This window comes from Aedes aegypti, chromosome 3 (assembly GCF_002204515.2).
Source record: "Aedes aegypti strain LVP_AGWG chromosome 3, AaegL5.0 Primary Assembly, whole genome shotgun sequence".
Lineage (NCBI taxonomy): Eukaryota > Metazoa > Arthropoda > Insecta > Diptera > Culicidae > Aedes > Aedes aegypti.
In genome coordinates, this window is record NC_035109.1 from 396,235,025 (window position 1) to 396,497,326 (window position 262,302).

Genomic DNA, 262,302 nt, shown 5'->3' on the forward strand with positions numbered 1-262,302 from the left:
TGCAAACGACAATCTGTTTACACACCCTATTCGAATGTAGCGAAACACTTACCAAATACATCCCCCAGCGTGACCTAGCCTAGCTACACTACTGAGAGTACGAGTTACATTAGTTAAATTGGCATTAAATTAAACTGACACTCATCACATTAGTAGCGAAACGATGCGTGCTAGCGCGTCGCGAATGTTCCATGCGCGTCTAAAACATGTGTCCGGCTAGAGTGCGAACTTTCTAGAACGCGTACGATAAATACGCGACCATCTCACACGTACGATCAGTCTTATTTTAACCATCGTGCGCGTATAATCGAGTGAGTAAAAGTTGAAAGTTAACCAAGTGAAAAGTGAAGTTTATTTAGTAAAAGTGTAGTGTGTAATAAAGTAGTGGTGTTATCGTTTCATTCCAAAAAAACTACCCACGATATACAGTCTACCCAACCAGACCGGAGTTGGCCACAGGTTAACGCGCTAACAACTATAACACTTGAAAACAAATGAATACCACACAGTGAAGCTTCAACACATGAGCAACAATTTTGCTGAACAAACTTGTGTCAAAATTTTTACCGGTTTTTAGTTGTAACAGTTTTGAAATTGATTGTCTTCAACGAACTCTTGGGTGCCAGAGTTCGAATCTAGAGTGGGACAAAAGTTCACTAAATTTTGATACTCTTATGATAGAAGTACTATAAACGAACCATAAAATTATGTTTGCAAAAAAATACACTAAATTTTCATAAAAAAAAATCGCAAAACAAGGTTAATTTTAATACATATTTCCAAAAACAGCAGTTTTTTGCAAAACGCAAGGTAAAAATTGAATTTTGGCTTATTGGTTCTAACGATTAGGCAAATTTCACTAAAATAAAAAGGTTTATGTGATTTTTTGGCAATTCGCAATAATTTCTGCGAGATAATATATGGTTCGAACTTTTATCCCGCTGTTTCGTACTTTTGCCCCACTATGGACCAAAAATGGTTTCCAAACATTTATGCAAAAACTGATACACCTCAAAGTATCCTTATAATAAGCCTAGGTAAGTTTCTATTTTTAACTTGATCCACGCAATGAAAGTTCGTCCAAAAATCACAATTTTTTCGTCTAAAAACAACAATTAGTCATAACATTTCCATATCTCAATCGATTTCTATAATAATTGGAGAAAAAGTCCCTCACCTGAATATCATTCAAACCACCGCACTGTGTTTTATTTTCTAGTTTTCATGCGCTTTTTGAATAGCGCCCTAACCGTTGATTTTAGCGATATAGTTTGTTCGGAGAATTTTCTTGGTATATTAAAGCGCAACTTTTGACGAAAAAAGTAGCAGTGAGATAGAAAAACTATTTTTTTCAAAACATTTAGATAGACATATGATGTCTTCGGCAAAGTTGTAGAATTGGCAATTTGAAACAACTTTGTTGAAGACACAATTTTTCTATCTCTTATACTTTTTGAGATATAAGCCGTTGTATGTGAATGACCCCTAAAAATCATATTTTTAATCATAACTTTTTTCCAAGATTTTTAACATTTTTCGTGTTTTCTACAAAATTGTTTGTCATAGAAAAACCCGTGTTTTTGCTGAACATATTATCACCCTATCTTTTGAAGTAACAAAGTTATTCATGAATAACTCTTTTTTCAAGGGGTAGTTTAGGCCTCTATAACTGGCTTCGGCGCAAAATGGCGCAGACAACTCTTACAAATCATGAAAGTACCATATCTCCCCTTTTGGCACTTGATAAAAACTTTTGTCTATAAGCGTCTTTGCATGGGTTTTTACTATCAAATAAATAAGCCTTATTAAAACGAATTCGACTAATAATTCTTTTTCTTTAAGAGATAGAGAGGTGCAATGTTCAGCAAAAACACGCATTTTAAGATGTTTAACAACTTTGTAGAATACATGACAAATGTTAAAAATCTTGTAAAAGAGTTACGAATTTTTTAACTTGAAGTACACAAATTTGTATGAAAAAAATCGTTTAAAATCATTTTCGTTTATAACTTTTTACTTAAATTTTTAACATTTTCCATGTCTTCTACAAAGTTGTTAAACATCTTAAAACGCGTGTTTTTGCTGAACATTGTTCCTCTCTATCTCTTAAAGTAAAATAATTATTAGTCGAATTCGTTTTAATAAGGCTTATTTGTTTGATAGTAAAAACCCATGCAAAGACGCTTATAGACAAAAGTTTTTATCAACTACCGAAAGGGAAGATACGGTACTTTCATGATTTTTAAGAGTTGTCTGCGCCATTTTGCGCCGAAGCCAGTTATAGAGGCCTAAACTACCCCTTGAAAAAAGAGTTATTCATGAATAACTTTGTTACTTCAAAAGATAGGGTGATGCTATGTTCAGCAAAAACACGGGTTTGTCCATTATGCCCCGAATTCCCCTACTTTTCTGGACGAAATTAATGATGGTAAAGATAACATAGACTTACTTACAACTTTTAATAAGGCTGCTCAAAAAGTTGATTAGATTTTTACAAAATCTAAAGTAGAATTTTCCATTTAGTCATTCGATCTATTCAAATCTACTGGCAGGGATGGCATGTTCCCTGTCTTTCTACAAAAAAGCTATGAAGTACTGAATTAATCTCTTTCAAATTTATTCAAAACAAGTCTTGAATTTGGTTGTGTTCAAAAATCATGGCATCAACTGCGTGTTGTGTTTATTCCGAAGGCTAACAAAAGAAAAACCGTCTCCAAAATTATTCAGACCAATTGGTATATCATCAATAATTCTGAAAATTATAAATAAGCCTATTAACACTACAATAAAACAACTTTCTCGAAAAAAAAACACTTTAAGAATTCATCAGTTTGCTTATCATTCCGCAAAATCTACTACTACACAAAATTGTATAAAAAATAGAAAAACAAAAATAATTGAAGCAAAGGAAGTTCTGCTTGCAACTTTTCTAAATAAAGAAGGAGCTTTTGATAATGTGACACATGGCGTCCATGGCGAGGGCAAATAACAAATACCAGCCGCACTAGGTAGCGTATCTATATCCGTGAAGCAGTAAAGGGGTATCCGTACTGTCATCACTTCTTTGGTCGCTTATAGTGAACTACTGACAAATCTAGAATCAGAAGGAATCTAAACAAAAGCATTTGTTGATGATAATGTTTTGAAAGGCCGAATCAAATATGATTCTGTCATCACGATTACACGATTCAATAGTGTATCACCGAAGGATTGGACATACATCCTCAAAAAACGCACATGAGTTCGCTTACCAATTTGATTTCTGGACTTCATTTGGAACTTTACCGGTATTTCCTACAGAAAAACGGTCTGAGAAACAGTTAAACAGAAACTCACGATCCAACTGGACACGAAACACGATATTCGGCCGATTTCCCCTACCCAAACCAAACGAAAAATGCAGCAAACCTATGCGCTTTGCTGTTCAGTTGAGCACTTTCTCTCTTTATCTTTCGTTTGCCTGTAATGCAAGTGGGCGAGGAAAATTTATCTGTCTATGCTGAGAGTGCTGAGACCCCGGAGCTCAGTAAGCTACGTAATAAACGGAGCGCCCCAAACTTTGCTTGCATGTGTGGCGTGACGTGCAAAGCAAGGCACGTGTCAAACGTTTTAATAAAGCTGAGATACGAACAAAAGAAAAATAAGGGAAAATATCTGTTCGTTCTTTTCATGTGATCCGTTATGACTGCTGATTGAATGAACTGGCTCTCGCGAAAAAAGAGCCACGGGTCACATGTTCAATTAAGTGATTGGATTCTTTTAAACGGCTCCGATCCATATTGCTCATCTCTAGCAAAGACCCGCGCAAGAAGAAAATAATTATGATTGAACACTTGGAACATGGACCAGCAAGTCAGTTGGTTTCGCAGATTACGACAGGTTAATCTATGTCGAACTACGTTTCCGTAACTTCGATATCGTAGCGCTGCAGGAACTTTGTTGGACGGGTTAGAAAGTGTGGAAAAGCAGGCATCGAGCGGCTACCTTCTACCAAAGCTGTGGCTCCTTAATGATGATGATGATGATGATGATGATGATTATTTAGCCACCATCAGCGCAAGGATTACCTATGGCTGCAGAATCATACCGGGATGGAATGATCTACCTGATGGTTTGTTGTAGCAGGGCTAGTTAATATCTCTGAAGACCTTTGGAAGACAACACTAAGGCTGTTTCCTCATGACAAAAGGCTGGCGACCCCACGCACTTTCATCCAGTCAACAGTTCAATTAACTCCCTTTGGCTACCCCTCCCCAATACCCAATGCATAGTAATATATCATATAAAGTGTAATTAAAGTATCTTACCTCTTTGCACCCATGTTCGTTGGCTTCGTATTTAGATTCATCATCCGTGGGATGACCCAATATATTTGAGTATACGAATAAAATATAAATATGCAACTTACCTAAGTATCTTCAACAGACAAGAATTCATGATATTGTTCATTGAGAAAAATTCTCTATATATTTATGTATATAAAGCAATCCATCTTCGATACTTACAGGAATTACATTCAAGTTTTCCACTTTTTTTTTCTATACACAGTTTTTGTCACCACACCATACCCCTCACCATATCCCTCACCATATCCCTCACTTCTTCCTTTCACTCAAAAATGCGTTAAAGTTGTTACCACTCTTCTTCATTCTTTATTCACCACTTTATTCCTTCTTGCATTGTACCCTCCGCATCAGCAAAATTCACATATTCACAACTACCCCTTTGCAGCAGCACGGCACGCAGTAATCATTCAAGTTTCCATTCACTGTTTATTTCAATACCAGTCACATACCTCAAATTCCCATGTCTTACTGTTTCAACACAACCACATCAGCATATTATATTAATTTTCTCTAACGTGTCAAATACTCTCACCATATCCTTCTCAAATTATTTTTCCGCTCTGTGCACGCTTTCATTCTCCCGCATAATTGTTTCATACGTTTTCTTAGCTCTCCCGTCCTAGGCGGCAAACAGTAATATTGCATCCAACACACAACTACCCACACCAAAAACTTGGTTTATCGTCTACACACCCCGACAAAAACACACATCGCGCTTCATCCAACACCAATACTAACAATCACAACAAGCAAACCGGCACCACCACTGCCGTCCAAGCAGTCGATTGATCGCCCTTTTTTTCCTCTCTATGTTCTCAATTTACACTCTATGTGTTAGACTGCTCCAAGGTTCTCACTACCTCGTTCTCACTCAAACCAAGCAACACAATTCTCTCTATTTTCTCTTCCCTACCACTTCAGCATCAACTGCCACTTTTGTATTTTTTTTTTCTTTTCCTCCTCTTGAGCCGGATCTTCCCAACAGAACTTTCGGACGCAAAATTTTCACTTTTCCAAGGTCTCCAGCTTCAAACAATCGAAAATAATTTGGATCAATCGTCTATACACTCCAGGAGACTGATAAAACCACTCAAAACCGGCAATCGACAAAACGCAAAACGACTCGATCTACCAAAGCTGTGGCTCCTTAATGAACTAGAAACTGGGTTCATAGTGTTGGGCAAGATGAGGCAATGCGTTATCGGGTGGCAGCCGATCAACGCAATGATGTGCAATATGAGTATAAAAGGCCGTTTCTTCAACTACATCAACATCATCAACATACATTGTCCACATGATGGGAGACCCGACGACGAGAAGGAGACGTATTACGCAGTAGCTGAAGCAGATATATGAAAGATGATCGCCGCGTTACGTGAAAATCGTCGTTGGTGACATGAACGCACAGGTAGGACGAGAGTAGATGTACAGAACGGAACAGCCTGCAGGCCGTATCGAACGACAACGGCCAACGATGCGTCTACTTTGCAGCCTCTCGTGGTATGGTACCGTCAAACGGGGTAACTTGCAACACTTTTCAACAACGAAGCTATGTAGAAAAAAAAATTAAGGATTCAGATGAAACAAATACCATGTGGTATCCTAATCGCCACGTAAAGAATACCACGCGGTATTAAATTTATCAGCATTTGGTTTTCTGGGATAAGGAGAGACGAAAAATATACATTTTTCAAGCTACCCCTGATGTGGGGTAACATGCAACACATAGTGCTACCAAAAGTTCACTATTAAAAAGTTAACCTATATCGTGTTATTATGAATATATAATAATTTTCTGCAGTAAAAGCATGACAATAATCAAAAACAGGATAATCTACTCTTAGTAAACTAATTATTATTGTTTGGATTAGGCGTAATAAACCAATTCGATTGAAAACTCTATTGGATGTTTACACGGGGAAATTCTAGCACATCATAAGTCTCTAAAGTTGGAAAACTAACTTTTCTACAAATATAATGGAATTTTAAGTTATACTTCACATAACTTAAATGTTTATACATATTTCAATCAACGCAACATATCACACATTGATATGTATGCCTTGAAATTGTCTCTGTTGGTGTTTTGACATAATAATCACCATATTTCATGCAAAAAGTTCCTAATGGCAGATCCACTAGTTAAAATTAACTATTAATACAGAGTAATACAGATTTTCAAAATTATTCACTCATGAAGAGAATAAAAATAATTATAATTATAATGAACCGTATTGTAAATTTTAAAATATTTTGTACCGAACGTGTATTGAATTGATTGAGGTACACACATTTTAATGTTATTGAACAAATATATGTTAAACTTTGCTATTTCATGTTTTTTTTTTTGATGACGTGCGGCAAAAAATATCGAACAATTGAGATTAAAATTGCTGTTGCAAGTTACCCCACAAGGGTAGTCAAAAACCGTTTTTGAATTTTTAAAGTGTTTAAGTATCAAATTATCAAAACTTTTATATTGTCAATTTGTACACTACTAAGTACTGTAACTGATAGCAAATGCCTCGAATGACGTATTTCTACCGTTTGTGTGGCACGAGGAACGATTTTCAGCATTATTTTCATACAATCCAACGTGTAATATGATTTTCACCTCCAGCAAACCAACCATAAATAAAACAATACCCAAACACTCGCCAAAATCTTGTGTTCTATACCTAAGGTCAATAAACGGCGAAATAAATTACAATAATTTAACTTAATGCTAAACCAAACGTTAATTTGGTTACATGTCGAAGTGTTGCAAATTTCACCCCTGTTGCAAGTTACCCCGTTTGACGGTAGTCCAAAGCATCTTCTTCTCCCGCAAAGATAACCATAAGGCCACCTGGAGATCACCCGATCATCAAACTGAAAACCACATCGACCACGTTCTAATCGACGGAAAATTTTTCTCCGACATCACCAATGGTCGCACATACCGCAGAGCGGTTGAATTCGGCGCTCAAAACTTTCGATGGTGACCAACTCGCGTCGAAGTCGCACGCTGCGGCTTAACATCGAGCGGCTACGGGACTAATAAGTAGCCCAAGAATACGACAAGCAGTTTGAAGTGGTCCTACCTACGGAAGAGCAGCTTGCCGCCGCCACTCTTGAAGTGACTGGAGGCACATAAGATCCGCCATAGGTAGCACCGCAACAGCAGCTCTAGGTTCAGCGGCCCCGAATCAGAAAAACGACTGGTATGACGACGAATGCGAGCAGTTCAAGAGTGAGAACAATGCAGCATGGGCGAAAATGCTCCAACACCGCACGAGAGCGAACAAAGCGCGTTATAAACATGCACGGAACATACAAAACTCGGTTTCAAGAGAAAGAAGCGCCAGCAATAAGAACGAGATCGCTAAGCTAAACCGTTCGCGCTAAGGCTTTGTGCCACAAGCCGACATGTGCATAGATTGTGCCGGAAACCTCACGAACGAACGTGAGGTAGACGAAAGTGGTGGCAGCACTACGACCAGCACCTTAATGATGATGCGGCCCAGTAGCGAAGGTGGCATGGAAATAACGTCTGCTGTTCACGGATACGATAACGGATTCTATGTAATTAGAAGATTGATTTACAGCCTATTCAAATGCATACTGGTTAGCTGGGTAATGTTTTCAAGTAACAAAAGCCTATTTTTTGTAATAAATCTTCACTGTATATACGCCGTGAATACCTTCTTGCTGCACTGAAGCCGTGGAACGGAACCACACGGCACGGTTGGCCACACTGATCGGGAAGCTTACAACCGGCAATCCACGCGGCTAAATGTGTCGATTCAGCAGAAGAAATAAATCGAAATAAATAGTCCCGGGGGATTTGTGTCACTCTTTTACACGGCCGATCGGCACCAAAAACGGATAGCTCTGGCTGGATCCCCTCGACTTTCTTCCATTACACGGCGGATATTTGTTATAGTTACTAAAGGATTACACCGGCTACCATTGGAAGAGCTTTCGGTGGGGTTATTTGTCTGTTTGGCGGATTGTTCTCCTGGAAACCCGTTTGGCAATCACCGAATGGGACAGAAGTTATAGGAAATAATCGAAAGCAAATACCGAGGTTTCATGGTGGGAATGAATTTGACATTTCATTTAACCAATTTCCAAGCACTCAGGATTTGTATACGTCAGTTGCAATCGTGGGAATATCGAATTGGTAGATTCCGTTACTGCAAGGCATGAGAGAAGTAATTAATTTGGATTTCCTTGTACCAAGAAAGTCAATTTTGATGAGTCACGCCACCAACGTTTCTACTGATGATGCCCGTGGGAAGTGAAGCTGACGTTTCTGCGGAATTGAGATGCTGTTTATGGTACAATAATTTAGTAATTTATTGTATATCTGCGTCTTTACTGGTGCTGGATTCGACGCAAGGGAAATGTTGGTTATCGCGAAAATGGTTCCATCGAGCACTATTTGGATCCATATTGATAGTCAAATTCAAAGAGCGACAGGACTTTGGAGCTATCTTTTTATTACGTAAGTCAATGATAACGACTACTCGAAGTAAATTTCATCTGCTGAAAAAAAAACGTTCAAAAAAAATTTGATCAAAAAGGGATCAATAAGCATACGCACTGCACAGTAGTAAAATACGCACTGATCGTAGCACTTTGCATCTACTTCAGTAAAAGGTCAACTTCAATCCTTGATTGACGTGCCAAAAATCAAACCTTCTCGGTTCAAATTGACAAAATTGTTCATTCATGCAGGCTTCCTGCAGATACGAATGTGCCATCCACGTGAAACAAACAAATACCAACCTTCAAACTCGATAACCATCAACTCCAATCAAAATCTCGTATGCCATCAGAACATCCACCGTTGATCGGAAAGAAACCATAAGACGAGTGTGCCTTTTTTCACATCTTCCAATTCGAGGGAACCAACGTGACAAGTTGATAGACGTTGCTCTGCTTTTTTTTATTGGCTTAGGCTTCAGGTGGTGGAATTCCTCAAAATAACAAATATTTCCAGGTGTAAACATGGTATCTGGAACTTGATTTCAGTTCGATCTGGGAGAAAGGACGTAAAAGTGTAAGAATGTCGCTTCCATGGATTGCTCGGCGAAAAAGTTCGAACGGATTCCTTAACCTGAGCAGGAATCAGTTGTTACAGGATGTTGACTTTTGTATCGGCAAAAGGAAAATTCGATTGTGGTGATTTATGTATGACGGTTGTTTTGCTCAGCAGTTGTACGACGTTTATCTTTAGGAATCTGTTGTGCGAGATAATAAAGTTACTACATGAATGTATCTTCTTTATCCTTGTGATGTCGTTCGCGGCTATTAGGCAAATTTTTGTTGAAAGGTTTTCTTCAGAAACTCTTCGAAGCTTCTCCAGTAGCTCTTCGAAGCTTGTCCAGAAGCTCTTGAAAATATTTCCAGAAGCTTTCAGAAGTTTCTCCAGAAGCTCTTAGCAATTTCTTCAGAAGCTCTCCGAAGCTTCTCCAGAAATCCTCCGAAGCTTCTCCAGAAATCCTCCGAAGCTTCTCCATAAATTCTTCGAAGCTTCTCCAGAAGCTCTCCAAAGCTCCTCCAGAAGCTCTCCGAAGCTTCTCCAGAAGCTCTTCGAAGCTTCTCCAGAAGCTCTTTGAAGCTTCTCCAGAAGCTCTTCTAAGTTCCTCGAGAAGCTCTTCAAAGCTTCTTCAAAATCTCTTCGAAGTTTCTCCAGAAGCTTTCAGAAGTTTCTCCAGAAACTCTTAGCAACTCCTCCAGAAGCTCTCCGAAGCTTCTCCAGAAGCCCTTCGAAGCTTCTCCAGAAGCTCTTCTTCACTTTTCCAGAAGCTCTACGGTCTTGGGTATTTTCGTTTTTGGTTTATATCATGGTTTCTAAAAAAACGTTAAAACTAGATTTAAGTATTTTGTATCGTTTTATTCTTCCCAAGGATTCAAAAATACAAAATACTTAAACATGTTTGTTGAATTTTATCTCATATTTTGATCAGATAACATTCAATTTCTGAGTATGCCATAGCAATTCAGACGAAACTGTAACTGGCGTCGGTTAAAGCTAAAACAAAGTAGTAATTCAAATTTACTTAAAATAAGTTTACCATATTTGCTCTCAACGGAAAGAGTACATTTTTCCAACTCCGTAAAAGAGTACTAAAGAGTACACTTCAGTCTATACTGAAAATTAAAAACGCACTTTTTACTTGTGTCACTGTCTTAATTTTGTTGTATTGAGTATTGACTTATTTTGTTTTTTTTCTAATTCTCAAAATCGTCAGCCAATTTTCCCACATTTTAATCACAGTTAAATTTTGCAAAGAGCTTATACTGAATTGAACATTGACTCTGAGAGAATAGATAAAATACAATATTTTATAATAACGAGGATAACACAAAAAGTCGTTCGACATTTTGGAACAATGGTGGCTGTCACACAAGATTTTTTTCACCAGAAAAATGTCTTTGATTTAAGACTCGTTAAACGTTTTGAGAAAGCTTGACTATTAAATCAGTTCACTTTTGTATTTTCGAAACAATACTATATTTTACTGTTGAACTCTTTCATTCCCACGTCTGTTCAATGCTTGCATTTCCAAAACACCGTTTTAATAAAAAGTGCTCGAAAAAAATTGGCTAAATTATTCAAAATCAGTAAGTTGATTATTTATTAGTTACGTCACTTATTACTGTATTAAATAAAATAAATTATCGTATAAGTACTTTCAATTAATTATTAAGTTAATCGTACAAATTCGGACCACTTGTGTTAACATGGTAAAGATGTTAACCTCCCAAGTAACATGATTAACTGAATACCAGTTTACTCAAGTTAATGAAGACTTAATTTAGTACTTCTTCTTCTTCTTTCTGGCATTACATCCCCACTGGGACAGAGCCTGCTTCTCAGCTTCCTAATCCATGCTGGAAATTTAAAATTTATATCAACCTCTTTACTACCGATGCAATTAAGTCTAAAAAACGATCCGGCCCGCACGCCGGACTGATTTTTACCTTTGCTTGCATCGGTAGCCAAAAGTTTGATATAAATTTTAATTTTTTAGCATAAATTAGATAGATATACTACAAAGCTTTCATTTGAGACTAATATTGTTCATATTGGTGTATTCTTGCGAACGCACCAACCATTTATGTCGTAAAAGAGCCAAAAAGGTTGGGCAGGCCTGGTTTATAGTGACATTCAACGCTAACTTCTAAATCCCTTCTAATCCAAATAATGTTTGCCTTGGAATAGTAGTTTCAAAATTAGAACAATAATCGTATATAGGGGAAGATGTGGTAAAATGAACACCTTAAGGAAATCATCTTGTTTCTGATAGAAAAACGATACATTTGTATAGTTCTATTGCACAACATCAAAAATAGGGATGTTATCTATTGTGACGACATGAATTCAAACTGAAATATCCATTTTTTACATATTTTTATCGCTTGCAGGAAATGATGCAAATGTTCATTTTACCTGCACTATGTGGGTAAAATGGACAGCGGTTGATGGTAAAACGAACACCATGCAAAAAACGTGAGCAAAACAAATGTTTCTGAAAATTTACATTGTCCCACCAAAAATACATCCATTAATGATTAACCCATTCAAAAAGAATTCTTAAGGTATCAGATTCACCATCGTATCATAACGATATTTATCTCACTGAAAAACCTCAAGTCTTCCGAGCTAAAAGTTACGGCAGTTCTAATTTTCAAACGTGGTTTTCTAAAATCTTAGTTTTCGTTGATATTTTCACTTCAATTGACCTAAGTATCAACTCGAACACTCAGATTTATGCTCTAAATCGTCCGTGCGTGATAAAAATTCATCAAAATTTGTTTTTTTCTCGGTAAAAGGCACGGTGTTCATTTTACCACCACTTCCCCTAGATCAAACTATATTGACATTCATCTTGTATCCCTTCGTAGAAAAATAAATATTGGCCAGCGATGAAAAAAATACAAAGTTGCTCCTACGAAATCACGTGCTAGTGTCTTTTCCCATCTCATCGAATTTAGTTATCCCTCATCAAACTAGCACTAAAACGAAACGACACGATCATCTCTAAACGGATGTCTTTTTCCGCACAAAGTGAAAATATAGATAAACCCTAACCTAGCGGAAGATAAAAAAAAAACTTTATAATCGAAGTGTCAAACATCAATTTTACTCTCAAAGAAGAAAAAGCCGAGAAACATCCGTCTTGGGGGCCGTCCATTAATTACGTAAGGGTTTATGGGGGGAGGGGGGGTTTGAAATTTCTTACGCGCCATACAATTTATTTTTTATTTTTATACAAAAAATCTTATCATGGGGGGGAGGGGGGGTTGTAAAATCCCAAAAATTGCCTTACGTAATTAATGGACCGCCCCTTGACTGTATATAATGCTATTTTTATGTTCAAACATGCCATCGACCGCCCATGTCACTGCTAGCATACCTCCTTTTTTCACGTCTGAAGCGATTTCGCCGGAAAACATGCAGTGGTAAGTGGGGCAACATTATTGATGGCAATTGGAGTGTGTGTGTTCGGTCCTCCCCGTGGGTGTGTGATTTATGACTTTGAATTCGATTAAGGCAGTTTTCAGGAAAGTGAAATCGAGTGGCTGAAGGTCACGAGGATGGTTTTTTGCAGCAAATGGGAAACTTAATTGAAAAAATCTAATATAGTACTATGAATTTATGTGATTTGTGCTAACGTAAGAACACCACGACATTCACGAAAACGCGACGTGAGACAATGACATAATACTTATAGTTCTTACTATCGTCAAAAAAGCTTAAAATTTACCTCTCTGTCGACCGATTTCGGGCGCGATGTAGCCCATCTACGGGACAATGTCCGACTGATTGCGATTCGTACGATGTTCGTACACGTCCGAAGAGAAAAACTGCTAGTGAAGTGACACTATTGATTAGCTTTGCATTTTCCCAATCACGAAATAGTGTCTGTTTGATCTGGTGGACACGTCACTTCACTAGCAGTTTTTCTCTTCAGACGTGTACGAACATCGTACGAATCGTAATCAGTCGGACATTGTCCCGTAGATGGGCTACATCGCGCCCAAAACCGGTCGACAGAAAGGTAAATTTTAAGCTTTTTTGACGATAGTAGGAACTATAAGTGTTATGTCTTGTCTCACGTCGCGTTTTCGTGAATGTCTAATTTAGTACTCTACCATTCAATTCCACTAGAGTTTGTATTCTTTGACAGATACGCGTATTTCGACCTCAACTGTGAGGCCGTCTTCAGTGTCGTGTACTAGGCTCGACACTGAAGACGGCCTTACAGTTGAGGTCGAAATACGCGTATCTGTCAAAGGATACAAACTCTAGTGGAATTAAATGGTATAGTACTAAATTCGGGTTTTTCATCTACTTGTAGGAATTCTACAAAACAGCTCGAAGATTCATTATCAAACTTAATTGATTTTGCGTACGTTGCTCCCCAAGGGGTTGAACATTTTTAAGAGTGGCTAAAAAGCTAAAATTTGTTGAGATCCCATTTGAATTGCACAAGCTGAACATCTTTTCGGATTATAGCGCACGAAAACACATCTCGACTTGAATTATGCAGAGCATAATTCACTTCTCATCTGCCGCAATGCTCAACGTAAACTGCTTTATTCAATAGCTTTGTTTGATACAATTCATTTTTAATAGAGATTTCCTACAATTTTGATTAATTAAATTTAAAACCCAACATGAATTAATGGTATAAATTTAGTTCATTACTCTCAAAAAGATTACATGCATATAGATTTGAAAGCGTTAACGGGCATGGGAGACCGTTTTATCATAGGAATCAATGCAATGAATATGTACATGTGGGATATCGTACCTCTTAACACCAAAACCTAATAAAAATTAGGTTTTGGTGTTAAGAGGTACGATATCCCACATGTACATATTCATTGCATTAGGTTTTGGTGTTAAGAGGTACGATATCCCACATGTACATATTCATTGCATTGATTCCTATGATAAAACGGTCTCCCATGCCCGTTAACGCTTTCAAATCTATATGCATGTAATCTTTTTGAGAGTAATGAACTAAATTTATACCATTAATTCATGTTGGGTTTTAAATTTAATTAATCAAAATTGTAGGAAATCTCTATTAAAAATGAATTGTATCAAACAAAGCTATTGAATAAAGCAGTTTACGTTGAGCATTGCGGCAGATGAGAAGTGAATTCTGCTCTGCATAATTCAAGTCGAGATGTGTTTTCGTGCGCTATAATCCGAAAAGATGTTCAGCTTGTGCAATTCAAATGGGATCTCAACATTCATATTAAATTATATTTATACACGCCTAATTTTTCCGACAGGATTCGAAGCGAACACCATCTTCACAGTTGTTCAGCATTCTTGTAACATTCCTTTCCCAGTGTAGCCTTCCAGCTATAGCCACCTTCAGGATACTGGGTTCGCCGTAAAATTGAGTGAGCTCGTGGTTCATTCTTCGCCGGCACACACCGTTCTCTCGCACGCCGTCGTCCTTAGCACTCGGCGTTCAAAGAGCACTTCCACAGTTATAGACAAGCTTGCATCAGATTTCTCTAGAGCGAAAAACTGCTAAGCAGAGAGGCAACGAAAAATGAGCGATGAAGATGCAGCACAAAACACAACAGTGTAAAATTCCATCAAGAAAGAGTACCGTCACAACTTTCCGAATACTGCCTTGTTCGGGAGGCACACTCAAGAGTTCTTTTGAAATGTGAGTAAAGGTGAGCATTGCAACAAGAGAGAGTGAGAGAGCACCTTAAAAATCCTCACATTTTTTTCACTCTCTCACTCCAATCGGTGTTAAACATTTTGAGTTCAGTTTTTACTCCTCAGAAAAACGGCAAAATCGCCTCATTTTTGCATCGCAGATGAGTTTCTATAAAGCCTGGTTATGGACTAAGAGCTTTTATTGCCAAAGTTGACATTTTGGCATACGTATTTCATGTGGCAGGTATTGTGCTTTGCAAGATAAATCCACGTAAGCATAAGCATAAGCATAAGCATAGATGACCGTACAATTCGTAGTTGCTACTCCGTGATTGACCAGAACAATCGAAGTTGCACAGGGAATTAATGAATGGGGCTTGGGATTAGCTTACCATTCTTCAATGTGCACAAATCGAGAGCTCAAATTTAAAAGTCAATAACGGCGCCGGCCACGTCCTTACGGTCATCGGGGAAGGGAAGGAATGTTAGTGTGACTACCGTTGTTACTAGAGACCGAGATCACCTCTGCATCTCCACGGTTGTCATGGAGAGGATATTGGGTTAGTGGGATAAGGTAAAGATCTGGGAGTCACCAATGTTTGGTGATGCGAGCCATGATATAATCACGCCTAACCGGATTCGCGAAATAATTCGATAATCGCATTAAACGCCGAACAAGTGTTCGTCACTCGCCCACGCAAGAGCAAGCGACGCGATCAATAGATCAAACACTACTAGCGATCCGCGGCGCTTTTTCATTTCTCTGAGCGAACGACGCGCGACAAGTTTGATCCTGCCCTCATCGCCCGCCCCCGCAGGAGCAAGCGTCAAGGTCGAAGGATCAAACACTACTTACGAACCGATCACTTTTTCACCGCTTCACTACCGACGCGCGACATGCTTGATCCTGCCCTCATCACCCGCCCCAGCAGGAGCAAGTGTCAAGGTCGAAGGATCAAACACTACTCTATTCAAAAGATGTTTTTATTAATGACGAAAACCGAAAATTACATGTACACATTCCAAACTATATGAAACAGGAACAATGCCAACACTTGCAGTGACGAACCATACATAGCTTGCCCGAAAATTACATACGAGTACTACTGTGCATTTTGTCTCGATATGGTACAAGTTTCAAAAAACACGTCAACACTCACAATGTCGAACAATTCAAAAGATAATTTTTAATAACGTATAAAAGAGACAAATATATGTATATTGAAATTGTAAAAGAAAAAAACATAATGCCGACACTTCCAGTGACGAACCATACAAAGTTTGTTTTAAAATTACTTAAAAGTTACGCTTTCAAGAAAATATGTGTTATCACAAGAATGAAACGAACTCACCAGTTGGTAATCCATCCTCGACTGAACACAAAACTGATACTGACAGCAAAACTTCTTGGCGTCCCGAAAACAAACCGTCTTGCTTGTGCCTTCCAAATACCTACCCAGCAAGACGCTCCAAAACAGAAAAAAAAATCTTAGGAGCCGAAAACACGCGCGAAACCGTGAGCCAAATCTATCGGACGCCGCAAAACCGAACTGTCCTGCTTGGGCTTCACGAAGCACTACCCAGCAGGACGCTTGGAAACAGGAAAAAAAAATCTCCGGCGACGAAAACATGCGCGAAACCGTGAGCCAAATTTATCGGACGACGCAAAACTGAATTGTCCTGCTTGGGCTTTACGAAGCACTACCCAGCAAGACGCTTGAAAACAGGAAAAAAAAAATCTCCGGCGACGAAAACATGCGCGAAACCGTGAGCCAAATTTATCGGACGACGCAAAACCGAACTGTCCTGCTTGGGCTTCACGAAGCACTACCCAGCAAGACGCTTGAAAACAGGAAAAAAAAAAAAAAAATCTCCGGCGACGAAAACATGCGCGAAACCGTGAGCCAAATTTATCGGACGACGCAAAACCGAACTGTCCTGCTTGGGCTTCACGAAGCACTACCCAGCAAGACGCTTGAAAACAGGAAAAAAAATCTCCGGCGACGAAAACATGCGCGAAACCGTGAGCCAAATCTATCGGACGACGCAAAACCGAACTGTCCTGCTTGGGCTTCACGAAGCACTACCCAGCAAGACGCTTGAAAACAGGAAAAAAAATCTCCGGCGACGAAAACATGCGCGAAACCGTGAGCCAAATTTATCGGACGACGCAAAACTGAACTGTCCTGCTTGGGCTTCACGAAGCACTCCTTTGCAAGATAAATCCACGTAATGCGATTATCTGAAAATGTCGATTTACCGTCGCAGTGATAATGAAAATCACCAAATGTTTCAGATTTAGTAAATTTGAAACATTTGCGTCCTTGATGAATGAAAAAATCCAAGCCTACTTGAGTAGAGTGCTGAAGTCGGTCCAGCGATTCCGGTTGGAAGTTGGCTTCTTGTTTATTGGCGCTCCGACGACTCAAACCGGTGCTACATTACGTACTACTCAGAGTTGTCGCGGCGGTGAATCTATCGCGTCTCCAGTTGAAAGCCGGAATCATCGACACGCGAAAACAGATTTTTCTCTAAATCTATTTGTTGAACCTAACGTCGGGCATAGTGCGCTGGACAGCGGACGTGGTATATTACGCAGCGCACCTTGCCCGACGTAGCTCCGACGCATGGATTCGAAGAAAATCCATTTTTCGCGTGTTGAAAATTCCGGTTTTCAACTGTGAGAATAATATCCTACTCCGACAAAGATATTCAGGCAGATGCCGAGGTTCCTGCTATTTCGGTAAAGGGAGGCTTTTGGTTCACGATCATTTGCTAGACCCTAACGGTGAACTCAGCCTACTCCGATTCGACGTTGGTCTGTCAAGTGCCAGGGTCGATTCTGCAATTCCGGTTGGAGGATGACATTCTAGCCTACTCCGATCGTAGCCCGAAGCTCTCTGGTCTTTACACCAGCTCTTTTGCAGCGACGACATAACCTGCGTTATTCCTCTGTTCACCGCATTCCAAGTGCTTTCATGCTGACACATGTTCTGCACAATGTTGTCCGGATTAGGGACACTTGTGGTTTCTGCCATCATCTAGCTAAGTATATTCTCGAATCGAGGGCAGTCGAATTTAATATTCTCCGGTGTCTCCTGGATATTTGGACAGGCCGCACAATGTGGAAACTAAGTGTGTCCAAATCTGTGCAGATATTTCCGGATGCATCCATGGCCTGACAGAAACTGGGTCAGGAAAAAGTTGACTTTTCCATGTTTTCTGGTCATCCACACCACCGACACGTTAGGAATGAGCCTGTGGGTCCACCTTCCTTTCTCAAAGTTATTCCACTCCTGCTGCCACATGGCCATTGTATCCAATATGATGGTATTCCTCATAATTCCTTGTGTCCCTTTGCCGGTAGCATGCTAAGGCCTCAGCCAGAGTGATACAGGTGGGTATCATTCCCGCGTTAACTCACACTCCCTCCGACGATATTGAGCAGTAGATATTCTCCACCTGTATAATCACAAGCCGAAGCGTACCTGCCAGCTTCTCTCGATTGCGTTAGGTTCTCAATGCTACATCCCAAGTCGGGAATCCGTATCTGAATATTGACGATGATATGGTCGCTAGAAGACGCCTCGTACTGCTTCTAGGTTCTCCAATACTAGGCATGATCCTAGCTACAGTGTTAGCTGCTTTCATTCCTTTTGCGGAAGTATAGCCTACGTGGCCTGTCGTCGACCATTATTCCAAGGTGCTTTAGAGAGCGCTTTAATGAGATTGCGTGTCCTCCGACGTTGATCTTGAGCTGTTGAACCGCCCTGCAGTTGCTGACCCAACTGCCAACTGCAGCTTGACTCCAGTAATCCACGATGCTCTGCTATTTCGCCGTCAGCATCTGCACCTCCTTCGCTGTCTCGCCAGTTATCACAAGAATGACGTCAGCTGCGAACCCGGCGATCTCGACTTCATTCAGCACTCAATCGTACATCATATTCCACATTGCTGGAGCAAGTATGGATCCCGGTGGAACTCCCACCATTACTTTGGTTCACATCCATCCCTGGTTTGTGTTCTGAAAGTAGCTCTGCAGAACTTTACACAGACATTCGGGGACCCGTATTCTGTGTAGGGCTGCGACGATAGCCTCCCAACTAGCACAGTTGAACGCGTTCTTAAAATCTATCGTTACCACTGCGCAATATCGATTGCCTCTCCTCTTCTGCTAGAACGCTTTCTCCGCGCACGCGATCCACCCGAATAATCAAATTCTTTTTACGGAATCTGAATTGCTTTTTCGACAATCCGCCTGCCGAGGATGACCTTCTCTAGAAGTTTACCAAGAGTATCCAACAAGCATATTGTCTAATTTTCAATTTCGAAATTTCAATTTTCTTTTTCTAAATTTCAAATTACTAGAGCTGACAACTACTGCATTGATATTTGAAATATTATTGGAATAACAACAATAATCATTCATTTATTTAGTTAACATCTAGACAGATATCACTGAATCAACAATTTCACGCCACAATACTCGGTTCGTGACCGCATCTCTCCATCCTCGGTTCTGCTCCACGCTCGCCAAATCGACACGCACTTGATCCGCCCACCTAGCTCGCTGCGCTCCACGCCTTCTTGTGCCAACCGGATCCGAAGCGAACACCATCTTTGCAGGGTTGCTGTCCGGCATTCTTGCAACATGCCCTGCCCATCGTATCCTTCCAGCTTTGGCCACCTTCTGGATACTGGGTTCGCCGTAGAGTTGGGTGAGCACGTGGTTCATCCTTCGCCGCCACACACTGTTTCCCTGCACACCGCCAAAGATCGTCCTAAGCACCCGACGTTCGAAGACTCCAAGTGCTTGCAGGTCCTTCTCGAGCATCGTCCACGTTTCATGCCCGTAGAGGACTACAGGCCTAATGAGCGTTTTGTACATGGTACATTTGGTGCGGGCGCGAATCTTTTTTGAACGCAGCTTCTTCTGGAGGCCATAGTAGGTCCGACATCCACTGATGATGCGCCTCCGTATTTCACGGCTAAACAATATCATATAATGAAGATTTTAAAATAACATCCTTAAAAAGCACTTAATTTTGACTCATAACGAAGAAAAAATCTTCTTCTCCACAGAACCAGCAGTGCAGGATATTAAATTATTCTTAAGCGAGGATTGAACCTCCTTTTAAAATTTCAAAGCAGAAAATGATACGCTGCTTCAACCATGTTCGAACCACAAGAAGGAAAGCACTTCTATCGATAAAAAGGAATACTAATTTGATTGTTTGCTTTTAAATTACGTGAACGAATCAATATCGTCTTCTTCTTTATGGCGTTACGTCCAAACTGGGACAGATCCTCGACTAGCGAACCCACGACCCTCAGCTTGGATTTGAACCAATGTAAACCAATGTAACCAATTAAAACTGTACAACATCCGAATAAAATGTATGGTCTTTGGACTATAGGAACAATACGAACTTCAATTAGTTGAATGATTGTATCGTTTGAGATGATTAAGAGGACTTCACATGTTTTCCAATGGTGCAATGCATTCCTCACCTCAGACGCTGAAGGCTCTACGGTAAGGAAACGGTTGAAAAAAACATGTTATATGAAGGTTCAAATACGCCGGTCATATTGATAAAGGGTGTTGTTGACATCGATAATAATGATTAATTTGTATGAATCGAAAATCGATTTGCTCTGTAATCGGTGCATAATCAGACCTCAGTATATTGAACACTTCAGCCTCACCGCAGAAAACTGCGTGCAGTTATTTTGCAAGCATAACCTTGTACCGTGTATAGCGGGAAATAATTACATTTCCCAGTGTAACAATATTTCATTTCCGCATCCTGCCAAATAAGAACCGGCGCTGTTGGTTTATTATTCACATCGTGGCCTGGCAGTGCATATTCCACTCGGAACATTACACTACATTGTGAAACTGTATCGCCGTAAACGGAACCAGATGTAGTATACAAGCACATGTATGTAAGTGTTTTGTGGGATGCAGTATCTTCATTTCCTTAATATAGCGCTCTTTCATTGCCTTTGGGCGGTTGATACACCGTGAAAAGTTATAGCGTATATTGCTTATTGGAGAGACTAACGGGAATATCAAAGATAGAATCAATTGATTTGATAGTGAAGTTTTTTCAAATGTACTATACATATTTGGGTTTTCGCTACCTAACTGCTCAGAAATATAATCACAGGCGAATGAAAGTCTTTGACAAAGACAATCCTGATGACAAAGTTCAGCGTCATTTGCAATACACAACACAAATGGTGAAGCACAGCAGTTGCTTGGCAATATTTCAAGGATTTTTTTATCAGTGTATGCTAATTTGAGCAACTCATCGTTTCCGCAACAACTATGCTATGAGTCTTCTACTTGACACTGACACGTTACTTTGAGCAATTGAAATAATTGCATCTATATTAAGCATTCAAAACAAGATATGTAACTAGGCTGATACAAATATTAAATTTCCTATATGTCAGAGACCACTTGGAAGGTTCGAGGGGGGGGGGGGATAAAAATAGATAAGAAGCAAAAAAATAAAAATGAGAAAAAAGTTTTTTATTTTCGAATTTTTATTTTTAACAATAATTGATAAACTTTTTTTAAACGTCCTCTGGATCATTATTTTACTTCTTTATACTTCGAAAATTGAAAAAAATGACTGATGTCAAAGAAATGATGAATCTCTTTTTTTCTCCCCTTCAAAATTTTCGGATTTTTGAAAGGGGGATGCCATAAAAGAAAATTAATATTTGTGTCAGCCTTACTTGAATTTAAATTGTCAGGGTTGAAAATTGCCACTGCACAAGACGTTACATTCAACTCTTTTGATCATATAGGCACCATACATCCATATTGGTTACAATGTTTACAAATGATATTTGTTTACCGTCATAATAAATTACCATAGACGAATTTCACGTCAGCTTCCCGACAATTTTGTTGTAGTATTATTATTATTATTTTGTTTTCAATATAACAATAAGGTTGATACAAATATTAATTTTCTTTTATGGGGGGGGGGGGGGGGTTGGGGGTGACTGAAATTTGAAATGAATTGTGAAATTTCGAAATTATGATGGGGAGAAAAAAAAAGAGTCATCATTTTTTTGACATCAGTTAGGTTTTTTCAATTTTTAAAGTAAAAATCAAGTAAAATAATGATCCAGAAAATGATTGAAAAAAGTTGAACAACTACCTATCGTTAAAAATCAAAATTCGAAAAAAAAATATTTTTCATGTTTATTTTTCTGTTCCCTATTTATTTTTATCCTCCCCCTCCTTTGTACCTTCCAAGTGGTCTCAGACATAAAAAAATATATTTGTATCAGCCTAACGTAATGCAGTACTACAATGAAGCTACACTAAAACCCCAATGTACGAAGTATTTTCTAACATAGTTCCAATCTACAGAACATTGTTTTACGAAGTGCTTAAAATAAGTTTGGACAATTTAATGGGAAATTATGTATTGGAATGATGAGTGACGCGGAAATGATTTTATAGGTTAGTTCAAACGTGTTCAATCTTTAATTTATTGTAGCATATTATTAGTAATACCTGCCATGAACTTCAGAATACTCTGGAATATAATCTCCAGATCTACAATCGTGATCTATAAACCTTTGAAATTTTTACATATGCAAAGAACTTTGGAGCAATGTGTTACGTTGTTTGGTTGTTGTATTGTAGTGTTGCTTTCAAGTGATGTTCTTAGTCATCCAATGACTTCTTGGAATATAGGTCTTAGAATCTACACACGTAATAAGGTGCATAGTGGATGATTAATTATTCGTTATTTGTAATAAGTAATACAATGGAATATGTTTCATTAAATATAAATAGTGTTCATCGTATAGTTTGGGAACGAAAAGCAAATGGAACCGGAAGTCCGCGCAAATTGGAAAACTCTTGAAGATGACACATCTCTGTGACGGAACCAATGCTTCACTAGTGTTGCATCCAACGCTTAACATTAGCTGCTGTGTAATTTCCACCTATGACGTGATAGAAAAGGACGAACCAGAGATTGTGGAGAACCTAAGCAGCCAAGGAGTGATCAAAGCCCGTCGGATATTGGAAAGCAACAAAGATAGAACTGCAGCTATTATCTTGACGTTCAAGAAATGCGTATATCACAAGATCACGAAGTAAGAGAAGAGACAAAAAAATGGGAGAACTTGAAAATAGTCTGACTCATGTCAAGGAAACCAAACTAAACGATATCTTTACCAAGAACGCTGAGAAAGATACGCAAATAAAAGAGTTGCTCGAAAACTTGAATTTCAAGTCTACAAGTCTTGAAACAACGAGACGAAAGGATCGCCAAGTTAGAGGAGGGGAACAAAATCATGAAAAAGTACATCGATGATATAAAAAAAAAGAGCTAGAACTAATTCGCAGATCAGTGAACTAAGTTATTCAAAGAGCAATAAGGCCGGAACAAATCTTAAAATCTTCTTTTGTCACCTTCCACCAAAATGTATGAGGGGGGGGGGGGGTGGGCAAAAAATAATAAAATGGAAATTCAGGAAAAGTCATCATTTTTAAATTCATATCAAAATGTTTTAATAATAAACACGACATTTTTTTATTCTTTACATCGATCTCATAACATTTTTCATAAAACGGCTTTCAAATTGTACTCTAGCTATTAACAATTTTAAGAAGACTGCGAAAATGTTGCACTTATATGCAATTTGAAATCATGTTTAGATTATTTCAATTTGGTCCAACATGTATGTAATATTCCCGGTCTTTTCGTTACGGAAATTTCCTTGACTTCCTGGGCGTTAAAGGTCATCGTACCTGCCACATGATATACGAATGCGAAAATGGCAACTTTGGCACTGAAAGCTCTCAGTTAATAACTGTGGAAGCGCTTCATAAGAACACAAAGCTGAGAAGCAAGCTCTGTAGCAAAAAACACGAAAAATAATGAAAATCAACACTGAAAATAAGATAATTTATTTATTTTCCCCTTCTGAATTTTTGAAAATTTTGAAGGGGGGGAGACAAAAGTAAAATTTCAAATTTGTTCCCTAACAAAAAGCACAAAACGAAACGAACAACTCCCTCGAATGAAAATGGCAATAAGCGCGCCTCCAGATCAAATATGACCCACCACCGAAAAAAAACAACCAAACACAGTGAGAAGTCCCATCTTGACTAGAAACACCATCAATAAATCCAGAAATGACGCGGTAGACCCATCCGATACATGAGATTCAATGCATTGTGACTCTTCCAACTCCACCGATTATGGTCCAAGTAGAACCCAATAATTTAGCGTTACGATCAGCCATCGAATTCACCGCAAACAATCAGCAGCTGTGCCTACTATGAAGTATACGGATGAAGTGTACGGATTTTGAGCCTGTACGGATTTCGGTCCACCACCCGGGAAGAAACGACAAATTTGGTGAAACGATGAAGTTAAGCAAGCTGTGAAAAACCGAAGACAAGCCCTGCGAAAACTGCTTAACTGCCCATAACTGCATATTTGTAATTCGACAAAAGTAGGCATTGAGTAAATGGAATACCAAGTGTGCAATTTATGGAAGTATGAGAGGAAACTAAAATTTCTTAAAATTACCAGGAACTCAAAAGTGCCTATTTTAGGCTGATATTTTGTACAACTCATATCGCATACTAGGTGAATAGTCAGAAAATAATTCTGATAGAAATTTCATTGCTATTACATTACGAGGCTAATTTATAATCTCAATGTAACTGTTATGCGGTTATAATTACCGGTGTGACAAAACAACTTGGTATTTCTTTCGAATTTTCTAGAACAATCTCACAGATTTCAGTAAGTTGATCGAAAGTATTTATCATTCGATGACTCTCCCCGGTATTAACTCCAATTTGTCAAAAATGTCGAATGTGACTGTTATGCAGTTATGGACAGTTAAGTTGAAAGATGACAGTCCTGGTAAAGAACCAGCAAAACAACAGTTCAACGAGGCTAACCGTGAAGCGAGAAAAATGATCAAGGAGGCCAAAACGAATTCCTGGACAAGTTTTCAGGGAATATTCACAACTAAATCTAGTACTTCACAGCTATGGCAAAGCATTAGGCCTCTGCACTGTTTTGATTTTGTATGGGATTTTGACATTTACTGGCCTTGTTGTTTACAAGTTTCGTGAAAAGCAAAAGGGAAAGGTACATTTTTGTGCAGAGCCCCATAGGCTTACCAATAATTTGAGAATGATAATCAACGGAGAACATACTAGCAACCCTACTGCTATAGCGGACTTTCTTGTAGAATTTTTCGATTCTTCGTCGGCTAATGAAGGGTACTCCGAAGAGTTCTTGCGGAAAAAACTTAAGAGAAGGTATCCCACTTAATCCTATTTCAAATATTGTGTCTCCTATGGACCAAAAGTTTTCCATTCAAGAACTTTTTCAAGCTCTTGAAAGCGCAAATGGAACTTTAACGGGTGCGGACAAAATAGGTTTTCCATGATAAAACATCTACCTTTTCACTGTAAACTAACCCTCCTCGAAGCCTTCAACCATATCTGGATGACTTGCGATATCCCATTGACATGGAAGGAGAGCATATTTATTCCAATTCCAAAACCAGGAGGATCTGCAAATGGTCCTCATGGTTTTTGCCCCATTTCACTGACTAGTGACGTGGCCAAGACAATGGAAAGGAAGGTAAACCGCCGCTTGATGGATTTCTTTGAGAACAACGAAAGACTCCATTCGCGTCAGTTCGCGTTCCGCAAAGGAAAAGGCACTACTTGCTATTTCGCCGAACTAGATGAATTCATCACGGTTTCGGCGAAGGAAGGACACTGCGAAGTGACACAGGAACATCTTAGAAACTATCATCATGAACATGAACAAATTTCTCAACAATTGTCTTCAGCACCAATCAGCCAGGGATAGTTTTGCTGGCGCCCTATCAAAATCTAAACACCTGGAAAATGGAGTGTCTGAGGGTCTGTATTATCAATTTCCCTGTTTTTATTGGCTATGAACTCGTTGTTTTCTGTTGCTCCAAAGAATGTGCGAGTCTTTCTAAACGCAGATGATATAATACTAGTGGCTGCAAGAAAACGTGTCAGTTACCTGAGAAAACGACTCCAAAAAGCTGCAAACTGAAGCGTCGCCATAGATGGCATCTTGAGGGCGCCAAAATCCTTTAAAACCATAATGAGCTAGATAAACCGAAGGTAACAAGAATCCATGGAGTGCTATTTGACCGGAAATTCACCCTCAATGCATATACGATGCACGTAAAAGAAGAATGCAGAAGTCGACTAAACCTACTCAAAGCTATATCGGAAGGTGCGGATCCGAAAACATTGCTGTATATTGTAAAACCCTTCTATAGACTGGACCGTAAAATAAAAAATCAGAGCTGGACAGACACCTCATCTGGCACAGGATATTTTCCGCCGACTAGTTTCGGAAAATTATGAAAACTTTGACCATTGGTACACAGATGGCTTACTTCCAGAAGGAAAACTTGGATATGGAGTAATCGGACCTGGCATTAGAATTAAACAGTCTTCCTGAACAATATTCAGTGTTCACGGCTGAAGCTGCAGCTTTGGCCCATACAGCGCATCGTGCTAAAACCAGGTCTGTAATATTCAGTGACTCAGCCAGCTCTCTTCAAGCGTTGGAATCAGGGAAATCAAGATATTCGTACATACAAAAAATCGAAAAAGTGGTGAAAGATAAGGACTTGAGGTTTTGCTGTATACCGGGACATTCTAAGATTCCAGGAAATGAAGAAGCGGACAATGCAGCAAACTGGGGCAGACACAAACCAGTTGGAGAAGGAGATGTGCCAGCACAAGACATAAAGGTATGGGTTACACGAGAAATCTGGCGTGCACATTAATCAGCCTCGAAAGAACCAAGTGCCTCGAAATAATTTGAAGAAAGTGAAACCAAACGTTGTAAGATGGATTGTCCGATCAAACCGCAAGCAGCAAATAGTCTTGACAAGACTTCGTATTAGCCACGCCTGGTTTACGAAGCGACACTGCCCCTACTCGCAATACAGTCCCATTAGGAAAACCATCATGTCGAAAAAACGCGTCTAAACATAATTGTACAATTTTTCGTTTCACCACTGTTGGTAGTAGTTAATCTTGATAGTTTTACTCAACACATTTCGAATGAAGTACACACAAATCTTCTATCATTAAAATAAAGTTGAAGCGGTAGTTTTCTATGTCCAAATCGAAGATATTTGCAAATGGGACTCGTTATCCAAGAATTTCTCTCGTCTAACACAAATATACCCGCATATCAGTCCCATTACTTGAGACTTGCTTACTTCGTTATCGTGCACATTGACACATTTATTTTCATGTTTACGATGGTTTCCGAGCCCATTTCCTACTGCAATTGTTAGTATTTGTATATTTTAAGTACAGTAATGTTCCTCATTGTTATAAAATAATATGGTGATGACAGTGAAAGTGATTGCTTGGCAAAATTAAAAGTTCAATGCAACCACTTGCAACATGACATTTGAATGTCGGTGTTGGATTTCAAACAAACCAAGTAAAGCAAGGTTTGGTCTGCAAGTTTCCACTAATCTGCACAATCCTGCTGTGTGTCCGGAACCTTCTCATTTCTCGGCATTACATGGCGCAAACACTCAGTTTTACCATTAAAACCTTGTCAACGATACCAGTGGCGATGTGTGCAGTTCTACGCTGACCCAAAAAAGCGTTCCCCTCCCCTATATCAATGGAAGATGAGACTACCGGAGATTTATCTGAAAGACAGTAGCAGAACAGCCAAAGGAATGACTCTGGGAAGCGGTTATGCTTATTTAGGAGGCTACAAAAGATTTTTTTCGCTACAGAAAGCATTTTGGGAAAACTTTCATGTAAAGTATCTAGTTTCTCTTGAATATAAATTATGAAAACCATTGTAATTTGTATTATTTCTTCTTCTTACGAATTGAATACCATTGAAGCAAATTACAGAAATTATAATATAAATGAGTTTGCTTTCATTTCATCATAATCAATTGATGAGACTGTTATGCGAGTACTTTCAATATGGGACGCACATGATTTGGTATTGTTTTCGCATTTTGTCCATACAAATATACAGTTTTGAGAAAGATTTTGAAAAGTACCCTATAAATAAAAACTATTCGTGAAGCTAACTCAAAAGTAATAAAAATTCGAATGGGACTGTTATGCGAGTATGGGTAGTACATCTTCGAGAAAAATCCTCGTGAAAAATGCACTCTTTGTGACTGCAACCTGCCCGTTCATCATGTATTGGCATCATGCCAGTCGTACAACGCCGCGCGTCGAGAACTAGGAATTAGCAACGAGCTACGAAGAATTCTTCAGAATGAAAAAACGACCGAAACCAAATTCATTAACTTCACGAAAAAGATAGGAATTTTCAAGTGCATTCAATATGTAACAATTAAAAAATGTTTGTTTTTCAAAAGAAGTATTCAATTGAGACGAATGCCCTTCTGGGTTCTCTCTGAACAAAAATAAAGAGTACATATTGAAGAATTTTGAATTTGGTACATGCTCTAAACTGATTAAAGTATTTAACTGTGAATCTTGATGAATACAATGGAAGTTATTAGTCATCCAAGAACTTTTGAAAAGACAGTCCATACGATCTACATAATTCAGTAGACTCTTGTTATTAAGCTGAATAAATGATTGAGTTCAAATGGCGCTCTCAACAAACATTTTTGCTTGATAGAAATTGAACAAATGACTCTCAAACGTAATTCAGCTGAACAAAATACTATTCAGCTACTCATGTTTCTTGGGCTCTTTTTCATCCAATAATTTCTTAGCATATTAATCATAGTATCTACACAAAATTTATACCTAGGGGTAAGAGTTATATGCCATAGTTTGAATCAATCAATATATATCTGCTTATCACATGTAGATCTCAAGACCTGTACTTCACGGAGTCATTGTAGGATCAAGAACATTGGTGTGAATCAAAACAATATTCCGGTCATCAATTTAAATGAATAAGGATCTGTGTCATAATCGAAACTTATCAACGGGCCACTGGTTACGCTGGTAGATCCTAAGCCTTATATTCAATTAAGTTCTTGGAGGATCATGAACATTCGTACAAATCAGTTCCAGTTTAGTTCTATGGAGAGTTTAGATAGTTTATTAAATAACAACAATATACAACTGTTTGGGCTTGACGAAACGAACGGTTCTATAAAATACAACAACTTCAAGGGTTCTAAATAGTGTGATATAATATGCCCATTAGACTGATGCAAATTTTGAAGTTTTTGCTCCCCTATGCTTAAACGATGTCAATTATGATAAAAATGATCCTCCCAAAATTTGAAGTGATTCGGAAAAAAATTGACTGTGCACACGCCAGTTGAAGTTTATATGGAGATTACTATAGAAAACGCCAATCTTTTGGGTTCAGCCCTCTATCTCTTCGTCATAACATTTTATGAAGAAGTGAACACACTCATCTCATGTGAAAACTTCCCAACTACAACTTTGCCGAAGATCACATTTTGATGGGACGTAAGGATAATTTGTTATTATTGATAACAAAGTCTATATTATGCTGAGATGATCATTCAACTACTTTCAGAGCAACACTGCTTTTTTGCTGTAGAACATAGTAGCCTGGATTACTTTGATCTATTCTTCCCGCCAGGAGTACCACTGTTGCCTGCCGAACAGCTGGTGAAGCATACTACATGCAAACCAAGTTTATGATGATGAATAACAATTTATCCTGACGTCCAATCAAAAAGTGGTCTTCGGCAAAGTTGTAGCTGGGAAGTTTTCACATGAGATGAGTGTGTTCACTTCTTCATAAAATGTTATGACGAAGAGATAGAGGGCTGAACCCAAAAGATTGGCGTTTTCCATAGTAATCTCCAAATAAACTTCAACTGGCGTGTGCACAGTCAATTTTTTTCCGAATCACTTCAAACTTTGGAAGGATGCTATTTACCATAATAAAAATCGTTTAAGCATAGGGGAGCTAAAATTTCAAAATTTGCATCACTCTAATGCCCATATCTTGCACAATCAATAATTTGCTTGGCATCCTGAAAAAGCATGATTATTCAAATAATAATACTAAATTCATACAAATAGACTCCAAAAGGCAAAATCTAGTTTTACGGACTAAACTCTTTCGTTTTCGATCTAATTTAATTCACCAACCAATTCAATTTACAAATTCCCTATTTTGTTCGTAAATTTAGGTTATACTAGTATACTAAATTTCATCACCTATATTGTTCATTTTACGTATTTTTTTCGACTTACTCCATTTTTGATTAGTATAAAGAATTAATCTGGTAACCATACTTCTTATTAATTCTCATAATTATGTTCACATTTCGCAAACAGATAATCATGTAGATTGTAAAAACAGTTTTCCTTCTCTCACAGGTGAGAAACATGACACAACTTGTAGCGCAACAGAGAGCTCTCCAATTCATACCAAGAATGGATGAATTCGACAGACCTTTTGCTTAACTGAACAGTGGTTACACCTTCACGCCCAAACTGTATTCAACAACCGTGTAGAATTCTCAGTACAGTACTGCGACAGCTTTTAAGTTAAAAGAACCAGAACACATTTTTTTAAACATTCCATTTTCAACCGGTCGGTGAAGTGTAATCTCAAATCACGACATCGCACCTGATGACACGTTCCACCGATAATGTTGGTAGCTGATTGTAAAGAAACGTACCCTTGGGTTCAAAGACGCACAGGGGTACAGTTTTTCAAAAAGCTGGCGAGAACCCTATTTTCATTTTACATTTACAGAGTGCATCAAAAACTCACATACTTGCGTGTCTCAAAGAGCAAATCATATGATTCTAATAAATTTGGGATTGCTGAATCTGATGCCGCTCTCAGATATGTCCCAGCACGTGTCAATTTAGAACTATATGTTTCCAAAGTTGTATACACTACTGATTTTATTAATGTACACGAAATTTCATAAACTATTCAATAAATGCTATGCCCAAAATAGGGTCTTCAACCCTTAATCTTCCAAATCCCTTCTCGTGGCTCTTAATACTGGGAATGCCACGATTTTTCATAAGTCTGAACCACCATGAGACGGACAGCTGGATGGATCCCCGGTCCCATCCGATGTGATTAGTTGAGCTCGTAGACGTGTCCCTTGCCAGGTGCTTGCTCTAAAGGTGGTAACAAAATTGAACAATTTTCGTGTTCGGCGAAATGGCAGGAATTGCGCATCTATATTTCCAGCTGACACTTCACAGCCCATTCAGTTGTTGAGCATTTGAGCGAGTGAAGTGGATCCTCCAGAATATCTTTCTAATTTCCGTCTCTTGTTTGGTATCTGGCTGGCGTACAGAAGAAGTAGGGCAAACAAAGGGAACTTCGGTCAGTGGACTGTAAAAACGTGACAGGCTTTTCGTACTGACAGCTAAACAGGGGGGGGGGGAGAATTGACTCACACAATGGAACTGATGGGAAGAGTGTCTTCATAAGTTGAAAATGTTCTCAACGATCATTTATGGTAAATGACGTTAGGTTTGCTTTTAAACATTATGATTGAAAACATAAGTGAAAATGGCTTCCAACGTTAAAATCTTTTGATATGATGATCTGAAAAATAAATTATCAATGTACGAAAACCTATCGAATTGATGTTGTAGATCTCAATTCATAATTTGTTCTACTATCGAGAACGCAGGCCTATATAAAAACATGATTTTGATCATTTCTTTCTTTTCAATATGTTCACTATTTTTCATGCTGGCATTTTCTTAATTTAGACATCACTTGTACTATATCGTGTGGCACGCAGTCGAGAATATTTCCTAAACGAAAATATCCTACACCAGTTGGATACGAACCCACAATCCTCAGCTTGGTCGTGCTGAATAGCTGTGCGTTTATCGCTGCCGTTATAGTAATATGCTTGAGATATTCACTGAACAAGCATAATTTATTGAAATATTTGAAATTAATTTCTTGTACTTATAAGGCTCCACAAGGCAAAACATCGTTTTACGAACTAAACTTCATCATTTTAGGAACTGCTTCATGACCGAGCCAATTTAATTTACAAACCCCCAAGCTGGTTCGTAAATTTTAGTTACAGTGTATCAATTCATTAGTTAATACCTGCATATGAATTGAAAGTATTAAAAATTAACCACTGGATAAGTAGAAAAAATCAACACTATTTTCCACCTCTACAACACTAAACAGATGCTGTGATAAGTGAAGTTTTTCTACCAAATAACATAAAAAAATAACCAAAAAAAGAGCATGAAAGATTAAACACCAAATTGTAAGCATTATTAACTCAAATGAAATGCAAGCGCTTCCATTGACATTGAAATGATGCGAGAATCAATGAGAGCCATTTCTTTTTCCTATAAAGAAGATTAGCTTGAATTGAAAAAGCGAAAAGCGGTTAGCCATGATCCGTACTCTAGTCCCAAAACCATTTGAAAAGCTGAAAAGACACGGATTTTCATAAAAATGTCTGAGCTTTCCAACATCAGAAAAAGCTTCTTATTTACATATATCCACTTGCTTATGCCTTTTTATCTTTTACCTTTTTGTGGTAAGCGAAGGTAATCCGAAAATTCAGTCAAGCATAAATGCACGCCAGTCTGTTATACGAAGAAAGAAAGTTCGATAACGTTTTCTCGGAACAGAGTGTATTCGAATGAATGTTAGCATCCTTTCATGCACGTTTGACTGTTGAAACACGCGTAGCATTTGGGAAATAACTCGTTGATGTAAATTGATGATCATTTTGGGTTCTGAAATGTTGTTATTAACTTTCAACTTGAAACATCAAGAATTCTAAAAATGACTTTTTTCACATGCTTATTGACTCTTAGAATTTGAAACGATTCTTTTAGTTTATTCACATACTTTTAAGACAAATCAAATTATTTCAGTAATGCTTGTGCTGAGTTGCCACCCAAGAATTGATCTGAAGCTTTACTCAGCACTTTGAAATTGGGATAACTGGCGCAGGGCCAATGAAGTCATGCGATACTCCATTACTAGCTAGCTCACCAGCCAATTCAATTCCATCGATGCAAGAATGGCCAGATACTCATACAAGGTTTACAGAGCTGGCAGAATAAGGTTCCTCAATTTGAGTTCGACATGCGATACCAAGCTTCGACCTTGAGTTAGCTGAAGCAAGAGCTTTTATAGCAGCCTGACTATCTGAACAGAAGGATATGAATTAGGCCCAATACGTGCTGTTGTGTATTTTATATTCTTGGGTTTGAGGCCTCAATTTTTACCAAAGATCTGCCGGCATTAACCGAAGGCAATGCAAGCTTTTTTTCACTCTGAAATCAATGTGAGGTGTCCTGGAGAGTTTGGAATCTAGAATGACTCCAACAGACTTAACATTATCGGTCACAATAATCTCATATTCAAAAAGAAGTAAAGGTCGACTTTTATCATGGTTGCATCTTTCCTTTTAAAGAAAAATAGATGTTTTATTCGGGTTAACCAGAAGGCCATATTGACAACACCAACCCTCGATTACCTGAAGTGCACTTAGCATCAGGTCAAATAGGATGCTTTTACGCATAACAACTGTCAAAGCTAGAAAGTCGTTGGCAACTCCATAAGTTAGAAATCCGCTATTATTGAGTTGCATAAATAGCGTAATTTCAATGAGATTCCACGAAGTGGTTTTAAGACTCCCCCTTGAGGGCATCCGCAAACACTCTGGTCTCTCTTCAGATACGTTGTAGCTGGAAGGATGAGAAGATTTTGTTCACTTTTCCATAAAATATTTGAATCTATCATAACGAAGTACATGGTTGCACGAAGAGATAGAGGTAGGCCTAGAGGTGTTGGTACTGAGGTAGTGTTTGATGGAGATGTGTTGGAAGTTGTTGAAGGGTTTGTTTATCTTGGAACACTTGTGACATGTGACGTTTTCTGCGAAGTGAAAAGACAAATTGCGGCTGCAAATAGGGCCTTTTACGGTTTACATAATGCAGCCCACAGACGCTCAGACGATTTGACCAACATTGACTGCGCCCTCCATTTAAGTTAAACTGATTTATGTTGCTGCAACCGTTTAACCGACTGCCAAAGCTCCTTGCAGCAACACAAAGTTTCTTCGCATGCTTTGAATAATCTCGGAAAGTCTGGTGAATAAGTGATTGTTAATTTTCCGAATTCTGTGGCGGGAATATTTCAACAATTTTTGGGCAATAATCGTAGTGAGGAAGAGCAGCACTTTCAGCATGTATGTACCGGAATAAATTGATATTGATGTGGAATTCCAGATATAATTCATACGAAGTATTCTGGCAAAACACATACATCATGGGGGGTTTCTGTCGTCGATTATTTCGAACAGTCATCTATATGTGAATGGCTATGGATATGGCTATAACAATTTCTTTAAAGATTTCTTCAGGAATTATTCTAGAAATTACAATGATTCGATCAGCCCAGATAGCCGTAGCGGTAAACGCGCAGCTATTCAGCATGACCAAGCTGAGGGTCGTGGGTTCAAATCCCGCTGGTCGAGGATGTCATCGTAAAGGAAATATTCTCGATTCCCAGGGCATAGAGTATCTTCGTACCTGCCACACGATATACACATGCAAAAATGGTCAATCGGCAAAGAAAGCTCTCAGTTAATAACTGTGGAAGTGCTCAAAAGAACACTAATCTGAAAAGAGCAGGCTCTGTCCCTGTTGAGACGTAACGCCAGTGGCTGCTTGGGCACGTCAGGAGTTAATCATCAATATTAACCTCCTTTTCCCGAGCAGCCTAGATAGCCGCGTAGTGTCGGTAGCGGTTGTTTCAACTGGCTAAGAATTAACACTACGGATTGCCTGTTCCGGTGGTAAAAGTCCACCTCACAGGTGACCCCTAATTTATGGTGTGATGCGTACCGTGCCTAAGAATGAATGGTTAGGGGGGTCTAAATAAAACCTAACCGCAAACGGAGCCTGTGGGGTACCAGGGCGCCCTCCACAGTATTGAGTCCTTCCTGTGCTACCCGGAGCAATGGTGCAGGTGACCTTGTGTTTCTCCGAGATAATCGGCTGCCCTTCTTCAGTCTCTATCTTGAGGCTTAATAAGGGTGGGATTATGAATATGTTGACATTTAATTTAAATTATCACCTATATGGATTCGCATTATGCGTTTTACACAGTGTATTCTGTGCTCTTTCGCCTTTGGCGACTTTAAATAGATACCGATCTGGTTTTTTCGTTGCTGGTCTTTTTCGTGCTGAGATTGCAAAAAGCTTAATCCTGCCTAGTTTGGGTAGTGGCTACGGTTAGGTTAGCTCAGATCAATCTTCAGCATAAAAGAACAGCAACGATCAATCTTTGCAGACTCATGCAAAATGGTGCAGCCCAAGTGGCGCTAGTTCAAGAACCCTACTTTCGTAGAGGGAACTTCTATCTAGGTAACCTTGTGGACCCAGTTTTTGCTACTTTTAGCAAGCTTGAAATGGCAAACTCGCGCTCCATGCCCCGCGCATGCGTGCTCGTTAATAAAGCAATCGTTGCTACACTCATTTCTGAGTTAACTACCAGAGATGTATGTGCTGTCACAATCGATGTTTCTGTTGGTGACCTCAACAGGAAATACGTCTATTGTTCGGTATATTTACCACATGATGAACCATCCCCAACGGATGACTTCAAACGAGTTGTCGTACACTGCGTAACAAAAGGCCTTCCGCTGATTGTGGGCAGTGATGCCAATGCTCATCACATCATCTGGGGCAGCTCGGATATCAATTTGAGAGGCTCCAGTCTGATGGAATACTTAAGTAGTACAGACCTTGGATTACTTAACATAGGCAATCGCCCAACCTTCATGGTTTCTAATAGAGAAGAAGTGTTAGACATAACGCTCTGCTCGAATAGAATCAGTCACGAGTTGACGAATTGGCATGTATCAGATGAGGAATCATTATCTGATCATCGCTACATCTTCTTTGAACATTCAAATGTAACTGCGCAGACTTTGCGTTTTAGGAATCCCCGGTCAACAAACTGGGAACTCTACATTGAATTGGTTGCGACCAAATTTCATGGATATTCTCCGTCCATTGAAAATCCAAGTGATCTGGATGATGCCGTTGATACTACAACATCCTACATTATGGAAGCTTTTGAAGAAGCATGTCCTCTGCGGTCTGTAAAGACTACAAGAGGGACCCCATGGTGGAATTCCGATCTGACTAGACTCAGGAAACAATGTAGAAGGAGTTGGAACAGACGCCGTTCAGCTGGATCAGAGTCGTTCAAGTCAGCTCGCAAGGCTTACAAGAAGGCTCTTCGTTCTGCTGAACGATCCGGCTGGAAAAACCTTTGTACAAATGTTTCCAGTTTGAGTGAAGTCAGTCGGTTGAACAAAATTCTTGCAAAATCTAAGGATTTCCAAGTGAACGAAATTCGCTTACCTAATGGTGACTTTACTTCTTCCGATGAAGAAGTTTTAGAATGTTTATTCAATACACACTTCCCCGGATGTGTGGACATAGCATCTACGGATGAATCAAATGTCTTTTCATGTAGTTACGAGTCTCTGGCCTCGGCTCGCAGTATCGTAACTACTGAATCGATTCAATGGGCACTTAATAGTTTTGCTCCTTTCAAATCTCCAGGAGCGGATGGGATTTATCCTGTTCTGCTCCAAAAGGGATTTGAGTTTATCAAACATGTTTTGAAAAAGCTACTTGTAAGCAGTTTTGCTACCGGGTACATTCCCAAATCCTGGCGTGATATTACTGTAAAGTTTATCCCAAAAGGAGGACGTGCGTCGTATGAGGAAGCGAAGAGTTTTAGACCAATCAGTCTGACCTCTTTTCTTCTGAAATGTCTGGAACGGATTATCGATCATCACATCCGTGATGTTTATTTGGCAAACATGCCTCTTCATGTGAATCAACATGCTTACCAATCTGGAAAGTCCACTGTGACTCTTTTACACAAAGTTGTATACGATATCGAGAAAGCATTCGCTCAGAAGCAATCGTGCTTGGGTGTTTTCTTGGATATTGAGGGTGCCTTTGATAACGTGTCTTTCGATGCCATATTGGAAGCCGCACGAAACCATGGGCTACCTACAATGATTACCAATTGGATTCATCAAATGCTCAAAAACCGACATCTCTTCTCGACATTGCGTCAATCAGCGATTCGAAAATTGAGTGTTTGCGGATGCCCCCAAGGGGGAGTCTTGTCACCACTTTTGTGGAATCTCGTAGCAGATACGCTATTGAGGCAACTCAATAATTGCGGTTTTCCAACTTATGGATTTGCCGACGACTATCTAGCTCTGATAGTTGGTATGTGCATAAGCACCCTATTCGACCTGATGCAAAGTGCTCTTCAGGTAGTCGAGAGTTGGTGTCGCCAATATGGCCTTTCGGTTAACCCGAATAAAACATCTATTGTTCTTTTTACGGAAAGACGAAACCGCGATGGAATTCGACCTTTACGTCTTTTTGGCACTGAGATTAATGTGACTGATCAAGTAAAGTATGTCGGAGTCATTCTAGATTCCAAACTTTCATGGACACCTCACATTGATTTCAGAGTCAAAAAAGCTTGCATGGCCTTCGGTCAATGCCGGCGAACCTTTGGTAAAACTTGGGGCCTCAAACCCAAATATATCAAATGGATTTACACAACAGTTGTTCGACCAATATTGGCATATGGATGTCTTGTGTGGTGGCAAAAGGGCGAAGTGAGAACAATCCAATCAAAATTGGGCCATCTCCAAAGGATGTGCTTGATGGCGATGTCTGGTGCGTTCTCTACAACTCCCACAGCAGCGCTCGAGGCCCTTTTCGACGTTGCGCCACTACACATATATCTTAAACAAGAAGCACTTTCTTGCTCTTACCGTTTATGGGTACTGGATCTACTGGAGAAAAATCCAGTGAATCGTAGATCTACACACACTTCGTTGTTTCCACTTTTGGTGAATTGGGACAAAATTGTCCTTGCTCCAAGTGATCTCACAATTGCTTGTAACTTTCCTTACAGGACATTTACCACACAATTCCCTTCACGGGAAGAGTGGACGTCTGGCTATTTGGAAAGAAGTATATCAAACAATATAGTATGTTACACTGATGGCTCCCTTCTTGAAGGTAGAGCTGGTGCAGGAGTATATTCTCGTGAGCTAAGGCTGAATCAGTTTTACTCACTTGGTAGAAACTGCACCGTTTTTCAGGCGGAAATATTTGCTCTTATGTGTGGAGTGCAATCAGCACTTCAACAGCGCGTAATGGGTAAAGTCATATACTTCTGTTCAGATAGTCAGGCTGCTATAAAAGCTCTCGCTTCGGCCAACTCAAGGTCGAAGCTTGTTATCGCATGTCGAACTCAAATTGAGGAACTGAATTCAGTCAACTCTGTAAACCTTGTATGGGTACCTGGCCATTCTTCCATCGCTGGAAATGAATTGGCTGATGAGCTAGCTCGCGATGGAGCATCGCATGACTTCATTGGCCCTGAGCCGGCTATTCCAATTTCGAAGTGCTGGGTGAAGCTTCAGATAAACTCTTGGGCGGCAACTCAGCACAAGCAATATTGGAATAGTTTGGAGTCGTGTCGTCAAACAAAATTGTATATTACTGAGCCATCTCCAAAGGTGGCGAAGTATTTAACAAATCTGTCAAAGCAGAATTGCAGTCTCTTGGTCAGAGCGTTGACAGGCCACTGCCGACTCAACTATCACATGGCAAATATTCAGCGTGCTGACTCATTTGTGTGTGATAGTTGTGACTCCGATTATGGAACTTCGTATCACCTGATATGTAACTGTCCAGTTTTTGCGCAAATGCGATTCCAATTACTTGGTAAACACTTATTAAGTGAAACTGAATACAGAAGCCTGAATCTTCAGGACATCCTGTTATTCTTAACCCGCTGTGGTAATGAGCTATAGGCTCTCTTTACGCTCACGCGTTTTGCAGTGCCCTTTTTAGGGCGCTGTTCGAACCCATTGTGGTATGGAGCTACATGCTCTCATTTCGCTTATGCGATCTTCCCTCTTCAAGGGACCCACTCCTATTTCCTCCCATCTTTCCCTTCCCTTTCCTCTCCCATCGGGTAGATGATGAAATAGGCTCAAATATGGCGATGGCACAAATCTCCCAACTGGTGGGGAACGTGCCTTTGGAGCCGGCCTTCTGATAGCCGTAGCGGTAAACGCGCAGCTATTCAGCATGACCAAGCTGAGGGTCGTGGGTTCAAATCCCGCTGGTCGAGGATGTCATCGTAAAGGAAATATTCTCGATTCCCAGGGCATAGAGTATCTTCGTACCTGCCACACGATATACACATGCAAAAATGGTCAATCGGCAAAGAAAGCTCTCAGTTAATAACTGTGGAAGTGCTCAAAAGAACACTAATCTGAAAAGAGCAGGCTCTGTCCCTGTTGAGACGTAACGCCAGAAAGAAGAAGAAGAAGGATTCGATCAAGCATTATCCAAGAATTTTCAAAGGTTTTGATAATGGAATTACTAAAGGAATTGTCAGAGGAATCCCTGAAGGCATTCGCTTTTTGAATCACAGGAGGAACTCGTCATAGAGTCACTGGAGGATAAACTGGTAAATTCCCCATCTGTGGAGAAATTGCTTATAACCTTTGAAGGAGTTCCAAGAATAATTTAGGGAGGCATCCTTTGATTAATTCGGAGAGGAGAAGAATTCCTGGCGAGATCCCTTGAAGAATCCCCTAGAAAAACCCCTGGAAAAAAATTCTGGTAGAAACCCTTTTTAAATTCCGGAAGGAGTCCGTACACAGTTCGAACGAAACGTGTAAATTTCTGAGACATATAATGCACATAATTGGAGCGTGGAATATCATGGATTTTTACATGATATGTCATGTAAACTTCAATTATATGTCATGTAATCTAGCAGGATCCTGAGTGATTACATGACATATAACACATTTTTACATTATTTCAAGTATAAATTTACATGACGTCATGTTTACATCGCATAAATGAAGTATACATGACGTGTAATCTTCATTTTTTTAACTGTGTAGTTATTAACCCATGATGGAACCCAGGATAACCCTAGAGGAATTCCTGAAGGCACATTTGGAAGAATTCCTGATGAAATCCCTGACAGAACTTTTTATGGAATCCCAGAAGGTGTTCATGATGGAGTTCCAGGAGGATTTTATAATGAAACCTTAGAAGTGTTTCAAAAAAAATCCATGGAAGAACTTCTAATGAAATCTATTGAAAGATCCTGATGAAATCCCTAGAGGAAACTTCTGATGGAATCCTTGAAAGAACTTCTGATGTAATCCCTGAATAGGAATTCCAGTTGAAATCTCTGAAAAAGCTGTTTTTGAAAATCTCGGAGCAACTCCTGGTAAAATCCCTAGAAGGACTTCTAATGGAATCCCTACAGGAACTCTTGTAGTAATTCCTAGAAGAACTTCTGATGTAATCCCTGTAGGAACTCCAAATGGAATTTCTGAAGGAACTCCTGACGGGATCCTTATTGGAACCCCTGACGAAATTCCTGAAGGGATTCCTGATGATATGCCTGGCGGAACTCCTTAAAAAATCTCAAGAAGAAATTCTGGTGGAGGTCCTTGAGGAATCCCTGATATAATCTCTAGAGAAATTCCAGCTGCAATCTCCGAATGAAGTCCTGGTGGAATCCCCAGAGAGACATCTGAAAGAACCCCTGTAAGAATTCCATCTGGAATCTCTGAAGAAACTCCTGATGAAACTCCTAAAGAAACATTTGATAGAATCCCTGGAGGAATTCTAGTTGGAATATCTAAAGGAACATCTATAGAAATCCCTGAGGGAACTTACCTAATATTCCTGAAAGAACTTCTGATGTAATCCCCAGAAGAACTCCTGATGTAAAATTTTTTCAAAGTATTGATAATGGAATTACTGAAGGAATTGTCAGAGGAATCCCTGAAGGAATTCCCTTTTTAAATCCCAGGAAGAACTCCTCATAGAGTCACTGGAGGATATACTGGTAAATTCCTGATTTTTTATTAAATTTGTGGAGAAATTGCTAATAACCTTTGAAGGAGTTCCAAGATTATTTCCTCGAAGAATTTAGGGAGGCATCCTTTGATAAATTCTGAGAGGACTCCTTTAAATAATTCCTGGCGAAATCCCTTGAAGAATCCCCTAAAAACACCCCTGGATGAAAATTCTGGAATCCCTTTATAAATTTCGGAAGGAGTCCGTAGTTATTAACCCAGGATAACCCAAGTGGAATTCCTGAAGGCACCTTTGGAAGAATTCCGGATGAAATCTAGAAGAACTTATGATGTAATCTTTAGAGAAACTCCTGATGGAATCTCTTTAGAAACTCCTGTTGAAATTTTCTGAAGAAATTAATGATAAGATTCCTGGAGGAATTCCTGATGTTATCCCTAAAAAAATCCTGATGCATTTCATTGAGGAACTCCTGATATAATATCTGGGGAAATTCCAGCTGGAATCTCTGAAGAAACTCCTGATGGAATCTCTAGAGAAATTTCTGATGGAATCCCTATAGGAACTCCTGATGAAGTCCCTGGAAGAATTTCCGATAAGATTCCTGATGGAACTCTTGATAGAATCCTTGGAGTAACTCCTTATGATATCCCTAGAAATAATCCTGATGGAATTCTTCGAGAAACTCCTGATGTAATTTTCGAAAGAACTACTGATAGAATCTCTGGAGGGATTTAAGGTGAAATGATCTCTCTTGATGGAATCCCTGGAGAAACTCCTGATGAAATACACAGGAGAACTCTAATGCAAACCCTTAAGGTACTCTTAACAAAATCCCTATAGGAACTCCTGATGAAATCCCTGGAGGAATTCTTGATAAGATTCCTCATATAACTCCTGATCGTATTCTTAGAGCAACTTCTTATAAAATCCCTAGAAATAATCCTGATGGAATTCCTCGAAGAACTCCTGATGTAATCTCCGGAGGAACTCCTGATAGAATCTCTGGAAGGATTCTAGGTGAAATCTTTGAAAGAACTCTTGATGGAATCCCTGAAGAATGAAATTTCCAGGAGAACTCTAATGGAAGCCCTAAAAGTACTCTTGATAGAATCCTTGGTGAAATTCCTAAAGATATTATTGAAGGACCTCCAGATGGAATCATTACAGGAACTCCTGATTAAATCCCTGGATGAATTCCTGATAATATGGCCGATGGAACTCCAGATAGAATCCCTAGAGGAATTCCTTAAGATTTGCCTAGAAGAAATCCTGATAGAATTCCTCGATAAACTCCTCACATAAGCTCTGGAGGAACTCCTGATATAATCTTTGGAGAAACTCCTGATGGAATCTCTGAAGCAACTTTTGATGGAATCCCTGGAGGAACTCTTGATGATATCCTTAGACGAACTTTGATGGAATCCCTAAGGGTGCTCCTGATAGAAACCCTAAAGTAACTCTTGATGAAGTGCTTGGAGGAATTCCTAAAGATATTCTTGAAGAAACTTCCAATGGAATCATTGGAGGAAATTCCCAAAGATATTCTTGAAGGAACTCCTTATGGAAAGATTGCACACTGGTCCAGGAGCAGAGTTTAGCCAGACAAAACTTCTAGCGCTCTAGTAGTGCATTTTTTTCGGGTTGGTAAAAAAGGAGACTAATCTTGAATTTATTAATTTGATGATAATAGTAAGTTGAAAAATTCACCGCATAGGTGGCGCTGCGATGCAAACTTTTTTATTTCACGTCCTAGAGCTTTCGCGTCTTCGACAAAGTTTTCGAACATTGAAAAATAAGACAAGTTGTCGAAGACACCGAAGTTTTAGGACTTCAAATAACAAAGTTATGGACAAATATGTGTAAATCCCTTAAATTTTACGGTTTTAGGCGGCGTCCATTTATTACGTAACGCTAAAATTGAAAATTTTTGACCCCCTCCCCCCCTCCGTAACGCTTTTTGTATGAAAAATTTCAAATTTTTGTATGGGCCGTAACGCTTGAGCCTACTCCCCCCCTCCCCCTAGAGCGTTACGTAATTTGTGGATGCCACCTTATACTTTTAACGTCAAAATCGTAATATGCTTCATTTGAAACACCATGCGTTGCTTAAATTTTTATAACATGCATGTACTGCTTGCATAAAAATCTTGTTTTTTTAAATATTTTAATTTTTCAACAAATTATTGTAAAAATATAATAATGTTTAACATAACTTTACTCAAAAAGTAGCAAGTTTTTGCAAAAACTTATCAATGTTCCAAAGTACGGCATATTTCATCTACCAAATGTCAAAGCTAGCCGGAGCACAGTGGCCCAAAGCTGGCCAAAAGTCAAAAAAATGAAGTTAGCAAATTCCTTCTTGAATATTTTTCTTGATTTCTTAAGTATTGAATAACAATTCCCCAAAGTTTCAGATCAATTGGTATATATTTCAATTTTTCACAGCATGTGACCTGGAGAGATGTCAGCTGAAATTGACCCTTTTGAATTCTTCAAATTCCGTGAAGGTTGTTCTATAGAAATTGCAGTTTCTGTACTAAATCATGGCCAAACCTTTCTCAACCGGTCTCATTCGAAAGAATATACCTTAAGCTTTGTTTTGAAGATATTTCAAACCATATTCGACATGTTTACCATTTGAGAATGTCAAGAAGTGTATAACATAGAGCTCCTCCAAAAATAAGGCATTTTTTCGAAGGTAGTGCAAGATATCTGGGAAACGCTCTAAAATGATCATTTACCCCTCAATGTGTGGTAAATATTCCATAGTATTCGATGTACTATGTACTATCGCATTTTTCACCTTTATAAGCTCCCGAATAGATTCAAAAACCACCAAGAGCTTGCCCATGATATTTAACTTCAAATTGGCATCAAAATAATGACGTTTAATTTGATTATGATCTGGATACCGATTTCGATGATTGAACTACAGAAATGTGCTATTTAAACAAATTCTGTAAAATGTACCGGAAATATCGATTTTCTGTTTCAGCGACTATTTCTATCAAATTACCTCTCAAAATCATGTTTTGTCAAATAATTAGCATTTTTGAACGTTTTGAGTGAGAATTGTACTTTTGGCCAGAATTTGTATGGGATGCGGCCACTGTGCGGAGGTATATTTTGATATATTTGAAATATCTGAATTCAAAGTAACCACTTTTTTCATACATAAATAGTCTAATAGTCTTAACTGTTCGATTCATATGAAAAAGATGGTTATTTTAAATTTAGTTAACTCAAATATATCAAAATATACATCCAGCAAACTTGGACATTGAGTAGATGAAATATGGCGTATTTCAGATCCAGTTAATAAGTTTTTGCAAAAACTTGCAACTTTTTGAGTAAAGTTATGCTGAAAAATGATGTTTCAAATAAAATTGTTCAAAATTAAAATCTTTCAACAAAAACAAGATTTTTTTTCGTACAGTACATGCATGTTTTCTAATATAAGTGACGCATGGTTTCTGAAATGAAACGTTTTACGATTTTGACGTATACATTTTTTACCATAACTTTATTATTTGAAGTCCTAGAACTTTGGTGTCTTCGACATTTTGACATCTAGGACTTTGCCGAATACGCGAAAGCTCTAGGACGAGAAATAAAATAGTTTGCATCGCAGCGCCACCTATGCGGCGATATTTTCAACTAACATTTATAATTAAATTGAAAAACAAACAAATCCAAGATAAGTCTCCTTTGACACAAACCCGAAAAAACTGCACTTCAAAAGCGCTAGAGGTTTTGTCTGGCTAAATTCTGCTCCTGGCCCAGTATGCATTGGAGGAACTCTTGATGAATTCCCTAGAAGATCTTCTTATGAAATTTTTATAGAAGCTCCTGATATTCCTGAAGGAATTCCCGAAAAGATTCCTGATGGAATACATAGAAGAAATCCTGATGAAATTCCTCGAGGAACTCCTGATATAATCTCCAGAGGAACTCCTGAAAAAATCTCTTAAGAAATTCCAATTGAGATCTCAGAAGGATCTCATGATAAAATCCCCAAAAAGACTCTGATGGAAGCCTGAAATGGAACTCCTGATTGAAATAATGGAGGAATACCTGATAGAATCCTTGGAGAAATTCTTAAATATATTCTTGATGGAACTCCAGATGGAATCATTAAAGGAACTCCTGATAGAATCCCTGAAGGAATTCCAGATAGAATCGCTGATGGCACTTCTGGTGGAATCACTGGAGAAACTTCTCATAGAATTGTTAGAGAAACCCCTGTTGGAATGCTTAGAAAAGCTCCAGGTAAAAGTGAAGATGAATCGAAGCCAAAGTTCAAATTTTCAAGAGCACGGATCTGGAGAGCCAAACATCCTTTTGAGCTGAAAACCTAATCGATTGGTCACCACCAGCTAGTGACCAATCGATTAAGTTTTCAGCTTAAACGGATGTTTGGTCTCCAGATCCGTGCTCTTGAAAATTTGAACTTTGGCTTCGATTCATCTTCACCTTAAATCCCTGTAGGAACTGCTGATGGAATCTTTTGAAGAACTTTCGATAAATTCCATAAAGGCTTCTAATAGAAACCCTGAAGAAACTTATGATGTAATCCTTCGTGAAACTCATGATTGAATCTTTAGAAGTGCTACTGATGGAATTCCTAGAGGAAGTTTTGGAGAAGTTCCTGGTGGAAACTCTAAAGGATCTCCTGATGTAATCCTTACAATAACTTCTGATGAAAACTCTCCTGATGGAATCCCTGGAAGAACTTTAAAAGGAATCCCATTACCTGGATGGTTTGTTTGCTAAATAAATATGTTAAAGTTTGTGAGAAAATGCTAGTAGAATATAGAGAAACAACTCAAGATATATAGAAACAACAAGAGAGCACTCATTTCGACTTGCCACCCAATTGCATCGGCAGTTCATGGGACGCCGAAGCTTCGATTTGGCATGCTAACGACGATGTTCGTGCAATATCTACACAGACGGTATGATCAGTTCGTCAAACTTTTGGCTCCACCCACCCCGTTGAGAAAAATCAAACTTGTTTGGTTTAGGCCGACCGATTTACCAACCATGAAATCGGTTTTATTTATTTATTTATTTTAACAAAAATTTTGGAAGAGGGAAAAACCCCTTTGAGTGATTTCCTTTCGAAATCTTTCTCAAAGAGGCACAAAACCTCTTCATCTTTTCATATAACGTTACAAATCAAAAAAAAATCTTATAACTAAAGGCTCATACGGCAAAGATATACCATAACAAAGCCACAAACTGCAACATGAATCCAAGCTATCTGAAGTATGAAGTGATTTCCAAACCAGGATGAGGGAGGGGGTCTTCCAAAACAGAATCCATCTTCACATCTGCAAATAAAAATAGAAAAAAAAACACACACACAAAGCACGAGTATCAAACAATATATGAGATTTCATTCAAAAAACTAAATAAGAGTTTAAGTATATGATAACATCTTGTACCTAGTATATCTCGAATAGATACAGGAATTGGATGGCCATAATTGATTATACTATTAAATAATTTATGCCTTGGTAAAATGAACCTGGAACATTGAAGAACTATATGATCAATATCTTCATAAGATTCACCACATTCACATAGATTTGAATCCACAATATTAATACGATATAAATGATTGTTACAAATATAATGATTTGAAATTAATCGCGAAAATGAACAAATAAAGTTTCTGGTTCCTGGTATATTTCTAAACCAAGGAAAATGACTTACTTTTGGACAAATTGAATGACACCATCTTCCTTTATCACTGGAGTTCCAACAAGTTTGCCAACTATCAAGGGAATGTATTTTCAGTTTAGGATAATGCTCAGAAGGAAAAATATCACGATAATAAGTTATACCCCGAAAAACACCAAGTTTAGCCAATGAATCAGCCTGCTCATTACCGTATATTCTACAATGAGCAGGGATCCACACAAATTTAATAATAAATCCTTGACTGTGCAAATTAAATAATATTTTTTTCATCATAAATAAAACATGATGAGTTTTGAAATTGAAAGAGATGGTACTCAAAGCACGAAGACAACTTAGGCTATCAGAACATACACTATAAAGATTTTGTGGACAATCCTTTATCAAATTACAAGCAAAGTATAAAGCAATTAATTCTGCAATGAATATGGAGCAAGGAGATTTAAGTTTGAAAAAATGAGCCAAAAATTCATTGTATACTCCAAAACCCGCGATACCTTGAGCTAAGGATCCATCCGTGAAATAAAATTGTGCAGAAGTAATTCTACCAAATTTACGCATAAACAAAATATTGGCAAAAGAAGAATAAAGATGGTTTGGAATTTGTTTCAGTTCATGGAACAGAGAAAAGTCAATCAAAGGTTGAAAAGTATGAATATTAATTTCAAAATCATAAAAACTATTATATGAAATTGGTACTACATTTTCAGATGAGCAATGAATATAAGATTCCAATATTTTGCTCGTTGGGTTAATTTCGAATACAGACTTCAAAATATTGATAATTGGATGATTATTTGATAAACAATTCATCAAAAATTTACAATTGAGTTCTTGAAAACGAATTTTAAGTGGTACGACACCAGCCAGTACTTCTGTTGATTGAGTATGAGTTGAATTCATAAGTTTCAAACAAATTCTCAAACAACGAGATTGTATTTTTTCAAGTTTGATAAAGTGTGTTTGTGCAGCACTTCCAAAAGTGAAACAACCATATTCCATGACTGAACGAATAGTAGTTTTGTAAAGTGTAATTAAATCAGATGGATTAGCACCCCACCAAGTACCTGTAATAGTACGGAGAAAATTGATTCGTTTTGAACATGTTTTTTGAATTTGTTTAATATGAAAGTTCCAATTTAATTTAGGGTCAAACCATATGCCAAGGTATTTAAATTCATCAACTTGTTCAATTTCAATTCCATTAAGATATAAATTAATGGAAATGTTCGAATGTTTTCTCGAAAAGATCATATATTTTGTTTTTTTAAACAGGAAATGAAAATCCATTCTCATGTGCCCATGAATCAATGTTATTTAAGGCACATTGCATAAAATGACTAATGACTTCTCTATTTTTGCCACTGATAGAAATAACATTATCATCTGCAAATTGAAGCAAATAACAACCATTAGGAATTATTGATGCCATGTCGCTGGTAAATAAATTGTATAAAAATGGACTTAAACATGATCCTTGTGGAAGTCCGAAATAACTATGTCTTAATAATTTTGATTCTCCATTATGAAAAAAGTTCATTATTTTGAAAGAAAATAAATTAATTATGAAATTAGAAAACATACTGGGAATTTTGAAATTATTCATCTTTTCAAATAATAAATCAATTAGAACAGAATCATAGGCTCCAGAAACATCAAGAAAAGTAGAAACTAAGTCTTGTTTTCTATTGAATGAAAGCTGAATTTGTGAAGCTAAAAGTGAAACACAATCGCGAGTACCTCGACCTCTCCTAAATCCAAATTGAGAAGATGAAAAAATGTTATTGTTTTCAGCCCACAATTCAAGACGATTTAAAATCATTCTTTCCAAAAGTTTACGCAAACAAGATAATAAACTAATTGGTCTTCTACTATCAGCCGATGACGGATCTCTACCAGGTTTAAGGATACTTATAACTTTAATAAATCGCCATTCAGTAGGAATTATATTTTGATATATGAAAGCATTATATATTGAAAGTAAATGGGTTTTTCCATCATCAGGTAAATTTTTCAATACAATAAATTTTATGTTATCAATGCCTGGAGCAGTATTTTTTGTAATTGATAATGCTAAATTGAATTCGGCTAATGAAAACGGACAACAAAGATCAGGAAAATAATTTAATGGACTATTTTTAAATTTAATGGAACGTGGGACAAAATCAGGACAAATTTTTGAAGCAAACTCATGTATCCATTTTTCCGAATATTCTAAAACAGTAGAAATGCTGGGATCATAATTTCTTAAATTTCTGGCAACATCCCACAATGTAGATAAAGAAGTTTCTCTATCTAAATTTTGAATAAAATTTTTCCAATAATTTCTCTTTTTGGATTTAGTTAGTCTTATAAATTGTGCTTCAGTTTTACGATATGCAAAATAATGATTTCTGGAGCCTGATTTACGAAATAATTTAAAAGCATCAGATTTAGTTTTTAAAGCAATGGAACATTCATTATCCCACCAGAAAGAAGGGCGGTTTTTTTTAATAGATCGTGAAACATTTTTTTTATTTTGAGATTTGAATAAACAATCAATTAATAATTTTGAAAAATTATTGTAATTGTCAATTGGAGATACCGAATCAATAAAATTAATTAATGAAAGGGATACAAGATCGGAAAATTTTGTCCAATTTACATTTTCACATAGATTAGGAACATTAGAATCATGGACTGATTTATCACGAATAGGATTTTGAATTTCTATTAAAATTGGCAAATGATCACTACCATTAGGATCGTCAATAGTTTTCCATGAAGATTTCATAGACAAGCTATTAGAGCATAGCGATAAGTCAATACACGAATGATGATTTGGTGGTACAACAATCCTAGTAAAAGATCCATCATTTAGGATATGTAAGTTTAAATCATCAATCAAATCCTCAAAAAAAAAAAAAAAAAAAATCCATAATCAACGAACCTCTACCATGAGTTTTCTCACTACCCCATGCAAAATTGTGTGCATTGAAATCGCCTAATATATAAAATGGAGGAGGTACTTCATTTAATATACTCTTAATTTGGGATAAAGAAAAAGATACATTTGGAGGAATATAAAAGCAAATAATTGAAAACTCACTCTTTTCTTTTTTAATAGAAATAGCAACATATTCAACTTGTGAATGTATTGATAAATCTAAATATTTAAACTCTATATCATCACGAATTCCAATAAGAACTCCTCCATATGAAGAATCTCTATCTTTTCGAATTATATTAAATTTTGAAACACGAAAAAATTTGGATGGCTCTAACCAAGTTTCGTTTAAACAAAACAAATCTATATTATAACCGCTTATCAAAGCTTTCAATCTATCAATTTTTGGAATAATGCTTCGACAATTCCATTGTAGAACGTTCAAATTATTAATATTTATTGAAGCCATTAGAAAGAAAAAAATGAAAATAAAAGAGGGCCAAAAGAATTCAATTTATTTAAAAAAGTAGCCAATATAGGTAAAAATAATTTAATTATTTTTTTCCAAAAATCACTCAATCCCAAAAATTCTACTATTTCTTCTAAAATGTTCAAAACTGAACTACCAGTATCTTCTTTTACTTTTTCCTCTGGAAAATTATTTGAATTTTGATTTTTACTGTTAGAAGTAGGATCAGTCTCTACTTTACGAAATCCAGGAATATTTTTAGAAGAAACAGTATCATTTAAGGGTGGAAAGCTCATATCAAAAGAAGTAGATGGTTGATTATGATTGTTAGAAGTTTTAATGTTAATTCTTTTTCTTTTACTAGGAGGTTTGTACACATAATTACCAAAATTTTCTTGGTCTACTTTACCATCATCATCTGACAAAATTTCAAAAGTATTTGTAGAAGCAATGTTATCAGTGGATCTCATTACTTCAGCATAAGACAAAGAATTTTTATTTTTAATTTTTTGATTAAATTTTGATTGATTTTCAATGTAAACAGCACATTCCTTCAAAGAATTGTGTGTCTGTTTACAATAAATACAAACATTCGATACATTTTTACAAGTGGATGAAGAATGAAATTCACCACACTTGAAACATTTTTGTTTATTTGAACAAAAATTTGAAGTGTGACCAAAGAGAAGGCATCGGTTACAATGCATGAGCTTTGGGTAATAAAGTCTCACGCGAAAAATTACATTATCAACATTTACGTAGTCTGGAAGTACAGATCCAGAAAACGTAATCTTGATACAGTTCAAGTGAACATATTTGGAATCATTTCCATCTATAAATAATTTTGATAAACGAACACAATCCAAAATCTCGACAGGAGAAATGGATTTGTTCCTAAAAAACCCTGAACCATGATTCCTAATGTCATCACAGTCTAATGATTCATCTATATAAATAAAAATGGAATGGTGTTTGTATGTCACGAAATGGCTTACGAACGGGTCAGCGGATTTGGAAAATTCTTTCTTCATTTTGTTCGTCAAGGGTCCCGACGTGTTTGTGTGTATAAAAGTTGCAGGATATTCACCGGGAAAGTCGGAATAACGAGAGTAAACGGAACTGTCATTTTGTATGGGACGATTCGTAGTGGTTTTCAACAGCCTACTTGATGGCAAGACGAAGTTTGCCGGGACCACTAGTCATATATAATTCCATTTATTTCGCATGACTCACAAGGAGCATACACACGATAGGAATTAAAAAATAATTTGGATTCCAAGAGAGCGTTAGCTTCATCTCGTGATCCAAAAACTATTCTCAATTTGTCCAAAGAAATTTTTTTGATTTCCTTCACAGATTTATATTTTTTATAAATCTCAGAGGAAATCAGTAAAACATTAATGGGTTTCTCCTTTTTTCGAAAAAATACGACAAAAGGCCCAGAAAAACTAGAAGGGTATACTTTTACACGGAAAGGTTTGGTCGAAGAAGAGGATTCAGAACAAATATTATTTTCTTTGGGTTCTCCCTCATCCCCGTCAGTTTCCATAATGGAAACTTATAACCAAAAAAAATAACTAGGACTACCAAGTAAACAAGAACAATAAAAGAAATAAATAATTAAGATAAAACTATACTCAAGGTTTAGCGGAACGTCCAAAAACAACAAAAGCGACGAAAACTTGAATCCAAATGCTTGAATTGAAACTCTTGAACGGCAACCAATCAACTTTGGCGACACCAACAACAGCAACGTTAACGGCTGGAATCACCAACACCTACGAGGAACCTTGCTATTTGAAGCTTTCCAACGATACGACCGATATGCACTAATGCCACCTTCTATCCAAGTGATCTGCACACAAAATCCAAACGCCTCAAATTGCAAAGCTTCGGAGTTGAAAATCAGCTGAAAGTAGAAAAAAAATGACAAGCGCAGAAAAAAGACCTGTAGCCCGGTCAAGGCCTACTTACCGAAGATGAAATCGGTTTTACAAACTGTCAAATTAGTTCGTCAAGCAGCATTACACACGGTCAAACATAGCACCAACATGAGTAATGTTGGTCAAACCGTCTGAGCGTCTATGGGCTGCATAACCAGCTTAGGTCCCGCAGCTTGCAAATGGAAACAAAATTCGCCCTGCATAAAACATTGATTCTTCTGGTGGCTCTCTACGGGCACAAAACGCGGACGTTGAAAGAGACAGACTGTAAAACTCTCGGTGTTTTCGAGCCTTTAATGCTGCGTGCATTACTCTGTGGGAAACTAGAAAACGGTGTGTGGCGCAGACGCATGAATCAGTTGTATCAAGTTGTATCAAGTTGTATCAAGTGTATAAAAATGCGAATATTATTAAGCATGTGAAATACGGCAGGCTTCAGTGGGCTGGTCACTTTGTGCGAATGACGATAGAAAGAATTATGAAAATTATATTTAGCAGGAAACCAGGTAGAGGTCAGCAACTTCGTGGAAGACCACGAAAACGCTGGCTGCACGCAGTGGAAAAGGACCTGGCGACTTTGAACGTTCGGGGCAACTGGAGAAGTATCGCCCAAGACCGACGGAGCTCTATAATACGCTCGGAACTGGCGTGACGCTACGCTATGTTATAGGTATTCTATGATGAATTCAGTCAAAAAGGCTTTCTAATAATTGTCAAGTTTGACCAACCATTCGATTGAACACTCAAAGCTTTCGATTTTCTTTGAAGCAGAAATCGTAAGCTGTTAAAAATAAGATAACATCAGGAAATGTATTCTTATCAATTTGAAATTCAACCGCCTAACAGAAGTCGTTTCATTTTTTTGCCTCTTGTTGTTGCAAGTTTACATCCTTACTCCTGTAGTGGACCACAGACTAGCGTCCGGCAGGTCCAACTTTCGAGCAGTTCTCACAACCACTCACCACTGCGCAGGCTCATCGATTATTCTTCGTAACAGTTTGAAACATTGGTCTGAGTTCCCATCGAGTGACGGAAAGCGATAAAACTCCTGCCGTATGGCACTTCTCGACTCAGTGAGCTACTGAACTCCGAACTGTGTGACGGAGTTTCCTTCCTTCCAAAATAGAGTTAGAAACTTGTCTGAAGCACGTTTTGGAATTGGACAGTTATAACCATAACACTAATCACACCCTCCCATGTGAGTTTGAGAACCAATTAGCGAAATGTACAAAAATACAAACAATTCTGGCTGTGAAACCAAGGCACCTACAAGTTTTCCAGTGAAGAGAAACATCTTCGAAAAAACAGCCGGATACAGTGTTTGACCAATGAATTCGAAACCCTCAGGTCGTGAAGCGGTTGGCCGTGGTGTGGTAGATTAACTCGGGGCTAGCGTGAAAGAAGAACAAAACAAGTGATACCAGGTATTTCCTGCGGTATTTCTGTGTGTAAGGTACGAGGAAAGTGGGCTCTGCGTCTGTGACACGGAACGTGATGGGAAAAGTTTTTGCCCAACTTCGACGGCAAAGAAAATAATTTTCCGATCGTTATTTGGTGAAGGCGTCGACCGAGGAAAGCCAACGTATGCGAAACGGTGTAGAAAATGATTGATCGTTCCGAGAAGAGATTTGAGTGGCGAAAAACTTCTCAATGTTATGCATTATAATGTGATTAGTGTGGTGCGCTGTGGATAAATGTTGGGAAAACTGGAAGCCGAATTGTGTTAGAGAAATTCTTTTAAAGCTGAACGATGTGCAAAGCAATTTGGTTTGGGGATGTAAATCCGTTTGTGGAAATCCATAGCTCCTGATCATCGAAGAACATACAAAAATGTGTAAGTAGTTTTCATATTTCAAGTGTCATTCTCTAGTCGAGATGTATATCTTACATAAACCACCCAACCGAAGACTATACAACTTAACAAACATGGCTTAAAAGCATTACGTTTTTTTAAAGCCAACAACCAATTTCCGTGAATCACTTTAACCTCACCGCAAACATCACGAGATAACGACAAACATCAGCGTGAAACAAACGGTGGGCGTTGGAATCGGGAGAAAACGAGTTTTGTCTTCTGCAAACACGACTTCTCCGGTGGCAGATGATTTCCACTTCGGGAAAAGATCATCAAGATGTTACGCCGCCGGAAAGGAAAACGACTACAAAGCAAGAGCTAAATAACCCCGGGGTGCTCTGCTGACGAGACGACTTACCCTAATGGTGAATGCTTACGGAAAGGAAAGAGTTTAGATTAATTCATCTAGTGATGCCGTTTAGAAATACGTACTTGCAATAGGGAGTGAAATGAAGAGCTTTTTGGTTCCAACATTTCGGCTTTGATTTAACATTGAAGCTTATTTCCGATGACTGATTTCTCTTAGACGTGGAACTCTTCGCGTTACTACAGAAGTTCACATTCCTTAGCATGTTTCATGCTGTACTATATAAGATAAGATAAGATCTTGCTTCAAACGCAAATATTCAAAGGAGTTTGGGGAAATAATTAATGAAAAATAATATCGAGGTTGAAAAATCGATCATTTCAATTAAGCCTCTAATGAAGCACCAGAATTGATTTATACAATGAGGTTGACCAAGTTTGTTATTCATACCAATTTATTCCGTTTAAGCATCAGCAGCAATAGAAAAATATTCTAGATTAGAAGGACCTAGAATTTCTAAAATTGAACTTTCGAAACAAATCTCGACTTTTGTGACTAATATCAACAAACATTTCTTATTCTTCAAAATCACTTGATATGTATATTTGAATTAACATATTGTTAGTGATAATAAAGAAAACAAATCGTGTTTTCTAGTTGTTGTTACTAAATGTGACATTTTCAATAGGAGATTTGAAAACAACTTTGCCATTTTTATGTTTACATGTTGCTTATGACCAGTTTAAATTTTATTACGTTTTGAGCGGGTGTCTGCCAGTCAACTTTTCAAATGTTCGGTCGACAATGACCATATCACACACAAAGCAAGCAAAATGACTGGATCTGTGGGAAATCGTTCCTCCATCGTAATACCCGGCACTTTGCATGGCATCTTCTAGGGCGATATTGAACAACATACCCAAAAAAACCTTGATCTTTTCGTAGTCCCCAGCGGAATCCAAACCAACAGGACTGGTTGCGCGGGATTTACATAAAATTCTGCACATTATCTTTCATTTATTTTATCAATGTTATAACTTCCCGAGAAAGCTGTCCTCGACAATGATTTTTCATAGCCCTTTGCGGTCTAGCATCGTACGTCGCCTTAAAATCGATGATTTTTTTTGTTTAGCTAACACACGATGCAAGATGATCTGGGATAACACTTTGTAGACTGTTTTTAGATAAATCACTCACAGATCTCACACACCAACTTAGCTCTTATAAAAAGATCCTGCATACGAACTTACAAATCGTCAAAATGTTTTGAACATATTTTTTCGTCGACCGGTGCGATATAACCCATTGACTACAGTCAGTATATTAACAGTATGGCGAATAGAAAATCCCAAGAACTGGCAACGTGAAAATCTCAATAAAAACACTAACAACTCAGCAAAAAAATACAAGCCATCTACCCAGTTAACACAAACTCGTAAACGATAGCGCATAAGAGTACAATCGTGGAGGCGATATACGTACATGCTCCATTAGGCTATATGCAAAATGTACGTATATCGCCTCCACATTTGTACTCTTGTATCATATCATATACGATCGTGTGTTTACTGGGTAGTGCCCTTCTTGTTTGTTCAATTGAGGCTCAAGAATCCATCATTCAATCATCAGCAATCATCAAAAATTGGAAACCAGTTTTTTCGTTCAAATGTCAATCAACCTTTATGAAAATCTATCATCGTATTTCAGATAGCAAGTGCAATACAATGATAGATTTTCTTGAGCATTGCTGCAATTTTGAGCAAAAAAACTGGTTTTGAAAATTTTTATTCTCTTAAAATATACATTCTTTACTCGATCAATCAATGAATTTCAATGATTCCGCAGTTTATTTTTCAACTGCATTTGTTTTATAATACCAATACAGTTTGTTGATTTTTCCTATAGGGCTCTGCACTATTTTGATTTTGTTTGGGATTTTGACGTTTACTGGCCTTGTTGTTTACAAATTTTATGTAGGGAGAAAAGAGAGAGAGAGAGTTTTATGCAGTGACCCATAATGCGATTTTATTTTTTGTGATTGCTTAGTTTTTGTTGATTTTGATATAGCTGCGGTCACAATACTACCCACCGATTCAAGCATTCTAACACTGACATGTTCGATTGGGAGACTGTGAATAAAGTGAATGTGCCCGAACCCACGGAAACCTTCGTACAAACCTCTGAGCTCCCTGAAGACTTCTTAACTGACTTTCTGAAAGAGCTCAGCGCAAAACTCTATTTGTTTCTTGTTTTTTTTTTTCAAAGACTGAAAATCGGATCCAGTCATTTGAGAAGATGATACAGGGTGTGGATATGGCTCCTGCGCAAACACAACATTTAACCACTTGACCTGAGTCCTCCTCGGAAACATCTTAAGGTATTACTTTGAGGAGAGTCCAATGGTCCTATGTTGGTCTCCTGTAATGTAGTTCTCTGATTTAAAAAATGTGTCTGTTATTATCACTCGGAAGAAGAAAATAGCCCATTTATCGCAGTCCATCAGCCTTCAGTCTTCTCGTTTTCTACCTGCTAAACCGCTATTGAATTAACCGTTTCTGCTCTAGGTCATTTGGTCTGTTCCTACTACAATTTTGCAACATAAATAACTAACTGTTAGGCCTTTTTCGCTCAACTTAATGACATTTCCAGTCTATTAGTATTCGGTCTACCGATATTTGCCTCAAAAGCAATGATTGAAAAAAAATCGTCTCTAGCGACAAACAACACGGTATTCGAACGGTCTAAGAGGGCCGTCGCTCTTGCAGCAGCATGATTTGAAAACCTCACCACTCGCGCATTGTACCGACATAAGGAGCATCCGATGCAATGTTTGTCGTGGGACAAATAGTTTATCGGGTGTTGTAACAAGTAGCGATCAACTTGAATCATGGCGCATTCACGCTATTAATTTTCGTTAAAACCATGCCCGAATGATTTTAGACTCTCAAACAATAAATCCGAAGGGAAATCAACAGATGAAAATGGAACAATCCTCAGAATGATAAAACAATGACTCGCGAACACTTAATCGCTAGCACACATGCAGAACGATGCATTAATTGCGGAGCGTAGTTTGTTGTGATATCTTAACGACAAAAGGTTAATCGTTGTTGCTATGATCTCACGATAAGTAACAACCGCGATGCATCAATTATTTTGTCATGATCACTAGATTTCCATCCTTACTCAAAAGCAAGCGATCATCTTCGTAACGAACCATGTAGAGATCCCACCTCTTTGCAAAATACTTGTTCATTGTTAAAGTTTGTTTTTGTTCTACTACAGTTTCAATGTTAGTTAGGACGGTTACGTCACTAAATTTGAAAAGGAATGTTATATACGATTGGTTTCAATTGCGACTAGGGTTCGGGATCAATAATTTATTTTCCACAATCTGTTAGACCAGGATTTTTTGTCCCGGGATGTCCCGGGATGGACACTCTAGTGCAGATGAAAGAGCATTGGAAGAGATATGTTGGAAAATAAACTTAACTCAATTTTGACGAAAATGCAGATCGGACTGACTTGTGATTCACGGCAGTAATATGATGTCAAACAGTAGTGAGTTTCCATGTGTTTACATACCTTACCCTTACTAAAAGATAGCAGATAGCATGAACTACGCAAACCATTAAAGATTATATAATAGAACATTTGAATCGCCAATCTCAGCACCACAACATAAAACAATACTATTCCTCCAACTCAGACGTACAAAACGCGAACTAGCAGATTGAAATACAAAGCTCGGCAGTCGCGCCCGGAACATCCGTTGAAAGCTTTCTAAATTTCCCTTCTGGGCTCAGTTTCGCATTTTCACCCACAGCCAAACTGGCTCGCTGACTGATTGTGTGCCCCAGCCAGCCAGCCAGCGAAGCGAAATATTCTTATTAAACGGGAAATGCGTCAGCCGAGACCGTGAACACGATTCACATTTTATCTACACTTATTTAGACCCTTCCAAACGACAACAACACCAAGACTGCGCGTTTCGCATCATCAAGGAGGACCCCATTTACCGAACCCAAATTGTGGGCCGGTTGAGAGAGAATCAATAAGCATACCAACACCAGTTTCGAGATGAACACGTGCGCTTTGGCACTGCCAAAAGAAGCGAAACCGAGCGGCGAACAGTGGGACAATATGAAAAAAGTGGGGCATTCCTGACAAATGGAAAATTTCCAAAATTGTACCAATTTCGAATAAGGACAAGAAACATGTCGAAACCTCTAGCTATCGTCCAATCAGCTTGCTTTGCTCCATCAGTAAACTTTTTTGAAAGAACCATTTTGAACAAAATGAACAGTTCGAATTCCGATATGGGAATTCGACCATTCTCAAACTGTCATCTGTGGTAAAATACATAATGCGTGTAATTGCCAAATACAGTTGTAAGAATCATTTGTTGTTGATTGCCCAGGGGACCCTAATAAAGTAGGATTTTTAATTCTAAAACCTGTTTCAACAGAATGGTTGTCAGTTTTACCGCATCGTGTCATTTTCAACTTATAATATTTAAGCTACCTTAAGGTGAAGATGAATCGAAGCCAAAACTTAAATTTTCAAGAGCACAAATCTAGAAAACCAGACATCCGTTTAAGCTGAAAACTTAATCAATTGGTCACATGGTGGTGGTGACCAATCGATTAAGTTTTCAGCTCAAACAGGTGTTCGGTTCTCTAGATTTGTGCTCTTGAAAATTCGAGTTTTGGCTTCGATTCATCTTCACCTTAATTAGTTGTTATACAAACAACAACGAAATGGTGTTTGTACGTCACGAAATGGCTTGAGAACGAGCTTACCTTTACTTTTGCTGGCTCTACGTCCTTCAAGACATGACCTGCGCCACAATGTTACGCCAACTAACTCGGTCCATGGCTGCTAACCTCCAATTCCTCGATCGCCCCACACTTCCAAGATCCTGCTCCACTTGGTCAAACCACCTACCCCTTCGTCTTGTACCGGCCGAATTTGAGTTGAACACCATTTTTGCGGGATTGTTGTCCGGCATTCTCACAACGTGTCCCGCCCATCGTACCCTTCCAGCTTTGGCGACTTTCGTGATACTGGGTTCACCGTAGAGTTGCGCAAGCTCATGGTTCATTCTTCTCCTCCATACGCCGTTCTCACATACTCCGCCGAAGATCGTCCTAAGCACACGTCGTTCAAAAACTCCTAGCGCTTGCAGGTCCTCTTCGAGCATTGTCCACGTCTCATGCCCGTAGAGGACTACCGGTCTTATCAGCGTCTTGTACATGGTACCGTAATTTCGGGTGAAATTGATCATTATTCACTGTTTTCTTGGTATGATTTCTAAACTGTTATCAATATCATACAACTAAATGCAGGAAAACAAGTACGACGATGAACCTCATTGGCTCATGTACCGAAATTTTCTAACAAATGTGATGTTAGTGCCAAAAATCTGGTCTAAAATTAAAAATCGGGGAATCCCATTTCGGGGTGAAATTGATCACTTGTCAATGTTATTATTGTTAGTCTCGAAATCAACTTAACATACTTAATTTGGGCCTCCTGAATCCAAATCTGCTTGCCAAATTCTTAACAAGACAATATTTATGGAAATAATCAATAATTAAATTTCAAGAATACCTCGAAAAACGCCTAAATGTAGGCAATTTCCAAAGGATTTCCCTACTTTGTTGCAGAAAATTGAATTTTTCAACAAAACGAGCATATTGGTAAGAGTTTTGATAGTAAAATCTGTTTTTGAGATATATTGTTAGCATCCTCACAAACTTTCAGGTTTACACCATGTCCAAATCCTTGATTAGAGCTAGAAGTTTATAGATGATGATCAATTTCACACTAAACTTGATTCTAGAATTTTAAATTATTTTCATAGAAATAAACATTCTGTGGCACAAAAAACTTCACTATACACAATTAGACATTATTTATGACAAACATCGTTCATTTCCTATAAGTTGCAATGAGCTTGGTGCACTATTAGTAAGAAATAAAATCGCGTGACACGGTGATCAATTTCACCCTACTGATCAATTACACCCGAATTTACGGTACACTTAGTACGGAAGTGAAGTTTACCAGACCGCAAGGTCTTGTGGAGTCCATAGTAAGCACGACTTTCGGCGGTGATACGTCTTCGAATTTCTCTGCTGCAGTTGTTATCCGACGTTATCAATGATCCGAGGTAGACGAATTCGTCCACCACCTCGAACTCATCCCCGTCGATCGTCACGCGTCTGCCTATGCGAGCTCTATCACGCTCGGTTCCTCCAGCCAGCAGATATTTCGTCTTCGACGTATTTACCTTCAATCCAACCCGATCTGCTTCACGTTTCAGCCTGGTATACTGTTCAGCAACCACCTGGAACGTTCTTCCGACAATGTCCACGTTGTCAGCGAAACGAATGAACTGGCTGGATTTATTGAAGATCGTGCCCCGCATGTTGAAGCCCGCCCGTTTCGTAACACCTTCTAGCGCAATATTGAACAGGAGGCAGGAAAGACCATCGCCTTGTCGAAGTCCTTTGCGTGTTTCAAACGGGTCCGATAAAGCACCCGATATCTTCACACAGCTCTGTACACTATCCATCGTAGCTTTGATCAGTCTAGTCAGTTTCCCGGGAAAACCGTTCTCGTCCATAATCTTCCATAGCTCTTCGCGGTCGATGGTATCATAGGCCGCTTTGAAATCGATGAATAGGTGGTGCGTAGGGACTTGATATTCGCGACACTTCTGGAGGATCTGCCGCAACATAAAGATTTGGTCTGTCGTCGATCGCCCGTCCACAAATCCGGCTTGATAACTTCAAACAAATCTGCTTGCCAGTGGCGATAGACGGCGGAAGATGATCTGGGAAAGCACTTTATAGGCTGCATTAAGAATGGTGATGTCTCGATAGTTCTCACATTCTAACTTGTCACCCTTTTTGTATATTGGGTATATTATTCCCTCCTTCCACTCCTCCGGTAGCTGTTCTGTATCCCAGATCCTGGCTATCAATCGGTGCAGACAAGTGGCCAACCTGTCCGGGCCCATTTTAATAAGTTCTGCTCCAATACCATCCTTTCCAGCTGTTTTGTTGTTTTTGAGCTGTTTGATAGCATCCTTAACTTCACCTATTGTGGAAGTTGGCACGTCTCCCTCATCCGCCTTACTGATGAAGCCATTCTTCCTGCTGTCATGATCTTCCTCCTCTGCGCCGTTTAGGTGTTCATCGTAGTGCTGCTTCCACCTTTCAATCACCTCACGTTCGTCCGTCAAGATACCTCCATCCTTATCCCGGCACATTTCGGCTCGCGGCACAAAGCCTTTGCGGGATGCATTTAGTTTCTTGTAGAACTTACGTGTTTCTTGAGAACGATACAACTGCTCCATCTCTTCGCACTCCAACTTTTTCAGGCGGCGCTTTTTATCCCGGAATAGATGGGTTTGCTGTCTTCGCTTCTGTTTGTATCGTTCCACGTTTTGACGAGTGCCTTGCTGCAGCATCATCGCCCGCGCTGCATTCTTCTCGTCCAAAACCGTCTGACATTCCTCGTCGAACCAACCGTTCCGTCGATTTGCTTCCACGAACCCAATGGCACCTTCCGCTGCGTTGTTAATGGCTGCTTTGAGACTACTCCAGCAGTCCTCAAGAGGGGCTTCGGTGAGCTCTCCCTCTTCCGGCAACGCTGCCTCAAGGCTTTGCGCGTATTCAGTTGCGACTTCGGGTTGCTTGAGTCGCTCCAGATTGTACCGGGGCGGGCATCGGTACCGAATGTTGTTCAAAACGGAGAGTCGTTGGCGCACTTTAACCGTCACAAGGTAGTGGTCCGAATCGATGCTTGCGCTGCGATAGGTTCTGACGTCGATAATGTCCGAGAAGTGCCTTCCATCAATCAAAACGTGGTCGATTTGCGATTCAATCTGTTGGGGTGATCTTCAGGTGTACCGATACGGAAGGCTGTGCTGGAAGTAGGTACTACGTATGGCCATGTTTTTGGAGGCGGCGAAATCAATCAGTCTAAGGCCGTTTTCGTTCGTAAGCTGGTGAGCGCTGAACTTCCCTATAATCGGTCTAAATTCCTTCTCCTGGCCAACCTGAGCGTTGAGATCTCCGATAACGATTTTGACATCATGGCTTGGGCAGCCGTCGTATTCACGTTCCAGCTGCGCGTAGAAAGCGTCCTTATCGCCATCGTCACTTGCTAGGTGAGGGCTGTGCACGTTGATTATGCTGATATTGAAGAAACGGCCTTTGATCCTCAACTTGCACATTCTGTTGTCGATTGGCCACCACCTAATCACGCGCCTCTGCATTTCGCCCATCACGATAAAAGCTGTGCCCAGCTTATGTCTATTGCCGCAGCTCTGGTAGATGGTATAACCATCCCTATACGTATGTACCGTCGACCCTTTCCAGCAAACCTCCTGCAGCGCTACGATGTCGAACTTGCGGACCCTCAATAATTCGGAAAGAATGCGGGTACTTCCCAAGAAATTGAGAGACTTACAGTTCCATGATCCGAGTTTCCAATCGTTAGTTCGTTTTCGATGCCTGGGTCTATGCCGATTGTTCCGGTCCGAATTTACATTGTATGCTTCCTGTACTGATGATTTTTACGGCTGGCTTGTAAGGCCTGCACCAACCCCTTGTCTCGCCGGAGGATCATCGTGCACAGCACTGCTTAGAGTCCCACGCTGGCACTAGGACGATGATCAGCCGCTCCTAACATGGAGAACAGACGCTGTTTTGAGCCGCCCCTAACATGGAGAACAGACGCTCTGATAAGCTACACCCTCAGAAGAGAGGAGCCCCCCTTCCCTGTCAGCATACGACCAAGGTTCCACCAGGGTTGGTTACCCGATCTTCCCTACGGTTACTCGTATCCCAGGCGGCACCACGGGGAGGTAGGAATAGAAGTTACTGGACCACAAATGGGGTCTATTTTATACCTGCAGGTACGCGAAGTACCAATGGTACGCATTGTCCAGTCATTTACCACCCATCGAGCTATCGGATTTCAAAATTTTTCTCCCATATTTATTTTCCTAAAGTGTTCCGACGTGTTTGTGTCATTTTGTACCGGACATTTCATGGCATTTTTCAACAGCTTACTTGATAGCAAGACAAAGTTTGCCGGGAACACTAGTTTTATAATAAACAGATTTTGAATTTTGTCTCACTGTGCGGCGTAGGCGTTGGGCGACGAGAAACATTTCGCTCGGCTGAACAACGTGAAAATGGCAGCGTTCGCACCGTTTGATAAATTGGCCACCCAGAAGACAACGATACTTCAAATGGTAGTCATGAGGGACCAAGTACCAAACAGCCCGTGAAACACTGAGACAACAAAGCGGAAACGAGTAAACGGTCCTCCAAAAATATGCTATTGGGGTGGTTCTACATAATGTTTTTGCTCCACAGCGCACATTTGATTGTAGGTTGAGCTTCTCCCAAAATTTGAGTTCATTTGGATGAATACTGAGACTGCACCAACCCTTCATAGTTTGTACGAGAATTTATCAGGAAAAAGCTAGTAATTTGAATAAATTATGCCAATTATGCTTTCCCAATTGACAGTTAGTACAACACTGGAACTTTTGGACGCAAATGCCAGCTTCATCTTTACCGACGACTGTTTTTAGATGTCTCAGTGATTGGTTACTGAGTAAACCAATATTTTGAATCACCCTAATACGCTATACAACGAACTAGCCTTGACCCCACAGGATACTTGTGGGGATTTAACGAGCAATGGGAAAATATTTCTTGTGTGTGATCGAAGCTACAAACTCCCCGGTCATAATCAGCCGCTTTTAGTGCAGAGCGGCAGATTTCTGCCAGTATTACAAGGGAAAACGTATATTTATCATACCTAATTGGAATTCATAAGGCGGTTATTTCGGTATGGCACGGCATAACACGATTGGATTAGACCTTGGAGGAAAGTGTTTGGACTAAACAAACTGCCCCAGGCCAAGAAATGGAAGGAACGTGCTCGCGAAAGCATAAGGGCTTTGTCAAATTGATTTTCAGCCTGAATGAATGTGGTTTCGAGTTAAGTGCTTATATAGGGTATGAATGGGGTCTCTACCCTCTGGCGCATCAAACGAATATCAAACAAATCAGACGGAATATTTAAGAATTATAAGTTGCTCTCCGTGCCCATAATAAAACCAATCTAGCAGTACTGTAGAACTACTAATTTGGAAATATGAAGGATAAATATCAGTCACAAAAACACAATAATTCTAAATTTTCAGTTTTACTAAGTTGACAATCGACGAAGGTAAAAATAACTATTCTATATTCAAGAGTTGTGTCAGTTGTGATTATTAGCCAACTGGTTCTGGATATATTTCGATGTTCTGCCTGGTTTCTCCAAAAACTCAGTAGTGCAGTCCACTAATATCATATGGAAATTGATTTCTCATAAAATCAAGAAGATAACAGTTATGCTTCGTTCGGGGGAAAGTATAGCCAGGGATAGAACTAAATTGATTGGGTCATAAAAAACTTTAATTATAATTTGATCAAATCTCTACTACCGTACTACGCATATTTGTCCCGTGGTTTTACATAGAACATGGGACAAGTAGGCGTAGAAGAGCTGTCTATCCACCGTGTTCTGGGTTCTCAATAGTATTTAATGGTTCTTTATAAAACTTGTCGTAATGGTGACGAGCATCGCAGCTTAATGCATCGCTGTTGAAATAGTGAGCTGTAGACTTATCAATTATTACTACTACAAATACTACAGTTATATGCATGGAATATAGTGAGTCAAAATTTCGACATTATTGGAATGCCAAGTAGCATAATTTGTCATGAGTTAGTCCAAAGTACACCTTTCGTACATCGCCACTGTTTTGGTTCCTGTACATTAGAACTCAATTTCATACAAATTTATAACTAACAAAGCGCACACACTTAATTTAGAATGCCGAATCTCGACTAATTTTAACCGAGATCCGCACATCCGGCAAACAAATTTCCTGGGATCTCAGCAAATAAAAGCCGAGTATCAGTAAATCGTGCTTCGTGGCTTCGTACAATTTGTCTCGGTTAAAATCGGGAAACCGAGATTCGCACAGCCGAGCTCGTGAAAAAAATCTAAGTGTGCAGAAACTATGCAGTTTCATTCATCTGAAATGTCAAATATCGTCATTGAGTCTATATGTTTTCATGCGGGTGTTTACGTAAACTATTTTGGTAAACACTTCCAACCACTTACATTTTCAAAAAAATATTGATTACCGTTTCGTTTGAATTTTTCCCACACATGTTATTCATTTTTAAATTAAATCCTTTGAATCCGTCTTTTGAAATTTGGAGACCGAGATGTCGGAGACTTTAGTGCTAAGAATGTTTTACAATTGACATGAAAAAACATCATTTATGACAATCAAAACGGAAATGGGCGAAATGTGTGTTTCGTTTGTAAAATCCAATCATCAAGTTTCCAAAATCAGCCATATAACTAAAATTTACATCGAATCAGTTTCGGTTGTGCAAAATGCTTTAGTTTAGCGATATGTACATTACTCAACCAGGATTATGACATGAATATCATTTCTGCTTTGACCGGATTGTAATGTTTTTGAAAAACATCGCAAAACCAATTCAATTTCTTCAACACGTTTAGCACACACAGGACATAAAAAAATGAGTCGCGCAACGAATTCAATTGCTGCCACAGAGCGCTCTCGAGCAAAACGCAAGCAAATCGAATAAAAGTAAAACAAAACTCTACTAATATCTGAAAAAAAAACACTTTTATCACTTTGCAAAATATATTCCCTAAAAACATTTGCACGTGGCATTTGCCCAATCTCACAAGCCGAAACGAAAAGAACAATGCGGGACGAGCCTAATTAATACAAATACAATTAAAATACAAGATATTCTATTCTAAGTCTATTTCTATTGAAGCAATGCTTATTGAGAACCTTAAGGGCATATAAGCTGGTGCATTATGACGAGTTTGAGACGTTTCCCAAAAGAATCACACGCGGCACGTACCTGGTCCAGAGCCATTTCGTCCCAGATCTTGGAAATGAGCTTCTTAAATTGGTCTATAGTGCTCACTTGATGTTCGCTCTGATTGGCTAGAATGTACTTCCATATATAAAAGTCCAGGGATTAAGGTCCAGGGAGCTGTGAGACCACAAAGTATTATCGAGAAAACCAGTCAAATTCTCTCGACACTACGCTTGGACGATATTTCCCATGAGGTCCGATACACCGTCCTGTTGAAAGACGTAATGATCCCTCACGCAGAGGTCCCGAAGTGACGAGGCCCAACCTTCTTCAGAGCCTCGGTCTTATAACACGCTGCGTTGATTTTCACGTGTTTCTCGATAAACACCAATGAGAGCTTGCCACGCCTGAATAGGGTCCTCCAAACAATCACCGATGCGGCAAACATTGGTGCCTACAGCCGATCATTTTGGACATTAAGCGGCTGTTGTAAGACAAAGATTTTCTCATCAGAAAACACGAACTCATAACCTGCGTGCCGCGAAAGTATCAGTTTGGCTCTGTCCGGCCTCATTTTCGTTGTGGCCTCCGTTACTCCGTGAACCTTGCGTTTCTTGTATAGCTTGTATCCCAGGTCCTTCCATGATGGTGTGAGCAGTCCCGATCGACACACTAGGTCAGCAGTGGTCTTCCGGATCGAGAGGTTAATTTTTCGGTGAACTTGTTCCTTGGCCGAGCCATTCTCCCGGTACCAACGGATGGTGGTATAAATGAAATTTCGCTTCATCCCGCGGGATTTCAACCGCCGGGATATGTCACTGGATCGCTCACCTCTCGCAAACAACATTACTACGACGTAGCGGTAAACTAACTATAAATGACAGTAAGGCTGATGACATATTGAAAGAGAAGAGAAGTGAAGTGAAGTGTTGGCGAAAAGAGAAGAGAAGAGGTAAAAATGGTATGGCATACTGGGAGAGGTTTCGAAAGAGTTTCAATGCGCTCCTTGTTTTCATTGATGTTGTGCTTCAGCAACAGCATGCTGCCTGCAACCAGAGAGAGAGAGAGAGCGCATGGCTGCTTCATTCGGTTTTTTCTATTTTCCCATGTCCATCTGCATCAACTGGCGCCTGTAAAGGCGACTCTGTTGAATGTATAGCAAGGGGGTAAAAATCATTTCATCAAGCAGGAGCATTGCTTCGTGATGACGTACAAGAAAACCGTTCAAATCACAAAGCAAGTTGTTTTTCGTTATCATTCGGCAGTCCAGTCCACTTAAATTTTCTATGTAGGGCCGACAAATTTCATAACGCTAAAGGGGGTGGGTGGGTGTACTGAAGATATTACAGCTCATATAAAATTTGAAAAATATTCATACAAATTGCGTTACAAGGGGGTGGTTGGGTGTAAAAAATGACAATTTTTGACGTTATGAAATTTGTGAATTAACCCATAAAACCCAGACGAAACAAGTAGAAATAGCAATCCTAGGATATGATTAATAGTATATACAATATTAAAATTATAACAGAATTAATGAGTTGTTGTTAATTTACATGACTGAACACACGATTGAGCACGTTAATGAAATAACCAATGAATAGTTAATCCAGATTTTCATGACACAGTTCTCAAATTTGAATCACTACCAAAATAACTATTAAAAAGACAAATTGATTAATTCAAGATCAAAACATATTTGGTACACACTTAGATTTTTTCTCGTTGTTCGGTAATGTTTTTTACCGGCAACGTACTGTAAATAAATATTTAACTGAAGTTTCGGTATTACAAACGAGATTTACCGAACCCCCCTATATTATATATAAAAAAATCAAAACAATGTTCGTCCACTTTTACCGAAATCGTCGTTTTATTTACCGAAAAAACTGTAAATTGTTTAGATTCGCCGTAGACTGTAATTTTTCACCGTACTTCAGTTCGTAGTGCTACAATGCTTAAGGTGATTATATAACGAAGCCAAGCCATACCTCAAATTTTCAAGAGCACAAAACTTGAGACCCTAACAGCGCTCCTAGTTGAAAATTTATCCCATTGGTCACTACCAACAAGCAAGTAATTACAGTTAACTCTCCCTTACTCGATATTCCGTATCTCGATATCGAGTTAGAGAACCATAGTAAAAGTTGGTTTTCATGGCTAACTCGATGGTCCCTTGAATCGCAGTTGCACTGGTTTTGTGTTCTGTAACTCGATACCTCCCTAACTCGATGGTCCCTGCAATATCGAGTAAGGGAGAGTTAACTGTAGATTGGTTTTTATCGCGAATTGTTGAAAGATTCTCCAGTCTTGTGCACTTGAAAATTCGAAGGTTGGTTTCGTTTTATAATCACCTTAACCGATCAAATTGTAATTTGATATTATTGAGGCCGCCATATTTGTTTCAGTGTGATAGTCAACGCGATAGTATTGCATCCGTTTAATATTCTCTGATTGTTTTCCGTAAGTAGGTACGACCTGAGTGATTTTATTAAAAAACCTATTGTTTAAGGTTGAATAAAATATTTTCGTTGTAGTACTTGTCGTTGTTGTAACTGCCCAATTACGTTTCTGGATAGCATCATCACATTAACCAACATAAACACCTATGACGGATTCGGTGGCGGTTTTTTGCAAAAGAGGTGAACAGTTGCATATGAGCTAGGATTGTAGCACAAGATTTGAAGCGCGCGTTCGAGTTGTTGGTGATGCCACTGTTTTCCCATCTTCATAAACAGACGAGCAGTTTATCTTCAAACGGTATAAAAACGAAAACGCGAAATAAATCGATGGACTTTGAAATCAATATGAAATTTATTTTGTTCTGATCATTCTATTTTATTGTTCGGTAATCCTTAGCTTTACCGAAAACATTACCGAGCGCTCAGCGGTTAATATTTCGCTAAAAAAATTACCGGAGTCGGTGATATTTTCTAAGTGTGTACTGGTTGTGCATAATGATGGCTATAAGGCCAACACACTTAAACAGAATTTCCGAGAACAAAATCGGCTAAAATTTTACCGATATCTCGGATGTTTACCAAATCTCGGTAAAGTTTGCCGAGATCTCGGCAAAAAATGTGGATTGAAAAATTACCGAATTCTCAGCTGTTGGATTCTCGGCGAAACGTTTAACTGAGGTCGGTGAAATATTTTAAGTGTGAACCGAATATTAAAAAATAAGTATAATTTTCGAGAAATTTGAAGTTTAATGCCTTTTTTCACACAAAATTAAATGATTAAACTTCTATTGTTATGAACGAAGAATTGCTTTACATTTACTAAAGCAACACACTAGTTATAGATATAAGATCATGTTTGTATCTATGGAATGAATTTTTTTTTAAATGTCTACCTTTCCTTCGAGCACTGTAAACGTTTAATGGGCATCCTTTCTAAAATTGAATCATCGATGTCATAAACAAGATCACGAATGGCTCCAAATGCAGTTCGTTTTTAGGTAAAATTTGAGAACAATTTACCACTTTATTATAGTAAAATCTGGGGTTATAATAATTGAAAATATAACGACTCTTGTATTTATAAGTCATGGAACATTGTGAGATTTTATTGTTTTCTATGGAATGACCAAATGATAATTTTGAGTTAGGAAATTTTATTGTGTAATATTGAAAATCAGTTCAGTGGTACAAAGCACATTTTATTTTTCATATATAAAAAAGAACCCTTTTTGTGTTTGTCAATTGAATTTTCTCAAAACTGTTTTCATCAGATCCAAATTCACGCACAATATGAGTGCTGCAAAAAATAGTTTAAATAGTCTTCTAGCGTTTTGACGCGTCGAAGCACCACACGCACTGCTTTCACGCTTTAGCACACTTTCCAAGCCACTTCGCATCGCTTCAGTATGCCATGTAAGAGCGATTTTCATACAACATGCATGGAGAGACCTTCAACGCGTACGCTTCTCTTTTACATCCTCGACTTCTGTTTGTACTAGGTACAGTCACCCCACATTTATGGATAGCACACAGATATGGATCAAAATTGGCTTTAACGGAGAATATCTCATCCAATAGAGCTGCAATTACGCAGAACACATTTTATCTACATGAACCATAAATCTGTACAGCATTGCAATCAATCATAACATCTTCTAGCATATTTTATTCGTTCGTATGAAATAAAATGTTATCTGTATTCATAGAATCGTTGATTCATAACTGTGGGGCATTGAAACCCGTACCACAGTTATGAATCATCAATAAGACGATTCCGAAAGAAACGCCGGAACGTATACTTTCACTAACACACTATTCGTTTACTTCACAGATAAATTGCTTTTATAGTGTTCTGATCCATAATATGAGTCGATTTGATCCATAATAAGGACCCTCCTGTTCCACTGATCCACATCTGTGGGATGGACAACGTTTGAAATTGCTATCGAAATCGATACTTTCTCGTAAATAATTGAGATTTTTAATGTGTTTTCTCGAAAACAACTATATTCGGCATAGCCAGGCGGGTAATTTTGTTTTGTACAAGGTCACCATGATTTGTAATCATATTTTATTCTAAAAAATGACCCTTAGCTGATCCATAACTGTGGGGTGACTGTAATACGGCTTGAGATTTTAACAAACATGTCTTATCGTTTTTTTCTATACCGCATTGACAAAGCAATCCACAAGAAGCAAGTTTGTTTTATGTAAGCCATAGAATTGCACAGAATTTCTGAAAATTTCACAAAATTTAATTGTCACTTGATTGCATCGTAATCAAGAATTCTTATGTGAATTCATTATTTTAGAGGCGTTTTGCAAAATCAGATACTCAAGGTTTATCCGATCAAATTGACTGGAACCCATTATGGCGTTGTTTTGGTTTGTTTTACGTTGGATTGGATTGATTTATTTTAGATAGGTGAGGATGGGACGAATAATATTGCATTTTCGATGAAAATCCATCTGATTTTCGAATTTAGATATTTGTATTAGTTTATTGGTTGCTAAACCATCTGACAGTGAACCATCTGTTTTTCAAATCGCCTGAATGGAGTCATATAAAGCCAAGAGAACTCTTAAAATTATACAAGAGCGAATGTTTAAATTGTTGATAGTTTAAATCAAACATCAGGCTCACATGATCAACTGTTCATATTCTTCGACATCTTTTTATCTCGTATTATTAGGAAAATATATACAGGAAACAAGACAAATAGCAATAAGTAATATTCGATTGACGAATCATAATTAGTCATTATTATTTTATTTTGAAAAATGTTAGTAATGTAATATGTCAGTATCATAGATACTTAAAAAAGAGGTTAGAGCTGAACAAGCACAATATTATTCACTCCTATTCTTGTTTACGTTCGAAAACAGTTTTTCATTTACGCCAGCAAAACCAAGTAGGAATTCTTCCACCACATTTAATGAAAAAGGATATTCTGAAGTAGTGATCAACTGGAGAAAGCAATGAAATAATTTGAAAAACAAAAATACTGATTAACAGTGTATTAATAAATCAGTTGTAATTACAGTTAACTCTCCCTTACTCGATATTGAAGGGACCATCGAGTTAGAGAGATATCGAGATACAGAACGCATATTTTTGAAAATTTTAAACTTTTTATAATTTTGACAAAATACATTCAGAATAGTTATTTTCACGTAAAAAACAATACAATTTTACCACATTTACCTATGTGACACTTTTTACCGTTCAGCAAAAATATAAAAAAATAGCACCCACAAATTGGCAGTAAACTTTATTTTTACTATCAATTTAGTTATAACAATCAAATTCATGAAATTTATTAACGTTTGGAGGACATTTGGAACTTTTCATGAAAATATCAAGTTAGAGAGGTATCGACTTACAGAGGTATCAAAGCATGCTAGATTGAAGGGACCGCACATTCAATCGAGTTAGGGGAAATATCGAGATACAGAACATCCAGTAAGGGAGAGATGACTGTAAAAGGATTAAAATTAAATTACAAAAAAAGTTACAAAAGTTAATACATCAACCATAAATTTTCCTATTTATGGATTTAATGCATTACCAAACGTTCTGATCCGTGCTCCATTCACGTCCAAAACGAGTGCAGTCATATCACATTCCTCTAGCGTTCACTAGCGTTCTTGCGCGTCGAAGCAGCAAATGATCTTCACAGAACTCTTTGAACCTCTTCGCTTCGCCTTCAGTATACCAGGTAAGCGCGTTTTCCATATAGTTTGCATTGAGAGAGCTTTGACTCTCTTCTTTTCTCTCCTTTTATCCCTTCTCTACTCCTGCAATATGTCATCGCCCTAAGTCGACATCATGCGCGTTGGTTGCCCTATATACGAGGTTAAAGCTGGCACTAATACCAATACACAGAATGCACATGGTGCGCACCTACACATTGATGAAAAGTTGTATTCGAACTTATTAAACACTCTGTATTACATAATTACAACAACTTGTAATCTAAAACCAAATTTAGTGCTTCTTTAGTAAGATTTACATTTTCTTCTATTATAAACGTCACATATTTTCTTCTTCTTATTGGCATTTACATCCTCACTGGGACAGAGTCTGCTCATCAGCTTAGTGTTCTTATGAGCACTTCCACAGTTATCAACTGAGAGCCTCCTTTGCCGATGTTGCCATTTTCGCATTCGTATATCGTGTGGCAGATACGATGATGCTCTATGCCCAGGGAAGTCAAGGAAATTTCCATTACGAAAAGATCCTGGACCGACCGGGAATCGAGCCCAGTCATTTCATTCTGTTTAAGTCGTCAACCAGTTCGGACGCGTTTGTTAATTGCTCCAGCCCACCTGTGCGCGTTTTCATTTGTCATTAAATTTTTATTAGGGGGACTGGGGGTAGTTTGCCCACGTTAAGGAGAACAGCGATTTTAGATGTGAAAAACATTATTTTATGCTCTTTTTTTATTATGGTCGGATAGACAAACATTTTTTTCTACCAAATAGTAGAAACAGCTATCCATTCTAACTTTTCTGGGGTTTATAAATTAGTTTTTAAAAAATGCTTGCTTAAGTGCATATGTATTGTTTTGCGGGGTAAAACGCCCCGCTTGAATTCGGCGTTAGCCATGCTGTAAACGAACGCACACAATCATGCTTGTATATGAGTTGCATACATCCGGGCGTTTGTTCAGATGTTATTGTTCAATAATAGTATACATGTTGATGCGAAAAATGTACATTTGTAAGGTTCCAATTTTTGTGTAACTTCAACGTGGCATTACGTTTGGTAGAATTTGAATTCAAACGGCTGTTTTGGTGTTATGAAATAGGGGTGGGCGTTTTGCCCCCAGAGTTGATTAAAGTTTAGGTCCTTCAATAAGCTTTTTGAGGCCAAATTCAACATATATTTTGCACGTAATACAAACTATGACAGTGCACAAGTTGGCTCTCGGCAATAGTTTCAGTAATTTGGTTATTTATCGACCTAAAAAATGACATTGAAAATCGCACAAAATTGCAACGAAAACAGCGAAAAATGTTTTTATACGATTTTATCGATTTGGTTGAGAAAAACACATAAAAACATAAAAGAAAAAGCATTTACATCCATTTTCTATGATCTAGGGTGAAAAAAAGCATTGTAAAACTCATCGTTCGCCCAGATCGATGGTGGCGCGTTTTGCCCCCTATGGGCATATTACCCCCAGTTCCCCTACATCAGCTTTAAGTAGCTACAGGTGCCGTGCGCGATATTGTTTACAAGGGTGGAACTGGCGGCTCTTTATTGCTACCCCGACGTGTCGCTGGTTCTAAAATGTAAACAACCATACAAAATAACGACCAAACAATGGTGACGGCGTAATCAATTTTCTCGCAAACATCTTTTTTTGGGAATTTAGCAGAATTTTCTGATTAAATTGCCAACAGCGCACTGCTGTAGCACGTAGCAAATAACTGCTTGCAAACAATTTCTTTCAAGCGCATTGATTACCTGTAATTTTGCGAAGAATGATTTTTACTTTTCCGCGTTAAGCCTTAAAACTGGTTCTGGACTTAGGTTGGCGGCTTTTCAATTTTACTCCCAGTTGACAGCCGCCCTCCACCCTTGATTGTTTATAATCGAATCAGTTTTTTTTTTTGTCACGCGTAATGAGTTGCGAAATTTGTGCTTGCGACACTTCTGTCGACTCGGTCTTGTGGTCATGCGTAGGCTGCCCGCGGAAGTTTCATGCAAACTGCATTGGTGTCACCATGCAGAGGGGTTCACTGCGGAGAAGAGACAGGAAGGTAGTGGACTTTAACTCTTACGTACTTCCATGCTGTGAATCCTGTCAAGAGCTAATCCAGGCGAAATTGGATTTTAACGGACTATTGGAGCAACAAAAAGTTCTCGAAAAACAGCTGAATGCCAATACGGAAGTGATGCACAGACTCTCGCTTCATCAAGAAAAACCAAATGTTGTACACGAAGCTATTGAAGGTATGGAGATTTTGCTTACTAGCGTAAGAAATGAACTGGCAGCAATAAATAAAAACAGTAGCTTGGCTGGGAGTGTCGTTGCCATCAAGAATCATATTACCGGCCTTCTTGATACCGCAATAACGGCAACTACTGAAAATATGTACTCCACGCTAAAAACGGTGACATCATATATCTACTGACCTGCGCAACATAAACGACGAAATTAGTCATTTAAATCAATTATCAATTGACACAGCGGCAAGTTGCGCGATGAATTCAAATCCAATGCTGGGGCTGGACATCCTCGATGAATTGAAGTCTTTGTCCGCAAATATATTGACAAATAAAAATACGTCGGCTCCACCATCAATAGAATATCCAAGTTTGGAAGCCGAATTGAATAATAAAATTGCTGAAGTGTCAGGATGGCGCCTACTTGGAAACAGAAAAGTTTGGAAAGCCGATTGGACGCAATATGACATGCGCAAAAGCTTTCACAAAAGGCAGCAAAATATGGCCGATAAAGCGAAAAAGCGTAGAAAGCGGAGAATTAGGAACGCTAACAAAAATGGTAATAAGAACAACATTAACATCAACGACGTGAACATTAATCATCATTGCCATAATAATGTCCCATCCAAAATTCATCACAAAGTAAGCAAACAACAAAATTACAATCACGGAAATTTCGCCTTCAACAATAGCCAGGAAAGGAGTCATCAACTTCCTCCTGACAGAGAGCTTCTTGCGGCAGCAAAACTTCATTTCTCAAGACCGCCAACAAATTATCGACCAACCATGCAGTTTAAAAGAGGAGAAATTTTAAACCCATATCCGGCGAGGGAGGCGCCCCGGCAGTCCGTTGCAGTACCACCCCCGAACTGGACGACGGAAGGATCTTCAACTGGTGGATCTTGTGAAGCATGTGGTGCATGCCGGCATTCGTGTTTTCTACGGAATTGACGGACCCCTCAGAGGCAGAAAATAATTCAATTCAACCCGGTGAAGCTTATCAGCACTTGGTAACAAATAATAATGACAATTCATTATATGGTTTAACAGACTTAAATAACGAACTACCAATAATTTCTTCTGAAACACAGCCAACTGAAATTTTAATCTATTGTCAGAACTTTAATCGCATGAAAAGTGCTTTTAAAATTAATGAAATTCATAAAAATATACTAAGTTCATCGTACTCAATTATTTTGGGAACAGAAACAAGTTGGAAAGATGATGTGAAAAGTGGAGAATTTTTTGGTAGCAATTACAACGTATTTCGCAATGATCGTCACTTACTTTTGACACAAAGAGGATCGGGCGGGGGAGTCGTCGTTGCAATATCATCAAATTTCAGTTCTGAAATCATTGATTCACCTAAATTTAAATAATTTGAGTATGTGTGGGTTAAATCAAATATTGGTAATGAAACTCATATTTTTGTATCAGTTTACTTTCCCCCAGATCAGGCTTGTAAGTCACCATACGAGAGTTTTTTCCTGATAGCAGAAGAAATCATAACTCAACTTCCTCCCGAAAACAAGGTGCATATTTATGGCGATTTCAATCAACGTAATGCAGATTTCATCCCTGATTTTGAAAACGAGAGTATTCTATTCCCTGTTGTTGGCGATAATGAAACTTTGCAATTTATTTTTGACAAAACTGCATCCTTAGGCCTTAATCAAATAAATCACGTAAAAAATAAACAAAACTGTTACCTAGATTTTTTATTGACAAATATGCATGAAGATTTCTGTGTAAGTGAGTCAATTTCACCATTATGGAAAAATGAAGCGTTTCATACGGCAATAGAATATTCTATGTTTATGCATATTTATCATACTCCTCAGAAATGTGTATGAGAATATTTTCGATTACAGTAGAGCCAATTATACTAATATTAGATTAAAATTAGATAACGCAAATTGGCAATCTGTTTTGAGAAATCAAATAATATTGAATGTGCAATAGAAATCTTTTACAATTCATTGTGGGAAACCATTAGGGAGGAAGTACCTGTTAAGAAGAGACGAAGGAATCACAACTCAAAAAATCCAATTTGGTTCAACAAGCAAATCATAAATTTGAAAAATCGAAAACAAAAAGCTCACAAAGTTTACAGAAGATATAAAAAACCAGACGATTTAGAAAAATATTTGGTTATTTGCAACCAACTCAATTTAGCCATTTCTACAGCACTTACCGAGTACAACATAAAAACTGAAAATGAAATAAAGTCATGTCCAAAGAATTTTTTCAGTTACGTTAAAACTTAACTCAAATCGTGCAACTTTCCATCAACAATGACTTTGGATGAAAAAGTGGGAAATAATTCTGAAGATATTTGCAATCTTTTCGCAAAATTTTTTCAAGAAAATTATACTAAATTTTCGGAAAACGATCGAGATTATTCTTACTTGACACATTTTGCTGACATTCCGAGTGATGTTGGCGTTAGTTCTATAAATGTTAAAGACATTTTGTTTGGTCTTAAAAATTTGGTCGCCACTAAAGGATCAGGGTCAGATGAAATTCTACCCGGATTCGTAAAAAACTTAGCAACTGAACTCACAACTCCATTATTTTGATTATTCAATATGTCTCTTCAAACTGGTCAATTTCCAAAGGTATGATCATTCCTCATACCAATATATAAATCAGGTAAGAAATCGGACATTCGAAATTATCGCGGTATTGCTATTATGTCATGTATTCCAAAACTTTTCGAGTCAATTGTAAACAAAAATATGTTTGCCCAAATAAAAAATCGTATAACAAACGCTCAACACGGCTTTTTTAAAGGTCGTTCGACAACTACGAACCTTCAGGAATTTGTAAGTTACTCACTGAGTGCAATGGATAAAGGTTACTTCGTAGAAGCTCTTTACACTGACTTTAGCAAATCATTTGATAAACTTGACATTCCAATGTTGACTTTCAAGCTTGAAAAAAATGGGAATCGAAATGAGTCTCCTTAAGTGGATCAAGTCCTATTTAAACGACCGTCAGCAAATAGTAAAATTCAATGGGAAAAGATCAAATCCAATACATGTTACATCTGGAGTACCTCAAGGCTCACACTTAGGCCCTCTTCTTTTTATTTTATATGTTAATGACGTTTCCTATATTCTAAACAAATTGAGGGTCCTTATATATGCTGACGACATGAAGCTATTTTTAGAAATAAAGAATGATGACGATCATAATGTTTTTAAGAATGAGATACAAATTTTCTACACGTGGTGCTGCAAAAGTTTATTGGAATTGAATATTAAGAAATGTTACCTCATGAGTTATAGCAGAAAACGAACCACACCAAATATGTCTATTGTTTTAGGAAACGAACATGTAAATAAATGTGATAAAATAAGAGACTTAGGAGTTATCTTAGACTCAAAACTATCATTTGTAGATCACTATAATGCAATAATTCATAGAGCAGGAAATATGCTCAATTTCATAAAACGATTTGGCCAACACTTTCGTGATCCTTACACATTAAAAATACTTTATGTTGCATATGTAAGATCAATATTAGAATATTGTAGTATTGTTTGGTCACCTTACACAAAAAAAACATGAAGAACGTATAGAATCGATACAAAAGCAGTTTTTATTATACGCACTACGTAATTTAGGCTGGTCAGTACTTCCTCTACCATCATATGAATCACGATGCATGCTTATCAATATGAAATCACTGAAAGTGCGTCGTGATTATGCTATGGTTTCTTTTGTTAACGATATTGTTTCACAGCGTATTGATTCTGCTGATATACTTTCAAAACTGAATTTTTATACTCCAACACGTCACTTGCGCAATCGTTACTTGTTCACAGTAGGTCATCATCGCACGAATTACGCTAAATTTAGTCCGTTGAATCAGATCATGACTATATATAATCAGCATTGTGAAATGATTGATGTTAACATGTCTCGAACAGAACTGAAAAAATACTTTTTTGATATACAATATAATAGTAACTGAGGAATGTATTATGAATCGAGTATACTCAACAAATTTATAATATATAAACACATAGATATTAAGAACACAATGTAATTTAGAATGGTCTACAAAATGATTGACGTCAAATAAATAAAATAAATAAATCAATTTTCAGCATAGGCATTTTTGCAAACCAAAATATTGAAAAACAAATAGGATATATTTTAAAACATTTGAACACCCTAGACCAGGCCTGCACAACGTACGGCACGTGACTGCATTTTGTTCGGCCCTTGGATGGTTCTAAGACTTTTCTTATATTTGGCTTGACTACGTTGACTATTCTCTCAACCTAAAACTGAAGCACAAATCAATAACTGAATAATTGTTTATTCAGCTGAATTATGTTTGGGAGCGTTTTGTTCAAATCCTATTCAACATTTGTTGGGTAGTACCAAGTTTCGAAAATATATGTTTGGGTAAGTTTCAAAAATATAAAATAAAGTGGGAGTAACACAACTTAGCATAATAACTATATCTTCTAAATGCGTCACCAGGTGCGGCCTGCAGTTACATAACAAACCTCAATCATAGGCCTTTGAAGTTGTATGCTCTTTCGGCAAACAAACTGCTCATGCTACTTTGCATCATTAATGCCACTTTACTTGTTTCCCTTTGATCCCGTTATATTTTTGGTCAAGATAATCGACAGCATCGAAACACGCACATGTTTCCGACGAAACGGAAATTCTCACCTGATTCAATATATTCTGAAGTATTTAAATAAGCTAAACCACTAAGCATAAAATGGTTAGGTAAACTACTCCAGATGATTTCAGAGGCCTATCCTAACAAAACAAAATCGCCTTTCTCACGCCACATTTAGGCATCGATCGGATCCAATATCGTCTATCAGATGAATTTTCAATTATACGACCGTCAATAAAAGGCAATAGTCCACCGGGGGATGCGTCATTAATGCGCCAAATCGACCGTACAGAAGAAGGATACGATCCCGGCCTCAAAATCATGAACTCGTTCTAAATTGAATTGTCCTGCTGCTGCTCCAACCCATTTTACAGTACTTAGGCAGCGTCCATTTATTACGTAACGCTAAATTTGGAAATTTTCGACCCCCTCTCCCCCGTCCGTAACGCTTTTTGTATGAAAAATATCAAAATTTTATATGAGCCGTAACGCTTGAGCCTACTCCCCCCCTCCCCCTAGAGCGTTACGTAATTTGTGGACGCCCCCTTAGGCACATTTCGCATGGACCGTCTCAGAACAACAGATTCTTAGGTGCCGTTAGCTGTGAAACTACTGCCATTGTGAGGCACATAAGATAAAGCAGGATAAAACTTTACGCCATACTCTGTCGGTTACGGGCCCGGTTTCAAACACCCACCCCGCGGTCGACATCCCGTTACCCCTTCACACAGTGGCTGTTTTCCATACAAAAGTTGGCCAAAAGTACGAATATTGCTCAAATCGATCAAAGCCGGTAATCAATCGATAAATTTTTGTAATGATTTTTGGAAATAATTTGACCAGAATTATTGCTGAAACAAAAGTTCAACTCACTTTGTAACAGAACTTTAAATTTTGCAGACTTGGTGCAAGAACTAGCGAACAAATCCACTGCATATTAAATACCATACAAAATATGTTAAGTCATTTTCAAGTGTTTCCTAAGTAACTTAGAACAGTTTTGAGATTTTATAACTTTTAATGAAGTTCCAATTATACATTTGTAGACATGCTCAAATGGTAAACATTTGAAATACGATTTGAAATACTTCCTTAACAAAAAAGGATTTTCTTTTTCTTTCGAATGCCACCCGTTGAGCTAGACTTGATTGAGATTAAACACATGAACAGCAGTTTTGAAGGAACAACATACGTGAAATGAGAAAATTAAAATAAGAAGTAAATTTTAAATGACATATCTAAAATGCATATGATTCGACAAACCGAAATGTACACCAATCGATCTATAATTTTTGGGAGCTACTTTTCAAAACTAGAGAGCAAGGAAAACATAAGGGAAAATATTTGCAAATTTAATTTGTTTGACTATTGAACAGCTTTGGGCCACTGTGCTTCGGTTGTTGGTTCATTGTAGTTGGAGAAAATTACTTTGAAAGTGGAGACAAGCTGCTTCTTCAAGGATCGATGAGGAGAAGGAGAAGGAGATGGCTTGGCTGCAAAAACTGTTCAAGTTCAACCGACCATCGTCGCGTCCTGTGAAGATGGGACATGAAGCGTTGACGGGTAGTTTGGCATGGTGTTTTCCTTCTTCGAGACGATATCGCTGCACTATGGGCCAGGAATTAATATTTTGCGACAAAGTTCATATCACTCTTATAATTACCCTAAGTCAACGTAAAAGTAATATCTTCTTCAGCCTCGTTTTAGTTTTACGTCTCAACTGAGACACAGTCTGTTTTTCAGCTTCTTTTGAGCATTTACACAATAATTAACTGAGAGCTTTCTTTGTCGATTTACCATTTTTTTATATAAACATTCAATATCGTGTGGTAAGCACGAAGATGCTCCATGCCCTCGAAGAACGAGAAAATTTATAACCCGAAAAGGTCCCCAACGGTGGGATACGAAACCAAAACCCTAAGCTTCTTCTTCTTCTTGGCATAACGTCCTCATTGGGACAGAGCCTGCTTCTCAGCTTTGTGTTCTTAAGAGCACTTCCACAGTTATTAACTGAGAGCTTTTTTTGACAAAGTTGCCATTTTCGCATTCCTATATCGTGTGGCAGGTACGATGATACTCTATGCCCAGGGAAGTCAAGGAAATTTCCTCTACGAAAAGATCCTGGACCGACCGGGATTCGAACCCAGACACCTTCAGCATGGCTTTACTTTGTAGCCGCGGACTCTTACCACTCGGCTAAGGAAGGCCCCTGAAAAAAAAACCCTAAGCTTGGTCTTGCTGAATATCTGCCCGTTCACCGCCACGGAGGGCCTCTAAAAATCAGATATGTTCTCAAAAATAAGATATTTGTTTCTAATGATTCATTTCATTAGACAAGTTTTTGAACTTTTGTCGCTAAATTTTTATATCTTGCCCATAGTGCATTGTAGTTGTTGCTGCTGCTGCTGTTGATTGTTTTTCCGGTGTGTTCAAAGTAAAATAAAATTAGATGACTGGCTGGCTCGGTGGCTTTGTGAAGGTACCGAGTGATTCTAAAGTGGGCAAATCTCCTCCTGGAAGGACGACGGCGCCCGGCTTGGTCCAGGAGCTTGAATTAAAAATTAATGTGATTACTTTTATCGACAGAGCTGGGAACGACATGCGACAGAATAGCAGGGCGAAATGGGATGTTTCATTAAGATTGAGAGCTTCTTTTGCGCAGCCTTGATTAGTTTTAAAGATTTATTGGTTTTCTACCTTTATGGCTATAACAGTGCACGTGCAGCTTCTTGCCTTGGGCGTCACTTATTGGGCATACTAACTCAATTTATCTTGTTGAACTCAACAAATTGAACAGTATTTCAAACGAAAATATTGCTCAAAATATATATTTCAAATTAAATAAAAAACCTCATAAATCTAATGCAAAGTAATGGCTCTGATCGAAAGGAAATAAATTTGTTGAATATTTTGGAAATAAGTAAGGAAAAAGTAGAAAGCAAATAAAACCCTTAACTGCTCTTTTGCATGGGTGGTACATTCTTATAATAAGAATGATTGAGATGTAGAAAACAAGCTTTTGTTATGATAATAAATCTTCGAGCTGTTTAGTAGAATACCCATAAATAAAAAAAACGAATTACGTACTTTACCATTTAATTCCTCTAGAGTTTGTACCTTTTGACAGATACGCATATTTCTACCTCAACTGTAAGGCCGTCGTCAGTGTCGTGTGCTAGACTAGATTTAGAACTATTTAAGCTTGCGTTATTTGTTTTTAGATTTGTATTCATTATCACGTAATTATTGCCTACATCAGCGCCATAGACACCCTAGTTGAAAAGAATGTTAAAACATGCGACGAAATTCAGTTTTTAGGTTACTCAGAAAACTGTCAATTTTGATGATTGTTAAAATTCCATTCCTCACCACCAAAAGTATCACATTTCGCTACTGCCCCGATAACATCAGTAAGCTTTTCCGCTTCGAAAATGGTTGTCCGAAGACGGTTCACGTGTTGCTAATCACGGTATTATTTTGAATTATGTCATCTGCACCGCTCAAAGCCCCGACCATCCCAGACAGGTAGGCCTTGAAAATAGCCGCAAACAGAGAATCAAACGAGCATTCAAGGAATAAGCTCAACCAAATTGCCCCCGCCTGCCACGATGCTTTGGCTGTTTTTTATTTCGCTTTTCACGCAGCAAGCTCATGTTTACACAATCCACGCTCTGTCGGAAGGATCCTTGGATGGGATGAAATGGAACGGTTTGCTCCACGTGGTCAGGATACAGTCAACTCTGTTTTACTCGATGTTCTTTAACTGGATATTTCCCCTAACTCGATGAATGAAGAACGATCTTGTTGATTTTAATTCCTCTGTCAGTCGATACCACTTTAATTCGATGCTTTGTTTAAAATACGTCTATTGGGTCAGAACCCGCTTCTCAGTTCATTGTTCCTATGAGCACTTCCACAATTATTATTTATGAGCTGACTATATCCCCAGGGAAGTTAAGCAAATTTCCATAATAGAATCGTTCTGGTGGGCTTCGATCTCACGACTCCCAATACGTTTTATTTGATGATCTAGAAAGAACGAATGACAATTAAAATAAGGAAATATTTGGTCATTCTCGGCCTGCCACTGAAAGCAATTCCTGTCCCTATTTCCACTGCATCATTTTTCGGGGATTTTACCTCGTTTGGCATAAAGTAGTTTGACATAATGAATGATTAACAATGGATATCGTCATTTTTTGAATCTTTTACCGAGATAAACAACAACGAGCCCATAGCAAAAATGTTTGGTAGGTACAACAAGCATGGTATTCGTTCTGAGATTTGCCTAGCTATGGATGTCAGAAATTGTTGTGACACTCCCTAATGTCACAAACTAAATAAAATTCGTAACGGGTTAGGTGGAAGATCTTTTCGGAATAAAGACTTTCTTACATCTTAGAACATTGAGTATCTTTGAGCGTGTTGTAATATACATATCAATTACAAAGTCAATTGGCAAAGATAGTTCGCAGTTAATAATAAAGAGAACGATCATAGTACACTTCGTAGCGGATCAAGCTCTGTCAAAGTTGGGACGTAACACTTGATTAAAATTACTTGATAAAAGAAGGGAAAAATTATTTGCAAAATATTGAAAACAAAATCTTCTAACAGCATAATTCGAATGAACAACACATTTTTAAACAAAAATATTTGTGACAAACTTCTTTGACCTTTCTAAATTTTAGCTTATAACAGTATCAATACAAAGAACAGCCTATTTTTGAAAGAAGACAAAATTTATGATTAAAACTATAGAAGATTGGACGCCAATAATTAACTGCAGTAATCGATTTCTTTTTTCGCTGATAACTTGAGCTGATCAATGTTATCGATTGCCGCCCTTATATCAGTTGGAAACAAAAAACATCTTAAAAATATAGCTCCATAGAACAACCTATGTATAAAAAAGGTGAAATTTATTCAAACTTTAAATCAACAGTTTCTATACCAATAATTATGGTTATATCGTTCGACCTTGACGTTTGTTCCTACGGGAGTGGACGACTGGGCCAGGATCAAACATGGCGCGAGTTGGTCGTGAAAAGTGAAATAAAAATGCCGCGCGGATCGTTAGTAGTGTTTGATCTATTGATCGCGTCACTTGTTCGTGCGTGAGCGAATGATGAACACTAGTTCGGCGTACAACGTGATTATCGAATTATATCGTGACAATATCATGGATCGCATCACCAACTACTGATGACTCCTAGATCTTTACCTTATCTCACTAACCCAATATCATTTCCATGACAACTCTGAAGATGCAGAGGTATACTTAGTCTCTATACTCTGTGCAACTTCGATTGTTCTGGTCAATCACGGAGTATCAACTACGAATTGTACGGTCATCTATGCTCATGTTCATGCCATAATTATTATTATATCATATTTAGATATCACATCCAATGTTCAAAAAAAGGATAAATTTGTGTAAAATGTGTCAAAATCTTCCATGCAAAAATTAATTTCAATAGCGCAACTCGAAAGATGACTTAATATTTGAATGAAGGGTAATTCCAGGATAAGTAATAAAATATTGTTGGCTATAACTTTCCTAATATGCTTTAAATTATTCAAGAGCATTTTTGAATCAATTCACTCTCAAATAAGCCTAATGTCGCCAGAGGGTTTTAATAGAATCGTTAAAATGCATGTCATTTTAAGAAAATCTAGGTTTCAAAATCATAATGACAAACGGCCATTAGGCGGCATCCACAAATTACGTAACTCTCTAGGGGGAGGGGGGAGTAGACTCAAACGTTACGACTTATACAAAAAATTGAAATTTTTCATACAAAAAACGTTACGAAAGGGGGAGGGGGTCAAAAATTTCCAAATTTAGCGTATGCGACGTTATGTCAAATGATCATTATGCTAAACGGCTTTATGTCAACCAGCCAAGCCTTTATATCCCTGAAGAAGGCCAAGTCCAATGGCCGAAACGTTGGATTTTAAAAAACGTAGCGTTTTGATTCATCCGTAAGACTGAAAAGCCATTTATTTTAAAAGTTACACAACAATCGTATTCTAATAAATACAATGGTTTTAATAAATCCTACACAGCTTCTTCAAAACACAATTTATCTATCTATATAAATAAAAATAGAGTGGTGTTTGTATGTCACGAAATGGCTTGAGAACGGCTTGACGGATTAGAATGATTCTTCCATAGTTAAGTTCCTGAAGTGTTCCGACGTGTTTGTGTATATAAAAAGCAAAGGATATTTAACGGGAAAGTTAAAAAAACAGGAGTGAACGGAACTTCCATTTTGTACGGAGCGTTCCATGGCGTTTTTCAACAGCCTACTTGATGGCAAGACGAAGTTTGCCGGGACCACTAGTTATAGATAAAAATGAAACAAATACTAGTAGCTTGGACAATGACCTTTTTTAAACGATGCCAAACTTTCACCAGCTATGCTTTCCTTTTCCGCAATCCATCTGAATGTGTCAAAAATGTGGAATAATAGAGACATTCATGCTATAAGCAGGAACTGCAATTATTAACATATAAAAATAACGAAGTTTTTCCAACAAGTCAAGTCCCGATATCTGTCTTTGGTGGTCTTTTGGTGTACCTTTGAATAAATGGTGTAACTTAAAGCTTTTTTTCCTTTTGCGTGTTTCAGGTATTTAAATTATCACTCTTGTGGTTCTGTATGATTATTGCCACATTTTTAATAGAGAGTTCTAAAAGCTCAGCAATTGTCAAAGGAACCTCTCCCCCTACGCCTACTAGGACTCCAAAATGTTAAAAGATCAAATCTATATGAAGCGTTAATTAAAATCATTTTAAATGATCCGTTCAAAACAAAATTAACAATATTTTGATTATAGCTGCTCTATTTTTTATCTCTAAAAGAACTTAAAATATATAAGAGCTTTATTTACACGCTTGATATATTATTGAGACTATTACTTATTAAATGGAACAAACCTGCAGTGTATAGACGCATTGGTTTTAAAGTCATCGTTGTTTGAATTTTACAAATTAAGTTCGTCACAGTTTTAGTTTAGTATTCTGTAGCAATTTTTTCCGTTTCAGACACATAGTATTCGATTGAGCTCATCAATGTCGAACTGAAGTACAAATTTTCCGAAAGGACTGGTCATCTAAATTAATCCAATCTTGAGGTATATGAGTTTAAAATATTTTATGCTCGGTAGTGCCTCCTAGTGGCAGTATTCCGAACTAATCAAATATTCCGACTGTGGCTCTTAGTCTGTATAGCTATTTTACCGAGAAACCTTGCCTGCCATCTTATCTGTATCCTGAGGTATATGAGTTTCAATTTGTTTATGTTCTTCAGAGCCTCATAGTAGCAAAATATCGTACCAACTGAACAAGCAATATGTAGCCTCTAAACAAATGAACAACATTGAGAATTCGCGCCACACCTTCCTCCTTTCGAATTTTATTATATTATTTTTATAAAAATCCGTTCAGATTCCTCAAAGCTTTCGTTGTTTGAATATGAGATCAAGGCATATTTTAGAAAATTATTGTTCAAAATACTTGAAATAAAATCCATGTGCGAAACAAAAAAAAAACGCGGAAACGTATCAACATGTGTAAAAAATCAAATCACTAACACAATGGTACAGGTACAATGATAAGAGTATCATAAGGACAAAGAGATGTCTAGGGATGTCATGAAAATTCCCACCACTAAACCTTTATTCCCAACCGTCTCTTCAGAGTGGCTTTGCTTTGTGGTAAGTACACTAGGGAAAGGAAGCACACCTCTAACTGGATATTTTCAATGGAAACTTCTAGAATTTCTATGGTTCTTCTATGAGAAACTTCTATGGTTAACTTCTAGAAGTTAACAACTTATTTCAGAGTTGTCAAATATTAATATTTTGCAGACTGGTTCAATAGTGTGAGGTAGGCCAGTTTGTTACAAAATATTATTTCGATGGTCCTTTCATTAACGAGTTAGAAAAAGTTGACTGTACTTCTCTTTCGCCACCATCCACTCACCCACCAAACAGCGGCGGCGGTATCGATGGTGTGGCCGCCAACAGACGGCACAATAAAGTTTCTGTTTATTTTCCGTTTCACTTCTGCCGTTTTCGGTTCGAGAAGGAAAACGAATCTCCTCCAACAGCTGAGGGTCGTTCTGTTCTGGTGGATCCCTGTTCCAATGGTATCGTTTATAAACCTATAGAGTGCTCTAGAGTGCGTATTGTCGGTCGACTCATGTGGGCTACATATCAAATTCTACCCACTCCGGTTTCCCAGCAGAAGGGCAACATTTTCCAACGTCTGGAAATGGTATTTTTGAAACTACAAACCATCGTCGTGTGGGTGAAAGTTGTGAGATGGCATTTTTGATTTCGGTGGCTGATGACTTTGGTTTGGATTTGGGCATCATCGAGATATGATGGTGAGGCACACAGATTGTGATGTTAAGCTGATTGTGAGGTTTGTTTGTGACGTGGGAAGCATATGCCGTCAAACATGGTGCTCAGCTTAGTGTTCTGGAGAATTTCCGCATTATTAAACCAATGTTTTCATCTTATCATTTATGTATTGCGGAAGGTTGAAGTACGCTGAAAAATGGAAACATTTTCGACATATCCCAAATAGTTTCAGCCAAGGAAGCACTAGTATATCCGGTACGCTTTTTATAGAGACCGTCATATAAATTTAGTAAATCTCCTCGCGTTTTTTGAGTAATTGAGTCAACAGCCGAAAAATGTATGAGCATGCTAGTAAATAACATGCCACATCAGTATTAACCTTTATAAGAGCTGGTGTTTCTCAAGGTAGCATTTTTGGGGCAATATACAATGTTTTCACATCTGACTTACCTGAGTAACCTCAGGGATGTCAAAAATCTTTGTTTGCGGATAACACAGGCCTCTCCACTAAAGGACGAAGCCTGCGTGTCATCTGTAGTAGATTGCAAAAAAGTTTGGATATTTTTCCTTCATACTTGCAAAACTGGAAGATTTCTCCTAATGCTTCCAAAACTCAACTAATATTCCCACATAAACCTAAAGCTCTTTATTTGAAACCTTCAAGTAGACATGTTGTCACGATGAGAGGGGTTTCAATAAATTGGTCAGATGAAGTTAAGTATCTAGAGCTCATGCTAGATTAAAAATTAACTTTCTAAAATCACATTGAGGGCATTCAAGCCAAATGTAATAAATATGTAAAATGTCTCTATCCCCTTAAAAATAGAAAATCAAAACTTTGTCTTAAGAATAAGCTTTTGATATTCAAACAAATTTTCAGGTCAGCCATGCTACATGCTTCAAAGGATTCAAATGTAAATTTTGAAAAGGATTCTGAAGCTTCCTCCCTGGTACAGTACTAATGAATGACATAGAACATTTAATGTTGGAACATTTGAACAAATGCCGAATAAAATAATTAATAATTTTAGTCAAAAATCAATTGCAATCTTCTATTGCCACGATGAATGCGTTATCTATCTAGGTTAAGTTACGTTAAGTTTACTGAAAGCGGTTTTTTTATTATAAGCAGGTGAAATCAATTCATCTGTAAAAAATCTGAACTTCTACGGCATAAATGTTGACAAACGAGTAATTTGAGATCAAAATGCTATCAAACTAAATATCGGTGAATTACTTTTACGATATGGCTCGAAGTGTAAGAAAGTTGTGAAATCTTAGTTTCCAAAAATTAAATAAAAATTACATTACTCTGTCTTAGATCAACAACTTGAAGAAAGAGTAAGACAAATAACATAAAATATATAAAAGCTTTGTAATTTTATAATAGCCCCAGCTGTTCCACTAGTAAATCGAAATAAGTTCTGCAAACCACTGCAGATTTTTAAGATGAATAAATATTCACTTCACCGGCGCACATCTCATTAATCCAACAACGTCTAGCTGCAACAGCTGGAATTCTACCATTACCATTTCTTACGTTCACCAATCGAGACGTGTTTGCGTATCATGTCATGGTAGGACTTCTTATTTTCCCCGCACAGACGCCGAAGGCTCTCTTCGTCAAAGACTCATCACGGCCAGATACGACCCTAACCTACCCTGAAGACTGAAGTACTCAACCAACGTTGACGATGACGACGCCGATGACTATGGCTCTGGCAGCCAAGTGTGTCTTTTCAGTAGCAATAATAACGAAAAGAGCAAAATCATTTCCCTCCACTAAGCCAATGGGAATTATGTGGCTTTCGGGGTGAGCTTTTCCTTTTGTTCCCGGGTTTCTGTGGTTGGCACGTTGTCGCCCAGTCAGTGGCGTAGCTAGAGTTATAGAATCTTCGAGCTGTTTAGTGGAATATCTATAAGTAAAAAAAAAAATTAGTACTAGACTCGACTAGTACACGTCACTGAAGACGACCTTACAGTAGAGGTGGAAATACGCGTATCTGTCAAAGGATACAAACTCTAGTGGAATTAATGGGATAATACTAAATTCAGTTTTTGTTTGTAGCTAGAGTGTTTGGAAGCTCTTCTTCTTTCTGGCGTTACGTCCCCACTGAGACAGAGCCTGCTTCTCAGCTTAATGTTCTTATGAGCACTTCCACAGTTATTAACTGAGAGCGTACTATGCCAATGACCATTTTTGCATGCGTATATCGTGTGGCAGGTACGATGATACTTCATGCCCTGGGAAGTCGAGAACATTTCCAACCCGAAAAGATCCTCGACCGGTGGGATTTGAACCCAAGACCCTGGGGGACGGACCTGGTGTAGTGGTTAGAACACACGCCTCTCACGCCGAGGACCTGGGATCGAATCCCATCCCCGAGATAGTCACTAAAAATTTTTTCAGTGACGTCTTCCTTCGGAAGGGAAGTAAAGCCGTTGGTCCCGAGATGAACTAGCCCAGGGCTAAAAATCTCGTTAATAAAGATAGAAAAAAAAAAAAACCCAAGACCCTCAGCTTGATCTTGCTGAATAGCTGCACGTTTACCGCTACGGCTATCTGGTCCCCATCTTGGAAGCTCTTTGCGGACTTAATCTCTGGGGTGGGTCTCCGAATGTATGGTGTTCGCTGTCCATTTATGGACAAAAGGTTTAAAGACAATAGGTCGTAGGGAAAAAAATATTGAAAATAATGTACTCGCCGTAATTTTTTTCTTCTCTCAAAATATGGGATTCAACCTTTTTCCTTTATTTTTGCTCTTCTAACTTTTGTATTTCGACCTTCTGCCATAGATTTACATCCCCTAGCAACGCCACTTCGCCCAGTATTGGAATGAAGCAAGGTTGACACACACCCTGCGGATGCTGCTCATTTTTCTCAGCACGACGTTCGACAGCAGCAATGTGGGCTCCTATCTTCGGCAAGAATTGTCTTTTGTTATCGTTTTGCGTACAGGGCATGTTTCCCCCTCTTTTCTGTGTGCTTTTTGTTCGGAAGCCATGACGCGATACGAGGCAGCCCTGCGAATAGATGGTTTTATAAAGATTGACAAGTAAAGTATTCCGTCAAGAGTATTGAATAGTCACTGGAATTGAGTTTCCGGGGATGTTCATTTGCTTAACCCGTAGATCAGATTATCTAATCAGAGGGTGTTTCGTCAATATGGATGAAATATGGTTGATGTTATTCTCATGTACGACTATTTTTATCGGGGCTATCGTTGGCGGGGCCCAGATAGCCGTAGCGGTAAACGCGCAGCTATTCAGCATGACCATGCTGAGTGTCGGGGTTCGAATCCCACTGGTCGAGGATCTTTTCGTAAAGGAAATTTTCTCGATTCCCAGGGCACACAAGTATCTTCGTACCTGCCACACGATAAACACATGCAAAAATGGCCAATCGGCAAAGAAAGCTCTCAGTTAATAACTGTGGAAGTGGTCATAAGAACACTTATCTGAGAAGCAGGCTATGTCCCAGTTGAGACGTAACGCCAGAAAGAAGAAGACTATTTTTATTGAATGATTTGATCCATAATATGTCCTTTATGAATAAGTTGAAGGATCATTCGATTCAAGAAAACATTGGATTAGGAAACTATAATCCGTTGGACAGTCATGTTCATATCAACCAAGAGAAATGAAAAAAGAGTTGTATCATTCAGTGCGCATCGTACCTTCGTGCTGTGCGTACACGAATTCTCTCTGCTCTTGGAAGTTTTCTTAAAAACTACCTAAAACAATAAAACAGTACTTTTCAGTGCTACACCAACAGTACTTTTCAGTGCTAAAATTAAAAACGGCACTTTTCAGTGCTACTTAAAAAGTACTTTTCAGTACTATTCTTTCTACTATTGATCCCTTTACGATCCTTGTTTGGACCCGTGCCTTCGATTTTTCGTTGGACCCGTTGGCGAAAGCTAGCGGTGGTAATCCTTGGACACCGTCTAGGGAAAAAACCTTTCGAAGGTCACGTCTTTCTCGTTTATTAACTAAACATGGTATCAACAACTAACAAAAGGAAGGGTGAATCTCTGAATTCACTACTTTCTTCCAAAAAAGTGGGTTTTCAAACTGTCACTACACGTGGCAAGAATGGAAGAAAGGACGCTTCCCCGGAATGCGAAGTTTCTTCCAAGGGTGAAATGAATAATTGTATCGAAATGAGCAATCAGTTCGATGCTCTAGACAAATTTTCCGAACACCAAATCGAAGCAGCCTCTAGCCCAGGCTCTTTGATTCAAGTGAGGAAGCAAAGAGTGCCTGTCGCCTATCGTGGTCAGTTGTTCCGAATTTGGGGGATGTAGGCAGAAGATCTTGAACTCCATTATGGGAATCATGGTTTCCTTCCAAATCGCAAAGAAAGGAGACTGTCGCGTTTTGCCGGAAACTCTTAAAGATCGCGAACTTCTTCTCAGACATCTTGAAGAGAAGAAGCACAATTTTTTTACTTATGACGACAAAACTGAACGTTTGTTCAAAGTCGTCTTGAAAGGTCTCTCAAGTGACTATAAGTCGTCTGAAGAGATCAAAAATGGAATAAATGATTTACTTGGATTTTCCCCAGTCCAAATAATCATTATGAAAAAGAGAACCCAATCTGGCATTGTTCGGAAAGGGCTTTCTCAAGAATATTATTTAGTTCACTTTAACAAAAAAGAACTAAATAATATTAAAGCTTTAGAATAATCAAAACTTATGTTCGATGTCCGTGTGACGTAGGAACATTTCCAGAAACCTGGAGGAAATTACCAGAACCCCACTCAGTGCCGTCGGTGCCAAAAGTGTGGTCATGGTACCAAAAATTGTCGCATGGATGCTAAATGCATGATTTGCGGAGGTTCTTCTCACGCTAAGGACGACTGTCCTGTGAAAGAAGATACCAGAAAATTTGAATGCGCCAATTGCAAGGGCCCTCACAAAGCTAACTTTTGGGAATGCCCTTCACGCAAAAGAGTCGTTGAGGCTCATGCCAGGCAGATGAAGGATAATATCCGTTACGATAACGGTCGTTTCCGGAATTTGCCTGGTAGAGTATCGAACAATGCTCATTTTTCAGTTAACGATCGCTTGATCATGAATCATACCCATCAGGAAGATCATAATCATGCTCATTCACAAACAAATTTTAATCCGTCAGGTAGCCGTTCGAATCTTTCAATTTCGAATGTATCTACCCACGGTAAATCCTTTGCCGATATCGTAGCAGGTAATTTGAACTCTTCCCCTATTCGTTCCATGAGCACCCATTCTACTTGTTTCAAATCAAATGTAAAAAAACCCTACCGCCACAGGTAACTCCTACCCCGCTTCTTCGTCTACCGAAAATTCCAATGGGAAATCATCAGATGATATGTCTGCCTCTGATTTTAATTTTCTAACTGATCAATTCAATCTAATGATTGATGCGATGTTCAAAGCCACCACTATGACTGAAGCAGTCCAAGTAGGTGTTAAATTTACAAATCAAATTGTTATTGGATTACGTTTTTCTAATGGATCCAAATAATAATTTAAATATTTTAAATTGGAATGCTCGTTCTCTGAATGGTAAAGAGGACGAGCTGTTTAATTTTCTTACAGCTAATAACGTGCACATAGCAGTTATTACCGAAACTTATTAAAAACCTGGATCCAAACTAAAAAAAGATCCTAACTTTTTTGTTTATCGTAATGATCGACTTGATGGGGCATGTGGGGGAGTTGCAATCATCATTCATAGGCATATAAAACATCAACTGTTTTCGTCATTTGAAACTAAAGTTTTTGAAACTTTAGGTGTTTCTGTTGAAACACAGTTTGGTAGCTGCCTATTTGCCTTTTCAATGCTCTGGACAGCAAGTTAATTTGCTCCAAACTGACTTGCGAAAATTGACTTGCAATAAGTCAAAATTTTTTGTCATTGGTGACTTTAATGTCAAACATCGGTCATGGAATAATTCTCAAAATAATTCCAACGGCAGAATTTTATTTGATGAGTGCTCTTCAGGATATTTCTCAATTCAATACCCTGATAGCCCCGCATGTTTTTCCTCTTCTAGAAATCGATCTACGATTGATTTGGTCTTAACCGACTCTAGTCATCTTTGTAGCCAATTAGTTACTCATGCTGATTTTGATTCTGATCATGTCCCTGTTACATTTCAAATATCGCATGAAGCGATTCTCAATCCTATCAGCTCCACTTTCAATTATTTACGAGCCGACTGGAATGTATATGAAACGTATGTTGACTCTAATCTTGATGTTAACATTTCTTTAGAAACTAAAATTGATATTGACAATATTATTTGTTATGACTATATCGGTCATGCGACTCAAAGGAAAAGGGAGTCTATAGAAGATTTTTTACAAATGATAAAATGAATAGGTGGATAGGCGTCGCAAGGGAGCGACAAGATTTAAATTAAAATTGATGAAAATTGAGCAAGCCATAGGGGAACCAGTAAAGCATCGAAGCGTCCTGTATTCTACCTAGCTTCTCTACTGGAGAAGGGTTGGCTCAAAATTGATATTCGATATTGACAATGCTCTTGAAACTTTAACAAATTCCATTGTTGAAGCCAGGAACATTGCAATTCCAAAATGTGAAGTAAAATTTGAATCCGTGATTATAGACAATGATCTTAAACTCTTGATCCGTCTTAAAAACGTGAGGAGAAGGCAATTTCAACGCACTCGTGATCCTGCTATGAAAATTATATGGCAGGATTTGCAGAAAGAAATCAAGAAACGTTTTGCTGATTTAAGAAACAAAAATTTTGAAAATAAAATTTCTCAATTGGATCCCAGCTCTAAGCCCTTTTGGAAATTATCTAAAATCTTGAAAAAACCTCACAAGCCAATACCGGCATTGAAAGAGAAAAACAAATTATTACTAACTAATTGCGAAAAAGCTCAAAAACTTGCTATGCAGTTTGAAAGTGCGCACAATTTTAATTTAGGACTTACTAGTCCAATTGAAAATGAAGTTACTCAGGAGTTCGAAAATATTCTCAATCAAGAGAACGTTTTCGAAAATGCCTGGGAGACTGATTTGGAAGAAGTGAGAACTATTATTAAAAAAATCAAAAATATGAAAGCTCCTGGCGATGATGGAATTTTCTACATCCTCATCAAGAAACTTCCAGAAAGTAGCTTATCATTTTTAGTTGATATATTTAACAAATGTTTTCAATTAGCATATTTTCCTGGTAAATGGAAAAATGCTAAGGTTGTTCCAATTTTAAAACCAGACAAAAATCCTGCAGAAGCTTCTAGCTATCGTCCAATCAGTTTGCTTTCCTCCATCAGTATACGTTTTGAAAAGGTTATTTTGAACAGAATGATGGCCCACATCAACGAAAATTCAATTTTTGCCAATGAACAGTTCGGATTCCGCCATGGACATTCGACCACTCATCAACTTTTACGTGTAACAAATTTGATCCGTTCCAACAAATCTGAAGGCTACTCTACTGGTCTTGCTCTTCTAGACATAGAAAAAGCATTCGACAGTGTTTGGCATGAAGGTTTGATTGTAAAATTAAAAACCTTTTATTTTCCAACATACATTGTTAGAATAATTCAAAGTTATCTGTCAAATCGTACACTTCAGGTTAATTATCAGAACTCCAGATCTGAAAGACTTCCTGTTAGAGCTGGTGTTCCCCAAGGCAGCATTTTGGGACCAATATTATACAATATTTTCACATCTGACTCACCTGAGTTACCTCAGGGGTGTCAAAAATCTTTGTTTGCGGATGACACAGGCCTCTCCGCCAAAGGACGAAGCCTGCGTGTCATCTGTAGTCGATTGCAAAAAAGTTTAGATATTTTTTCTTCATACTTGCAAAAATGGAAGATTTCTCCTAATGCTTCCAAAACTCAACTAATAATATTCCCACATAAACCAAAAGCTCTTTATTTGAAACCTTCAAGTAGACATGTTGTCACGATGAGAGGGGTTCCAATAAATTGGTCAGATGAAGTTAAGTATCTAGGGTTCATGCTAGATAATAATTTAACTTTCAAAAATCACATTGAGGGCATTCAAGCCAAATGTAATAAATATGTAAAATGTCTCTATCCCCTTATTAATAGAAAATCAAAACTTTGTGTTAAGAACAAACATAATATGAATATCAATCAAACAAATTTTCAGGCCAGGCATGTTGTATGCTGTACCAATATGGACTAGCTGTTGTAACCCCTAGAAATGAGTGTTCTCAAAATGAACCTTTAGGGAATAGGAAGACTTCATTATAAATCAAAAGATATTCTTGGTTGTCTACCCAAAGGCCACGTCTGTAATCCACCACATATAATGTAAAAATCTGTCAACATCATCTGGTTCCACTAGTTTCAGTAGGAATCTAGTGCGAGATGTGCTCAACATCTTTCCCAAGAATTTATGAGAAACATTTGAACATGATCTTGCCTAATTCTAAAAAAAAAACAACCAGGTAGTTGAGGAGCCAGAGATTTTTTCAATGATATTCTCTGAAGTACAACGAAGATTTCTTCGAGAACCATCCTAAAAACTTTCACTAGATTTTAAAGATTTCATCAGGTATCTCAAAGAGTTCTGCTAAAACTCGCAAAATTGTTCAAAGATCATCATCTCTGAAAGCTGTGTTTGATATTTCAAGAAACTTGTTAACACTTCTGTCGTCACGCTGTTGTGTTTTGTATAACAGTGGTGAAAAAACCTCGCTTTCCGCACACAGCATCAACGTGGTGGTTCTGAAGGTGGCAAACCGCGCGACGACTGAAGGGTCAATAAGAGCTCTCCAACGACCTCTGTTAAAAAAAAGATTCAGGTATTAAAAATTCAACAAGTAATTATTCAAAAACTATGTGAAAATTCGTCAAGAATCTTCACAGAATCTCTCAAATATCTTTTCTACAAACGTCAGTAGTATATCTTGTGATGAATTTCAGCAGATTTCGGTAATGGTTTGATTGGAAACAGTCAAGAATTTCGGATTTCTCCAATCTCGTCAATAATATGCCAACGAATTTCCCGGGAAATTCTACAAGAATCTGACGAAATTTGCCAAAGGATGAAACCGAAAATATGTCAGGAATTTCCTATGTATAATTTTAGACAGTGTTGATAGACTAACATTAAAATTTTAATCTGAAGCTGCTCCGTAAGAGAAAAATCATCAGAGTTTTGCCTGACGAGTCTTACACATGAGATTTTCATGTAAAATCACTCAAAAAACATGTAATTTCATGTAAAATCACTGTCATAAAACTCACCAAAATTTAACGTTGCCGTTTACGTCCAAGAATTTTGCTATAATTCTACAGCTTAGCTTAGCTTAGCTTAGACTGACTACACATATCAATGGTTGTTATTCCGTGATTGACCGTGTCAGTGAAAATGCACAAAGAATCAATTAGAAGTTCGGCTGGGATTGGCCATAATCTTCTTCAGTGTGCATAATTCGGTGCCTCTATTTATACATGGTCAATAACGGCGCCGGCCACGTCCTTGCAGTCAGGTGGGATTGGGGGAAGGAATGTTAGTGTGTAACCTTTGCTATTTGGAGACCGTGTTTGCCTCTGCATCTCCACAAAGGTTACTGGGAGGGATGTTTGTTAATGGGGAGGATCGTTGGGTCACAGGATTCGCTTTGATTAGCGATTAGACCATGATAAATAATTTTTTGTGAGATATAAACATGCCTATATGTAAATATAATATTTTCATTTGATATGTACAATATCTATGTAGAGAAAAATTATGCCGACACTTGAGTTGACGAACCTTTCAAAGTTTGTTGAATAAAGTGAACCTTTCGCAAGTCTACACTTGTAGTGTCGAACCATTCAAAGTTTTTTTTTTTTTAATTACAAAAATAAAGGTAAAAAGAAATTATAGAATTCATGAATCAGTGTTTATGTCGACACTCACAGTGACGAACCTTTCAAAGTTTGTTGAAAAATCATATTAACGTCCCACCGTTGTAATGATTAAAGGTGCAGTCATACATATTTTATAGATTAGAAATAGTAGCATAAAACAAGCTCACCAATTGATCCGTCATCCTTGAGCAGCAACAATCCACTTTCAGCTTCACTCGTTTGCTCGGCTATATAAAAGCACTCAGAGAAAATAGGCGCGCGACCCAAGAGGGAAAACAACTGACGACTGCTCAGGCTTTCTTGACGCATTGCCCAGGAGCAAGGTCAACGTCGAAAGATCAAAAAGAACTAATCAAACGCGGCACTTTTTCACTTTACTCGACCGATGCGCGACATGTTTGATCTTGCCCTCATCGCAGGCCCCGCAAAAGCAAGCGTCAAGGTCGAAGGATCAAACACAACTCCCAAGAATTTTGCTATAATTCTACAACACAAAAATTGAATCGAAATTTGTAAAAAAAAATACTGAAAACCAAGACAAGACAAACCCTTAATTAATGATTTAAGGACTAATTCAACAGCAAAAACTTATGCGTGATTAATCACAAACATGAAATATTGGAATTTGAGATTTTTCCTACACTGCTTTTAGGAACGATAGTAAAGTATCACAAAAAAAAACATGCAAAAAAAAACATGCAACATGTAAGTTCTTATTGACAGAATGCTATTGCAAGTATAGATAAAACAAATAAGTTTTGCTTATTATTATTTCTTACAAAGCAAAGGAAGTAAGAGATTACTCGCACTTATTCATAAATTGAGAAAAACGGCTTTTATTTGCAATGGCTTCGGTGACCTCCTGAGAAGTCATCACGGCCCCCTAGGGGTTCACGGATCATCGGTTGGGTAACTCTGGCATATAACATCCCTTTATTGTCTTATCATGTCTATTCAGCTTTCATTAGGTTGAATAGATGAATGAATATTTTAATTATGAAACAATTCTAATCGAGTTCTGCTGTCACAGGTTGCTATCATCAATTCGACAGACACTCTACCGTTGCCAACGCATTAGTTTGACTGTGCGTTAATTTAAGTTTGTTTAGAGTACCGTTTTGATTCAAATTGCGGACGCTCTAATTAGAATGGGAAACATTTCTCATGAAATTTTTCAATTTTTGCCGCTCCAAAGTTTTCACTTTCGAGGCTCGTTTTCATAAGCGTTTTCCATAGATACCTATGAAATTTATAATGCCCTTTTACTTTGAACGTCTCTTTAATTAATCTTTGTATCCGGAATATGTGACAAAAGTAAGGAATCACCCAGAATAAGAATCATGAATAGTTCACACATTTATATTTATATAAAATTATTCATGTTGTGGAATCAAAATCACAACCCACCGTTCAAAAGCAATGATGCATTTAACGTTCAACGCTCCGTCATCATCGAAACTTTAGAAGCAGTTTTTCTGTTCGAAACTAAAAATTATTTGATGAAAATGTGTTCACTGTGTCTTGGTTGGAGAATAGAATACAATGAACACATTTTCCTGCAAATTTTCTTGATTTTGAACAAAAAAACTGCTTTCGAAAATTCCGAAATCCATGACGGATCCTGCCCCCTTAAACGCGTTCAGTTTGCGTTCCACAAATTATAGAACGAGGTGATCAAGTAGACAAGAAATATTTCCCAGGCTACAGCCAAAATCCATGTTTTGATTACCATTGTAATGCATTGCGATCTGAACGGGGCCGTTCGAGAGCAGCGACAGGCTCTGGCTCGAGAGTTCAATGTTTGCTGCGTTCGCGTCCAAACTATGAACGTGCTCCGTTCATTTTTGGCTCGCGCTCAGTTCAAAATGCATCGCTGTTCGAAAGACATGTGTTTTGAAAGCTCGATAACGAGGAGAAATCACACAGAATGATTCATTTTACATGCTTTCTAATGAGTTATACTTCACTGATGCCCTAAGTTTCCGTAATTTGAATCAAAATGGTGTCTACTCTAAGAACGTATCTTTTTGCGCTTTCAAGCATAAATCTTTTAGCTTAGCAACTAGTTATACAATTACAGCACAAGATCGTTTTAAGATGCTAAGCTAACGCTGTTTCTGGGTTAAAAAGAAAAAACCTCGAGCAAATTGCTTCATTACTAACACAAAGCTTACTACAGAAAAGGTTCTGTTGCATTTGCTGTGTAATGTAAAAAAGAACAACGCTTTATCCAAAAACAAAGTAAACACAATTTATCACGGGTTATGATAAACTCAAACTTTGCAACTCCCTTATGGCACCGTTTGATATACCTACACACATGAATCACGTTCAGTGGTAGTGTAGAACTAGCCCTCGTGTGTTAAAATACACTCAAATAAAGATTTTTTAAAAAAAAAAAAAAAACGTTCAGTGGTGCTACGTTGATAAAAGCCTTTCACCAGAGCCGCCAGGCATGGAAGTCAAAATATATTCAGTTATGGTCGGAGAATCAGGTGTGCCTCCAGCAAAGGCAAATATATAAATGCCGGCGCAAATAAACAAGCACATGACTATATTACTATACTCTGAGTAATGGTGTATACAGTCATGTCTCGTATAATGCTCGCCATTAAACATGATTGTCGTTTTATTTAATGGGAAGGTTAAGAATCTATAAGGAGTATAAAAAGGCCCATATGTTATGAAATAATGAATGCGAATAACAAATCATTCGGCATTATCAAATTAAGAATCTACTATGAATCCTGTATAACACTCGTATATGAAATATCACTTTGCTGCAGTAACCCACATTCAGACTTCATTATTTCTCCTGTACAAACGTTCGCATAGGGATGCTTCATGAAAACTGACAGCCAGTGGAAGCACATCTGGGCCGACACTAAATGAATTTTTACTTAATCTGTCAACGAAAGAATGTAACAAATTCATTTCTCGGCAACAGAAGCACGTGCCGTCGGCCCTCGGGGGGAAAGCTAAACACATGATTTCCGAACTGGAGCTTTTCTTCCCCAGCGCGCGCCATTTCAATTTACGTAGGTACCTACCTACTTCTGGTGGGATGGATCGGTACTTGACGGTGCAAAACTTCCTCACGCATGGAATTAAAATTTGTATGGCTCAGCGAATGCGAAGGAAAACATTTTCCGAGAAAAAGCATGCTCGCGGCAGTATCGCAGACAACGAGATGGCACTATGGGTGATCAAGTGATCAAAAATCGAACCTAGGATTTGTTCTTTATCGGTTTTTGAGTTCAGCATTCAAAACTTCCTATTTTTTTTATTTTGATTACAAAACTTTTCGATAGTTTGACAAGTGTTTTTAGAGTGTCGTTACACGGTCTCACTCTTGGTGATCCTCTTTTTCAGCACCCAAAGGACCTTCAGACTTTTAATAACTGTTATCAAAGGTATTATAAATAGCAAAAATATTATTTTGTGAACTCCTGAAAATAATATGCAAATTCTTTAATCAAATTTGCAAGTAATTTTTTTGAATTTTTTTTTTTTTTTTTTTTGGTAATATTAATATAGTATATACAGTAATGTCCCGACTTTGTCAGCCCTATGCTGCATTTAGGATTGACAAAATCGGGAAAGAGTTAAAATTGGGAAAACAATTTTTGACTGGTTTCAAGTTTTATTTTAATTTAAGAACTTTGTTTTATGATTTTGTTAATATAAACATTATTTTTTACTTCCATTTTCAATGTACCGTTATACAAGGTAACATTGATATATTTCTTGAATAATAATAAAGAATTGCAAATTTCAAAAATTCGATCTTTAGATGATTGTATAGACGTGGCAAAGGTCAAAATCGACTTTATGCACCCAATATTGCCAATATAGATGTGTTTAGTCTTATAAAAATAAATATAAGTTTTAGGCAGACAAAATCGGGAAAAAGGAATGCTTGAATCGGGGGTGGACAAAATCGGGTCATTACTGTATTACTAAAGACATTCTCCTAAACATAAATCATTTATTTTTTACCATTTTGAAAAAAAAAACTAAAAATTTAGTAAAAATTTTAATTTGAACACTGCAAACTGATTGATATTGTTATAATAATAATTGTTTTAGCAAATGTTATGGTTTTTGCAACTTAATCGTACAAGTGGCCTACATACATCATTATACACAAAACATTTTATCGTTTTAGGCCCTTTTCAAAAGCTTGATTCGAAAAATACATTTTAAAAACAAAAAAAAACTGATACAAATGACATGATATGACATATTATTGGCCACTAGACTGTATGTAAACTTCCCACAGTGAACGAGTGCGGCTGTGTGATTGCTTGGAAAGGTACAATAATGCGAGAATGCAAATTTGATCGATAAACGCCTGCAGACGATTGAAATGTGACGTCCATCACTTTGTGGAATTTTCAACCATTCTTTTTCCATCCGCTGATGTTGATATACTTCGAATCACTTATGTTTTACATAGATACTGGTATATTTCCTCGAACTGCCATCATAGACCATATGTAGTATCGAACACATAACGTTATATAAATTAAGAGCCAGTTCGCGAGAGCCGCAACCCCTTCTTGTATTGATGTTCTCCGATCAGGCTGAAATTTTCAGGGATTTTTCTTCTATATAAAAGATGATGTTTTGCAAAATATTAGATTTTTATATTAGGGGGAAGTGGGACAAAATGACCCCCAATGATTTCATGTCACTAAACATGCAAAATCACAAAAACTGATATGACTATAGTAAAAGTGCACGGATTATGTTGAAATTTGGCATGAATACTCTACGTTATATAAACTTTGAGATTGGCATGGTATATGGATTTTGAAAGTACCGTAAAACGGGGTAACTTTGATAATGCGGGTAACTTTGATAGTGCGAGACCCACAACACATTAAACGAAATAACGAAGTTTCTGTTAATCAGTTAAGCAAAACGAATACAAAAGTAAAGAGTATTAGTATGACACTTCATGTCAAAGCTATTTTCATTGGAATCAAGTGCATTTGAGGCTTTTTATACGAATATTAAAAATTGACACAATTTTAGCATTTTCGAAACGCTTGCAAACAATCTGTTCTACGATCACTATTTGATGTAGTTTTGAATAGTTGGCCACTTATCTTTGACAGCCTAGTTATCATAGAACTAGAATACGGTCTCAAATCTCTTAGCGAATAGCATTTTCACAAACTGGGACCATTTCTGTAATCTAAGTCAGAAATTTCCATATAACGTTAAACGCCTAGAGGTATGCAATGCCCTACAAATGTTCGTTATTCGTTCAATTTTGTTCGATTCATACTCCATTATCAAAGTTACCCCAAAACAGAAAACCAACTTTCGATTATATGAAAAATTATATATCCATTCATAATGAATCTTTTGGAAATCTATCGACTGCAATCGATAGCTAGGATGCCAGTACTTGTTTTAAAAATATAAATTATTATTCTTTGAAACAGCAAGCATAAATATTCAAGTTTTCTTCGAAAAAACTATCAAAGTTACCCCATTTTACGGTACTTCAAATCGAGAAAAATGAGTTTTTCATAAAAAAATTAGTGATTTTCAAATCGATTTTTTTCCTACCAACCGAACTAGGTCAAAAAACTAAATATGACGTTTTGTAGGGTAACTCATGGGCTTTCATTTCAGGTATAATCTAGATATGCCGTTTCAAAAATTTTCGAAAAAAAAATTGTTTTCGGGGTGGTGTTTGAACTTGAGCCATTTTGCGAGTACCGCAACCGCCTTGTCTAGAGAGGTTGTATTGATGTTCTCTGATCGAGCTGAAATTTACAGGAGTTGTTTTCCTATGCAAAAGAATATATTTTTATATTAGGGAGAAGTGGTACAAAATAACCACTAATGATTTAATATATAAAAACATACAAAATCAATTAAGGTGAAGATAAATCGAAGCCAAACCTCAAATTTTCAAGAGCACGGATCTGGAGAACCAAACATCCGTTTGAGCTGAAAACTTAATCGATTGGTCACTCGCTGGTGGTGACCAATCGATTAAGTTTTCAGCTCAAACGGGTGTTCGGTTCTCTAGATTGTAAAAATAAACGAATTTGCATGAAATTTGGCATGTTTAATTAACGTTATATGAACTTCAAAATGAACATGGTATTTGGATTAGAAAAATGTTTCAAATTGGTAAAAAATCTGTTTATTTTTTTTTTTTTTTAAATTAGTTTTTTTTTTCAAATCGACTTATATTTTTGTCAACCGAACTAGTTCAAACAACTAAATATGAAGTTTTGTAGGGAAACTCAGGAGCTTTGATTCGCGGTGTACCGTAGTGAATCAAAATTCGGACGGTACCAATATCCGGACACTCTGATAATATATACCAATAAAATGCTAAATTGATAACATTTATACAACTATATTGAATGAAAAAATAGCTGTTTTTGTAGTTATTACGAAGTATTGGCCTTTCGGAGGTCTGTTCAACAAACTCATCAATGTCCCAGATGAGATCAGCTCAAAGGTATAAATTTATTGGTTAGAGATAATCGTATAGCATATTTTTATTACTTACATTTGGTCTCTTACTAGGCAAAGAAATTCAAATTTTAAAATTTAACATAGGGTAATTCAGGTCGCTATCTGTAATTATTCAGTTTTAAAAAGCATATAGTAATAATATATAAATTGTAATTCACTTCATAAGCCATTTTACGAGACGTTCGAATGACGTTTTCTGGCGGGCCGCTCATTGTTGTTGTTCAAAAAACTAGCGTGACATCTGAATGGCGCTGGTCACATTTTTGTTGGCGATGACGTCCCCGTCTCTTTCAGCACATGTTTCTACCCGGTTTACATGTATCATGTTACCTGTAGATAAAAAATACCTTCCTTGCTTGCTGATTTCAATTTTACATGCGTAAATTAGAAACTTTGTTGCATTGCCACCAGCGCCATTGTTGAAAAAGCTCCTTCCAAATGTAACGCTAGAAGAAACGTAAATAAATCGACCCGCCAGAAACTTTCAAAGCTGGTAAACAAACGGAAACCATATGATTCGAAACGTCTCATAAAATGGCTTATAAACGATTTTGCATTCACATTGATCAATCAACAATGAGAAGGTATTTTTTTCAATTCTCATTCCCCCACTTGACATTTCTCCCATGCGTTCGAGGGGCGCTTAGATGGAGGCAATCGTCGCAGCAGTAGTGATTGTAACATAATAATACACAAAGTTATAGTTTAAAAGTTTAGTGACACCACATTGAAAATAAATGCTGTAAATATGGTTTGAAAAAGTAAAAAGAGGCTGTCCGGAATTGAAGCCCAATGTTTTTGAATCTGGACATTGTATTGGAATTGTATGTTTCGATGCCGTAAGTACAAAATTTTCAAATAAAACTGGAATAATACTTTGAACATCATCAAAACATGAGTAATATGTAATAAGAACAATACTGTGCGTCGTTCATTGAACCAATCAGTAATGATTGCAGTTTAAACCACCAACATGCCTGTCCAAACAACTAAATCACAAACATTGCTTACACAATATGTGTTTATTACTATTCAAAAAGAAACCCATTTGGCAGAACTACACTTTTTGCAAGGGAAAAGTGGGTCAAAATGACCTCCAATATTTTTGTGTCGGAAAACACACAAAATCACAAGAACTACTGTACCGTTTAAACGGATTGTACTCTTTTACTCTTTCGAGAAATTTGCAAACATCGAGACTAGTAAAAGTCAAAATTCCATTCAATATATAAACAGTACAGTGTCTCATAGCAGCCATATGAGCAGTCAGTCTAAACTAAGCTAAACTCAATTATTTACAAATTGATCTCTAGCAAACATACCATCATACACACATACATGTGACCCTCCTAATCAAACCCATTAAACATTATCCAAATTAAAAAAATGCGGTAGTTGATTCCCATCCGAACAGCGTAAGAAGAAACAACGCTTACTACTGACCCGCTGAAGCTGCTAACGAAAACATTGGCGCAATGACTTATTGTTATCCACATCATCACTTTTGCAAGAAAGTGACATTTCTTTCAGATACGGCAGCGGCAACACGGTATGATAAAATCTGTATTACAACTACCGACAAGAGGCCTCAATACGCTGCTCATACCGCCCGGATTTTGATTTATCACGGTACACCGCAAATGAAAGCCTTTGAGTTGTCATACAAAACTTCAACCTAGTTCGGTTGATCAAAAATAAGTCGATTTGAAAAAAAAACTAATTTTACAAAATAACAGGTTTTTCTCGATTTGAAACATTTTTCTATCCAAAATGATCATTCATATAACGTAAAGTAAACATGCCAAATTTCATACAAATTCGTGCATTTTTACTATCACTATTCTTCTTCTTCTTTCTGGCGTTACGTCCCAACTGGGACAAAACCTGCTTCTCAGCTTAGTGTTCTTATGAGCACTTCCACAATTATTAACTGAGAGCTTTCTATGCCGATTGACCATTTTTGCATATGTATATCGTGTGGCAGGTACGAAGATACTCTATGCCCTGGGATGTCGAGAGAATTTCCAACCCGAAAAGATCCTCGACCGGGAGGATTCGAACCCACGACCCTCAGCTTGATCTTGCTGAATAGCTGCGCGTTTACCGCTACGGCTATCTGGGCCCCTACTATCGCTATTATAGCAGTTTAATTAATTTTGTATATTTTTATATATTAAATCATGTGTGGTTATTTTGTACCACTTCTCCCTAATATAAAAATCTGGAATTTTGCGAAATATCTTCATTTATATAGGAAAACAACTCCTGTAAATTTCAGCTCGATCGGAGAACATCAATACAACCTCTCTAGACAAGGCGGTTGCGGTACTCGCAAAATGGCTCAAGTTCAAACACTACCCCGAAAAAAAAAAATTTTTTTCGAACATTTTTGAAACGGCATATCTAGATTACACCTCAAATGAAAGCCCATGAGTTACCCTACAAAACGTCATATTTAGTTTTTTGACCTAGTTCGGTTGGTAGGAAAAAAATCGATTTGAAAATCACTAATTTTTTTATGAAAAACTCATTTTTCTCGATTTGAAGTACTTTCAAAATCCATATACCATGCCAATCTCAAAGTTTATATAACGTAGAGTATTCATGCCAAATTTCAACATAATCCGTGCACTTTTACTATAGTCATATCAGTTTTTGTGATTTTGCATGTTTAGTGACATGAAATCATTGGGGGTCATTTTGTCCCACTTCCCCCTAATATAAAAATCTAATATTTTGCAAAACATCATCTTTTATATAGAAGAAAAATCCCTGAAAATTTCAGCCTGATCGGAGAACATCAATACAACTTCCCTTGGAAAGGGGGTTGCGGTTCTCGCGAACTGGCTCTTAAATAGAACCAAACGAGCAACGGTAAATAATATCTTAAAACGGAAGACTCGAGCTAGTCAACATCGTTATCAATGGAGAATGCTATCATGAACTTTGAACAGGCAACCGATTGTCTTTTGGAGATAATTCTATCCTATATCATTGATCTAGTAAGTAAAGGCTTTTAGATCTACAAGCATAACTAGTGATCTTCTGAAGGTTTATGAATAAGGTTTACACCGAAGCAGAACCATTAACTGATTGACGATATTCGAAGAACTTTATTGACAACATGTCTTAGGATCAACAATTTGTAACGATGTTTTCTCGGATGGTATTAAACGAGGTCAAACCAAAAAAAAACTATCAGATTTAAAGTCAAACAATTGTTCAAGATCAAGAACTCAGCTGACTACCGGTCTTTGAACCAACAAGCGTAACTAGTAACCCTTTGAAGATACATAAATAAGATTTATGCTCACGCAAACTCATACATGTATATTCTATCTATCATATTTTGACTACAACTACACTTACAGTCATCTGTGAATTCTTTTGTGTACTCTATGTAATCTTCAAACATAAACGGTGATTGAAGATTGCCCCGAACCTTCGTCCTCATCCATTATGAATAACCAGCGTAATCGTGGCCTTCTACGATGTCTCCGACATCTATCTGGTTCCCTAGTGAATATTGTTTTCGTAATATTTTCTTCCGACATTTGCGCAAAGTGACTATGTCACTGTAGTCTGTCATAAATTACATACTTAGCGAATATTCGCCTAATTATACAATAGGGCGATATTCAAAACTCAAAAGGCAATAGATGGCTCTTTTTCAATGGAAGTAAAAACGAAATCCTGAAGCAAAGAAAGCACCACGGAAGATGAACTAAACACAAAAAGTTATGTATTCACTTTACACTTGATTTCTAATCACTACTTTTTTGATTCAGTTTCCTAATTGCAAGCAATTTACGATTTTAATTATTTTCCATACGTTTTGACAGTTCTCCGACTACCATTCCTTCATGCGCTTGTGTTGAAAGTTTGAGAAATTTGAGAATCCAGCGTAGTGCGATCATTGAGCGGAATACAAACATCAGTGTCGCCGCTCGGCGGCCGGTAAGAGAAACTGAATGTGCGAAAGGTTGTTGTCTGTAATTTTTGCCGCTGACGCCAACTGTTAGCGTTTGAGAACAGTCGTTACCCTATTGATATAACTTGTGATTCATGCGTCTGCACCACACACCCTTTTCAAGTTTCCCACTTTATTATTTAAAACATCAAAATATCTCAAATCTACCTCTTTCGCTATGTACTATTGAAAGAAAAAAATGTTTTTCAACTTGGCTAATATAGTCAATACCAAAATATGTAATCGCTCATTGAAACCGCATAAAACTCATTTCAAACCAATTCCCGTGTATTCGCAAAATAAATTGACTTATTTTAAATGATAAATCTCGTCAACATCAACAGTTCCATCAAATCTGGGCGAATCGATTTCCCCCCGTCCCGTCGTGTTTTCCCACAGCCTACAAATTGAATCAATTATTGTAATTTGCTACCGACGACAAACTCTCAATCTCCTCTACACAATCATCATCGTTACCGGGCGTCCTTAGTGGTTACAGATGTATTGACGGTCCCACAAAAAGTACGATTTCTAATTCAAATTGAATTTCTTTCTCCTTTGCAGGGTGCTGGTCTGACGAAAAGAAAAGTTCAAAGTTAAGGACTTCAAACGCCCAAACACGGACACGGGCAGGTCGTTGGCTGTATTTCTGGTATAAAATGCTGCTTTAAAGCAGTTAAAGTGCATTGTATTGCGCGAGGCTAGCGAAACAACAAGCAATGACAAAAACCGATTCCATCTATCAATTTATTCCGGTAATGGCCGATGGTTGCAAAGAAACGAACTGAAAGCTATAGAAGAATTTTAGAAGCAGGACGAAAATGCCATTGGATACTCTTCCGGTAAGGGAGCCGTGAACCCGTTTGGACTACCAGTGAACAAATTCAGGCATGCAGCAGTCTTAGACATGGGAGTGATTAGTGGACAGGGGGGTATCATACATCCAGAATGTACGAATAATGAAACCACCTTTTTGGTTATGCGATGCTATAATTGCACTTCTGAACTCAGAAAATAACGTTTTGTGCGAGAAAAGACGTCATTCAAACGATTTCCGTTCCCGTTTTGTGCGGATGTGATGTAATTTGTACCAGGAAACTATATTTTTAACGTTAGTTCTTCTGCGATTTCTAACTGTTTGGTTTGGTACAATACTAAATATTTTAAACATTCATTTTTTTTAAAAAAGCTTCTTAGCAGTTCCATCAACACGATCGGCAATTTTCAGTTGACAAAAACGGAACTGTGATAAAAACGGAATAATTCTCTTAGACGGAATATTTCACAAATTCGAAAAGAAAATTTCAGTTTTGTCAGGACACATTTTCATCATGCAAATGCACGGAATTGATGTTAGGAGCTGTGAGAAGCGTTTAGATTGTTCGTCCTTATAGGTTCGTAATAAAAGTTGATTGCAGACTCCTTTCAATCAATATGATTTTGTAATAAATCATCAATAGTTTTAGTTTTGTTAGTTAAAATTAAAATTAATATAAAAAACGATAATCACATAAGTGTCCTTTGCATCACCAGGTGCGACATTTTTGTAAAAATAACTACAAGGAAGTGGGTCAAGCTGATTATTTTTTTTTTTAAGATTAAACAAGAAACAATTTATTTTTCTATTGTTCATCTTCATCTTTCTTTATGGCATTATATCCCAGAAGAAAAATCCTTCTTCTCAGCTTGGTGGTTTATAAGACTTACTCAGTTATCAACATAGAGCTTTCTTGCCAAGGTACATTTTTTGCATTTTTGGCCACCCCAGATTGGCGATTAAATGTAGAGTTATGTTGCGAAAGCTTTGCCAACTGAAATAAATATTTACGGTTTCCTGTGCTTTGAATTGCCAAAATCTATCAGTAAAATGATTGTGGTCATCTTTCTTCTAAAGTTATTACTATCCATTTAGACAGGGATGCACTAATCGTTTATCCAGAACAGCGCCACCATCGTCTTTTAGCTTTACGTTAGATCACTAATAGCCTGGCAATAAACTAACCTTAAATTCTAGTTTTTTGTTAAGTGAAAATAATATTAAATACTTGTGGTCCGTCAAACTTCGTTTTGTCAAGTAGGCTGCTAAAAAATGGCATGCAATTTCCCATGCAAAATCGACAGATTAGTTTTCAGTTATTCCAGAGAATTTGCCAAATCATTTCCTTTACTCAAACACATCGGAACAATTGACAGTGAAATAATCATGTAAGTCTTTTAATTCGTTCTTGAGCCATTTCATGACATACAAGCACCATTCCATTTTTATTTATGTATTTTTTTTTTTTTTCTATCTTTATTAACGAGATTTTTAGCCCTGGGATAGTTCATCTCGGGACCAACGGCTTTACTTCCCGTCCGAAGGAAGTCGTCACTATAATTTTTAGTGACTATCTCGGGGATGGGATTCGATCCCAGGCCCTCGGCGTGAGAGGCGTGTGTTCTAACCACTACACCAGGTCCGTCCCCTTTATTTATGTAGAAAGACATCAAAAACACAAAAGTGTACAAATTTTAATGACTGTTGGTATAAGACTCCTAATTAACTTTTAAGTCTCAATGTGGGGAAGAAGTTCAAGTCTGTTCAGAGATCAAGATCCCAGCAAATTTGAGATGTAAACGTGCGTGACGTGAGGACGTTCAGTGTCAACAGTTTCTGAAATTGTCCTTGTTGCAAACTTATTATGTGAAAATTCTAAAATTTTCTATTATTTCTTAGTTCTACTGGACCTCTTTCCCTTCCCCTTGGATCAGGATCAGTGAAATGCTATCAAATTTACATAGTAAATTCTTTGATGTCTTGTTAAATAAGAAAAAGAAGAGGTCTATTCAACTCTCTTAAGTACGTATTCAACTAATCACAAATTCCGGTTGTTGCTAGAATGTGGCCAGAGCAACTCAATCTTGTCCAACAGACCATGCTAAGTTTGAAATCTCTAATTGGATAAGAAGGATTCAAACCTTATTGAATCGTATGTGACTTGGCACCTATCATCGTAGGTGCTCAACATCAACATAATGTCGAAAATTCAAAACTGAGGCTATTTAAAAACATTTAAATTGCTTCAAAATAAATATTTAGTTCATATTCTAAACATTTTGAAAATTGAGAAAAAATTATGTTTGTGTAGAATAGATTGTTGACGAAACCGGAGCGTGACAAAATCGGAACGTGATAAAAACGGAACATACCTGTACAATTGTTTCTTCCAAAATACATCCCGATTTTCCCCTTCAACCATTATAAACACCAGAAGTTTTTTGTTGAAAATGATCTTAATAACTTTCTATAAATTTTGCTTACCATAAAAAAAATCTTTTAAATTTTCTCTGAATATATTCGAAGAGATGCAACTAACGACTAATCAAAAAGTTAACTCAGACAAACCTCTCAAACCTCTGAGAACACCTGCAAGATCCAAATTCCATCCAGAATAAATCAGAATTATTTGAAATGTTTTCGATATATCTTCGATGAAGATTGAATTTTACACATTTTTTGGTATTGAGGAGTAACTGCTTTCCGCAGAAAAATCGATCATTTGACACAAGAATAACTTATGAAAACAAATTTTAATTCGAAAGTGAGTAGTTTGGGCTATAATAGAAAAATATAGACAACTTTTTGAGAATTTTTTTTTTCTAACGTCAACATTCGGAAGATTTTTAAAACTTTGGTTTTTATTGTAAAAAAGACGTTCTGATGATAAAATCAAAATCTTAGAATTCTGATCCATAAAGATTATCATGATCACTTTTCTGATGATAGTATTCAATATGAACCAGAATGATTTCAAAATTCTATTTTGACGATGAAAGTATATTTATTTTAATAAAAAAACAATATTTTAAAAATCAACAAAAAGTTGTTCTTGGAAAAACTTTTTTTATAAATAAAAAGTCTCCATCATGAACTTTGTCCCTAATATCTGTTTGCTATCAAGATTCTATGATGAAAATAAAAAAATATTATAGACTAAGTTTTAGAGCAATTTAAAATTCAAAAATAAATTTCCATTTCTTTATAATAAAAGTAAAAATTCAGCGTGTGTGCGTTTTTTTATAGCCCAAAACACTCACTACAATTTCATAGAACAGTTTTGACTAAAATCAATAGTTTCGGAGCTGAAATTTTCAAATAAATTGCATGCTAAAACTCAGAGGCCACAGTAGAAGTTACTCTTGTGTTGAAATGATTGATTTGTCTATGGAAATCATTTATTCTGCCACACCAAAAACAAGTGTAAAAAATTTTATAAAGATTCCAGCAAAAATATTTCCATGGATAATTTTGCGATTCAACCAGAGATTGTTCAAAGTATTTTATGTAGAAACAAGCCGGAGTTATTTGAACGATTTCTTTAAAAAAAAAACTTCAAAAATCCATGTACAGATTTCCAAATTCTACCAAGCTATTATTAGGCCTTAACCCCTCAACCGGCAGCTTCATTTTTCACCGCATTAAAATTATTCAAACCTTGATAACTTTTTTGTTATCGATGTTTTGAACCATTTTTTCATAAGTTCTCAAAAAAAAATCTAGTTTGAGAATCTATGTCGATATCAGTCATTGGTGGTTTGGTGCCAAAGATATTCAAATGTTCCTTGAGGGACCGACATTTTCCATATAAAATATCTTTGGTGGCCATATTGTTTTACGTCAATTTATCAAAAAAATAATATGTGGAGATATCTGAAAAATACGATATGAAGTTTTTTGAAGTTTTTAAGACCTTTATTTGGCCAGCCTGGTACCAGACACATGGATGCTCATTACTCAAAGACGGTTGCACCAAATTGCTTCATTTTTTCACAACATACTCTCATTAATGTATTGTTCCGAAGAGTGAATATCCGAATACGATAGAAATGTTGTAGCCTGAGATATTACCGTGGACTATAGCTACGCGTCGGTTCCCCAAGGAATTTCGGAATATCTCAGGATCCAGTTTACCGATGAACAATATTGACACAGATTCAGAAACTAGAGTTTTTTGAGGAATTGTGAAATAATGGTGCAAAAAAATCGTGAAACAAAAAATTTATCGAGGTTTGAATATTTTTATTGTGGTAAAATATGAAGCTGCCGGTAGAGGGGTTAATACAATATTGGAAATTTAAAAGCAAACAAATCTCGATTTCCATACAATATGGTCATGTTTGGAGGCCTGTAGCTCTGTGCGTAATGATTCGAATGACATGAAATAACGTGAAACACTAAACTGCACAATTTTTGTTAACATATTGTAGTGGTAGTATATTTTTTCGTAGTGTTCTGGTACAAAAACTCCAAAAAATGTCAGTGTTTCACATTATTTGGTCATAATTCGTGAACCATTCATATTTCAACATGACTGTCTTTCACAAAAATTTGCTCTTAACCTTAACGTTACCGAGCTCCGACATGGTAGTTTCAAAAAGCTGACTTTACAAAGGGACTCATTCATTGTAGTAAATGAACAATGCTGAATTCGGAACCATACCGGAGATATTCCGGAAATAATCGCCCATTGTCCTCTATAAAAAACGTGAACGATAGGTATTTTTACGATGAACAACATTGTCGAAGACCGCGAAGCAATCTGATGCTTGTGAAAAAAGTTATTAAGCATAGGCTATTTAGAAATTTTGACCAATTTTGTTATTATTGTAATTATTGTTATTCTTTACATATTAATAAACGTCGCCTTTCTAATAGGTTTTCATTGAATAACTTTTACCGCAAGTGTCGGATTGTTTCGCGGTCTTCGGTAATATTCTTCATGGTTAAAATAGCTATCGAGGTATGTGTTCAGAATTTTTATACAGGTCAATGGGCGACCTAAGGTGATTTTGCTTTGCAAAAGTAAGTTTTCTCATAGTAAATCCCACGCAAACTTTGAACGGCTGGTGTTAAAATATAGTTTCACCGATCGAGCTGAAATTTTGCTCAGTTGCTATGAGACCCAAATCCAAAAAGTGGACTGGAATATAAATTTTGTCCCACGCTACTGGTTACGCGTGTAGATCTGAAGGGTTGTACTCTAAAAAGTTCTTGTGTAACTTTGAACGGTCGTTGAAGTCAGAACTCCCCCTCCCCCTGATGAAAACCCTGGCAACGCCCATGGTCTAAGACGGCATGGATTGAATCATTCCTATCCTAAGAAGATTCATATCTACCCATATAGAAAATGAGACAAGCGGAATCGTCAATATCGTCGCCTGTAGAAATCCACATTGGTTTTTTGAAGTTCAAAAGTATATCGAAGCGATGACACAGTTACAAATAGAACCACAAAGATGCGGTAGGTGAAGTGCGAACAACAAATTGAAAGTGAACTAGTGAATTAAGTTAAACTATACTCTCGTGAAACACAAACGGAAAATAAAGTTAGCTACACAGAAGATGAAAGCAATCATCTACTGTTTGTTCGTCGCTTAAAAGTAGCTCCTCAAGTGTGTGCATCCAACAACAACAACAACAACAACCTGCTCGGAAACGTTTCTGCCGTGCAACTCTTGAAACTCGTAAATTGCTGCAGCACTTCCTGGCGTTATCCTGTTTTCTCATCGCTCATCATTGCGTCCTGTTTCTCCGTTTGCTTTCAACACTTGTGCTCAAGCAGCCGAACGTAGAAAAAGCGGTATTAAAGAGTGCTCGTAGCGGTCCAACCCATTAAAACCACAAACTCGAAACAGCCATGAAGTCGGCCATCCTGTACCCTTATGGGCCACTTCGGGCTAATGGATGCTGTCGAATGCTACACGCGAAACATTTAGCACTGACGAGTGCCATTTACACTCTGGTAAGTACATATGGATAGGTGTATGTGGCAGTTGTGCATTCTGCCATCAAATCACGTGCTTTTGTTTGAGATCCTCTCATCAACAAATCCATTCGTACTCGGTAGAACCATGAAAACGAATGGGTGGCGGCATCGTTACGTAGGATTTCATTTCGCTTCAATGCTACAAATAATCAGATCGTAAAAATGATTTATTTTATATTGCGTGGATATGGCCAATGAAGGGTGGAAGCTTTTTCATGTGTAATTTCCTAATGCTGTAATGGTGTACAGGTCTAAATTTGGTCAGAGTTGGATTTGAACTTTTTTGTCTACAATAATGTGTACAAATGCTTGAATGTTGAAAGCAAATATTTTACAAAATAAAAACAGCAGGAAATGGGAACAAAAAAAAATAACGGTATATTGATTTATTTTTACGAAAAGGTGTTTTCAATCTATAACATGCAATAAAGTTCTTCGCAATTCAAAAAAACATAAATTTTCAGTTCATTTCCATACACATATATCGAAATACAGCAAACTCTCCCCAATTTAGTATCTCTATTCCGAGTTAGAGAACCATATTTAAGGTTGGTTTTCATGAGTACCTAGGTCCGAGATGATTCCTTGGATCGCAGTTTCGCTGGTTTTGTGTTCTATAACTCTATACCTCCCTAACTCGATGGTTCCTTCAATATCGAGTTATGGAGAGTTAACTGTAAATAATAAATTTGTTTGCCGGCATATCAGTCTGTTTTGCCTAACGTAAGAGGGAGCATGGAGAAGAAGGCAATGAATACTAGATTGTTAGGTACCGTAAGGGGTCATCCAAAACTGACGTCCATTATAAGGGGGAGAGGGGGGTCTATGGAACTATGACAGTGCATGTATGGACCGATGCATGAGTTCACCATTCGGTATTGGAAAAAGCGTGACAGAGGGGGGTCTAGAAAACGATGGACGTAATATTTGAATCTTCCCTTAGGAAACGGTGAAAGAAATTTGATTAGATGTTTAAAAGAACATGAAACAATATAACTTGAAACATGTGTTTTGCTAACATACTCTATGAGAACGGCTTGGCTTGTTTTGCGAATAAAACTACTAAACAAATTAAATATATTTGTCAAAACAAATTTCATATTTTGCATTTTCTACACGTATTAGGATGTTTTTCAACACATCAATATGTCCTGAAATGATCTGCACTGAATTATGCTGTGTCATAATATTAATTTTACGCAACTGAAATCAGTTGCGTTATTAATACTACGCAAAGCTTTTTCATTACGCATCTATTTAAAGTTGCGTAATGAATCATTACACAACCATTTTCAGAGATTGCGAAATAAAGGTGAATGCATGTCCTGACGTCGTTTATTTCATACCAATCTAACACATTTGGTGTTAACCGGTGGGTTCATATACCTTTAGAGGAGCTATCCCATTCCTGCTGCCAACTTCTGAGCGTTGCCTCTTTACACGCGTCGTGGACTCTTTCGTTACCTCTTTGGTTGAAGCATTGAACATCTTCCTTGATGATGAGCTCAATGGGCGTCATCCCGGCTATGATTGCAGATACCTTTCGGTATGCACTTGCTACTCTTAAGCACATGATCCTGTACGTGCTTTCCAACCGCTTTAGGTTTCTGCTCTTTCTAAGCGCTTTTGACCAGATTGGTACTCCATACCTTAGTATGGATAGCACCATGCATGCCAGGAACTTGCATTTGCTGGCAATTACAGCAGAGCCGTTAGATATCATCTTCGAAAGCGCCGCTATAGCCATAGATGCCTTTTTACAGGCATACTCAACGTGGCTAGCGAAGCTGAGCTTGTCATCGATCATTACCCCAAGATGCCTAAGTAATCGCATGGACACCATGGTGCAATCACCTACTGAGATAAGCGCTCGTTGCTCGGACTTGCGGTTGTTGACCACCACCACCTCAGTCTTGTGACAGGCCAGTCCAAGTTTCATAGACTTTATCCATTCCTGAACTATGGAGATAGAGTGCGTTGCTGCCAACTCTACTTCCTCCATCGATTCGCCATAGATCACTAGGGTGGTATCGTCGACAAAGCCAACAATCTTAACACCCGTCGGAAGAGGCAGCCTCAGTGCGTCATTGTACTTCGCATTCCATAACATCGGACCCAGGATTGAACCTTGAGGTACTCCCGCGATGATTCGAACGCTTCCTCTGTGTCATAGAGTAGAAACCTACTATCAAAATAGCACCTGTTATGAGTTGCGTAATGAATTATAACACAATAATTTCTCAGAAATTATAGAATAATGGTGAATGCATTCCGATATAATTTCTCAAGTGGTCTTCTACGAAATTGCAAAAAATGTTGTACGTAACTCGTTGCAGAATTAGATTTTTACAGAAATCGTCGTAATTATCCTACTCGGCAAGCCTCGTAGGATGAATTTACGACTCGTACTGTTAAAATCATCATTCTGTAACTTGTTCCGTAAACTACTATTAGAAACCTACACAACTGTACCGGTAACTTGAATTGTACAACCGCCGGTACATTGCATGTACTTTCGCTTCCCAGCTTGCGTTGTTGAACGTATTCTTCACATCCAGAGTGACAACCGTGCTGTAACGGACGCCGCTCCTTTTATGCTCGATTGCCATCTCAGCTGTTTGAACGGCCGTCTGGTTGGCGTCCAGGGTTTATTTACCTTTCCTGAATCCAAAATGGTTGTTGGACAGACCGTCCGCACCTTCCGTGTACGGTACTAGCCAGTCGAGGATCAACCTCTCCAATAACTTGCCCGTCGTATCTAGTAGACAGATAGGTCTATACGCCGACGGGTCACCTGGTGGTTTCCCCGCCTTTGGTAGTAGCACCAATTTCTGTCGCATCCATACATCCGGGAAGATTCCTTGATCAATGCAGCGTTGCATCGTGGTTCTAAACATGTTAGGGCAACATTTGGGATTTGCCAGCTTCTCGTTTTTCACTCTCACCACTTCTTCTCCTTCATCTGCCGCATACGACGCTGAGGGCCATAGAGGTCCCCAAGCAAACTGCCACGAACACCAACGCAGAATCAATCTTACACAAGTCGATTTCCTCAGAATGAAAACGTATCGATTTTTGTTTGACGTTATTGAGCTTTCGGTCAACGGCAGGCCAACAAGGAAGTGATTGTATTGCTGCAATTCTGTTTATATTTTGATTCTCACAGCAAACAAAAGCAATGTTGTGACAGTTCTCACAGCAAACAAAGAAAATTTTGTCAACATTGCACTACTACGCAGGCAACTGGATTGGTCTATGGGCTAATGGGATGGTGCGGGAAGAGTACATCGATTACACAGGGCAACAAAAATAACATTTTTGCGTGTCTCAAGAATCAAATTATGTGTCTCGAGTAGATTTGGGTATGCTGAATCTGATGCCGTTCTCAGAAATGTTCAAGTCACAAATTTTAGCTACAGGTCGCCAAAGTTGTTTGCAATTGATTCGCACCACCAGTACACCAGCGGCCTGTTCTTTCTAGGAAGGGCCTTTCGCGGCATGGAAGCATCACAAGCTCGTGATATCACAGCAAATATCTCTTTATCGTTTAGGATAAAGTGACCAGATATGTTCGGCTTCAATGCGGGAAAAAAATGGTAAAATTTTGAAAATTAGAGTTAGCAATATTACAAATTACACATTTACTTATAATTATTTGTTTAAATAAGTCAATTCTCCATAATTCGATATTGGAGGTACCTTTGAGTTAGTGAGATATCAAGTTACAGAACACGAAACAAGTGCGAATGCGATCCAAGGGGCCATTGAGGTATCCAACTTTTACCATGGTTTTTAAACCCAATACATAAAGAGATACGAAATATCGAGTAACGGAGAGTTGACTCTGATAACGAATAAAATTTTCAATGGAATTTATTAGATTTCTTAATCTATTTCTTTCTATAGAGTTTTACATTTAACAGTCATTTTACTGCTGTGTACTTTTTTCTAAAATTTTCAAAAACGTTTTCGTATATTCAAATGGGATTTCCATAACCTGTTTTGAAAGAGCTTTCAGTATTAAACAGCTAATAAATAACAAAATAAATTTAGATCTGAATCACGTGATATTTTCGAACCTGAAGTTTGCAATCAGAATATTGTAAGCTTTTCAAACCTATTTCAGAGATATTGAAGCAAAATTTTATGGTGTTTCGAACTGAATCCTTGTAGATTTCTGGATCAAATATAAACCATAATCTAAATCTATAAAGATTCTGAGTTACATACGTTGCGTTAGTTTGCTCAACAAAATTCTAAAATAACAGGCTAGATTGTGGACAAAATCTCAACAGTAATTGAAAAAACATTTTGAAAACAAACTAACAGCAGTTGCATTTCGTAACGCGACACCATCGCTGAAATGCACTTTTTCAAACATCACTCTATAATCGCCTATATCTGCTCTGCTATAATTTTTACAATACGGGTTTGTTCTAGGCAATCCTTCTATGTATTGATAGAAGGCCCAGATAGCCGTAGCGATAAACGCGCAGCTATTCAGCAAGACCAAGCTGAGGGTCGTGGGTTCGAATCCCACCGGTCGAGGATCTTTTCGGGTTGGAAATTTTCTCGACTTCCCTGGGCATAGAGTATTTTCGTAACTGCCACACGATATACGCATGCAAAAATGGTGATTGGCACAGTAAGCTCTCAGTTAATAACTGTGGAAGTGCTCATAAGAACACTAAGCTGAGAAGCCGGCTCTGTCCCAGTGGGGTCGTAATGCCAGAAAGAAGAAGAAGAAGTGTGACTTCAAACTGGAAGTAAATATTGAATAATTGTAGAATCTCATTTGTAGCGCCGCGTAACGCTTATCTTCCAACAGGGTTCTGCAAATGGTGTCGCGTTACGCAAAAAGCATTTTTTATTATTATTGACAAAATCGGTAATCGGTTTCGGAATAAATTTATATCTAGTATTGTTATTTACTTAATACATTTGACATTCTGCCTCACAGTGGAGTTATTTGATCCGACACTGGTTAAAATTAATGTAATGTTTCTGTGAAACCTTTGAGGATGTAGTGCTTAGTAAAAGCGTACGTGGCGCTTGGGGTCACCATATAAATTTGACTGAATAGATGCAACAATGTTTAGATGTTTCTGTGATTTTTAAAGAATGTTTCCGGTACAGTGCCTTCGGATGGCGGCACATGGTAGAATGATTGAATTTAATTGTAAAATAAAACTATGTAAACCTTTCGACAAGCAGACGTTTATGGTTGTCGGAACTAGCCGAAATTCAACAACACAGAATTGATGGATCTGTAGAGCTGCTGTACAGTGGGATAGTTTCACTTTTTATTTGGCATAATTTTTTTAACCGTTCCTATGAACTTTTTGAAGATGATGAAACTATCCGATGTACATTCGATTTTTATAATCTGCTGGTTCAGACATAGCGTGTGCATGTGTTTGGGATTTACTAATGGTGATCTGAAGGATACAGAATTTTGCGGTACAGGGGTGTAATTGAACCTGATATTGGGCCAATAATATTTCAACGTATCTATGTAGTATTTTGAGGATCATGTTTAAGCAAAATTGTTAAGGACGTTTATGGTCTCAAAATAATGATCTGAATATCATGGAATTCTGCCGCACAGAAAAGTTATTAGATCAGATTATTAGGTGAAACTGTGAATACATTTTAACTCATAAAATTCAATTCCTTAATTATTCAGCTGATTGTTTTAGCTTTCATTGAAATGAAATAGTTGTACCAGATTTAGGCGTTGGCGCCATTCTTATGAAACCTTCCGCGTTTTGTGAGAGGTAAATATGTTTCTTTTTGGCACAAAGCTAATTAAATAGCTCTGTTTTTTGGTCTGGTTTTAAGAAGCGACTCAAATCTTATCAGAAAGGTTGCCACTCAGTGAAAAGATAGCCTCACACATGTTGGGGACTACTTGGCTTCAGTGGTAAACAACCTGGATCACTGGGAAATCCGCAATATCCATAAAAATTATCAATTTATAAAATCACCCTATCGGGACTGCCCATGTATCACTACAACTCCCTTTGGAAGATCCGCAAAATTGGTTGTAAAAATCATCCTAGACCACTGTGCGTTTTTTTAAACACTTAAAAAATCATAATTGTGGAACATATAAAAATTGTAATACACGTATAATTTGTATTGAAATTAAAGACCACATTGATCACCGAAGTTTATTGCAACATTAATGCGCTTATGGGGATTGTATGGATGAGTTGTAGAGCTGCATTTGATAACAATGATCGCAGACAATAGAATTTCTGTATGTTCGAGAACTCGCCTGTCGAATGTACCAGCGTTAAAAACAAATCGTGGGAGTTCAACGAATTGGGCAATCGCACCTGCCGACAGAAGGGTCGAATTTCGGCAGGCGTAGTGTTGGAGAAGCTTTGGTTCAGTTCTGCCTTATTGTGCGCTCCTGTTGGCGCCCTTGACGCCATAAAAGGTAGACTCGAGAACAGTACGCTCTTGCAGATGATTTTCGATAGCCGACTCGTACAAGGTTTCCAGCTCACTTTGAACGATGTTGTAGTCAACCCACAACTTGGAAAGATATTCTAACTAGACAGGGACTTCGTTGACCTAGGTTTCTTCATCATATCCATCGACGAATGGCTTGATGAGATTGATGGAAATGATGATGCTCTTCTGACGAAGCTTGAGGGTTTTGATTCGGCGCTCCGTAGGTTTGGTAGAGTTGTGACGTAGAAGTGAATATGTAAGTTTGGGACCAGCGTGGCCTACACAAAACGATAGCTTAAGCGATAGCAATTGCAATTACCTTATCAAGACATTTGTGGTATTAAATTTGTATTAAGGCCTGTTCATTTAAGAAAGTGGACACGTGTTTTTTTACAGTAAACTGTTTATTTTCGAACAAATTCATGAGTTTACCTAAAATACATGAAAATCAACGTAATTTCGACCAAATTCACATAAATTTGAACATTTATTGAGCATTGCTGGAGAATGCTCTTACTTTTCTCATTATACCTCCCATAAGGTTCTGCACAACTTTTTTCGGAACTTTTCGTTGTGCTGCTGTTTTTTGTGACCACATTTTCTTGAAAAAATCGATGGAGCTTACTTCTCTTCCATCCTTCTTAAGATGTCGTTTGGTTATTGCCCAATATGTTTCAATGGGGCGTAGTTCTGAGCAATTTGATGGATTCGATCATTTTTCTACAAATTCGACTTTTTCCTTCTTGAGCATCTCCAAAGTAGCTGAAGCATAGTGAGCCGATGCTAAGTCTGGCAAAAACAATGGAGGCATGGTATGCTTTCAGTAGATGGGCAGAAGCAATTTTTTAATGCATTCAGTTCTATAATTTTCGCTGTTGATTGAACCCGTCGTGAAATATGTAGTATTTTCATACTGCAGGAGCAAATTGCTTGCCATAACAAATCATTTTTCCCAAATTTTTCTGTTGGGATGTATCGTACGTCGTCAGGAATATCTGTTTTGGCCAAAGCGTTGAAAAAATTCAATTTGGACACTTCGCGATTTTAGCCAAATCTCGGAACGACAGTTTTTCTGTACACCATTTGTGCAGAAAAAAATTGCAAGTCGCCATGTCAATTCGACCCATCGCTTGGAATTTATAATTTTTTATGTCAACTTTTGTCTGCTGTCAAAATAAACACTTGGGTACACACTGAAACAAAATTTTATTTGTTTTTATGGAATTTTCACACCAAAATGTTAATATTTAGGTGTCCACTTACTTAAATGAACAGTCCTTATATTTAGTCCGGATACTCAGGTGTCCGGAGACGTACTTCCTCAACGGAATGGCGTGGTTAATCCAGGATACTTGAGGACGAAGATGGCGATTGAACGATTGAAGCTCAGGGATTCACCAGCGATGTTAAAGATGCCGGATATAGAATCACTAGTTTGCGTTGTTGGGCTAGCGGAAGGTCGACGCTATCTGGCTCAAAGGACCATTTGTTAGATCAAAGGAGAGCATCGGTTCTACCGTTTTGGAAATCAGACACTAACGTTCACAGAGGAGACTTGCACTGGTCTCTACACCTACACCGGACACTAACAGTTGGGCTTCGCAGAGTAGTGAGAATGTTCTTATTACACACGCGATTTACTTCACTGTATTTAAACTGTATGTAATTTGGTTCTCACTTAATATTATATGATTCAACTTTAAAAATTTAATTCTCAACACTCCAATTGAAACAAAAACTTCGATGGTCCACTTCTATGACGCCACACGGTGTTGTAGCAGAAACAGGGCTTCACCTTGTGTAAGTCCAACTTTTATACCCAATATGAAGCGGAAAAAGGTGCGCTTTCATTGGTAGATCTCTCTCTCTCTCTCACGCTTTTGGGCGTTTATCTCATCGACGAGCAGGGGTTGATTCATCGACTCCTTTTTGCTATTCGAAAACGGATGGCGCTGTAGTTCTCCTTTCGTGACTTTCACGAACACTCTCCTTGGCCGATAGAAAAAAAGGCCACGCATACGTTTAAATTTCTAACAAGTTGCCTTCAAAAATAATTGCGTTCTGAATGACTTATTGAAAATTTCTTCAACTACTCCAATCAATTAGAATTTTGCTCAAGATCTCGTCAGACTGAATTTGACGATTCTATTCACAGCCTTCAATATATCTTGAGTGTAATCTGCCAACAATATTCAAAGAGATCTGCCAAGTTATCTTAAAATATGTTTTATGCAGAAATTCATCAGAGAATATCCAAAAAGAAGCTAGCTCCTTTTATTTCTCAGCAATTCCTCCTCAGATTTTTCAAGATGTTTTTATTTCTTCAAAGATTTCATAAATAATCCCCTCAAATATATTCTTCAAGAAAGTCAACCTTAGACCAAAAAAGTGTCCAACACTTAGAAACTTATTCAAAAACTATTACAAAGATTTTTTACAGAAATTTTACTAAGTTTCTTCTGGATTTTGTTATTTTTCTATCATTCTGGGCAATTTGACCGGAAATTGCAAGGATTATCAAAAAATTGTGCAGGAATTATTTTTTGAATTTTCAAATAGTTGATCAGGAATTTTACTAGGAACATCTCCACATATTGCATTGCCTTAGTCAGGGATTTCCCGAGAAATTGATAATGGGATTCTTCAAAGTAATTTATTTTAAATAGTTTGGATACAATCATAGAAATCTCTCCAGAAATACCTTTTGAGCTTGAAAGACTTTGGAGTGCTCCTCCCGCAATCGAAATTTGTGTAGGAATTTCTGCTGTATATATTTTTGAGCATTCTTAAAAAAACGATTCCTGTAGAAAGTTCTCTAGGCATTTTTTTTGTATTTTCACTGATATTACTTTAATCCTACCTGCAGTTCTCTTGAAAATTCTACGAGTCGGAAAAATAATTTAAAACTTGATTCGACCAAGAAACACAGATACCTCAGCTTATTAATTTATTAAATTCAATTAAAAAAATGAATAAATTCTTTGTACGAGTTTCATCAAGAACTCTAGAAAAAATCCTCAGGAAAGTTCTAGGTGCTTTTTATGGAATTCTAGGAAAAATTTTGGAAGAGCCGCAGCAAAATTTCCAAGAAAAGTTTGAGAAAATATCGTGATTTTTTCAAAGTGATCCAAAGAAAAATGTTAGAATACGTTTGAAAGAGTTCCTTGGAAAATCATGAATTGATTCTTAGAATACATTGAATAAATCCTTGAATAAATTTTTAGAGGAATCTCGAGTGTAATTCCTGAATGAATTGGAGAGAAATTATTTGCAGTCATTAGACGTAATGTCAATTGATAAAAAAAATAGGTGGAATTCAGAAAAAGTGGCTTACGGAGGGATCTCTTAATAAATGCCATACCACCATTTATTAAGAGCTTACGAACTTATAGGGTGTCCCAGAAAGTATGGCATGCCTTTACCATACTGCCATTCCGAGACTAATGCAGATAAAAATCTGATTTTCACACATTTATTTTTACTTATCAAGAATAGATTTAGAATTTCAAGCGGTTTTTTTCGCTATCTGTTTGTTGATGGTGTTACATTTCTGGAAGCTCTTCTTATCAGTTTTGCACAAATCGCGTTATTTCTGAGCGATTTCGTTGTACGAAATTTGTGCTGGGTCATAAAACACGAACATAATAATATGTAAAAATATATTTATCATTATCGATACGATAAATGATCAGACTATCGTATATTTTATTAGAAATTATAAACTGAATTACCGTAAACCGGGGTAACATTGATAATTTTTTTTAAATATATCTTAAATATTTCGATTAAAAATGCAATTGCACATTCTATATTTTTGAAACAAGTACTGCCAACCATAGCTCGTGACTACATACTGCATTTTATTTTTTTGAATATTTATGCATGTTCAATAACATGTTTAAAGTGATTTTTTGATTATGCTGATATGGGGTAACATTGATCACCTATGTAAATAACATTCAGCAATATTGAAAAGTCGTTACTTACTTCAATCATGGCCCCCGAAGTCGAATATGAAGGCCAAACGCTTACAAGTCATTTACTTTTTGAGTTGTTTTAAAATTAAAAACACCTCGAACCACGAAATACGCCTAAAGGTAGGCAATTTCCAAAGGGAATTCTATGTTCTTAACAGTAATTCGTTAATGTTGCCTAATTGAGCAAACTTACGAATGTTTTGACAACGGAATCGTTTTCGGCGATACAATTTTTAGTAAGAACCGCATTTTCCTTGCTCATATCGTTTGAAGAACTTATGTGAGACATGTGTATGAATCTTCGGTAGTGTCATCCTTACCCATTGAAATCATTGTTTCGAAAAGTTTACAAATTTACGCATAAGGTAAATGCAATTTTCGCGAACATATTCACTTTCATCAGCTCATGCATATACGAAAGAGAAGCGCCATTCATGATTTGGAAATGTTCCGTCAATAAATGATGATACAAACTTTTTACGAGATGAGTCATTCCGATCAATGTTACCCCGATGATCAATGATACCCCGGATTACGGTATATGAAATTTGAATGGAAACTATCCGATTTCAGCTGTGGTCGCTCACCGCATCGATGGATTTTGAAAAAATCATTCATTACTAGTTAAGTTTTAACAAAACACAAGAGTAGGGTCTGTGCTGGCCAGATAAGAATTGACTTTCTAAAATCAAAAATTTCATTGTAAAAGTTCATTTATTCAAACAAAATTTTCACAGGCAGGATTGAATATGCCCTAAAGAAAAATACAGAAATATAAAAATATTTATTTGTTTGAAAAAAATATTGTGATTCTAGTTATCGAAGTCGTGCTCATACTTACTGGGGCACCCTCTATAGCTTACATTTTTAAAACAATCAATTCGATAAATGACCTTGCGTAGTTTATGGAAAAACTTCTTGAAAGCTACAAATAACCTTGAGGAAAAATCAAAACCAAATCTCGGAAAACTCTCTACATAAATCCGTAGACAACTACTGGGGGAATTTCTGTCTGGTTCCTTGGAGGATAGCAAGATGCCTGGAGAAATAAAGGAGTCATTCTTATAAGAATTGCATATGACATCTATTTTTCTGAATTCTTAGGCGAACTTTATGAAATCCTCATATCCCGTGGCATCACTGTCGTTCAGTGTGATTTTTATCAATCGAATCTTTAATCATTTTCCATACTATAATTTTTAAAGCTTTAATAGCCCCATTACTCAGACAACAAATTGAACCAAGACGCGTTACGAACTCCACTTTGTTAACTGTGAAACGAAAATAATGTGCATGGCCTACACTGTTGGGTATTTCGGGATCTTGGGGTAGAGTAGGCTATCGCGATTACATTTAGTACTCTTTATTCAAAGAACAGTTAATTAAACGGACTTTAAAACGAATTTAAAACTTTCTCGAGGAAATAGCGGTTTATCTCATTGAATGTCTTGTAATATACTGAACGGCAGTGTTGCCAGACTACTTTAAAGCAAAAGTAAGTTATATAAAAAGATTGCATACATAACATTTCTTCCCTCCTTTCGAAATGAATCGTCTACGGCGAATACTTGCATGGAGGACGACGAACTCTTGTAGAACGACGTAAGATGAATGGGGAACAATCTCGCTGAATAGCATCGTTCATCGGGCTTGCAGAAGGAGTGTGAAACTCTGGAGAACCTTGGTCAGCAGGAGCATTTCTAGCATTGCTTGAAGTTGTCGGAGCACTGGAAAGCGTGCCACCATTGCCATAGAAATGAATGCGCCTCGATGCGTCCAGTTCAGTAGGAGCTTCACTGATAGTTGCTTCAGTCACTTGAGAACCTTGCTTGCCAATTCTGGATCTAATTTGGTCGATGTGACGCTTGAACCGTTTCCCAGCATACTCGACTTCATAGTGGAGATCTCCCAGTCGAACAGCGATCACACCAGGAATCCATTTATCCATACGACAATTGCCGGAAAGAAAATATACTTGCTGACCCGGATCAAGTTCACGGAATGATGGCCTGAAATTTGCCCCTTGCTTCGCAGTGATCTTTCGATGGATGTCCTCAGGCTTCAGCAGATCTAGACGGGTTCTGATATTCCGCCCAATGAACAATTTGGATGGTGATTCACCTGTGGTTGCATGAGGAGCACGGCGGTATAGCTGGAGAAAAATGTTCAGGTCGGAATGCAGAGTCGAGGCAGTTGTTCCCATAGCCTTCATAGCGTCCTTTGTTGTCTGCACATATCGTTCGGCCTGTCCATTTGTTGCTGGGTGGTATGGAGCAGACAGCTTGTGAAACTTCACTCCACTTTTCTGCAGGAAGTTTTTAAATTCCACAGCGGTAAACTGCGGCCCATTGTCCGAAACAACTGTGACGGGTACGCCATGTCGGGAAAACAACTCATCCAAAATGCCGATCGTCGCTGCAGTCGTTGACGTATTCGTGACCTTCACTTCCAACCACTTACTGTATGCATCGACTATGATGAGCAACATAGAGCCTGCTACTGGACCGGCATAATCAATGTGTACTCTTTCCCAGGGGCATTTGGGATATTGCCAGTGATGGTCACTAAATTTCGGTGGAGCATGAGCTTGGCGAGCACAATCGGAACAGGCTTTCACAGTCTTCTCGATATCTGCATCGATTCCCGGCCAGTATACAAATGAACGAGCAATTCCTTTCATTTTCACCATACCGATGTGCGACACATGGAGATCATTCAGCACAGACTGACGAAGAATAGCAGGAACCACTACACGATGCTCGAACAACAGACAGCTCGCACTGAGAGTGTATTTTGCTTCTGGTGCTTTGTATCCGAATCGTGCCAATTCGGAGCCGTTTTCTAATAGTTGAACGATCTTACCAAGGCTAGGATCTTTCCGCGTCTCGCGAGCGATGTGTTCAGCACGAATTGGTAGTTGCGCTAGCTGGTTTAACGTAAACAGTTCGAATTCATCTTCTGCGTTCTTTCTTCCCTGGTTAACTGAAAGTGTATTCACATCAGAACTCGTTGGAAAGCGAGTGATTCGAGAGCAGTAATCTGCATTAACGTTTTCTTTTGTGGACTTGTACAGAACATCAAAATTGAAGTGTGCCAGATAATCAGCATAATTTGCCATTCTGCTGATACACAGAGTTGGTAGCGATTTTGTAGGATGCAAAATTTGGGTTAAAGGCTTATGGTCAGTGATAAGCGTGAATTTTCGAGCGTAAAGATAGTTGAAAAACTTCTTGACTGCCCAAACTATGGCAAGAGCCTCTTTGTCGATCTGCGGGTAACGTTGCTCAGTAGCAGACATTGAGCAGCTGGCATACGCTATAGGACGCTCCCGACCATTCGCTAGACGATGAGAGAGTACAGCTCCCAACCCAAATTTGCTCGCATCTGTGGCTAACACCAACGGAAGATTCGGATCGTATGGCATGAGAACTTGCGGGGAAATGAGCGCAGATTTTATATCTTCGTAGGCGGCAATCCTATCGGGCTTCCATTCGAACGATTCGTCGTGGAACATGTCACGTAGACAACGAGAGCGTGAAGAGAGATTTGGAATGAAAGCGTTGTAGTAGGTGGCTTTACCCAAAAACAGCTGGAGTTCATCTGTGTTCGATGGACGTGGTGCGTCTCGTACAGCTTCAATATGGTGGTCCGACTTGTGCAAACCGTGCGCGTCGATCTTGTGTCCCAGACATTCGAGAGCCGGGGTACCAAAAACACATTTTGAACGGTTCAGTCGTAAGCCGTGTTCTTTGAGTTTGTCGAAAACAGCTCTGAGAGCGATCAACAGGTTTTCGAAACTATCCGCAAAAACAATAATATCGTCATAGAAATTAATTACACTGGGCAAACCTTGAAGCACTGTTTCCATTCGACGTTGCCATATCGCAGGAATATTGGCCGCACCATACACAGCCCTGGTTGGACGAACCAACCCATGTGTTGGTGTATTGAGCGTGAGAACGTGTCGGAATTCTTCGTCGATTGGGAGGTGGGTGTATGCATCCGTCACGTCCAAGTGGCAGAACAGACTGGCTCCTCGCATTTGGTTGAAGATGGATTCGATCTTTGGGATTGGGTGTTCATCGATAATCATCCGGGGATTTACCGTGGGCTTGTAATTTCCGGTGATGCGTAGTTTTCCATTTTTCTTGACCACAATATGGGTGGGTGATGCCCATTCAGAGTAGTCGACTCGCTCATACACGCCAGCACAAAGTTTCTTGTCGATTTCTTGTGCGTACTGGCTCTTCAATGCCAACGGAACGTCACGAGCTTTTGCAAACACAGGTGTTGCACCAGGCTTAAGGTGTACCGATGCTGGAGGACCTTTTAGTATCCCCGCGATATCGCCAAAAACACTATCATAGTTGGCCAGCAACTCCGACAGAGCTTGCTGTTGATCCGGCGAGATCGTGGAATGAGCAATCGCCAGCGAGTTTACCGTACCACTAACACCAAAAAGTTTACTCAAATTCACTTCGGTTGTAAACTGTGAGATCCACTCTCTACCGAATAGCGTATCGTAATCTTCGGCTACCACATACAAATCGAGTTTACGTGTTGTAGTACCGATACATACGCTCACTGGAAGTCGGCCCAAACACTTTATACGATGACCAGTGTAGCTCGTGAACTGCCGATCAGATTTCTGTAGAGTGAAATGGGGTTTGATAATACGCAGTTTGGCTTCACTGATGATACCGCACGGTGCACCGGTGTCAACTTCCATGTCCAAGGTATGTCCGTCGATATTAACATTAATAACTAGCTTCGGGGACGTGTTGACGGAGTGGATTTTTCCCAGCGACTGGACTACATCTACTTGTGAAGCCGGTAACACTTCTGATTGCACCTGCGATGTGGATTGATCCTGAAGTTTCCGCTTATAGGATCTACACACTTTGGAGATGTGGCCCTTACGCTCACAATTGTAGCACTTTGCATCACGAAACTTGCACATATTTCGGGTATGGTTACCACCACATCCACTACACACACTTGAGTCAGATTGTTTTTCACTAAACTGTTTGTTCTGTTTTGAGGAAGAGTTCACTTTACGGGTCTTCGGTTTTTCGTAACCCAGCTTGTTGGTGGCCTCTATGATCGACGACGGTCTAGCCGTTCGAACTTCTTTGGCAGTGTTGCGGGTTGCTTCCAGGGTATGTGCAACTTCGAAAGCAGCTTTGAAAGTCGCTGGCTTTTTAGCGATTATTTCGTCACACATTTCACGAGACTCGAGGCCATGAAGGAGTTGTTCGATTAGCATTCTGTCCAGAAAGTCTCCGTACTCACAGTGTGCTGCTCCTTGTCTGAGTCTGAGGACAAAGCTAGAGACAGACTCGCTCTTTTGCTGAACAATTGCCCGGAATTTAATGCTCTCTACGTACTTATCCTTTGCTTGATCAAAGTGTTCAACTAACGTCGTACGTATTTCATTGAATGTGAGAGTTTCTGGATCCGTTGGACTCACTAGAAACTGGATGGCATTATTCAGCTCCGTACCCATGTGTACTCGGGCGTAATGTCCGTATTGAGCAGCAGGGATATTGCTCAACTGTAACGCCCACTCAAAACGCCGAAAATAGTCCGATACGGTGGCGTTGTCCAAGGAGCGGTATTCGGAAACTGAAAAAGTGGGCGGCTTTGGCTGTGACGCTGCAGCTCTAGCAGCGGGGTCCACTTGTGCGCCAGCCACTGCTTCAATGGAGGATTTGAGGGCATTGGCTAACATCTGGGTAAGAGATGCCATTAGCTCTTCGTTAGCCATCTTGATTTTCGCGAGACCGAAACGAACGCGTTACTCTCGACCGGAAAACTTGCCTCTAAATCCCACTTCTGACACCAAAATGTTGGGTATTTCGGGATCTTGGGGTAGAGTAGGCTATCGCGATTACATTTAGTACTCTTTATTCAAAGAACAGTTAATTAAACGGACTTTAAAACGAATTTAAAACTTTCTCGAGGAAATAGCGGTTTATCTCATTGAATGTCTTGTAATATACTGAACGGCAGTGTTGCCAGACTACTTTAAAGCAAAAGTAAGTTATATAAAAAGATTGCATACATAACATACACAGTTTAACGTTTCATGCAAAAAGGGTTAAGTAGTTGTGAATAATGATCCCTTTGCATGAAATTCGTAAATATATTTTCAAGCCGCTCGCCTACCTCTAATAGAAATCCTGGCTACGCCCATGAATGAATTTAAGTAACCAAAAAGTAAAATTATTCGCCTGCGTGCACTATATTAGCTACTGTACAGCCTACATGCCCGATATTAGCTGTATAATAACCCTATAAGGCTTCCGTAGCCGAGTGGTTAGCGTCCGCGGCTACAAAGCAAAGCATGGAAGGTGTCTGGGTTCGATTCTAGGTCGGTCCAGGATCTTTTCGTAATGGAAATTTCCTTGACCAGGGGAAGCATAGAGTATCATCGTACCTGCCACACGAAAATGGCAATTTAGGCAAAGATAGCACTCAGTTAATAATTATGGAAGTACTCTTAGAACACTACGATGAGTAGCCGGCTCTGTCCCAATGGGGACTTTAATGCCAATAAGAAGAAGATGCCCACTTAGGCACATCATTAGGTTTGAAATATACAGAAAATAATTAACCTTGAAATGAACTGAACTGAGTAGTTGACAGAAGAGTTTATTATGATAGAAAATTACTTAATCTATTTTAAAGGAATGGTAAAATATAGTCGAACCCTATCAATGTTCCAAACGAGAATTAATGGCAGTTGTGATTTAGAATCCTCACAAATTCATGAGCCAACTTTTTGTATGTTGCCTGTTGCGAAACTTTGTTTTGGAAAATAAACTTGGTTTGGTGAGAAATAATGTACGTGAAATGATGGGCGTCTGAGATGTCCTGTCCAAATACCCAATGTAAATTCTAATTCAAAATTCCGTATACATTTACCCTTCCTGAATAGAACCAATAAAATTCAGAAAAGTCTTTGAAGCATCGAGTATTCTCGGCATTCAATGATGTTTATTTCAATTTCGTTTGTCAAAGCAATACACTCATTCAAGATAAAACCGATAAAACTCACCAGCACATCAGCTTACCTACCCCACAAGCCCTGAATAACTGGCAGCGGAAGAGTACAGACACAGACCAAATACCATTACAAAGCGGATCCGCGTCTGCAAAATTTGATTACCCTAACTGACAGGTGACCTATTGAGTATGGCCACCCACCCGTTCTGCAAACCTGTATTCATAGGTACAAACGCTCCGCAACAACTCCGAGACCAGCTCTCATCCATAATCGAATTGGAAAGTCATTTTCCATATTTTATTTCTGTACCATCGACCGACCGACCGTTGCAAACTTTCCCGCGCTCATCCGTGCTTCACTATTTCCATTGCAGAACATCTCCATCCTGGTTGTGCTGCTCTACTCGTGGCGAATCAGCGTCAACGTGAAAAAGTACAGCGACCTGGAGGACGTCTACTATGGTACGTTTATCGCATCCAAGGTTCACATGTGTGGCCACATCTCTTGGATGGACGGTTCTCGGTCATGTTTGATGCCTTTTTTGTCACACCGTACTTTCGCAACAAGCCAATCTGATTGCGATATTATCTCAATGGACTTCGATTTTTTTTTGCGTCTTTCTACATCTTTTCCTTTTTCTGCAGGGGTCCAGATTGCATACTTTGCCATCATCGGAACGCAGTGCTCCATGGTTCTGCTCAGCATTGTGCTGATATTCGGAATCTACAAGGTATGTAACGACATTTGTTATAAGGATAAGGATATAGTCTTTTGTGAAGGGGGAAGGATGATGGGATTACCCGTTTTGAGGAGTATTGATTTGTTAGACTGTTAAAGTTTTATTCAACTTAAGTTCCAGGCCTTTTTTCTATCTTGTGAAAAAATGTGAGGATTATCATTAACTATCCTTATAACCATCCCAGTTTTAAAAAAATGTTAACAGAATACTACAGGGCGTCATTCAAATCTGTACACGTTATTGATGATTGTTGCTAATTCACGATTTCAAATTAATAAAAATCAGCCGATTTTGTGCTGACCAATCTGAAAAAAATATCAGCTTACTTTTTGCATGTAAGCGCATATACTGATACTTTTTCAAATCAGTGTCAATTACACTGCGTAACAAAAATGACATTTTTGCGTGTCTCAAGAACCAAATTATGTGTCTCTAGTAGATTTGGGGACGCTGAATCTGATGCCGTTCTCAGAAATGTCCCAGCACGTCACAATTTTTAGCTACAGATCGCCAAAGTAGTATAAAACACTGGTTTAAGTGATGTTTACATAAAATTTAAAGTATGATTACTCAAACTTTTTTGTGATCCAATACAGTAAACATGCAAAATAGGACTTCAACTTTCATTTCAGATACAATTTGGTTGGAATTGCACGATAAAACTTAGTCTAAATCGATTTTTTCAACATGCTTGCAGTCTCCATACAAAACTCTTTGTTTCTCTTATATGTCAAAATGCAATACTTTTCTAAAACACCAAAAAACAACTTTTGAGCATCGATAGTATCATGAACTTTGCTGATAAGTATTGTTATACACATAAAGTTTGAATTCTGTGGCAAATTAAGCGAATAAATTTCCTTACAAGCTGGCAAACTTGCATGCAAGTTGGCTGAAATAGTCAAATTTTGCATTTTCAACTGCCAATATCTCAAAAACTAGACGTGCTGTGATATTTTTGAAAACGGCAATGGATTCAGCCACCCTTAATTAAGTAAATAACGGTATTTTGATGCTTGAGACAAAAATGTGTTCCGCAGTGTTATGAGGGCTGAGTTTTATTACATTGAAATTGTGGGCTGCAAAGTCAACATGGCTGTTAAAACGAATGACGGGCTACTGAGCCTTAAGGCGAATAGATATGGTCCAGCATAATCTACTCCTACCTTCGAGAATACTGGTGCCGGATTCACACGGTGCTCCGGAAGTTCGCCCATCAATTGACTGCCTAAAACTGGACGGTGCTTGGCGCATATTTGGCAGCGAGACAAGATTCTTTTGGTGGCAGACTTGGCTCGTAAGGGCCAGTAACGTTCACGAACGACCGCTAGTAAACCCCCTTGACCGACATGGTGATGCTCTTCATGAAGCCGGCGGATTAATGCCTCCGTAACATGGTGCCGCTTCGGCAGTAATACCTGATGTTTTCCGTCGTAAGGGATTGCAGAATACTTCAAACGTCCACCCACACGAATAAGTCCGTCCTGCCCAATGAATGGCGCCAGATTTGAATAAGCATGTCGTTTCGTCGATCCTTCTTGAAGACCTTTTGCCAAGTCGCCAAACACTTCTCGTTGAATTACCAGGAACATCGCTCGTTCAGCCTTGTTCATCTCGAGGGCGCTGACAGGAGAGACGTCACGCTTCTTGTGTTTAGCAAAGTCGATAAATCTCAAGACGTAGACCCAGGCTCGTTGTAGCTTCCGATAGTTACTTACACGGTTCATATTGATAGGAGCCTTTACTTCTACGCTTGTTAGTACAGTTGCAGTTCTTATTTCTGGAATGTTTTCGATTATTTCAGATTCATCTGGTATGGGACATGGTTGATGAAGGTTAGGTGAACCCTTCCACCACAGTTCGTTACCTAGCAGCTCTTCAGGTGACGATCCCCTTGAAATCACATCGGCGGGGTTGCTTGCAGAGTGGATATACTGCCAACGATATCCTGAAGTCATTTCAACAACTGCTGCCACTCGATTGGGCACAAATTGATTCAATGCCGATGGCGCCTTTTTGAGCCAGCATAGAACGATCGAACTATCACACCATAATGTCACATGATCGAATTTGATGTTCATAGTTGAAGTTATTTTCTTAACGAGCTCTGCCAGTAGTTTAGCACCACACAATTCAAGCCGAGGAATCGTTACTGGTTTTATCGGAGCAACTCGTGACTTGTTGGCGACTAGATTCACGCTGATAATAGGCCTTTTCATGTGACAGGTCCGTCTATGCATTTGTTTACATCGGTGGAGGACCGGTGCATACACGAGGCTGTCATTTTCATAGAAGAACTGTCAAAGAGCTCCCCGATCAGCTGTTTTGGAACGTCATGTGAATAGGCCTATACCATCTTCGGTTATGCACCTGGTATACACGACCGCTCCATAGGCTCGCTTAGAGGCATCCGAAAAGCCATGTAATTCGATGCGCGCTGCGTCTCGTGGAATAACGCACCGTGGCTTATGCATCTCGTTCACTATTGGCAGTTGGCGCCGTAACTGAAACCACTCCTGCTGATTTTCTTCTGGTAGTTCATCATCCCAGTTCAAACCATGCCGCCAGATATCTTGCATGATCAACTTAGCTGCTGTGACGATCGGTCCAAGAAAGCCAAGAGGGTCAAATAGACGGCCGATGTCTGATAACACCTGTCGCTTCGTGGTCGAGATCTCTTCATTGATCGGTTGAACGCGAAACGTGAAATAATCCTCAAGTGGGTTCCAAATCATGCCCAGAGTTCGAATGGTGTTGTTGATTCCTGTGTCTTCGAAGTTGACGAAAGTTTCTTGCAGTTCCGTTGGTATTTTACTCAGTACGGCTGGATCGTTTGAGCAGAATTTATGAACACCAAACCGCCGCGCTGTAACAGCGTTGACAACTGATGGTAAATGTTTACCACCTCTTCCACAGTTTTTCCTCCAGTCAGAAAATCATCGATATAACTGTGCAGCCGAATCACCAGCTCGGCTAGCGGAAAATCTTCTCCTTCGTCAGTCGCTAATTTGATCAATGTTCTTGTTGCATGATGAGGGGAGCTTGCTACTCCATACGTAACGGTCTTCAATTCGTACACCTTGCGCATACCATTATCATCAATCAATATATTTTCTGGAATTTGCGGTCGTCCTTGTGGAGCAAAATCTGGCGATACATTTTAGGTATGTCCGCCGTCAGAGCAATTGCATGAGAACAAAACCGCAAAATGATGGATTGCAAGTCACTCTGGACTGTAAGTCCCACACGAACGATGTCGTTCAATGCTACTCCTGTCGTCGTTCGCGCCGAGGCATCAAAGACCACGCGAACCCTTGTCGTGGAACTCGTTGGTTTGTAAACGGCGTGGTGGGGAATATAGTATCCGCTTCCATCGTCCTTGATGACTTCCTCCATGTGACCTAACGAACGGTATTCAGACATGAAAGCGAAATATTGTTCGCGCTTCAATGGATCCTTTGTCAATGCAATTAGCAGCTTATCCAATCGTCTGCTTGCAATCTCGTACGAATCGCCTAATGTATGCTGGAGTTCGTTGAACGGTAGGCGAACAGTATATAGCCCATCATCTTCTCGTTGATGCGTCGTAACGAAATGTTCCTCAACAAGGGTGTCAGCTACACTTATGGCCGACTCGGTGCCAACATTTTCGATTTCCCAGAATTGTGTTAAGGTTCTATTCAGCATCTCGTCTTGGTGGTTCAGTTGGCAGACACGCGCGCTCGTCCTGGACTTCCTGGTCTGTACCGATCCGCCAACGACTCATCCTAATTCAGTCTCTGTAAGTGTTACTTCGTTGCCTAACTTCAGGCGGCCTTGCTTGATGAGGTCGAAAAAGTTTCCATTTCCAATTATGAGATCAATCTCACCCGGTACGTGGAATGACGGATCTGCTAGCTTCACATCGGGAGGAAGTGGCCAGGATCGACAGTCTACCTCGGTGACTGGTAGGGTTGGATGTCACCTTCGGCACAACCAGGAAGTCTAGCATAGACGAGGAAAACTGATTAACGCGCGAGACGATGTTCGTACTCAGCAAATACTTAACTCGTGTTTGGATATCATTGAGGCCACTGATAGGTAGATCGACTGGTTGCAACTGCAAATTCAACTTGACAGCCAACTTCTCCGTAATTATGTTGCTATCGGATCCCGAATCCAATAGCGCCCGAGACTTGATTTTGACGCCGTCTTGTCCTACTATTAGGACTTCCGCTGTGGACAATATCACTTGTCGCTTCGAGCCACTGATGCTGCCGCACAACGTGGTTGCACTTGACTTCTCTCCACCAATTTTTGTCGATTCTGGATACTCTTCTTCTGTTGTTGATGTTGACACTGATTGTAGTTGCTCGACGGACTCTTGATGAACATCGTTGGGATGTAGCATGCTGTGGTGCCTACGACCACATCCTCGGATCTTGCAGCCTTGATCGGACGGACAATCTGCTACTCGGTGCTTCGACTTCAAGCAGTTAAAGCACAACATCGTTTTCATCACAATAGTTTTGCGCTCCCCTACGTTCAGCTCTTGGAACTGAGCACACTTATATATGGAATGGTCTTCCTTGCAGCATGGACAACATTCCTTCGTGGTTTGTATGAACGACTTGGATACAACAGAGGTTGAAGGCTTCTGTAATGCCGGTGCACGTTGTTTGATTGGCATAGTCGACAGCTGTGACGTCTGTTGCTGAAAGCGAGTTGTCCGTTGCAAAATACGTCCTTTTTCCTTCAGGAAATCCGTGAACACCGTGAAATCAGGCATAGTACCCATACCCAACTTCGATTCCCATTGTTCTTGCGTGTCTCTATCCAATTTCTTGTACAGTACGTTTACCAAGATCAGCTCGGATAGTCCATCCACCGGATACCCATGACTCTTCAGAGCATCGGTGTGTTTGACGCTTATTTCGACAATCTCGGAAATAGACTTACCGCGATTGTCTTTGCTGACTCTAGGGATATCAAGAAGAGCATCGATGTGTGTATCCATGATCAACCGCCGATCCTCGTACGCGTCTGTCAGAATCTTCCAAGCCATGTTGTAGTCGTTATTATTAACAACCTCCTGGTCAATTTTCTCTTTTGCTTCGCCAATCAAGGAGTTCCTCAAATGAAGAATTTTCATAGCCGGAGTTTCATTAGGATTCAACTTGACATGATGCTTGTGAAAAGATTCTTGAAACTATACCAGCTTTCAGGATTCCCGTCAAACGTAGGGAACGGCGCATGTAATTGCGGTCCCTGTGGCACGTACACTGGTGGCTGCTGTACAGCAACCTGGTTATGATTCGGTTCAGCGATTGTACTAGGGTTTTGGTACCGGGAGTACCGGTACCGAAATTACCGGTACTACCGACCATTTTTTGGTACCGAAATACCGGTACTGGAAAGCTTTGAGTACCGGTATTTCGGTTCTGATGAAAAATTTAATAATCGTTTGCGTTAATAAATTTCTTCACAAAAAATGGTACGTAATTTTGGTAAAGTTCGCTGCTGACGAATTTATCAAGTCGATCAAGGAACTTATTATATGAAGGCTTATGCTAATTTGCATTTTTCTGTACTAAAGATGGTTTATCTCCGTACATAAAATCGTTAAAAGCTCATTGTTAGCACCATGTTACCGTTAAAAACATGTTTTGGAACATTGAAAACACTGAGGGTAAAGTTATTGAATGGAAATGATTCAGCAGACTCTTTCGTTACCAACATCTTTCTAGACAACTAGGAACAAGTATGGAGAAAGGTTTCACGATATTGAAGCATTAAAAGGTGCTTCAATTATCGTACAAATAATGATAGAAATTGTTGGTAATAATTCGTCTATTACGATTATGTTCAAAGCGAAATATTTGTTGTCCCTTCACGATGCATGGCCAAAAACTCGAGCAACATTCGCATAGACCCAGAAAGAGCTTTCTCTGTGTCTGAGAGTTTTGTTATGAAAAGACTCACATGTTTGGCAGTTGAACATTGAGCTTTGAACATGATTTGCATTTTGTATGGTGATAACATGAAAATAGTCAATAAATTATTCTTTTTTAACGATTTTCCGCACCACATACAATATTACACTATATATCTGCAACTTTTCGAATTTACTATACAGCGGTCAACTGTGGATGGTTCAACGACAAATATGAATGAATATGGTCCACCACGTCAGACAAAATACATATTTTTAAGTATTTCATGGCTTATAAAGTAAGAACAGAGGACCTTATTTTGTTAATGCTATAATAAATAAAAATGAAAAATAAGCTTCAGCAAACTTGTGTTTTTTGGCGAATTTAAAAAGTTGCAATTTTTTGTCTAATACTGTGCTTTATATTTATTGCAAACAAATCTTCCAGTACCGGTATTTTACCGGTATTCCCGGTACTGAGAGTAACAGTACCGTAGAACCGGTACTCGTCAAAAGGGTTCGGTACTAGGAACCCTAGATTGTACTACCAATCTTTATTTGCAGGCAAACGTACAGTTGATTGTGTAGCTCTTCGAACGTAACGTATTCCTTACGCAGTTCAGCGCGCTCATCCTTAGACAATATTGCGGCAATATCGGAATAATTCTTCTCATACTCATCCGCAGTTCGTCGCAGGGTATCCAACTGCAGATGAAGTAAATGTGTACTAACATCCTCTCGTCGAATCGACTCGTCCATTCGCAGTAACTTGTCCAGCAGCATATCGCGCCGGACGTATAACACTTCCAAACTCTTCTCCATTTTACACTGTTCTTCCTTGTTTTTCTTCGCCGTCTTCTGAGCGGCAATCGATAACACTGAGTTGTCACCCGTCAAAACGTCCAAAATATTCCGACGAGTAATGTCCCGCACGGTTCTTCGGGGTGTATTTGTGTCGGACATCCACACGCTTTTTTGTTCTTTTCACCAGGTTTTCTATTACGAAGCGGTTTCGAACCGACTTTTCGTTCACAAAATGGCTTCTCTTTACCGCGTAGCACGCTCACTGCATATCGCCTGGCTGGCAGTTTCACAATATGGCGTCGGATTGTTTGTGTCTCGGACACTTTACAATCGCTGCCGGCGTAGCCTTGGGCTCCGCGCCTCCGTCACTTTTTCTTGGCCTTGCGCCGATTTCGGTACACGGTATTAAATCTTACTAATTTCCGAACCGCTCGATCACGATAACCATCGCAATTCTTCCGGAAATCCGGGAGAACGGACCAAAATGTTTATTCGATAGCTCAGAAGGCTCAGCATGAGCCGAAAAACGGATGGTTTTCGCGAGAACAATCGAACGCAACCGTGTATTAGAACGTCAACTTTATTCGAGTGGACGAAGGTACGGTGCTGCCATCTGGGAAAAGTTTGCTCGATGCGTGAAGCGCCGAAAATTTTACCCGGCAAGGTATAGGAAGCGAAATTTCAAATGCTCATATAAAATTAACTACAATAGTTATTTAAAATCTTTTCAGTATACGTTGATATACTTTTGATGGGCTACATTATAGGCATATAATTTTAAGTTTTATATTTTTTTCTCAATATGCTGCTGATTCTATAGTTGATCAATAGTCTAACCCCGTACACTTTACAGAATTTAATTAAAAAGTGTTTTGAATTTTTTAGAAGCATTTGAAAATTGACTTCCTATGCTTTGCCATGTAAAATAATCGGAGCTTCACGCATAGGGTCAACTGTGGTAATTACCTTCGTAGACGCGAATTCTGATTCTTCGATTACAACATTGTTGCCAGAAAATTGAAATAAAAGAAACATGAAAATAAATTTCTTTCAAGCAAATAACAAGGGGTTCTTCGATGTACTCTGCATCACTCAGACATCAAATTCTCATAACGCTTCAATGGAAGAAACAGATGAAAAGTTTGACATAGGGAAAACAAACAAAATGACGATCATAAACGCCAATTATGGGGGTGGGGTCTAAACAATTTTGAATTTCATCACACCAATCTGTCATGGAACGGCCTTCTTTCCTACAGTGAATTATGCAGTGTCGTAAAAGTCATTTCGCAGCTGAAATCAGTTGATAATAAATCTTCGAGCTGTTTAGTAGAATACCTATAAGTAGATGAAAAAACCGAATTTAGTACTATACCATTTAATTCCACTAGAGTTTGTATCCTTTGACAGATACGCGTATTTCGATCTCAACTGTAAGGCCGTCTTCAGTGTCGTGTACTAGACTCGACTTAGTCGAATCGAGTTTAGTACACGACACTGAAGATGGCCTTACAGTTGAGGTCGAAATACGCGTATCTGTCAAAGGATACAAACTCTAGTGGAATTAAATGGTATAGTACTAAATTCGGTTTTTTTTGAAATCAGTTGTTTATTGACTATTACGGTGCGCTTTTTCATTATGCAACTGTTTTGAGTTGCGTAATGGATTATTACATTTTTGAATTGCAAAAAAGGGAATACATCCTGATATGATTTCTGATACCCTCGAACTCGAACTCGATTTTTACAACACTCGGCAAGCATCGTACAACACGTGCTGTAGACATCATTTTTACGCAACTTGTTGCGTGAACTAGTATTTCAATTTCCAATTGTATTCAATTGAAGTTTGTTCAATATTTCCTTAACAGAATACATACCGCGTATTTATAATTTGTGAAATATTTTATTAATAAATGAAGACGCAAAAACATGTTTTTTGGTAGTTTTCACTCAAATGTATCTTCCTTTGATAATAAAGAATTTAATAAAGTATTACAAACATAAACCACTTTGTCTCGAATCAAACGTTTAAACAACGCATATCGTGCTTGTTTAACCTTTACAGTACTGGGTGCCGACATCAAAGTTTCAAGATTCTGTAACCTCACAATCGTTCGATCGATTTTGATCAAATGTTCAGAAAAAATCGCATTTTTGTTGCTTTATACATTGAAAATTTCGAAATCAATGATGGTTTTGGACTTAGGTCCAAATTGATTTGGTAGCCAGGGTTTTTCGAAATGGAAATGATGTGGAAACACAAGAAATTTTGTAAATAATTTTATAAAACTAGTGGTCCCGGCAAACTTTGTCTTGCCATAAAGTAGGCTGTTAAAAAACGCTGTGAATCGTCCTATGGGGCTCTGCACTGTTTTGATTTTGTATGGGATTTTGACGTTTACTGGCCTTGTGTTCATTCTACCACCCATCTCCTTATTTGAAAGTGCTCTTTATGATAACGTGAAACCATTGTATCGATCTTTAGAGCAATGCAATAAATATCTTTCAATTTCTCAGAATACACAAATAACCTTCTCATCACTTCAATTTTAAATGAGTTTTAGAAGCTGAGCTTGCATATTAGAAATAAACCATATGAATTCAGAAGATATTCGCCGGATCCCGCTAGGAAACGCTTAAATCTCCATAAGAATCTTGCTAAGAATCCACAGAAATTCGCTAACACTCTAAAGTAGCTCGCTAGAAATCGACGTCTGAGACCTTAGGAATTTACAAAGAATTGACAGATCGGAATCTCTTAAAGATCACGCAAGAAACCTTTAATGCTCGATATGAATACCAAGATTTCGTTCAGTAAGTATTTTCAAGATTCCGCTGAAAATTCCTTAAAGAACATAGAATCCCGTAAGGATTCTCCAGAATACAGTTAGACAACTCCTAGACCAAGCTGGTGATCCGTGATAGCATTAGGAATGTTTTGATCGCATGCCTTATTAAAATGCTAATATGGCACGCATTATACTCCATCCTGAGCAACATTGGATTGTATCTTCAAATGTCTAACATTATACAGAGTCTATCGTATTCATTACATGCTTTATTTACCTTATTGAAAATAAAGTGTAGTTCCGACTGTGTTTGCAAACAGCGTTTAGAAGCAGCTGGTGGGTCATTTATTTATCCTGGTATTGTCAAAGAAGTTCTATAAAAAGCTGAGAGACCTGACTTTTTGCTTGGTTTGCATCTATTGTTATGGATACTTTTACATACGCTATACATGTAATCCCACAATAAAAGGAACAATGAGCTGAATAGGCGAGACGAAATTCATGATTGAAACTTTTTGTTGCTCTAGTGTCGATGCTTGTGCTTTGTTCAAAAGAGCTTTTCCAAATTTGAAAAAGAATGTGTATCACCTACCGACATACTCAAGTGAGCTGGTCATACAGCGGAAATGCCTGAGGAAAGATATTGAAACTCTAGTTGAGATACTCATAGAGATTAATTACTTTTTGAAACGTTGCAAGCACACGACCTTTTAGAAGTTTATAAGCGCGTACGGTTATACTAGCAGTTGAAGAATGTATTTAGAATTGTCTGGAAACTTTTATAGAGTGATTCGTAGAAAAACCTTTTTTTATTTCTCACTCAATTCCTGGACAAATTGAACTGAATGATTTTCTGGAAGTGTTAGGTAAGGTAGAATTACTGACATATTCCTAGAATAAATAAGGATTGCAAGATTAAATTATGAATACCTTGGAGTATCACTCATTGAATGGATACCGGATTTCAAAAGCATTATCATTGAAGCTCACTTTATTTTTTTTTTTTTTTTTTGGAAGAATCCCAAGTGAAATAAAGTGGAGAATCAAGACGAATTCTTACAAAAACTGCATAAAAAGTACACGATTTTTGGGTTAAGATAAAGATACATAAAAGCAAACCACCGTTTGTGCTGAAAATTTAACCCAATGGTCACTCGCTGGTGGTGATCAATCGGTCAAATTTTCAGCGCAAACGGCTGTCTGGTTCTCTAGATTTGTGCTCTTGAAAACTCGAGGTTTAGCTTCGACGTATCTTCACCTTGAAGAACTCTTTTTTTCTATCGATCAGCTCCCAGAACGCAGTTGTTTGTCTTAAATCAGTCAAACGAATGACAAATAACCAAGCATCAAACTTTTAAGCCGAAACTCAACTGGCGAGAATTTGGTCCCAGAACGCGAAACTTTTTCCATCGCTTGGGCTTTCCCGCGTCCATTTCAATTATGACCACCCTTCGTATATAAATTTGCAACTTCCAGTTCAGCCTTGGCCTTTGCCCTTCGCTTCGTATTTTCTATATACAGCATTGGACAATACATTGTCCAAAAATTGTCTTGAATAAACATGTACAGCTCGTATAAAGTTACAGGTTTGCCAAAGATACCATAAAGCTATACCATCAATTTTTTATTTGTCAAAATATCATTCTTATTTTGTTTACCGGCATATCGGTCTGTTATGCTTAAAGTAATAGGGAGGAAGTAGAAGAGAGCAATGAAAACTAGATTGATAGGCACCGCAAGGGAAAGGCGAGATAAATTTAATTAGATGTTAAAGGGGGCATACCATATAAAACAGCATTACTTGAAAAGTCCTTCCTTCTGGCTAATGTCCCCTATGGGAACGGCCTGGCGTGATGTTCGAAAAACACTACCAAGACAGACCTCAGGCCCCAGGCTGTCTTGGTAGTGTTATTAAAATCTTTATGATAAAAACAAAAAACTTTATTACAAAGATTGCTATATTTTGATCCTTGTTACTGTTTACTCCGAATCCTATTACCTTATGCCATGGCCCCAAAATGCATCTCCTCGAATGTACCCAGAATGTTGTTATCTCGAATTCACAATTACTCTGCATTCTATTTATTCGGTCCTAATGTGAATCAGGATTATGAAATACGGAGTAACGGTAAAATTCGGGAAAATGAAATTCGAGGTCATGGCATTCGTGGTAATGAGCTTCGGGATAATGGGGTATAATTGGGTTTCCATGTGATCAAAGTACTGTTATTAGGCTTGTCTGCATTTTTAGCGCTATTATTATGCCTATATGAATATCTAATGCTATTTTAGGACTTATTTATTAGTGCTTAATATTACTTGGATAAGATCTTACTTTCTGAACGACCATTCGGTATGGAAAATCGAAAAAAGTCGCAAATGTATTGTCCAATACTGTATGCTAACCACCATCTCATCGTCATTTTTAGCTTTATGAAATGCGCCAAGCAATAGTCTGGAGTCCAGAGACGTGCTGCCGAATAAGCAGCAAGCAGGCAATAAAAGTTTTTGACAGGTTTATCAGAGATTTTGAGAATGTAGTCGGATACCGAACTTTGGGCGGACGAAAATCGCATCGTAATGCGACCGGAGGGCTGTTTTCCAAAAACTTTGATTAAATTGCTGACGCCGGGGAGATGGGTGGACCGCTTTTCTATTTAGCACTTGCTAATTATTTATTAAATCGCATTTTTTTTCTTCTTCGACGAAACTTCGTGTCATTCGCAGGAGAACATTGGCCTGGTGGTACCGTGGATAATCGGATTCATCACCTTCATGGCGCTGGAAGCCGTGGCAATGGTGTACTCCAACGTTTTGCGGGATCATGTTAACAGGGTAAGTAATGTGTGAATGAGCGCATCGAGAGCAGAAGTTTGAAGGGCGTTTTTCTTTGTCATTACGTTGATTAAATCTGGGTTATTATCATGATTAAATTTCCATCTTCTTTCTGATGCTCAACCGTCCGTGCTACAGAGAAATCGTCGTTTCTGAGGAAGCAAATTAATTTCAGACGCTATTAGGCAACTCAAACGAGCCAAAGTAAATTGGATAATATGAGGCGAAACTGCTGCAGTTTTTGCTCACCCAGAGTTTGGGCCGTACAATTTCAATGATGAATTTTGGAAAAGAAAGTTCATCATACTATATCGTTTATGTTATAAGAACGGACGAATTAATTTGCGGCATTATTATGAATTACTTATTACTGACCACTAATATCATTGAGTAACAAGTTTTTGTCTCAAGCACCAAAATATAGCTATTTACTTAATTACAGATTGGTGAATCAATTGCCGTTTTCAAAAATATCATTGCACGTTTTGTTTTTGAGATATTGGCTGTTGAAAATGCTAAATTTGACTATTTCAGCCAAATTGCATACAAGTTGGCCAGCTTGTACAGCAAGTTATTTAATTAACTTGCCACAGAATTCAAACTTCATGTGTATAACAATACTTATCAACAAAGTTCATAATACTTTCGACGCTCAAAAGCTATTTTTTGATGGTTTAGATAAGTATTGTATTTTTGCATATGAAAGTTTCTGAGAACGACTTGAGAATCAGCAACACCAAATCTACTAGAGACATATAATTTAAATAATTTGATTCTTGAGACACGGAAATATGTCATTTTTGTTACGCTGTGTATTTCATTACCACACTGAATAATGGTTTCCTGTTTTCCATTCACAGCAATTCGATTCCCTTTGCAAAGCAGAAGTGGCCTTTTTCGTATCGCGAGCATTCATCAACGTAAGTGTATTTCCTAGTGAACTGTCAGCAGACCGAATTTCCCCGAAACAATAATTTGAACATTCATCTCCGCTTCGCATTCCTATTGCAGGCCCTGGCCATGTGGGCCGTCACACGCTTCTACAACCTTCTGCGGGCGGGCGTCACCTGGAAGGGACCGGAAGTGATCGAACTATGACACACCTCGAACGACACGGAGAAAACGCTGGCGTCTCTCCGTGACGAAACCCACCTGATAGTGCGCATCCGGGACACCGAGAATGACTGCGGCGGACAGTACAGTTCCACAGACGACGATGACGACGACGACGCTGACGGTGGCCATATTCGTACAGTCGGTGGCGTCGACGACGGCGACGATACTGATGACAATATGATTGATGCCTCGGGTGGGCGGGGAAAACACCACCGGAGCCGATCATGGCAGCAGTTATTCCGAGACGGATTCGGTTCCGACGACGGTGACAAGAGCGCCGGAAGTGGAAGCGAAGAGGACGATTCACTCCTCGTGGCTTACGATAGCAACTCCGTGGCATCCGTTTGACAATATCGAAAGCTGGCGCGGATGATGGCGGAGTTCCAACGGCAGGCGGACAGTGCCGTGTTGTTGTTTCTAATTATATTTTGTATTGAAGTTTATGCGCAGATTTTTATATTTTTCTAGACGACGTCCAGGATAGGATACCTATACTGTATTGTTATATTCGTGAGAGAACGAAGGTATTGAATCCCTGTACATAGCTTCCAACATGGGTGAGAATGTAAGCGGATGTCAGTACGAATGCAAACTTGTGTATGAAATGTCGAAGAGGAAACTAAACACAAAAGAACCATATTTACTTATTAGGCTAGGCTACACGCAAGACGGTGGCTCTTTATTTAGAGCAATCGACAGGTTACCATAAAATTCAAGAATACGGAACAAAAAACGTTGTGTAGAAATATACACATTATACATATATACTAAGAGTAGACAAGAGAAATACAAAACAAAAATCATAGGAGCAAAAACGGAATAAATAAAGTGAATGTGCTACGGTGAAGGTTATCACACCAAACCGAATCCGGACTCATGTTACTGATGCCGAAAGAAACGCCATGAATAAATCTTTGTTTTTCGTTTCGTTGTACTGTCCCCACAGTAGCTGATATAAATCATTGCAGTAAATTAATCTCCAGCACATTCCCCCCTAAACAATCATCTAATAGTAGAAAAAAGATGGTCATCACAACTGTCAGCAACGTTATACATCCCCGAACTGAGTATGACGAAATATGGAGAGAGTGTGTACAAGAAAAATTTGGGCTCATCGAAGTAGGCATGGCATAAGTAGGTACAGCTATGCCCCGATGTAGAACGTACTTTATCTGGGAGGTTTTCAGAAAACTTTTCGCCCAATATACCGTTACCCCGAATTTCATAACACCAAGTTTGTCATAACCATGAATAACACTTCTCCGAACTAATATTCGGGCTTAGGATTGAAGGGTGTACGGAATCAAATTGCTTCACTCACAAATATTTGGCAAAACTTGTATGTTTAACCAATCATCTTCAAACTTTCAGGGACTAAAATGAAGCATGTTGTGAACATTTTTCCATATTTTTTTTATTCAATGTAAAGTCCATATCCAAATGCACGAACTTTTCTCTTCACACTTCTCAGGTCCTGTACAACACTTAGACCAACTTTTTTGCGTGGCGGTCCATTTTTTCTTTATATATTCCTCCGATTTCATTTCCTTAGGATACTTCCAAAGTGTTTGCTTCATGATGGCCCAGTACTTTTTAATTAGCCGCAGTTCCGGTGCGTTTGGGGGTTGAGATGCTTCGGCACGAAATTGACCTTCTAAGCCTCTTTAGAATAATGGCACGAAGAAAAATCCGAATGCCATGAAGAAAACCGTAGGACCATCGTGTGACCTCAGAAGATGAAGTAGACGCTTTTGGAGGCATTCCTTTAGGTACACCTGCCCATTGACCGTTACAGTTGTCACAAATGGGGTGCTCCGCTTTCTACACACGCTTGCCAAATCATATATTTTTTGGCAAACTTTGACATCTTCTGCTTTCTAACGACCTCAGGAACATCGAATTTATGATGATCAGTGAAAAACTGGAGCCCCGGAAGCTACCGGAAGTCTGCTTTCACATACGTCTCATTATCCATAACGAGGCAATGTGGTTTCGTCAAATCTGAGCTTCCGTGCACATGTTTTACGTACATATTCTGCCGTACATTTTTTGCGATTAATAATTAAACGCTCGTGGTACCGATTAAAAACACAAGACACCGTAGAATGTACCATTCCCAGCTTTCTGCTTATGGCACGATGAGATAGATCCGGATTTTTGAGGCACGTGAGAAAAATTTCTTTGCGCGGCTGCTGTTCTTCTAAATTTATCTTCGCAATGATTGTACATTTGCTAGTGATACTCAGGATTGATAGAAACTCCTCTGCGAGGCAAAGGGGAGGCGATTTTGCCGTTTTTCTGAGGAGAAAAAAATGAACTCAAAATTTTCAACACAGATCCTTAAGCGATTCGAGTGAAAGTGCAAAAAAATTCGAGGATTTTTTCAGGTACTCTCTCTCTTTCGTTGCGATGCTCACCATAACTCACACTTCAAAACAACTTTTGAGTCTGCCGCCCGAACAGACAGTCCTCGGGGAGTTGTAAGAGTACTCTTTTTTGATGGAATTTTACTCTGTTGTGTATTGTCCTGTGTCTTCCTCGCTCATTTTTCGTTGCCTCTCTGCTTAGCATTTTTTAATTCCCTCGCAAAGAGGCAAAGGCAGCACGCTGCTCTAGAGTATGTCACCGAACTCTGATGATGTTGAGGAGAATTATCAAGCCTGGTGATACTTACAGAGCGTAATAAATACACATTGAACAAATTACACCCAAAATTCAAATAGAAAATACCTAACGGGTAAAAGTTACAGTTATTTAAAAGTGGAAAAATAAGTTATTTAAAAAAAGTAAAATAAGTCACACAAAGGGGCGGGAAGATATATGAGTCGAACTCTAATCAAATTCCGTTAGGTACGTCTTCGTCCATGCGATTTCGGTGAAAAAGTGCAAAGCGGATACTTGAACTGAAGTTATTTATCGAAATACTGTTTGCTTGCATTCTTTGTGTACAAGTGGACGAACCATAACAGCTTTCACAAAATTATGCAACAGAACTAGTGAAGATAAATAAAACGAAACAGTTGATAAATCAGTTTCCAGTTGAATTCCAGGAGCAAACTATGCGACTTGGCCTATTGAACAACATTTGACATGAACTTTCTTCGTCTTTAGAGTATTGTGTATACATATGCGCCGAAATATCTGTAATCGGCGTTATCATCAGGACATTTTTGAACAGTTGACCACGGCGGCAGATAAAAATGTTACATGGATTCAAATAACTGTCATGCATTTTTATGGAATAATTCTTAAATGTGAATGTATCTAAAAAAGAATTTCCAAAATTATTCTTCTGAAAGTCCTGAAGGAATTGCTGCAGCTAACCCTAAAAAAATGTGGTGTAGTGATGAAATCCCTAAAAAAATTTTAACGAGATATTCTTGAAAAAAAAAAAAATTGAAGGATCCTCTGGAAAAAATCTTTCAGCAATGTTCGAGGTAGCTCTTCAGGTAATTCATGAAGAAGCTGCAAAAATTCAAACAGAAATATATCGAGAAGTTCTTTAAAACTTGCTTGATGAAACAATGGATAAACCCTTGAAAACATCCAGAAGAAATCGTAGGGAAACTCTTGTGAAAATTATGAAAAGAAATTCAAGTGCATACCTTAGAGCAGGGCTGTTAAATGTCATGAATATGAGGTGACTTCGGAAATAATAGTTCACGCAATAAGTTGCAGACTGATTAAAAATCACGTCGTACAAAGAGGCTTCCCGAGTTGGATTATTACGACGAGTGCTGTTGAAATAGAGTTCTGTTACAAGTTGTGTACAAAGTTTTTCTGCAACATCGTTAAAAGCCACTTGATGGCATCAGAATATTTATATTTCTGAAAATTGTTGTGTAAATATTCATTACGCAACTCGTAAAAATTGCGCAATGAAAAGGCGTTGCGCAACTAAAATCAGTCATGTAATGACTCTTACCACACTGAGTCATTCAAAATAGGATTAGCCTATTGCGATGAGAAATTTATAAAAATCTATTTGCCGGAGGAGCTCTAGATGGAATTTGAGAGGAACCTTTGGCGGAATTCCTTTTTGTATAAAAACTTAGACAATTTTTTGACAGAATTCATGCAGTATTATTTGCCAAATCCCCGCAAATTTTCTTAGGCTACGTGTTTCAAAAAAATCATGGAAAGACCGTTGAGAAATTAAAGAAGAAGCTTCCATCTTAGCCGTTCCTAAAATAATATTCTAATAAAGTTTTTAAAATAATCCTTACAGGAACGGATAGTTTCTAAAGTGGTCAATTGAAAAAGTCCTGCAGTAGTTGCCATTAAAAAAAGGTTTCTTTCTGTATTTTTTAAATATATTTTTTGGATAATTTCTGCTTGATTGTTTAGAATTTTACTGGTGAAGGTTCACAAAAATAATAAGTTTTTTTCTAAAGATCTACTGGAGAACTTAAGCGAGAAATTCCAAGACTCATTCATGAAAAGATCTTTGAAACAAACATTTTCGCATCCAATAAAAAATCGTACCATTGAATAATGCATAATTGAATACATTTGAAATCTAACTAGTTACTGGAAAACTCAAAGACAAGTCTTAACCTAAACTCCGAACATAAACCTGGTGTTGTTCTTGGAAGCAGGGTTGGGAAAAGTTCTGAAATTCACACTACAGTAGGCAAGCGCAGCAAATCAGAGTCAGCGGAGCCAGTGAAACTCACGCCTATTGCTGCTGTGGGCAAAATGCCTTGAAAATAGCAAAATACCCGTTGCTAAAGGCATCCCAAAACTACTGTAGAAAAATGTTCTATTTCCCGCATTTACAGTGTTACTTGGGAGGCGGATGACCCCTTTATAGCGTTCGAATACCCGTAAGCTAGAGTAAGAGCTTTTCGCTCGCAGGGTCGGCTTTAGACGAGAGGCTAATCAAGGCTCAATAAATGGCAAAACACTCTAAACTAGTTTTACACAGCTTTCTTAGAATTACTCACTATATGTGGATTTGTGTGGGTACAGGTGGTTGGCCGGCCGGCTTCTATACGGCTGCTACTGGTCAGGATGGCAAATGCGGTGCTTGAGGACGTACTAATGGGCTTGTAAACCAATATCCGTTAGGGTTCTATCCAGCGTGGAGGTACAACGCCTGAATCTGGACTATAGGCTGAGGTTCCTGTCGGGAATAACCTCGTTCGACGTTGGAAGGGGATCCGATGTTCAATCTGGTAGACCTTCCCGCTTTACAGCCCTGATCTGGACCAGAGTAGGTTTCGGTCCACGGACCAGGCTTTTAGGTCAAGCGTTATTGGGTCCTAATCACACAAAGGGACATCATTTGGAGGTTAGATTTACGGGTGCTACTGGGCAAACATAATAGGGCACATGTACATGGACATTAACCATCATACCTGATTCGCAAACTTAACGGCTAATTTGAATGGACAAACCGCCACTAAAACTTTCCAACTTCACCGAGACTTAATGGGCGAACTAGTATCTTCGAGGTGGATCTCTGGATATTTGCGCTAAGAGCTAACTTCCTTCTTTGGCGGTCACGGTATGAAAGAGAGCGAGTTTTCTGTCCAATGTACCCAGTAGCCTACCTTTTTGTGTGATATTCCCTTTTTCCATCTCCTTTTAGCCGTCCTTTATGAAACTCGCGACAATACCTCATAACGCAACCATCAAGCAGCTTTTAATGTGTTCTGTGTTGTGTACTAATTGTGTTTTACAAACTTTGTTCTTAATGTTACATTTTGAAGAAATTGGTTTTTATTTAATTTATTCTGTGTGCATGCTCTTATTTTATTCCTAGCTAATTATTTTAATAATGTTTAGGTAAATGTTTTGTACATAGTATTTTAATAACAAATAACACTCTAGAACGTTACAATTTTTACGGACTATTTTAATACGTTTATTCTCGGCAAACTTAATAAAGATTTTATGCTCCAACGGTAACAACAGCCTTCAATGACACTACCGATTAAGAAAATTCATGTACCGTTTTGTCTCAAATTCCGAACACTCGGCTTTTGAATGGCGATTTGATTGAAATGTTTCGCTGAAATATGTCAACAAACAACAAAGAAATGGCAGTCAATTGCAATTCAATTTTAACGTCTCCAATATAATTTATACCGCGGGAGATGATTCTCTAGTTTGAGACCAGTAGAATCAGCTCAGATAAATTTATTTGCGAAATTATTCATTTGAATACTGTTTATTCGTGCTGTTCGGAATTTGAATCAAGGTGTTCGGAATATGAGACAGAATAAACACAGTGTTCGGCATTTGAATCAAAATGTTGTTCCACACTTTTACGTAAAAACCATAATAAAACTAATTAAATCAACATTATTATTGGTACACCCAACAGCTAACAGTTAGACTTTGTGAAGAAACTCAAATTTACACTAATATCAGCCAATTTATATCAATCAGATGCATTTGAAGCCACTGTTGGCCTTAAGTGTTCGGAATATGAGTCAAAACGGTACTTGAGTATTAATCATTCCATACAGAGTCGTCAATTTATATCTTTGATTATTAGATTAAGGAAATCACTCAGAAAATCAAAAAAAAAAAGTTGGATACTGTTTGTCTATTTCAACAATTTCGATTCCATCATGTTTATCTCACAATTTATAAGCGAAGCATCAAAGATTGTTAGAAGGAAAAAGATAACCGACTCTCGTCTTTTATGGCGACATGAATAGCGCCGCTCTGCTGAGTCAAAAGCTAACTAATATGCAACGTTCTCCTAGTGACCACCAGATGTTGAAGTGTTCGTTTATGATATTCACGCTTGAAAAAAGGTACACAACTGAAACGGGGATGTCCGATATTGTCAATCATCTCTTAATAGCATAAAATGTGAGAAAAAGAAGAAAAAACCAGCACATGAACATTTTTTAGTATGTATAAAAATTACTCAAGCTTTGTGTTGGTCCAGAAGAGCCTGATGTTATGTGAGTCGTACTCACTTCTGTGTAACATTTTTTAAGCGTGGTTGTTTTGATTTCTTCCACTTTTCATATTTTGATTGCACGATAATTTGAATTTAGCTGAATATAATGTTTACGCGCTTTTAACTCAACAGATGGCAGCAGTGTTACTTGAATAGCGTGTCGTCGGCAAAATATATGGCAAACTAAAGAGTCGATCATCTTTTTCCTTTTAACATCTCTTCCCGAGATGTTTTGAGTCAATCTTTTTAGTGATCAATGTCAGATTTTAGTGCTCAATGCAATGCAAAGGTATTCTGGGCAGTTTAGGAACTTAATGAACAATATACATGAAAAAGTTCACACCAGTGTTGCCAGATCATCAATAAAACATCTTTAATTTATAAAAATAATACAACTTGATACACGCAAAAAAATTGTGCGGTAAGAACTACTATTTTAGGGGGTTATCTTAAGCCAGGCCTGCCCAACCTTTTTGAACCGCGGGCCAAATCGCAGAAATGATTTTGTGTCGCGGGCCACATTTTTAAACGCACAAATATTCCCATGAAGTCTTACAAAAGCCTGTAAATGAAGTTCAAAAAACCTGACAAAAATCAGTGAATGGAGTCAATTTCATTTGAAGAAATATTAAAAAAAAGCTTAACAGTAATTAAGCATTCTGCTGGACATTGTGAAAATCCCTTTCAAAATAATATGATAATATAGTCCATAATATTTAGAATAGAATCTATCCTAGAAATTTTTAATCCTGTGAGATTGATACTAGGGATTTTTTTCAATTGTACTCCGAATTTTGTCAGAATCCGACTTAATATTCTTAGCATGAACCGGAATGATAAAACTCTGATCACGCTTTTACGAAAATCCTGGTCAGAATGTCCAAGATATTACAAGAGTGGTGCCTAGGATTCCTTCAGAATCTCACTCAATAATTATTATGAAATGCCACCTAGAATTCTTTGAAAATTCTAAAAAGTATTTCAAAAGAAACCTGCTCATATTTTTATTACAAATTCGTTTTGTGTTCTGGCAAAATGTTACATAGCGTTATGTTGTAATCTTCCCCAGGATTCTAGGAAATTATGTATTGAGTTACCGCAAAGAGCTATGGAAAATAATGGACGGGTACAGCTTTCCCGGGAAGCTCACAAGACTAATAAGAGCAACGATGGACGGTGTGCAGAATAGCGTGAAGATTTCGGGTGAATATTCCAGTTCGTTCGAATCCCGCCGGGGACTTCGACAGGGTGATGGACTTTCGTGCCTGCTGTTCAACATCGCGCTAGAAGGTGTCATGCGGAGAGCCGGGTTCAATAACCGAGGTACGATTTTCACAAGATCTAGCCAATTTGTTTGCTTCGCGGATGATATGGATATTGTCGGCAGAACATTTGGAACGGTGGCAGATCTGTACACCCGCCTGAAACGTGAAGCGACAAAAGTTGGCCTGATGGTGAATGCGTCAAAAACAAAGTACATGCTGATAGGCGGAACCGAGCGCGACAGAGCCCGCCTGGGAAGCAGTGTTACGATAGACGGGGATATTTTTGAGGTGGTTGATGAGTTCGTCTACCTCGGATCCTTGTTAACGGCTGATAACAACGTTAGTCGTGAAATACGGAGACGCATCATCAGTGGAAGTCGCGCCTACTATGGGCTCCAGAAGAAGCTGCGGTCGAGAAAGATTCACCCTCGCACCAAATGTACCATGTACAAAACGCTTATAAGACCGGTGGTCCTCTATGGACATGAAGCATGGACCATGCTGGAAGAGGACCTGCAAGCACTTGGAGTGTTCGAACGAAGGGTGCTTAGGACGATCTTTGGCGGAGTACAGGAAAACGGTGTGTGGCGGCGGAGAATGAACCACGAGCTCGCTAGGCTCTTCGGCGAACCCAGTATCCAGAAGGTTGCGAAAGCCGGAAGGGTGCGCTGGGCAGGGCATGTTGCAAGACTACCGGACAACAATCCTGCAAAGATGGTGTTCGCGTCGAATCCGGTTGGCACAAGAAGGCGAGGAGCACAGCGAGCGAGGTGGCTTGATCAGGTGCAACAAGATCTGGAGAACGTGGGCCAAAATCGAAGTTGGAGAGACACAGCCATGGACCGAGTAAATTGGCGTAACATCGTTAACGAGATTTTATCAAATAAATTGATGTAATACCAACTAAATAAATAATAAATGTATTGAGTTCGTTGAAAATCCTGGCTTTGGAATCCTGTTAAAAATTCTGTGAGAATCTTGCCAATGTTAAGACTGATTTGCTGCTCACAAGAAAAGTAATCGCCTATCTCGATGCGTGGGAAATAACTTGCATGAAATGGTAAAGAAAATCACATTTCTTTAATCGGAGTACTCAGTTGAGAAAAAATGTCATTTCAAGTGGGGCTCCCTAAAGGATTTTTTTTGACCCATCCACTCAAGGAATTGCTTTACTTTTCTCGAGCGAAACAGCATACTCAGCTTTACCCACGAAAGTCGTGTCCAGAATTCTTAAAAAATCCTGTTCAAGATTTTGTAAAATGCCCGCCTTTTCTATAATCCTATCAAGGATAAATGTCGAATGAATGAATGTAGAAGGAAGTCATGGTAGAAACATTGTTGAAACACTCCGAATTGGAGATTTTGAATTTGAATCATCCATACAATTCAATATCTAAGAAGGTTAAAAAACAAAACAAGTTAAATAATTACTATGCTAGAATATGATATTGAAACTAAATTGAAAATTAAATAGGCTTGGTATGTTCTAACTTTGGGTTGGTAGAATATTCAGCAGGCAAAATATAAGAAGAATCTTCGAACCCTCCGCGGGCCGCATAAAATGGAGTCGCGGGCCGGATGCGGCCCGCGGGCCGTACGTTGGGCAGCCCTGTCTTAAGCGCTCGCACCGGTAATTTTCAGCAGACCAGAAATGCGCTCGATTTTACCATGTGTAACCGTTTGGTTACAAAATCTCATGATTGTTTTTTAATTTGTGCATGTTGTTGAGAAACTGTAGTGTTTTTTATAGATTTTGTTAGTGTTGGGTTAGTAGAATTAGTAGGATAAAATGTTTGTGATAGTAGGATAAGCAGATGGTAATTACATGTTTTGTGGAACATAGTGGGGCTCGATGGTAGAAAAGGGCGAAGAAATCAACTGTGGTAAAATGGGCGAAAATAGAACTGGATGGGTGGTGAGCGACCTACAAGGAAGGATAATGGAGGGATAAGGAACGATTGGAAAACTGGAAGGAAAAGGAGGGCTTTGTAAGACTTAGGGAGTCAACCATTGCTCATTAGCAATCCGGCGTCAGTGATAGTAAGTCGTGAGTGAGTTGAACCATTTGTGAAACGGCAGTGAACGACCAGTAGTGCCAGCCATAGTTCGTTCAGGACCTTTTTTTCTTGCTTTTGCGTAATCTTTGATTACCACAGCCTCACGCTGCACGATAGGTCAAGCTGAGTCTTGAACCTGTGCTCTCCGGCTCCGTATCCGCCACTGAGCTCTTCTCGAACCGCACGGTTCTAATTACCAAGGAGAACCCTTCTCGGCGTGGCCAATACGGTCTCGTCCGTGGTCCGTCGATAGCGTCAACGAAGGGAACGCCGTAGACCCCCAAGCTACTTTAGTAGCCGTACAGTGGCAAGCCGCCATTGTACCCTGCCAAAGTAATCCACTATTGCTTTGTGCGTGCCCAAGCTAGAAAACCGCCATCTTCCAGAAGACCAAGCTACCGAACCAACTCACCAGAACACCAAGCCACGGAACCATCTGCGAGCGCTCGCCAACGTCGTCCAGCAACACCACCGGTACGTACCGAACAACGGAAACCATCTAGCCCTAGAATTTCCCACAATAGCCCAATAAACCCCATATTAGTAAAGTTGAATAAATCCCTTTTAATTGCAACCCACATTCAAGTTCATTATAATCTTTAAAAATTCCATAGTTTCTGCACCCGTTGTTCCGCGTAGCCCCTCCGAATTACCCAGTAGCATGCCGACCCTGCGACACAGTTCAGGGGTCTCATGCTACTGAGCTAGTTAACCGGGAGTCTTGGTTCTGCCGTGAGCCTATAGAGCAGCATCAGCGTGAGTCTCAGTTAGTCTCACATGTATGTAGTCGAAATCAGATTGTTGTAAATTACTTCTGTCAAATGTACCAGTTATATGGTGGGATATACCGTAAACATAGTAAAATGGTCTAAAATTCCATGGTAGTTTCAAGAATGGGCGTAGTCAGCTACAATAGTAATAATTACCACAGAATTTTTTCCCGTGTACGTTCAAATATAATTTGGAATAATAAGAGCTTTTTATTTATTTCATGCTGTTAAAGATTAAAATTATTTTCAATAATTCACCTAAAAATATGTAACCTGGAAACACTTTTGTGAACTTCTTTTATTTTCTTATTTGCTTAGTTCTTTATCAGCCAAGGGTACCTGAATTTTGCATTTAGGCAATACATTCTTCGTCAAAATACAAGATTTCTTCGCATTTTATATAAAAAATCGACTTATTAAACTGTAGGTCGCGACCCCCAGAGATTTGTTAGCTTCTTTCTGGTGGGTCACGAAAAACATCTCAATAATTGTTTTGGAATTTCTCCTCGAACTGTGACAAAAGGTTTGAAACTGTTCTTTTTTTGTCTATTTCAAGATTTTTTCCAGTGTGCTTGAAAATGATTTGGAACCGATGATCAAAATGCATTCTATTTTTTTAGAATGAGTTCTGATTGAAACATCTGAATAACGATGCTAAAAAATGAAACTGTAAGCGATTGAACCCAGCTGTCAAAATCTTTTGTTAGAAACAAAACTTATTTCTTATATTACAAAAGTATTACGTATATATAGTGCAGTGTTTCGCATCTACGCTACTGAAAACAATTTGGAAAGATGACGAAGTTTATGTGACAAACTTCAAAACCATACAACAATTTAATCAATAATTTTAAATATTTTGTGGTACCGTTTTGTCTTAAATTCCGAACAGACTCATATTCCGAACACTCGGTTTTTGTATGGCGATTTGGTTGAAATGTTTCGCTGAAATATGTCATCAATTAACCCGGAAATGGCAGTCAATTGCAATTCATTTTCAACGTCTACCAATCTATTTTATACCTCGGGAGTAGTGATGATTCTCTAGTTAGAGACCAATAGAACTAACTGAGATGAATTTATTTGCAAAATAATTCATTTGAATATGATTTATTCGTGCTGTTCGGAATTTGAATTAAGGTGTTCGGAATATAAGACAGAATGAATACAGTGTTCGGTATTTGAATTAAAATCTTGTTCCATACTTGTACGTAAAAACAATACTGAACAAGTTTCAATAAACAATTTCATCAGCAAGCCCAACAAATAGCAGTTAGACTTTGTGAAGAAATTAAAATGTTCACAAATATCAGCTAATTTATGCCTATCAGATGCATTTGAAGTCACTGTTGGCATTAAGTGTTCGGAATATGAGTCAAAACGGTATAACGATGGAAAAGAATATTTCGATGTTAGCAATATAAGTGGCATTGAAATATTAGAAACATCGTGAACTCTGTAATTTAAACGTGCTTGATGCATGTCTTGTTCCATATGAAATATGAATGAAAAACAAATTAACGATTTCTCAATATTTTTCACCTTTTGGGTCACGAAGAATATATATGACGGCTAGGTGAGTCACTTGTTCGAAAAGTTTCGGAACCTATACCTTATACGATTCAAATGTGCCGAATGTATCTATGCCTGATAGTTTCGAAATTATTAATTGAAAAATGTATGCAAAATCATGGGTTTTGTCTAATTCGCAATCACTGGGACGATTAGCATAAATATTTGGTTTTCCACATGTTTCAAGTTAAAAAAAAAATAGCTGAGATCGGTGATGATCACACGTGCTACACTTGGTATGGAATGACCCATATTTTTACGATCATTTATTTAGTTAGGCACTCTGTAGATTCATCTATAAAGGAAATATAAAAGGAATCTTCATCGAAATTTATAGAAGATCTAATTAAGGAGTTTCAAGGAAAAATCCTGGTTAAAGCCCTAGAATTATTTCTAAACAAATTTATGAAGTGCTCATAGATATATTACTCGAGGAATCCTTGATGATATACCTGGAGAAATCTGTATCTTGGTAGCATACTCTGAGGTATTCCTGGAAAAAATTCAGGAGCAAACCATGTAAGAACTCTTATAAAAATTAATTCTTGTAGTAAATTCAAGAGAAGCTCATGGAGATATCCTTGAAGGTACTTCAGGATATATTGTTCGAGGATTAAAATGAGGCCGCCTTGAAATAATCACCTAAAGGATTCTGAATGTAACCCATGGGGGAATTCTTGGGCAAATTCTTGATGAAGGCATAACGTCCCCACTGGGACAGTGCTTGCTTCTCAGCTTAGTGTTCTTATGAGCACACAGTTATTACTGACAGCTTTCTTTGTCTAAGCTGCCATTTTTGCATTCGTATATCGTGAGGCAAACACGATGATACTCTATGCTCGGGGAAGTCAAGGAGTTGTCCATTACGAAAAAATCGTGGATCGACCGTGGATCGACCAGGAATCGAACCTAGACACTTACGGCATGGCTTTGCTTTGTGGCCGTGGACTCTAGACTAAGGAAGAAATCTTTTAAGGTGAAACTCCTTTGAATGTACTAATAAATGTATAAAAGTAATGGTACACAAAAAATATTCTCCTATTTGTTGGTAATAGTGAAGTTATAATTGATAAGACGTTGTTGCCAGTAATCGCTACTTCAATTTGAGTCTTTTCCCCTTCGACTAAATAAGATTGCTTGATGTCGTACGTAACCATCAACGTATCTGACAGCCCTGCAAGCGAGCAGCCGGCGTGAAATTAGAAAAATAAAAAAAGCGAAATGCTGTGATCAAGTGATTGTTTTTAGCACGGTTTGGTGAAATTTTAAGTTGTTTTCATCAGAAATCCACTAGTAATTGTTCTTTAATTAACAAGTAGTGAAAGTAAACTGTGTAGGAGGTTCTATGTTTATCGAAAGTGGTAAAATTAGACGAAAAGTGTTCTTCGTTCGCAGGCGGATAAGTGTAAACAACTGTAGCAAAGTTAAACGTCCGTGTTGAAAATTAGCACGGTTCATGAAATTTCCACCAGCTACTAGTGTTAAAACTACGGAAATCGTAAAGTAATAGTGTTCTGATGTCTCGTTAGCAATTTGGGAGTGAACTTAGTGTAGGTAAGTGAAATATTTTGAGAAATAATGTGGACTTCCAGAAATGTGTTTGTATATGTGAGGAAGCCATTTTCACTGCCATGACAGGGATTCCTTCCTATATGTCCTTAAGTAATTCTTTTCAAGAATCTCTGCAGAAATTCCTAGAGCAACGAAAAAGTAGTTTTTTTGACACGTTATCATCATTTTCGAAATATATTGTGCACTGGCATTAAAATATACTGATCGGCGTATGGCACGTCGATGGTACCTCATTCCGCGCCGCCGTGACGTAAAATGGCGGTGGTACCAATTACCGTCCTACATTGGGTGATAGTTGTACCAATATCCACAGAATTGCTGTCAGCTATCAGCATACAATACGATGTTTTCGTTTTTTTTTCCCGAGGAAACCGGATCCTTAAATTTCCGTTCACAAAGCAAACCCGTCTTCTGAAGATATGAAGAACCGCGACGGCAGTCCGCCCCCCGAGCTGGGGTTGTTTATTATTGTTCACTTTTGCGCTGTGAGTACTCTGAAGCAGCAAATGTAAGCCAAACAATCGTGAGCGACGCTAGTCTGTACGTGCCTTTGATGCGGAATAAGTTCGCCAAAGTGGGGCAGCACCAGAACAACAATAGAACCCAGCTAAACGTCCCTATAGAAAATGTGGGGAGGGGGGAGTGTGGGAGGTGGAAGGTAAGTCCACATACACAAAGAACAGTATTCACCTTCACCTTAACCTTAACCTTCACCTGGGTATCAGATTAGCATTGGAATGGCGCCCACGGAACGGAAGGTAAATATGACCCATTAGAACGTGCCATGTTTGCTTGCAATGGATAAGGAACAAAACAACGATGGCCGAAGTTAGCTTGCGTCAAATGGTTTGCCAACGGAGACGACGAAACGGTTTCTTAAATAATCAACAGCAAAGATTAAACTCCGAAATAAGCAAATTGAAATGGTCCTTAGGATTTTTTTTGTTGGCGAACTCTTGTGCTCTGAAAGAAAAATCCACGGAACGCGATTGTCTAAAATATTTCGATATACCATCGCAGTGGTAATAAAAATCATCAAAATGTTGCAGGCAGATTCTGCAAATTCGGAACATTCGCGTTCCTTGAAGAACAAAAAAAAACAAGTTTAATTCAATTTCGACGTCGGGTTTAAATTGCACATATTTTGTCTGCACGTTACCGACGCCACTGGATGTGAATTGAAAATGAGTGCCGCAAACCAACTTTTACGTGTAGGGGCTCAGATAGCCGTAGCGGTAAACGCGCAGCTATTCAGCATGACCATGCTGAGGGTCGTGAGTTCGAATCCCGCTGGTCGAGGATCTTTTCGTAAAGGAATGTTTTCCGATTCCCATGGCATAGATTATCTTCGTACCTGCCACACTATATACACATGCAAAAATGGTCAATCGCAAAGAAAGCTCTCAGTTAATACACTGAAAACTGCGTTGTAGTAAAAAATACCATGTTGATGGTTTGAATTAAATGCACAGCACCACTTTTTTTGTGCAGACTACCCATTGCGTTCATTTCAAACACAATGTGTGGTTTTTTTACCATGGCGACGGCTCATGAGGTAAACTGTCAAAATTACCATGTTTCATAGTTAGGTTGATGAGCAAAGAAAGTTAATTTTTCAACCATCTCTTGCATTTGTAATACAAAGTTTGTGTAGTAAATTCAACTTTGAGAGCATGGTAATCATAAATACAAATCGAAGTTAAAATTTGAACCACAGATTGTATTTAAAACGAAGAGACCCGTGTAGTAAAATTGACTAAATGCTTCAATACCTGAAATTATTGTATATGACTTCAAGGTTCACGCATAATGCATTCAGATTTGAGACTTTGTGCAAAATATATAGTGGATATGAATTATTTATTGGTATTCAGCAAAAACTCAAATCTGAATGTATAATGCGTATACCTTGATCTGAATAAATAAAGTTATAACATCACATAAAATTTTATTTTCGTTCGAAATTTTGTCTTTCACATGGTTTGAAACAGATTGTCTTAACTACTCATACAAAATATTTCTTCAGTCTTATATAATTGTTTCCTTTAATGTTATATACATGAATCGGTGGCCCATCAAACGTATCCACGAGCAGTATGCAATACACTTCTAAGGGTTTGCTAACTTTAAATGACGCAAAATGATGAGAATATTCTTCTACGCTCCACTGTTGACAGGCAACGTTTACTGTGTCGTTAGTAATTAATATATCTTTAATTTCATACAATTTAACTTGTCTCATATTGTGCACGGAACTTGTCAAGAACTGACCAACCTTGTACTCAGTGCCTTTGTACGTCACTGTCGAAACTGCTTTAAAATTTAATGTTAATAGTTCATTTGTCAAATCTAGCTTCGCAAAGTATGGTAAGTCGATCGATCGTAAGCTGATTGGATTTTTGTATATTATAGGATCTTTGAAATTATTCTCGTGTTCAATGTCATGAATGAATATCATTTTTGCCTTTGTACATAATGTGAAGCAAATGTTTCTTCTGGAGGTTATATTTCTACAATATTTTTTGAAAATCTGATGAAATGCCTCAAACCGGAAGCTCCACGTGTATCTTGGAGGCCCTATTTTTCTAATGGTTTGAACATAGTGAAGCAAAATATGATATTTGGGTTTGAGTGGTTCAGCAAAAAGCTTTCTATAATGAAAATGATGATATTCTATTTGTTTTTCTAGGACATTGAGTAATTCGTCATTGAATTTAGGTAACAAAACCAAAGCAGTGAGCTCAACTAACGATAGTACAAAATTCCAAACGTTATCATTTTCAGGTATCACGTCACCAAATATTAGCGGAAAATAATGGATAAAAAGCATCATTTCTCTAGCTGTCATTTTAAAATTAGCGTTTTTAATATGTTCCCGGGTTATTGTCTTGAAAGTGTTCCTGTTTTCTGTTTCCTTAAAGTCGAACATCTGTATTTTGTAATTTATTGTTTGCAATGATATTTTTAAAGTTTGAATCATGTAGGTTAAAACAAGAGAAATGTCGTAGCTGCATATACCGTGAGAATAAAAATCATGCATTACATCTACTATGGCAAATTCAGCCACGTGATAATGTTTCAAATTATTGAAAACAGAAACCTCTTTTATTCCTGATTCCTTGAAACTCTTATGGACGTCAACTTCATAATTCTGTTTTGTGCGATATCGATTTGGATCAAGATTGATTGATGTTTGTGATTCGTATTTCGTCTGAGTACAAAATCTACAATACAAGAGTGAGCTGAAGGAGGTTGCGAACCCCATGAGTGTGTTAATCCCTAGATTGTCTCCCAAAATACCCATCATTACAAAATATACACGTTTCTCATGACCATCAATTACTAGATCAATTCCAGTGGTTTCCAGTTGAACTAACATATCTACCAACTCTTTGAGTGCTGAAGATGGGCCAAGACGTGCTATATCAATTGCTTTAATAAAACCGGCGACAAATATATTCTTCAAGCGTGACAAAAAATGTGTCGGTATCGTTGGGAAATTGTAGTACAGACCGGTTACCTTATGAGTACCTGAGTGAGCTCCAATAGCATCGTTTATTTCCACTTCATCAGAATACAAAAAATACGGAACTACTGTTCCACTCGTGAATTGATTTCGTACAGTTTTCCATAGCGTGCCATTGACGACGTTTTCAATTTCTTTGCTCTCTTCTAGTAATGTCATATTCTTGATAGTTTCATTAAAAACGTTTCCACTCTCAAAAAATCGCTTGAACTGTTGTTTGATGGGCATAAGGCATCCCTTCGAAACTACATTTTTGTCTTCATCCGTGAAATTGATTACATGTAAAGAATCGTTTAAGTTCAAATTTTGTAGTGTGGTATTAAGTTTCTGTTCTGTTGCAATAAACTCAAACGGGTGGTAGATATCATTAACCAAATCATCTATACCTATCGCTGTATTATTGATTGGGGCGATTTTTAGCAATGCATCACATATAGGTTTTACGATTTCATCAGTTATACACTGCTGCAAGTTGGTAACATCTTTTCGTGTGTAATTATGTTTGTTATGCAAACCTAAGCTAAAGTTTAGAAAATTCTCTCTTAATGAATTTCTTATATCTAAAATCTCAGCATCCCCTAAGGTTCCATCTACATTTTTCTCTTCAAGTTCATTTTCGTTCGGAGCTTCATCGATGTTTGTGCTGGACAAATTATGATGTACATTATCCTCTGCATCGATATCGGGATCAATTGAATTCGGTGCAATGTTGTTCACAGCAGGATGCTGGCTGGTTCGATCAGCATCAATCGGTTGAAACAAATTAGAATGTTTCGCCTTGACGTGTCGTTTGAATCGGTGCAAATTCTGGAATAAAGCTGATGGTACACATGCTGTACACGTGTACTTGAATGTCGTTGGAGTACTGTGATGGATTGTCAAATGATCGAAGACGTGTTGAATTGAATCGTACGGGCATTGGCATAAGTGACAATTCATGCTGCCGGCCTTTAGTCTTTCAGGTACGCAAAAAATTGAAGCAGTTGACTATTTTTCGCCTTTCGAGAGAAATTGATGCTGTAGAAGTGTTTTGCGATAAAACACCAGAACAACTCACAGCTTTCTGGAAAGTCGTAGTTATGGGCGAATTTCAATTTCACTGCTATATCCACACACCGCAAAAAAGTTGGTAGTTTGTATTGGAGTTTCGAAGTTACTACGTAGAATCCTGTTAGTTTATCCGTCTGGCCCACTACGAATATGCGCGGTGCGAATGGAATGTCATTCGAATGTTCGCTTCGTAATGATTCTACAGCTTCGATGAACTCTTCGTCAGTCGCACAAGCATAGCACATTTCAGTTTGTGCCTGGAGGATAGTTGGCAGTTTCCGTGATGAAGTACGGACAGGCTTAACGAGACCATGGAAAATGGTACAGCAAATGAAGTCACGAGTGTCTAGAATAATCAAATATTTGATTTTGAAATTGTTTCAAAGTTGTTAAACATGTTAGCTTACCCTTTGCCACAGATTGCGATTCCAGATGTGTTAGTAATTGACGCGAGTAGTCATCCTTCAAGCCGTTCAGTTCAATATACTCCAGGTAGCGTGGAACAAAACATTCCCAGTCGTCGAAAAAGTTAGAGGTAGCCACATACCGGTAAATTTGTTCAAAGTCAGCATCAATCTACATCAAAGGAGATTAGATTTGTGGAAAAATGTGTTTCGAGCAGCATAAAACATACCAATAGGTAGCCGTCTTCATCAGTTAGTCTTGGCCACTCAGCAACTACGTGAGCCTTATTCACGTCTGTCTCCTCCACAATTTCCCGCATGCGTAGTAAAAATGATTCTCGCCAGAGGTCCGTGACTTTTTCTGCTGGATGTTTGTTATTTCGGAGCCATGTTTTAATGGAACTTTGCCTTTTGATTTCTGAAATACATAATATATATTTAAATTAAAATAAATATCACACAATCTAAAATGATAAGGTACAGTAGTGGACGTGAAAAGTGGTGCATTATCAATGTACATAAATATTTTATAAACATACACTACCGGCCAAAAGAATGGAATCACTTCCCCGAGTATTGCAACACTCAATTTCAATATACATTAAAACAGTTTAGAATCGCCAGTAAGCAATAACGATAAGTGGTATTGCAATATTCAACACGAGTGTTGCAATATTCATTAAAGCGATTCCATACTGTTTTATGGCTAGTGTACACATAGGAGCAAATCATATTCTTGTCACTTCTGATTTACTTCAGCTTATTGTTTTTGCAACAATAGCTTGCAATGAATTCTGATGCAAAATCATACAGGCTCAAAAAAAAAACCTTCAAAGAATGTTATACAACTAATCAACTGATTCGTTAAGATTTTTTTCAGAGATCTCTAGAAATTAATTCCTCTACTAATTCTCCTATAAATGCTTCCAGTGATTTTTCAAAAGATGCTTATAGGACGTTCTTCATAATTTGCTTCATCAAATCCTTGAGCACTCCAACTTACCTCCAGTAATTTTTAAGAAATTATTTTATCATTTTTGGAAAAGTTCTTGAACGAATTGTTTGAAAAAAAAAATACTGGAGGAAATCTTAGGAGGAATCTTTGGAGAAATTAATGAAGGTATCCTTAAAGAAATTTCTAGTCCAATCTTAAACAAACCCTAGAAGATTCGAAGAATGTCGTAAGAAATTCCGGAATGCATCTCTGTGGTTGGGTTTTTTGAAGATGTTCTGTATGTTAGTCTTGGAGAATGTTACAAGAATTGATGGAAGAATCAACAGATAAACCCCGAAGGACTATGGAAATATCTAAATTAATCTCTGTAGGCACTACTGATGGAATTTCCGAGTAACTGTATTGTTGAGTTCTCTGAAGTAAAATTATAGAAGAAATTCCTTAGAAAAATGCGTGAGGTTATTCCACAAAACAAACAAACAAACTCCTTCGTTTGATTGATTCCTCTTTGGTCTCTTTTATCAGGCAAGAGGTTTAAAAAGTTCCTATTTTTAAGACACTGAGTCGCTACCAGCCCTGTATCAAAATAAAAAATGCAAGATAGTTCCTTATCCTATAATCTTTTAGAAATTCGATGATATAACCACTTTCACTCTACTGTATCTTACCTTTAGTGATTGTCATTACCTTCCTTCGGCAGTATCAGAGCTTTTGCTTTAAAGATTTTCCAGTTATCGATAGGATTTTTCTTCTCCTGTTTGCTTTGCAGTAGATGCTGTTTGTTTCGATTGTGAAACCGATCATAAAGAATTCCGGATGGATGCTTTTTATTGATCGTTGCGTCCCGTGGGTTGAAGTACACTTCCTGTGAATAGATTAGATTAATATAAAATTAGAAATGTAAATAACGGTTTACAATTCGAGAAATTACTGGGAGCTCTGGTGGAAATTTCTCTGCAATACATTGCGCGAATCGAGCCATATCTGGTATCCGGAAGTAGGTTTCGTTTGCGATATAATAATCCACTACTGTGTGTGCCAAATGTTTCCTGTGCTGAGCATCCAACCGTTGGTGCATTCGGTAGAACTGAGTCACAATCTTCCCCTTCTCATTTCTTTCAAGAATGTCCTCTAGGAGACTTAATGTGACCGATGTCGACAGAAGAGGATGTGTTGGACCTCGTATTGAACCATGCGTCGAAGGGCCTGGGGAATGGGAGCAGCTACTCGTTTGTTCCGGCTTGTATAGAGCACTTTCCTCCCAGTGTTGCAGTTTTGCTCGCAGGGCGTGCTTATGACCCGTCCATTTCAAAACTGAAAAAATATCCGCTAGCGCCGCTTCGTCGATGACCGCAAGGTATGACACGGTAACACCATGTCCTATAGAAAACGTTGAAGAAACTCTTGGAATGTAACAATACTTGTAACTTACCGATCAAAATAGAGTAAACCGATGCATCCAACTTCCACTGCTCAACTATCAATTCACGGAGCGCTGGATTTTCATCACGGACTGAAAAATCGAAGAAATAATATCTGATTTCCATTTCCGATTACAATCATGCATACCATCAATTAACTCCGGATCTTCAAGAATTTCATCAACGATAACTTCAAGCTTATTATTATCACTTTCCTGCTTCATTTTACATTTTAATTAACATCAATAACATATTAAAAAATAAACAAACAAAACAACTTGACCGGTGCACGGCAAATGGCGTCCTAAAGTAAACAAGTGAGGTCGAAATATAAACGCACGCTAAAATCTACTCACTCGAGGTTCTTATTTTTACCATGGACATGGTAAAATCGAGAACATTTTTCGTTAGCCATTACTGAAGCAGTAGTCAATTTAAATATAAGAGGAATAGCTTTTAACTACACTAATATGGTTAAAACTACGCAACATCACAGTTCAGCAACATAGTAATTTCAAAAACATTGTTGTCATTAGAGACATAATTTCATTCAAAATAAAAATATTATGAAATAGTTGCGTTAACAACATTGTCATGATTATAATTACTACAACATTTGTTTCAGTGTAACTGTGGAAAGGCGGCATCCACAAATTACGTAACGCTCTAGGGGGAGGGGGGGAGTAGGCTCAAGCGTTACGGCTCATACAAAAATTTGAAATTTTCATACAAAAAGCGTTACGGAGGGGGGGAAGGGGGTCGAAAATTTCCAATTTTACCGTTACGTAATAAATGGATGCTGCCAAATGCTCATAAGAACACTTATCTGAGAAACAAGCTTTGTCGCAGTTGAAGCGTAACGCCAGAAAGACGTGTAACAAATTTAAAACGTTCCTACAAATCTGATGGTTATTTTACTAGTCTTGCTCTTCTAGACATAGAAAAGGTATTCGACAGTGTTTGTAAAATTTAAAATCATTTTTTCCAACACACATTGTTAGAATAATTCAAAGTTATTTTCAGGATAATTACACAGCGCAACAAAAATGACATTTTTGCGTGTCTCAAGGATCAAATTATGTGTCTTTAGTAGATTAGGGGTTGCTGAATCTGATGCCGTTCTCAGAAATTTCCCAGCACGTCACAATTTTTAGCTACAGGTCGCCAAGGTTGTATAAAACATTGGTTTTATTGATGTTTACCTTAAATTTTAAGTATATTTCATCAAACTTTTTTGTGATCTTATCCACCAAGCATGCAAAAGAGGACTTAAACTTTCGTTCTAGATATATTTTGGTTGGAATCTCACGATTAAATTTAGATTAAACCTATATTTTTCAACATGCTTGCAGTCTCCATATAAAATTTTTCGTTTCTCTATTTATGACAAAATGCAATACTATTCTAAACAATCAAAACATAACTTTTTGCGATTCCGTTGCAAATCAATCAACTTTTCATTGACAAGATACACTATAAAATGGCCTGCTTTTCCTACCAAAAAACAATGCTGAAAAGTGCTTTTCAGTACTGTTTGGAAGGCGTCTATCCCAGGAAGGCCAAATATCCCAGTCTATTCTGACAAAGCATCTGATTTTATATGTGATGTGCGATCTAGATACAAGACTGTTGATATTGTCGGCGCGATAAAAAGCTAGAATAAGTTTCTCGCCGAAGTTAGATTTTTCTCAGAATCTACACAGCAAAAAATTCTCAAATTTACATGGCACGTAAATTTTTATGATAATCATGTAAAACAAGTTGCAACTGAACATTCAACGATTATTAATGTAAACTGTCTCATTGCATTCGATAATGCTTGCAAACTTGAGTGAAACTGAAACATTTCATGATCTTCCATCCAACATTCGTCAATGTTGCATGCTTTCTTGCATCTTGAAAGTTAAATTGCAAACAAGAATTTTTACATGATTCTACGCTGAATATTCTGTCAAAAATAATGCACATGGATGGATCGACGGCTTGTCATTCCATGTGCATTATTTATGATTGAATTTTCAGCGTGAAAATCCTGTAAACCGTGCCGTTTTGCATGCAACATTCTTCGAGAGAAGACGTTTCGCGTTCAATATTAAGGATTTTGGTAACAATGTTGTAGATAATAGATGTGTTTATAGGTTTTGTCATTGAATAATACATGAGAAATGGCTTTGCATGATTGAGACTAATATTACGTTACGTGTAAATCTACGATTTTTTTGGTGTGTTTGCAAGATACCTAACTTCGGAAGTGGTGCATTCAATTCGCATCCGGATGCGCTCTAATACGCCCTACTTCCGAAACAGGGTATCTTGCATGGATACCGAGAAAAACCCATTTAAGGCGAACTGCATTTTCAGACCGATCTGACAATTCTTGTTTGGGAACGCATCGTCCAGCATTCGTAGAAGTGGCAGCAGAACCCGCTACTGTGCACAATTGTTCGGTTCTCCAAAAGAGAACACTTGTCTGTATGATGTGAGCGAGAAAATTTGTGACATTCGTAGATACTACTATGTCGAAGCCTACGCGATTGAAAAATACATGGATGTACGCCCACGTGGTTTCTGTTGAAATTTTGGTTTGTGATTTTGGAAATGATCCAGCTTAAACGATTTTTCGTAATAGCAAAAAATGTTGTATGCAACTCGTTGCAAAACTCGATTTTTTCAGCACTCGTTGTATTTATCCAACTCGGCGAGCCTCGTTGGATAAATGTACAACTCATGCTGAAAAAATCGTCATTTTGCAACTTGTTGCATAAATAACTATTTCCACATAAAAAATATTATAAACTTTGATGATAAGTATTGTTATATACATAAAGTTTGAATTCTGTGGCAAATTAAGCAAATGAATTGCCTTACAAGCTGGCAAACTTGCATGCAAGTTGGCTGAAATAGTCAAGTTTTGCAATTTTCAACAACCAATATCTCAAAAACTAGACGTGCTATGATATTTCTGTAAATGGCAATGGATTCAGCAACCCTTAATTAAGTAAAGAGAGCTATTTTGATGCTGGAGACAAAAACGTGTTCCGCAGTATTATCAGAACTGAATCTGAAATCTGAAAGACTACCTGTAAGAGCTGGTGAGCCTCAAGCAGCATTTTGGGATTATATCTTGGGACCAATATCATACAATATTTTTACATCTGAGTTACCTCAGGGATATCAAAAATCTTCATTTGCGGATGACACAGGCCTCTCCGCCAAAGTACGAAGAATGGTTGTCATCTGTAGAAGATTGTAAAGAAGTTTGGATATTTTTTCTTCATACTTGCAAAAATGGAAGATTTCTCCTAATGCATCCAAAATTCAACTAATAACATTCCCATATAAACCAAAAACGCTTTATTTGAAACCTTCAAGTAGACATGTTGTTACGATGAGAGGGGTTCCAATAAATTCGCCAGATGAAGTTAAGTATCTAGGGTTCATGCTGGATAAAAAGATAAAATCACATTGAGGGCATTCAAGCCAAATGTAACAAATATGTAAAATGTCTCTATCCCCTTATTAATAGAAAATCAAAACTTTGTCTTAAGGACAAGCTTTTGATATTCAAACAAATTTTCAGGCCAGCCATGTTGTATGCTCTACCAATTTGGACTAGCTGTTGTGATACCAGGAAGAAAGTGTAGGGGATATCTATAAATGGGTTTATTATAAATCATATAAGTGTTTATTTTTGCAGTGTGTAGAAAAATTAAAATAGTTGATTTGTTATGAGAGTCATCATATTTTGTTATGTTATTGTTAGTTCATTGTTTTTGTAATGCTGAATGAGAGTGATTGTGGGTCAGAAGGAAGAAGGTGAATGTTAAATATTGAAGCGAGAGGAAGAAGAGAATAGTAGGAATCAAGATGTGTGGATTTTACTCTGTAGCCAGAGTAAGGTGGTCCCACTTGGCGAAGATGGCTAGGAGGCCGTTTTGTTTACAAACATTACTGCCTGGTCTGGATAACGCTCAGACTGAAGCTAACCGTGCTGCCAATAGTGCGAACGAAATAGTTAAAAAGAGAAATAAAAGTAGAGTACGCTACGCGCAGATGCGGCTGCATTAGAATAATGTTTGACACCACTTTTTCACCAACCAATCAGAAGTCATTACTGCCTGGCCCGCAAGATGCTGAAACTTGAACTAACCGTGCTGCCATAGGTGTGGACGAAATTGTAGAAAATAGAGAAAGAAGTATAGAGCACACATGGAGCAGATGCGACCGTATTAGAATAATTATTGACAACACTGTTTTTCCAACCAATCAGAAGTCGATTGTCCGACTACCTGTCTCAGATGTTTGTAAACAAAACGGCCAGCCCTTCCTCACCTACCCTTCCTGGTTTTCTCCACAAAGTGAGCATAATGTATCACCATAGGAGGAGCTGCAGCCGCCTTGGTAGGAATGAACTAATCTACGATGACGTCATGCTGCAACTTCCAGAGGGAATACAATTTTTACTGCGGGCCGTGTTTACAAAAAATAAACGATTTCGCTGCACATTCATCCACTCAGTAGCGTAGCTAGGGGGTGCGGCTCTTGGGGGCCCCGAAATCATGGTAAAAATTTATCATAGCATTAAAAGTGGATTTTTTTACAGAATGAATTGTATCGGAGCATGGGAAACGGATTTTGAGGGCCCCTGAATTGGTAATGAACAGGGGCCCCTATAGCATTTAGTATATTGATAAGGGTAGCGTTTATTTCGATGCTATAGAACAGTTCTTTTGAACAGAGTATCGTGGTTTTGGATTCAAAAATACATTGTTCTGTTCATCATCGAGTATCAAAAGGGCCTCTTTAACTTAAGCCTGAGGAAGCCAGGAACTGGTTTGGAAACATTTGTTTATGAGCTTTACCCTGAACCAAGCCGAAAGAAATATTTGTACACATTATTTTATACATTCTTGAAAAGTAATAACGCATATTTCGATAACGCAAACAAAGGTTATCAAAGGTCGCTAAAGTTTTTTTTACGCAGGACGTCTAATCTATTTAAAGTTTTTTTTTTCGATTTGCAATGAATCTTGATGTAAATTCTTGACGCTTCAGAGATTACTATGGGACTATTCCATTGGTTCACATATTTTCATATTCAGGCATTGTTCAAGAGATTTATTCAGAGTTTTCTTAATGTATACGAAAGGAATACTAATGGAGATTCCCCTAGCAATTTTTCTGGGAATTTATCTATAAATTCCTTTGATGATTTCTTAAAATATTTTAAGAGGAATTCCTTCTGAATTTGATCCAAAAATCGTTCAACAGTCCAACGACAGAAGTACATCAAAAATTCTATCAGAAATTCTTGTAACGAATCCTCAAGGTAATACACTGAGATAATTTAAAAACATTTCTACAGAATTTTTTCCAGGAAAATAACAAAGGTTTATTCTACGATTGGTGTGATTTGTGTAAACAATATCAAGAGAAATCAGATCGAATCAGATCAGAGTTCATCGAAAATCTTTCATGGCAATTTTTCAGAAATACTTCAGCCATTTTCAGAATCAATCTTTCAATAATTACCATATTGGATATCAGGAATTGCTTCATAAATTCTTCCAGGGATTATTCCACAAAATCTTCATGGATCTTTAAAAAAAAAATTAATAATAAATTCAACCAAGGATTCCTCATAAACTTCTCCATAAATAAGGATTCCCTTTAAAGATTTCTGGATTCATTATTGAAGTAAGTTTCACTTCTATTCTTCAATTTAAAAGTGTATTTAGTGTTTTAAACTACAAAATCCTAAAGCAAGTATTCCTTTGACTCCTCAAAAAGTGTATTCGAGATTTTACAGCACATTTTGGTTGGATGATTTTCCAATCATTTCATTATTGGTTTCTCTCAAGACTCATCCAAAACTTTCTCAAGGGTCCAGAAGAGATCTTTGAAAGACTTCTCTTTTGTAGGTATTTATCATGTATTTCATTAGTGATATCTTAACGATTTCGTTTATAAATATATCTAGGTTTTTAAATGGAATCTTTTCTAACAGAATCTGGAAGATTTTGCTTGGCATCTTTTTGGACAAATTCCTAGAGAAATAAGGAACAATTCCTTGAGGAGTTTTTTGGGAAATTTTCAGAGGGAAAGATCGAAAAAAAAAATTCTAAGGGTATCATTGGAAAAAGCTCCGGTTGAGTTTTTCAAGGTACTGTAATCCGGGGTAACAATATTCAGCGGGGAACATTGATCGCAATGACCCACCTCATAAAAAGTTAGAATTAACATTAAGTTGTGTTTATGCGTATGTATTTCAATTTTTGGAAACAATGGTTTTCATGATTATGGATAACACGATCAAAGAATCTTGTCTCACATGAGTTCTGTAAACGTTATGAGCAAGAGAAATGTTATTGTTACTGAAAATGACATTGCCGAAAACGATTCCGTTGTCAAAAATTTCATAAATATGTTCAGTAGGGCACAATTTACAAATTACTATAAGGAATGCAAAATTTCCTTAGGAAATTGTCTACCTTTGGGCGTTTTAAATTTTAAAATATCTCAAAAAGTTAACAACTTGTAAAAGTTTGGCCTTCCTATTCGGCTTCAGGGACCATGAGTTTAGTAAGTGATAATATTTTCAATATTACCGAACGCTGTTTTCATGGGTGATCAATGTAACCCCATAATCACATATAATATTTTTCAAACATGCTTGAAAGTTTCAGAAAGCAAAATAATGTATACATACACAAGTAATGAGTGTCAATACTTGTTTGAAAAATAAAAAAAAAAATGCAACATATACTTTTTCAAATGAAACTTTGAAAAAAAAAATCCAAAAAAACAATCAATGTTACCCTGGACTACGGTACTTCGTATGAATATTCTGGAGGAATTCCTTGGGAAGTCTGTGACTGAATCGTTCAATGTATTCCTGAAGAAATACTTGAATTAATAGTTGAAGCAAACTTATAGTGAACATCTGAATTACATTCTGATGAAATTTCTGAAGAAAATCATCGAATTCCACAAAAACTTTTAGAAAGACGCTTTGAGAGTTGTCTTGACGGATTACTTAAAGAATCCTTATCGAAATGTGATTCCTGTTCGGTCTCATTATGGTTTCGTTTTCAGGCATGAGGTCTCCAAAGTTCATTTAGCCGCTATCAGGCTTGATGTGCTTGTATCGGTATTGACATTTTGTTTACTAAATGAAAATTAAAAACGACTTCAACAAATAAATGACTACTAAGTCCATTATTTCTAAATATTAATGTTATTATATTATTGTTGCGAATATTTGACTAGATTTAGTAAAGTACTAGCTAATTATAATTCTGTGTTAAAATTCACATTGATAGAGATAAAAAAAGTAGACTAGTCAATTGGCATATATCCCTACTTGGAAGGGCCCCCGAATTCGACTCCGCACCGGGCCCCGAAAACTCTAGCTACGCTACTGCATCCACTGAATGTTCATCCGGTGAACATTCCTTCACTGGATGTTGGTCCGGATGTCATTTTATGTAAACACGGTCCGCATTTAGAGCGGAAAAGAAAAAGAAAGTCGACAATAAAAGAAGACCGTGGATAAGTCCAGTGTGGCATGTTTTCGTTCGGTTTGGGACGTTTGGGAGCAAAGTGGTGGCTCTCCGTAGTCACGCGATGCTGAGTTGATTGGGTGAGTGTGTTGTTAAATCCAAGAATTGCCTCTGGCGGGTGAATTTGACGGGCTACGTAAACTCTTTTGATGTAGAGGATTCATGTGAGTATACAAGAGTTGTTGCATATGTCTTTGAGTGCATAGGGGAAGGGGTGGTAAAATGAACACCTCAAGGATATCATCTTGTTTCTGATAGAAAAACGAGGAATATGTATAATTTTATCGCACAAGATCAAAAACAGGGATGTTAGCTAAAGCAGGAACACGAATTCAGACCAAAATAGCTAAATTTTCACATATTTTTATCGCTAGCAAAAAACAATTGAAATGTTCACTTTACCTGCACTATGTGGGTAAAATGAACAGCTGTTGGTGGTAAAATGAACATCATACAATAAACGTGAGCAAAACTAATATTTTTAACAGTTTTTGCTGCATTCCCGCAAATATACCTATAAATGATTGTAACCCATTCAAAAAGAAATGTAAAAATTTCAGATTTGACATCACATCACAACGATGTTCCCATCACTGAAAAACCTCAAGACCTCCGAGCCAAAAGTTACGTCAGCTCCAATTTTCAAACGTGGTTTTCTAAAATCTTAGTTTTCGTTGATATTTTCACTTCAATTGACCTCCGTATCAATACGAACACTCGGATATTTGCTCTTAATTGTCCGTGCGTGATAAAAATTCATTGAAATTTGTTTTTTCTCGGTAAAAGGGACGGTGTTCATTTTACCACCCCTGTTCGTTTTACCACCACTTCCCCTACGTGTTTGAATCGAATTCATTTCTCTGACGTGCGTAAGTTGTCGTATCACTATCATGCATTGCGCGGGAAAATTAGTCCATTTTACAGATCGTTTCGGATCAGCTGATCGCTCATTTTATGTTTGAAAATTTGACAGGTGGCGGATTATCGGCGTTAAAGTAATAGCAATATTTTCAATGTGGTCGTATCATAAAATGGACTATTGACTTTGAATCATAGAAACAAGAACCCCAAGTTTCAAAATTTTCCGTGCTATGCAACTATTTTAAAACGCGTTTGAAATAAGTATGAGAAGCACTTTTGAATCATCCCTCGGCATATTTTACTTCGAGACGAGCTGCAATTATGTGAAGTGAAATGTCATTGAAATCTTTTCAATCTTCTATAATCTTAATCAAGATATTGAAGTACCATATAGTTATAAGTACCTACAAATCGAAGTTGATGATGAAAACTTTTGAATACACATAACAGTATTACTGATGAAATTTTCGGTGTTAGGCCAAACCATTATTAAATATACCTGAACATGCTGTAATGTAACCTTAGGTTTAACATCGAATCAAACAGTGACGTGATCTGGGAATTGTTACAAATGTACAGATCTTAGATTTATTTTCTAAAGAGATTTCTGTGTTGATGCAATGTAAATAACGTTAATTATTTAAACATGAGTAATGAATCTAAAGAATTCCACATTATATGTATGTTCAAGAGAGTCACATTGAGATTATAAATGAGCGTCGTAATGTAATAGCAATGAAATTTCTATCAGATTTTTTTCTGACCATTCACCTACTATGCGATTTAAGTTGTACAAAATGTCAGCCTCAGATATGCATTTTTGAGTCCCCGTTAATTTTTAGAAATTTTAGTTTCCTCTCATACTGCTATAAAATGCACACTTGGTATTCCATTTACTCAATGCCTACTTTTGTCAAATGTTACAGATATGCAGTTATGGGCAGTATAGTACTAATGAGTTACATAGAATATCCAATATTGAAACATTGGAACAAATGGCAAATAAAATAATTAATAATTTCAGGCAAAAATCGTTACAATCCTCTTTTGCCACGATTAATGCGTTATATACAGTCAGTGACATAAGTTAGTAACCCAATGCTGTTTTTCCATACAAAATGCGCAAGTTTGGGGTGCTGTATCTCAGTTTCTGGTGGTCCGATTTGGCTGAAATTTGGATAACGAACTACAAATAACTTGAAATTTTGCCTGTGAGGGAATTATTACATTGCAGTTATTGTACATACATAGAGTTTCAGAGGCTTGTTCAAAGACAAAAGTAAGTAACCGAGAGACTTTTTAATTTAATTCTAAAACGGTAAGTCGTGGAAAGTTGGTGTGTTCTGCGAATTTGTGGAATGATACTAATAAAGAAATTAAAAAAAAAATCTAATGCCAACGACTAACGGACTTTGCGTTAAATCTAACATGAACATGCATTGTTCGTCGTATAAATGCTTCCACATTTCACTCACTTTTCCAATATCTCTTCATCAACTCGCTGAATTTAGAACACATTATGACATTTCTACAGATTCGTTGATTCCAGGAATGGTTTCAGTATAATCTGTAGTGCCCAGAGCTACGTTTAATCTGTTTAAGCGCTGATCTCTTTTGATCTGAAATTCATACAGCGAAAACAATTCCATATGTTGCATTGTTCGACGATTATGCAAAATTTCTGTAAGCCCTCATTTAATGCTCATTATTGTATGTCGCATGCCTTTATTCAACTCACCGCCTCGCTTAGTGTTTACCAACGCACAACCCAACTGAAATAATACGATTTTCCATTTTGAATCCCCACATACTCACAACCAAAATAAATGAATGTAAAAGCCAAAAAAGTGGACTTTTATCTCATCACCGATGCAGAGCGGAGCAATTGCACTGTTTATTTTTTCACGCATACGGCTGAAATGAGACTATCCAGCGTGTGAACTGCAATATGCAAATGGCGCTGTGAGAAAGTATCATCCGTTTTCCCCCATCGCTCGAAAGTGCTTTCCGCGCTCCATTTACATGATGAAAAAAAAATGCGCATCCCTTTTTCGGCATCGAAATAATTAAGGAGAAAGCAACATATTAACACACGGAAACGGCACTTGACGCGCGCTTTCAGTGCGGAATGATGATTGCGCTTTCGACTTTTGTGTATGTGAATTTTTCTCGAAAAGTATTCATGCTTTTTGCGGGTCCACGTGCCTTGATGCTAGTGCAATGTATTATTGGAACGTGTTGTGGGCATCCTCCAGCGAAATAAAACATTTCCCCACAAGGGCTTCATTTCATGCCTCGTGCTTCAACTGCACGACAGTCAATTCATTGCAATGTATTGGATGTGTAGGGTACAAGCACCTGTTTTGACTTTAGTGGTTAATACGCTGTTAACACTGTAATTTGCATAAAACATTACTTATTTAAGTAGATGAAAAAAAAAACCGAATTTAGTACTATACCATTTAATTCCACTAGAGTTTGTATCCTTTGACAGATACGCGTATTTCGACCTCAACTGTAAGGCCGTCTTCAGTGTCGTGTACTAGACTCGTTTTTTTTCATCTACTTATAGGTATTCTACTAAACAGCTCGAAGATTTATTATAGAAAATTATGAAAAAAAAAAAAAAAATTTCTTTCTACACCATGAGAGTATGTACAGCTTCAACTGTGAAGAAAAATACCTACCCCAATAGTAAATAGGTAAGTAAAATAGGTTTTATCATTGATCTCTCTCTCTCTCTCTTTGGGGCTCTCATTCGCTGCTGCTATTTATCAAGCTTGTTACAACTTGCGAAACATTAAAGTTGCTGATCGATATTGAAGGCGATGTTTTTCTTCGCTTGCTTTGTTCGTGCTTCGAAATCAATCGAGAACGAATTCTCCAATGCCTGACCAAATCAATGGGGCTCTGCACTGTTTTGATTTAGCATCAGATTTTGACGTTTACTGGCCTTGTTGTTTACTAATTTTATGAAAGAGTGAACGAGAGGGAATGATTTTTGTGCAGAGCCCCATTTGTCTTTATCGTCTGATCAAGTGCTGATATTGAGCAAAATTTAAATAAGTTTTATTGCATGTCACCCAAAACTTCATCGTACAGCAAAAACCTGTTGAAGCGATAATTTAAACACAATCCTTATTATGATTTAAGCAAATAATTTAAACCCCATCCCAGAAAGCCACAAGCACCGCATGAAGGGGTGCATTTGCCAGAAGCCACATCACCATCACACAACTGATTCATTTTGCAGCTTCGGTGTCCATTTAGCGAGATGCCAAAAAGGAATGAGCTTTCAGTGCAACCGGCAGTGGTGGCACCGTGAGTAAAATAGGCAAAAGTGGCATCCTGGCTTCCCGGTCACGTATAACGGAACGGCCATTATTTCCCCCGGGATGATGAATATTGCGCACAGTGGCATATAGCTGGCCAAAATCGGAAAAATAATTTCAGATCGATTGGTGCACATTTTGATTTTTCCATCATGAGAACTGTACTAATGTGAGCAAAAATTAACCTTTCATATTTTCATCAAATTCCTCAAATTGTCTCATTAGAAATAATAGCACTGATAATAAATCTTTGAACTGTTCGGTAGATACCTATAATTAAATGTGTTTTGTACTATACCATTTAATGCCAATAAAGTTTGTATCCTTCGACAGATACGCGTATTTCTCAACTGTGCATTGTTGCGTCAAAGTATAAATATTTATGGTTGTTTAGAGTTATTTTAAAGATCGATTTTTTGTCAGCATAAACTGCTAAATTCATTCAGCAGCCGTTAATATTTTACCCACAATTTTCAACTTAAAAGTGGTATGCAAATAAAAACGTTTCAAAAACAGTTTAAGTTTATACGGTTTTATTAAGTTACCTAACGAAGTACGCTTATTTTAGATCAATTCTGTCAAGTGTATCGGAAAATCGATTTTTGTTTGATTATTTCTATCAAATTGCTCTCAGAAAACTTGTTTTATCACTGAATTTTGATTTATGGAAAATTTGAATGTAATTTCTTCTTTTGGTCAACATTCGAACACAATGCGGCCACTCTTCTGCCCGGCTACTACGAGGCAGGGTGAAATGTGGCGGCAAATTTCGCTCCGATCATTATCAGCAAATTAAATGCGACAAAAACCAGCATCGACAGCGATGTCGTTCCGCGTTTTGGCTTCCAGGATGACGTTGAGTTTGCACTTGATGTCGGTTGCCGGTTCCAGGTCCATCCGAGGGCGGTCCGAGTTATGAAATAGTTCAACTCCAGCAGCAGCGTGACGACGTGAAGCACTATGTAGGGCACCAGGAGGACCGTGTTGGGCTGAAAATAGGGTAACATTTAGTGGGTCTGTGGGGGTGTTGCTTTATTATACCACTTGACACCGCACTAGACCGATGCACTGGTTGGGCAAGCGGTCCCTGTTTAGACGATTAGTGGCTGGTGGGTGGAAATATTGCTTTTTGGCAAGGCATAAGGGGAATGTATCGATCGACTGGTTGGTATGTTTTCATTTATGAAGGAGAATAACGCAGTTTTATCACTATGAAAATTTATTTAAGTTATCCATATTAACAAACTGAATGAACAGAAAAATGAGTGATACTTGTTCTACTTAATTGATTAATTATTAAATTAAGTAATCGAACGCGAAGCCATTTGAACATAGGGTTTGAGTGGACTTATTCCATACACATTGTAAATTGCACTTATTTTTTGCTGTCTCTCCAAGTCCACTAGACATTAACCCCTCCATAGAGGAAGCCATTGCATTAATAAAAATACTTAAACTGAACGATTGGCTTGACGAAGAATTCCAGATAATTTTGAATGCAAAAAGAGCAAACAGGGATCCTGTCAAAATGTTTAACCCATAAAACAAATGAATAAGCTGGATATGGAAGATTAAAGAGTCGTTTGTAAGAATTTAAGCTTGAAAGAATTGAACAGTTGTGGTGCACTCAGAAAATAGCAAGTTCTGCAAACAACTTTACGTATTCAACAAGAGACTTCGTGGCCGTGGTGTCGTGGCCGAGCGGTTAGTGTTACCAAGCATTTACACGCGTCGAGTGAAGGAGCGTGGGTTCGATTCCCGCTTCAGTCCGGAAAACTTTTTATCAGGAATGTATTTCGACTGTGCCATTGGGCGTTGCATGCTAGTCCGTTGTCTAGTGTGGTGCTTCCTTCAAAGGGCAAATCGTCCATTGGAACTATTACCGTGTAGGTGTCTTTTAAAAATGGACCGGAAGTCCTGTCGTGAGTATGAGGAATAAGAAGGATGTATCTTGACAAATGAATAGAAACTGATCGAAAGGTGAAAGCAGCACTACGTTCAACATCTGAATGGTGTGGAAGTTGAACAACAAGATAGCAGGGTGCATAGCTACATCACAACAGTGATTTGGCTTGTGCTACAAGTCCGATGTCCCCTCGGAACTACCTCATGTTATTACTTCAGGGGGCTGAGGGCCACCTCCTGCTCTGACTGAGATTTATCTCTGCTACGTTACTTACATTTTAGGCCGGCCGCTTCGCCTGGCCAATGTGAGACTCTCAATGATATCCCAGACAACCAGAAATCGCATGAAAGTTCACGTTATAACTCGTTTATTCATACTAATTACATCAAACCCGCAAAACACCGTGGATAAACTCGTCAGATTGATGAGCTGCCTCGCATAAAATACTTCTTTTCTGAGTTCATTTGTACATTTTGTTTCGTCCCGTACACTCGTACAAAGTAAGTCGAATCAATCCGTAGCAGCTGTCAAATCTACATTTGTTATCATAAGTTAAGTCGCATAAGATAACAGGTTAGTTCGGGAGAATATTTATACACTCGCATTGTATGTTATTAATCATCACATAATATATGCACGCATATCGCCTCCACTTTTGTACGTAGAAGGCCTTTTCGCGACATCTTATAAGTTAAATGTTGCACATACAGCTCTTCTGACTAAAAACAACTTAACCTTCCATGCCAAGGTATTCAAACGGTTTGATCTTGCAGTTTGTCCATACATACGTTCAACGCAACGTGCGTCGCACAGTGCGTTGAATGTATGGAGATGCGGGACAAAAATCAAAACTGAAAGATCAGGCCATTTAAGGACCTTGGTATGAAAGGAAAAGTTTTTTCTGGTGAAAAGAGCTGCAATTTGCATAAATGACATATAGTATACGCATAATCGCAAAACTGTCCTAAGCGCCAATTCCAATATTTTCCAAGAAAAACCTTGTAATTTGTACTGTTATTGCCTATAATGATGTAAGAAGTTATTTGCAAATATGTCTCTTCATACTCGTAGCTGCAAAAGTGACTTATACGCCTTTATGCAAAAAAATGAGCAAATTTTTAAATTTTTCTGGTTTTTAACATAAAATTTGAATAAAATCTAGGAAACTTCATTTAAAATATATTATTTCAACATAAACTTGCTCTGATGTAATGCCTGGTTCAGCTTTGACCACATAGCGTTGCGAGATTTTCGGATTTTTTATCACAAACAACTCATATTCATACTTGTGTTGGTTAAGGAGTATACCGAAAAATAGTTGAAAATCTCGAAGAGTTGCAGGGAGTTGCAGCTGTATCTTTCAGACCTCTTAGAGGACACTCCTAGAAAGATGTCTGTGAGTGATTTAGGGTGGAACTCGGTGGAACTTTTTCTTAATCGATAACCAAATTTGCATGTTAGTATTTTATAAGTTTGATTTCATAGCCAACTCATCGTGCCGTTTTCTAATATTCAAAGTCAAAATTGGTGTGCTTATCCCATCAAATATACTTTACCAACCTTCAAACATGTTCTCTTTTAAATTTTGATTGAATATATTGGTTTCAACGCCGTCCGTACTAGTTGAAAGTAATGTTGAAAACATGTGACAAAATTAAGTTTTTCTGCTACTCTGACAACTGTCATTTTCGACGCTTGTTGTAGTCGTTTTAGTGCTTTATAAATCTTATAAATACACGTTTCAATAGCCGATTATTGCCGAATAAAATAACTTGAAATTTGATTTTTGTCTATGGAGCAACGCACTGTGCGTCGGTACAAAAACACATATCCATAAATACTTTACACAAAATAAAAAAAATGTTCTGGACCTCCCGACCGATTTTTTTTAAATTTTAGTCGCAAATGAAAGAGCAAAGTCTTCTTGTTTTAAGTTTGAAATTTAAGACTTACCTATTTTTTTTTGTAATAAAGTTACTCCATACAGACACCGTGATCTGTGCTGAGTTGGCATGCAAAGTCAACAAACTGTGTGTTGAGTTTGAGCTCGGAAAACTTACTGAGGAACAGTTAAAGTGCCTAGTATTCGCGTGCGGTTTAAAAGCGAGGAGCAACGCGGAAGCTTGGACTAAATTGCTGAGTAGGATCGAAGAAAGAACCGACATCATCTTGGAGCGAACACCAAGTGAGTGCCAACGTCTCCTCAGCATCAAACACGACACAGCAATGATTGAGGCAAGGCAACATTCAGCAGCAGCGCAAGCAGTCAAGAGCAAGCATCACGTCAGGAAGCGTGTATCTCGATACGAACGGCTTTAACCAGTTTCGGGTTTTTCGTCCGGGTCAAGTAAAGCCACCGGAACAGGACCGGGTTTGCCATGTTGGAACTGTGGTTCCATGCACTACTCCAAGGATTGTACCTTCAAGAAGCATCAATGTCAAGAGTGCAGACTAGTCGGTCACAAAGACGGATACTGCTCTAGCGCAAGGAAGGCAAGAAGTCCACGATCTCCGAACAAGCGATTTTTCCCGAGGAAGACAGAAACCAAGGGTGTCGTGGTGAAGTACGTGAAGAAGAGACGAAGATTTGTGAGTGCGCTGTTGAACGATCGGCAGATCAGTTTTCAACTAGATACTGCATCGGACATAAGCATAATCTTCGAGAAGATTTGGCGTAGAATCGTCCCACGTCCAGTTCAGTGAAGGTCAAAGCTTCGAAAGCATCCGGAAAGCCACTGAAGTTGGAATTTGAGTAGGAATGGTGGGAATTGCATCAATCGATCGCTTCTACGTCGTGAAACAGCAACTCAATTTGCTCGGCTTGGATCTCATCGATCAATTGAATTTCTGCTCGAAACCGATGGATCGCTTCTGCAATCATGTCAGCAGCTCGCCCACAGCAGTCGGCACCTTAAAGCAAGCTTCTCCGACATTGTTCAACGATTCCCCGGCAATTTGTACAAATTCAAAGGTACTCCTCGGTACATCTTTGCAAAACTGACCAACTGTGAGGTATTTAGCCAAATCGATCTTTCCGATGCAGGTCGAGATAGAGAAAGAATCCCGCGAAATGCTCACAATCAATAAGCACCGAAGATTCTACCGCTACAACCGACTTCCACCGTGGGTCAAGCCAGCACCAGGAGCGTTTCAGCAGTTAGTGTACACCTAAGGGGTGCGAAGGGGATATCAACGAGCAGCCAGGCTGCTGTCAAGCTAAAATTTTCTTCAAAATGTTCCGAGTATGCCGAGGAGTGTGCGGCCATTACTTAGTCACGCTAAAAACTGCTGTACCTTTTATGTGACACAAAACTATCAACTGTTTGGAAAACGTTAACTTGATCTTATTGATGGTAAGTTTTTCAAAATTTTTGTGAAATATATTAAAAAAAAAAGAGACCGCACCCCTCAGGGACCCCACCTGGGAGGGAGGCACTGATATTACACACAAAATATGACACAAAGTGATTCTACCCCATTACCCCGAATCCCATTACCCCGAATGCCATTAACCCGAACGCCATTACTCCGAATTCCAAAACCCAGAACGACCCATCACCCCGAATGACATTACCCCGAATTCCAATATCATGGGAAAATGTCATCAATATCATCATGTGAAGATAATTGTAATTTCGGGGAAATAGCATTCGGGGTAATGGTACATTCTGGGTAATGGAATTCGGGTGACGGCATTCGGGGAAATGGCATTCGGGGTAATGGCGTAGAATCCACAAAGTTATTTCGAATTGCAAGAAAACTCCAGCTTTCCAACGACAATCAAGGCAGACTTGATGAAAATCGCTAGTTTTCTTTTGTTGTGTTCCTTCGATCGTTCTGGACAATCATGGAAAAAGGGCCAAAGTTTTCTGTGCATTTAAGGTGAAGATGAATCGAAGCCAAACCTCAAATTTTCAAGAGCACGGATCTGGAGAACCAAACACCCGTTTGAGCTGAAAACTTAATCGATTGGTCACTACCAGCGAGTGACCAATCGATAAGGTTTTCAGCCTAAATGGATGTTTGGTTCTCCAGATTCGTGCTCTTGAAAGTTTGAGATTTGGCTTCGATTTATCTTCACCTTAATTTTCGTTTTTATTGGATAAAGTTAAATAATGTGAAATTGAACATTTTATATTCAATAAGGATAAATATTAAATTTAAATAAAATTGTATTAAATTAAATAAAATGAAATGACATTACTTTTGAATGAGCATGAATAGCTTTTCAATCGATTTTAGTCACATTTGATGAAATGCTAAAATACGTTTTAATCAACCATGTTTATCATGTATGTCCATTGTTTTAGATCTGGGCTCACAGTGACAGTTCGTGACAGCAGAATCTCGGCTCACCTTGATGTACATAAATTTCGTATTTCGTTTCTCCCTCCCAGGTGTGCACCATGCTGGGTTGAAGTGCACGTCAGGCTACCTCGACCATGTGTTAGTAGGCGATATGGACGAAGAAGACCATCACCGGAGTCTCGAAAATGTCCTCCATCGACTTCAAAAGTACGGGTTCACCATCAAAGTGGAGAAGTGTTCGTTTGGCCAACAGCAAATCAAATACGTAGGTCACCTTATCGATGAGCACGGATTAGACCCGGATCCGGCCAAAATTGAAGCATGCCAGTGTGATCAAATTTTCATTAGGTTGAAAAAAATTAGTTTGAGAGTATAACTGATAACAGAGAATCACTTTGGTAAACGTAAAAAAAAAACTATTTGAAGAGTATAGAAGAGGATTAATGTGGTGGATATAGTTCGAAAGTGTATTCAATAGCTAGAATTTGTCATGCGTGTATCATATGGGAATTTCAGCTTGAGCACCTCTAGCCGAAGCAGGAAACGGTTCAAAAAGTGAAAATTAAACGAAGCGTTGCGTCCGAGATCAAACCGAAGTGGAATTGGCTTCGATGAACGAGGTTCGTGGATTTGATTTGCGATGGATGAAGGCATTCTGGTAACCATTGCAGAAGCAATCAGATACTAATTTTATCCAACCGACGTCTCGTTAGTGCGTTCTTTCCTAGAGGCAATTAACTATTACGGGAAATGTGTCCCAAGCATGCGAACGCCCGCATGCGAAGGTACCCGCTTGACGAGCTCCTCAAGCAAGAAAAGAAGTTCGTTAGGTCGCCCGAATATCAGCAAGCATTCGATAATTTCAAGAAAATTCTGTCTTCCGACTAAGTCCTTACACACTACAACCCGTAGTTAGACATCATCGTGTAGGTAGATGCGTCTTCCATCGGAGTCGAGGCCACAATAAGCCACAGGTTTCCAACGGCTCTATCAAATTGGTTCAGCATGCGTCCAAAGCATTAAACTCAGCTGAGCAAGCATACAGTCTGCCAGATCGCGAGGGGCTCGCGATAATATCCGCCATAAACAAGTTCCATAAGATGGTTTTCGGCCAAAAATTCACGTTGCAGACGGATCACGCTTCACTTCTTCGGATCTTTGAGTCGAAAACTGGGCATTCCCGTTTACACGGCCAATTGTTTGCAACGCTGGGGGTTACAGTTGCTGATGTGCGATTTCGTCTACGTCAACACGGACAAGTACGGCAACGCAGACGTCTTGTCAATGCTGATTGAACATCATGTAAAGCCGGAAGAGGATTTTGTGGTGGCTAGCATTGTGCTGGAGAAAGATTTGAAAGCACTAGCTACCAAATCAATCGACGCGCTTCCACTCAACTTCAAAATGGTCCAGGATGCAACACGTTCTGATCCAGATCTCGGAAAATTTTACCGCTTCATCCATTGGCCACGGTGAAAGTCCGCCATCACAAGCCATGAGATCAAGCGTTTCTAAGATCGTCGAGAGTCCTTATCAACAGTACAAGGCTGCATCATGTTCGATGAACGTTTGGTTATTCCACCGAGCTACCGGAAGCGGTGTCTGCATCATCTCCACCGAGGACATCCGGGAATGCAGCGCATGAAGATGATAGCCCGAAGCTATGTCTACTGGCCATCGTTAGATGAGGACATCGTTGCTTACTTTGATTCCTGTCATCATTGCGCAGCTATAGCCAAGAGTCCTCGAAAGTCCGCACCACTGTCCTGGCTAGAGTCAACGTATCTTTGGCAGCGCGTTCACTTGTACTATGCCGGGCCGATAGAAGGTGAATACTTCCTGCTGAGCGTCGACTCAAATTCAAAGTGGGACGAAATAGTCACAACCAAGTCAACCACGGCTGCCATTACAGTCAGCATCCTTCGTAGCTCGTCTTGGATTGCCGGAGACTATGGTAAGCGACAACGTTCCCCAGTTCTTTTGCGCCGGGTTCGATAAATTCTGCTTGGAGAATGGTGTCAACCACATCACTATGCACCGTAACACCCACAATCAAACTGGCAAGCAGACAGCTGCTAAGCGTGCTGAGCATGTCATTCCACCAGTAAGCTGGCCGCCGTCTATCCCTCGGCTTCTGTTTTCGCGGCATAAGTATTTTTAAATAATTTGTAGGTACAGTAAACTCTCCCTTACTCGATATTCCGTATCTCGATATCGAGTTAGAGAACCATAGTAAAAGTTGGTTTTCATGGCTCAGGGTCGGCACGCTCACCAATAAAACTCGCGGTCAGAAAGTTCTCGCACTTAATTCAGTCTACCACAGAAGTTCTTCAAACAATTTATTGACTGGCTAGCTTCACTCCCACTTTCTTAATCTAGTCTAACCTTAGCGGGGACCCTTCTTCTTCTCCACCACCTTACTGCTACAGGACCTCGACGACGATGCAGTACGGCGATGTCTTCTGGGGTGGCTTGGGGTATGGGCTACGTAGATCCATTGCGTGTCCTGGTCCTGCCGATATGGTAACGGATCAGCCTTCGGCGGGGTTCTGCAGTCCCCTTCGCTTTCACTTCTTCCACGTCTTCACTCTATTTCTTCTCTCTATCCTTTTCAATTTTTCACTTTTAACTTTTTGGTGTAGCCTTTAACTGTTGACTGCTTCAGTCGACGAACTCTGAGCAAGCCAAGGAATTAAGGAGTCATCGACTGTCTTGCGGTCCCTGACCTCGTTGTTCGGTCATTGCCCTCTCCATGAACTCAACGATCCCATTACGCCACCCTCAAGGCTACCCAGAAGATGGTAACCAAGCCCTCTGGTGGTGGGTTTTTTCACTGCGGTGGGTAGGTGGCTACGTAGAGTATTCTAGAGTGGTAGAGTATATCTAAGGCTGCTCGGGAGTTTGAACGGTGGAAACATAACGAAGTACAAGTTTTCCTGTCATTTGACAATTTAAATTCTACGAAACACGAATTTCCCGGTGACTCTCACGACATAAAATAACCAACACTTACCAATCAGTGTAAAATAGGTTTTCATGGTTACCGTAGTATTAAATACAAGAATTTGCCTTTTTTTTTCATTATAGACTTTTTTTCGAACCATACTATCCTAGTGGTAATTGAACCTTTTTCTAGTATTTTTTTTCTGTTCATGCCAAGTAAACACAAACTCGTTTACGACAACACTCAAGAGTACAAAAGTAGAGGCGATATGCCAAATTTACGTATATCGCCTCCGCCTTTGAATTCTAAGAAGTTGTCCATAACCAAATGGTCAAGATTTTTTTTTAAGCTGTTCTACATACAAATCTACTTTTTCAGGCTGATGAACATGAATATAATCGCTCACCTGTCCCAACGCCAAGAAGGAGAAAACGTAGCTTACCTTTAATAGTCCGTAAATTGCCAATCCATTGGTCTGCAACATGACCATCTCTATAATGAAATGCATGTTCCTGCTGATGCTCCTCAGCCGCCCACCTCCCATCGCGTTTCCTGTTCCGCTTGTGCCGTTTCGTTTCCGCTCTGTCAGTTCGTTTATTGCAAAACACTGGCCAAGTAGGTACATAGAAAAGAAGCACCCCAACCGTCAACACACAAACGAGATGGAAATTGCACAAAAGCACTAATTATCGAGAGATTTCCATCATCGTACTAACCGCTGTCACTACAGAACCCAGCGGTCAGTAGGGGTGCCTGGGTTAAAATGCACCTTGCCGTTTTCTTCGCGATAAGAAACTTTTCGTGGAACGCAGATAAGCAAATTTATGTTACATCGAAAACTGTTACTTAAAAATTAGTATTTTCACTAGCCCACAAATAATTATTTTTCATGGCCTAATCGCTTATCAAAGTGAAACCTGTGACCCACCGATCCTCCCCATTTACAAACATTCCTTCCATTTAACTTTGTGGAGATGCAGAGGTAAACACGGTCTTCCTAATATTCCTTATTTCAACTACACCTGACTGGTAGGACGTGGTCGGCGCCGTTACTGACCCTATATAGAAGTACTGAATTGAATTGAAACTTCTAGTTGTTTCTTTGTGCATCTTCATTGACTTTGGTCGATTACGGAATAGCAACCATTGATATGTGTGTCAGTCTAAGCTAAGCTAAAACGTTTTTCATCGTTATAATAACCAAAAAATAAATAACTTTTTTTTGTTATTATATAAGTTTTTTTTTTGTATTTCCAAAAGATAATTGACTTATATGTAACAATAAATAACCAACTTAACTAATCAAAATATATCGGTGAATGTGTGTGCTCGAAAAACTTTGAATTAAAAAAAAGTGCACCGAGTATCGAACCCAGACAACCAGAAGTCACATAACAGTTAACGAAAAAAGTCGTTTAGTTACACAAATTTCATCACACCTGCACTACATGATGGATGATATCGTTCGACCGATGAGTTTCCTCGCATAAAACGCTATTTTATGAGTTCATACGTACATTTCGTTTCGTTCCGTATACTCGTACAAAACAAGTCGGATCAATCCGTAGCAGCTGTCAAATCAACATTGTTATCACAAATTAAGTCGCATAAGAGTACAGACTAGTTCACAATAAAATTAACACACTCGCATTGCATGTTATTTTACATCATATAAAATATGCACGTATATCGCTGTAAGGAAGTAGAGTAGGCAACATCGTATGATAAGTAGGCTTTAAAAATACGTGAGTATGGAAACCAAGAAAAACATATCTACTGTCAGTTATTGATTTAATCTTGGCTTGAACAGACGTTGTTCAATTTACTACAATCGCCTCCACTTTTGTACGTATAAGGCCTTTTCGCAACATCTTGTACGTGAAACTTTGCGCATATAAACATCGCATAACGCAAAAGGTGATTTCGTTATGCGTACATTCTGGTTGTCTGACAACAGTACTATTGCCAAAACCAAATGAGCACTGCATGTTAGAATCTTTAAAGTGTTCAGGTTTCACGATTTTTTCTAGAAATTTAATAATTAAAATATTATTCTCCACAATTAGTTGTAATAATTAATTTTGTATTTGGGGCCCCCTTCATTGGTCTCCATATTGGAAAATATTCCTTGGCTGGTGCATTTTTCCCCAGGATCCCCCTACAGCGATGATAGCACGGAAAGAAGAACATCAAGCCGGCTTACCGCTTCCACAACGTTGATCAACACGGCGTACCACTTGATGAACTGGGCAGACCTCCACGAGCTGTTCAGTCGGGTCTCGAACTGATGCAGAAAGCCTCCGACCGGCAACCCGGCCCAGATGGTCAAACTTAATTGGTGCTGATTTGAGAACGGTGTCGGTTGCAGTGGAGGCACGTTCAACCGACCGGAACATATCGATCGATAGCAGGACATTGTGTTGCTTCTCGCTGCTGGATTGCGGAGCGAGGGGTTTCTGAAGATAGATTATTGCGCGCGGTCAAACGGATTGTAATTTGACAAGAGATAGACTTTTGTTATGCTGGATAATTTGGTTTGTGTATTACAAATGACAAGCAGATCTTGGACTCCTTCGATTTTTTATTTATATTCTAATTAGGTTGTTTGTTGATTTTCTATGAAAAACTGACCCATATTCTACGTCATGACGATTGCAATCTTATAAGTCGCGAGATCAAAGGCGTAGGATAACAACAGAATCCTAAAGCCTTGGAGACATCTTGGAGGACAAAAAAAATCAATCCAATTCAAATCAATGGAGTCTTCTTCATTAGCTAATATGACGGGCTCAGATTTAATTCCACAATTAAATACTATCAATATACAACTGTTAACGCTTGTAGATTCTCAAGACTTCATTCCATCGAGTCCTTTAACAACCAAGTGCAGCGAAAGAAATCAATACAATATTTCGTTTACTTTTATCCATTGTTATGAGCTTCCTACACATATTAAAACAATCTATAAATCATTGGTTGTGTTTGTAGTTTCGAAAGACTATTTCCATGGAGTTGATGGATGATCAAGAACATGCGTATGAATTAGTACAATACTGCATTTACATATATGAAGAATCAAGATCATATGCCATAACTAAAACTATTGATAGTGCACTGATTACGATTGTAGCTCCTATGACCTGTCTTACATGGAGTCCTTGAAGAACCAGGACTTCAGTACAGGTCAGTACATAACTCCATTTAATTATATTAGGAGTAAAGATTTGATGCCATAACTAAATACCATTAATATATTACAGTTTCGTTTACTAATATGAATAGTTAAGGGCCTTCGCAATATTGAAGAACTATCCATAGACAATTGGCTAAGCTTGCAGATCTTAAAGCTTATATTTGATGGATATCTTGAAAGACCTAGAAAAAACCGCATATATTATTACAATACACCGTTTACTCTCTATAGTGCGTTAGTAACAACACGTATTATCAGTTCAATGGTTTATTACAGAATGATGTTTGGTTCCTACGTCTGACTCTTCTAATATGTCCATGACTACTATGTTAAGTGAACTACTGTGATGTTGTGAGAAGTTTAGTAATGTACTTAATTAATTTACTACAATTCGGTCATCCTGATTCAACGATGTCCTCATCGTTATCATCATCAGTAAATATATGAGGAAAAGATAACCATTTTCGCATATTTCCCGGTGAGCAAACTGAGCTATATGGAAGGCTAGAGACTTGAAATCCATCTATGTCAGTAACTAAATAACGATCATTTGGTAAAATTTGTTTTATAACGTAAGGACCTTTAAATTTATTAGATAATTTATGAGTATCAACTGTTTTTATAACAACGAAAGCGAAAGGGTGTACAAGATTATAAAGAAGGAGTTATAATCTTGTACACCCTTTCGCTTTTTATCCACTTTGGTTTTATTATATGCTTGAAGTTTTTCAATTTGGTCCTTTGCTTCTTTCCTAATATCTACAAGATTCCTAAATTCAATATTTTCCTGGTTATTTTTGACAAGTGTCTCTAAATTAAACTCAACTTTATTGAAAGTATTTTGAAGTTGGCCAAATAATAATATACTAGGATAGTTTTTTATGGATCTATTAATAGTGTTATTATAAATAAACTCTACATTCGGTAACAAAATATCCCATCTTTTATCAGTACAGTGGGATTCCGTTTTTGGCAACAAGAACAAAATTTTCAGTTGCCAAAATCGGAACCGTGCCAAAATCGGAACCCAATTTTTTCATTAATTTTTATTTGTAGCTAATCATTTAAAAGGAAAATAAGCTGACTTCACATGTTTTTTAAATGTTTTATTTCATTTCATTCGATTTTGTAAAATTAAATGTTGTGTAAAAAAAATCTTAATTATTTACACACTTGTCCAAAGCAATGCTTCTAATTTTACGTAAGTGTAAAATATCATTTAACTCAAATTCATTATCTTCGGCCCACTGGATAGCATAATTCAGACTATTTACAGCCTGGTGATGCTGAATATGCTCAGGACGCTCGGGCTCATTGACTGCATCAACCGTAGGGGTGTCTGATTGATTCAAATCCTCATCATCTTCATCACTGTCGTCTTTATTTGGACTCTCTTCGTTATTAACGAAGGCCAAAATGTCTGCATCGGAATAGTCGTCGGTACACTGATCTTCATCGGTTGAATTTGATGGTGCAACCGGTTGGGTGGCGCTGGATTTCCGGAACAACATGGATAACGGGACATCGTCTTCATGCATCAACTTTGAGCCCACAAATATACCAATATTCCTCCACGCCTGCCGCAGCACTTGTTCTGACACTTCTGTCCATGCCTCGTGAAGCCAAAATGCAACATTTTTCAGGTTGATGGTCTTGAAATGTTTTGCACTATCCATAGACGAGAAAGTGATCTCCTGAAATAATTTTTCTCTATATTTCAGCTTAATCGTTTGGATTATATGCTGATCCATTGGCTGCATTATTGGTGTCACATTCGGCGGAAGAAATATTACAGATATCTGTCCATCGTCTGACATCAGCTCGTCTTCAAAATGATGCGCTGTGCAATTGTCCAGCAGGAGCAAAGCTTTAGAATCAATTCCAACACGTGCTGAATATTGCCGAACACTTGGAGCAAAAGTGTTATAGAACCATGATTGGAAAATGTCCCTGGTCATCCATGCATTCTTAGAAGAATCGTATTGCAATGGCAACTGAATATTCATGAATGCCCTTGGATTTTTAGATTTTCCAATCATAAGCATAGGCAGTTTATGGGTCCCTGACGCATTAGCGCAAGGCATAAATGTGACTCTATCCTTGGCTACCTTATGTCCTGATGCCGAGGATTCGCTACTGTGCACCAATGTATAACCAGGCAACATTTTAAAAAACAGTCCGGATTCATCGGCATTGTAAAGCTGATCAATTGATAAATTTTTTTCCTTAACAAAGTCAAAAAATTGTTGCTTAAACGGCTCAATGTTGTCTCGATCACTTGACAGTTTCTCTCCGGATAATTTCAGCTTTCGGATGTTGAATCGCCTTTTGAAATTATGGATCCACTTCTTGCTGAACTTGAATGAGCTCGAAATTCGCAGCTTAGAAGCAAATTTCCGGGCTTGAAGCACAATCAAGCTTGATGTAACAGTTTCGTGGTTATTTCGCATTTTCAAAAACCAGTAAAATAGAGCCAGTTCAAGTTTTTTATGCTTGCCGGAAGAAACATATTTTTTCTTGGAACATCTTCCCCCCATCGAAGACGATTTACGTAGAATTTTCGCTTCTTGGATTTCAATTTTCCTTATCGTGGCTCTATCCACTCCAAATTCCCTCGCAAGTTCTGTCTTGGTACAGTTTTGCAACTTGAGGCGTTGCAAAATTTCGGTCCTTTGTTTTAGACTGAGGCTCCGTCTTTGCTTTTTCTTCGGAAAACTGTCCATTCTCGCGATGAGCTCTATAAATTGTTAGCCTAATTTGAGTTGAACGTGTTTAAAATAAAAACATTTATGTTACCTCTTGATACAATATCAAATAATTTCCTTTTCTTCACAAAATATTAATGCTTGTTTCTGAACTGCTCCATGTACATCCTTCCGTTTTGACGTTTAAAAGAGCTTTGAAGGTTTTATCTATGAACACTCAATGTGAGTATGCAATGTGAACATACATTGCCATGGCAACTAACCAAACAACTTGATCATTTTGAATCATTTTGGAAGGGTACGTACATTTTAGAAGTGCTTAAAAGGACAAAGGATAGACATACATTTTAATGTGAAGTCGAAAAAACACATTCTCTTGGAAATCAAAATTGTTTTCTTTTGAAAAGTTTTGATAAAATAATAAGAATATATTTGATCTAATCACTGATCTAACTTAAGGCCGCACGGGACGTCATCATAATCACCCTATCCATTTCAAGAAGCAAATCCCAAGAACTACTCCATATATCGATGCGAAAATGTATCACTATGATTCTATATATGTAGTGCACAACCCGATAAATTTTCAGCTTCATCGGTTCACTAAAATTCGAGATTTGCTTCCACAAAATTTTGATGATTATTGTTAGAGTGAGACGAAAGATAGGGAAAATAACACGGTCTCCCGTGTCCCCTTAAAAGATTTTTCATATTTCTTGTTGTCCTGTCTGCAGAGTACCTATTTTAGAAAGCAATTATAAAGTAGTGATAGAACTTTCAAAGCCGCGTCATCATAAACATCCTATTCATTTGAGGAAGCAAATCTCAAGTACCACTCCATATATCGATGCGAAAAATGTATTACTATAATTCTATAATGTAGTGCACAACCTATTCAATTTTCAGCATCGTCGGTTCATTTAAACTCGAGATTTGCTTCTGAAAAGTTTTGATGGTAATTATTAGAGTGAGACAATAGATAGGGACAATAACACGGTCTCCCGTGTCACCTTAATGTGCAAGCATTGTATAGTTCTAATTCAAAAGACACTATATTACATGTACCTACGATCAATATGAAGCGTGCTACTGGGAAGGCTCCTGATATGCAACTGTCCATATAAATATAAATCGGTAAAGACATCATTTGCAGTCATCTTAAGTAATCTTTCTTTTAGTCGGTTGCCTTACTACTAAGCGAAGAAAAAAAACAGTAATCCCGTATAGTTGTTGCTAGTTCAAGTTTTACCGCACATTAGTGAGACATACTCTCAATGTACTATTGTTTATATCAATTTTCTACTCAAAATTAAGTGTAAAAAAAATTGTTGCCAAAAACGGATCCCTTTTGTTGCCAAAATCGGGGGGTGCCAAAAACGGAGCATGCCAAAAACGGAGCATGCCAAAAACGGAGCATGCCAAAAACGGAATCCCACTGTATCATGTATTAGTTTTGCTAACATTGATGTGAGTGTCCTATTCATTCTCTCTACTTGACCATTGGCCTCTGGAGTGTAAGCAGCTGTTTTTATGTGCTCAACTAAATGATCAACACAAAATTTTTCGAATTTATCAGAGGTAAAACAACTTCCTCTGTCTGATATGATTCTCTTTGGTCTACTATAGTGATTCATGTAAATTGATAGGTTTTTAATAACTTCTTCAGTATTAGTGGTTTTAGTTGGATAGAATTTGACAAATTTTGTAAAGGCGTCAACTACTACCAAAATAAATTTGAATCCTTTCGATGATCGTAACTGTATCGGACCATAATGATCGATATGTATGGTGTTGAATGGGTTTTCTCCTTTATCAATATTCTTTAAGAAGCCTTCCTTTTTAGTATCAGCTGGACTGTAAAATATACAACTTAAACAGTTACTTATGTATGTTTTTACAATTTTCCTCATATTTGAAAACCAGTAAAATTTTTTGATTTCTAAAATAGTCTTTTCTATCCCAATGTGTCCTAAATTATCATGACAAATTTTTATTATATTGTCTATCATAATTTTCGGAATAACTAGCAATAACTTATTGTTATCATTTCTAAATAGAATTCCATTTTTCAATTCAAAGTTTGGAAATGTATGTGATTCAAGGTGTGTTTTGATGTTTTTTAACTTTTCGTCTTGCTCTTGAGCAAGAATTACATTTCTTTCTATATCTTCTGTATTTAACACACTAACAGCTTCAACGGAACTCACTTGTTTGCCTTCATTGTTTTTCGAAAATATTTTTCCTTCATTCATAGCTAACCTGCTCAGAGCATCAACATGACGCATTTTTATTCCATCGCGAAATTCTAATGTATAATTATAATTTTCTAAAAATAAAGCCCAACGACTAATTTTAGGATTAATTTCTTTTTTCGCCAAAGTTTGAGCCAACGCATTGCAATCCGTATAAACTTTGAATTTTGTACCTGATAAATAAACATGAAATCTCTTTATTGCATGTACAACTGCAAGTGTCTCCAATTCAAAACTATGTAATTTTGATTCATATTCATCGGTTTTCTTGCTGAAAAAACTAACTGGGTGAAATTTTCCATCACTTTGCTTTTGCAACAAAACAGCTCCAAATCCAAACGAGCTGGCATCGCAGTGCAATTGTGTTTCAGCTTTAGTGTCGTATAAAGCTAATATTGGTGCAGATACTAGCTTATTTCTGAGTTGCAAAAACGAATTCATTTCTACATCACCAAATGCAAATACTGCGTCTTTCTTAAGCAAATTATAAAGTGGTCTTGCTATCAGGGCAAAATTTTGAACAAATTTCCGAAAATAACTAGTTAAACCCAAAAATCTCTGAACGTCTTTGGCATTTTTTGGTATTGGAAACTCCAATACGGATTCAATATGTGATTTACTAGGTTTACGCCCAAATTCATTGATTATATATCCTAAATATTCAATTTCATTAAAACAAAATTTACATTTGTCAAAATTAAGCTCTAATAAATTGTTACTCAAAATTGTTAATACTTCTTTTAGAGTTTCTAAATGTTCTTCCATAGTTGCCGAAGCTATTAAAATATCATCAATGTAAACACAAATTTTTCCTTCCTGAATTAATTTGTTAAAAATTTTGGTAACGAATCGTTGAAAAACAGCAGGGGCATTACAAAGCCCAAAAGGAACACAAGTATATTCATATTGACCACTCGGAGTTACAAACGATGTGAATTTCGTACATTCTGTAGCTTTTTTAATCTGATGGAATCCTGATTTAAGATCTAAAATTGAAAATATTCTTTTTCCTTTCAATTTATCAAAAATATCTTCTAATAAAGGTAATGGATAATTATCTCTAAAAGTATCTTTATTAAGCTTTCTATAATCTACACAGAGTCTAATATCTCCATCTTTTTTAGGAATAACTACAATTGGACTAGCGAAAGGAGAATCGCTTTCCTTTATGACACCAGATTTAAGTAATTCATCAACTTTCTGGTCAACTTTTAATTTATCTGTCTGTGAAAGTCTTCTTGGTTTAAAATGAAAGGGTGCTGCAGATTTTAGAATAATTTTCATCTCATAATCTATTTCTGGTTTCAGAGGTCGTAAAAATTCAAAATAATATTTTTTAAGAACATGCTCAAAATTTACCAAATGATTTTTATCAATGTCACCAGTATTCTCTAAATTTTTTTGGAAATCAATAGAACTTACAGTCTCTGTTACCTTTTTTGGTGGTTCAATTTGCTCACTTTCGAAGACCGGAGTTTTGAAAATTTGTATTTGGCCATTTTCTATAACCGTGCGCATCCCAGGTTGCATTATAACGTTTCTACCAATAATAACATCGTATGATTGCATCGTCAAATCAGGAACAACTAAAAACTCAATATTAAGAGATAAATTTTGAATTAAAACATCAGTTACTAAACATCCCAGAATGTTAAGCCTGGTTCCTCCGATACCCTTATATGAAATTCTCTCATCATATTTGCGTATTTTGCCCTTTTCTACTAAACCAAAGCGTATCAGACAAACCGGGCTACCTGTGTCGAACAATGCTTCAAATTTAGTGTTAAAATGTGGAAAGTGTATATCTACCAGTCCATTGTTTTTGAATCCTACAACTTTGTCAGCTAATTGCGTTTTAACAGCTACAATCTTCATTGTTTTCTCCGAACGATGTTGTCTTGATCGACTACCCTCTATGCTGTCCTTAAAGTTCTGTGGTTTTGTTGTACGACATTGAGCTGCGACATGACCAGGGAAGTTACATCTGTAGCATACGATTGGCTTGAAAGCTTCATGTGGCGGAAGGCGAATTGATGAAAATGACCGCAATAAAGAAATCACCGACTTGAATCCAGAGATTTGTGCGAAGTTCTTCAAATTTTTGTCTGGAATCCCTTCAATGATATACTCGATCAACTCCATTTCTCCAAGGTTCAGTGGTGAGGCCAGCATTCTTTTTTCAATGTAATAATCTTGAAACGACTCATGTCTTCTCCATCTTCTAAGTTCAAGTTTTTTTTCTCAATTCAAACGTTACCATGGATACCGAAAATGTTGTCTTGAGGAGGTTGAAAAATTCAGATAAGCTCATTGAAAAACGGTTTTGATAAGAATTCAGCCATTTCTGGGCATTTCCTTTCAGTTGCTTGAAAATTAGTAATTTCATAATTTCTTCTCCAACATGGAATGTTTTTCGCGTATGTTCAACACTTCTTATAAAATCGTCGACATTTTCTCCTTCATTTCCCTCGAAGTGTGGAAGAAAAATTTGAAGTTCGTCCAATTTCACGGAACAACTTGAGTTGTGTATCCCAGCATGGTGGATAGTACCAAACGACATTGATGCTTCTGATGCTTCTCCTGAATGCATTTCCTTCAAACTGCTTGACTTCGTACTTAGCAAATCGAATTGAATTTCTCCAACCAAAGAAGGAAGACTTCTTCCGATATCCTCTGGTATTTCGAGATCCGATCGTTGACGAACGTCCAATATTGTTCAGGATTGCGACCGTGCAGGATTTTTTTAGCGTATATCCCACTTCTGATATATAGTGCGTTAGTAACAACACGTATTATCAGTTCAATGGTTTATTACAGAATGATGTTTGGTTCCTACGTCTGACTCTTCTAATATGTCCATGACTACTATGTTAAGTGAACAACTGTGATGTTGTGAGAAGTTTAGTAATGTACTTAATTAATTTACTACACTCTCATTGATGGTTAAGGGCGTCTTTTTCCCAGTCAGGCTTGATAGAAACTCCTCTGCGATGCTAAGAGGAGGCAATTTTGCCATTTTTCTGAGGCGAAAAAAATTAACTCAAAATTTTTAAAACAGATCCTCAAGTGATTCAAGTGATGCGAGGATTTTTTCTGGTTCTCTTTCTCTCTTGTTGCGATACTCACCTTTACTCACGCTTCAAAAGAATTCTTGAGCTTCCTGCCCGGACAAGACAGTCCTCGGGGAGTTGTGATGGCAATCGTTTTTGGGGGAATTTTACTCTAGTGTGTTTTGTGCTGCATCTTCCTCGCTCATTTTTCGTTGCCTCTCTGTTCAGCATTTTTTCGCTCCATCGCAAAGAGGCAAAGGCAGCACGCTGCTCTAAAATATGTCACCGAACTCTGATGATGTTGAGAAGTGTTATCAACCCTGGTCCCAGTGAAGACGTAATGCCAAGCAGAAGATTGTTTTATGCGAATAGAGATTATTTAGTTGTGCAACTGTCAAAAACACCAAATTTGTATCTTGTAACTGGACTGAGATACAAGCAAATAAAATCATTGCCCACTGGCGCCATCTTGTGAATGTTTTCCGATCTAAGTTTTTGGTCGAATAGATCTCAATTAGTTGAACACTTTTGTCGAAGACACCAACTTTATATCACTGGAATAAGATATAAAATCTTTAACCACTAGCGACATCTTGTGAAAGTTTCCCGAACTAAGAAGGTTTTATTTAAACGGAAATAAACCAGCCGTAGGGCTGTAAAACTTCTTAATAAAGATAATGATAATGATGAAAGGTTCAATTCGAATAGTTTCCATTTATTTGTTCAACTTTGTCCAAGACACAAATTTCGTATCACATAACTGGACAAGGATAATTATGAGCAAATATAATGTTTGCCACTTGCGCCATCTTGCGAATGTTTTTCGAGTCAATAAGATTATAGGGGAACTTACGTATTCTCGGCAGTCTAAGCCGATGCCGTGCTTCTCTTGTGATTTTTTCGGACGTCAGCAGACAAATTTCGTGTTTGTTTGTTTACATTTACTCAATCCTTTATCGATTCACACCGACAGACTTGTTAAAAGCTATTTGGAATGGGGACGGGCCTGGTGTAGTGGTTAGAACACACGCCTCTCACGCCGAGGACCTGGGATCGAATCCCATCCCCGAGATAGTCACAAACAAAAAAATAGTGACGACTTCCTTCGGAAGGGAAGTAAAGCCGTTGGTCCCGAGATGAACTAGCCTAGGGCTAAAAATCTCGTTAATAAAGATAGAAAAAAAAGCTATTTGGAAACGTTTTCACAACGCTGCGAGCATCTCTTGTTAGAGTCACTATTGTCGGCAGCCTCATTCTGTACGGCAGCTTTCGCATGAGAGCTGCAAAAGAATCACTTCGGCAGCTCCAAATCAGTCACATTTTGGGGCGTGTTCATTTGAATTGATGACATCTCTGGCAAAACAATTTGTTCCGTCTCGGAAATCTCGTCAGCGGGTAGCTGACAGAACGAAGAATCATCTGAATGTTTCATTGGTGTGTTTTGATAGAAAAATACTGTGTATTTGGCGTTTGAAATTTGGTTGCCGGTAATAGTCGCAATGTGCCGAAGCCGTAAGTCTCCCTATAAAAAAAGTATAATTTAGTTATTCAATTTTGTCGAAGACACCAACTTTGTATCTAATCACTTGATTAAGCAAATAAAATTGTTGCCCACTAGCGCCTGGTTATGAATGTTTTCCGAACTAATAAGTTTTTGTTTAGATAGATCTCATAGTTGGATAGAGTGAGGCTTTCCTTAGCCGAGTTGTTAGAGTCCGCGGCTACAAAGCCTTGCTAAAGGTTTATGGGTTCAATTCCCGGTCAGTCCAGGATCTTTTCGTAATGGAAATTTCTTTGACTCCCTGGACATAGAGTATCATCGTACCTGTCACACGATATATGAATGCGAAAATGGCATCTTTGGCAAAGAAAGCTTTCAGTTAATAACTATGGAAATGTTTATAAGAACACTAAGCTGAAAAGCAGGCTCTGTCTCAGTGAGGACGTTAATGCCAAGAAGAAGAAGATAGATCACATTTGTCAAAGACACCAACTTTGTATCTGATCACTGAACTGAGATACAAGCAATTAAAATATACGATCACTAGCGCCATCTTGTGAGTGTTTTTCGAACTAATGTTTTTATTTTATTTAGTTGATGAACTTTGTCAGATACACACATTTTGTATCTTGTCGCTGGACTGAGGTATAAACGAAGTAAATATTTATACACCGAAGAGTTTTTCATATGATACTTCTACACGCGACATTTGTTGGAGTCTGTGCGCCACCTGGCGAGTTAATTCTGAACTAAAACATTAATCAAGTGGAAGCCAGCAGTTCTGTGATCAACTTTGCAAAGAACGTTTTTTTATTCCTCTTTATTTCCAAGATATTTATCCTATTTATAGGAAGATAAGCGTTCGGGCTCCTATTTTTAGTACGCTGGTCGGATATGGATTAAAAACAAGCTTTTGATCTAGGTACAAACAAATCTTCAGATCGTTCATGGGGTATGCTTGACCTATGGAATATCTCTTGTAATAACAAGACGAAATTTCTACGGATGGTTCAAAATTAAATTGTGGAAATGATTTTAATGCTCTTTCCTTGGTAATGAGTTACAATGAAAATACAATGACGAATTCTTGAAGCAAATGTCGAATAAAATTATCGAAGATTTTAAACAAAAATCGATGCAATCTTCTACTGCTACTATAAGTGCTTTAGTTATAAAAGATCAACAAGCGTTTCTTTCTATTTTAAAGGCAGGTGATTTTAACTATTCCATGAAAATTCTCATTAGCTACGATACATGAAATAACATGTTATTCTTAATAAAATGATAATAGCAATAATTGGCTTAATTTTGTTTTAGTGGTACGAATAAAGAAAAAAATTAAAACAATTCAGATTTTGTCATACATGAATATATTTAAAATGATTCCTATAGGGAGTTAGATCCTAAACTTGGCACTTCTGATTCACTTCGGCAGAGTTTTTTTTTCTTGAAGATACTAACATGCGTTGTATTGAAGAGCACCTTATTTCAAACTTAAATAATATTAGACCGATAAATGCCCACTATGCCAATCATGGAAGTGCCCAAGTAGTTCTTCACCCTATCAAAGATCTATGTATCTGCGGGATATGACCTCCAATAGCATCTACTACGGGTGGTGAAATTGGATTATCTTTTAAGGATTCTTCTGCCTCTACCGCATGCTGCTTGTTAATTTCACTTGAAACAATCTCTGGAATCTTTTGCTCCTGCGCTAGTTCATTCACATTTTCTACAATCGCTGCGATGCTCACATCTTGAGTGTCATGTTTGTCCTCATTTTCGTCGCTTTCATCTAAACCTAGATCCTTCGAACCCGATTCATCTGCTGTCTTACGTGAATCATCCTCGGTCGGCTTTTTCACAAATGAAACCATCACATCGATTAATTTATACAAAGCACGTAGCAAATAATGAGCTATTTTTTGCAACAAATTGGTTGAATCTTCCAGTTTTTCTATGGCCAGTTCCAAACGATGCATCTCATCGTCGATCTTATGCTGTTCACAAGCTATTTTGTTATCATTTTTACTGTTCTCTGCACCAGAATGTTTGCCATTCTGTGACAGAATTTCATCGATGGCACCCAGCATTGGAAATTTCTCCTCTCCGCACAATCCCACGCTATCGTCGTAGTTCAATAGAATTGATACTCCTTTCAAACCACGTTTGGTACACTGAACAGCTCGGTCCTTTACCGCATCCAAGTTGTCGTAGATCAACTTTGACTTCCCATCGAAGAGCAAGCACTGACGGTCACTATGCCAACTGCAAAATCTCATTCTCTGATCACGTAGCTCGCAGACCTTGAGTTAGAGAGTAAGCTCGATCACTAAGTAGGCGACAAATTTTAGTATCATTTATAATTACCTGGCCGTACGGAATCAATCCTACAATGGCACACTTTTTGATCGGCATGTCAATTTGCTCCGAAGGGTTTGTGACAATTCCTGCTGTCTGCAATCCTAGAACAATCTTCTCTGCAGGAATCCCACCCTGGAGCAGACGATCGATTGCCGAGTCCAAATATCTTCGAACAACAAACTCTTCACCTTGATTTCCGTCGACAAATGATTCATCTTTGGACGTCACCACAAAGTCGACATTCTGAATGATGGCATTGCCCAACGGATTTGATGAAAATTGTTGTGCATCCAGCGATAGCGAAATGATGATCTTAGATCTCAATCGTTGCCTTAATTTCTCCAAAAATTGACTGAATATTATCTAAAGAATTGAAAATGATAAGCCTTGACTTCTATTTTGTATAAATCTCAAACACGAACCTGATCAGCAAACTCCAATACGAATGCGTTAAAATCCAGGTCGATCCCGTCGTACAGATCATCTCGCACACAAAGCTCAATTTCGTGACAAAATTTTTCACTACCTTCATCCGCACGGAGTTCGAACGGATTGACGCTCAATGGAATAGAGAGCAAAATCTTCGCGTTTGGCGCCAACTGTTTGAGGAGGGATAAAGTGTCTCCAGCGTACGGTGGCAAAGGCTTCCTCCGATCACAAACGTCATCGCACACTACGATGTAGCTACACTTTCTCAAATAGGACCGGAGGGATTCATGAAGGTCGGAACGAAGACGCAAGTAGCACACGATCGATCCTGAAATAACTAAAATGTTAACAGGTTTTCAATTAATTATAGATGGGGACAAACCTCGCAGCTGGTGACCGCATGCTATGCCGAGTAGCAGCAAATAAATTAGAAATTTCAACCACGTGCTCATTGCTCTGAACAGCCAGAAGGGAAAATTCCATTGATTGAGTCTTCCGAGAAGATCTCAGTATTTATGGGGAACTTAAAAGAAAACTTTTATCAGTGCACTTCGCGGATGAAACCAGTCAGCAGGTAGGAGATAAATCACATCATGTCTAGTTGGTCCATATTTATTGAATGATCATGTACCGAAGATGGTCATTTCCTGTTTTGATTGGGTATTTGCCTTATGCCACTGAAGGCGGGTGAACAGGTCTACCTGAGCATAGTGGCCGCACTGTATAAAAATGGGACCAAAATTAGTAACCGCAGTTAAAAAACCTTAATTCTTTGAAAAAACATGACTCGCATGATTTATGATTATCTCATAGATGGGGTGACATTGAGTCACTTTAAATTAAAATAACTTGCTTTTGAGAATATAATTGCAGAACCATACACAGCTGAAATATATTGATGAAATACGATGCAAACGAAACGAAAAGACATCTAGGATGTTTCACATGTATCAAAAACCCACTTAAAATTACAATTATACCTACATGTGCTATGTGCAAATAGTATGTAAAAACGGCATTGATCTTCAAGTTTACATAAACTGTTAATGTTTTTTTTTTCATTCAAATTGTCTTCAAAGTTCAAAGTCTTATCTTAACTGCCATAAGGTCTATTCAGTGTCCCAGGAGTGTACTGAACCCGTGATTATGTTATACCTTCGCAATTAGTTAATTTTCGGTGCGACATTCTGCGATCAATAGATTTCGGGGAGTTTGCCAAGTTGTGTCATAATCCCGGTTTTTCCGAGATCCAACAACTCTCTTGTACTTCCGCGAGATGTTTCTATAAGATGAAAATACTAATAATAAATTGATTTGAAAAAGAAAAAAACCCTGGTAACGTTGCAGCGCACGAAAGACAGTTGCTGGTTTGAGAAGCTGTCAAAATCCTTTGCATTGTTATTCAATGTACGGAATCCACAAGTCGGCTTGTTTGATGTTTTAGCGATGCTGTATTTAAACACTTCTAAATGAGGAAAGAGTACACACGGCACCGAAAAACGTCAAAAAGGTAGACTTGTGATATCGTTCACTATTGTTCTTGCTTGACCCAATATCACTCACATTCTCAATGTTTTAGACACCGTAACGAAAAAAAACGAGATTTTTGTAGAAAAATCTAATGGATTCCGAGTGAAGTGTATTGAAAAGACTTTCAATCTTCTGCTAATATTAAACTAGAGGTTAAAGTATTTGCGCAATACTATTCATATGAGAAATTAAATGTTGTAAATTTTCTTTAGTTTCAACATACAAGTTAGTTATCTTTATTAGGGAGATTTTCAGCCCTTGGCTGGTTCATCTCCGTTTCAACATACAAGTTTCGTGATATATTTTACTAAAACTACTTTTTCTAAAAGTGTGTATTTTGATTGATGATGTGTAATGTTCCCTAGCATATGAATTATTATTTTAAGTAATATCAGCGGTATTGACTGGTATATTTCATTTTTCGTTTTGGCTCCATATCACCCCCTGCACCCATTGTCACTCCCATCGATGGTATTTTGTATATGTTCGCCAAGAATGACAAGTGAAAAAATTCATGCGTTGCAATCTTTGCCGAATGAATTGTTTTTTGCTCATTTAATTTTCATCGAGTCAAAATGTCAAGTCGATGGAAAGGCACAAAGTCTTTCTCTAATATACGGATAATATATAAACGGATGAACTGATTACGTCATCAGGATTATTTTATCCTACGGCGAACATTGCTATGTTGTTTTTGTTTCTGATGTTGATTTCATTGCGCTATTTGGTTTTCCAATGATTCCAATTAAAATTCAACTATGTATCGTAATGGTTTTGAATTTTCCTAAAAAAAATTAAGCCACATGTTCGCGCCAGAAATACAAATTAACATTCATACATATACTGCAGACAAACACACACACATACTGTTCAGTTCGACAACAGTCGAACCGAAACTGAAGCAATGGCGTTTAGGGTTTATTCACATATTTCATAACGCCAAAAATGGTCATTTTTGACACCCACCCACCCCCTCGTAACGCTTTTTGTAAGGACATTTTTGGAATTTTGTATGAGCTGTAACATTTTAAAGACACCCACCCACCCCCTTCAGCGTTATGAAATTTGTGAATGGGCCCTTAGCAGTGGCAGCGGCACTATGCACAACGATAGCTCCGCCCATCCAAACGATGACAATGACAGCGATGACGATCCGACACCGAATCATGGTGCTATAAAAGCAAGGTCCGAACTGCGCAACGGAGTCGTTTTAAATTACCGGAGCTCCAAAAAGCCAAATTGTTAAATTAAAACCAACAATCAAAATCAAAATACAACTACCAAGATTGAAAGGTCCTTGGACGACCATATTATCTGTAAAAATAATTGTACCACACCCCCCCCCCCCCTCCCCCAAATCATATACACCCGATTTTGTTTTTGCACTGATTTTTTTTACACGGGCGTGCAAAAAAAGTTGCCATACATTTTTTTCCGCCGAAACCTTATTTTTGCATGAAACGTCGAGAAATGGTGTTACTTTTTTGCACGGTTTTTGAAATTTTGAACTGAAAACTTTTTTTGCACGGTACGCATGCCCCGTGCAAAAACAGAATCGGGTGTATTAAAATAAACACGAATTTAACGAAACGCGCAACGGAGTCAGTTTTTGTTCACCCGCCAGCGTGACAACAGTCGAGCGTGAAGTTCCGAGCCGTCATCCAGCCGAAGCCGAGTTGGCGAACCGTGATCGTCGCGTGCAATCCGAACTCGACTGCCAACGCGAGTGATTCGGTTATAAAACCGAATGCATGTGTGACGCAAAGTTTAGTTTACGCGAGCCGCCTTACAGTGCGAATCGGAAAGTAGCCGTCTGAAGAATAAATTGAAGAAGAAATCAGTTTTGTCAAGAGAGAAGAATGAATACAGCGGTGTAAATTAAGTATTCTTCCGTGTTTGATTTTCAACCACCTTATATCCAGTGCCCAAATAGTTCAGTCATATATCAAATAGTTTCGAGTAATTTGGGAATTATATTCACTCGAGTTATGAAGTAAAAACATTCACAAAAGTTATTAGAAAAATTTCACAAATGGAGTCACTGGTTGCTGCTAATTAGAGGGTTAGTCCAGCTGAAGCTTCATGAGGCGAAGCCCAGCCAGTGGCGGAAGGAACCCATCAACCTTCACCCATCCCACTCGATTCTTGAGGGAACGCAAGCAACTCATCTCTGTCAGTGCAGTGCAATCCATGACCATCCGATACACATACATTTGAATAGTATTGACATACACATTTAAGAAATTGTATATTTTATTGTATATTTTATCTCTTATATACTTCTATAATCAAAATGGTTTATGAAGTATGCCAAGACAAACTTCGTCAAAAATCAAATGCATCCCGGGCAGACGGAAAAATCAAAATCACATCTCGAAACGAACAAATATTGATAGCATAAATCAATTGGAAAGACGTTTGAAAATTTTATAAATCACAGCACGATAGCTTTTTGAAATATATAAACAAGATAAAAATTAGTTCTTTGACATGAAGCAAAACACCTCTGTGGGTAGATCTGGAGGTTGAGGGTTCGATGCTAGTTCCAGACTTTTTGTTTATTTTTATTCTTTCCCGTCTTTAGATCATATTTTGATATTGATTTGTTGGTCAATCAATAAACTTGCGAGATATTGTTTTAATCTTGTAAAAGCTTAACAAGATATTTTTCAGTACATGTCCTTACTAATTTTTGATATTATTGTTGATATTTTATCTCTTTTATACTGCCCATAAAAGCATAACTGTCCCATATTGATTTTCGAGCCAACGCCTTTTTTCGTTGCAAAATCCATGTTTCAATGTATATTTTACTATGCATATGAAGATAAACAGGCTTTGTTTGAAAATGATGTGGAAAAATATGAGGTTGATGCAGTCCCATATTGAAAAATAAAGGCATAATAATCTCTATATGAACTTTCAACCCTAACAACAGCAGCAAAATGGGAAATGCGTTCAAGTTTATATTTTTTGCTGATCCATAGAAGCAACGTGAGTTATCTGAGTGGTTGTGTTCAATGAATATGGTATATAGAAATGTCCTAGAAAATTATGAATATTTCTCGCATACTCTGAGATAACGCCCTAAAAGCCATTGGTAACCACGAGCGTAGCTCGTTGTTTCTGAGCAAATAAAAGAAAAAACATCCAAACCAACATCACGGACAGGTAGATATTGATCCTTTCTTCACCATAGCGTTATTAAATAACATGAAAATCCATTCAGATGCTCAGTAACAGCGAGCTACACACATGGTTACCAATGGCTTTTAGGGCGAGATCAGAAGTTATGCGAGATTTGTATGAGAAACTTCAAACTTTGAGTGCCATTTTCCCAATGCCTACTATTCCATATGGGACAGTTATACCTTTATGGGCAGTATAGTCTGCTACTGGTTCGATGATTGTTACCGAAATTGTGCATTTAGACAAAAATTGTCGGAAGGTCGTTGGCAAACTGGCAACTTTGCTTACTTCCGATACTATTTTTTGTTCAAACCATATGATCTCGCAACACTGCACCTAGCAAATCAAAACAAAAACATCGTGCAGCATGACACAATAATGGTTGTGAAAAATCTTCAGTGGAACTTTTGCCTTGCTTCTCCAAGGAACAGGACAGGTTCACGGCGGTAAAGATCCACCAGCCATTCCCTCATTCTGCCACTGAGTATCTGAATCACCTGCTTTCGTTGTTTTTCTTTAGATTCCGTTTAATTCATAGGCCTGTTGGCGGCGCACTGTTATCAGACTTCACTTCCCTTTTCTGCTAGCCAAAACAAGTTCATTCTCATCATAACGAAGCTGCCAAATTCAAGTGTCAAAAAACTTCGGAAGTAAGTTCGGAAGCCGGAAGTCTGGACTTCCGAACTTCAATTTAGTGCTGGCGACGAGGTTGTGATCAAGGACAACAATTCAACGTAAGTGGCCCTGAAACAGAGTGAAAAAACAACTTGTCATTGTTAGTCAAACTATTACGCAATAAACATCAAACTTATTTCAAACGAAACTGTATACTTCAAGCCATTTTCAAAAATCTGAGTAGAATTCAAGCTTCGAAACCGTCAGCAAAAACCTACGATTCCCATTGCAACATCCCTGGTTGCGGTACTTGGTCCGTCTCCCGGTACGACCCCAAGTTCCCCGCGGCAACATCCCTGGTTGCTGACATTTGGTCCATCTCTCGGCAGGTACGATTCCAATTTCCCCGCGGCAACATCCCTGGTTGCTGTCATTTGGTCCATCTCCCGGCAGGTACGATTCCAAGTTCCCAGCGGCAACATCCCTGGTTGCTGACACTGATTATGATCGTCTGTAATTACTTCAGAGTTACAAATTATGGTATTTGTCAGTTATTTCTCCTGCTTGGGATATGAACACATATATAAATGTGCATGCACTCGTGAAGAGGAAAAATATCAACGTCATATGCAGCTAAGATTCCGCTGTCATAAAACGTCATATGCAGCCAGTCCTATGGATGAAAAGGTGAAAAGTATTGTATTGAAAATAAACTGTTATTGAAAACCTCAAACAGCGGGAAGTTTTTTTTTCCAAAGATGCTGATTAGATTTGTCACACAAGACTAATCATTCCAAATGTCTGCTACTTTTGCTGGCATGAAATTTCACTCAAAAGGCTATTTTATGCTTCGGTGAAAAAGAAAAAGAAAACCTACGCGAGTCTCGTCTCATGGCTGAGTAGTTCGAGCGTCACGTATGTAAGGTAGATAATAAGATGCAATTAAATAATCTATTAATGCAATATTAAATGGTAAGCAGGCTTTGAGAAATGCGAACATGGAAACAGACAAACAAACAACCTTTCAGTTATTGCTCTAATTTTGGATTGCACAGACGTCTCTCAATGTATTACAAAGGCGTAGTTGGTAGGTCGAAGTTTAAAAAAAAATAGAAAATATCTATCAAAAATGTGTTTTCTGATAGGCAAAGGCAGAAATCCCATAAGATAACTAATATAGGTAGTCTCCGACGGACATGGGCGGAGATGAAATGACGGATTCTGGTAAAAAAGGCAGAAATTCGTAGAAAGAAAGGTCTCTGATGGACAAAGACAGAGTACCGAGAACTGGATTCTGACGGAAATGGGCAGAAATCCACAACAAAACTGGTCCCTCAGTAGACAGAGTGCGTTTACGGGCAAAAATCAAGTCCCATGATTTTGTTGAGCGATTGAAGAAGATATAACCCAGAATCGATTGAAATGACTGCAATCTCGAGAGAAAATAGTAGTAGTTCAAGTTTCATGTTCAGCAAGCTAATGGATATGAAATTATGTTGGCATGAAACTAACTAATGATAAACTGTGAAAGCATTCACTTCTAGAAGCGAAATAGAAGTTGTAGAAGTAATCAGTGTGAATTTGTTCGTATCTCTAACAGACTAGGTCTACGTAGTGTGTGAAATCCCGTAACTTGTGGGTATCATTATAAATCTATAGCTGTTCTGACCTTTGGACTTAATGCAGTTGTTCACAAAGATCTCACTTGTTTTCGTTGGCTGTTAGTTTTTAGACAGGAACCACGTTATTTACATAAGAGATGAATTATTTATGAACATTGAACTGCTTTAGATAAAAGTCAATACTGACCTTTGCAAACAACATCGATTAGTAATAAGCAGAAAGTTCAATTATGGACCTGACGGAAATTTTATGAAAAGAAAATATTATCAATGCAGAATGAAACGATGAAAATACGAAATATTTTGATTTCGATAAACCAAAGATTTTCGAAACATGGAGAATGGTATTGCTGTTTGCATTTGAGATGCAAATCTTGAGTGAACGTCCTCCAAATGCGGTAACACAAAATAATCAAAGGACACCTAGCAACGATTACATAAATCACTGCCGCCCTAGCAAGAAAAATCTATCTATGACATCGCATTTCTTATGAAAAATCTTACCGCGTTTAGTGTTCCCGCGTCTGATTTTTGCATTTCAAACGCACATAGCAATATATACAGTTTGAAGGCTTGATTCGTAATGAACTCAACTAGCGCTTGTCAGTATTTCATGGCTTGCTCAGCAAGGCCTACTTTTTTATAATAGAAATATGCGCCCCTGAAAGCATGCTAGTTGCCATCATTAATGCAAAGACCCTTGAAAGTTATTTTATTGTGTATATTTAGTGGCCCTAACTTAGGGCTGAAGATTTATATTGGCTTTAAGACGTCCAATTTTAGTTGAATCCTGAACGCGTTGATGCTCTGTGCTAGAGGTGGTCTTGTAAAATTAGTAAATTTAAGCGCCTTGTAAACGAAGAATGAGATTGACACCACTGTTTGTGTTGTGCTATTACATACACCAATAAATCGGTGCTCCAACGAACGGGATAAAGAGTTGCTCTACATCATTTTTTTATTTTATTGATAGCAGTTCTGGATATCGATACAGTTCAGAATTCAAGTGGTCATGATTATTTACCCAAAATTATCAAAAATCCTAATGCAAAAAAGGCTGTCTTTTTATTAAATAGGAGTTCGAAGTAAACATAAAGACTAAATATTCTACAACTATAAACTTATCTATTGTACAATGAAGGAAATATGAATATTTCTTGACAAATGCTCTCCTTATTTAGTAGACAGTAGAGAATCAACTTGCAATGAAGCATTCATTAAGGTTATGCAATCCTTCATGATGAAATAAAATTAGACTTATCCTAAATGATGAAAAGCATTTGTTGAATTAAAGCGTTGAATTAAAGTGAAACTGCAAAGCATTCGTGATATCGATAGTAAGGGTTATTACTTCACAGTTATTGAAAAAGTGCAAGATAACTTTTAAAATGCCAGAAAGGTAGACTTTCGGTCAAATTAGTATAATGATATAATGCTAGTGGTTACTTCGGTATTCTCCGTGAATATTTTTGATGGCCACAGTTAACTAAAAAAGCAGGTGAGTGCGTCAGCAAGCAAGAAGTCTTTCTTATGATCTATGAGATGTCGATCTAATTTATACTGTAGTCACAAATACTGGCTATATGTCAAATTTTGAGTAATGGGGATATCCATTAGTATTCCAAAATGTTAATAGGCTACCATTTAGAAGATCAAATCACGAGTTGAGTAATCCATTGAAATAAGAATTATGAAACCGATTTTATACTCCACAGAATCCAGAATATCTAAAATAAATTAAGTGCATACATTATTAATGAAAAAGAGAAATGACACATTTAATTCAATTAAAAAAGAGTAGATAGAGAGGAGAATGTAAGGTAGATAATAAGATGCAATTAAATAATCTATTAATGCAATATTAAACGGTAAGCAGGCTTTGAGAAATGTGAACATGGAAACAGACAAACAAACAACCTTTCAGTTATTGCTCTAATTTTGGATTGCACAGACGTCTCTCAATTTACTACAACGTAGTATCGGTGATGGTTAGTCGGGACACCTGCGAACCGGAAGTCTTCGTCCACCGGAATCGCAGGACTGACACCTGACACAAAACCGACCACCATCGAGTCGAAGTAGGCTAGATCCTCCGCCGGGACTAACTGAGTAGATCGCGAAACAGCACCGGCAAATGCTGTTCTTTTATGAGCATCTTGTTTAATTTAATGTTACATGTTATTTTCCAAGAGTGTACCTAGCTCTAGTTCCGTTGCATATTAATATCAGAAGCTCATATAGTTTCATTGTCGTTCCAATAAACTTGCATTTTACCCCTTGTTTGACGTTTAACTTAATCGAAACAACGAAATTTGCTGCAAATGTTCTCTGCAAACAGCAATGAATTCAAGTTTATCAAGATGTATTCAGTTACTTTACAAACAAACTCTTGCAAATTCTCCCAGAATGCTTATTTTAATGTTATGTTTCAAATTACTTTCAATTAAAGCATCCGCAACTTGAGTTTATTGCATTCAAGTTCCGTTTCAATACCCACTACTCAACAAGATTCATCTCAGTTGCGCAAACGTTGTACTCAACTACGTGTTTGATAGCTAGAAGTTTGGTTGTTTCAATCCAGTTGCAATACAGTTGAGTTTCACATTACGCTCCATTTAACTACGAAAACATGTTCTAACAATAGTTTGTCTGTTTAAATGGTGTTTCTCATATGTTGCGCGAGAGTTTTTGCATTAACTTTAGTGTATTTGAGGTGCGGCCTTATTTTACCAGTAATGAGCTTGTATACCGAAGGGTGCAGTAAAGTAACAAACAACAAGCCTTCATTAACAGGTAATGTGGTCGCTGATATAGTAGATTGGCGAAGCAATTGTTCGAAGAGCTGGTGGAGTAGTGAGTAGAGAAGAAGATTTATGCTACTATTTCTAATCTATAGAATATGTATGACTGCACATTTAATCGTTACAACGGTGGGACGTAAATATGATTTTTCAACAAACTATGAATGGTTCGTCACTGTGAGTGTCGACGTAAACTCTGATACATGAATTATTCATGTTTAATTTTATTTTTTTTTTCAAAACACCCCTTTCTTTTTAACTTTATTTTTGTAATTAAAAAACTTTGAATGGTTCGACACTACAAGTGTAGACTTGCGAAGGGTAACTTTATTCAACAAACTTTGGATGGTTCGCCACTATAAGTGTCGGCATAAGTAAAAGAGTTTTAGGAATGTTACATTTAGGTATTTGTTCAACAAACTCTGAATGGTTCGTCACCTCAAGTGACGGCATAATTTTTCTCTACATAGAAATTGTTCATATCAAATGAAAATATTAAATTTACATATAAGCATGTTTATATCTCACAAATAATTATTTATCATGGTCTAATCGCTTATCAAAGTGAATCCTGTGACCCAAACATCCCTCCCAGTAACCTTTGTGGAGATGCAGAGGCAAACATGGTTTCCAAATAGCAAAGGTTACACACTAGCATTCCTTCCCCCAATCCCACCTGACTGCAAGAACGTGGCCGACGCCGTTATTGACCCACGGTGTCTTTGTGGAGTAACTTTATTACAAAAAAATAGGTAAGTCTGAAATTTCGAACTAAAAACAATTAGACTTTGCTCTTTCATTTGCGACCAAAATCAAAATAATCGGTCGGGGGGTCCTGAACATTTTTTTTAATTTTGTGTGAAGTATTCATGGATATGTGTTTTTGTACCGACACACATTGCGTTGAACATAGATAAGGGACAAACCGCAAGATCAAACCATTTGAACACCTTGGCTTGGAAGGTAAAGTTGTTCTTGCTCAAAAGAGCTGTAATAAGCATATATGACATATGATATACGCATAATTGCAAAACTGTCTCAAACGTCATTTTAGTTATTGTCCACGAAAAACCTTGAAAATCGTACTTAAATTGGTCATAATGATCTTCTTCTTCTTCTTCTTTCTGGCGTTACGTCCCAACTGGGACAAAGCCTGCTTCTCAGCTTAGTGTTCTTATGAGCACTTCCACAGTTATTAACTGAGAGCTTTCTATGCCAATTGACCATTTTTGCATGTGTATATCGTGTGGCAGGTACGAAGATACTCTATGCCCTAGGAAGTCGAGAAAATTTCCAACCCGAAAAGATCCTCGACCGGTGGGATTCGAACCCACGACCCTCAGCTTGGTCTTGCTGAATAGCTGCGCGTTTACCGCTACGGCTGTCTGGGCCCCTAGGTCATAATGATGTAAGAAGTTATTAAGAAATATGTTTAATAGGTGAAGATGCATCGATATCGAAACCTCGAATTTTCAAGAACTTGTTTGTAGATTTGTATCTTGAGAACCTGACAACCTTTTGCGTTGAACATTTTATTGATTAGTCGCCACCAGCGAGTGACCAGTGAGTAACCGGCTGTCTGCTTCTCTAGACTTGTGCTTTTGAAAATTCGAGGTTTGGCTTCTATGTATATTCACCCTTAAAATCATTGATAACCGAGTGTGTAGCTCGTTGTTATTAAGCAGATAAACGGACCAAAATAAAAACTGTTACCGCTGGGAGACAGAGGAGGATCTTCTCTTCGTCGTAGCATTGTGAAATAAAGTGTAAATTCATTCGTTTGCTCAGTAATAACAAGCTATGGCTTTTAGGACGAGATCATAAATTATGCGAGATTTCTCTTTTTACTCTTAGGGGATGGTACACAAATAATGTCACGCTAAATTTCAATTTTTTCGACCCCCTCCCCCCCTTTGTCACACTTTCTGTATGAGTCCTTCTATAATTTTGTAAGGCTTGTCACGCATGGCTTAACCAGTTCCCCCCCCTTGGAGCGTGACGTAATTTGTGCATGACTCCTAGATACAAAAGTGACTTATCCGCGTTTCAAACAACACAATTTCAGTTATTCGAATTAACTAGTAGAGGGCTTCGCATGTAATAAACCTTGTTATAAGGCATGTAATATACTTGCCCCATGGTGCTGATAAATACGCTAATTTGGATGGTATATGAGAAGTTTCAAATCTTATATTTTTATGTTATTTTCTTAATGGCTTATGAAGTCATTTTCTTAAGTGCTTATGAAAAGATCAGAAACTTACATTATGAGGCTAAAATGGGTTTGGGATTTTTGTACTTGTTTGCAGTACTATAACCCCATATTAACCCCTCTACCGGCAGCTTCATTTCGCTTCATTCAAATCGCGATAACTTTTTTGTTTCTCAATATTTTTGAAAAAAAATTCCACAACTTCTCAAAAAACTCTCTTATTTTCAGAATCTGTATCGGTTTTGAGCATTGGTCATCTATATTCGGAGATATTCCAAAATTCCTTGGGGGACCGACGCATAGCCATAACTCTCGTAATTATCTCTGGCTACAGATTTTTTTCTCATATTCGGTTATTCGCTTTTGAAAACTAATTTTTGATGAAAGTCTATTGTGAAGAAATTGAACAAATCGGTGTAACTGTTTTTGAGCAATGAGCTTTTATATTTTTGGTACCACTCTAGCCGTAACGAGATCTTGAAAACTTCTTAAAACATCATATTGAAATTTTATATGAGAAGTGTCGGTCCCCCAAGGAACACCGAAATATTTTTAAAACCAGTTGACCAATACCGACATAGATTCCAAAAGTAGAAGAGTTTTTTGAGAAGTTGTGAAAAAATGGTGGAAAAATATAGAGAAACAAAAAAAGTTATCACGATTCAAATATATTTTTGTGCTGAAAAAATGAAGCTGCCGGTAGAGGGGTTAAGCTAAATAATAGCAAAAAAAACTCATGAATATGCTTGCTTGCAGATGCTATCTGCTATCTGTCGAATTGAATTTTTCTCTTCAGCAAATTTCTTTATTATGGTTTGAAGAATGAGTTTTTACAATGGGATAATAAGTTTGTACTTACATTACAGTACAAGCGTGTTTGGAACATACCTCAAAATTTCTTCATAGTAATTTCCATATAAGCCTACATTGTCTTTGGGCCACCTTAAATCACCACCTAGAAAGCTGCGAATTTCACAGAACACTATTTTTATAGTAAGGATAGTAAGGATCATATGTGAGATTGAATTCTCAAACATTTTTTAATTTTAAACCGCCCTAATGTACATAAACACATAGATAGGCAAATTCAAACATATGTGCAAGTCTCTCGAAATAAAAAAAAAATACTCTGGACCCCCCGACCGATTATTTTGGTTTTAGCAGCAAATGAACGCGAGAAACCTAGACTTTATTGTGGAGAAGTTTCAGACTTACCTATTTTTTGTAATAAACTTGTTCTACGAAACACACCGTGCAGCATCGATGTTTTCACCCTAAATCAACGACATTTATTTAACCAAAGTGTAATAATGTAACCAAGTGAGCATGTCAATTTGCAGCAGTGTATTTTTTTTTTCTTTAATGCGTCGGTTATAAAGGGAAAAACCTATTTTCAATTTTAACTTTTGCTCTAGCCTCACATTGGTCTTCAGACATTTTAATTTTATAATTGGTCCATGCTTCGAAATATTGCCTTTACAACATGTATGCAATAAATTTTAGTACCGTAAAACGGGGTAACTTTGATAATGCGGGTAACCTTGATAGTGCAAGACCCACGACATACATAACGCAATAACAAAGTTTCTGTTAATCAGTTAAGCAAAACGAATACAAAAGTAAAGAGAATTAGTATGACACTTCATGTCAAAGCTATTTTCTTTAGAATCAAGTACATTTGAGGATTTATTTGCAAATATTTAAAATTTATGAGATTTTAGCATTTTTTAAACGCTTACAAACAATCTGTTCTACGATCACTATTTGATGTAGTTTTGAATAGTTGGTCACTTATCTTTGGCAGCTTAGTTACCATAGAACTTGAATATGATCTCAAATCTCTTAGCGAATATCATTTTTTCAAACTGGAACCATTTTTGTAATCTAAGTCAGAAATTTCCATATAGCGTTAAAGGCCTAGAGGTATGCAACGCCCTATAAATGTTCCGTAATTCATGCAATTATGTTCGATTTATACTCCATTATCAAAGTTACCCCAAAACAGAAAACCGACTTTCGATCATGTGAAAAATAATATATTCATTCAAAATTAATCTTTTGACAATCTATCAAGTGCAATCGATAGCTAGGATGCCAGTACTTGTTTTAAAAATATAAATTGTAATTCTTTGAAACAGCATGCCAAAATATTCAAGTTTTCTTCGAAAAAACTATCAAAGTTACCCCGTATTACGGTAAAAGTATATGGCATTGATGCTTGCGTTACTATTGTATATGTGTCATATTTCTATATCAAGATTTGCATGCAAGTCTTATAAGGTTGTAATTTTAAAGATTGCTTTCTTTCTTTAAAAAGAATAGATCATTGGAAAGAGCTAACAGCAGTTTATGGTTAACGCTTAAGTAAGTGGTGCTTATCATGCAGCCCGTGGAACACTTTTGGATAGAAGAAAATTGGTTATATTTTTTTAATAAATTCATCACATTATGTTTATTTAAATCATTTATTCGAACTATCCATCATTTAAGAAAAATATAAAATGATCCGGTTTTGCATCTAAGAAAAGAATATAGGAACCCTGCCAATTAAAAATCACAAAAGAACAGAAGAACAGAGTAACTTACTCGTATCATTTTTACAAAGACTTTTAGAAATAGTTTGTGTAATCGTGGTTCTTGTTTCAATATTTTGGGGTCACTTTGGAACAAATGATTATCTAATTACATTTCAATGCAAAACATCCTCAGAATACTCAGAATCAGTGCATTATTGATCATTGGTCATCTGCCTTTGAAGATATTCTGATGTTTCTTGAGGACTCAGGTCATAGGGTCATAAATAGCTTCGGTTGAGTTGTACCTGAAATATAAATGCTTATTACTCAATAACAGTAGCACCAATTTGAATGATTTTTTCACAACAGACTTTCATCAAGGTATTGTTTTGAAAATCGGATCTTTGAAGTAATTTAGATTCACGTCATTGAATCATAATTATGCACCCGATATTATATCTTTTAGATGGACGGTCCTGAAGGAAAATAGGAAATGTTCAGCCCAATGTATAGTATAAAAGTAAAGTTATAAATGCGCGGAAAGCTTCCGAGGCAACTTTACCCTTGTTCCGCTGAAAAGTGTTTACCCGCCCGTTGAACAAACCGTTCATTGTCCCATAAAATAGTCTCCCATCAATAGCGGCTGTTGCGGCACGTCCAGTTTGAACCCCCAATGGATGTGGTTAGATATACATAGGCATTTGTAATGTCTACCTCTTCGGTACAGGTCCGGATAGCTCAAAGCGGAAAAGTCCTTACTTAACCCATCACTTCACTATCCGTTTTCTTTTTGTTGGCGCTTGTTGTCGCTGTTGTTGCATAAGCGTTTCCACCGCCACAGTTATCATTTGGTGGGAAAGTTTTTGCATAAACTCTGAAAAGTTGTTTCCGCTATCGCTGAGGGTGCTCGTTGTTTGGCGTCGCATCACGTACTTGAAGAGTTTGTACAGTTTGCTTTACTTCGGTAAATTGTATGACGTGGTTTACTGCTTCTATAGCAGTTTAATGTTGGGGAAAAGTTGAAAGCGGGAGTCTATCGTTGACGCTGGATATGAATTTATGATTGATGTTTTTTGTACTCTAAAATTACGTCGCATAAAACACGGCGATGATTAACGCCTAAGCTGATGTAGCAGGAGAAACTTGTTCAATCCTGTAGTTGTCTGCTGATTAAAAATTCACCGAAGTATGAAGTCCGATTTTGTTGAATAAAACATTCTCAATGAAAATGAATCAACGTTGTATAAAAGTAAAACAATGATAGTATATTTTAACGAAAAATCTTAAAACGAACAAAGGTCACAACCCTATCGTCCCAGTGGAAGCACGCTGGTATCTACCGGTAAACCCCCCAACCCTGCTCCTCCCGATGCGCCACTAAACAGTCCGAGGTCGAGACCAGTCACTCGATTTATCAGATCACTAATTGTTTTGAGTAATGCCTCTAAGACCCCCAGTTTCTGGTCGAATTCGTTTATGTTGTTCTGATTATTGTTGATGGCACCACTGCTGCCTCCAAAAGTTCCATCAGTACCGTTCAGTACGACCACTATATTACCCATCGAGTCGTTCAGCTTCTTGAGATTCTCAATAGCGTCCTGAAGGGTTACATTGGATCCGGTAAGGTTCAAAAGTTTCTTCAGCGCTTCGAGCTGATCGCCGTAATTACATCGCCGAGGAGGCGGAGGAAGATGATCCGTTGGGAAGGGTATGGGCACCGGAAGGAACTGTGTATCGTTGGTAATCTGGACCGGACCAATGAATGTACACGCAGTTTCGTTACACAAAATTCTGATAAATGGAATGCATGTGCTGTTCATTCGATCAAAGAGTTGTCCTGGAGGACACTGGTGAAGGACGTAACTACATAGAAGATTTTATTTCATTAACAATGATTGACTATATTTAGATAAATCGATCTTACTCTCCGTTGACACAGCTAAAGAATTGGGACCGATCGCGTGGATTTGGGATGAAGCCATCAAAGTCACAAGGTTCCTTCTCTTCCAGCAATATGGACAATTTGCGCAACAGTGGGAATGACCCTTCGCCACACACGTTGTTGTAGTCATCGCGATCCAGCTGTAGAATAGCCCCAAAGAGATTGAGGCAGCGTACCGTGCTGGAGATGTTTTGCAGGAAGCCCACGTCGATTGGACAACCCTAAAAATTATTGCAAATAAAAGTTTACAAAACCGTTCGATTTTCTTTAAATGATACATACAATCACTGGAGGAAGCGGTACATCAATAGCGATCTTCCGTGAGCTCAAACCTTGCGCTATGAGGTTCTGCACGACGGCAGTCAACGGACAATTGACGACGTCAACAACTTCGTTCAAGGTACTGACCAGCGTTGTTCCTAGATTGGGATTCTCGATCCTTACGCTGATTATGTAGCCTCCACCGATGGCCTCGCGCAGTTGACGCAAACAGCAGTTGTAGGTGGTCTGGAAAAGTATGAAAAACAATGATGAAAACTGATATGTTAAAAATAAACCTATATGTACTTCCCGTTAAAAGGTTGATAAAAATAACTAAGTGAGTGAGCATTCATTAATGATTAGAATTTTCTGAAGCATTTACTTCAACGCAATTAATTATTTTTCGTTAACTCAAAATCAATAAAGGATTCTCGGTAAACTCTCGTTGATATAATGTATCTTTATACCAACTTTAACGCCAAGTTCAACAACCAGTAATCGTTATCCAATATCCACGATGGGTATCATCGAGAATCGAGCTCATTACATCGTATTATTTCAATATTTAGTACAAAGGCTGTTTCAATGTATCGATCAACTTAGAACATAGTTTGATTGACAAGCCTAACAAGTAAACTTTAAGGATCTTGCAAACACAGATACATATAACAACGCGTTCAACGATTTATAGGTTATCCATCTGAACTTTTGTGGTCATTGAATACCTTCTTCAACCTTCATCCAGCCAACATACTTTTTACATGTAGAAAAACACGCTAAAATATGCTTGACTTTTTTTTTTGTTTCTTGATGAATTTTGTTGATTTTTTCAAAACTTACCGAAAAGCTCTTGTAGTTGAAGGTCCGAAGAAATTGGGAATATAGTCAAGGTGGTTCCGGAGTTATTTCGGATTGTCTTGAAGTATCAAAATTAACCATAACATTTGTTCAATGGATATCACAAGAATCTGATGAGCTAGAAGGTTGGTGTCTTCGGTAAAGTTGTTCAGCAATTCAAAGGCTATTTGGCATTGTCAAAACTGATTGGGACTTCATCCGCTAGGCGGTGTTGGTAACAAATTTTCTTTAATTTTCTACATTTTGGGATTTTAAAGAGCTAGAAAGTTGGTGTCTTCGGCAAAGTTGCTCTGCAGATCAAAGGCTATTTGCCAGTGATAAACCTGATTCGAAGTTCATCCAATAGATGACCAACAGTCTTAATAAAAATGATAAAGAATTCATTGGCTAGACGGCGCTAGTTACAAATTCTCTTCAGATTGAAAAGTGTATCTCAAGATTCTGATAACCTATAAGTTTGGTGCCTTTAGCAAGGGCATCCATTCGCTAGTAACATATTTTTCAATCTTAAATTTTTGGAGATCTTGAGAAGCTAGAAAGTTGGTGGCAGGAAGCACTAGCAACAGAGGGGCGGTGAAACATGTGATTGGAAATTTATCCGCTATATGGTGCTGGTGAAAGTGTTTCAAACTTTATCTATCTAAAGATATTCTCATGAGTTTCGGCCAAGTTGACCAGCACATCAAATGACATTTGCCGTAAAAAATTGATAAGATAATCATCCACTCGATATCGCTAGTAGCAAACTTTCTTCAATCTTCTGTATCAAATATTGTGATAAAATGTGAATAAATTGTGTTCCAGACAAAATGGTACAGACGACCGATATCTGTTTGACAGTGATAAAATTTATTCAAATTTTGTTCTCTAGATGTCACCATTATGATGAAATTTTTAAAGAGCTTCTCTATATCATGCACCTTATAAACTAGAAGGTTGATCTCTCCTACAAATAATACCTATTCAGACGGTTACAATCTACCTGATAGTAAATAATTTGTTTAAATTTTGTTTAATTAGTGTTGCTACCATATTTTGAAACAACATTTCTATAAGGACTGTTCATTTTATAAAGTGGACACCTTGTTTATGCTATATCTTTTTTATGTATTGATGAAATCGTAAACGGTTTTCTGTGTATCGTTCAACTATTATTCAACAATGTTATGAAAATACAGAAACTTACAAAATGCTTTCGGTTGAAGAATTAAATAGTTTTTGCAAAAACTCCTAAGAAAAACTGTTCGTCAAGTTTAAGCATTATTTTTCGCATGAAAAAAATCCTAAATTTAATGAACAAATTGTATGTTGGTATCCTTTACTATTCAACTTAAGGTAGAGCTTTTAAAAACATCAATAATATTCTATCAGTTCCTGACGCTGAGTCACTTTAGTGATCTATTTCTTATGGTCAAATTTGCTGATACACTATATTTTTACAACCAGCAAAAAAGTAAAGTAATAAGCGTGTTCAAAACTGGTTTAGATTACTAAAGAAACTATATATGAATAAAAAAAGCAAAATCTTGAGTTTTAAGCGCATTCTTGGGTACCAAATTTACTCTTTATGGTCGTTTTATTGAAAAATCCCATACTTTTAAAATTATATACGCATGTTTATCGATCTAGAGCAAACTGTAAGAGTTTTTCTCAAAATATGTTGATAGGTAGTCTCAGAATAATACATGCAAAATAAATTTGATTTAATTCAAGCAGTGTTCCCAATCTTGATGATTGTCATTGTGCTTTGAGTGGTCTTCGGAAAATAAATTATTTGTTTTTCTATTGTGCTTAAAATATGACGTGGGGACTAAATCAGCAACTCTATGAAGGCGTAAGTTATTTTTATTAAAAATACTATATTATTACTTCCGTCTGGACGTACTTTAAACCTTAAAATTCTACTCATATCAGTTCCATTTAAATTTAAGATATTTTTCTTTAAAAAAAATTGATAAAAAATGATTTTATGATATCTGCAAAATTGCTTCTCCAAAAATAACTTGATATTTTTTAGCAAGCTTCTAATTGATGATGCTTTCTAAGTACAACCATTTTTTGAAAATAAAAAATATAAATTGTCGAATTTTCCTGCCGATTTTTAATAATCCTTGATTTTGATAACCTCCAAAAATCGACCGTTATAAACGTTGTGCCTTATTAGTGTGAAATCATATTATTTTGGTAACTTTTTTATTACCACAGCATTGTACAATATTAGTCGAACGATGTACAGAAAACCGATTTCGATTTCATTGATAAATTAAAAAGATATTGCATGTCCAAAGTGTTCACTTTATAAAATAAACAGTCCTTATAAAGATCTTCAAAAGGGATCGTACATTAACCACGCCTTCCTTAACCGAGTGGTTAGAGTCCGCGGCTACAAAGCAAAGCCATGCTGAAGCTGTCTGGGTTCAATTCCCGGTCATTCCAGTATCTTTTCGTAATGCAAATTTCCTTGACTTCCCTGGGCATAGAGTATAATCGTACCTGCCACACGATATACGAATGCGAAAATGGCAACTTTGGCAGAGAAAGCTCTCAGTTAATAACTTGGAAGTGCTCATAAGAACACTAAGCTGAGAAGCAGGCTCTGTCCCAGTGAGTACGTTAATGCCAAGAAGAAGAAGACATTAACCACGTGGTCATTTTATTTTTGGATTCTCAGACCTCCTCGTGGTATTTTGTCCATACACAAAATTTGAAATTTGTATGGACCGTGGTAATTGTCGAAAACATCAAGCTTCTAGCAAAAGAATTCTCAATCAGATTTTTCCCCGCCAGAAAAACGTTGTCCTGCTACATAATGTTGTCGGAAACACATCTTGTCTAGCTTATCTGGACCTAGAGATACGGGAAACTTAAAATAATGTGTTACAAGCATCAGCTAGCGGAAAAACCTCAGAAAAAAAACTGAATCAGATAGCCTTTGATCTACTGAACAACTTTGTCGAAAACACCAATCTTCTAGCTTATCACAATCTCGAGATATATCATATTTAAAACAAATGTGACTAGCGCCACCTAGCGGAAGAATTTCCAATCAGATTTGTCAATACCACATAGCCCTTTATCTGCTGAATAACTTTGCCGAAGACACCAATCTTCTTACTCATCTGAATCTTTGAATATAGAAGATCAAAGAGTATTCTTTAATAGCACCGCCTAGCGGATGAATTCTTAATCAGGTTTATCACTGTCAGATAGCCCTTGATCTGCTGAGCAACTTTGCCAAAGACACCAACCTTCTAGCTCATCAGGTTCCTGAGATATCTGTTCAATGGACGTTATGATCAATTTTAGTACCCAAAGGCAATCCGTAATAACTTCGGAACCACCTGCGTTAAGTGCTGAAACTGAACAAAATCCATCAAGAAACGAAAAAGTTATGCAGAATTTAGCGAGATTTTCCGCATGTGAAAAGTATGTTTGCTGGATGAAGGGGTAGTACAGCTTGTAGATCTGAAAGCTTGTGAATTGAAGTGAGTTGTTGAAGAATCTTACACAAACGTTTGAATAAACTTGTAAGATAAGATTCGCCTGATTTTGCTTGAGAATGAACCACTTGTAGACTTCTAGACATTATTCTTCACCCTTGTGAATAAGAAGGATCATACACAAAGGAGATGTGAAAAATTTTACAAATTTAAAAATGTTTGAAAATTCAATCTCCCATGTCTTTCTTGCAAGCCTTACCATACAAATAGCGTTCTGTGAAATTTTCAGCTTTCTAGGTTGTGATTTGAAGGTGGCCCAAAGACAATGTAGGTTTATATGGAAATTACTATGGAGAAATTTAGAAAAATGTTCCAAACACTATTCCATTCCTGGAGATCTGAGCACTTTATACATATATGGAAAAAAATCGGTTGACTGCTTCAATTCTTTCCTGATGAAAATTATTACTACATGATGTTACGAGGATTTTCGATTTCCATGAAGTGTTCTGTGAGAAGTATCTGGTTGAATTCTTGTGGAATCATTTACAAAGCAGCATATTATTTTACTATTCCCTAATTGGTCTAGTTTGTTTTTGATCTCTTGTTGGCCTCTTTTTAGTTTCTGCTTGATCTGTTTATGTCTGTTGTGTCAAACCCGTAGTATATAAAGTTCCTATTTATTAGATATACTGGCACAACCAGCCTAGCTTTGCGGTTCTTTAGATTTGTGCTCTGGACAATTTTAAGTATGGTTTCGAAATACGTTATCCTTAAGATATACCTTCTCCTTAAGGTGAAGATGAATCGAAGCCAAACCTCAAATGTTCAGGACCAACAATCTGGAGAGCCAAACATCCATTTAAGATGAAGAATTAATCGATTGGTCCCTAGCTGGTGGTGACCATTCGATTAAGTTTTCAGCTTAAACGGGTGTTCGGTTCTTCAGATTTGTGCTCTTGAAAATGTGAAGATTGGCTTCGATTCATCTTCACCTTAACTGATACCCCTGTGGAATTAGATAACTTGATAATTAGAAAAATATGTGTTTTAGAAACATTCTTCAGCTCATAAGCTCAAGATCATTTATTCATTTCTTAAGATCCGATCAATCGTTTTTCTATAATAGGGGATCCTTATGGATGATTTAGTTGGTTTGAAGTCCTTACCTCGCTACACTATGACTCAGTACCAATACTGGTGACAAGAGTCGCAACAATAAAAATTGAGGGTCACTTAATCACCATAACTCCTTAATAATCAAAACATACCTCTTTGGCACCATTCAACGTGGGAACACACTGCAAGTTCACGTCATGCCGTTTTTGTTATAAAACATGTACCGTTAGTAGTTAGAAAAGCAAAAAATCCAACACGTATATAATAAAACATAATTAATCAACAACGTGTTTCAAGGACGTTACAAAATAAGAGAAAATGTTTTGTAAGTTATATCACTGTTAATAATTTTAGATATTATTAACAAAAAACTTACGAACACAACGTCAGAAATATAACAAATTCCGTTAAATACCACTATAGATTTCATGCCAACTCGACAAAAGGATTGGCAGCACTCCTTCAGAATTCAATGAAACTTTCTGGGTGTGAAGAACAAAATATGCAAAGTATCTTAGTTTCACATACTTTTGACATCCAGAGAGTTTCATTGAATTCTGAAGGGGTGCTGCCAATCGCGTGTCGAGTTGGCGTGAAATCCGTCTATAAATCTATGTTTCAAATGATGTAAAAATAATGCCGATGGCTTTTTTTCGATTTTCTTCGATTATGTGATCTTAGCTATGCGGCTATTGGTACATCGACCCTAAATGGTATATACGTAAACAGAATTACCTTAAATTAAGTTGTTTATTTCAGTTCATTTCCATATTATTTACAAAAATATACTCTATGCCTTCGAAAAAAAATTCCGGATCATTTTACGGCGGAATAGTAGAAAATTAATCTGAAATCATCGCTAAAAAATATTAAAGTATCCTAATAAATACAGAGATTCCTTTGAAAAAATAAATTAAATAATTCCTGGGGAAAAATTTCAAAGTATTACTGATATATTCCTATGAATTTCGGGTATTATTTCGGAAGGAATTTCATATGAAACACACGGAATATCCTAATCTTTATTAAAATAATTAATAGAAAAATAATTAACTTATATTTGTAGAATTCTAATAAAAGTAATTCTTGTAAAGGAACTTAAATTACTTCATGGAGGAATCTTCGCTAGAATTCATGAAATAATAATCAAAAACAAAACCGTTAAAAAATGAAAAATTTCATTTGAAAATTATAGCAGAATCGTAATACATACATTTATTTATTCCCTAAGATTTGGCCAATTGGTTAATACATTATTCAATTATAGAGGATTAAAGTGTTCCTTTTTTGTATGCAAACGTTAAGTTTGACACTGATTTGTTTTCTTCATTTGGATCCACGGAAGCTTTTGTGAAAGTTTGAAAGGAACCCGTAAATTCTGTGGGGATTAAACGAACTACAATTTTGTATGGAGAAAATGGACCAAATATATGGGAAAACTATTCCAACTATATTTTTGACCATAGGGTGCGCTGTCGTCAATGAAATACTTCATTAGTGACTTGAAGATACTCCTATCAAAAGTATATAGACTGCAACAAACTGGAATGCTTTCAGTTTAGCAACATAAAAGTTTAACCTGGTGAAACTGCATTTCGGTTTTAAACGGGCTGGAAGAATAAGTTTTAAGATCACCCAAACTAAAATAAGGACACTAAAGGCTAGAGTGATCAAAACGGAAGAGTAGTTTTCAATAATCATTCAACTCACAGAGTTTGAACAAAATAGAAGCACTTTCAAAAAATGCAATATTTTTGCTTTTGAATTTTTTTTTTTATATAGGGTGCAGCTACTTGGGCACTACCATGATTCACTTTGGCATGACGGGGTTTCCTCGGCCGAATTGCCTAATAATTGCCTAATGCCCTTTGCACTAATAAGTATTTCAATACGACGAACATTGTGGCCAAATATGACTTCAGTAGCTTTAAAAAAAACCTACTGCCGAAGTGAATCAAAAGTGCCAAGAATAGGATCCGGCTCCCTATTCGGTTAACTAACTACATACAAACATAAACCTCGTTTAGCCCTCCCTTAGTGTAGAGGGTTTCCATTCAAACTTTCACAGAAGGATCCTGAAGAACAAGTTTGAATATAATAAATCTTCGAGCTAGTCTGAATATAATAAAGTCGAGTCTAGTACACGACACTGAAGACGGCCTTACAGTTGAGGTCGAAATACGCGTATCTGTCAAAGGATACAAACTATAGTGGAATTAAATGGTATAGTACTGAATTCGGTTTTTTCATCTACTTTAGTTTGAATAGTTGTAACTAACGGAACAAACGGAAAAAAAATGTTTAATGTTAAACACCTCGGCCGTCGCAATGGTCGACATGTGCCCCTAGTCACGTTTTCGGTCGAAGTTTATGATCTTCTTATTTTGAGCATCCTGGTAGTGCATAAAGTCAAAATAAAAAGTGCACTTTTATTATATGCTTCTTTCTCTATAGTAGCGTCTTTTAAATTTTGTTTTTAATTTGTTCATTTATTCGAGGCTCAATGGCGTTTAGCACTTTACGAAGCCGAAGTTATGTTTATGTATTAATACCTTTGAAGTTTTGATACAATATTTGGAGTTGGATTCCGAAGCTGTTTCACCTCAAAGATACACAGTATCAATTTTAATGAGAGTCTCTTGAAAATAATTCTTAAAGCATACCTCATTGATACCATTCAACGTGGGATCACACTGCAAGTCCACACCATGAAATTCACTCTTCTCCAGCTGCCGTTTCACGATACTTGTCAGAGCCACACAACCCTGAGTCGTTCCAATCAGATTGGAAAAGTATTCACAAGCACTCGTTCCGCCATACATCGAGAATAAGTTCGAGAATCCAACGCAGTTACTCGAACCTCGTCTAGGATCCTCTGCGGCCTGGATGGATTCCACTGGGTAAACTCGATAGGTGCACTTCTTCAACACTTTACATCGTGCCACTTTCGAAGGGTCTTCTATACGGCATGCCACATCGAAGTCTTGAGAAAACGCTGACCATACCAATGTACTTAGCAACACAATCACTGAAAACCACCGAGACATGACTGGTAATGTCTTCCTCCAATCACTCACCGTTAACAATTGTCTTTAATTGGTGTTTGAGTTTGGGTTATATATTTATAAGTTCATACAAGGCAGGAGGGCTAAGTATGGTTTGCGATAGGGCACGTGTTATATACGCATTTGGTGGGACCCACAAACAGGACGGTGATAAGGCTCATTCAATAAATTTAGACAAACCTATTGTAATATAATAATTTAATGTAGCAACAAATTAAAACTATCGTCTTCCTAGTCCGGATAAAAGACCTCCCGCCGCTGCTCCACCACCTGCATTCGTAATTGCTCCGGCATCTGCAGCTCCTCCGGCAGCTGCAGCAGCTCCAGCAACAGCCGCAGCAGAAGCTACAGGTGATCCTCCACCTCCACCTGTTAGGCCAGCTACGAGGCCAGTTGCTCCTGACGCCCCTGCAAGTGCTCCTCCACCCGCGCCACCTCCCAACAAGTTCAGACCGAGTAGATTATCCAATAGCTCCAGCACCGCCTTCAAGAGTTTCTCCAAGAGTCCCATTTGCCTCTGCATTTGATCCATCTGGCCCAAGGTATTGCCAATCGCATCGTCGTGTAGCAGTAATCTGGCCAAAAGATTGTTCACTTCACCGACAATTCCTCCCAGGGCAAGCTGTAAATCTCGGGTCAGGTCGTTCACCAATGCAAGAGTACCCTCCAGTTGAGTATTGGCCAACAGTTCCAACAAGGCGGATGTCTGATTGTTAACGACAAGTAAACTCGTAATGTTCAAACAGATATCGGAATCGCCGGAACCTCCACCACCGGATGTACAGTTGTTATTGTTATCGCAGCTCCCAGGGTTGAGGAATGGGTAGGGAATCGGAATGGGAACCTGGTTGCAGCCTCCATTCACAGCACCGGTCAAAGTACAGGAGTTCTGATCACAGTTGACCTGAACCACCGGCTGACAAGTGTTGCTGCACAAATCGAAGGCAAGTCCCGCGGGACACTGGAAATGATTTGGTCTGAAATATGAAAATTATTAGCTGATCTAGTTGAGTTTCAGTTGCACGGTACCCCGCTAGACCGATATTATGGAAAAATTGCTCCACACTACTAAAAGCAGGGCTCGATTCCTGAGGTCATAATCACGTTATTGCCTTACAAATCTATGCCATTTAAAAATTACACAATAGCACAAAACACCACAAAAACGCCCTGAGAGTTATCCAAGTCGTTTCTACCAGTTAAAATTTACAACCGTTGTTACACTAATAACTAGACACTTACGCATGTGATTACTGCCCTTGTAAATAAAAATTTAAGTTTTACTGATTACGTCCAGGGTGCTACACACAAATGCCTATAGGCCTCTGCACTGTTTTGATTTTGTATGGAATGTTGACGTTTACTGGCCTTGTTATTTACTAATTTCATGGGAGAGTGGAGGAGAAAGAATGAGTTTTGTGCAGAGCCCCATAAAACGGTCAAGGTACTTTTGCCTTCATTGAATCCCTCAAAAACCTATTGTAAAGTAGAACGTGTCTAGCTGGCCTACTCTAATATGATTTATAAGAATAAATCGAATTATTTTAATGTGGACAAAACGAAATAAGTTGCTTGCATCGCTAGCGGAGATTTTGATATAAATTTAACATTTCCAGCATGGATTAGACAAGTATACTACCAATCTATCATTTGAGACTAATTTTGTTCATATTGGTATGGTTTTGTGAAGACACCAATCATTTATGTCGGAGAAGAGCCAAAAAAGTTGGACAGGCCAGCTCTAAAACATAACAGAGATTCTTTTTGGATTTGTACAGAGATTTCCCCATCAAAGGATAAATGCTCTATAGAAGCCCTTCCTTGAAGCATTTTTGAAAGTCTCTATCAGATACAGGATTTAGCAATATACTTGCAACTTATTTGATGACATGGTAATCCAACATGCAAGGCATAAATCGGCTTTGAAGGCTTAAACCGAAGTTATTTAAGAATCGATTTGAATGAAACTGAAGTTAAAAACATATAATTGGATAATTATTCTAATCACAATTTGTTAACAATCACGAGTTCAGACATGTACACTTATTTTTGAACACATTCATAATTAATTAGATATTGGTTAAACTAAGGACCGTTCATTTTATAAAGTGGACACCTTATTTATGCTATATCTTTTTTTATTACCAATGTTTACGATCGGTTTTCTGTGTATCGTTCAACTACTCTGCCCATAACTGCATAACAGTCACATTCGACATTTTTGACAAATTGGAGTCATTACCATGGATAGTCATCAAATAATAAATACTTTCGAACAACTTACTGAAATCTGTGAGATTGTTCTAGAAAATTCGAGACTGCATAACAGTAGCATTGAGATTATAAATGAGCCTCGTAATATAATAGCAATGAAATTAATATCAGAATTATTTTCTGACAATTCACCTAGTATGCGATATGAGTTGTACAAACTATCAGCCTCAAATAAGCACTTTTTAGTTCCTAATTTTTAGTATTCCATTTACTCAATGCCTACTTTTGTCGAATGTTACAAAGTTATGGGCAGTACTATTCTACGATGTTATGGAAATATAAGATCTTACAAAATGCTTTTGGTTGATGAACTATACATTTATTTTTCCAAAAATCCATATAAAAAGCACACAAACACGTCGGAACACCTAACGAACAGCTTAGTAAAATAATTTTCAAAATATGATAGCCGGTTCCTAAGCCATTTCGCATACAAACATTTATATAGATTATTATGAAGAACAATCCCTTTTTGAAATTAAAAAATAAAGATTGTCGAATTCATCAGCCAATTTCTAATAATCATTGAATTCGATAGTCTTCAAAAATCGACCGTTCTAAACGTTGTTCCTCCGTTCTAAACGTTGTTTCTTATTAAATTACCAAATTTGACATAATTTCAGTGGTGTAGAAAAAGGAATAATTTACGACCTACAAGAATTTTGTTCCAATTTCGGAGTTCCATACAAAGGAGGCCAAAATAGTAAAAATAGGTCGAAAATTGGTGCTCTTCAGTTCTTCACTAATGAAATCTATTTTGTTTCAATTTCACTCAAATTCTATTGGAATTTGATGTGACACGGGTGACCTTTAAAAAAAATTAAAAATGAACTAGTCTAGTACCTACCGTTTTGATTCATATTACGGACAGCTTCAAATTCCGGACATTGTCGTTTGTATGGGAAACATTTCACACGAAATGTTTCAATTTTCGCCGTCCAAAAGTTCTCATTTTCGAGGCTCGTTTTATTAGGTTGTTTCCATAAATATCATTGCAAATTTATAATACCCAACTACCTTAGACGTCTCTTAAGTGGTTGAACGATTTCAATTGATGATTTGACCGTTCCGTTAATGATTATCATGAGCTGTCCGTAATTCGAATCAAAGCGTCCGAAATATGAGGCAAAAGTGAGGGAGCGTCCGGAATAAGAATCATGAAAAGGCCACACGTTTTGATTTATTTAAAATTATTCAAGTTGCGGACGCGTATTCTTTACCCACCATCCGAAAGTTAAGGGCTTCCGACGCTCGATAACGCTTAAAAATCATACTGAATGATTTATTTTGTATGGTCCAAGCTGGGTTATACTTCACTGAGGCCTTAAGTGTCCGTAATATGAATCAAAACGGTATACGTCATATGGTATACCCTCTTCAACATCTAATCCGATTGCTCTCGCCGTTCCCTTACGGTACCTATCTATCTAGTTTTCATTGATCTCTTCTCCTTTGAGCAAAACAGACCGATATGCCGGTAAACAAATTTAATACTAGTATACATGTACAACATTAATCTGTACTTTTAAATTATGATTCATCCAGCCCAAAGTGGTTTTAAACTCCATTTTCACGCTCTTGATTAATAGCTCCCTAGATTGAGGAGAAAGAGCCATGAAGTATTCAGCAAAAATGATCGATGCTTTGTTTTAAAAATATTTATAAGGGTTCATATGTAAACCAAGCGCTCTAGATTGCTTTAAGTAACATAAAGGACATTCAAATATTCAGCAAAGTTTTTGTAGCAGCAAATGCCATAGCTTTGCAGAACCTTTTTAGGGTATTGATCACCCTGATCAATCAATACTGTCAAAAGATGACACATGTGTCTTCTTCTTCTTCTTGGCATTAACGTCCTCACTGGGACAGAGCCTGCTTCTCAGCTTAGTGTTCTTATGAGCACTTCCACAGTTATTAACTGAGAGCTTTCTTTGCCAAAGTTGTCATTTTCGCATTCGTATCTCGTGTGGCAGGCACGATGATACTCAATGCCCAGGGAAGTCAAGGAAATTTTCATTACGAAAAGATCCTGGACCGACCGGGAATCGAACCCAGACACCTTCAGCATGGCTTTGCTTTGTAGCCGCGGATTCTAACCACTTGAAATTTCACGATTTAATTTATATTAGTTCGATTATTCCATCATGCTTTCAGTCTCAATACAAATTGTTTTGTTTCTCTTATATGACAATACACAATACTTTTCGAAATCATAAAATAACAACTTTTGAGTATCGAAAGTATTATGAACTTTGTTGATAATAATTGTAATACACATGAAGTTTGAATTCTGTAGCGAATTAAGCGAATAAATTGCCATGAGACACATCAATCTACAAGATTTACACCTACAAGATCATCCCGGACGTAAGGTAAATGACCATATATTGCAAGAAATTACTCAAAATGCATCATATTAAACTCATGATGAAAAATCTTGAAGATTAATGTGGCAACCGTCGAATTGATGTCCTTTTTTAGGGTCCAGGATATTTCGGAGCTCTAGGATATTCCGGAAGTACTTCGCGAAAATTACTCGAGATGCATTATAGTTTACTTCTGTTGAATAGCTAGAAAATTGATGTGTCACATGATATGGTTTGTGCTAATTAAATTTTGGTCCCCAACTGATGCCTCAGGAATAGGTTCCACCGAATCCGGAAACGACTAGAATGATTCCAAATGAGTTGAAAAGTTGGAATATACTAATGGTTTATGATTCAGTTACAAACACTGTAGTTTTGTCTGATCCATGCAAAGTAGATATGGAAATGTCTCAAATGACGTTCGGACAGATCCCACGCCACATCCGTATAAATCCGGAACCGACCGGAAATTATAGCAAAATCACAAAAATTTGGTTGTAAAAATAGGTCTGGGACGCAAAGATTAACCTAGTTTTAAGCAAATTTCTGATCAAAAATTCAATGCCTATAAGGTGCGCCATATTTTTCGTCGGTATGTGAAACTTAAATACCTTTAGGAAAAAACAATCAATTCAAGGTATTTTTGAAAAATCTGATTTTACAATTTATTCGGACTATTTCATGAAAACAATATCAATCCAGTGATTGCCTGTATTGTTCACAGTAAAATAAATCGATTTTTCTGCATTTTTAATTACTTTTTCTAGCTTTAAAGGAGGTTTTAAGTTCAATTCGGCAATAGTGTTCAAGGCTAACCATTAGGCCGAAATTTTCTGGCACACATTGGTCCAGAATTTCAAATAGTTGGCAAAAACCCCATTTTCAAACTTAGTTTTAAGTTGGAAAACAAAGTCAAACATTCATCTACTATATCAGATAGTTGAGAATACGTGTTATCTACATGTTCAGACGCTAAATAGCTGCACAAGTCCGAAAACCTAAATTTTTGCTTCAAAACTGAACTAATCAATTTTCACCAAAAACCCGTGAAAAATTTGGGTTTCAGCATATTTTTTCTGGTCAATAACTCATTCTCATATAGATTCAACATCTTCGGATGCAAATTTATGTTTAAGTGTCGTTAACCTTGTTACTTATTGTTGTAAGTACTTCAAATATTTAAAGAAGAGCTTCTTTATACCGTACAAATCGCTCCCTGCCACTCCCCGCGGAGATATCTGGCTCAAACGCGTGTTCAAGACTAATGAATCGATTGAAGGAGATTCTTCTTGCCTAAGTTTGCCTAAACGAAAGTTGAAAGCCAAAAAACGTATGAAGTAACTCCGGCCATATGTACATTCCCGAGATCCTCTGACCACTTTTCGAAACAAGATATGTGTACGAGTATACCGACAAAAAATAATTGAAATCCGTTACGTATTCGCTTAGCGGTGAGAGTTTTAGTATTTTTTCTTATTTCTTTCACCCAGGCCTATACTTCCCATAACTGCATATTTGTAACATTCGACAAAAGTAGGCATTGAGTAAATTGAATACTAAGTGTGCATTTCATGGCAGTATGGGAGGAAACTAAAATTTCAAAAAATTACCAGGAACTCAAAAGTGCTTATTCGAGGCTGATGTTTTGTACAACTCATATTGCATACTGGGTGAATAGTCAGAAAATAATTCTGATAGATGTTTCATTGCCATTACGTTACGAGGCTCATTTATAATCTCAATGTGACTGATATGCGGTTATAATTACCAATGTGACAAAACAACTTGGTATTTTTTTCGAATTTTCTAGAACAATCTCACAGATTTTATTAAGTTGATCGAAAGTTTTTATCATTCGATGACTCTCCATGGTATTACCTCCAATTTGTCAAAAATGTCGAATGTGACTGTTATGCAGTTATGGGCAGTATACGGGTTGACGATCTTACGCCTCCAACTTCAATTTTTTTCCTACGCTCTCCAGATCTTGTTGTAAGCCAACTCACTCGCTGTGCTTCCCGCCATCTTGAACCGACTTCTACGCGAACACTATCTTTGCAGGATTGTTGTCCGGTAATCTTGCAACATGCCCTGCCAAACGCACCATTCCGGCTTTCGCCACCTTCTGGATACTGGGTTCACCGTAGAGTCTAGCGAGCTCGTGGTTCATTCTCCGCCGCCACACATGTTCATGCATACCGCCAAATATGGTCCTGAATACCCGTCGTTCCAACACTCCAAGTGCTTGCAGGTTCTCTTCCAGCATGGTCCATACTTCATGTCCACTGACTGACTTTGTTTCGTCCAGGGTTGACCACGTTGTGTAATTTTATGGTCCCGGAGGGACAGCCGAATGAACGAACGAAACTCTGTAACTTCAACTAATTTATTGCCCACCACCTCGAGGCAGTGCTCCTACTCGGTGAGGGATCCTCATCTGTTGCAACAACAACCTACAACTAAACATTACACAAAAACGGTGCCTCTTTTATATGCCAGAGGTAGTACGATTGAGCTATTTCATTACAATGATGTGATACGCCGACAAGCTAGCATCACGCAGCCCAACGCAAGAACATCAAAGCAATTGGGCTGCTCCTCAGGCTGAAAAATCTCTTAAATAAAGATATCTATCTATCTACCTTGGGATGCTTCCTGCTAGAAGGGGCGAAAGTAGAGAGCAAGAATGCACACTGCTACGCTGCCCTTCTACGCATACTTGTCCCATGTTCTATGTAAACCTTATGGATAGCGGGACAAATATGCGTAGAACGGCAGTACGCTGCTTCTGTATCGTAATGCACCTTGCAGTAGATGAGAGAGTTGTAGCGGTGAGCCCGAACAGACGTTGTTATCAGCTGTTATAAAGGATCCGAGGTAGACGTACCTTTGTTTTTGACGCATTCACCACCAAACCGACTTTTGTCGCTTCACACTTCAGGCGGATGTATAGATCTGCCACCGTTCCAAATACTCTGCCGACAATATCCATGTCGTCGTTGCCATCATCAGTGCTTCCGTAGTGAGGCCTTCGACCTTTAACTTGCACATTCTTTCGTTGATCGGACACCACCCAATCAAGCGCCTCTGTTTATCATATATAAAAGCTGTTCCCAGTTTACGTGTGTTGCCGCAGCTCTGGTAGATGGTATGATTACCTCTAAACGTTCGCACCATTGATCCTACCTGGGACACCTCCTGCAGCGCTACGATGCCAAACCCGCGGGTCTTCAGTACATCGGAGAGAATACGTGTGCTTCCGATGAAGTTGAGGGATTTGCAGTTCGACGTACCGAGTTTCCAATCGTTAGTCCATTTCCGTCGCTGTGGTCTTTGCCGATTGTTCTGGTCCGTATTCTTTCGTTGACTTTCCTGTGCTAATGTATTTTTACGGCTGGCTTGCAGGACCTGACACCAACCCTCTAGATTTCCGGAGAACCATTCCTCCTAAATGTTCGGAGGGCCATAGTACGCAGTTTAGCTTAGAGTCTTTCTCTGACACTCGGGCGATGATCAGCCGCCCCTGACATGGGGAACAGACGCTGTTGTGAGCCGCTCCTAACACAGAGAACAGACGCTCCAGGTTTTCAGAATCAAAAGCAAAAGCAAACCCCCCTTCCCTGTCAGCATCCGAACAAAGCTCCCACCGGGGTTTGTAACCCGGTCTTCCCTCAATTGTACGGCATGCTCAGCCTTTTACCTTGCCCATGACTATCAAAATTGAAACTGGTGAAACTGAAAATAGATTAATATTTCTTCATAAGTTTGTTCAGCAAAATTTTAGTCCATATGAAGGTCTACTGTGTGATTTTTATTCCCTTTCAACAGTTGTAATTTTTCTAGAAATATTATAAATTCCACCAAGGCTGAACTTTTGCCCCACTTTACACTCATTTCAATAGTGGCATCCAATATATGTTGGTTGAAAGCGACTTGTACAACTTTCTTTGGACGTGTTTCTAGTTGTTTTTGGTGCTATTGAGCAATTTCAAAATGGATTATTCTGAACTTACTTACTCAAAAAATTCAAGTTATGTTCCTCCTAGAGATTTAAAAAAATGACCAATAGATGCATATTGACCTTAGAAATTGAGCCCAGTACTTAACTAATTGTCATTTTTTCATAAACACGGTCTTACGAGGCACCGTGAGCTGATAACTTACACTCCATGGTTACAGGAATAGAAGCTGGAGCAGTCCCTCGTATCGCGAACATATCCCTTGAAGTTGCAGGAGCTACTTGGCGGCCCAACAGGATGTCCAACTGGAGGTCCAACAGGATGTCCCACCGGGAAGGTGTGGGTTATTTCGCACTTTTTGAGCAATGCGAGTAGAAGCTTGAACAAGGGAAACCGACCTTTCGCGCATACTCCCGCCGTATCATCCCTGTCCAGTTGAAGGGTCGCTCCCAGCAGTTGCTGGTTGTCGATTATGTTCACTGCGTTCTGAACTAGTGAGTACAAATTGTTCACTCCGCTGTCCAAGGGGCAACTCTGAAACAGTAACATTTCCTTGAGAAATTACAGAACATGCAAGTTTCACAGTTGACTCACCAATACAGCAGGAAGCGTGACATCGAGCAGAATTTTCTGGCGACTCAAGCCATGGCCAATCAGATTTTGCACTATGGAAGCTTGCAGTGCACATCCTTCAAGCGGGATGGTGACCAGATCGACCACTTCGCTCAGCACGTTCACCACACAGGGCTCTATGTTGATGCTCTGTATGACAACCGAGATAACGTACCCGCTGCCAATTTCCTCCCTGAGCAAAGTGAGGAAGTCCGCGTAGTCTTGCTGTAAAAAAAGTTTCGAATTTGTTTGAAATTATAGGTACAGAAGCTTCCAGTACTTTGGAGCATACAAACAAATGAGCATTTTAAACGATGCGATCGATCCCTCTATTGTTTGAGCGCAAGCTCGGTAAGAGTTTAGAAGTAAGAACAAAATAAGACAGGATTAGTAAGCCTTTTTCAAATACATTTTATTCATTACATGTTTTTACATATTACTGGCATAGGTGGCAACGCAAGGATGTGCACTGCCGTTAAACGCTTAATTGGCCCATGTTACTTTTTGTCATTTTTTAGTTTTTGTAGTCAAAAAGTATATTTAAACCTATATTATTAGAAAACAATTCAAAAAAATATACTTCGTTCGAACACTCTATGAAAAGCATACCAAGTCAATTTGTCCCACTGTTGAATTTCTACGCATAACTGTCCCACTATGTATTTTCCAAAAACAGTTGCAAATAAAATACTAAATTTGTGGGATTCATTGAGCTGTTTAAAATCGTTTCATATCATCTTTTTTCTTTGACGACGGATTTCACGCCAACTCGACACGCGATTGGCAGCACCCCTTCAGAATTCAATGAAACTTCCTGGATGTCAAAAGTATGTGAAACTAAGATACTTTGCATATTTTGTTTTTTCAAAATCGATCTAGACTAACATTTGGAAAGGGTCAAAGTTTTTTTTTTACTTTTTTTTATAAACCCGTATAACTCGAAAACGATAAGACCTACAAAAAAGTGTTGTATGGGGGACTGTCGTGAAATTTCCTGACGTTTTAGAGAAAAAAATTGAAAAAATAAAAACACATTTTCTACACTGAAAAAAAAATTCAAAACTTTAAAGTCGACTGTCGTGAAATTTCCTGACGATTTAGAAAAAAAAATTGAAAAAATAAAAAACATTTTCTACACTGAAAAAAAAAGATTCTAAACTTTAAAGTCGATTTACAAAAAACGGCCACTTCAGATTTTGATCATCCTTAAGCAAAAAGTTTCGTAATTAAATTTACTAAAAGTCGTCCATACATTGCAAATTGGGCATATTTTAGAGAAAAAAGTTTGTCTTATATCGATTTTTTTAAGTCCAAAATGAATTTTTTATTTTATTTTTATTTCGCTTTAAATAGTCTAGTATGATCATATTTTCAAGTGATAAATGAGTTTTAAGGTACATCACGGGAACGATTAGTAGGTTCCCGTGATGTACCTTTCAGCATTTAAAGTATCAACAAAAGAGGGATGGAATGTACCTAAAGCTCATAAATTTTAAGTTAAAAAAATAATAATGGGTAGGGAAATACGTTTATACCTAGTGTTAATATATAATGTGTGCATACGATGGTTTTCTTCAAGTCGAGTCTAGTACACGACACTGAAGACGGCCTTACAGTTGAGGTCGAAATACGCGTATCTGTCAAAGGATACAAACTCTAGTGGAAAAAAATGGTATAGTACTAAATTCGTTATTTCATCTACTTTTAATTTCTTATTTGGTCAAATCCAATCTTAACAGGTGTCAATATTGTGCTTATGAAAAAAATCGTGGTTTGTTTTTATTTTTATTATTGCTATATATCCTAAAACGTAGTATCTGCAAATGAATATTTACATTATTTTTGGGCTTTACTGAATAAATTGAATATTTTTGGTTCATCCTCTGAATTGCTATACCGTTTGGCTGCAATTTGTGTATCACTAATAGGTATGAAACAATGATATTTTTGGGTACCAGGGACAGTTTTAACCTTATCAAAAAATTCCACCAATTCCTCAGACATTTTAACATATTGCTCATTAGATATATAACAGAAATTTGATTTGGTGATACATGTATCAGTTTGTTTCACTGCCCAGTCGAATAGTTCTTGCGGAGTTGCGATTGTGTTTCCATAGTATTTTGCAAGACTTGCTCTTTTTGCCATTCGCTTGAGAGTGCCACCAATAGCGTCACAGGGGCCTTTGCCGTGGGATGTGGCAAAAAAGTGCCACTCTGCTTCCAATCCATGTATTTTCTTGAAATTACATACACAGCTAAAAAATGTTGTAAATTTAAGTTTATTTTCATGCACATATTTGGAGCATCAAAATAAATCTAAATTTCAACGACCAATTCATTATTTTTCAATCGAATTCACTTTAAATTTACATGATCATGTAATATTCAACCATTTTTAGTTGAAAATTGAATGTATATTCATTTAAATTTACATGATGCTTTATTTTTACATCAGACTTCAATTTACATCACATTGAAAATTACACGCAAATGCCTCCGTCGTCGTCGAACGGTTGTGCTGACGTGTACTGTGCAGTTCGTTGTTAATCGTTGCTATGTGCCGTGAACTCACTGTTTAAAATTAGTTGCCTGCTACAGGGATTTCACGAAAAACAAACCAAAAGTGTACGCCATTGTTTATAGCCGATTCTACACACTCATTCATCTACATGGCTTGTAAAAAATGTTCGCTTATAGTGGAAGGCAAAACCGATTTATTTGTCTCTTTAATGAATGTTCGAATCCTCTGAGCAGAATCTCAAATAGAGAAACTTTAAAGTAGATGGAGTACCGTGTACCTTTTAATTCCGCTCCTAAATGCTTATCTTTGACAGATACGCGCAAATATCCACTGGTGGATACGAGTAACTGACACTTAAGAAGACTGCAAGTGGTAGTCGAAATACGCGTATCTGTCAAAGATAAGCATTTAGGAGCGGAATTAAAAGGTACACGGTACTCCATCTACTTTAAAGTTTCTCGATTTATTTGTGGTGTGTGAAGGAAAGTGCTATGGAACGTTCCATGCTTCATGTGTTGGCCTTTCAGAGGCAAGTGTTTGTTGTCTGAGCAAAAATATTGTTTGGCTATGCGATGATTGCCTTTTCAACTTCCACGATAGTCAACGCGAAGTAAAATACAGCCAAAGTGAAACGACCGGTCATGCGCTGCGATGTGTTACTGCCGAATTAACCGATATTTCAACCAAAATCGCCAACGTGATGAAAATGATTTCGAAGACTCTCATGTGGACACTTCGAAAGAGGGCACGAATGAGTTACCACCGATCCATTCTACTCCAAACCGATCTCTACAACTACATGCTGGTTCCAGAAATAACATCAGTGATACATCTGAGAAGACATCACAAGCGCATTCGTCGGGAACATCTACTTGCTATCGTGGTGGAACTTTCTCCTTATTCTTAACGAATATTGATGAGCAAGTGACTGAGAACGAAATAGCCGACTTGGTTTCTCAGTTGCTGGAAGTGGATGCAACTGGTTTAATCGGAGTTCGTAAACTAGGACCGAAACGGACATCGAACAGCATTGTCGATTACGCATCGTTCAAAGTCTTGTTAGATATAAGATACAAAGAAACTGCATTGCAACCGCACATTTGGCCTAGGGGAATAATGTATCGTGAATTTTTCGAACGACCCAGGAAAACATGGAAACCAGATAGATAAACTTCGAGTGTTGATTTTTGTATATGTATTTAATTTTGAATGGTGTTTTTGATTGTTCTCATGTTTGTGTTTGGCTCCACGATGATATTTTTATGTATGTTATAGTACACTCACGCTGAAAATGTTTTTTTGTTGTGTATGCTTGGTTGCTTAAAGCTTTGTATGATCATCGAAATGAGTGTTTCTATGTTTAAATTCAAGTTCATTATTGTTACGTGTTTAGTTATAAGTATCAGTCTGTACAGTTTTAACTGAAGATGTAGACCAAATAAACAAATAAACAAAATTAAATATTTTTTTCTGTGTAAGCTGACAATTTTTTTTTATTTTTATAATGAGCTGCAGCTCCATCTTACTTAAAAATGACTTTTGATTTGTTTAACAAAATTTATCAATTTTGAAATAAATAGCTGAACTGCTACTGTGTCATGGGTCTGATATTATAATAAAACTAACATTTTCCAATTTTTATCTTTTTTATGGTAAATCTAGAATTGGTGTATCGTTGCTTGGGAATTATTCCAGTGATATCCTTGAGCAGCGTTATAATTTTCAGAAAAGTCGCTAATTACCAGTATTTAACCTTGTTTTAAGGAGTCTTTTTTGTTTCGTAGAAAAGCAGACTGTTATTTGCAAATAAAACCATGAGTTAAGAGCTTATCAACTTCTTTTTAGGTAGATAACAATACAAACATATTCATTATTTCTTATTCATCTGGCTTTTAACGCACTATGGCCATAACTGGTACAGTTTCCCTATGTAAAGTATCTTAGTTTCACATAGTTTTCACACCCAGAAAGTTTCATTGAATTCTTAAGGGGTACTGCCAATCCCTTTGTCAAGTTGGCGTGAAATCCGTCTGGCTTTACATCCCATGTGGAACATGGGTGGTTTTACACAAGAGTATTCTAAGACTATTGTACAGGGGGCAAAATTTTTCCTTAATACAAATGCATGAAACTTTTTGAAAAATGAAAGAAATTGGATGAATCCAGAAGCATTTGACGGAAAATTTTATCTAGTTTCAGCAACTTCCTTGACCATGTATCTTGGTTCGATGTTTCTGGTTTTCTGAGCCCATATCATAATCATGTTTTTTTCTGTTGCTTGTATTTTTGTGCGGTGTAAAGTTGTATTCATGTTAACGATTTTTTTTAGAAACTACAACTAACTGAAAATTGAATGCCACATTATGGTTCGTTTGGTTGGTAAATACTGGCATGGCGTACCATTGGTACTTCGCATACCTGACGGAATAAAATAGACCCCTTTGTGTGGTCCTTAACCTTTTACCCTATCCCTAACTCCTCGTGGTAATGGACGGGGTTCGAACAACCAAAGAGAAGATCGGGTAATCAACCCAGATGAGAAACTTTGGTCGTATGCTGACAGGAAACCAACCCCCCCGTTTGCTTCTGCAAACCTTGAGCGTCTGTTCCCCATGTCAGGGGCGTCTGATCATCGTCCGAATGACAGAGAAGAACTCTAAGCTAAACTGCGCTCTATGGCTCTCCAAACATTAGAGGGAATGGTCCTCCGGAAATCTAGGAGGTTTGTGTCAGTGCAAGCCAGCCGTAAAAATACATCAGCACAGGGCTATTTATAATTGGATGCTATAAACCACTCAAAGGGATCTTTTTTATTCCTTAAGGTACACAAGGTACTAATGGTACGCTATGCCCAACCTGTATAACCACATTGATTCACATACCCATATACGGCTCTACTTTGCTAAATGCCACACGAGCCTTCGTTTGGACCCTCAATATAGGCTTTACAGTACACATCTTCCATTTTCGGCATAAAACTCTCGTCAAAGCTACCATCAAGAGCAATGTAATTAGTCAAAATCGGTCTGCTACAATTAGTGGGACTCTTATGCGTTGAAATTCCCCCAAAGCGCGATATTTCTAGACATAACCGTTCCACTTTGAATTTCAAAGCAAAATTCAAATTCTTTCGCAAAAACCAGTTCTTGACTATAAAGAGCACCCATTGCTTCATATTATTATGAAGACAATATTCAAATTTGTCATAACCTTCACCAATACGGAGCATAAATGCGCGAAAATCTTTAATCCCGTTTTTCTCAGTTTCATATGTTGGAACAAGGGACGTTGATGCGTATAACCCAACAAACATTTTTGCTGAATAAGAATTGAGCAAATGACTCTCAAGCTCAACTTCATTGGAATAAACTGTTATTCAGCTACTAATGTTACTTGGGAACGGCAGTGCAAGAAGATGATAAAAGGCCGTTTCCTCAACTACAGCATCATCAACATAGGGTCAAATGGTCCAAAATGCCACTCTAAGGGTTTGAGTCGTTTTGTTCTAATGAGATCCACTTTCAACGCCATTCGAAGTCCTACCAGTAACTTTACAACATTTGCTAGCTACCATCATGAAAACATTTTCCAAATTTGAGTTTTTTTAACGGTTTAAATCGTGTAGAAAAGGTGATTGAAAAATGAGGGTGGTTTAAAATAACCAAATGGATGGGGTAGAATGCCATTTAGTATGGAGAACTAGTAGTTAGCAACCATGTTTCTCCATGAGTTTGCTCTGTGGTATGGAAACGAATGAAATCATCGGAAACTTTAATGTTTAGGCAAAATAGGGAAAAATATTTAATTTCACCGGAAAATTATGGAAAAATCTATGAGTTTATGTTCGAAGGTTGTGGTGGCAACTCTTGGGTAAACACATCGTTTGGCAAAGAATACAAATTGAAACGTTCCGGGAATGGTTTAATGAGGTGAGCCATTTTACCACATCAGTGCGTCTTGGGCCATGTTCCTCTATACCAGCGGTACTCATCTTGCGGCCCGTGGGCCGCATGTGGCTTTCGGAGCCCAAGAACGTGGCCCACGGAGCACTTTTGAAGAAGAAAAGAAAATTAGCATTTAACAAGTACAAAATTAAATAAGGATCTTCGAAGCCCAAAAAGGAATGGTGAACAACTCGTACTGAACATTATCAAAGAATTCCTGTAATACTTTGTATTTTTGTGATTCTCATTTAAATATTTTGGGATCACTTTTTAAATTCGTTGTTGAAACGAATGTTTTTCAAATTTTACAAAAAACATCTGACTCAAAGCTGAAAAATCTAAATATTTTTGTAATAATAATTATAAAAAAATATTTTACCTTGAAACTGAAACCAGTATTTTCGCAATACACTATTTTTCAATGGTAATAATCACAACCATAGTAAAAAAATCAAAATATCTCAATTTACAATTAAACCGTTTAGTTAGCGTTGGTCGAAAATCGATAGACCACCTGTAATACCATGGGAAAGAGATGGTTAAGACTTAAGAATCTATCATTAAGCAATCATCAATACAACTACCGAAAAGCTAAACATTACGTATACTTTGCAATTGAATTAAATGGACAAATTGATGTGAATTTTTAAGGTTTTCCGATGATTTCATTGAGGAATAAGCGTTTCCATACAACAGGGCAAACTCATGGAGAAACATGGTTGCTAACTACTAGTTCTCCATACTAAATGGCATTCTACCCCATCCATTTGGTCATTTTGAACCACCCCCATTTTTCAACCAACTTTTCTACACGATTTAAACCCGTAAAAAAACTCGAATTTGGAAAATGTTTTCATGATGGTAGGAAGCAAATTTTTGTTACCAGTGCTGGGAATGGTAATAGTAGTAGGCTTGAATTTTGCGAAAATCACGTGGCTTTCCCAGTACAGTAGTTCAAAAACGTGAATCTCATCGAGTAGCCTATGTTGGGTGAATGAATTTTCTAAATCGTGAGTGTCATTGAAGGCTCTAAATGCGGGAAATGCAGCGGGAAATAGAACATTTTTCTACAGTAATTTTGGGTTGCCCTTAGCAACGGGTGTTTTGCGATTTTCAAGGCTCTTTACCTACAGCAGCGGTAGGCGTGAGTTTCACTGGCTTCGCTGACTGCGATTGGCTTTGTTCGGCTACTGTAGAATTTTTTTTATTTTCAGATTTTTTCCCAACCCTGGTTGTTACTGTTAGGACTTCGAATGGCGTTAAAATGTGAATCTCATTAGACGAAAACGACAGAAATCCTTAAAGTGGCATTTTGGACCATTTGACCCTACTGCAACACCGCACAAGGGCGAACGAGGCACGGAACAGACAAAACTCGATCTTCCGGAGAAAGGAGCACCAGCTAGAAGTACGGTATCGCGATACGATGGAAGAGCTGTTCCGCGCTGAAGACACACTGAAGTTTTACGAGAAACTTAACCGTTTGCGCAAAGGCTTTGTGCCACAAGCCAACATGTGCAGAGACTGAGACGGAAATCTTCTCACGAACGAACGTAAGGTGGAGGCATCACTACGACGTGCACATTAATGGTGATGTGGCCAGTAACGAAGGTGGCATGGAAATAACTTTGAGAGCATGCGCGGACGACGAAAGACTTCCACCTCCAGATCTCCTAGAGGTTGAAACAAAGATTGGACGGTTGAACAACAACAACCAACTATCGAGCGATCTGCTAAAATACGGTGTTGATGCACTGGAAGCTGCGTTACATTGGGTTATTTCCAAGATTTGGGAGGAGGAAACAAGTTGGATTACGCCAATTGTCGTGCGATCTCAATTTTGAGCGCCGCCAACAAAGTTCTCTCGCAAATTGTATGCCGCCGTCTATCACCAATTGCTAGAGAATTCGTTGGGCAATATCAGGCAGGATTTATGGTCGAACGAGCAACAATGGACCAGATGTTTGCCATCCGCCAGATGTTTCAGACATGCCGTGAATACAATGTACACACACATCATTTGTTCATCGATTTTAAATCGGCCTATGCTACAAACGATCGAGAACAGCTGTGGTAAATTATGCACAAATACGGTTTGCCGAACAAACTGATAAGATTGATCAAGGCGACGATAGAGCGAGTGATGTGCGTAGTCCGAGTATCAGGGACACTCTCGAGTTCCTTCGAATCTCGCATAGGGTTACGGCAAGGTGATGGCCTTTCGTGTTTACTGTTCAACATGGACCTATGCACGAGTTCATCATTTGACGTTTTAGCGGTGCCGTGTTATATATGTATGTGACCATAACAAACAAGTAAATTCGCCACCGCTCAAACGTCAAATTAGTGAACTGATAAGAAGAACGGAATATACACGAGTGCCACGATCTTCAGAAAGTCCGTTCAGCTACATTAAGACATTGATACTTTAGCACGCAACTTGAGACGATGGAGGATACGTACGTCCGACTAAGAGCTGAAACTAGGCGAATCGGACTGAACATAAATGTGTCAAAGACGAAGTACATTATAGCGAGGGGCTCAAGAGAAGACACGGCATGAGTTCATATTGACGGTAATGAAATCGAGGTTGTCGAAGAGTTCGTGTACTTGGGCATCGTTGCTGAAAATCGTGCCTACTTTGAACTCTGCAGAACTACGTGCTGACAGTTTTCAAAATATCCTTTGCATTGCGTTACTTTGATTGATAAATTAGAGAGTAGGAAAATGCACACTCCTCTTTTCTCAATCCTACATTGCATTGATTTGTTCCTATCATTTCGTGAAAATATTGCATCAATGATCTAAAAAAATAACAACTCCTTCCGTTGGACGAACATGGGTAGTAGGCATAGCAACCATTTGGTTATTCTTTCATTGTATGGTTGAAAACCTTGGAAAGCGTCAGTGCAGATATAAGCGATTTATAATTTTGAAGAAGAGCGGTTCCATTTGAATTCGAATGTCGGTTTACTTTTGTATTTTTTGATTTGGATGAAATTTTGCACATGCTTTCTTTATGCCCAAAAATGCCTCTTTGCATCATCGGCTCGCCATTTTGACTCTAGCCTTACTTTTGAAAAGGGCCTAAGAAAAAAAATCCTTAATAATTTTCAATAAATTATAACTTAGAAACGGTTTGTCCGATCAGTTTGGTGCCTTCCGCAAAGATTTAGGTTATTGTTGGGACTATCTGGAAAAAAAATATACAGTGTAAAAAAAAAATGTTGTAAATTTTTATATATCGAAAATAAAGCTTAAAAATCAATTTTCTCAAAAATCGTATTTTTCATTTTTTTTTTTTATTTTTTTATATGTTAAAGTAGACAAAAAATTAAATCTTTTGCACAGTGGGTCAAGATGGAGAAATCATGAACAAAAAAGTTATGATTTAAAAAAAATGTGAATTTGTTTAAAATGGTCATAATAAACTTTTCAAATGTTTCGGTAGCAATTAGCAAAATTTTCTCATATACCTTTTTTGTTGAAAATTTTGCGTACTTTCATAAAATCGGGTCGAAAAGCATTCAAAAAGTTTATTTAGACCATATTGAAAAATCAACCTTTTTTTTATATCATAACTTTTTTATCCATGATTTCTCCATCTTGACCCACTGTGCAAAAGACTTCATTTTTTGTCTATTTTAACATATAAAAAAATAAAAAAAAAAATCAAAAATACGATTTTTGAGAAAATTGATTTTTAAGCTTTATTTTCGATATATAAAAAAATACAACATTTAAAAAGTTTATTATGACCATTTTCAAAAATTCACCTATTTTCAAAAAATCATAACTTCTTTGTCCATGATTTCTCCATCTTGACCCACTGTGCAAAAGACTTCATTTTTTGTCTACTTTAACATATAAAAAAAACAAAAAAAGAAAAATACAATTTTTGAGAAAATTGATTTTTAAGCTTCATTTTCGATGTATAAAAATTACAACATTTTTTTTACAGTGTATATTTTTTTCCAGATAGTCCCAACAATAACCTAAATCTTTGCGGAAGGCACCAAACTGATCGGACAAACCGTTTCTAAGTTATATATTTTTTTTTATTATTCAGGATTTTTTTTTCTTAGGCCCTTCTCAAAAGTAAAGGCCCAAACGCAATGATAGCGGAACGGCAACGGAATGCGGTACCGGTTCGCCAGGATGAACCACACCATCTCTACTGAGCTGACAACGAATGAAATTGAACTAACACTGAGTCGACAAGCTTGTTGTAGTCCATGCTGGCGAACCGGTTCCGCTTTCCGTTGCCGTTCCGCTATCATTGCGTTTGGGCCTTAAGGCTAGAGTCAAAATGGCGAGCCGATGATGCAAAAAGGCATTTTTGGGCATAAAGAAAGCATGTGCAAAATTTCATCCAAATCAAAAAATATAAAATGAAATTTGGGAAAAAAAGTCGTCATTTTCTGTGGAACCGCTCAGAATATAATGTATAATTGTATCCTGGGAGGGAGATACCGATACTACACACGAAATATAAGACAACGTTATTTTGAACTGCAAGATAACTCCAGCTTGCCAACAACAATCAAGGCAGACTTCGAGAAAATCTGTAGTTTCCTTTTGTTGTGCACCTTCGATCTTTCCTGACAAACATGAAAAAAGGGCCACAGTTTTCTATGCACTAAATATTCATTTTCATTGGAAAAAGTAGAACGATGCGTTTTTCAATGCTTTATGTTCAATCAGATTAAATGGTGCTCACGTGACATTACTTGCGTTATGTGCATGAATTGATTTTCATTCGGTTTTTATCACTTTTGAAGAAATACGAAAATGTGTTTTAATCAGTTATGCGCTTTTTTCATGTTAGTCCAATGTATGAGATCTGGGCTCACAGTGACAGTTCGTGACAGCGGAATCTCGGCTCACTATGGCGTACAGAAATTTTGTATTGGTTTCTCCCTCCCAGACTGTATCTAATCTACTTAATGCTTTATTGAATTTTGTTGCTAATTCTTTGTTTGCTTGTAGGGGACACTCGTGAAGACACTTGATGGAATTTAGAATGTTGTTCAAGCCGACCAAACAGATTTTTAGCAAGATTTGTACCAGCTATGTGATCTTTTATGGCTGCTCCCAGATCGTTTTCAGTTCTCTATAAACTTCATTTCAATTCAATAAAATTTAATGATATTCTCAACACATCGTGATACTACCATTCCAAAGTTTTTAATACAAAGAGCAATGATTAACGACTCTATGACAATAGTTCCATTAAATTAGGTTGGCGATTCGATTTCACCTCGGGTAACATGAGACGACTTGTATTAGGGTCCATCCACGAATTTCAAAATGCTGAAGGTGCTCTTAAAATGTTACAGCGCATACAAAATGTAAAAAAAAATATTCAAGCAAAATGCGTTGGAAGGGGGTGGGTGATTGTTGAAGATGGTTATTTTTAACATTATGAAATATGCGAATAAAACCTTAAACGAATCACTGAATGCGATAAGGCTCTTTCTGACGACTTGCACCATCTATCTTGCTATCTGTTTTTTTTTATTTATGCATCGGGGAAGAAGTGCAGTTCACTTATTGCAATTTTAGAGATAACTTTCCGTTCTACGGTTGAACTGAAAGCTACCGCAGCCGTCCCATTACTGATTTTCACAATGTATCATCGATCGGTTGCGATGATACCTTGGAAACCACGCTAATGACTGTTGTTTTCTGCCGCGTTCCAAAGATTGGAACTTTACAAGCATACTTTGATTAGATAGTTTCGTTCAATGATACAATGATTTTCAAGCCTGCGGTAGAACTTTGACAGCTGCGGTAGAACTTGGCGGCTACCGCAGAACGGAAAATTTTCAAAAGAATCGTAATATAACGTGGAACATTTTCTCCGAAAATCATCTTCATAAGGCACACGTATTGCAATTAAGTCATATAAACAAAAATTCGAATAAATCTGGTCATAATCAGCTAACTAACTTGTAATCATTGGCGGAAATACGGTTAGGAAAGTTTTAGCAAATCCCCCCGAAAACTTAAGGCCCCACCCCCTAGAAAATGTAAACGCTCTTGCTAAGTCTGCACCTTATTTAAGGGATTTTGTGATCGAATGTGTCAAGTACCCTCTAGATTCGAGTTCAATTTACGCTAGTACTTGTAATAGCTCTATTGTGGCACGTGTGTTGTTTGAGAACTTCCTCCTCCTCCCTATTCTCTTCTTTTAAATTGTCATTTCTGAAATTCTCCCTTCTGGGCACCTTTCTAAAAATAACTGGAGGTCAAATTCTAACGAATAAATAGTTAATCCTTTTTTTGGGATTGTTATAAGGACATCAACAAATTTCCTTACCTCTCATTCACTGAACCACTTTAATCACAGACAAATGTTTTGTTTTTGCAATATAGCAACGTCAGAAATTTTCAAATCCAAAGCAGCTGAAATGATCTGCATCAATGATGCATTACTTTGAATCAAATGATCAAAGGAGCAATGAAATGCGAGGATTCATATTCACCATTAGAAAATGCAAATTCTCAAGGCATGCTTTTTAAATCTCTCTTGTGTAATGATGATTTCGGAAGACTGCGCTCTTGATGTTTTCAAACGGAAGATGTTGCGGACTATCTACGGCGCACGGTGTACTATATTTAAGAAGGTGATATATTCCGAAAACTGACAGCTACTAGACGACGTCATTCCTATCTACCTCGAACAAATTTGCGAAAAAAATGATCTAGTGGTCCGGAAGGTATATGGTACGATAGGAGTGACGTCAGATGTTTACAATCAAACTTGATATTTACATCAGTGAAGAGCCTGCCTTGTTAATTTTTATGTCGTGTCTACGGCGGAGTGCAGAAGGAAGACGGGACGCTTATCAACGCGGATGAACCATGAATTGCACCAGCTGCTGGGAGAACCAACCATGGTTTATCTCGCAAAAATTGGGAGGTTGCGGTGGGCCGCGCAGGTTACACGAATGTTGAAAACAATTCGACCGGCACAAATGCGTCACTGGCGACGAGCAGTCATGGGCCGAGCCGAATGGAGACGTCTCCTACGTACAGTAAAGGCCACCCAGGCCTTAGCCTGACTTGTAAGGTACAGTAAGTTTTCAGACGAATATTTTCATTTGTCTGTGGCAAACTACAAACTACTTCAATTTAAGAGAGCTTTTGAAAAAGTTGTGTAAAAACTATTGATGTGAAAGTTACTGATAATAAGATTGAGATTGTTCTCTTTTCAATAGTTTTTTACGTAATAGTCATTGTCAGTCATTAGTCTAAGTCGATGCCTACTTAAATTTGGATTTATTCATCAAAGCCTACTACAATACCATTTAATTCCAATTTGTATCCTTTGACAGATAGGCGTATTTCGGTCATAGTCAGAAGTTCCCTCCCCCCTTTAGTAAATACTTAAAATTTAAGTGAATTTCGGACTATACCCAGTTAATATATATAGTGTGTGCATACAATGGTTTTCTTCAAGTCAAGTCTAGTAGAAGAAACTGAAGACGGCCTTACAGTTGAGGTCAAAATACGCCTATCTATCAAAGGATACAACTTCTAATAGATTTTAATGGTATAGTACTAAATTTGGTTTTTCATTTACATATAGGTATTCCAATGAACAGCTCGAAGATTTATTATCATATAGTAAAAGTTGCCGAAGATCCTCGAAGATTTTCCATTGAATCGTCTTAACTAAATTTACGAGCTTCATAAATAAAGGCTTGTAAATTACATTGACGTAAAACACTAACCAGCTATATTCACGTGGTAAGACCATGGATCACATCAGGCAATACCATGAAAACTGTCAATATGTCCACCAATTAACTGCCATTTCGTATGCCAATCAATGTAAAACCACAACACTGCGCCACCTAGTATACCTGATTGATCTGCGACAGTCCGGGATCGCACTGCAAATCAACTCCCCGGTATCCACTCTTCTGCAGCTGCTTCTTCACCGTTTCCACCAGCGTTTGACGCCCTTTGCAGCTGTTGATCAAATTTCCGAAGTACCCACACGAACTCGGTCCCCCGTACAGGGCAAACAGTTTATTCTGGCTGCCCAAACTGTTCAGAAGTCCTCCACCAAAAGACACACTTTGTGCCGTTTCCACTGGGTGCACCTCGTATAGACACTGTCGCAATACATCACATTCTTTCACCACTTGGGGATCACCTATTCGGCACACTACGGCAAATTTTCCTTCACAGATTGCCACTCCCGCCGTCAGCAACAATATCACCACCTTGCAATTAACCCTCATCTCGTCCTGGGCATTATTTTGCGTCGATACCGAACAATCCCGCTCTCATGAACTAGCGGGCATCGACTTCCGCAGGCTGTTTTTATAAGCGCGAATCAATCGCACGTGCCTCATCCATTCGGTAGGGAAATGCGCCCGTCACAAAGAATACCGTTTTTCGGCGATTCAAGGCAGGTGTCCAGCTGATAGTGTGGAGCAGTGGTGTAGTGTGGCGATTGCAGGGTCATACGCATTGCTATTTACGGTTCACCTATAACTGTCGAAAAAATATGGTGCAAATTCTCACGTGTAGAATTATGGCCAAACAGAGTTATCGGTGCGTTTGCTGATTGCTAAACATATTTTCTATCGAAAACATTCAATTTCATACTGCTGATGCTGGGTATAGGCCTGAGGATATTTTGCGGAATTATGAACTTAAATTTTATTTAAGAAAACCCAACAACTAATGCAAAATTTAAAAAAAAACACGGACGATTTCATCAAAAAAAATCAATCAAAAACACATTAATCAAAAAACAATCATTAAAACATTCACCCGAAAAACACTACTCTCCGCTTCTGTACACACTCCTTGAGATAGATTACCCCGTTTACAGTTCCGGTAATCACGAACGGCCTACTTCGTTTGCCACATGAGAAGATCGCTTGCCAAATATTTTCTTGGCATGCTTTGAAATACAGTCGCCTCTCCAAATCTCGATATCGAAGGGACCATCCAGATAGGGAGAGATCGAGACGAAGAACAAATTTTTGATGAATACTAGATTGAAAAACACTCCGTTGCTTAAAAAGTAATAGGGTCGATGTACCAATAGCCGCATAGCTAAGAACAAATATTCGTATAAAATCGAAAAATAAAGCCTGCTGAAATATTTTTACATCATCTGAAAGCTTTTTATCTTGGCTTTGTGGAAAAATTATGACACATACGAAAACTCATGTTTTTGTATTTATTATCGCTTGTGCCACTATAGGAACACATGTGCCTATAGTAGCACTATTCCTAATTTCTGTTCCTATAGTAGCACTAGCCTCACGGAATAGGCAAAATACAAATCAAAACCGTATTTTTACCAAACTTTTATATTTTTCCTTTGAAGTGTGGATCAAAAGCGTTCGATTGATGTAAAAAAGTGCCTAATTTATCAACTATTTTGTTTAATAACAAAATAGTTTCTCTTAGTAGTGCTACTATAGGAACAATAGGTAAACTATAGGTGCAAGGGAGCTAAAATTTTAAGCAAAACTATTTATTTCGATCATTTTTTGAACAAAATTGTTTAATAACAAAATAGTTTCTCTTAGTAGTGCTACTATAGGAACAATAGGTTAACTATAGGTGCAAGGGAGCTAAAATTTTAAGCAAAACTATTTATTTCGATCATTTTTTGAACAAAATCGAGCTATGTGTCAATGGTTCTTAGATAAACAGCTACTGATCTTCATGTCAAAAATTATTTTGCTACGATTACCAGCGAAACGGCCTTAAAAAGCCACTAGTGCGACTATAGGGGACCGTCCACTAAGGGAACACCGACCCTACACAAACAGACGTCATTTTGCACTCCTAATTTGTTTTGAATCCCAAATCTTTGGTCTAGTAACCTTCGATATTGGTCATATCGACATACGGAGAGAAAATTGAGAACGAAAAATCAACAGAAACACATCGAGATGTGGAGATATCGAGATAAGGAAGATATCGAGATAAGGAGAGTGAAAATGTATGCGGACTGAAGGAACTTATGAAGTCATCGACATAGGGAGAGATATCGAGATGTAGAACATCGAGATGTGGATAGTCGACTGTAGTCTGCTCCCGTACGTCAGGCTTGTGCTGGTAGGTGAAGCCCCGGAAGCTGCCGGAAGTCCACTTTGACGTAAGTCTTATCATCCTTGATGATACAATGAGACTTCATCAGCATCTTAATGAACAGTTTCTGGACCTGTGTCTTTCTTACTGTATTTTGACGTTAGTCACGAATTGAAGCCTTCTTCTCTCTACGTATGCAGTCTTTCTTGATTCATAGCTTTCCGAACCAAAACCTTGTACGCATTACTTGTACAAAACAATCCATGACTACCCCAACAAACATTTTTGGTGAAAAAAAGTTGAGCAAATCACTCTTCAGCTTATTTCAGTTTAATAAACTATTGTTTAGCTACTAATGTTACTTGGGACGTAGAACTCCCAATATCAGTTATCGATCGATAGAACCGTTTGCGTGATTACCGACGGCATAAAAGCATAATGCAGCCTCGGCTATTTTACTTAAGTTGATAGCAAAGCCCACAGCCAGTAGAGCTTATATTTCTTATATTTATAAATAAGTTGATAGCAAAGCCCACAGCCAGTAGAGCTTATATTTTTTATATTTATATATAAGATATGAGCATTGTCTGTAGCCAGCACTACGAAAAAATGTGAATGCAGCCTCGAGATGTGCCTTTTTGTGTTAAGAACATTTCGTCCAAAGATTGCGTTGGGAAAATCTCAATAGTTTGTAGCACATAGCCTAGGTAAAATCAAGCTGAAAAGCTGAAAAGGGCGTAACTCCAAATTTCGTATTAGACGGATTTCACGCCAACAAAGGAATTTCAGGAAATTTCACGACAGTTCCCCATACAACACTTTTTTGTAGGTCTTACCGTTTTCGAGTTATACGGGTTTATAAAATAAAAAGTAAAAAAAACTTTGACCCTTTCCAAATGTTAGTCTAGATCGATTTTGAAAAAACAAAATATGCAAAGTATCTTAGTTTCTGTGTTGTTCTTCTGTGTTGTCTTAATCCCTCCAGACCGCATAAACGATGCAGCACTAATTGAGAAACACGTTGAGTTGCTAGCCGGAAGTCTCTCAACTTGGAGCTAGGGACAAAGTGATAATCTTGGACGACTTTAACATGGGCCCATTCCCTTGGCAGCGTCATTCCCTTGGTTTCTACTACCCGATTGCCTCAAGATCTTTGATTGACAAGACGTCTCGTAATCTACTTGATGCATACAGTACTGCTGGACTCAAACAAGTTATTGGGATTTAAAATGAACACAATCGGATGCTTGAATTGTGTTTCGTTAGCGAAGAGCTGCACGGTTATTCAAGCCCCATTGCCTCTCGTCAAACTTTGCAGACAGCTTCGCCACGTGCTGTTTCTAATATATCCGATCCTAATATATCCGATTCGTCACTTCCATAACACTGCCGAAAGCATCTCTTATGATTTCAACAAGGCTAATTTCGACGGTATGAATACTTTTCTTGCGCACGTTGATTAGGACGAGATTCTTCGGGACTACGATTCCAACCTCGCTACATCGACAGTGTCTGGAATTTTGCTGTACGCTATCGACCAGTTCGTTCCCGTAAAACTCAGACCTGAACCGGCAAAACCACTCTGGTCAAATGCTCATCTCAAGAACCTGAAAAGAGCGAAAAAGGTTGCACTTCGACGACACAGCTAGTTTCGTACGGACACTACTAGAGCTAGCTATAAGAAGGCAAACTATGACTATCAGCAACTCAACGACCATCTGTACAACGCTGTACTTCATTTTAATAGAATCCATTGTTAACCTGTTGTTGATTTCTAGGTCGCGTTCGACTCTGTTAAATCCCGTTGTGGCAGGTAATTTCAAAGACTTAAAACGAAGACATAAAGCTGATTAAGCTAACAAATACAATCAAGTGTATGAATTGTGGACGAGGAGCCAATTTTTTTGTAAATTTACTTAAAATGAAATGGAGATGAGTTTCCGAATATACTGTTCAATATTGCATTTTGTCTCATATACTCCTTGATTTTGCAGACGATGACTTTATTGGAATCGATTGCAGTGCAGTAGAACAGGGTTTCACTATCTTAAAGATGGACAGCTATGATAAACTTGTAATGCCATTTACTCTACCCTAACGTATATGGTTACATGTAGAGAAAGAATCAGGTTCAGATGTGTTGGTGGTAAGGCAGTGCTTGATGGAGATATAGTTGAAGTTGTTGAAGCGCCACATAAGACTTGTGACGTATGATAATAGTGTTTCCCGTGTAATAAAACCATGTGTTCTGGCTGCGAATTTCTTTTTTTCGCGGATTACGTAACCAGCTTAGGGACCCGCAACTTGCAAAGGAAAACGTTAATTCTATAATGTTGCATGATAAAGGCATTCTGGCTTCATGGATTAATTATTTTGTTAACAACTTCGCCAAAGCACCTCACGTTCCTTTATCGTACAACACTGAAAGTGTTTCGAAAACTAAATCAGTTTTCAATAATAACACAAGCAGAGCAACAATGAATGCAAGCATACCCAAATGAGACATCTTTGCCAATTTGCCCTGTATAAAACGCTGATTTTTGGCTTTCTAAGACCATTTATTTGAGAACAGTAGCGAAAACTATTAAGCGAATAAATTAGGCAAACTTCAGTGAGCTGATCATTTAGTACGAATGCCGGAAGAATAAGTTGCATCAATCATGTGGAGGTCAGCGGCCCTGTGGAAGACATCCGCGTATGTTCCTTTTGATATTGCCGCGAAAGTACCAAAGCAACCGAATCATTCCAGTTTTGAAACATACGGTTGATACTAGCTCTAATAGATAATAAAAGTATTCACATGGCTTATCTTCATACTATTATTGTGCTACATTTATTCTCAGATCCAGTTTTTTTTTTTTCAAAATAACAACATTGTTTATTCTGGATTTATTTGTTTTACCTTTCTATCGGTTCAACATAGGACATAACAGTCAATTAAATTTAAATCAGTAAATTATATAACAAAAACATACTTAAGCCATTTTGGTAAATTAAGTCAGTTGTAATTATTTCTAATTATAACAACGTTAACAATTTTATACTAGTTAAGAAAAGTTTTCCAACTTTTTGAGCGTTATTGTAGGTTTTTTCAGTGCTATTGCAAAATTTTAATAAGGATTATGTTGAAATTTTTACTCAAAAACTTCAAATCAAGATTTCTCGAGATTCCTCCTAGGGATTTTTTTTTAAATTGGCCCAGAGGTGCAGAATGACCTCCGGAATCGAGCCCTGTGCTCAGATTTGATGGACATTTTTTTGCATAATAACGGTCTGTCGGGGCACCGTGCTGTCAATTATCACTCCATAACATGTTAGCGGCGTGCTATCTTGTTTTAACATTTTCAATGGCAAAAAGTTGCGGAAAACAATTTTCTGTACCACTTCTAAGTACTTTGACAGTTTTAAAAAGCAATAAAAAAATAGAATTTATTCGACGTAGCCCTAAAAATAAATAAAATTGAAATACCATTCATTTGCTAATCGCGTAGGGCACGTGAAAAGTTTCTCATTAGAGATTGAATTTGTGTTTTCTCCTTAGGTAGCTATAGGTAAACATGATTCACAATCATCATAGAAAAACAGAACGTGCTGATAATTTCAAGAAACACTATACTCAAAGCGCTAAAAGCTATTAGAAATCATGGAACTTCTCTAAAAGAGGTTATCAAACATTACGATATTAATATGTCTACTTTGGACAGCCGATTAAAAAGGAAGACGTTGATTGGAAAGTTCCAATATAAGAGAACGTCCAATCAGTTTGCTTTCCTCCATCAGTAAACTTTTTGAAAAGGTTATTTTGGACAGAATGATGGCCCACATCAACGAAAATTCAATTTTTGCCAATGAACAGTTCGGATTCCGCCATGGACATTTGACCACTCATCAACTTTTACGTGTAACAAATTTGATCCGTTCCAACAAATCTGAAGTCTACTCTACTGGTCTTGCTCAATCTAGGCATAGAAAAAGCATTTGACAGTGTTTGGTATGAAGGTTTGATCGTAAAATTAAAAAACTTTAATTTTCCAACATACATTGTTAGAATAATTCAAAGTTATCTGTCAAATCGTACACTTCAGGTTAATTATCAGAACTCCAGATCTGAAAGACTTCCTGTAAGAGCTGGTGTTCCCCAAGGCAGCATTTTGGGACCAATATTATACAATATTTTCACATCTGACTTACCTGAGTTACCTCAGGGATGTCAAAAATCCTTGTTTGCGGATGACACAGGCCTCTCCGCCAAAGAACGAAGCCTGCGTGTCGTCTGTAGTCGATTGCAAAAAAGTTTGGATATTTTTTCTTCATACTTGCAAAAATGAAAGATTTCTCCTAATGCTTCCAAAACTCAACTAATAATATTCCCACATAAACCAAAAGCTCTTTATTTGAAACCTTCAAGTAGACATGTTGTCACGATGAGAGGGGTTCCAATAAATTGGTCAGATGAAGTTAAGTATCTAGGGCTTATGCTAGATAAGAATTTAACTTTCAAAAATCACATTGAGGGTATTCAAGCCAAATGTAATAAATATGTAAAATGTCTCTATCCCCTTATCAATAGAAAATCAAAACTTTTTCTTAAGAACAAGCTTTTGATATTCAAACAAATTTTCAGGCCAGCCATGTTGTATGCTGTACCAATATGGACTAGCTGTTGTAATAGCAGGAAGAAAGCTCTGCAGAGAATTCAAAATAAAATTTTGAAAATGATTCTGAAGGTTCCTCCCTGGTATAGTACCAATGAATTACACAGAATATCCGATGTTGAAACATTGGAACAAATGTCAAAAATAATAAATAATAATTTCAGGCAAAAATCGTTACAATATTCTATTGCCACGAATAATGCGTTATATGTTTAGGTTAAGTTAGGTTAAGTAGGGTAAGTGTACCAGCTATGGACATAGTGGTTCCCTATTTCGCCATACGTGATTACTTTAATGTCTTCAAATTTTGGAAATTTTTGTGTGTTGTAGTAGTTAGATTTAAGATATGATATGATGTTAAAGCATTCAAAAAGATTTAAAATGTGAAAGTTATCAAAATGTCACATATGGCCAAATAGGGAACCACTATGGCCATAACTGGTACACTTTCCCTATATTCAAAACGTTTTTTTTCTCTTATAAGCAGGTGAAATCAACTCACCTGTAAAAAATCTGAACTGCTACGGCAAATGAAATGTAATATGTTGTTAACAAAATGTTAATAAAATCTTAGATTTGTTTTACCAAATTATGATGATAGTGTTGTCTAATAACACAGAACACCTAGATAGATAAGAAATAATGAATGTAATGTTTAGAATGATACTAATAAAAAAAAAATAAATAAAAAAAGAGAGAACGCAGGGAAATCTCGAGGAATGCCTATGTAAAGCTAGTTTTAAATATAAAAAGTGGGGTGTAGGTCTTTCCACATAAAAAATCCGACGTCATATCCGGCTTTCTCAAAAACAAATAACGAGCAGTGGAAATTCTACAGAGCAGAAATGCAATTGCTGCACCATAATGTAAGAATCAACATTGGAAATGTTGCAGTTATAATGTTGTCGAATCATTTCAGCAAACATAACTGAACAGAAGAAAATTAAGAATAAAATGTTCTTTGTTTGCATGTTACTTATGTCATTGTTCATTGGAAAGCCTTAACAAATGTTAAAGGTAGTAGAAATCGTAAATATAACGGTCAAAAAGACTTTTTTTCAGAAACTTTTGCCGTTTTTTTTTCAATTTTACAGAAAAATCAATTTCAGCATACGGTTTATATTTGGTGGGAGTCAAGCAAAAAAATATACACGACCTCATTTGTTTCAATTTAAAGTCTCTAGAATTCGAAGAATCTCAACTATGCGAATTCCATGGAGCAAGTGGGTCTCCATGGTACCTTAAAATCAGCATGGATTAGGGGGATTAGGGACATAATGATTACACGGGGTGAAATGGACACCCCTCATTCACTGATATTAGGCATATTTTATCGAAACTTTATACGCTGTATAAAGTCTGTACACACTCCCAAAATATAATGTAATTTATGTCCTTTGGGATGCACGAGCGAGTCAAATTTGTGTCGAATTTTAAATACGTTAGTGTCTGATTCGGAAAATTTTGATCACAGTTTCCGTGTCCTTTAACATGTAAAATTATATTATATTATTTTGTTCAATACATCTTCAAGGACACGTTTTTGTAACATTCCATCACTTACATCATGTGTCATTTAGTCATAACAAGAATTACGTTCAAAGTAATTTTCATTATTTTAAGAGTGTATTGTGTATGAACTGTTTGGCAGTATAAAATTGTATGTTTTGCTGCAATTGGCATCCGGAATTTGGCTTTGATTTTTTTTTTCTCAGCTTCAAATATGTTCATAAGCAAGGCGGTGGAAGGATCTAATTTGTGAGCAAACTAACTATCCTAGAGAAGTTTTTTTTCTTGCTAATGTAATAGAAGGGGAGCCCTTTTACATATCAGAACGTTTGACACCGTTTAAACATATAGTTTTCAATAAATTCCACGGAAATGTTCATGTTGCCCGATGCTTTTTCATCAGCTTTGTTTTCGACCCAATTTTCTATCTCGCTTTTCTGACTTTTTTATGATTTTTTATCATGAGTGAATACAGCATCTCGTACAATTCACGAACTTGGAAAGTTATCGAGGGTAACTTGAAAATGTTGCCGTTTTATGGTCTTAAAATTAGCATTTTCTTAATGTGGCCCTTAAGGCCCAAACGCAATGACAGTGGAACAGCAACGGAAAGCGGAACCGGTTCGCCAGCATGAACTATAACATGCTAGTCGACTCAGTGTTGGTTCACTTTCATTCGTTGACAGCTCAGTCGAGATGGTGTGATTCATGCTGGTGAACCGGTTCCGCATTCCGTTCTGCTATCATTGCGTTTGGGTCTATAGTCTTTCTACGTCAAGAATATAGTCTTCTATACAACTTGTTCAATATTGCACTAGAAGGTGTTATGCCGAGTATAACAGCTCTGGAACAATTTTCACAGATCCAGTCAATTTGTTTGTTTTGTATATGATGTTGATGTGAGACCTATTAATCCGACTTAAAAG

The 262,302-nt window shown here is 37.9% G+C and overlaps 5 protein-coding genes and 1 long non-coding RNA gene across 10 annotated transcripts; 2 read left to right on the plus strand and 4 right to left on the minus strand.

The window, feature by feature from the left end:
- The first annotated feature begins 53,112 nt into the window (after positions 1 to 53,112).
- On the plus strand, positions 53,113 to 147,243 carry LOC110679619. 3 transcript variants are annotated; one of them, XM_021854919.1, is made up of 8 exons: positions 53,113 to 53,865; positions 108,486 to 108,763; positions 114,086 to 114,703; positions 132,549 to 132,636; positions 132,820 to 132,905; positions 145,149 to 145,256; positions 146,117 to 146,176; positions 146,268 to 147,243. In XM_021854919.1, the coding sequence occupies exons 3-8, from the start codon at positions 114,599 to 114,601 to the stop codon at positions 146,352 to 146,354; spliced, it is 534 nt and encodes a 177-aa protein (XP_021710611.1). In that variant the 5' UTR covers positions 53,113 to 53,865; positions 108,486 to 108,763; positions 114,086 to 114,598; the 3' UTR covers positions 146,355 to 147,243. The 3 variants fall into 3 exon arrangements, with proteins under 3 accessions (XP_021710611.1, XP_021710612.1, XP_021710613.1); XM_021854920.1 differs by having other exon boundaries at positions 108,486 to 108,676; XM_021854921.1 differs by having other exon boundaries at positions 108,486 to 108,573.
- Positions 147,244 to 164,231: 16,988 nt separating this feature from the next.
- Positions 164,232 to 168,185, minus strand: LOC110679620. Of its 2 annotated transcripts, none has more exons than XR_002502649.1 (6): positions 168,035 to 168,185; positions 167,898 to 167,978; positions 167,153 to 167,330; positions 165,741 to 165,928; positions 165,514 to 165,682; positions 164,232 to 165,452 (listed from the first exon to the last, which is right to left on the minus strand). XR_002502649.1 is itself a non-coding variant. In XM_021854923.1 (6 exons), exons 2-6 carry the CDS (start codon positions 167,541 to 167,543, stop codon positions 165,007 to 165,009), a joined length of 1,128 nt encoding a protein of 375 aa, XP_021710615.1. In that variant the 5' UTR covers positions 167,544 to 167,978; positions 168,035 to 168,185; the 3' UTR covers positions 164,232 to 165,006. The 2 variants fall into 2 exon arrangements, 1 of the variants encoding a protein (XP_021710615.1); XM_021854923.1 differs by having other exon boundaries at positions 167,397 to 167,978.
- Positions 168,186 to 180,278: 12,093 nt separating this feature from the next.
- On the minus strand, positions 180,279 to 191,357 carry LOC110678786. Its single transcript, XM_021852141.1, has 3 exons — positions 191,003 to 191,357; positions 189,242 to 189,406; positions 180,279 to 180,630 (listed from the first exon to the last, which is right to left on the minus strand). The coding sequence occupies exons 1-3, from the start codon at positions 191,213 to 191,215 to the stop codon at positions 180,379 to 180,381; spliced, it is 630 nt and encodes a 209-aa protein (XP_021707833.1). The 5' UTR covers positions 191,216 to 191,357; the 3' UTR covers positions 180,279 to 180,378.
- Positions 191,358 to 202,855: 11,498 nt separating this feature from the next.
- On the minus strand, positions 202,856 to 205,109 carry LOC5567905. The gene is made up of 4 exons (XM_001651894.2): positions 204,676 to 205,109; positions 204,287 to 204,621; positions 203,871 to 204,227; positions 202,856 to 203,806 (listed from the first exon to the last, which is right to left on the minus strand). Exons 1-4 carry the CDS (start codon positions 204,743 to 204,745, stop codon positions 203,057 to 203,059), a joined length of 1,512 nt encoding a protein of 503 aa, XP_001651944.1. The 5' UTR covers positions 204,746 to 205,109; the 3' UTR covers positions 202,856 to 203,056.
- A 4,228-nt stretch (positions 205,110 to 209,337) lies between these two features.
- LOC110679621 lies at positions 209,338 to 210,360 on the plus strand. Of its 2 annotated transcripts, XR_002502651.1 has the most exons (3): positions 209,344 to 209,458; positions 209,533 to 209,746; positions 209,850 to 210,360. It is a non-coding gene; the product is annotated as an uncharacterized LOC110679621 (long non-coding RNA). The 2 variants fall into 2 exon arrangements; XR_002502650.1 differs by having other exon boundaries at positions 209,338 to 209,458; positions 209,533 to 210,360.
- A 19,286-nt stretch (positions 210,361 to 229,646) lies between these two features.
- LOC5567903 lies at positions 229,647 to 253,433 on the minus strand. The gene is made up of 4 exons (XM_021854931.1): positions 253,013 to 253,433; positions 238,657 to 238,899; positions 238,268 to 238,596; positions 229,647 to 230,440 (listed from the first exon to the last, which is right to left on the minus strand). The coding sequence occupies exons 1-4, from the start codon at positions 253,394 to 253,396 to the stop codon at positions 229,684 to 229,686; spliced, it is 1,713 nt and encodes a 570-aa protein (XP_021710623.1). The 5' UTR covers positions 253,397 to 253,433; the 3' UTR covers positions 229,647 to 229,683.
- Between the last annotated feature and the right edge of the window lie 8,869 nt (positions 253,434 to 262,302).

What these genes read in the sequence shown, in the direction of transcription:
- LOC110679619 (XM_021854919.1), top strand. Translation starts at nt 114,599, where the DNA reads ATGAAGTCGGCCATCCTGTACCCTTATGGGCCACTTCGGGCTAATGGA. An exon ending in CGAGTGCCATTTACACTCTG is followed by an intron (nt 114,704 to 132,548) that starts GTAAGTACATAT and finishes TTTCCATTGCAG; the next exon opens with AACATCTCCATCCTGGTTGT. An exon ending in TGATATTCGGAATCTACAAG is followed by an intron (nt 132,906 to 145,148) that starts GTATGTAACGAC and finishes TGTCATTCGCAG; the next exon opens with GAGAACATTGGCCTGGTGGT.
- LOC110679620 (XM_021854923.1), bottom strand. Translation starts at nt 167,543, where the DNA reads ATGCACCAACGGTTGGATGCTCAGCACAGGAAACATTTGGCACACACA. An exon ending in TCTGATACTGCCGAAGGAAG is followed by an intron (nt 165,929 to 167,152) that starts GTAATGACAATC and finishes TATGTATTTCAG; the next exon opens with AAATCAAAAGGCAAAGTTCC. An exon ending in ATGAAGACGGCTACCTATTG is followed by an intron (nt 165,683 to 165,740) that starts GTATGTTTTATG and finishes CCTTTGATGTAG; the next exon opens with ATTGATGCTGACTTTGAACA.
- LOC110678786 (XM_021852141.1), bottom strand. Translation starts at nt 191,215, where the DNA reads ATGTCCTGCTATCGATCGATATGTTCCGGTCGGTTGAACGTGCCTCCA. An exon ending in TGATCAACGTTGTGGAAGCG is followed by an intron (nt 189,407 to 191,002) that starts GTAAGCCGGCTT and finishes CTACTTGGCCAG; the next exon opens with TGTTTTGCAATAAACGAACT. An exon ending in CAATTTACGGACTATTAAAG is followed by an intron (nt 180,631 to 189,241) that starts GTAAGCTACGTT and finishes CCCTATTTTCAG; the next exon opens with CCCAACACGGTCCTCCTGGT.
- LOC5567905 (XM_001651894.2), bottom strand. Translation starts at nt 204,745, where the DNA reads ATGAGCACGTGGTTGAAATTTCTAATTTATTTGCTGCTACTCGGCATA. An exon ending in ATGCGGTCACCAGCTGCGAG is followed by an intron (nt 204,622 to 204,675) that starts GTTTGTCCCCAT and finishes TAGTTATTTCAG; the next exon opens with GATCGATCGTGTGCTACTTG. An exon ending in TATTGGAGTTTGCTGATCAG is followed by an intron (nt 204,228 to 204,286) that starts GTTCGTGTTTGA and finishes TCAATTCTTTAG; the next exon opens with ATAATATTCAGTCAATTTTT.
- LOC5567903 (XM_021854931.1), bottom strand. Translation starts at nt 253,396, where the DNA reads ATGAGGGTTAATTGCAAGGTGGTGATATTGTTGCTGACGGCGGGAGTG. An exon ending in TCACGCTTCCTGCTGTATTG is followed by an intron (nt 238,597 to 238,656) that starts GTGAGTCAACTG and finishes TTACTGTTTCAG; the next exon opens with AGTTGCCCCTTGGACAGCGG. An exon ending in TATTCCTGTAACCATGGAGT is followed by an intron (nt 230,441 to 238,267) that starts GTAAGTTATCAG and finishes TTCATATTTCAG; the next exon opens with ACCAAATCATTTCCAGTGTC.